The 288,358-nt window shown below is 39.3% G+C and overlaps 3 protein-coding genes across 3 annotated transcripts; 2 read left to right on the top strand and 1 right to left on the bottom strand.

The window, feature by feature from the left end:
- Window positions 1–65,067: 65,067 nt before the first annotated feature.
- FREM2 (FRAS1 related extracellular matrix 2) lies at window positions 65,068–212,153 on the top strand. Its single transcript, XM_074859783.1, has 24 exons — window positions 65,068–70,222; window positions 75,943–76,032; window positions 146,033–146,179; window positions 148,438–148,668; window positions 151,417–151,542; window positions 152,451–152,702; window positions 172,146–172,295; window positions 174,180–174,389; window positions 174,656–174,853; window positions 176,748–176,912; window positions 176,990–177,172; window positions 178,611–178,741; window positions 179,628–179,786; window positions 180,632–180,935; window positions 184,171–184,302; window positions 184,990–185,321; window positions 194,787–194,979; window positions 197,273–197,377; window positions 198,537–198,664; window positions 198,758–198,892; window positions 203,744–203,870; window positions 205,233–205,420; window positions 206,337–206,483; window positions 208,160–212,153. Exons 1-24 carry the CDS (start codon window positions 65,068–65,070, stop codon window positions 208,670–208,672), a joined length of 9,501 nt encoding a protein of 3,166 aa, XP_074715884.1. The 3' UTR covers window positions 208,673–212,153.
- A 14,087-nt stretch (window positions 212,154–226,240) lies between these two features.
- LOC141939650 (complement C4-A-like) lies at window positions 226,241–277,608 on the top strand. Its single transcript, XM_074859781.1, has 43 exons — window positions 226,241–226,283; window positions 226,724–226,753; window positions 228,284–228,366; window positions 231,074–231,266; window positions 231,516–231,699; window positions 232,438–232,508; window positions 232,824–232,909; window positions 234,164–234,246; window positions 235,326–235,413; window positions 240,197–240,302; window positions 240,482–240,605; window positions 242,939–243,054; window positions 243,812–243,979; window positions 244,720–244,917; window positions 247,256–247,447; window positions 248,794–248,943; window positions 249,345–249,471; window positions 249,840–249,911; window positions 250,768–250,968; window positions 251,862–251,973; window positions 252,199–252,269; window positions 253,109–253,248; window positions 254,335–254,547; window positions 255,833–255,884; window positions 256,420–256,500; window positions 257,536–257,739; window positions 259,203–259,278; window positions 259,655–259,811; window positions 261,355–261,450; window positions 261,773–261,941; window positions 262,949–263,115; window positions 263,541–263,699; window positions 264,289–264,348; window positions 264,809–264,902; window positions 265,661–265,829; window positions 267,472–267,559; window positions 268,190–268,264; window positions 269,319–269,427; window positions 270,399–270,488; window positions 270,858–270,950; window positions 271,715–271,798; window positions 275,242–275,374; window positions 276,518–277,608. The coding sequence occupies exons 3-43, from the start codon at window positions 228,302–228,304 to the stop codon at window positions 276,654–276,656; spliced, it is 5,055 nt and encodes a 1,684-aa protein (XP_074715882.1). The 5' UTR covers window positions 226,241–226,283; window positions 226,724–226,753; window positions 228,284–228,301; the 3' UTR covers window positions 276,657–277,608.
- A 1,347-nt stretch (window positions 277,609–278,955) lies between these two features.
- STOML3 (stomatin like 3) lies at window positions 278,956–288,069 on the bottom strand. Its single transcript, XM_074859782.1, has 7 exons — window positions 288,018–288,069; window positions 284,447–284,550; window positions 283,536–283,608; window positions 282,215–282,297; window positions 280,475–280,678; window positions 279,351–279,485; window positions 278,956–279,203 (listed from the first exon to the last, which is right to left on the bottom strand). The coding sequence occupies exons 1-7, from the start codon at window positions 288,067–288,069 to the stop codon at window positions 279,003–279,005; spliced, it is 852 nt and encodes a 283-aa protein (XP_074715883.1). The 3' UTR covers window positions 278,956–279,002.
- Between the last annotated feature and the right edge of the window lie 289 nt (window positions 288,070–288,358).

Below are 288,358 nucleotides of genomic sequence, written 5' to 3'. Positions count from 1 at the left end.
GGTATTCACAGGGGATGTGTCAAGACCATACAAGAGCTACAAGGTAAGGCAACTAGACTATTTAATTATTCATTCTATGTAAGTAGTATTTCAGTAAATAAGACTTCTAGCCATCTTTTTGCTATCTGATGTTATTATATAGCAAGTAAATAAGAATGATTAAGAGTTTAAAATCAATTTGATTGTGATTATAGACACAAAGATGGGAAACGCTACAGTTGTTAATAAACAGACACAAAAGAACAAGGTCAATATACTAGTGTCCAAGATGAAGAGGGAACCTGATTTTTAATGTAATTATGTTAAAGAATTTGGGTTCATGGTCTGAAGTAATCTGTGGGGAAGAAAACCAGCAATGTTCTAGCAGAACTGCAGTTCAATCCTTTTAGGACCCTGAGAACTGGGGATGATCCTGAAATGAGAAACAGCTTTCTAAAAACAGTGGAAATAATGCTTTTTCTGGGTATAGTGTAATGAAACCAAGCCTGAATTCTAGGTGTAACACAATAAAACAGAAACACAATTTTTCCTTGGCAGAACTCCTAGATGACATTGCAATAAATGAAAAAGGAATAGAGGTGATAAACAGCTACACTAGTTTAGGATAGTGCTTCAATTTGTGCAGCAATGATCATAAATTAATTAACCCTGGTAGCATGGGGTTGTTAAGAAAAAGGACTATCTGGATAATCAACATAAAATGGGGATTCTGATTTCATTCTATTGCCTGATTATTACTTCCATCTGCGGACCATAATATAAATTGTTGAAGCATACCATAAACTCAGCTCCTCTACAAAATATTTAGTAATAAAAGTTCTTGAGCACTCATAAAAATGTAAATCCTTACACAATATCAAAATCCCTAGTCAGCCTAGATAATATGACCTTTATGAAATAAACTGATAACATGAAAAACAAAAATTTAAAATGCATCGAGTATGAAGAAATACAGTGAATTCTATCTGAAAAACTGCTAGATATCTAAACTTTTCTTACATGAACAGCAATGTAAATTATTCTACTGAAAAAATATGCCAAAATTAACCAGCGATCTGAAAACTCTTTCAGTTCTTAACCAGCTGTTTGTTTGCAAACACTTTTTGTCTCTCTTCACTGTTTTCTCTCAGCATGAGAATAACTACCATTCAAGAAAATATCCATATTTAACACCTCACTAAAATGCTGATCTAGCCCTTCCTAACATACCTGTGAAGCGATTGCTTACTAAATAACCTGGAGGTCCAGAGAGAACACTTTGGTGTAGTTTCCCAACAATGAGTTACAAACAGTCCAATATACAACCTAGCAACACATCTTTCTCAAGATGTGTTTTTCTCTCAATCTGGTGACATGTCTTAGAAATCGTGGCCCATTTTCCCAGTATTTCCCTCAATATAGCAATCTTGAGCACAGAGGATTATGTTTCAGATGTAAACTCAATGTCCACCTTATGTTTGCAAATAATGATGTAAACCAATAAAATTGTTCAGTGATATTTATATGGGCCCTAAATATCTCATGATGCTGACTACCAGCTAAAGTATTTGGGAGCTATAGGGTGGTGCTTGCACTACCTACCTGAGGCATCCAACTACAATATCTAATGTTAGGGAGCCTGGTTCCTTATATAGCCATTGGAGAAAGAGTAGATGCTTGCAGAGGCACCTGAGAACATCTAAATTTAGATGCACAAAGCTAAATGCTGTGATTATTTAGCTGAACTCTGTAGGGACGAAAACAGACTACCTGTTCATTTTTTAACATCGATTTTGCTGAAGAGGACACTGTTTTATAAACATGACCAGCAGAGGGAAGTATCTCTCTATGCTTTAAACTCGTGGCCACTGACCAAGTAGGGATAGGTACTGCACCACTGCAGTGAATTTATTTTAAGAAAACAAGCTGAAATAACTTCGACAGTGTTTGCCTATGCTCTTCAATGGAGCAATGTGGAGACAGAACACTGTTTATATTATTTTAGGTTGACATCTGCCATCTTTAAAATGTCACAAAATAGAGGTTATAAAGTCAAATAATAAATCTGATGGCTACATTGTGTTTTGAGCAGCTCACCCAAATAGCTGCATGAGACGATGAGAAAAAAACAAAATGCATCTGCTTGTGCGACAGTGCGTTTCTTTGGACAGGAGAGATGCTGGAAGAAAGTGACAGAGGGGAAGGCAAAGCTGTCTCCCAGGCTGAGGTGATACATTCATCTGGTTGTGTCTTCTTAGCCTTTGTCCATGGCATTTGCCTTCCTCACGCAAGTCGAGCATGAGCTTCACGTCCTGACTGAAGAGTTCAGTCAGAAAGAATGAAATCTTCACTGTGGCTTGGGTTTGGAGGAGCAAGGCCTTGCTTCCAATCATCACCAGCATTTCCTGGAAATGCTGCTCATAGACTGAGACCCAATTAGGTTTGGCACTGCAGGGGCTTAACAATGTCTGTTCTCCAAGACAGCTGTCTGTCTTGGGTATAAGATGGAGACAGCTCCTTGATAGGCAGATAGGGGTCTACAAAACAGTGCTGATGACAGGAGGTGGTGGAGGCAATCCATCAGCCTGTTCTCAACATTTCCAGCAGCATCAGAGCAATGGCAAATTTCAGCAACTGAGATAAATGAGGGCATTGAAGTCGTACTGCAGATATAAGGAGCTCCTCATACTGCAAGTTTGTCATGCCAGCATTTGTAGGACCTTAAGATGTATGTTGATTTTAATTGGATTTTCTCTACCTCTTCTCCTAGCTCACTTCTTGCACCTGCAAACAAAAGGGGAAGTAGCTGGAATTTGGCCAGAGTATTATCTCTGCTTGACATATGTTTTTCCAAGATTCCTAATTGCTGTTTTGAAATGACAGCAGGCTACCAAAAAACCTAATAACCACAACTCCAGTTTTAGTTTTAATAATGATTCTGAAGGGAGGGTACTTCTTACTGAATTGACAGGTTTTGTTCCTGATGCTATCAAGACCTAGCTATGCTTACTCTGGCTTAGTTTTAGCATTGCATATGATTTTAGGCTATAAAACTTTTGAATGGCTGAAGACTCCTTGCTTCTATACATACAGCAATATCCTGTGATTGGAAGTCAGCTACCGAAAGGCAGACACTAATCACTGAGAGGGAATGGTGGAGAATTACAGATTCTTCCTGTACCCTGAGTGATCATAAAGTAATCCTTTCTCTGTTCTTGAAGACATGACAAAAAGCCACATTTGCCACCCATAACCAATCTTTTCTTTAGGATCAAAATGTTTGCTTCCAGTAAAGATTCCTATGCGTTACACGTAGTCTGCACTGGTGACCTTTCCTTATTGCCGTGTAATTGCAACATTATCTTTCTCTGTGAGTCACACACTTCCTTGAATCAAAGGAATGGAGCCTTTTTTTGCACTTGAAGGGGAGTGGTATTTTAAAATCCCATGCATACATGAACAATTAATTAACAGCTCTTAGGATATGGTCAAGTTATGAACTATGTTTTTGGAGCCTCAGTTCCTCAAAAGGGACCAGCAGCAAACTGAGGCTTAAATTGTCACTCATCAAATAGAAAATGACATTTTTTCAAGACTGTCATTTGATCCCTAGTCTTTGTATTAGTTCTGTTAAGTACTTCTTTGGCCAAATGTCAGGTTTAGCAAACATTGTGTAATTTAAATCTTCCAAGTAGATTGTACAGGAATGCACACCAACTAATCAGTGCTGGGGAGAATAAGGAGAAAAAACCCTTGACAGTGTTGAATTTCAACCACATATTACTATCACTAACACCATCTTTGTTCTGTAGATGAGAGGTATTTACACAGACTGTATCTGAAAACTGGGTTGTGATGGTTTATCACAGCTAGATCTAACTGTTCCGTTTCTTTTGATTGAATGTGTGCTTTTCCATCTTAAGAGTTGGTTTGTAGCAGTTTCAAATGCTCAAATCATCTCTGATTTATGGAGAGTTTTACTAGGTCACAAAGGAGGTCATGTCTCAGGGAAAAGGACCATCAGAGACAACGAGATCCAAAGACAGGAGATTAATAGATAAGAGCTTCTAAAGTGGTTCTATCTGTGTTTCAGAGAGAAGTCAGGGTATCTACCTTGGGGTAACTCACGTCTTCTGTTTGCAATTAAAAAAACCCTTCTCACAAAGCTATACCTAAGGTGGCATAACCAAACCAGACCTACAGGTGTACGGGCACTGCACCTAAGGAAACTACAGCATAATTAGTGTGTGTATCTGCATAAATAGGAATGCATTGAACAGCCATCATCCAGGACACTACAGAAAAAAATATAGACCATTTAAGTAGTTAGGGATAATTGGCAGAAAACGTATTCTGAGCCACTGGCACTTGTTTGTCTCTGTACAGTCATGGTCCAAAATTTTACTGCCAGTGCAAATAGGAGCATTACACAAAATGCTCTCTCCCTGCTGTGTGTCTGCACAGCATTACCTTTGTCACGGACAATGATTTTAATCATCGAACCAGACACAGAACAGCCTGCAGTGTTCCTGCCCTTATGAAATGCCCTTCCTAGGAAGAAAAAGCCATCACCTCTGGGTGGTTTGATTATTTTTTCCCCACCAAATTCAGCCAGATAGATAAATTAATATAGGACAGATTTCTCCAATGTCTGTAACAAAAAATAATTTACAATTGAAAAATTGTATTTTAAAACTTGCTTAAAGCTCTAGTGACTGATGCAAATCTTCCATTCATGTTTGAGACAATGCACAATATATTCTCTATTTTCTAGAAGGAATATTTTTGGTAAAGCAAAATACAGAGTGTGGACAATAGCTTTTGTTCTTTTAGTCCATGCCAAACGTGAAGCCATAAGTCATATCCCAGATGGTTGCTGCAGAGGTGAAATGTCAGAAATTTTCTTCATGAGAAGCCCCGGGACAGAGTGCAGCTGTTGTGTGTGACCACCAGGAAGCCTAACTTCACAGAGGTGACCTTATCAGAACAGAAGAGAGAGAAACAACTTTCATCCCAAAGCAAATCTCATGTTAGGAAAATTATTATAGTTTCTGAAGACACTGTATCAAACACAATATTATTTTCTCTTGAATTCTTTAAAAATTTCCCTGCTGTGAGGGTTACTGGGCAATTGCTAGACAGCTCACAGATTCTATCATTAAAAATATCCCCAAAATATTGTTCCCATCTATTTTAAGTGTTATTTCTGCTCCTGACATTCATAGCTTATGCTTCATTGAACTAGTTTGGAGAAAAACATTGTCCCAAAGTTGTGTTTCAGTTTTGAATTGTAAGTAGTGAAGCTGCTCTATGGGTGAGAACTGGGGCATTGGTGTGCAGGAAGAAAGAGAAGGCTGAGCTGGTCTGCAGCCCTGGGCACTGTGTTATCTGGGACACAGATTTCCATAGCAAAGGAAGAGACCAGTCTAATCAGGTTCTGGAAGCTGAATCTGACACCAGGGGAAAGCACAGTGTCACATCCCCTACTGAAGTAATTAGAGACTGCTACAAGGTGGGATAACTTGGTGTTTTCTGGATCTTATACATTCTGGACAGAAAAAAATTAACAGAAGAGTGCAGTAAGCCATATTTTAGAGCTCTTCCAGGGTCTGGGAATCAGTCCAAGTACATGAGCCTTGAAATCTGCTCTTTCACATTGTATAACAAGGAGAAAAAACTTCTCTCATATTAGACTTTCATTTAGTAATCCAAAAGTTTTCTATGATGTGTATCTGTGCTACAAATAACTGCTTATCTCTGAAACAAAAGATAATCTTTGTGCTTTGCCTTTGTTATAAGCTCTCTCCATGTAACTTCCTTTCATCTACGCTTATATCAGAAGGGGACAAGGGCCTTTGCAGACCTTGATTTAGTTCTAACTTTGCAAACAGTGTACTGGAGATGAGATCATAGGGATTGGCTAGGCCACTGGAAGCAGATACGGTATGATACTTGTGTCAATGACAGACATTGACAGCCAGTGGTGTGGTGGAAGTTCATCTTAAATTACAGTTTATGCCATTCCCCTGACATGTAGCACTCCTCCCTCTGGTGTTATATACATTCATATTCATTGCTACCTGCGTCTTCAGTGCTTTTCTAAGCCTAGATCTTAAGAATGAAGCCCTGGTAAATTTGGAAATGTCAGACTACATTAGTTCCTTTGTATGCCTGAAGATGGAAACCACGCTGTTGCTGCAAGAAGCTGTCCTGCCCTAGACCACACATCCCTGTTGACTCCTCTGTGTTAGCATCCATGATGGTGCTGCCATGTGGTGAGCTGGACCAGACCACTGATCTGGTTAAAAAGGATCCAGAGAGGAAAGCAAGCTGATTCACTGGCTTTACACTGGCACTGCAACAGCTGGGGTGAAGAGGTGCAGAAACACAAAACAGAAGAGGGAGAGGAAAGACCACCTTTTCAGTTGCCTTGTAGTCTTTGACTGGCTTACACTGGTCATGAACTTACATCCTGAGTCTCAACATGTTGTCTGTAGCACAGCTGTGAACAGAGTTATTTCTCTAAAAACTCTTGCTAAATGATAGGACAAGACAAGACACTTCCAATGCATAAAAGGAGGGTCTGCTTGTTAATCACCATCATAGACCTATTTGTAAAGAAGATATTGCAAAACTTTGATAATTTCTTTACACTAATATGAGGGAAAACCTTGCCAATGATATCTTCATGTCAATTGCAAGATTTGATTGTAAAGTGATATAATAAAATGATTATAAAATAAATGCTTTACAGAACTTTGTGTGCCACTTAGAGTAAACTAATGTCATGCCAAGATTGTAATTTTGTTTCAGCCTATATTTCTTTTAAGATATACATTGCATTACACTAGATGTGTTACACTAGATGCGTGACTTTGTTGTCATTATTCATACTTTACATACACAGTAGTGTCCAAGCCATGTATGGTTTTAGAGGCATTGTCAAAATGAATTACTCTTTGATTACTGATGTTTCTAGTGGAATTATTAGTTACCACATTAAATTGACAAAAAGTTCATTATTTGACAGAAAATAGATGAGATGCTTTATCACTGCTGTAGCTGTCAAGCACTGCCATAACCCTTCACTATAACCCATTCTGGTTTTGGGCAAAGACTGTTAGAGGAGAGAAACAATATTTGCAAGTTTTTCCAATTTTGTAGAATGCTTTTTCCATATGTTTAAATTCCTTCTTCTGTCAAAACATATACCACTTCTTAAGAAGTTATTGCTTCCTTCAAGAGAATGTAACTCCTGAGACATCATCGTGCATTCCTCAGATTTATTGGATGCAGAGAAATAAGGAATGGAGTGTTTCCTTTGTGAGCATGGGATCTGAAGACTGAAATAAGTCTTGGTATGACTCATTGTTACTCTTGTACTGCTATATTCAAGTTCAATGTAAAGCCTGTTTGATCCCTGGTTAAACCCAGTCATGAAAGGTTTTGTTCCTCTGCAATCAAGACTTGATTCATTTGTCCTTACATTCCACTTGACATTTGATGTTTTGGAAATGTGTTACCACTTCAGATTGGGATCTGAGACCGGGTTTAGGGTTTTAACATACTTGCTCCATCTGACTTAAATAACTAATAATTGTTCTTGAGATGCTACCCCATCCTCTGCCACCAATATGTACTCTTAGGGTGTTATTTCCTCACCAATCTATCAGTATGAGCAATATTTTTTCATGGGTTTTAAGGCACTCTCTCATCCATTTGCAAAGCAATAATGTCTAGAGATTATCAAATCAGATTGTAATCCTTGGTTTATAGTAAAAAGCAATTGACCCTTTCCAATAGGCATCTAACACCAGATTCGGAGATATTTTAGGTGTATTGATCTCATGGGAGTTCAGGAGTATAAAAAGCAAATATATTAGATCATTATGTCAAAAAAATCTAATCTGATCACAGCACAGTTAAGTGTTGCCCTTTTTTCTAGGATATACAAGCAACAACATTCCCATTTACACACTTCTCTTTCCACAAGAGATTGTTCCCACCCACTTCTTTTATGTTCTCTTCTATCCACTTGTTCATTCTTCAGCGGTGCCTGCCACAGATGCAAGTCAAATTTCAAATGTCTCTTATCCTCTAGACTGGATTTTGTCTTTAAATCTCTGAAAAAATATCCCCTGACTTCTCCTATGTCTTCTTATTTTATCTCCTCCAAAAGAATTCCTCATCCTGCTGCGTTGCACTCTTCACCATGCTTTCTCCTCTTCTACCTCCACCCTACTCTTCATTTGAATCTCTCTTTCCATCACAGTAGTAGAACTTGGGGTTGTCTACACAGCTGAGAAGAGAAAAGAGCTTGTTCTACCCATGTTCTTAGATGACTAAATAAAATGCAGTTCTCCTCTGAAAGTCATACACCAGGTTCATTCAGCACTGGGCCTGCACTAGTAATCTCAGCAACTCACAAGGTTCGCTAGTTGGGTACAGCTGTGGCCATCTCAAAGCTTCAAGTAAGGTAGGGAAAGACAAATTTTGCTTCCTCAAGAATATAAGGCTGGGGCCATTAATGGAAAGGAAGAATTAAGGGAAAGAGGAAAGAGAACCTGCAGAAGCAGGAAGGTAGAAGATAGATTGGAGAAAGCTGAGTTTGCTGCTCCTTGGAAGGATAAAGAAAATGGTAACAGCAGTAGTTGAGAGAGCACATTCCCCACTGAACAGTATCTGTCCCACATGTAGCATGTCATTCATCCCACATGTTGCAGCCACACTCTTAGCAGCACTCAGTCCAAATCCCCAGGGCTCTGGCACTCTCAGAACAGGCTGGAAAGTGATGGCCATAGATTACCGAAAACAATCCACTGTCTCACATGGCTTGCTTAGTGTGCTTTGCCTGGATCCTTCTGCTTGCTAATGTGGACATCAGTATCAAAACTGTCATCCATCCAGCATGGAGGATAGATGGTAGAGTTCATGTCTGCCCACACCACAGTATTCAAGCTTGACAGTCAAACCTGAGAGTTGCAATACAGCAGAAGAAAGATTAAACTGTTGGGGTTTAATCTTACAAAGTTGAAAAATTCAAGGCAAACTGCAGTTTCATATGCTACAGTGATAGGAGAGCAATTAAACCATGTTGAAGCTGTGTTTTGCCATAATCTGTTACAAGCCCTGTGTGGAGAGATGATCTACAGCAGAGCAGCAGTAGCTATGGCAGACAACTAAAACAGTACTGACAGCATCATACTCTCTCTTTCTACATTGTTGCTCTTTAACACACCTAACATATCTCTTTACCTGACTAGAGGAATCAGTTATTGCTGATGCAAGTTGGCCCAACTCCATTGGTTCCAAGGGTATTTTTGGCCCTTCAACAGTACAGAAATTAGGTCATGAAATTTATATTCAGATTTTGGCTCATACATTTTTGTCATGGTATCCTTGCTCTCGCTATCCCCTTAAAGAAGTTGGTATATATAGTGCAGGTATTTTTAAATCTACTAGATACAAATTAAGGTAATTTAAACACATATGCCTTTTATAACAGTTTTATGAAAGCAAGCTATACACTTCATGGTAGTCCTGACTCTAAAATGGAGTAGAAAAATTTAAACAACAAATTTCAGCTAATGACATTGCTGTGAGATAAAAAATAATCATTTCTTATGTGAGTTTTGTTATGCTTTTTTTTTTAAGTAATATGTTAACTCCCTCTGCTAGCTACTTAGATTTCTTGATCTCCATTTCATCTGGCTGAGTAAGACTATATTATATTTTATGACTAGATTTTTTTGGTGAAAAACAACAAAAAACTGACACTAACAATTTACATTTCTGTTATCATGGTCTGACCTCTCTTCAGCCACATTCAGCCAAGAATTCAGCCTTCTGGAAGTACTCCCCTGCTCTCCCACAACATGCCTGGGAAATCAAAGGGACTGAGAGCCAGTAAGTGAAACATTTAGGAATCTGATGTGTAGCTGGTAACTCCCATAACACCACTTTCTTTGGTATTCTGTTATTAAGCAGGTGTTTTTGAAGAAGAACGTAGGACCAACAGTGAAATACTTTTTTATTTTTCTAGTTTTATTTCTTACAGTTCCTCCTGTTTCTGTGTCTGATACTTAGGAATGCCAGAAAATATATTCTCAGGACATCACAAGATTCAAAAGGAGAAAAAGCCTCACAGGAAAAGACATCTCATATTAGTCTGCATACTTCTGTATGATGTATAACACTAAATACTTTGCAGGTTTCATTTTGTAGATGTCAGCAGTACAACTCTGCGTGTCTGCTCTTTGGGACAACATTGCTAGAACCTGTTTCTCTGGCCACCTGGTTCTTGCATTTACTCTCTAAAAACTATATGCATTTGAGTAGCCTTTTACACTTCCTCTGCAGGCTTAGGGTTGGCTTCATAAGGTGAAAAACACACTAGAAATATCCTCTTAGGGTTATATATTTTCCTAAAATCATGTGGCATTGCTTTGTTCCTTTTGAACAAGTTAGAAACTGACTTATCTAGGGATATCACGGAGGAATGGATAAGCAATTAGCTTAATTGGGGTAATTATTTAATTATAAAGTAGGAGCCAAAATTATGGGAAAAAGTTTTCCTTTCAAATAGAGAAATGTTTTTACAGCTTTTCACTTCAACTTTCTTATCCCTAAATAATGGATGTAAACTCATGCCTTGCTAACAAAAATATTAATATTAACAAATAATTTCAAAGTTTTAGGCCACATTCCACTACCGATGTGGCAAGACTGCAAAAGCTCAACTCACCCTTCCCTTCCTTTGACCATAGGCATATTGATTTACCTCCCTCCGTCCAGAAGATTGACATAGAGGCTTATCTGGGCCCCAAAGGAGAAGGAAAAAAAAACACAGTGGAGACACTGTTCTGCAACCAAAACAGGTTTTCAGCCTCTGTCTGTGTTAAGGAAATCTCTCCAGCTGTGGAAATTCTCCAGCTGGAACCTAGTTTTGGGTGGGTTTCACTTCTGTCCCAAGAAGTCAATTGAATGGTGCATTTAGCTAGCGAAATAATGAGCTACCTCCTACCTACCATCCTTATTTCTGACCTTTTCTTTCCTGAGTCATGTCTTAACCCCAGAACTAGTAAGCAGTGTTTTTTGTACACTCTCCCTGTAGGTAGAGAAGCTCATATAGGCAATCATGGCCACTCACGACGAGTTTCTTCCAGTTCAGTGTGTTCAGACATTAAGTTCCCAGATAAGAATTTCCTGAGATGCTGCTGTCTGGATTTACAGCTCTTGTTTCTCATGAGGATATCATCAGCATCATCGGTCATAACCCAATTCATCTAACAATAGCATATATGTAGTGTATTATACTGCATGATGGCTCTGTGGGGTTGTTTTGTGACTCATAATGTTAGAAAAAGAGTGTGCTGTAATAGAGAAGGAACAGCATAAGCACTAGGCAGCTCTCAAAGCCCTCTCCTCTCAAGGGTTAGGTTGTGGTATACAAAAAAGAGAAACTCAGTTTGACAGTCCTGAAAAAAGTATGCAGAAACAAACACAAGGAGGCCTATGTTACTTGAAGCTTCTTAGTAACGTGAGAGGTGTTTTTAATATGAGATGACTGAACATAAAGAAAGGCAATTTAAGCATGTTTTCTTTACAGATTTCTCTGATGACTTTGGAAAATCACATAACACCAAGCTATTTTCTTCTGAAACAGAAATAACTCCTTAGGTGTAGAGAATGAATCAAATAAAATACAGCTTTCCAACATCTGAGTTTTGGAAAGCCACAGGATAAAAGGAACTTCCACATTATTTGCAAAAGTAGTATTCTGTAACTTTTTCATTCCTCCTTCTAGTCCTGTATGGTATATTCTTAATGAATACCACAAACCAAGCCTGGGCTAATTTAAGAGTCAGCACATGGCTTCTCCAGTGACACTTTATCTCCCCCATCTAGATGGTATTTGAGGACATTTTTTTAGTCTGACAGCCATACTGCAACCCAGTCAAAATTCCAGTTCAGACTGGTCAGCCAGTCAGCCTGAGGTTCTGGACACCTCCACCATTCACACACATGTTAGCTCCATGGGGCTTGTGCAGTGGGAACTAAACTTTCTGAAAGCAACACAGGGATGCTCTGCCCACAGTGAGAAGCTCATGCATGATAAAATCAATGGTGTTACGAACATCCTGCAACCAAGCGCCCGGTCAATGTAACACATCCCAACAACATCAACTTTGGAGGTACTGCTTGTACAGGACAGAGGAGAACATGGTGGTATCTGGGAGATGGGGGATGTTGTTTAGAAATATGGCAATACCAGTAATGAAGGAAGGCAAAAAAACCTGCTATAAGGCTGGAGTAAAAAGGGAGAGGCCCCCTTACTGCATTATAGTACTATCTATTGGCAGTAATGGTTGGACTAGATGATCTTCAAGGTCTTTTCTAACCTAGATGATTCTGTGATTCTGTAAAGCTGTGGCCATTATTTACCTTTTCTGTGACCTGCCTCTCTTCATATTTGTGACTGATTCACAATTTGCACATCAGTCAATTTATGACTATCTGAGAATAGCTTGTAAAATAAAAGTAAGAGAGGAAATTAATTCCATGATTTTTCATTTCTAAATTACAAACACAAAATGCTACATGGGAACAGAACAGTTTAAAATGGCTGATCTAATCTCATGGTATTAGGAATGAACCTCTCTATCAGGAATACAAAGAGACTAAGGCACAGCTCTGTGAAAGCACTGAGACTGAAGCAGAGGAAGACAGACATCTGATGGGTATAGGATTATGGCTTTATTCTGACTCACCACACATATATTTTCTCACCACATACAATGAAACTTAAAATGCAAATAAGTATGCTAACCTGTGGTAACAATATTATGTATAATCGTGACATAGAAAGTAACATCCATTAAAAAATAAAATTGGTATAGTTTAAGGGCACAAGGTAAAGAAATTTTTATTTATAAAGAAGTAACATCAGCCCTTAAATGAAAAATACAATACATTTCTGCACAGGTTCCATATCCTCTTCCTCTAGCCATATAAAAACTAGGTGCCTAGTATAGGCTTGCTATATAGGCTTCTGCACTATCTTGTTGACATAAACATGTAGGATAACTTGTTCTCTGAACATATGTTTCAGAATTAAGTAAACTGCTCTCTGGAGATGCCTGTCTCACACTGAACTAAAGACATTCAACTTTGACCAGATATCTAAGATGGTTGGGGTTAGATGAGATAAACTCCATTCTAAGTGCACACAAATTCTAGTGAAGTACAAGCACTTTAATGTCTTGTCTACCTTGTTTTATAGTTCTGTACTATGTTCCTTGAATCCCACACCCTTATCTCTAAGAAATGGTTATTTTCATTCATAATGTGTGAGACATGGAGAATTTGTTCTGTATTTATGCTGTGCGTAGGAGGCAATCTTCTAAAACCAGCAAAAAATAAAACCATTTTTTTTACATAATGTACTGTTGTATTATAACACTGAAGACTGCACATCACTTCTTCAACTTGAAAGTATTAGCTGTATTGTTTGGAGAAAGCCCAGGTGGACAACAGTAGCAACTTTCTTTGTAGTCTGTCTGGTGGATTTTATAGTAGCTCTTCTCTGGCCTGTGGAAGCGCTCTAGTGACTAGCTGGCAGAACAATAATAATCAACAGCAGTACACCATTCAATGAATTAAGCCTGTGTTGTCTTGCAAGTTGAATCACACCTGCAGTAAGTTCTCTCTTCAGTAGAAAAACAGGTTAGCAATTGATAGATTTGGCATAACAGCACATCCACATAGAACAGGGCAGGGAGTAGCATTCTGCTTTCAGTCCTTCAGAAGCACAACATTAGCCAGAGGTTCAGGAGCCCAGACTTGCAGTGCTTTGGGCATGTACTAATGCTCGGATCAGGGACAGTTTAAATTAACAAAATACACCGTTTGTTAGTGCAAAAATATATTCTTCAGCTAGAAACAGAAGCTCTGGGGATTTTACTAAAAATTAGTATTTTCTCATAAAGCGAAACAAGAGCAATAAAAAAAAAAAAAAACCCTTTAAAATGCATGTGCTACACGCTAAATTTATTCACGTAGCAGGAATTGCAAATATAGCAACCGACCAGTGTCCAGAACAGTGAATTACAGAATTGTGAGATGCCCCTGTGATATATTCTTCTCCACCTTCATATAACAGTTAGAGGTGACTGTCTCTGGCAGTTACAGTTGATTAAATACAATATTTTTAGTTTATCTGCTTAAATATTATCTTCAAAATAAAGTCCATATTAAGAAAACCTTGTTCACATACAGACATGCAAAAGGAGTGTGGCTTTTTGTTTCTAATACATGTAAATGCTTGTCTGCAAGAACAACCACAGATTTTTGTCATGCATATACATTTCAGAGCTTAGTAAGGTTTAAACTCTTCATATATTCTGCTTTGAGTTGACTGCTAAGATTTAAAGTAATGGGTTTTTTTTCTCTCTGTTTGTCTGTGTTTGCTTTGTGAAAAGGACACTTTCTATCCTGGGGATGAGGGATGACAAAAACAAAGGGAAGAGTTAGAAATCTACTGCTGCATTATATGCACAATAAACATGGAAATTTGGTAAGATTTGTATATATGTCAGCTTGACAGCTACAGTGTGTGGCTCAGCTGGTGCGGAGCTACAGATATCTACTAAAACCAGAAGGTGGCACCAGATACTGTCTAACATCTGCAATAGAAAGGACTGCAAGTACACAGTTGAAAACCTTTGTTTTTGCTAACAGATAAAATAATATGTGTGGGGAGTCACAGCCCCTTTATTGGTTTTAGGAAGTTGGGTTAGGCAGATTTCTGGAAAACATTCCAGAAATACGATCTAATGTATTATGACTCACTCATCCCAGATAAATGATCTTTTATGAACTGATATGAGTAAATCAGCTTGTTTGGGATTAGTAAATGTATAATCCTGTCCTAATATCAGTAAATGTATTTATTATTCATAAGAGTTCAGTTAGTCATCTTGGTAAACATAACAATGTATACTCTATCTATGCACATTATGTTTAACTGGTGCTGTTCATCTTGGCTATCAGTCACCTAATCTGGGGTTTACCACTTCTCAACTGGATTTTCTACTCTATCTCACTCCTCGATAGCACTGAAGGTCAAACTGCCTTCTCTGTAGTAGCAGCACCTAGTCAGCCAAACGTTGATTATGACAGGCTGTGCTAGAAGCAAACTGAATGGATTGGGTTTGTGGAAAGCAGTTATGATCTTTTGCATGCTGCTGATGTTTAGAGAATTGTGAAGGAGGAGAAGCATGTGGGGTGAGGAGTACTGATGGGATGACTTGCTTACACATGCCTCAGAGTGAGGACAGAGGTGAAGGCAGCCAAGTGAAAACTGGTTAACTTTGTAAAAGGCAGTGTTGTTAGCATGCTGGCAGAAGGTATAGTTAAGATAGTTGCATATTATGACATGTCTACTACAATTCATACAATGTTTAGGGTTTAAAGAGCATTTTATACCAAAAAAAATTCCAAAAGTAATGGTCTGCATAGTAAACCAAATTATGTTAATTTTTTTAGAATACAGTTTGCATTTTTAATATTCATCTGTCTTCTATATACAGATGTTTTGTTCATATCATCTAACTACTCAAATAATATTCTTGACTAGAAAACTTTGCTGCAGTGTTGGCAAATAATGCTTGATGCTTTGTTTAAAGCATTTATACTGACAGATTCCCCGCTCTCTTAGATGATTTTCTACTAGCCAATAAAAGTACTCAAATATGTTCAGCAAAACTAGTTAAACTATTGTTTAAGCTCTTCCTCTGATCTTTCTTTGAGGTACAGTAATCTATCCATTTCCTCAGCATATTGCTACCAGCCATAATGAATCCTAAATCTGCTTTTATGGACAAAACTTCCCTCTTATCTTCATAGCCTTATGTACACTTGTCACCTCACTGAACTCAAATATAATATAAATTAATTTTAATCTATATCTGATGTATCACCTTAAATTGTTGTTTTCTTATTTCTTCTCCTCTACTTCCTTCTTTGACTATTGTGAACTTCAAAGCTACACTGTTTGCTTCCTCCTTCTTTACACAAATTCAGAAAATAAATAACCTAATTCATCTATGATAATCCTGAAGCATCGTCCATCACATTATACCTTCTCTGAAATTCAAATCTTCAATTATGCCTTCAGATATAACTCATGTCTCCACACTGTGTTCATCTGCTGCCTGATTTATTGTCTTAAATTTCCGAAATTGTACTAACATCACTTCATAAAAGCTGGGTGGGGTTCAAGGTTTATAATCCATACTTAAATTTTGCAATTTCCAAGTTTATTTTATTTTCCTTCTTAGGGGATCTCAGTAAGTAAAGAATTTACAAATTTAATACAATTTCTAGGGTGTGTTTTTCACTCTGTTTTTGTGGCTTTTGAAGACTGAGGAGTACCAGAGCAAAACTTACTGACAGGAATACTAAAGCTGGCTACCTACCTGCTCCTTTTACTAAGTTCATCCTTTTACCCTCACTTATCCTCTATACCACCATACTAATTCTTCTATCTTTTTTGATATTAGCAACATTTAGATATTTTATCATGTCCTACCCTTAGTCATTCCTTAGCCAAACTATTCAGATTTCTTCAAGTGTTCCACCATAAACCAGCTCTCTCTTCATCACTTTTCTATTGCTCTTCCAACCAATCTTCAGCTGCTCAGTATCTTTCTAGCAATGTGGTTTTCAGGAGCCGAGCCTCGTAATTCTAGGATTTTGTGGTATTAAGTGCATAGTTACTTAGGGCAGTGTATTTTGCCTGCTCTGTCTCATGTGCATCCATGTAAAGAACTGAAATGCAAGGATTAGAGAGCTGCAGCCTGTCAGGGAGGAAGCAAAGAGCCATCTGCATTCCATTCTTCAGCAGGCACGTGGAGAAAGCTCGTTCAGGCAAGTACCTGCTTACCCTGCATTAGGCACCACACTTGCATGTCAGTTATTAAGTATATCATCAGATAATAATATATAGATAAAGCATGATTTTTGCAAGTATTTTAGAACAAGCATGAAATGATGAGGTTGTGAAATATAATATAGGCTATGAAGTAATTATCTGGAAGCCTTTCAAGAAAAACTGAAGTGGTATTGTCAATTTTAGTGTTAAAAGTCTGAGTTTGGTGATACGGTCTAAAAGAAACATTCAGTTCAGCTCTTTTATAACAGGTCTCTTGGATTATCAGCTTCCTCCAATCGTATTATAGTTTTCTGAAATGACTTGTCAGCAAAAATGCAACCTGACCTTACTGGATATGTTTTGAGTTCTCCTTAGATTTCACAAAGTGTATCATCAGTAAAAAACAAATATTTTCATCACTTGCAGAACTACACTAGAATATCTGAAAGATTATTTCTTCCCTGTATACGTGAGGTTGTCCCTCTGAGATCAGATACCAATGTGTGACTACCAAAGATGAATGCTGGCTCACTTATGATGGCTACTGTCAAGGGAAGAAAATCAGCTGAGTTACTCTGGTGGGTTGATCTTGGCTGTCCACCAGGTGCCTGCCAAGCCACTCTATCACTCCCCCTCCACCAGCAGGACGGGGGAGAAAATACGGTGAAAAACTCATGGGTCAAAATAAAGATGGGAGGATTACAGAGCAATTACTGTCACAGACAAAACAGACTCAGGGAAATTAATTTATTTAATTTAAATTAATTCCAATTAATAACAGAGTTGGAGATTGAAAAATAAGAATAAACCTAAAACACACCTTACTGCCTCTCCTCCTTTCTTCCTGGGCTCCATTCCTGATTTCTCTACCTCCTCCTCCCAAGCAACACAGGGGGACAGGGAATGGGGTTTGTGGTCAGTGCATCACATATTATCTCTGCTGCTTCTTCCTTCTCACACTCTTCCCCTGCCCCAGCGTGGGGTCCCTCCCACATGAGACAGTCCTTCACAAACTTCTCCAAAGTGGGTCCTTCCCACAGGCTGCAGCTCTTCACAAACTGCTCCAGTGTGGGTCCCTCCCATGGGGTCACAAGTCCTGCCAGCAAACCTGCTCCAGCGTGGGTCTCCACAGGCTCACAGCCTCCTTCAGGCACATCCACCTGCTCCGGCATGGGCTCCTCCCTGGGCTGCAGGTGGAGATCTGCTCCCCCGTTAACCTCCGTGGGCTGCAGGGGCACAGCCTGCCTCACCATGGGTTGCACCAGGGGCTGCAGGGGAATCTCTGCTCTGGTGCCTGGAGCACCTCCTGCCCCTCCTTCTTCACTGACCTTGGTGTCTGCAGAGTTGTTGCTCTCACATTTTCTCACTCCTTTCTCCCAACTGCTGTTGTGCAGCAGTTTTTCCCCCTTCTTAAATATGTTATCACAAGGGTTCTACCACCGACGCTGATGGACTCAGCCTTGACCAGCAGTGGGTCTGTCTTGAAGCTGCTTGGAACTGGATCTATTGGACATGGGGGAAGCTTCTTGCAGAAGCCACCCTTGCAGCCTCCCCAGCTACCAAAACCTTGCCAGGTAAACTCACTACAGTTTCTAAAAGTTTTTCTCTGAAAAAACCATGGTGAATTTTAATAATTCAGTCAAGTGTGCAGGGGACAGGAGACACACAGGGAGATATTCTGTTATTTCTCTGGACTTCATCAGCTGAAATTAACCATCTAGTCTAAAATACTCATTAAGTTAACAGAGACTTATATCTCTATAGAGCCATTTACCCTATCTTGAGATAAACATCTAAGATTAGTAGGATAAGTCTTTGCAGCTGGTCTACCTCTGTTGATTTTTAGACAATTAATTTAGACTAAAAGTTTGACCTCTAGACAGACAAATTTAAGTCATTTGAATACCACCTGTAAATATTTGAGTCTTTTTATTTTTAAAGGAATACAGGTAGAAAATGTATTTATTTCTAACATAAAGAACAGAAACAGCAAAGTTGGAGGCCCTCAAACTGCTGACAATCTAGGAAGTAATCTCAACACTTACATAATTCTTTAGAAGGGTAAAATTGCCTTCTTTGAGGTTGATTAACCCATTTATGTAGATTAACTTTATCAGTATTATTGAAACAAGTAGGAGCTCCAGTTATGTATAGAAATTTGTACAGTTAGGAACCTGTGGAAAGAAAATCAGAGATCAGTGCAAACAAGCCAAGAGCTATCAGAAATAAGGGAAGAGGGGGGGTAATTAGCAGGGCAAGTAAAAAAGAGTAACAAGGAAAAGACTAAGAAATTAATGTTGCCTTCTGTGCATGACGTGATAAACCAGTGTATATCAGATGCAGAAACAGGCCTACATTTTGTTTTCAGTGGCTATGCTTTGAAACAACCACTTTAGACAATACAGGAACCTTCTGTTTGATGGTTCACTTCTGTCCAGTGTTTGTCGATGTGATCATTTTATCTTCAAAGTGAAGTGATGTCACCCTATTACAAGATGAACTGAGACATCAAGAGCCATGGACAGAGGAGAAAGGTTGAAACATGGATCACACAGCACATTAATTACTAGGGGTGAAAGGATGTGATAGGGTCTGAAGTGCAAATAATTGATTATAACAAAGCTGTTGACATACACACACTTGTTTTGTTCCCAGGCCTTGAAATTCCTCTCCTTCAACTTTGAGCATCCTGGGGGAAAAGAGCAATTTTTTTGTAACAATGGGACTTTTTCAGCCATTTCAGGGATGCTGGGATGAACCTTCTTGGCATCTGTGAAGCATGCTAGTATTTCTCTGGGTTTTATATAAATGTTGGGGTCTAATTCTGTCTAATGAGCAATGATGAATAACTAATACCATCTGGCAGTTTTAGGACAGTTATATCAGCAGCTTGGTCTGATGAGATATACAAAATAATCCCTTATTTTTGGAAAGTCTTTTTAAATAAAGCCCAAACCCTACAGTAACATCAAGTAAAGCTTTGCACTGTGTTGACAAATTCATTGGAATTGGTGTGATTATGCCCATTGATAATTTTTCTGAGCACTTTAACCCTGCAACAAATATTACAATTTGCCGTTGTCTTTCATGAAAGCATGTTTGAGGAGATATCCATTTGCTAGACACCCGTATCCCTGTTGCCTTTGAGCAAACACGCAGGACGTTACTACTGAAGGATAAGGCACTTATAAAGGATTATAGCAAAGGTACTTTTCTTTTTACAACACTGACAGTCTTAGGAAAGATGCCTTTAAACAGGCCTTTACAGTTGTTACAATGATTTCAGTTGGTATCAATATTTTTTCCTGGTACTCTACCATGACAAGCATTCCTTTGGTGAAATAATGTCATTCATTTATCACCTTAGTGACTGCATGATTTGGCTATCGAACATTGAATAATTCCTGTAAGTACACATAAGAGGAAACTGCAGATACTTGCACACTCTGAGATTGCTTCTCTGGAGTTGAAGTAAGGTCAAAATATACACATGTCCCATGGGACCTTTTTCCCTGGCCAAAAGAAGGAAGGTACCTCATTTCACATGGGCTCCAGAGATTAATGTTGTGTTTGAAACACTGTCAATGTTTTCAAGCTGAGTAAGCAAAAAGCCAACACACATTCCTAAGTGTTCGTAAAAGATTTTATAACCATATCAGAGCTCATGTAAGTGTACTATTTTTTCCATTATATACAAGATTACAGAAACTGTTTCTTTGAGAACTAGGGCATCCTTCTGCCTGATCACATGCCAAGGTGGGAGCTGGAAGAAACATGGCAAACCTTGGTGGTGTCTTCATCTGTGGGTGCATTGAGAGGAGAATGTGCAACTGTGCATGATCACAGTCCTGGTCCCTTTATTGTCTAGACCAGAGACCTGGACAAAACATACCACCATCTGCTCAGTGAGACTGTTTTGTTAGGATTTCTTTTGGGTTTTGTGTTTACACATAGACCTGTATCTGGATGCTATTCAGATGCAACAGAGATATATGGTCAAATAAATAAATGAAAAAAAAAAAAAACCCTTAATGTATACAGTTAAGACCAGTATCTAAAAATAATTGCTTCTGCAATATTTTGTGGGTTTATTTTTACAAAACTGAGAAAATTGTAAAACACCAAGAATTACACCTCGTTTCTCCTAGAAAGTTGATGAGATATAAAAAAATATAAAATTATGATACCATTAAATTCCAGAAATTATGATTAAAGTGTAAATTAAACAAGTTTTGACTGGAAAATAAAATAAATTATATGAAGTTCTGAACTGGTGCACTGGTGTAGTAAATGCATCTTACATCGCACAATAATAATTTTAATTTCTTTTCAGCAGCTTCCTTCTCCAGACACCCCAGCAAATGCTAGCTGATGCTGTGTTTTACAGGCATTATTTGTACTGCTCTAGCATAAAAAGCTCAGGCTACAAAGATCAGCTGTCACTCATCTTTTTAGTGGCCACAGGTTTTTCCACAGCACAATGGACTTCTCTGTTGCCTGAACGTTTGAGGCACTGGGACATACAAGACTATGCTTTTTCCTATCCATGCATGGCACAAGTGGAGTGCAATACAGACAGACTGGGCATGTGCTTTCTTAGAGGACTGAACTTTGTTACCTGATGAAAGACACATTTGAATTTGAGCCCATTACCTTCTTCTGTTGCTCTACTAGAATTAAAAGCTGCAGGGTAGCCACATTTCTTCTTGGAAACTCCCAAGAACTCATGGCAACAGAAGTGTAAGTCTTTTCATACTTGTTATGAAACATTTAACAAAACGCCTTGTTTTAAAACCTGTATTAAGAACCAAGGCAGTGGGAATCAGAGAAAGAAACAGTCAGAAACCCTGAAATGAAGCAGAGAAATAACAGAGTTGTTTGTTAAGAAATTTCCTCATTTCAAGTATCATGTTCAGTGTTTGAAAGCATCACTATTTGGAGGAACTTAATTTCATGTGCTCAGAATATTTTTGCATCATTGCTAAATAAATTCTACTTTGATTGTAGGCAATATAAGTAGACAAGCAACTATTGTGATCACCTAGTGCATTAGTACACTTGGAGCCTCAAAGAAACTGAGATTCATAGATAAGGCACAGCACAAGTATGATGGACTCTAGAAATATTGATAACTTTTCTGCTTGCACCAAATTTATGGAAGGAATGGGTTTTGTTGTGCCAGTGGAGTAGATCAGCAAGGAAATTCTGTACAGTTCTGTTCTTCTTCCCAGCGTGTGGTAACTCTATCAGCTCAGATATGGTCTTGGTTTGAGAGAATATTTCTATTGTATATGCATATTCATTTCTGTGTTAGCTTCCACTATTACAAGGTAGTAGTAGCCACTGACTGACACCAGTAGGCTTGGATGAGCCTTTGAGCCAGTGGTGGCAAAACCTTTCATGTCACATTTAATGCCATGTTCTGACGTACGTACTACCAGTTTGCCTTCCCTTTGCTCTCTGTGATCTAAAAACTGTAATAGGTTTAAATTGGTTAGAACAGGATAGATCAGAATAAGGAAAACTGAATTTGTTGATGAATGAAGGTATGGTTTGTGTATCAGTTAGGAATATTATATATACATTGATACAGATTGTTTCCTGCTTCTGTGATGTTTTTCTGACTATGTAATGCTAGTCAATTATTTTACTGTTTCAGAACTTTTCCTTTTACAATCCAAAATCCAAGTTTAAAAAAAAAAAAAAAAGGTGCTAAACTTTGCGGTTGGAGCAAAAACCTTGACATTGTGAGAAAAGAATACCCTAAAGGCCTCATAAACAGTGAGCAGATCACAGAAATGTAAAATGTTTTAATAAAAAGCTGTTGAGTAATAAATGTATTTTTCAGCTGAGGACTTCCTCAACGTGTTTTTGACTGTCAAGGGTTGCCAGTACTGGATACAGTTGCTCTTGGGCTGTTAACTGATGGCACAGCTACTACAAAATGGTTGAGACCAGAATCTAATTTGCTGTTGCAAAAGTGCCTGGATTGGCATAAATTCCACTATCATCAAAATTATGAATTGTCTCTCTGTATCTCATGCACTTGTAATGTAGGCAACCTAAGGCATTGTTTTGCACTGGTTTCGAGAAGTCCCATGTACGTAGGAGGCTGGGCCCTGAGTTTTATTCTGTGCTACAAAACACAGCATAGGGAACAGACCTTGGAGAGTATCAGTACATGGCATATGGTGGGGAAACCGAACCTTTTTTTTACCTTAGAGCATGGACACTCTCAGGCTAGTCTAGAAAAGAAAGTTTCTCTATTGCATGAGCCATGAGTACCCTGGGAGAGAAAGGTGCCAAACCCACGCTCTCCAATATACAGGTCAGCTTCTCCAAACAACAGCCTGGCTCTCTGGTGTTCAAGCCAGCAGACCCAAGGCAGGGCACCCCCATACCATCAAGCACTAAGAGCCTCTGAATTCTTGTAGGAGGCTATTTGCACACATTGGTCATGCTTCTACACCCTGGTAAAATGGCTCCCTTGTGGATAAAGAAACAATTAACATTTTGCACTGCTTTTGTGGCTTTCCCATTCTCTTCAGAGGATGGAATAGGTGAGCAAAAGGCTGTCATGGAAGGAAGCAAATGAATTAGATAAGCAAGCCTAGGTGAAAAGGAGGAAAAGAGAAGGAAGAGCAAAGGTTGAATATCTAAACAATACAGCCACAGGAATTTTCTAATTGTCAGATTATTTGAGAGAAAGCAGTGTTTTCATCTTACCCTCAAACCCTGCCTATGGGTGTTTGCCATACAAAATGAATGTTCGCTCTCTGATCGCATATCATCAGTAAGGCTTTAACCCAAGGTCTTAAGGCAACCTATAATTGCCTTAAACCAACATGTTTTCCATGAATTTCTAGGAATCCATATTTTTCTGTTTCCATCTCTATTTCTGTACTGTACTGTGACTGCTTGGGGGAGGTGGAAGAGGATGGGATGCAGGACCTGTGTGAGTAATGGACTCGGATACTTAAAGTATACTTTCAAAAGATTTTCAAAGTCTAAAGAGCTGATATGTAAACTATGCTACGTTTGATTGAGGGGGATGCAGCAATGGAAAGCATGACAACCCGAGGTGGGCTTGCAGCACATGTAGATATTCTTCAGCTTGCTTTCATTCAGCTCTTATGCTAAATTAATGAAAATCTAGAATCACATAGATTTCAACTTGGATTCATTACATGAGAAAGGGTCCAGGATACTGAGTTGGATTTGTACAGATTATGCCACTGTCCAGGTTAGCCTGAGGTAAAGCTCTCAAGTCACAAAACACTCTGACTGTCTGTAGTACAGTGGATTTCATGGTTCTCTAGGAGTTTTTACCTTTTAAGTAAGACAAATTTAGCTTGTTCAAGTGCTACTAGTAATAGTGACCAGCAGGTACATAAGACACATAATTAGCGCCTTATATATACAGCTCCTGACTGCTGCACCCACAAGTATGGTTCCATATGCCATGCCATATCCCACAGCTCAGTGCACAGCCTGTGCAGTTGGGACCTTCTTTTTTTTCAAATAATAAATATTTAACACAGTTCAGGGAGCTCTGTTCAAAATATATCCTGATAAATGGCAGTCTGGGAAGCAGAAAAGCCATTTTTCTAAAATTCAATGTTTACATGAAGTGTTTGAAAATAGACATAATCCAGAGTGTTTACAACCTTCCTCACCTCTGCCTATGTGAAGTCATAAGCAAATATAAAATTGTGACAAAAGCAGAACTTTGGTGGACAAAGGAAAAATTACGTGAACGGATTTTTGGAGCCAGAGAGATTTGTATTGCTTTATCTCTGTGGAAAATTAATATTTCTTAAATGTCCTTTTTTTCTGAAACACTTTTTGAAACATTTTATTTGAGGAAAAAGCATGTAAAAAACTGGCAACAAAGAAATGAATGAGAGAACCTGATTCAACACATGTCTTCTCATTTATTGTCTCCACTTTAAACACAGTCTTTCTTGCAGAAGAATTTTTTCAGGTGAAATTTACCTGCAAACACTGCTCAGATACATGAATTATGTGATTAAAACTACTGATAGGTTTTGTTTGTGACTTGGCTGCGATTCTGTGGAATGCAGGTATTTTACTGAATAAGGCTAATTGTTACATTTAGGTGCCAACTCTCTGTAATGAATGCAAAGCTTTTCAATGGCAAACTGTAATTGAGCTGTCAGATGATAATAAAAACATTAAAGTATATTGAAAAACAGAGAGAAAAAGTCTCTCCTTTCTCACTTGACATGTTCTGAAATGCGGCTGTGGAAATCATTCAGGTCTGAGCATTCATGCACGCACACTGAGCTCAAGATTCACAATTAATTCCCATTTCCACCTCCCCCACAGCCTGGGCCATCCGTTGTGTTTGTGCAGTTCAAAATTAGTTCATAGCCTCGATATTGCTTGCTGCCCCCAGGCTGCAGCTGCAGCTGCGAGGCAGATGACTTACTCAGCAGCCATTTCTGACATGCTGGGTATGGAGAAGGGAGAAGGAGCTTCAGTGTTGTGTTAGAGACAGCAGCTCTGATACATTGCTTGTACCCTGTGTTCAGAGGACCTCATCAGTTAAAAGTCATCTGCTCTTCAAAATTCACACCCAGCCCACAGTCCCTAATGACTACCACAAATGCAGAATGAAGCTGATTGAAAGGCCTTAATGAGAGATCTGTGCCTCACTCTGGTCAAATCTTGTTTCACAGCAACTCTAAATGACCTATTTTATCTTTATTTGCTGCGGCCTGTCGTTATCTCTAGTCAGATGAGGAAGGATGCCTGAAGTGCCCTGTGTTTTCTGACCCACAACCGTGCTGTCCTACTCATCAGAAAGAAGGAACTCAGCATCTGATCCACATGCTCTGACTATTCAGATCTTTGGGAACCGATAAAGGTATTGAAACACATTAATACAATCCATACAGAGTTAAAGACAACACAATTATGGCAAACATTTTAAATCAGTTTAGACACATAAAATCCACATTTATTTTAGCCCCTAGCAATTTTAAGGAGTTTACATTGTCTTCAAATCATAACTTTTTTCAGTAAAAACAGATCTTTAATTTCCTGTGATAGAGCTTTTCTTAGAAAGCAAACCATGGAACAGAGAAGTGTGCGATTTTCAAAGAAGCCATAAAGCAACTTTATTTCCACTCTGAGCTGAGGAAAGTGTTCAGAGTTATGCTGTACAGACTCAAATGCCTATAGACGAGGCTGAAGCTAATGTAGTTGTACCCATACGCTACACTTGAATTTGACCTTCAGACTATGCACAGAAATATCAGTAAAAAATGCTCCCATAAATAAACCCCTAGCCCCCTAGCTTTGTGAAAGATTGGAAACATGGTAATTACAGACCACACAGCATGTCTTCGTTCCCATTGAAAAGACAGATTTATTAACAAAGTGATCATGTTTCAATAAAGACAGAAAGAAATCCATTTCATGTTTTATGTCCTTCTTGTTATTTTATGGCCAAAGGTCCTATGGAGCAGCAATTTTTCATCCGGAAAAATAAAGCTGATGCAAGACAATTTGCTCTTCAAACACATTTTCCTTCAGTCCTCTTGTAGAAACTTATCTGAGTTGCTGAGGCGACAAACACTTCAGTTTGCCATAGGTCACACATACAAACGGAATTTCATCCACAGTTGTTTGAAGTTAATAGGATTTCTTCTCCACTGGGGGCTTGTTCAGGTCATGTTATAGAATACACTGAGTCTCCATGAGAGAAATTTATTTCAAACTAGGGGAACTTGACTGGCCTTATTATTTCTCATTCAGAGAATCGAGGGAACCATCCTGTGACCAGGCAAGCGTCCCTCACTCCCAAGCATGTAGTGACAGCGCAACTTAATAATTTATAAATTCCACTTGAATGAATCAGAGTAACTTCACTCAAGTCAATGAGTGCACATGAAGAGATGGAAACTTTCTGTATTTCTCTTCATTTGCTTTGATTAGTGCAATACAAGTGTCTGAGATGGGATTCATGTAATATGACTTTGGCCATCTACAAGTTAAAGCCTCTGTGGTGGTAATGAGCTCACAGAATAGGATACATAAGTGCCTGCAGGGGTTAATGTGTCCAAGCTCCCCTTACAGGTACCGGAGACTTAGTTGTTATCATCAGTGCAACCGAGAGAGTGATTCAGCTGAGCAGTCACTACTTCAGGATGAATTTATGTGTTCCCAAGGCTTCAGTGATTGTCTTGACTGGATTGTCCTTGGTTATGATGGGAGCTTAGCCTCCTGGTACATGTGAGCAATGATATATAGACACCAAAATACAGGCGTTTTGGCCTGTGAGCTAGTCCCGTTCATAGTCTTAGCTAGTCTTGTTCACTTTTTCTTTAGTAAACAAAGATGGAGAAGTTCCTCTTGAGGTTTTTTCTTAAAGCTTTTATCTTAAAGCCAAAGGGTTTAAAAAGAAAACAAGACAAAGGTACCACTACTGGTTACAAAGGCAACATAGGCATGGCTTAACCTAGTCAACTGATTTTTTAAAAGCTAGTTAGGTGAATTGAACCCTAACCCCAAATTTTTGTGGAAGTTTTGAAAACTGGATGTGTGAGAGCACATAGAACTAAGAAAACTGTGTCCTAACGACAACAGCCCAATAACTCCACAGGGCTGCTCTGTTACTAGCATAATATCCGCTGCCAGCTGTCAACTTATCTGCTCACATGAAGCCGAGTTTACTATGGCTCTGAACCCTACTGTCTGTGAAGCCACAGGGCAATACAGAATGCTCTGGCATGAGTCAGGCTGGTATGCAGGACAGCTGCCGCATTGCCCCACCCCAGAGCCTAGCAAGGCACTTCTAAGCTTTTCTCACTTTGAAGGAGCCTGGTCTCCATTGCCTCCCACTCATACCTTGCCAGCCGTCTTCTTCCCTTCCACGCTGCTTTTAGCAGCAGCTGTGATTAGTGTTGTGCGGTCAGCCAAAGACAGCACACACGAGCAGAGATCACCGGGGCAAATCTGGCAGCCCTTGGCATCCAGAGGCCCAGTTACTGGTGCACATTGTTTGTTATTGATTTATCAGTTTGTTTTCTCTCTGAGTCTGTGGTGTTTATCTGGAACCTTTATCATGTAAAACAGAAAAAAAAAAAAAAATTCCATGTACTATAATAGCGAAGCTTTCCTCTCTTCTGCTGCATGCTATAAAATAATGCATCTGATTCACAACATTGCTATGCTGTGCTATTTCTGGCACTTTAGACTAAGTCTGGACGAAGTTACATGTGATCTACAAGCAGTAAAGGCAAGAAATAACTTCTGGTTTATATTTGACATCATCAGTAAATAATGTAGCAAAGATTTTATAGGAATATCTAAACAACATGGTAATATTTCTGATAGCAAAGAATTGTCTGGGATTTTAAGCACTGCCTGCAGTACAGAGATATCCAGCAGGTGAATGTTAGGAATGAGTGTTATGCTTGCTCTCAAAGTCTTTTTGAGGATTGTTAAAAACAGTAAGTGACTTTGAAAGCAAGTACAAAAGTCAGTCCTGAGCTATCCCTGACATGCCAACATTGTTTCAAACTATACTGCTCAAACTTGCTCTGTCAGAGTAGTTAAGCTACTGTTTCAGCTTGCTAAATTTCACACGCCTTGGAGAGGTTCTCAGTCTCTGCTATGATAATAAAGATTTACTCATTTCCTTTGATAACTAGTATCAAAGGATCTCTGATAACAAATATCAAAGCAAAAACTTTTCTTTTCACAGCATGGTGGGACATTAGTAAACTTACTTTTCATAAGTCTGTGTGAAAAGGCTGACATTACACCACTGACAATGAAAAATAAGGGCTAAGGAACTAAGACATTCAAATGTCTTTTAAAATTACTTCCTCAATGGAAAAGCTAGTCTTTTCTCATGAAATGCACAAATCTTTCTTCTTGTCTTCTGAGTCATCCTTAACTTTTGCAAGTTTATCCATGGTTCTTTTGTATGGATCTTGTTAGAGATGGCTTTGTTGAATGTTAATAATGGGACAACTTAAAGTAAGAAGCCAAATTGATCCCATACCCACCCTGTGTAGTCAAGTTGTACTTGGATACTTCTGTCTGTTTTGCACTTTTGCTTTCCTGCCTTCCCCTCCATAGCTGATAGTAACAGTAGGCTGGATTCCCTCAGAGATGTACTATGAGACAGAACTTGGGATAAGGGACTCCTAATGTCTTGTCTGTGGAAATTATTTTACAGTTTCTGACATCTATGAAGCATGAATTCTCCTATTGGGGCATCAGTTCTTATACCAAAACACAGGGTTAGCTAAACATGGAAGACCTGGTGACTAGCAGGAATGATGGTGGTTACCACATGTTACAGTAGATGTCGTACTCCAACACACCAATACATACCATGGCATATGGAAATACAAACAAATTGTGAACTGAACTGCTTTTGAAATGGTGGTTTGCAGGAGTCCAGCTGAGTGGTAAACAGAGTTTGTCCCTTTCCCCAGAACGGGCTTAGTGTTATGCTTCTGCACTCTTTGCCTCTCTGGGTAGTGGACAGGTGTCCAAATTTACCAGTAATTCCTTCCTGTGATTTGCCATGTCTGCTTCTGCCCCAGTAATAAGAATGAAATGTCCCATGGAAGTGTCTTTTGTGGTCTGTGGCCAGGTCATGCTGTGTGGGTGAGCCCAAGGACCTCCATCCTTCCTAGCCTGAATAATATCCCTTCTCTCCTGGTACTTCCCAGAGCATAAGTATGATCCAACCCATGCTACCCTGAGTACAGAAAAGCCTGTGAAATACTACTTGGTGGTGTATTCCAGTAGGAGACACTTCAGATGTGACTGAATGCCATCTCGCTGCTGTGTGACAAGTACTCTTCAAGGGCTTGCCAGGAATTGGCCTTTTATTGCCAAGTTTTCATTTACACTTTTCAGGGGCAATGTGCATAAATGCTACTACCCTTCGCTAGGCAACTTGCAGCTGAGCTATGAGAAATAGGAAAATTTCAGTGAAAGCTTGTATTTTTCTTCAGTTCTTTCAAGCAGGATGAAGGCCTAGAGCACAGGGAAAAACAGGTTCCTATTGATGATGGTAATGATAAGCCATTATCGCTGATGAGCTCAGTGTGGAGCTGGAGCGAGAGAGCTGGTTGCTCATCAGACTGAAGGTGAAAGGCATTAAAGGGGATTAAACCAGCACAGCCTCTGCCAGCCTAATCCACTTGGCACCAATGAGCTGTAGGGAGGCCTGGATGCTTTGTGTTTATGGCATTTATAAGGAGGCTTAAAAGAAAAGAAGTAGTCAGTTTAGTTGCCATGGAGGCTTTTGGTGATAATTGACTTTGGTGATCCTTCCTCTCCACCCCCTTCTCTTTTCTGTAATTGTTGTTTAGAAACTGTGTTCCACTCCACTTTAATGGCCATGAAACATAGGAAGCCTTTATTTCACAGCGAAACATCAGAACTTTAGGGCAGTACAAGGGCTTGTGAATATGTCATGTATGGTTAGAGCACTGTTGTAGCGCTGCCTTTGCTCTGACTCTGCTAAGGCAGGTCTGGATTCATTAGGCAATGGAAACATTCTGTGTAACTAGCTGAGACTGAGAGTGGATCCCCATACCCTTTTCCAGTATCCAGAATGCAGTATACTATAAACTTGGGAAGGCAGCTTTTAGTGGTGGTGCATGTCCTATAATGAGGAGGGAGCAGCAAGAGAAAATCATGTCTTCTACAGTGAATTTGTTACTGATGGAGACAATTTCTGTTCTGAATGTGGCTGATCCACTTCAGATGGCTCCTGATCCCAGTATCATGCTGGAGATAATAATGCAAGGCTGCCTGTGTCTAAAGGGAAAAAGAAAACATTATTCTGTATAATCTATGGATAGAGACAGTCTCCTCCTGGAAAATTTCATAGGAGGAGCCTAACTTTAGGTGTTCTTACTTACCTGGGGAAGAACTATTCCTGTCCATTGACTGAAACAAGTGCAGAGAGTTTACATTGCAGTCACCAGTAAGGATACATTCAGTAGTGTCTCCAGGGAGAAATGTAAAAGCAGATTTCCAGGGAGAAATGTAAAAGCAGATTTTTTTTTTTTTTCATCTGCAATCAGCAGTGAAAAAATGTGTAATGGTCTTTCTATTGAACAGCAATTGTCTGCAAACAAAAGGATTTTTTTTTTTTTTGAGCACTGGATATTTGGTTCTCATTTTTTTCTTTATTCCTTCAGTGCATAAACCCAAAGGATAACAGAGTTCAGACTGACTCCAGCACATACAACACGTGTTATTCCCTTAATTAAGCTGTTTCAAAGGACTGAAATTGCAGTGTCAGTAGAGACAGGCCTGGAGTAGTGCAGTATTTGCTAAAAGGTAATTTTTAAGGATTAATGTAACAATGGTATTGAAGACCTTTCCTCTTTTCACTTTTACTTCTGACCTTTTCTGTCTGAACAGAGTTTTCTGATTAAGTTTTTGAAGGGTGTAACACAAAACCAGTACATTACTCCTTTGGAACAAGAACCCTGTTAAAATAAAGCACTGGATATATTTATTTGTAAGCTGAAGAGAAAAGAGAAAGACAACATAAAAACCCCACTAAACAAACAAAAACCCAGAGGCATTTTTTTTAGAGGCAAATCCATTTGAAAGGCTTTCATTTTTCTTTGTTTTTGGAGTAACTGCTGTGGATGTGAAGATAAGAGATCATTAGACCTACATCAGTATGTGGCATAAGGGCTGCTCTTCTGTAGCACATCAAGCATGCAATAACCCAACCGAAATTCCCACAGAGGTTAAACAATAGCCTCCTGTTTGTAGCTGCCTCCGGTTCATTTAGTAGAAAATGTATAACCCAAGTTTTATCAGATTCAGCTATAAAGACGAGGTGCTCAATATTTCCTGTGCTAAGTGGAGTTCTTTGATCCATTATCCTGCTAATTACCGATGGGGTTGACCTCTTCCTGGATTTAACTGCTCTCGCCCATTTTTTTCTGGCTCCCTGTATTTGCTTAATTAGACACAGCCATGAATGCTCCCACAGTTCAAGCCATCTTGAAGCACTTTGGCTTGTTTGTATGGAACGTGCACCCTCCGCGTAGAGAGTCAGACTCAAGGACTAGATTCAAAGGCTATGGAAGTCAAGCAGAGACTCTAAGTCAAATGGAAAGACCCTAGCACGGTAAATAAAACCCAGCACAAGTCCATGGAGCATAAATGGAGCCGAGCCAATTTGTACAAGCAGAGAATTTGGCCCAGAAAGTTTACTTTCTAATCTTCAATTCATAGCAGCATTGTTTACGCAATGGACATAAATGCTGAATTCGGTCCTGTGCTATGCACGACATGCTAAGGAAGAAAATATTTCATTGGCTTTGAAAATGTTTCATTGTCTTTGCATGATACCTGTGTGAAACTTTGTAAGAGAGCTTATTTTTCAGAACATTTATTGCTGCTTTTTAGTTATTTATAGATTTGTAGACAGTTGATCTGGAAGAGACACTGAAAGGTGGTGTAGTCCCGGCCCCAGCCCCAAGGAACATGCCTGTGTAATTTCTGACATATATTTATCTACCCCACTTTTAAGACCATGATAGAGACTCCCTTCTCCTTTAGAAATCTATTTCTGTGCTTCCCTGTGCTAACAGTTAGATTTGTTTCCCCCTTATGTCTGTGTTTCCACAGCTGCAATATAGGTCCATTAACTGTTATCTTCCCATTGGATAGGGGGAATGATTTATTCCTTACTTCTTTTGTTATATGTTTGAAAATGGTTATCATGTCTTCCTATATTCTTCTCGTCCTAGACTAAACAACCTTCTCTAAGTCTTCTTTGTTTCTATCTACCCTGGCAGTGTGGAGGACAAATTTGTAGGATCTTAGTAGTGCAGAGCTTGGGTTAGACCTTAAGTTAAGGTGAAGGCCTTGTCATCTATGGGAAGCAGAAGGAGCTGCTCCTCTTCAAAAGTGTTGAATGTCTGTTAAAACCTACAGCCTGCCTGAACAGGCCACTGCCTGGCCAGCTGAATTTGCTGATAGTTCATGGTGGAGCCACACTGCTTTCTCCTCATAATTTTATTAGGGCCCTGGGCATCCTGAGGTGTAAAGGAAGGTAGAACCACTTGTAGAAACACTACATCAGTTTGCACACTCTTAAGATGCAATAAAGGGGAGAACTGTACAAGCAGTGACCCTTTTAATGCTCACACACACTGAAGGACCAGGCAGAGATGGAATCAGGATCTTTCTTCCATGAGGGATGCACCCATGCAGGTCAGCCCTGAAATCAGGAATTGGATGGATTGTGTCATGTTTCACCTTAAAGATGGACTGTAAGAAATTCTTCTCTGATTACATTCTGGAAGAGAAGATATGAGACAGACCTGTTATGGCTAAATCTAAATTTTACCAGTGAGAGGGAACGAAGCAGAAGGCAGGGAATGGAAGGGGACAGCAGAAAAAGCAGAATGCTTTTTATGAAATTTTATTTTCTGCATGGTTATGTCCTTGATCTTTTTAAACACACTTAAGATGAGTATTTTCCTTTAAGAACGAGGCATAGACTAAATATTATAGAACATGTGTTTTTCCTTTCATTAAAGATAACATTATTTTTCATTATCAGGCTTTCTTGGTGTTTGCAAAATTAGGTGTGAGTCCACCTACAGTTTTGTTTGTGAACTTATGCTAGAGAAGAACTTTTCTCAAGGCTTGGGATATATCAAAGGCATTGTTTGAGATAGCCACATTACTGAGGGTTAAAAATGGAGTGTTTTAACATCTTCAAAGTACTCTGGTTTATTCTGTCTCAGCAATATCTCAAACTGGAAACATGGAAAGTTAATAGTTGGCCTCATTCAGGATTTGGATTTTTTTCCTCTGACGACAGTGCAGTGATTATTTCAAATGTGCTATTCAGTTTATTCATATTTTAGGGAATCCATGTGGTTTCTCACATCATGTGATAGCTATGTCTTTAGAAAACTACACATCCTTTTGTGGTCTTTCTAAAATCAGTAAAGAATTGCTGGAAAACAAAAAGCATGTGTATGATTTTACTGTGTGACAATCAAATGCCCTGAATGACATGCTAAGATATGGGATTCAGGGGAATCCCACAAGCAACTCCTACATGAACATCTCTTTTCATCCGTAGATCCCAGTGCTTGTAAATACAAGACATTTCCTTATAGTTCTTCCTGTTTATTTTTTTCTTGATTTCCACTTCAGAAATGGAGTATGTGTCATCATCCATGTGTTACCAACAGACAGTCAAATACTAGGCAAATTCCAAAGCTATACAGCACAAATGTACATACAGCCTCTGCGTTCTCCTGTCTCCAGAAACCTTCCTGTCCTGGGGAATTTTTAATCTCAGACATTGACAACCTTCAGAAGATTTCAGACAATGTAGCATATGCTTATCACCAAACTCTAATTAAAGTGTGTTATGCTGTGGGTCACAGGCACCCCATGAAATCACCGAGTCAGATGGTGTTTTCCTCTGCTAGTGATGAGTTGATGAAAACTAGTTGTCTCTACTTCTAAAAAAAAAAAAAAAAGTTATTTTGCACTTTCAAAGCACAGTTCACCAGAGTGTGTCATTGCTTCAGTCAGCTTAGGGAAGAGGTGAAATTCTTACTTTTTCATGGATAAGGAAACAAATATGGAGAGTTGAAAGGGATGGTAACTGGATACAGGCTACTCAGAGAAACAATGGCGCTGCCAAACTGGATTCTGGTACTGTAACTCATACTTGACCAGTATGCAGCAGAGACTACCTTCTGTCCTGCCTTCCTTGTGTGAAACAGCTGTCAATGCCTACATTGTGCCCCTTGTTTACTGTTACTATGGACAATCTATAAGTAAAAACATGCTGCAGTTAAAATCTGCTCCTCCTAGGAGCATTATGAAGATGTTAAAGCACACCAAACTCTAGATCAACAGTTTCCAATGAGAGAAAAAGACATTATCTGACTGTAAAATTTATTTTCTGTGTCACCTTTCCAGCACACTTGTTTAAGTGAGGGTCTACAGGCTGAGGCTTTCTTTGGCAGAGCACCTATATAGTTTGCACATTAAGTGCCCACGCTCTCAGCATCAGAATGGTGGGAGGAACATGCAGCATACTCCTTCCTTCCTTCTTGTGTAGTCTGCAGGCAGCCGATCACGGAAAATCAAATAATTTTCAACTGGCCATTCTTGAAATGTGCATCCTCCCAGACGAAAATTTTCATAAATTTTTGCTGAAGGTTCTTAACATTTCTATCACTAAAACAAAAGTAATATTAGCATACCGGCAAACATCCAAATGTTTTTGTTTCCCAATTGATAGCAATTTCTTTTGAAAATAATAAATCATAGTTTAATGCTAGAGATTTTCATACAGAATGATAACAATAATGACAGACCTTAGGGACACGTCTTGTCAGGACTGACATTCCTGGCAGTACTGTTGTGTCCCTTCTATTTATCTTCTCATTTACTCTAAATTGTAATTCTCAAAATAGCATATGACATAAAACACTCATCAGCTTCTCTACTTAGCTGAGAGCATTTGGGCAGCTGTCTCACTTTTTCTTTCCCAGATAGCATCTTTACTGTTCTGTAGAGTACAGTGGGGGTGTAATTTGAAAACATATCCATGGCATTCAGATGAAGAATTTAAATATAGGCCTAACTATTCTTGACCTAACCAAGCAGATGCTTCAAAGTGCTGTACTTCCTTACATAGAAAATCTCATTGCTTTACTAAAGGTATATAAGCAAAAAGGTGATTGAGTGTGCTTGCAGGTCTCCAGTGGGGAAGGAGTGGGATAAGCAGCTGTCATCATGTTGTGCTGATAGCAGAGACCACAGAATCTAGCCAAGATTCAGAATGCAACTCTTTTTTTTTTTTTTTTTTTCAGAAGATATAATGAGAGTTTCTAATACTGGAAAAACTATTACAAACATAAAAATAAAAATAATAAAAATAGGATTCCCTTTTCCTGCTTGCTGGGGAATCTAGGTGGTGAAAAAGAACTGATGTGGCTGAGTTTTGAAAAAAAAATTAATCTTGTTAGTAATACTAGAACATAGCAAGCTTTTCTTTTTATTAGAAAGTTACAATCAGTGTCCAAGATATGTTTAGGAAAAGATCCAGTGATTAAAATGTGGGAACATAGCACATCGTGTACAAAAGTAGAATTACCTTTCCTGAGGCAAAGGTAACTGAGGACCAAGTTATCCTAAATCTTTACAGACCACAGTTCTAACAAATGAACAGATGTCTGTAGTTCCATCATGTACGTGCAAGTCAGAAAGGACATCAATCCAACTAAGTTTTTGTTGTGAATTTTTGTTTGTTTGTTTATTTCATTGGGGTTTTTTAGCATCTATCTGTCGTGGCATTGTGAAGGACTTCAAGCTGAAAGGAAATGTTTGAAGGTCCTTATGCTGCTAATATTAAACTAGCCTTGGCATTTTCAAACTGTAGAGATGACAGTCTCCTAATTGCAAAGTCCTAGACCCGAGAAGGGCAAATGCTGAGTGAGAGTTCTTCATAACAGATAAGGAGGCACTGAGCTAACAGTCAGTCAGTGAAAGTGAGCATTCCTTGGTTATTTTCAGCTGTGAAAACAATAAAGCCACAATGATTAATGCTACTCACAGAGCTAAGAATAATCATGAACTGAATGAATGAGGTGTAGGAGTGGGAAAAAAATAGTACTTGGAAAAAAATGTTTACTTTTTATTTGATATTCTAAAAACAAGATCTGGAAAAACAAGAAAAAGACAATACTATTCTTTAAAAAAAAAACAACACAACAAAATGGAGCACAATTAAGAAAGAGAAAGGGAAATATAAAAAGGGGGGGAGAAAGTTGGTAGTCATGAACATAAATTAGAATCTAGTTATTGTGGGAATGTGCCAAGAGAAGCAAAAACAAGTGAGTATAAAGAGTTTGTCAGTGTACTTATAAGCAATTAGCAGGCTCTGAATTATTTTAATTATATCTAGAATAAAAGGAACTCTAATAGTAGAGAGGGGAGGAGGTCTGCAATGGAAAGGGTGAAATTGTCAGTAAGAGAGAAACAGCAGTTGTGCTCAGAATCATATGATTATGTCATCTAGATAAAGCAGTCCTGGGCAGGCTTTCTTAGAGCTTTCCTTGGCCCTGAGAAGAAAGAGTATTAAAACTGATAGATTCTAATTCATCTAACTAGTATGAATTGCATTAGCTTATCAATTTTAACATCTGAAAAGAGATGTTTCGGACATATGGATTATTCTACATGATAAATCAGCTTGCCTACATTTGCATGATCAGAGTATTAAGGACATCATCATTATTCCCAAATAAAATAGAGGTCTACAATTAACACAAAAATAGTTCAAACAAAATAAAGGCTGCAAATAAGGTAAGGTTTTTTAATTTCTTTACTGAAATTAGAATTTTCCATTTCACTCTAAGATTGCATAAAGCCTTGTCATTTTTTTGGAATTGTGCAGTCAAGTAAAAAGACTTTTCCAGCTTTGATGGCTGACTGAACATATAAGACATAGGAAATAAAGGCAATAATGTAATGCTACAATTCCACGCCACATAAATCAAAGGGAAATCTTTGTTCTCTAAATTCTTTCTGCAGTATGCAGAGCTACTTTATTCATTCCATTATTGGCATTGCACTTTCAGTTCAGGCTTGTCTTAAGTGTTATGAAGAAGACTAGATACCTGGGTATGATGCCAAATAGACTCAGTAGCACACATGGAGCATATTACTGTGAAGTAGCTGCATCCAATCTTCAGTTCATTTGAGAAATTGTTGTAATTGCATTTGATGTCATGATGTCACTCACAGCAGATACCAAAATAAAATTTCTAACTTTTATATTTATTTTCTTATTTTAGTAAAGGATCTTATGAGGCAGCATCCTTTCTAAAAAGCGGCAAAACCACACCAAAATTTTACCTGATATGCTTTAGGTTCATTATTTTTACCTGTTATGTCTGGAATGTTAACTTATTTGCTGACAATTAGTAGGATCAGTAGCTAAACTGCACTGCATAAAGAATTTGCCTAGGGCATTGCTCTGGCCTGGAAAACACAGTTGTTCAGCGGACACAGGCTGCAATACCAGTAGTATGTCTGCCCTTTTGGCTGAGTACCCTACACTCTGGAAACAGAGTTGTCACTAGAACATAGAGTTCAGATGACTGAATCCAGGCTTGGTTTTCATCTTCTACTAGCCAGCACTGCTCACACAAAGCTGCATCTTTGGCGTCAGTTTTGCGGAGTGATCGCTGGGTGCAGGCTGAGTGGTGCAGATGTCTCATGTCTGCACCACTAAGGGCTAAACCCCCTCTACAACAGCTTATCCTAGCATGTGCTACACCACCAGTTTCCTCTACGGTCCCAAGACATCCACACTCATGGAACAAGGTTGTTATTTTTCTGTTTGAAGCTTCAGGAATAACAGTGTTACACTGCCTGCAGTACAGCTGAAGGCATGTAAAGATGTTCACTGGAAGGGTTCCTGGTGCTGAACTGTCTCAAAAAACAGGCCCAAGCTGTGCCTTGGAGACATCTACTCTGAGTAGTCCAACACAGAGCCAGAGAGAGTCAACAGCTATGTAGAAGACAGGGCATGACAGCACATGAATTCGTGGACCCTTTTATTTTACATAGAAGCATAAATTTAAACCAGACCAGTTAGTTTCAAACAGCTTCAAGTCTTTTATACCATCTTGCAGTGATTAAAGTGATTGCTCTCTTTCTTTCAGCATTAGGTCCTGGTTTACATCCAATCACTTTTGACTGGCTGGCCCATGGCTAGCAGGAGCCTTCTCTACATGAACTATCAATGTTGAAGTTCACCAATATCGTTGCCAAATATTTCAGCTAAGAGAACAAGGACTTACTGACCCCTCAGGATGAGCTTCTCCCTTTTTCCGAAAGATGTTTTCTACACCTTTCAAATCAGCATGAAAGAGGGATGGTAATGTAGGACCGGATAGACTGTCCTATTCCTGATATGCCCATCAGTAGAACGAGGTTTGGTCTTTAGAGCTGATACTTTTTTGCATCTTTCTCTGATAGTAGAAAATACATTTCATAGTATTTTGCCAGAGAGTAATCTTATTTTATCATTCAGATTTCTTTTGAAAGTTTGTGCTGGAGTTTGCTTTATTTCTGGCATCACTCTGTGAGTCTGAGAACAGACTCTGTGTGTGTGCTACACACAGCAAGGCAGCTGAGAAAATGTTTGCTAATTGTATCATGTTATGAACTTCTAAAGAGTTCTAAAGTATGCAAGGGCTGTGTTAAGGTTGGGCAGCAACATTATCTGCCCCTCCAGTCTAAAGGAAGCAATTATAAAGATCAAAATAAGAGCTCCAAGTTTCAGAATATTGCATTTTACATTTGCCTATCTCTAAGTCTTGGAAATACAATCTTTTGTTCCCACTTACAGGTCTCCTGTTCTCATGCACCCATTTACTGGAAGAGGTCCCCTCCCACCACTCAGTTCATTTCCTCCCACTTGCGCTTCTATTGCATGATATTCCTCAGCATTCGTTGTAGTGCACATACTCCTTTTGCTTTCAGAATCATGTTAAAATTAAACAGCAATGCATATTGTTTATAAAGATAAATCACTCTAGATAGCAAAAAGATGTTCTGAAATGTTTACAGGAAAATTAATACAGATTTGTATACACAGGATCATAGATTTGAGAATATGGTTGCAAACAAAGAGCAACTGAACAAAGGAAGAAGTGCTAAGCAGGGATTTGAGAGATGATATACTAGGAATGAAAGCTGTAAAGACTGCAGGGGACCAGGATAGTTGTAAAACATCTATAGGAGGTGCACAGGTGGTGACTTTAAAATGCCATCACAAGCAAATAGGTGATAGAAGAGGATTTGTGGGTGGGACACATTTCACATAATGTTGATCGTCTAGGCATTCTGTGTGCAATCTAGGCATGTTGTCTAGATTCACCTTATCCTAGAAGAAGTGTTAAAGATGGAAGGATAAACTACCCTCTGTGAGTGTCTCTTTCCACTGAGGGAGGCAAGGTGTTTAATATTATCTAGGTGCTAATTTCTAGACAGCTAAAAATGGGCCAGATGTAGCCTGCCTTCTGTCTGTATATGAACCTAAACATACTGGGAAGCTTCCATCTTTCTCTTCCATCAATAATATATACATTTGCATATCCATAAAGCCTTGGTTCCGCAATGTCTTCTGAGAAAGAGAAAGCCCTGGGATACCACTGCTTATATAGGACCATGTTTTAAAGACAGCATGCATGGGATCTATCTGACTGATTATGGGTGTCTATATCTGATACATTTAAGTTCCTAATGCAGTCAGCAGAGATCTAACCATTGAAATTAAGTTTATTTACCCAAATGTAGGCTGCTTCTTTAACAGGAGATGAATCTCACCCTTAGCTTCATTAATTGGCTTAATTTCCTCTGGATATCAAAAGACACTGCACAACTGGTTAGGACGAGGCTATTTGTGCTGTGGAAATCCACATTGGAACAGGACAGATCAAACCTTTAATGTGTTAATGTATTTACTTTTGCTACTTATAAGAACATCCCCAATGAAGAGAAACATTTGCTATACCATAAAAACACTGCATTTCTGAGTACCAATTAACTGTTTCAAGATTCCCAGGTAATTTAATAATTTGTTGGTGAGAGCAGGGAAAAAACTTCTGGGAACAGATGGTTTAATTTTGGATTAAAATAAGGAAGTCCACAAAAGTAGCCTTTTTACTACCTTTACTACAAAAGGTAGTAAAAATAATTTATAATTTTATTGAAAGATAAAGATTCAATCCCTTAAAGTATTAATTCCCACTTCTGAGAGGCTCAGCACTTCCCACTAGCTCTTCAGTGAGGATTGTACATGCAGAATCTTTACCAGAAGACATTTGACTTATATGCTTGTAGTCTAGACTGAAACCATCGAGCTGCTGACAGGCCAGTTATACCAAATCACTAAATCAAACTTGCTTCAATGACTTGGAAACTTTGGATAGGAGTAACATCCTTCTGCCCAGGAAATTGGGCCTCCCAATTTATGACTTTGTTAAATATTTAGTCACGAATTAACAACACGTAATGCCACACTAAAACATTCCATTTGAGATCAGAGACCAGAAAGTTTATTTGAGCCTGCAGTCCTGCTTGACAAGATTTGTAGCATACATTTATAAAGCCAGTTGGTATATTCACAAAGATATAAAAAGGTTCCCCCTCACACATGGATATGCATCCCATCCATCTTGTTATGCATTTTAACTCTGCTCCTTTCAGAAATATATAACCTGATTCCAAATCATGCTTAACATGTTCTACTAGAAAACCACACATAAAGAAAGTAAAAAATAAGAGGTTTTGTTTGCCATCACTTTCAGAAAGTGACTTTGGAGAGTTTGACCAGTATATTTTAAGTATTGAAACACATCTATCAAAGAGCACAGCAGTAGCCTTTGGTGTTACTGGATTCATCCGAGGATAATTCTGAGGAAAATGGAAGGAAAAAAGAAAAAGAACTGAAACAGATCACTTGGGCTGTAAACATTTTATTTATTTCCCCTTGTTGTCTTGGATGAATCTGTGAATGGCCTGTAAGCAAGGATGTGGGAGTAAGGGCAGCCTTCCATATGGACCGTATAGGGGCTGACCACTGCTGTTTCCCACTGGTAAGGGGAACAAGTAAATTATGCGCCTTTGAGTACATGGACAGGTGGCAAGATCAGCAGAGGTTTCTTCTCTTCTCCTGCTAAAGTAACCTTCATCTTGGCATTTACTTACTTGTGAATGTTTGACTTTGCAGATTTATTTGTCTATTAATCTAGCAGGAGAAGGAGTAAAGGGAGGAGAGAGGGAATGTTAATGGAAAATCTTGGGTTATTTAAAAAGGAAACTGACCCCCTTCAGGAAGTCCATTACATAGCATTATACTGACCCATACGGTTCATCATCAGAGTTTAGCTCTTTGGATCCTTTTGAGTTAACAGTAGAACATTTGTCAACATCTGCATAAATCAAGAGGAAGGAGGTGAGACATGTTTTGCCAGTGGTGTTTAAAGCTGACAATAGAGGATGCCCAGGAATCCTGAATCAGTTCCAGGCTCCATTTGCTAGAGACCCTTCTGACCACATCCACATTTTGCTCCATTTCCTCCCTTGACCAGATAGGATAGAAATCTCTGCTCTTTCCACACTATGGTTTTATTCTATCACCTGCAGGCAATATTTGGTCTCCTCTCAGTCAGATGAACAGCGAGGTGAGCAAGGGCTAGGAGGGGAAGGCACGGGGGCAGGGGCTGCCCATGCTGATGGAGGGTCGCTGTTTTGTACTACAGTTGGACATCCGGACAGGGAAACAACCAGACCATGGTACACTCCTGTCCTCTCCCTCCTCTGCCACTGAGCTGGAGACCTGCCAGCAGTCTACAGAACACATATGACAGCACCAACTCCTACCCTATGATGGTCTCAAAGGGAGCTGGAAGCTCCCCAAAGCCATCCAGATAGGAAGCTCTTTGCCCTTTTTCACTGGGTACCCTGGGGCTGAGTTCTTGGCACTGGCCCTAGTGATGTAGTGGCCATATCACAGTGGGCAGAATGCTGGCAGTGGCTAGCATGTTTGGCCCAGAATGTGTGTCTCCTGGCCATCAGGGAGGCATGGAATCGACAGCCTTGGTGTGAGGCTGGGAGAGTCCTGGCCAGGGAGGCTGGGGCTGCCTGTGGCAACAGGGAGTGGCTGCTTCAGTTAGTGGTTCTCCTGCTCTTTGACAGCTGCAGCTCCAGACAAGGACATGAGCAGGTCACGGCACACTTCTGTGCCCTTCCTCCTCCGCCACTCAGCCAAGGAGTGTTGCAACTTTCTACAAGGATATTGACCTAAGGATAAAGAAACACCTTATCTTCTACCTCTACACCTTATCTTGTATCCTGTGATAGATAGCATCATGCTACTACAGGCAGCTGAAAGGTCCCCACAGTTGTGGACAAAAGCAGCTCTGCAGCACCCACCTTATTTTTGTGAAACTTATCACAGAATGAAAAGTTTCTAAATAAAAAATTTCTGATTCATTTACCCATTGGCTGTTTTTTCTTGTTTGTGCTGTCTTTTTTGGGAAATCTTTTGAGACTTTTCTTTACTGTACTTATTTTCTTATTATAGCTAATTTATATATAGTTATATATGTGTGTAAATGGAGTATATACACATATTTAAATATACATATCTAAAGTGTATCTATGTATAAATCAGAGAGCTGTACAGACCCACCTGGGTAGGCGGAAGGCACCAGGGTTGGGCCCTGCAGCATCCCTCGAGAGCCAGCTGCACAGGCCAAGACAAGCCATATATTTTATATTGGTCCAACTGTTATTTTCCCTGTTAGCACAAGGATTTCTAGCTCACAGCACTGGTGAAATAGCAGGATGGTGCTGGTATGGCTGAGAAGAAGAATGATATCTGAGGGGGGATATGGCAGATACCACTGCAACGGACAGAGGTCCTTGATTTAGCACTATGGTTTGTATTGATACTCCTTAATTTGAGGGACTTAACACAGGCACCTAAACTAAGAGAATAAATTTAGTTTGGTCTCTCCATAAGCATTTAAGAGAGGTAGGCATTTCCAAAGACCAAATCAATGCAGTTAAGATCTGAATTGTTTTCTGTACATGATTGTTGCTCTCCACCTCAAAAGACACTGACTCCCTGAATAGGAATGGAGAGAAATCAGTGCAATGGTGAAGACAGGTGTCTGTCTTAGCTTACCTGTAGAAACTTGTCTGAAAATAATTTGGATTTATTTTTATCAAACTTCAGCATTCTAAAAACAGATTTCCCATCTAAGCTAGGTTCACAGGTTCCTGTACAGCTAGTAGAGAAGCATAGATACTTTTGATAAACAGTGAATTCATCCTAAGATAAGTATTTAAGTCAGGTGGAATGAATTGCCCTCTGGAGGTGTCAATCCTCTTTCATTAGGCAGGAAGAGTTTAGGATTATTACATTATTAATTTAATCACCTCAAGTAAACGGCTAAACTTCAGTGGAATAAATCCTGACCAGATCATGCTGGTGTATAGCACAGAGTACTGTGGACATGCTACCTCAACTCCACAGGCACCACAAGTGTTTTACTGTGGCAAGGCAGAATAAAGCTCGCTATCCAGCTGAGAGAATTAACTGCCTAATGACAGACAGGACAGTGACCATGAGGACACTACCTTGCTGTATCAGCTCTTCACATTGCTTTGTCGCAACAGCACGAGTAACTCTTTATTGCTTGCTGCTGCATGCTTTAGAATTGTGATACCCTCCCAATTCCATTGTGGTGACAGGAATGGAATAAACTGAACTGATGCTGTTCTTGACAGTACATACCATACATGAGCAATGGTGCCACACTTCAGAAAGCATCTTCCAGTTCCCTGCTTCTCAGCATGCCCAGGGTAAAGAAAGGAAGCTCTCTATGGAGCAGTTCCACTAGATATCATACAGTGAGTTGGATCTCTATCTCCCTTTGCGGTGCTGGTCCATTACAGATGAAATCTGTCTCGTGTTAAATGAAATGCATGTAAATTGGATTGCTCCAGGGTTAAAGTTTCTGAATTTTAAAATATAATTAACATGTAAATAAGTTACAAACACTCTAACTAAAATGAAAAGACTACAAAACTACAAAAGATGAATATATTTGTCTAAAGTAACAAGCTTCTCAAGTGCTGAAGCTAGATTTCCTGAGAATTTTAAATGAAGTAGTTTAGAGATGATAAAAAGGTTTCTAATGCCTTTTTAATACCTACAGGATCACAATCAGATGGCCTGTCTGTTCTCTCTCCAGATGGAATGAAGAACTTTGAAAGCTACCTCAGGTCACTGTTGTTATTGTCACTGTATATTTGTGTGGTTGTGATGAAAATATCAACATATTTAGGGCTGGCTGCAAGTCAAAGTGTGTACATATGAGAAAGAACAGAGTTCACTACTGTAAAGGCACTACTAAGACTATCAGCCCTTCCACTTGTTCTTGTACCTATAAATAGACCTATAAATAAACCTTTGGTTACTGTACAATTCCAACTAATAAAGAATTTCTGAAGAGGATAGTTGGGAGCAATAACGTGGGCAGGAACAACTAAACCATTTTGCCAAATTGGTTTAAAGCACTAAACCACTATGTTACTAATGCTCATTCTGTCAAATTACATAATGTTCCCTTACCTTTGCTTGGCCTGCAAATGTAAAAGTACAAGTCTTCAGCTTTAGTGACCAACTATAATAGCTGTAGTCATCCTTGCATTTAAAAAACAAAAAGAACCCCACCAAAAACAGGCACAGTGACTTATTTTTCATTGTAACTGCTATTTTTTGCGCCCTATACTGGCAAGAGTCTTTCTAAAATATACATTTTTAAACTAACACAAAAAAAGTGCAGTAGAAACAATCTGAGTATACAAATGGTCACTTATGATTTAAATCATAATCTCATACCACCTACATTGCAACTCCTTTTCCAATAAAAGGGCTATCTTCTATTCCTTGGGCATTCTTAGCCACTGTTGGGTTTTCTTCCCTCTCTCCCCTTTTTCTCCCCTAATTTAAAGAACATTCAACATTTCATAGACAAGACTAAGGGAACTGTGAGATGTTAACATTTGGGGTGCCCAACCATGACTTCCATCCTACCGCTACACCTGCCCTGCTGTTTATCCCTCCACCTCCCCCTGTTTGCTCTGCTCATGCAGACCTGAGGCCTCTGTTTCTTGAGAGCAGCAGCAGAAGGCAGGACATGCTCGTCCTTACTGGGTAGGCTCTCCTCACCTCACGCTTGTCTTGTTGCAGCTCTGGAGAAATTACTTTCTTCAGAAAATGCTCAGATCTATGTTTTAGTCCTTGTTTGGCAGCCTTCAGAAGGCCCATACATCTCCGCTGAGCCTCTGTGTGTTTCATCAAAAGACCATGATCCAGTCAAATCTGAGTTATTTCAACTCTCTCCAGCTGTTTCTAATAATGTGTCAGGCATCTTTAGTCATTCATGGCATTACCAAATCCTGGATCCTACTGAAATTACCTAAAATACGTCTCTACTATTTCTCTGATCTTCATCAGGCCCAAGCAGGCTTATCCTAAAAATGCAGACTGAAATCTGCCATCTTTGGGACTACTTTCCATGTAAGAAGGGCTCCTTTGTATCCTCCTGGAATGACACCTCAGATGTCTGACCCCACAGATCAGGCTCAAGTTGGACTGATGGTGGAAACACCTGTGCTGCTCACTTCTCCTTTCAGTTGGTAATTATTTCAGCTCTTATTTTGCTGGGCTAGAGGCACAGCAGAGTAGCTGAAGCTCACAGTGATGTAAGAGTGAAGGACAGAAAGAAGGGCAAGGCCGTGAGAGCAACAAGTGCTTACAGCAAGTTAAACACCAGGGAAAGGAGAAGAAGCCACGGGGCAAGATGGCAGTCAAGCTGTTTCTTTCCTTTAATAGTGAAGGGAGGCATCCTTATTTTTTTTTTTTAATAAACTAAGGCAGGAGGGATCACGTGATAGTAGCTGATGTTACTGACTCCTGAATCTGATAATAGTTTAGTCCCTGGGTGAGCTTTGCTAATGAATGTTCATCACCTGAGAAGGCTGGCCTGTGTGTGTTTAGGAGGGGGCTGCTAATAGGTGACATACTTGACACAGGAGGTGAGGATCTGAGACGACATGAAGGGTGGGATTTAGGTGCCTAAACATGCCCAGTAGCATTTTTTTAGATGCCTTTGTGTATTTTATGTTGCCTCTGCTTCTCTGTAAGGCTGTAGCTGCTCTTTCATAGGTCCTGTGTCCTATTTACTATCCCAGTGTGATGTCTCAGATACCATGTGATACCTAAGATAGTACTAGACACCTAGGCATTTGAATAACTCTCAAGGTCTCTAATCAAATATTCTGGGGGATAAGGTACATGGAGTCAAGATATGAAGGGCTAAATAGCTGATTTTCCAGCATTTTTACTTTATTTCTTTTTTAAAGTAAAACAGATTTATATTAACATTTACTGAGAGGTCAAATGCTACTACATGCTACACAAATACTATCAATGTCTAACAGATAGACCCACCCCTGAGAGATAACTGAGGGTGGTCTGATCAGCCTTGGATATGACCATTCACTCTGCCTGACTGCTTGTTAGGGCAGAATTTATTGCTTGAAGTAAAAGTAGATCAAACTGGCAGAGTGGGGGATGTTTCTATGTGTGTGCCTTTGGGTGAAAAGGAAAAGAGGAAAGGAGTTTAATCAGTTTGCTTCTGAGACCTGCTGATCCTGCTGGCTCTAGCTCATGAGATTCTTTTAGGAACAGCATGTCCTTTTGCTCAAACTCAAGGAAAAAGGAGTTGATCACCCAAGTTAGGGTTCAGCAAAGCAAATATTCTATTTAGGTCGTCACCCCTTTTCTGGACACACTCTTTTATTCAGCCATGGAGACAAGGTGAATTGCACTGGCAATTCTTTTCTAAGAGCACTAAAATAATCAGTCTTGAGACATGAGCCATGTGCATGTTGGAGCTGGTATGCAACCAGGCAAAAAAAACCCCAACAAGACCCAAATTTATGCCCTTTAGCCATATATTGGGCACATTTCGTATGCTTTACAGGAAAGTAGGGCAGTACAGCCCTGGAAGGACTCCAGGACAGTCTATGACCCCTCCAGCCAAAAAGCAGGATGCCATTGTTTAATTGGCATGTAATGCAAGAGTTTAGCAAGGATTGCTAAGATATGCATCTAAGAGCTTTAAACAGCACTTCTGGAATACAGCTTGAACCACATATTTGCACTGAAGCTTAGCAAGATTAGGAAACCTTTGTTTACTCTTCTATCTAGTGTTTTTTCAGTGGAAAACACTGATACAGATAAATGTATTTAGAATTTGAAGGAAAAACTAACAAAACTCTGCTTGCTAATGAATCTAACTCTATGTGTGTATAGCTACTGCTTATAAAAGTAATGTTTCATATACACAGACTTAATTTCTTATGTGTTCTGTTTCTTTGTATCTCCAAATCCTGTATTTTGCCACATTTTTTTCTATGCAAAAGCCCTTTATTAATACAAGAGACCTGCTTAAAGCCACCCAAGGAGCACACTTCTGATCAGAAAGCCAGATTGTTAATCATCCTGTCAGTTCTGTTTGGAAAGCAATGAGAGTGGGTATGAAATATAGCAAATTGGAAAATGTATCAATAACTAGAAACATCAATAAACAAAAGACAGTGAAACAATTTAGCTAGTGGTAACACAGATGTATTCTGATTTCTTCAAAGTCCAGTTAGAGGATGACATTGATCCTTCATGCACACATACAAAGCCAGAATATTACAGAAGGAGTCACTCCCAAAGTAGCGCATGTTCCATTAACTCTCTTATTTTCAGATGGATCGACTATTTTAAAAGTGAGTGATGGAAAATAACATTCTTTTTGCTTGGCTTTGTTTCTTATATAAAGAAATGTGCTTTAAGAGTTTATGGTAGAAATACATGTTTTAGCATAGGCAGCCTTCTGAATCGCTGCAGTCTCTCCTGCACCATGTCAGGTGGATCTGTTCCCATCAAAGAGAGTTTAACTGACATCTCAGCCTTTAGACTGTATCATTAAAGATCTTCTGGGATTTAGCTTGTCCTTCCTTGAGTGCACCATGTGTGCATGGTTGCTCAAAGGCAGAGTAAGAGGTTTTGATCTGCACTGTCTCTATTTATGATTGACTAGCAGAGATTGCATGGCCTCCCCAGGCAATCTCCTTTGTTGCATGAGATAAATTGGTATTCGGTCTAGGTTGAGTTAATCCCAGCCTGGGGCAGGAAGGTGGACTACTTGACCACCTGACATCCTTTTTAGCCCTGTTTTTTCTGATTCTTTCCTGATAAGTAGGCTGCTGAGCTCCTCACTGGAAAAAGATGAGGACCAAAAACTGAACCTGTATATATATTTAGAAGCTTAAACTTTATTTATTTCTATGGAAACTGATATCCTAAATAATTCTGTAGACCACAGACCAAGCCCAGAACTATCACTTTATCCTGGGTAAAATAAAAGACATAAAAATACAAAAAATAACTTAATGGTAGTATCCCTTAACTCCCCTAAGACTTGTGCAAGATCCTCTTCCTAAAGGTGTCCATCCTTCACCGATTTTACTTATTGCTTAATATCCTATCAGATCCATCAGTACATAGTCTCTGTGTCATGACTGATTCACCTTTTACTGAAACAAAAAATTCAGTTACTACTGAAGTATTCATGCTGCCCAAGTTACACAAACTACCTGTTGTAGATGCCAAACTTAGCCACCACTACCGCATCTCCTGTCTGGGTGGCCTTGAACAGTGGATAGACTAAGTGACATATTAGTCCCTTAAGTTTAAGTACCATAAATGCTTGCATTAAATATCTGTTTCTTTTCTACTTACAGCTATTAATTCATCCCTACTATTTAATGGTTTTTCCTTTCTGCAGGTTTAGAATCTAATCTTTTCAGTAACCCAAGTAGTGATGACCACACCCTACATATTGGTAGATTATTTCACAGGAAATATGTCACATTTAGGACATTTTCCCTCCGGTTTTCAAACTATACTTTTTTTTAACAATTAATCCTTCGTTTTCCCTGATAAACTGTTTACACTCCTCAGTGATACTATATTCTGTGGTTTAGCCCATGCTCCCAAAAGTTGTCAAGAGATAAATAATTTGTTCTTTCAGTACTTTCCTATAAGTCATTTCATATATCCTATAACTCTAGCTGTCACTATTAGAATTCTCTTTATTTTGTCCTTGTCCTTTTGGTAAAATGATGCTATAACTTGCAGAAGCATGCAGAAGCTGAATTATCTGAGGTAAGGTTGGACCACAAATTGTGCAGAGGTAGACAATCTTTCCTGAAGTACTTGCAGGCTTCAACCTCTGAATATTACAGCTGCCGTTTAAGGTGTACGTTATAATCTACAAAGCAGAGTTATGTCTGGCAGCAAGCTACCTGAATGATCATATTTCTACAGAATACTATTAAAGGAGTTACAACCCACTGGGTTTCCTTTGCTGTTGATTCAGAAATAAGGGAAGTTTCCCGAAGGACTGATTTCAGCTTGAACACCATTATATCAATGAATTAGCATACTTTGGACTGCTGCCAGTCCTTGAAACTGGGGACTCCCAAGGTCACTTCACATCCAGTCACCTGGCACGGGAAGAGACTTACATCATAGGTTTTAAGCTTCAATGCTCTGTAAATAAATTATTTACCAAAGAAGGTATAATATAAAGAAAAAAGTTTTTAATATGAAGATCTGACCATTTAGAGGGATTCATGTACATGTTCTACATAATATTTAAACTATTGAAATTCACTAAGTCAGAAACTATATTTCAAGTATTCAGAAAAGTTACAGTGTAATTTTACCCTATATTTTCAAATAACTCTTAAATAATTTAAGTGTCCAGGGCTGTCTCATGTTGGGATCTTTGAGATCTAATTTCTGATCATCTTCTCCTGTAAATATTAATGAGAAATACATGTATAACAAGGCTTCCACTTCTTTATTCAAAATATATGCTTAGGACTCAAAGTTGATCTTATCTACAGGAGTACAAAGCAGACATATTTCCAACACAACAGTGGTAATGGAGGTAATCTTAAAATAATTTGAAATCGTTCTAAGTAAAATAAGAAATTAGTGCTTTGGGTGGGCTTAAACACAGTTGCCTTTAGGTGTCTGCAGTACAGGTATCTACATTCCTAAATTCTCACTGTAATTAATGAAGAAAAGTGTGATACTTTGACCTGTTTTAGATTCAACTTCAGGGTTAAATTAAGTGAATTCTAGGAACATTTGTTGCATTGTCTCTAAAAAGAACCGAAAGTGACTCTCAAATGCAGACACCTACATTCAGTTAGATGAATTCCCTAATTCGCATTCTCAATTAGAGTAATTTATCAGGCCACCCAGATACAGGAAGATGAATAAAGTCTGAAAGAACAGAAAAAGCCCATTCGTGAACTCGGTAACAAAGAGGTCACAGCATGCTCAGCATGCTGGGAACTTACAGGTAAAGAATATGTGTGTATGCAGCATAGCTCCTAAGCCTGAATTCAGGCACTGATTAACCAGGCAGGAAGATGTTTTACAATGCTTTAGCATTGCATAACAAGTGCGGTATGTTACTGTGTATCATGAGATGTTATTCTGACTGTATATCTCAGAGCCCTTCCCTTTTGCCTTGTGATTGATGTAAACAGATTAAAATCATACATGTTTTTTTTTTAAGAAGAAGAAGACCTGGTTGAAAGTCTCCCAGAGTTAGAGAATGCTGACGTGATCAAATGAAAATGTTACTTGAAGTGAATCACTGACAGGAAATCTGCCTTTCAAAAACTGTCATCATATTTTGTTAGGCCAACATCACTGATGAAACAAAGTATTTTAGTAAACTGTTATTTGCAAATTCATTTTGCTAATGGAATATTCTTACAGAACATTCACATATTAGTTTTCTACAGCACTCTGATACTAAAGAACATATTTATTTCAAGTGGAAATCTTGAGATTTGGCTAGTTCTTTGGAAGGTGCTTTTTAAAGTCATCTGTTTACAAACCTATGGAGTTAGTCGGTCATGATCTAACTGTACAACGTTGCAACAACTGCGCTATTTTATCTTCATTTTGACTACAATGCAGCTAGGATATTAAATGAAATTTAAGACGTTCCTTTCTGAACTAGCATCTTCACAGACCCAAGCTCTTCCTGAGATTTGTCCAATAAGAGCAAAAAAAGGGCTGGATCATTTGTTTTATTGCATCTGACCGTTCAGTAGGTGTTGGTAAGTTAGTCTAAGATGTGGTACTTCTTATGGCATTCATGACAACTTTTGCTTTTTTATAATTCTATTGACAAAACATACTAGAGTATGAAGAAAAGGTCATAGATTTCAATAGTAAATATAAAGATTGTATGGCGCAGTTGTAATGTCCTTTCAGTATTATTCAGTCTGGGGAAGAGGCCTCTGAGGACTGAGGTGATGCTGGGGCAGGAATGAGCAAAAAGCAAGGGTGGAAGAGAGAAAGAGTGCTAATCTGAAATCACACAAATCCAGTTCACTGTGGGTGAAAGACTAGCTCCCAAATGTCTCGGGAAGTGGTTCTTCTTGCCTCGATTTCACAATGTCATCATGACAACTCCTTCTGATGTTTCCTTTTCCCTCCTATCTTTTCCCTCATGGGTTACTCAATTCTTGCTGCAGGGAATACACTCAGGCTCCTGAGCCTCCATGAGGTGCTTTTTCTGCAGTTCCTGCTACCTCTAACTGTTATGCTCAGTCTGTACTGTTGTCTCTGGGTAGATCTACATTACAGACGATGAGATATCATAGAGATTGTCAAACAGCAAATGGTTCCAGTAGCATTATACCTGTAGCAGCATGGAGAGATTATTGTCTCCATTACCCAGGAAGCAGGATAAATTATTTTCTGTCAAGATGCATATTACTGCATTTTCCAGTATGTAAACTTGATCCAGTATGGTATAATGCAGATTGCAATGGAGTAATACTTAAAAGTATAGAGGAAATTCAGGCTTCTAACAAGTGTCAGGATGTAATCTCAAAGTAGTTTCAGTAACCGTGTAGACAAAGATTAACTGGGGCCATTGTACCTTTATGAATGGCAGGCCAGCCTTTTCACATGTCCTGGCTACACTAGATACCTAGACAGGCTACAGCTCTGGCCTTTCAGTCATTATGCTGTTTCTGTTTATTAAGTCCATTATTTACAGTTTGTTAGATTTAATTTCAACATGTTGTTGATCTCAGAGAAACACTATAAATCCTGAGATACTTTCTGTTTCTTTCCTAACAGTTGAGTAGATCTGTTAAGCTAGATGGCTGTGTAAACACCAGAAATCAGGGACACAATTAACCTATCCCACTTCCATACAGCTTCTTAATTTATTTGGGCAAACTCTAATAAAATTTTATATGTGTATGCATATATATATATTATCCATATGTATATGTATATCTTGGAAAAGTATTTAATGCAAGTTCCCTGTTGATAGGGTAGACTGTCCCATTCAATATTAAACATAGTTTATTGGTGGCTGTGCTTTTGAGGTGTGTAATGGGCAAAATTTCAGACATGGTAGCATCTAATCATGAGTGCTACAGAAAAACAAAACTAAGAACAACATGAAATGCACTGTTTTTCACTGTATTTTACCAGTTAGTCTCCAAAACCATTTTTATTTACTTTGAAGAAATATTTACTTTGACTACTGTAATTTCAGGGCACTTCAGAATTTCTAACATATTGTCGCTCTTCAAAGATTAAGTGCTATTATTCCCACTTTGTAGCAGATAGCAGAAAAGATTAATAACCAGGTTTTAGGTTTCTATATAGCTAGGCACTGATAAAGGGTAATTCAGTCCTCATGTCTTCAACGATCCCATCTTTAGGATGGAAGGGTTTCTCTTTTAGAGGTGTCTGTCTATTTTCATCCCTGTGCTGCATCTGACCTACTCACCCAGGCTTTTCTTGTAGTAAATGGAGATAGAGAGGCTTTTAGAGCATTATTCATCTTATTCTAAAGTACATATCTAAGTTAGGTCAGATGAATTGCAAATTAAAGCAACTTTTATTTCCACTGATAACAAAAGCAGCCTCGAGTGACGAGCACAGAAGTACCTTCACTGTAGGCATCTGAAGTCAGGTGTAATGAGATGCTTCCATTCACTTCAGATTAAGGGCTACTCTGTGGGAGTGAGCTCACTTGAAGGGGATTGATGGTTTTGGTTTTTGTTAAGTACACAGTAAAAAAAAGATTCCAAAAGTATTTCTTTTTTCCTTCCTGTGACTCGTCTAATTTCCAGGGCTGAGTTCAAGGGAGCGGAGCCTTCAGGCATTAGGTCGGACAGGTTCTTTCTTTCATCGGATCCTTTGCTAGTCTAGCTTTACTGAGAAGGACAGAAGGTGTCTCAAAACTATTCTGTAGCCTGGCAGTTCAGGTAAGAGGGAGAAACATTTTAAGTGCACTTTGACTGCCAAAAGCCTAAAATCCACCTCCAGTGCTTCCCGAGAAGGTGCTCTAATCACTACTTTATTTGCACTTATCAACTGGTTTACCTCTTCCTTAAAAACAGACCATAAAGACTCACCATCTTTAAGGCATATTACTCACTATCTGTTCCTGACACTTTTATATAAAAACGGTAACAACAACAAAATCACAGTAGATGATCTATAAGATCTGTGACGCTTAATTTTGTAGAGATCTGTAGGGATTTAGTTATCTCTGTAATATGCTTTGGGAGTTTTTTCATTAGATATCATATACATATGCTTTTTCTTTATTTGTTTTCAGACTGTCTGTTTATGTTCTTGCTTCCATTCTTTTACAATATTCTAGACTGGCTGGTTTCAGATCTGAGAAAGAAACATATTTTCTTCTCAGCTGAAAACTTCACCGTTGAAGTTGAGAGGTCCTGGTGTAGTCACAGAAAAACAGATATATAAGAAAATTCTCAGACAGTTATAGACTTAAGAAACAGGATAAGTTAAAGTGATAGAAGAAATTTAACCTTCACAAATCCAAAATATTTCATTAGACAAAATAATGTAAACTTTCTGGGGCATTTAAATGGGTTCTGAACAAAGAGTGACTGCTCAGGGCAACATTGTCTTGTGTTCATTACTGACCTCTTATCAGTCTATAGTAAAGGGCAGAAAAGAAAATCTAAACCAAGACTTGTAATGGAGAGTAACACATTACAGAGATTAAGGTTGTTACATAAATGAATGGTCTGGAATACTGCATGCAGAAATGGTGACTTGCTTTGTGAATTTTGTTTAATTCAAATGATTTCATAGATGAGAGACCCCAAGGAGGGAGAATTCTTCTGTAGATATATATGATGTGTTTACTGCTCACTTGGACCTTTAGTGTGGGATTTAATTCATGAATGGCTATGAACAGACCGTTTAAAAAAGAAAAATGTTATGTAGTTTCTTAAGGCATATGAGCACGTACAAAAGACCAAGGGTTTAAACAGTAACAGGGAAATCTGCCATGTCTGGAAATGGTGCAAAGATACAAAGGTGCTTGTCTGAGTACAGGGTAATCACAGTTTGTATTTCAAGCTGCCGTGCCCCGTAAGGATCTCAAACCTTGTTTATAGAAATACAGTGAGCACAGAAGTCCTGATGGTGACTGGCTCAAAAACCTCTGTGCACTGTGGATCAAGCATATATAGCACCCACGTATACCTCACCTTCCAGCTGAGAGTCTTTCAAGTAAAGCTGCCAATTTTACTTCCCGGAATATAGTTGGAAATACCACAAATAGAGCAAATACTAAGGTTATCTGACTGCAAATACGTATTTAGCTATCTATCCAAGGCAATTGGCAAGATCTCTCTAGATGCTGTTGGGTAGCCCCTGGTGGAGATCTTCATTTACCTGCTTAGCTGCAGATTTATGTGCTGTAGCAAGAGTAATCTTTATGGTGGGTCAGATACTGGTGGCCTCTGACCCCACCCCTCATTTTTTGGTGAGTGTATGTTTACTAATTGAGCTGTTAATGGCAAATAGCTTTTTTTTAAGGAAAAGAAGTTTTATAGCTAACTGCTTTTAAGAGTGGGGAAGGTAGCTGCACATGTTGTGTGTTCTGTCATTAAGCGGGTCCAGAAACTCTTACTGAAAAATAGAATGTGCTCTCTTTATTTTCTGCCCATTTGGCCAAATATACTCCCATTGGATCACCTTTGATTTCAGTGGACTTGTCACAGAAGAATTTGGCCTTCCAAGTCACATAATACAGGGACATCACAATGGTGGGCAATGTTTTGAAACTGATAGTTAACTATTTTTACTTTCTTGTAAACAAGCCACTCAGAAATCTCAAAGGTCGCAGCACCAGCCTTTGAACATGCCGCAACACCTGCACTTCGAATTCCGTTCCATATCAGAGCACTGAAGAGAGCTGCATCACATGCAAGCCTGAGGATGCTTAAGAAAAGATTTAGCTTCTTCAGGAATATGAGTACATATGAAGTGGCAGAACTTGTGGAAGTGAATTTAAAATTTTTTAAAAAATAATTAAAAATAGAAGTCCTGGAACCAACAGGCTTAGAGCTTTTGAATCTCTGATAACCTGGAGCGGCATTTATCACACCTAATTTAGCAAGTCAAGATGCTCAGCACCTAGTCTAAGCCAGGAATTTAAGCTTCCCCAAAGCAGGAATGGAAGGACATTAGCACTTCTCAAACATCTTTCACAGGGTGAGATGCCTCTAAGACCTATCTCCCTTCACTGATTATAGAAGGAGTCTCTCTGTGTTGGGGTGTCTGTCTGACAGTTGTCAAAATTTCTTCATTTCTAATATCAAGACAGCAATAAGTGATTCAAATCTCCTCCTACTGGGGCTGATAGACCCTGGTTTAACATACTGTCAGTGGAAGAAGTAAGGTGCAATGTCTAAATCAGACACCTAAAATAAATGGCCTGATTACAGTCTTATGTCCAAAGGGGTGATGAATGACAGAGACCACTGGTTCCATATAAGGTTATTGAATGTATATTTGAAAGACTCTCTCCTTACTGAAATGCCATAAACTCATTTTACTCCAAAGTTAAGTTAAAAAGTGGAATGGACCAAAAGATCTTTCAGCTTAGGCAGTCATATTCTGCCTCTCGCACTCTACACATATATATTGAGATGGGAAATCTGAAACTGCCTTGCCCAAGTTTTGGGGTTTGTTTAAGGGCAGCCAGTTGCCATGTCCCAACTCTGTGGTGGGTACACGGTGGCCCCTTTCTCTGAGAGACTTGCACCCTGGCGGTGCTGCAAATACCTTTCTCCAAACACAAATCCTAGCTGTTCTCTGACTTCAAGTTATTGTCTATGTTGCTTGAAAGATGAAGTTAGGCACCAAGTATTTGTCCTTTCAAAAATCTTCCCTCTAAAATGAGCTGCAACCTGAAATTGGGATTCTTCTGCATTACTGGTAAGGTAAAATCAGTTTGAACCAGAGGTTTTCTAGTTGTTGCTCCAGAACAGTTCCCATTTCATAGTATATGTTGACACTAATTGATGGTTCATTTGAATGTGAATGAAAGTTTGGAGAACTGCTTTAAAACAAATTTACAGAAGTGCCTGGAGATCAACATGCAACATTACAAATGACTGTTTTTAATAGGTGTGCAGGTGAAACAGGCACCTACATCAATATGACTTGCACATTAACAAAATTCTCATCTGTCATATTTTAAGCTGCCTGTGATTCTTATCTTGGGAAACTCATTGGAGACAATATGAGGTGTGTTTGAGTGGACATCACAGTATCCGGCCCAAAAGGTTAAGATGTCTGTGTATTCATCCCAGTTGTGTGAAAAATAGGAGTAAAGTTAACATTGGCTAATTTAGGGAAAGCTCTATGGAGAAAGGAAACATAGCAAGTGGTTGACATCACTACCTGGATATGAAAAGGGAGGGGGGGTGCTGGTTCTTGCCCTCTTCACAATCTTAAGGCTTAGTTCTCATTTACTTTCCAGCCTGTGGCTGTCTAACATAAAGCCAGTAGTTTATAGTCACAGGAAAATGTGTATTTGGCAGTGATACTGTTTGAATTATAGTATGATGAAACTGCCTGTGTGGGGTAGTTTTGTTATGACAATTGAAGCTACAAAGATTAGGTAAAATTTCTCTTATAAAGTGAGAGAGAGAAAATTACAGTGAAGGGCATCTTAAGTGCTTAAACAACAGTTTCTTCAGCCTTTGAGATGCAATTTTAATAGTTATCCAAGGTCAACACAGAGATGGCAGGATCATCCTTCAAAAGAACTTGTTTCATTTTATGACACATACCATAGTGTCCTGAATCATTAAAAGCATTCAATTTGGGGATACCTGACAGCTTGTTTGACTGAAGTTCCGGACCCAGTTTAACAATCTTTGTCGTGGAACATGACTGTATACCATATAAAATGTGTAGTATGTCATGTTTATAGTATAGGTGTGTATAGAAAATATTTAGCTGATAGAGTTCTGCTAATAGGCAAAAATCAACATCTTGACTTAGATAAATTAAAATAATTCTAAATATTATTACTAAATATAATTCTCTGTCAGCTGCAGAATTACTGCACTGTCATCAAAAATTCAACTTACCCACAAACATACCTACTTCTATAAAACCAGCAGGCATTCAAAACACATAAAAAAGACAGTCACATACATCTAGATGTTGCTGCAATTGTTTTGAGAAGAACAATATCATGCTCGTGTTATAAAAGCCTCTTGACCACTGAGACCACTCCACCGGAGAAAAATGGATTGGCTCTTTGAATGAGCTGCCTTAATATGATGTAAGTACTTGGTGCAGTACAGTCTCTCCCCACCACTGATCATTCAGCTAAACATGAAACATATGCAGAAAATTATGAACCACTGTAACTCATGATGGAGGAAGACCATCCTCTGAGGGAAATTTCAGCATGCATGGCTTCATTCTACGGAAACTGCCCAAGTTCACTCTCAAGTTACTTCATAGACTTATTGTAAGAAAGTTACTTTGGGGCAAATATTCTTAATTCTCTGTTTCTATGGCAGGCCACGAGATAAGACAGGCTTATGTGGTCAAAGGCTTTTCTTTTTTTCCCCAGTAATTTCTATTAAATTCTATTCACTAGCTAATAGAGAGGAATGGACTACTCCAAAAAGTTTCACCTCAGCCACCTTTAACTTCTGTGCTAGAATGAAATTAATTTGAACTCCTAATTTTTAAACTCACAGTTCTTAATATCAAAATCGAACATCTGGACTCATAAACAACTCTGTCATGAAAATTAGAATTTGATTCTCCCTCACCGTCTATCCAGTTGAGCATATTAGACCCCACTGGCTGACTAACTTTAACTCCAGCACCACCCAAGTGATCTCTCCTCTCTCAGCCATTAATGTTTACCACAGGCTACACTAATAAAATACCTTGCAAATGTCAAAATGCATACAAGCCACAGCACAAAATAGCTTTACTGGGAAGCCAGTATTCATCCTTTCTGAAAGTATAAGAACAGGGAGAGAGAGGAAGGGAAATAGAACTCTTGCAATTTTTTACAACAGGCATGTGTTACCCGAAAAAAACCCACAGAACGATGTTGCATGTGTCCTAACAAGAAAATAGGTATTTGTATGGCATTCGTGGGACAGGAGGAGTTAAATAACAGCCTGGATTGTTGTTTCCTTATTCGCTAAGTAGCTTCCATTCTGTTTTCTTTTTCAAATAAAGTGGTGTCAGGAACGTTTCCCTACTTCTTTCATTAATAAAATATACAAACACCTGACTGTACTGGAATTTCAGTGATCTGTAATTAAAATATGGCAATATAAATTAGAGTAGATAACCAGTATAGAGACAGTTTAAAGTTTAAAAAAAGAAAATAAAATTTTAAAATTGGCACTTCAGATAAATGTATAAACATGGAAGATTTGAGTGTGTTAACCTCCACCAGCTATTAAGTATTTCCCTATAAGTAATAAATGTCTTACCAGTAATTCCTTGTTGATACACGATTTCAGTTATAATTCACATAAATGTAGTCTAACACAATACATACCCATATCAACATGTACCTATTCTGGATTGCACATCAAGATGAACTTGTCATTGTCATCGGTGACAGCACTTGCTCAGTTCCTGACAAGAATATTTCCAACCACTCACCAAATTCATCCAGGGGAAATCTGAGAGAGGACTCAAAAAGTCTAGGTCTTTAAATATTTTTTGAAAACAGCTATGTTGCTTATAGTGTCTTTATTGTTGCCTTCATTACACATCAAAGAACATGTGTGTGTGTCAGTGTACATTTAAAAGTAATATTATAAATTCCATAATCACAGTAAAAAAACTTGAAAGAGTCCAAACACAAGACATAAACCATAGGTAAGGAAGCTTGATGGAACTGCTTGTTTACCATAGTAAATTACCAAGTCTTTTCTCATTGTTAACCAGAGATCAAGAAGTTGTCTTTTGGCTTTGAAACAAAAAGAGTAAGAGTGATCAAAAGGCAGAGGAGAAAAAATGTAAAGGAAAACACATTGCTTCTGATGAGATCTAAAGTGGGAAGGAGCTTGAAGAATGTTGACTTGAAAAGTAGGTTTTCAAAGAGCCAAGGCAGAAGTAAAAATAGTGGTAGAGACGTGGAGGGTGGACAGGGTGCCAGTGCTAATCAGGTGAAATCAAATACTGGGGCAGCAGCAGAAGCTTTAGGAACATGGAAGGTGATTTTGGATTGTGTTTTGGAGTGAATGTTGGCTGGGTCATGCACTCACATTTACTGTAGGTACATGAAATGAGAAACCAGAATTATACTCATCCCAACATCAACAGAAAACAATTTTGAGAACAGACTGCATAAGAATTTCACTAGTAAAGGAATAAAACCTTATACTGACAGAAGCCAGGGAAGTTTCTTCACACTACAAGGGAAAGATTTACCTGAGGCAAAGGGAAATAAAACTATGGATGCAAGATTTAGAGGTGTTGGACTTTTCAAGAACATCTCTGCCTGCAGGGCAACATATATTTGGACTGAAACAAAAGTCATGAAAGGATTGGAGAACAGGTTAAAGACAATGCCACGTTTACTGAGTGTGGTGGTAGAGAAGACATCTCAGGAAGAAGAGAGAGGATTCTTGAGTCAACTATCTGCCTCTTGAGATACTTGGCAGAAAAAGGATGACTGAAAGTTACGGTTCAGCAATACTCTTGCAGATTTCCAAGCAAAAAAACTACACCTGATAATTTATAAATAACCACTTGTGTAATAATTCATTAATGAAATAAGAGAAGAAGAAGCAAGTATGGAAGCAACAGAAAGGTTGTTGGGTAAGTACAGCTACACACAGGAAACTGAGAAACTCTCTCATCTGGCTGATTTAACATTTTCAAATTTGTTTCAGCAAATTATTTATACAGGATTGTTCTTTGGTCTTTGTACACTAAATCACCTGTCATATTGTGAATGATGAAAATTTTTTCTGCACCACAGTAGGTACTGTTCACCCTGCTTTTACATGGCCTTCAGAGTTGAACTGTAATAGCAAAATCACTTATACAACCAGTAAGTGTACAAATGCTCCCAGGAATCTCATTTGCTTTTTCTATCCTCTCCCCCACTCTCCTAATTTCCTTGGCCAGATAGTTAATATACATTGGTAAGAGATGGCATATCTTTTTGCACATGTAAGTTATTAAATACTCATGCTATCTATTCGGAAAATGGTAAAAACCCCTGACATTTGTATCTTATACTTAGTCACCTTTTGCAGTATTTCATCATCAAAATTGTTTCATTTTTACTAATTTATTTGAAGTGCATCTCTGAAATTAATTCCATCATTAAGTAAAAAACTCCTATGAAAAGTAATGTAATAACAAAAATCAGGCTTTGCTACCATTAAGGTGTTAAGATTATATCATATCAACAGAGGGCAGTCTTTGATAACTATAAATTCATATGTCGACTTGGTGAACAGTAAACTTCTGTTTGGCTTACACAGGAACTGTGAGTTGTGAAGGTTTCAGTAAGGAATATAAATCTGTGATCCATCATCAAAACAAGAAGCCAGATGCCCACATTTAAATAAGAATAGATGTGCACTGATTTTTAAATAAATATATGTCTTAAAATACAGATTTATCCTGCTGAACCTCACAGGTAATTTATTTCAGAAGAAATATTCATCACCAGATTTTCATGAGCACACTTTTATTTATTAATACTCTATTAAATGAACGGGTCTTCTTTGTGTTAAAGCTTTCTGTTTCTGTTTAAGACTCAGAAATACAGTGTAGTAGTGTAGAAGAGCTACAAGCTTTCATGCAAGGATATGTTAACTTTTTTTTCCTGGTCAAATACCAGTCACTTTATTCATCAAAAATTTATATTATAAGATCAATGGACTTGTTATTGGGCCAAATTCTGATTTGTTACACTGACTTCAGAGACAATCGGTAGGAAAATGCTTTGAATTTACAGCTATGTCATTAGAATTTTGCTAAAATGAACTTTCTTCAAGTATGATTTGAACACAAGTGTTGGCACAAGCCAAGGAAAATCCTTTCAAAATTCTTATCATCAACTCTAAAATCTGGAGCACCTTTTATTTTACGTTGTGGTGTGAAAAGGAAAAAAAAAAAAAACAACATCTTGCACTTTGTACTTGGGCTGTGGCTCGAGAGCTCACTGACTTGTTTGTCAAGACAGCAACTGCTAAAAATAAAGAGGACTTCTGCTGTTTGTACATGGAGATTTACTACTTGATGATGGAGATAACAGAGATCAAAGAACTTGACCTGTATCCACTGAAAATAAGAAATTTCTGTAGCAGAGATGGTTCAATCCCATCCCTTCACTACTTTTCTCTTGATTTTTTTTTTTTTTTTCAGTTAAGAAGCTAAATCTCACAAAAAAATATTTGTGGGAATGCCCTTCTCCATTCACTTTCAACACAGGTATTTCAAAAGCTATTTCTTCATCTAACAGATTTCTCTAACTCTCTTTACTAATTGAAAGATGTCCCAGATATGATCTCTTAAACATCACAACAAATATTGGACTGACTTTAACAGAGAAGAGATTGCTCTGTTACAAACGTGGTTCAAAACACATCATCATTAAAGAGAAAATATTTTAAAGGTACATGTTTACCTGCTATCCCAAACAGTCTAAGAATATTAAAAACTGAAAAAAAAATAGTGCACTGTTCATTAGATACCTTATTTTTTTTTCTTCTGCTAGAACAATAAATTAAAAAGCTAGATGCTATTTGTGATTTATTCCCCTTTTTCACTGTCTCTCTACACACACATGGACATACACACATGGTTTGAGTGGCAAAACTCTGCAAAAGGGAGTTTATTTTGAAAAAAAAGGAAAATCTTTATACCTTCAAGTTAATAGATGTGAAGATATCTACTGAACATTGGTTCTGTAAAACTTCATTTTACTACAGCCTAAATTTGGAATCAAACTTAGATGGTACACATTTCTTTAAGTTAAGCTATTCATGCTCATGCAGGCAGATATGCCTTCAAATCACCCCAATGCTACTTCAAATCCCTGTGCTGGGTCATTTGGTTTTGGTTGTATGGGGGGTTTTAATTATTTAATTTTTTAAAAACAGAACACAGGACTTGACACTTGACCATTATATCTGGGCAATTCCAATCACTCCATCCTGAATATTGTCATCTCTGACAAGAAGAGATACTAACAAACACCATGTCTGTGAAACTACGGGAGATCCTTAGTCCTGGGACTCAACTTTTTCTACTGAATTATCTTCCTTTGAGGCTTAGAAATAAGACATTAACTTGCTGACATCTAGGGTGAATGCCTCGTAATGGTAGAGAGATGGTATTAGTGTTGCTCAACTTACTAGATACCTAACTACTAGAATTACTACCTCCTGCAGCAGCATCCAAGTCCATAATTCAGTATAGACTTGTTTAACAAAATAGCTTTCTGCAGTTTTCCACAGGTATGTCAATAATAGAATATAAAAGTATCTCACAAATTACAATAATCCAGTGCTGTAGAACAGATGTCCACTGATGTCCCCCTACCCAACCAAGCTGAATTATTTGTTGAAATGAATACTTGAGTGTAAAAGTGGCTGACTGTGCCCACACCTGAACTTTCAAAGTCAAGTTTTCCATTCAGAAAACAAGATCACATGCCATAATGTTGCTCCATCACTGAAGGATAACTACAAAGATGTTTTTAAATGAAGACATCACAAATTTACCCAAATTAATTTCTAAACAGCCTTGGGTCGTCTTTGAATCTGCCCCTCAATATTTTTCGCTTTTCTATTGTGAGAAACCTTTTTTTTTAAACAGACTGTGGATCACATTTCAGTAACAAGAAAGAATTTTAGCAGCTGTGAGAGATGATTAATAAAAAGTCAAAGCCTGCCATTAGGAATTTTAAAAGGCGAATAACTCCTGCAAGCTCAGGCAATCTTACTAATATGCTTTTAACTTCAGACACAAGATGGCAGAAATACTGTGAAGCTTTTATTCACCCCACTGCTGTGACTAGTCACCTCCGAAGAATGAAACTGGATATTAACCACTGTGTTTTGCCCCAGAGATATTTATCCGTTTTCTTTCTGGCGCAAAGAAAGGCGGTGCCCACAGGCAGGTCTCCACTCCGCCACCCCGCAGCCGCCCCCTCGCCGCTCCGGCGGCGGCCCTGGGCCGTTCTCCTCACCTGACCCGCCCCGGTTTCCCTCAGGCACCTTGCTCTCCCCTCGTTCCCCGTTTACCTGGCTCCGCTCTCGGGCAACCCCGCTCCCGCCACCGGCGGGAACCGGGCGGCGCCGCCCCGCCGTGAGGGGCGGCCGTGACCCACCGCTGCTGCCTCCCCGCGCTCACCTGTCGCCCCTGAGGGCGAGGGAAACCCCGAGCCCACCCCGGCGGCGACTCGGGGCCAGCCCCGCTCTCACTCTGCCCCAGGGAGTCAGGATTTAAGGCGAGAGGGGGGAGGCTCAGTGCGGGGCAGGCGGGGAGCGGCGGGGCGCTCCCGCTGCCTCCCGGGGCTGGCAGAGGTGCGCTCCGCCGCTGTGGGCGAGCAGCACCGCCCTCCCCCCGACGTGGGGGCTCCGAGCGGTTCGCGGCGCCTTCCCCACGGTGGCTGCCGGTAAGGCGATCCGCGCCGGCAGGGTGATTCGCGCCCCCGCCTCCCCGCTCCCGCTCGGCCCGAGCTCGGCCGCCGCTCCCGGCGCCTTCTCCTCAACAACCTGTTGAGGGGCCGGGGGAGGGCTGTCCCACGCGGTCGCTTGCAAGAATGGCAAACCGCTCTGTCCAATCGCGCCAGACGGCCTCGCCCCCCCGCGGGTGCCTATTGGCCGCCCGGAGGCGCAGGGCGGGGCTTCCAGCTCGCGGGGCTCCCCTCCGGAGTGGGGCGCGCACCCCTCAGAGCGCGGCGTGTGCGTGGGGCGAGCGGGGCCGGAGGGGCCGCGCCGGCGGCAGGAGCAGGGCCGCGACTCGGCCCCTGCGGAGCGCGGACGCCGCTGCCGGGGGCTCCCGGCGCTTCGCTCCGCCAGCAAGGACGATGCAGGATCTCCCCGCCGCGCCGCGGCGGCTGCTGGCCGGCTTGCTGCTGCTGCTGCTGCTGCTGCTGCGGGCCGGCTGCGTCTGGGCGGGGGCGCCGGAGCCGCCGCCAGGCAGCGCCGCGGTCTCCTCGCCGTGGGCGCCGGAGGCGGCCCCCGTGGTGGTGGCCAACCGCGGGCTGCGGGTGCCGCTCGGCCGCTCCGCCTGGCTGGACCCCGCGCGGGACCTGGTGCTGCAGGTGCAGCCGGGGGACCGGTGCCACCTCACCGTGCTGGACGAGGACCCGCTGTGGCAGCGCCCGGGCCGCCTCAGCCCCCGGCGCTTCCCCTGCGACTTCGGGGCCCGCGAGGTGCAGTACTCCCACCTGGGCGGCCGCAGCCCCGCGCGGGACCGCGTCCGCCTGCAGCTGCGCTACGACTCTCCCAGCCGCGCCCTGGTGCTGCCCCTGGTGCTGGAGGTGGAGGTGCTCTTCACCCAGCTGGAGATCGTCACCCGCAACTTGCCCCTCACCGTGGAGCGCCTGCGGGGCACCAGCAACCCGCTGGACGCCCGCAGCCTGGAGTTCGCCTTCGAGCCGGGCCGGCAGCGCTGCCGGGTGGGCCTGCTGCCGCCGCTGGCCGGGCTGCCCCGCTACGGAGAGATCCTCAACTACCCGCCGGCGGCCGCGGGCGGGGAGGCGGCGGGGGGCGGCCCGGTGCCCGCCTCCATGTGGGACTGCGAGGAGTTCCTGCGCCTGGGGCTGCGCTACCGGCACACGGCAGCCGGCGGCTCCCCCAACCGTGACCTGGTGCCGCTGGTGGCAGAGCTGCGGGAGGCGGCGGGCGGTGGGGCGCTGCTGAAGCGGGAGTACTTCCAGGTGCTGGTGCGGATCCGGGCCGGGACTGAGAATGTGGCCCCCAAACCCAGCTTCTTGGCCATGCTCATGATGGAGGTGGACCAGTTTGTCCTCACTGCCCTCACGCCTGACATGCTGGCAGCTGAGGATGCTGAGTCACCACCAGACCTGCTGCTCTTCAACATCACCTCTCCCTTTGGCCCCGGCCAGGGCCACATGGTCAGCACAGACGACCGGAGCTTGCCTGTCTCCTCCTTCAGCCAGCGGGACGTGCGGGAGCTGCGCATCGCCTACCAGCCACCTGTGGAGGACTCGGATCGGGAGCGGCTCTTTGAGCTCGAGCTGGAGGTGTTGGACCCAGAGGGTGCTGCCTCAGAGCCCTTCGCCTTCGTGATTGTGGTGAAGCCCATGAACACCCTCGCACCTGTGGTGACCCGCAACACTGGCCTCGTGCTCTATGAGGGCCAGTCGCGGCCTCTCTCAGGCCCTGGGCCCAGCCCCAACCTGGTGATCAGTGATGAGGATGACCTTGAGCAGGTGCGGGTGAGTGTGGTGGCGGGGCTGAGGCACGGCCACCTCACTCTCCTGGAGGACACCCCAGCATCTGCTGCCCCTCGTAAACACTTCACGGTGGCTGAGCTGGCAGCAGGCCGGGTCATTTACCAGCATGATGGCAGCGAGTCTCCACTCAGTGACAACCTGGTGCTGCGGCTGGAAGATGGTGGCTCTCGCCACCGTGTTGAGTTCCTTTTCCCCATCACCCTGGTGCCCACGGATGACCAGCCGCCCCTACTTAATGCTAACACGGGGCTGGCCATGGCTGAGGGTGAAACAGTGCCCATCACCACCCGTGCTCTTAGCGCCACTGACATTGACTCGCAGGATGCCATCCTGCTCTTCACAGTGGAGGCTGGCCCCACTGCTGGGCAGCTCCTCCTCCGTCAAGCACAACCACCTCCTGGCTGGGAAGAGGAGGAAGAAGATGAGGGCTTTTCTTGGAGGAGGGTGCCGGGTTTAGCAGGGGGCTCCCTAATCTACGAAAAGCCAGTGAGGGAGTGGCTGCAGCAGGACATTGTTGAAGGGCGTCTCTATTACCACCACTTCGGGCCTCACAGCCCTGGCCCTGGGGTTGTGTTGGACCAGTTCATCTTTAGAGTCCAGGATGACAATGACCCACCCAACCGCTCCGGACCACAGACTTTTGTGGTCCGGGTACATCCTGTAGACAGATTAGCCCCAGAGCTGCACAGTAGCAGCAGCCTGCACTTAATAGTTGCAGAACAGCAGGTGACCCCACTGCGGAGGAAGCACTTGTGTTACACAGATCAGGATTCAGGGGACCGTGAACTCCGCTACACAATAACCCAGCCCCCCACCGACACTGACACTAACCACCCCACAGACGTATACGGAGCCCGCCTTGGATCCCTCGTGCTGACTGAGGATCACTCTGTGGAAGTTACCCACTTCACCCAAGCCCAGATCAATCATCACAAGATTTCATACCGTCCCCCACAGGAAGAACTGGGGGTGGCTCCTCATTTGATTCAGTTTCAGTATCAAGTGCAAGATGCAGCTGGCAATGCAGCCGAAGGGACTTTCACCATCTACCTGCAACCTGTGGATAACCAGCCTCCTGAAATCACTAATACTGGCTTCACTTTGCCTGAGGGAGGCAGCCATGTCCTTAGTCCAACTGAGCTGGATGCCAGTGACACGGACACTGAACTTGCCCATCTCAGATTTATCCTGACCCAGGCTCCTCGGCATGGACACTTGCAGCTTTCTGGGTACAGTTTGATTCCAGGAGGTGTCTTTGGCCTGGAGGATATCAGACAAGGGAGGGTGGTGTATGTGCACAGTGGAGCTGAGACCAACAGTGATACCTGCAGGCTTGATGTGAGTGATGGGGTTCATTTTGTGCCCATCACACTGAAAATGAACGTGCACCCAGTTGATGATGAGGTTCCTACACTACGGTTGCCTCCAGGCACTCTTGGTTCCTACCTGGATGTGCTGGAGAATGGTGTTGCTGAAATCACTGCTAATGTCATTCAGGGCACAGATGAGGATACCGATGACTTAATGTTGACCTTCATTGTAGAGGATCCTCCTCAGCATGGGAACATCCTGGTCCAAGGGGTGCCTGCAGAGAGATTTTCCCAGAGAGATCTGCTGGACGGTGCTGTGGTATATGCTCACACTGGTGGTGAAATAGGCCTTCTGCCCAAAGAAGATACCTTCAACCTTACCTTGTCTGACCTCTCTGAGGAGTGGAGCATCAGGGGAAGTGTTGTTCAAGGAGTTTCAGTCTTGGTGACCATCCTTCCTGTTGACAGTCAAGCCCCAGAAATTTTTGTGGGGGAGCAGTTCATGGTAACGGAAGGTGACAAACAGGTCATTACTCCTGCTCACCTCAGGGCAGAAGATGTGGATACTCCTAGTGACGATATACTCTGCACCATTGTTGCTCAGCCCACGTCTGGGTATGTAGAGAACATTTCTCCAGCCCCAGGATCTGAAAAATCCAGAGCGGGTGTAGCTATAAGTGCTTTTACCATGAAAGACCTCCGTCAAGGGCATATTTTTTATGTCCAAAGTATACATAGGGGTGTAGAGCCTGTTGAAGACAGATTTGCTTTCCGCTGTTCTGATGGCATTAACTTTTCCCAGAGGCACTTTTTCCCCATTGTTATTATGCCGATCAACGATGAAGAGCCTGAAATCTTTATGCGAGAGTTCGTTGTGATGGAAGGCATGAGCCTGGTTATTGATACCCCTATCCTGAACGCAGCTGATGCAGACATCCCTGCTGATGAGTTAATGTTCACAATCACCAGGCTTCCCAGGCATGGCCACATTGTGAACCAGCTGGTCAATGGAACTGTCCTAGTGGAGAGCTTCACCTTGGATCAGATAATAGAGAGCTCCAACATACTCTACGAACATGATGACTCTGAGACAAAGGAGGACAGTTTTGAGGTGAAACTCACAGATGGTAAACATACCGTTAGGAAAACGGTACTTATCATGGTTATTCCTGTAGATGATGAGACACCCAGAATGGCCATCAATGATGGTCTGGAGATTGAAATAGGGGAAACTAGAACTATTCATAACGGAATATTGAAGGCTACTGACCTGGATTCTGAAGACAAAACCTTGACATACATTGTAAGGTACGGGCCAGGACAAGGCCTCTTGCAGAGAATAAAGCCTTCAGGTGGAGTTGAGAATATCACCCTGGGGATGAACTTCACCCAAGATGAGGTGGATAGAAACTTAATTCGATATATGCATTTTGGCCAAGAAGGAGTTCGTGATCTTATCAAGTTTGATGTGACAGATGGAATAAATCCTCTCATTGACCGCTACTTTTATGTGACAATAGGTAGCATTGATATTGTCTTCCCAGATGTAATCAGCAAAGGAGTTTCTTTGAAGGAAGGAGGGAAGGTAACCCTTACTACTGACTTGCTTAGCACCAGTGACCTGAATAGTCCAGATGAGAACTTAGTTTTCACTATTACCAGAGCACCTGTTCGTGGTCATCTTGAATGCACAGATCAGCCTGGGGTACCCATCTCCACTTTCACTCAACTCCTATTAGCAGGCAATAAAATCTATTACATTCACACTTCACAAGATGAGGTGAAAATGGACAGCTTTGAGTTTGAAGTGACTGATGGCTATAACCCTGTATTTCGTACTTTCAGAATTTCTATCAGTGATGTGGACAATAAGAAACCTGTTGTCACAATCCATAACCTGGTGGTGAGTGAAAATGAATGCAAACTGATAACCCCATTTGAACTGACTGCAGAAGACAGAGATACACCCGACACATTGCTAAAATTTATCATCACTCAGATACCAGTTCACGGTCAGATCATGTTCAATAACTCCAAACCAGTCACCATCTTCACGAAACAAGATCTGAATGAAAATCTAATCAGCTACAAACATGATGGCACAGAATCAATTGAGGATAGTTTCTCTTTCACTGTTACGGATGGCACTCATACTGATTTCTACGTCTTCCCCAACACTGTGTTTGAAACGAGGAAGCCTCAGACTATGAAGATTCGAATAATGGCTGTGGATAACAGTGTACCTCAAGTTGTAATAAATAAGGGTGCTCAGACTCTCCGTATTCTGGCCACAGGTCACATAGGGTTTCTGATTACCAACAAGGTGCTCAAAGTGGAAGACAGGGACAGTTTACATGTTACTCTTAAGATCAGAATCACAGAGGGTCCACGCCATGGCTTCCTGATCCACCTGGGGAAAGGCAACCATAGCATCAACCAGTTCACCCAAGGTATTACGATACTCCATGCTTTCTTTAGATCACTGGAAACATTCTTTTTCATGCTAAACTGCAATAATTGATGGGAGAAACTTTCCAACAGTGTGATTATTTATAATGGCTTTATTATTTTTTAGTTGTTTATTATTTCTTGCATCTGTGACAGCTTTAAACAGGAAAGGTGGTCTACTGGATAAACACTGAATAAAGGAGCATCTTTGCTTTGGAGAGTTTACAGTCCAAATAACTGTGATTTGGACTTTCTATCAGTGATAGACATTTGGATAACAGAATTGGGCTGCATATGGTCCCAGATCTTTAGCGGCTGAGTGCCTTCTCTAAAAAGTTTTATTTCAAAAATGCTACGGGAGTAGCCAAGCTATTATTAACTAATGGTCATACCACGGTTAGGGTATCAGTTGCACACATAACTGTAAAAGCAAAATCATTTCCCAAACATGGGGAAATAACGTATTATGAGTGCATTTGTTGCTTTAATTACACAAATCTTAACCACAAAGTGTTTGTGGTAAATTAAAAGGTAATGTAAATGTTTTAAAATTATGTCAGTGGTACTTACTTTTTACATGGAACTAAAATACTAGGTGGTATAAATAGGACGAAAACCACATGTACTGTGTGTTCTGAAATAAAGCCTCAACACAAGGCTATGAAGTAACTTTAATTGGAAGGGGAGCATTAGCTATTCTCCAGAGAATTTTCCACGTTACTTTGCAATGAGTTAATAGCTGGTTAATTAACAATTAAATGAGGTTTCTTGGAGCCCCCTGCAGCTGTGGAGTGAGCAGACAGCACAACAGCATGGAGACTCAAGTTAAAGGGTCCCAGACAGGCTGGGCTGTGTTGGTGGTAAAGCTAGAGGCGAATGCTTGTAGCTGGCTGGATTTCATTTTAGAGAACGCATACTGGTATGTATCCCATGTTACAGCCTTGGCCATAGTGATGTTCTTGTCAGATATACCAAATCTTGCAAACAGGCCTGATGAACTTTTGAATGGCTGGCGTGCCCTAAGTTTTGCAGTGTTGGTGCAAAAAAGAGGATGAGGAGGGACCAAACCATGTCTAAGCTTTGGGAACCACTACAGCTCCTTAAATGTAAGGCTTCAGTAGTGAAGTGAGAGTAGTATTAAGAGTATTGTTGTCAGAGTAAGTGAGAAACAGAAGAAAATGGGAGTGAGCAAATAAACAGATTATCACTTTTATAGCGGGTTTTCTCTTACATTGGAGAATGTAGAATTATTGAGTGGGTGTTTCTTAAAAGCAGACCACTGCATAGCATATTGATATGCCATTTTTTTCAGGGAGGGGCACCGTCGGGATAGGTACATATTCCATCCTCTTTTGTGCCATGTGGCCAGGTGTACTTTTGTCAGATTACCAAAATGAAGTTGTTACTTGGCTTTCAATTGGCACTCTGACCATGTGGCATGCTCACTGGTCTTCACGCAGGCTTTCTTAATATCCTTGGACTGCCTGAGCTGGGTGAGAAGCATGCAACCCTTAAGAAAAATTGGTTTTAAAGCTAGTGAGGATCCCCAGAAAGTAATACAACCTCACAGGTTCCCTGACAGTACTGGCACAAGCACACTAATTTTTGTTGAGTCCAAGAGTGTTTTTAAGAAATACACACTTCCTCAATAATTTTGTCCTTTGATCTCTATGAGCAAATACCTCCTGAGCATCTGCGTTATTTCTGTGGTATCTCTCTTCTCAACTTCCTGAATAAGTTCTATAATGGTTTGTATTTTATGAAGCAAACACATAAAAATATCTTACGTATACAGGGCCAAGTTCTTGAGGGAGAAGAGGTGTCTGGACGGGCTGCTTGAATGGCAGAAAGCGTCAAGCTCACACAGGGATGATACATCTGCTGAGGACAGGGAAAGAGAACTTGCTGGAAGTCATAGAATAACCTGGGAGTGAAAGTCATGGATGAAAGGTTATTCTATAACTTCCATCAAGTTCTTTCCTTTCCTTTTTCCTCAGATGCCCTCTTGTCTGTAGCTGCTTTGGGTATGGGAGACAAAAAATGTTGGATGAACCTGGAAGATTTTGAGAAGTGAGACACAGAGGTCTTATGTAGACCAAGCTGCATACTCAAAACTCTGTGTGTAGTTCACTGTTCTTCCTCATCTTGTGGCCCACTACCATTAATGTGCAACGCACTGTCAAATGCAGAGTAGTGAATTTATGCATAGTTCATACCTACGCTATACTGAGACTAGATAATTATCTAATGTTCAGGGCAGGAGTAAATAAGACCCTCTTTTGTCATATTCTTAATGATCCTAATGTAAGTGCAGATTTTGCAACCAGCCATGAGTAATAGTTTTGACTTTGGAATGCTCCTCTATTGACTACTGGACCTGCTGTTAGACACTTTATGTTTTGATCTTCCCCCCTTTTAGGAGTCCTATCCTGCCATGTGGGGCAACCTCTTACAAAGTGTTGAATAGTTGCAGTTTCATTAGCATGTGTGGGTCCGATGGAGCTTGTAAAACATCGTTACAGTCTTCCAATTGATGTTGGAAGGGACCTCTGGAAGTCATTTGGTCTAACCCCTACTGAAAACTGGGCCAACTTTGAAGTCAGATGGGGCTGTTCAGAGTCACATGCAGATGAGCTTTGAAAGCTGCTCAATAGTTTGTGAAGTCTGTCCTAATACTCTACCATCTTACACTCCCATCCCTTGGATTTGGGTCTGTGGTTGTATGAACAGGCAGCCTGACCACTTTGAGTGAGGTAACATTGATGAAACAAGATTCATTGTGTGCTAGCAGCTTGAGCAGTCTGGTTTTTCAGATTTCCTGTAACCGAAAGAGAGGGCAGAGTGATTGTTTAGCGAATAGCTTTTTGCCTTATGCTTGAGATTGCTTTTCAAAGCAAGTGCTGGAAAGGAAATCAGCCTAGCTTGCAAGAACAGCTAAAACCCTCCAGTCAAAATGCGGTTGTGCAGAATATAGTATGTATAGGAGATTTCTTGTGTATTTTTTTCAGGAACAATCAGTGGGGCTTTCAATTAGTATACATCAAATACTTCTGCCACAGGTACAGTAGGTAATCTTTTGCTCATGAGACTCAGAGTTAATTTGGATTGCTCAAAGGGGGTATTAGAGTGTGGAAGGTCCCCAAATTCTGCAAATAGTTGGTGCTTTTTATTCTTTTCTATTTAATTGTTAAAGTAATCTGAATGAGAGACACGGGCAAGTGAAAGTAATGAAATAAAATATTCTTAAAATACATTAAGCTGTTCTTAGGTTTAGTCAAGTAGTGTCTGTTACTTCATATTACACCTGAAAGCAGCACTTTTGATTCGATATTATTTCTTTGTGCTTTATATTTACAATTTGGTGATAGTAAATGCAGAGAAAGCTTAAAGAAAAACACTTGCCACATGGTAATGTCTAGTCTAGTGCTGTCCTAGGACAAAAGTACATACAAAGAATATTGTGTGTACATAATCGTATTGCACTCGTCTCTGCAAGTCAGGGCTGGAATTCATTCATAGTTGATATTCATTAAGATTAGATAATTTGTTTAAAAGTGGGGAAAGTCTATTAAGGAACTGCCAAGTCTTTCACATTTAAAGAAGTTTAGTGGTATATAACAAGTAGGCAGCTGATGTTTGGATAATGTTTTGAATGTACAAAGTGTGATGGACTGCTGAGCGCTGTTTTGGGAGTCCCTGGTCCCACGTGGGTAAGTTTGTGAGTAAGAGCCAGGTCACATCCCACACCCCTGCAGGTGTGCTGAGGAGCCAGCAAGAAGGGGAAGGAATAGTGGAGAGTAAGGATCTGCCTTGGCAATAAGCTTGCTTGACATCTCAGCACTCCACGTAGCCTCCTGAGGCCAAAGATATCTACGTGTCTACTCCAGCCAAATACGCAAAACTTTCCAAGCAATGATTTTATTCAGCATTCACCCCTGATAATGCTTTTTATCTTCTTTTTCAGGCAAATGTTTTCAGAGAGATGAGTGAATTATGTTGTGAAGTGCATTTGTTTTGCAGAATTTTAAATGGGAGGGAAATCAGTGCCCTGATCTAGTGGAGATAATTTTTTTTTTTAATAGAAAATTATGTTGGATAGATTTCAAAATTATGCTGGAGAATTCCAATATCAATATTTAGCAGGCACTGTAGTTATACAGTAATGAATTGTGCTTACAACTAGTCAAGTTTTAATATAACTAGCACAACCTAATCAACTGGGTAAAGAAAGTGTAGAATTGCTCAAGTGACTTTGAACATGTTCTTAGTGAACAGAAAACAGGTAATTCCTTTGCAATTCTTTTGACAAAATTAAGATGTTTGGATGCCAAGTGGCTTTTTTTGATGAGGTGGGTGGTCCTGGTCCTGTGAACACTGGCTCAAGTGCTTATCTTTATATATGTTGGAACCATGGATTTTGATAAGGCTACCCACATGGGTAGAGCTGAGTACTTGTGTGTTTGCAGGATGAAAGATTTATTTGCTCCGCTGGCATGAAGAGGTATTTGTTTGCATCCTCTTTACAGCCCCATGAGTTTTTGATCTTTAACTTTCAAACATTTATGGAAGAGATTATTCAGTGACATATATTTGCTGATAATGCTCTTAACTTGTTTGCCGTAGATGATGTCTGGTTACTTTTGGAACTGAGGATTTTGAGGAGCTCTAACAAAAGTGCTTTTGGCTTCTTTTTACTAATGCATATTCCCTAACATAGGAGGAAAATGGGTGGTACTTGAGCTGCACTTTAATGCTATTCATTTCTAACACTTTTTTTTTAAAAAAAGTATCAGATGTGGATTTTTACCAACAGCAGTCTTTCAAAGAAAGTGACAAAATTATTTTTTATGTATTACATGTTTCTCATCACTGCTCAAGGAAACCAAAAAATACAATATTAATAAATATTTATTTACTTTTTACATACTTTCTTTATTGCAATTGATGATTCAAAATTGTGCATTGCATTTTTTCTTACTGAAGTCTTGTCTGTCTACTTTAATTGCATCTGTTTGGATTCTTAAAACAGTCAATCACTAACTTGAGCACTATTTATGAGCATTCATACAGATCATATGCTATATCCTTTGAAAACATGCTGATAGGAAGGATGGTCTGGTGGAGAAGGCATTTTTGTGGTGGACTAAAGAGATTGAGATCTCTCTACTGCAGAATGTGTAGAGTAGACCAAATGCCAGAAGTAACCTAGTTCTAGAGGTGATGGGGTGTGTGTGTGTGTGTGTGTCATGTGAACAAATTTGTCTTGTCTCTTGAACAGAGAGTAGAATTTAACATACAAAATACCCTGGAATTTGCTCCCATTTCAGCCACAGATTTTCTATGACCTCTACAGTACTTCTTAGGATGAAGTATGACAGAATCAACATCTTAGTGGAGCTACACCTCTGTTTAAGAAAATGCACCACTAAAAATATGAAATAGCTCTGACTGTCGAGCCCATGTCTTTACATTTCCTTTCAGTTCTTTTTGTAAATATATCATAAAGGAAAGAGGGCACTGGGAAGGGGGAAGTAAAGAGAGGAAGAATGAATGGTACCTGTAAAACTTCAACGCTGTTAATACCAAAATTCCTGAGCCCTGCTGGAACCTTGATCTCTTGCTGTTAAAGTTAAGCTATTTAATACACATCAAGTTGTTCTATAAAAACTATTTTCTACCTTCAGCATTTAAAGTAAAATCTATTTTTCCTCACTCTTTCCAGCTGATATTGATGATATGAAGATATGCTACGTTTTACGAGGGGGCGACAATGCCACAAGTGACATTTTTCATTTCATGGTTGAAGACGGTGGTGAGTACTCCTAAAATCTATGCTTTTGTTGTTCTTGAAAGAGAAGGAATTTAAGTATACATTGGGAGTTTAAGAACATTGAATTTAATTGAGGGAAGTCCATGTTACCTCCTGGGACATGATTTTGTTTTTAATGACTTTCCCATACTGTGGACTATTTCTGGTACTAAGAGAGGTGTCAATAAAATGGTAATTGCATCTAATGAAAAAAACACTCAACCTACTCAAGCAAGAAAGTGAAATTCTCTAAGTCTACTCTGATACGTGGGCTTTCTGTAGTTTTACCTGTGTATTCCCTGTCCAGGCTCTTTACGCATAAATTCCAATAAGCCTAACAATCTTGAGAAACTTTCTAAATTTTGATTTGCATTTATGGTTGCCTACCTCTTTAAAGGTTCCAGCTATAAGACTATTCATATGGATGCATTGTCTCTGATGTACATGTTGTGTAGAGTTCAAGTTCTGTTTCTACCTACTTAACAGAATCCTCAATGTCTTGTCAAAGATCTTTGTCAGATGACTAATGTAAATTCTCCTGACTAATATTATTTTGTAGGACTGTGGAGGATGCAAAAGGAAAGAATAAAACCAAATTCAGAATACTGGCACACACTCACTGAAGGAAAAAAATATGTGGTTGGGGTTTTTCTGTTTTTAAAGAACAAAGAAAAAACAGTTTAAAGGGTAAACAAAACACATCAACACGCCTTTCTTTTTCATCCAAAGTCTGTAATTAATGTGGATATTCCTAAATGTAGATATTCCGGTGTGTGGTAACAGGTGGCCAGGTTATGTTACTTTAATACCTTTTTTATTATGTGATATATAGCTCTATGAGTAATTGGCAAGGAATTTTATTAGTTGATTTAATAATATACTTCTTTGAAAACATGCTTCAAGTTAGCTAATTTTCAGCTCATGTTATCCTGGTTTCAGCTGGGATAGAGTTAATTTTCTTCCTAGTAGCTGGTACAGTGCTGTGTTTTGGATTTAGTGTACTCAGCTTGTGTTACTGCTTCACAAGGAGCACAGCCAATTAACGGTATTAAGATCAGTGAACAGGGATTTGTACTGTCTGTTACAGATTGAACAGGTTTGTCACCATCTACTGTTGATGGGCATGGGATATTAAAGCATGTTATTCTGTTCATTGTGCTGGACGAGAAGAGACAGTACCTTCTAGAGACTTTTGCAAATGTCTTTGCAAATCTTTGCTACATCAGAGAATAAGTAGTGAGATAAGAGTTTGTAACACTTATTTTCCTTAAATGTCTTCTTTTAAATGAGATACAGGTTAGAGAAATTTAATGCTAAGTAAAGATAATGGAGCACAGGGTGTTATATTTTCTTAGTAATACCATCATTTTCTTATGACAGGTGTCACCACATGGTGACATTGTTCATGATTTTCAAGTTATTCTAATAGGTGAACTAGTCTTTCAGGGTTTCATGTGATGGGAGTAATTAAAGCTGAAGAAAGTTTACTCTCAGTGAAATGATTAACATCAGTTCTTAAAACTGAGTTGCTCCTCAAGACCCCAATATTTGTGAGACTTCTCTCCATGCTATTTGAACACTTTCTAATGGCAAATGTGTAGTTAAAGCAAATTGCACTTAATATATTCTGACTCTATACCAAGAATTTTTCTTTCATTGGAAAGTTTACTGGCCACATCTGCTTATATTTGGCAGAGTTGTAACAGCCTGAGTCTGTTATCTCAGGCAATTGCCTGGAGGCTAAGTACAAGGAGTGTGAATTTTGTTGTGGATCTGGAATTTTGTTTATCCTCTTACATGTGGCTAGCATTTATGGTAAGCAAGTTAGGGCAACAGCAGACTAGGTGGGTAAGTGAAGGGAAAAGAGCCAAGTCAGTGCTCTGCCAGCTCTTGGCTCCTTGCCTGCTCAATTCCTCACAGAGGGAGTAAGGTGAGTGCCATGCTACATACCAAACTGTGACCTGGGATCTGAAAGCATGAAATAAGGTACTGGGACAAACTTGTTTACTTACTGGCCACAGGAGAAAACTGCAGTCTAGACAGAGGGAGAATAGCTCAGGGATTATGACTGTCTCATGATAACTTTCTGATTATAACTAAAAAGAATAGAAATGGGCTCAATAGGAAGGGAAAGGAGGACCATTGAAGAATGAAAGAAAGCACTTAGGACTTTAATTCACAAGCAAGAGCATAGGCCTGCTGTACTCAAACCAAAATTAGAGGTTTCACCAGAAAGAACTTGTTGAGGTTTAAGCTCTGAAAGAGTCTTATTGTCAGCATCAATTACATACATATGTATGGCTGTAGTGCTTTTCTGGCTTTAAATGGCATGTTTTATAAGAGTAATTAAAAAATGAAATAGATTGAACACAATTCAGCTATTTATCAGCACTAATATTTTTTAAAGGTAGAAAAGGGTTTTATTCTTCACGTTTAGGGATTTAGCCTCAAGATGATGGGCTATAAAGTGGGTGAACCCTTGCATCTCTGTCATGTTTAGAACAAGAAGACACTGTAGTATATTGGATGCTGCTGAGTTAGCTCTGTGATGTTTTACAAGAAACTACCATAGTTCATATTAACAATTTGCTTTCTGTTTTGAATTTTGATCTTAAAATGATCATGTGGAGAACTGTTAATAACTGAAAACGTTATGAGTCCATTTGAGCAAAATCTTGAAAAAAGTGTGGAATTTTGTTTTACACGAAAGTTGCAAAATAGTTGAATCTCTTTCCTTGGAAGTGGCCTCCACGTTCCATGAACAAGGTGGAGAAAAAACTCTTCTTAGCAAGTGCAAGCATGTGACAGTGGTGAATCCTGATGTTTATATTATTAAATTCTTAATTCAGTGATTAGTAAATGAACCAATACTACCAGAAGGCAGGGAAAACAGGTTTCTTTTTTCCTGTGGAGAGGTAAAAAAAGGAAATCCAGACTGATAGTTGAACTCCTGGATGTATTTTTGGTATGTAGATTTGCACACGATTGAGAGACTGACTAGACTGAAGAAAATGATCCAGCTCAAAATGCTTGAGCCTTTTAATTAGTGAAAAACAGACTCACAAAGTAACTTAAATCTGATAAACTCAATGAGAAGCTGCAGTGTCTGCAGTGATTTCATATTACTAAAAGCTTAAGGAAACTGGATATGTATGGGACTGCCAAATATGTGCAGAGTTGGTGCTTCAGCTATACAAAATGGCACTAATCTGTATGGAATGAAAGCAGACACAGAAATTAGCTTCAGTGTGTTGAGCTCTTGTGCCTGTTTCAGAAGACTGCATGCTATAGTTTCATGCTACATCCCTTATGAGTTGTCTGAGGCATTTTTACTCCTTACATGATATACTAGCACTGAAAATGCACAGTTAAAACTGAAGTCCATCGTTTACCTTTATGCTCTGTTTGAGTTTTTTAATGTCACTACAGTAAGTCATAATAATTGAGTAAGAATATGGATCTAAATGCCCACCTATCCAATCTGTAGAAGGCATTTTCACATTAAATGTGCTGTTTCACATAACCTTAAACTGGCTGAACTGGTTTAAGGCAAATTTTTGGCCAGATTCTGCTGATTGTGTAGAGTAAAACAAACATACCCCAAAGCTGGATTTAAACTGAAACCCCAGCACAAACCCCCATACCTCCAGAGGCAGTATTAGAGTCAAATACACTCCATTGCCCAGAAGTGGCTATTGGCACTGGGGTAGCAGTACTACAGCAGTGTGCTGAATGCAAGTTAAAGAGCAGAGCTTCTCTGTCTTCATTTTTGCTTCACATATGAAAAATTCTTTATTCTATTTTGGTGTTGTGGATAACTCTGAAATGTTCAAATTCAGACCGTGTAAAGTCAGTGAAGGAATGAACATGTCTTCTAAATAGTGATCTGCCCCTAAATATTTTTAAAATATGACGTTGTTCTTGACCTGCTTGTTGCTTGGCTAGTGCTCTCATCACAGTAGTCTGCCTCGCTTGTTCTTCCTCCTCCCCTGTCTGTTTTCTGAAGCTTGGAAAACTGCCAACCAGGATTGCAGCACCCATGGAAGAAATTTGGGTTATGTGCCTCAGTATTTTTTGTTCCAAGAGGCTGGTGCCATACTAACAATGTTTTGCTTTATAGAGTCAGTTCCATTAAATTTTCCTGTTTTGAGGAAAAAGATAAGATAACCCTGATTTGGGCCTTCTGGACCTGGAGCATTCTTAAAAAAACCCCACCCAAGATCATGCAAGGGGGAAACCCATTTCCTGTTCAGCTTTAATTTGAACCATAATATGTCCCTCCCTTAGCTAACTCCGTTCTCTGCTCAGTGCTTAAGAGAAGTCCTCCAAACTGCCTCTTTAGGACTGCTAAGTGGTATCTTCCGTACAGTGCCTCAAGGGTAGAATGGTTTCAAAGGGGAAGTAATGACAGATTCTCATGGCTGTTTTAGGAATGTAAGGATCACTAGAGAAAGAAAGAAATAAGAATTTTTTTATTTCAGGCTCTTTGGGCAGCTTTTCTGACTTAAAGCCAAAGCACTGCAAAGCCGAGGCTCACTGAAACTGGTGATTTACATAATTAGCTAAATCTCATTTAAAGTTTTCATTATAGATCCCTAAATGCCTTAACACAGAACTGCATTTTCCTGTACTAACCTCTGGTTAAATCCCCACTGAAGCAAGAATTTTTAAAAACCAATTCCCTGAATTTAGCCTTTAAACCGTATTTCTGGGAAAATTTCATAGGCTTTTCCCAAATATCTTTATGCAAGAAATTATGTTAATTAAAGAAGCACTGTTCTACTGCTTAGAGAAAACTTCCCTTAAGTTTGTGAAATATAATTATTTCATCTGTCATCCTTAATTTTACTAAATACAAAAATGTATTTTTTGGAACTTCACCATTCTGGTATGCTTTATTCATTTGTGAGAGAATAATATTACGCTCCTGAGTATAATTATTAAACTAAAACAGTTTTCAGTGCTGCTTTTCAAAGACATAGCAGTGATGTGTTTTCCTGGGTGATATATAATAATAGCGTAGCAACAGACATTTTGGACTCAATATCTGACACTTCTTAAAGAAGCAGACTGGTAAAATATAATTGGGAATTATTTCCAGCATCCTTGCTTGACCTCACATATGGCATTTGGGCACACTAGTCTTGGCAAGAAACATCAACTGCATTTATCTTTGGCTTAAAAATGAGGGCATCACATGTTGGCGGTACGTTTGCCATCATTTGCCAAGTACTGTATTGTATTCTGGTCTGTTGCCAGGCTTGTTGCTGCTGTTTTGATATACTTTAGGTTGGTGCCCAAACAATTTTCCACATGTCACACTTCTTACTGTAAATATTACCAGAGGATTTAAATAGTTTGACACTACAGTTTATAAAAAAACCCCACCTAAACAAAAAAAACCCATCAAAATAAGCCTTTCTGTAAATAAAAAATTAGTTCATGGGGGCATTTTTGTAAATGTGTCTGCAAGGTCACAGCAAAATTAATATCTGTTAAAGTATACAGGAGTAAGAGATGATTATATGGGGCATATAGAAAGTCTTACTAATCTCAGTGGAAAGATTTTCATTGTCTTCTGTACCAGTTATATTGGTTTCTTTGAACTGGTGTTTTAGACTGAGTGCTAGAAATGATTGAATTTTCTGTTTCTAACTTGAATATCATCTTATCCTCTAAATACATACATAGAAAAGAAGGTCTGCTTTGTCCAGATAAAATGAAATGTTTTCTGGAGAGGAAAAAAAGTAGTTGTTTTATTTGGCAAGAGAATTTTTAGTTTTACTTATTTAGGTTCAAATGGTTGTTTTTATCCAAAACCAAAGCTTTTCTCTGCTCCCCATCCTGGATTACTGGTCTTTTTTTAACAAAAGTAAAGGGGTGTAATTGAAGGAGTGGGTTTAGGTACTGTTCTGGATTAGGAAAAGAGAGGCAATTGTGGTTTTCATTGCCTTTTATACAGGTTAGGGCACTTTGTCCAAACATGGAAGTCTTGGATTCAATTCCTTCCTTCATTTCAGAGGCTTTGAACCCATACTCCCCATAATGTGCCCTCACTTATATTCTGGCCAGTTTTGTATTCATTTTCTGTTTGCTGTCTGTGTATATGAATTCTTAATTACTCTTTGGAACATAGCCTGGACTCTGATGTTCCACTTTCCAACTGAGTACTGTTACCATAGGGCCAACAAATAGTGTCTCATTTTTTGTGTGTGTTCCTCCTCTCTTTTTCCCCTGTATTTCTCATTTTCTTCTAATACCTGCTGTGTTCTGCAGAATAAAATGGCTTGAACAGGCCAATTAGGAGCAGTGCATTCCAGAATAACCCTCAGGCTGGTGGTTTAGATCAGGGTTTAGGGCAGGGAGATTTTGGTTCTAGTTCTCTTTGAGTCAGGGTGAACAGTCTTGTCTTCCATGTAGGATAAGCACCACGACTGGTTGGTTGGTTGGATAAAAGGGAAATGTCTCCACACCATCACCTGGTGATAGATATTTTTCTAGTTTTAAGCTAAGATCACTTGCTAATTAATCCTACTTTTAAAGAACAATGTATTCACAACAAAATTGAGCAGCTCAGCTCTTGAAGCTGAATCCTGCTTGCTTTACTGAGCTGAATAGTGCTATTGATTTCATTTGACCTGGTCAGGTGAGAGGCAAGTAATATAATGCTCAAGATAGCCCTATATGTACTTAGGAAGCTTTTTACTTAAAAATAATCTACAATTTAGCTTTTATATTCTTATGATACAGAATAAGGCCCAGCTAGCAGCAAAAGAGGCATGACAATGAGCAGTAAAATTAGGTCAAAATGCAAGAATTAAAGGGATTAAGGAGACATACTAGGCTTAAATGGAAGAATGGAGAACTCTCAGGGGTAACACTGATTGCCAGTGACATGAGAACCTGCAGAAAGACACTAATTCCTAAAGTGAGCTATAATATGCCTGTGAAATTATATTGGTTGTTGGCTGCAAATATTTTTGATTCAGACCGACTAAAGAGGTCTAGAGAAGAATGAAATGAGAGAAGGGACACTGGCTGCTGTCAAGGAACCCTGCTCACAGCAGCTCAGCTTGTTTGATTTCTCAACCTGTTTTCACTGAGGGATTCTAAATAGCCCTCAGGATGAGTTTAGCATTTATCACTTCACTTGTCAGTTAACTGTGTCGGTTAACTGAGTCCCTAGAGTTCCCATACGGGTTCATATGATCAGTAGATTAAATGTATCTGGGAAGTTTCTGGATTACTTTGAAAATTAGATTATTATTTATACAAGAGGGATAAATATCTTTGAAACAAACTACAGATATGTGAGAAACAGTATTCCAACAAGAAAAAAGTTAGTGAGTCTTAACCTATAGAAGTACACTAAGAATCAAGTTAAGTTAAAAATGGAGAAAATACAATGATGGCATACATTGTCATCAAATTTTTTCAATTTGTCCGTTTTACAACATTCTCATTATTATAAGATTCTGTTTGCCTTGCTAAATCTTATAATATAAGGACCATTCTTGCCTCATCAACCTCTGTGCACTTGCTGGAAAAATAAAGACATTAGTTTTATTTCATAAAACCAATTTGTGATTGGATTGTGTTCAAATTTTCCCTGAAATTATATGACCTGTTCTTTATAATTGTGAATGAAGTATATTAGGGAGTACTTTGACTGTCTAGAGCTTGATGATGGGGTTGAGTGTTTATGCGTAAAAATCAGGGGGAAGGCCAACAAGGCAGATATCATGGTGGGAGTCTGTTATAGCCCACCCAACCAGGATGAAGAGCCAAACGAAATATTCAATAAGCATCTGGGAGAAGTCTCACAATCGCTAGCCCTTGTTCTCATGGGAGACTTCAATTTACCAGATGTCTGATGAAAATACAATACAGCTGAAAGGACAGTCTAGGAGGTTCCTAGACTGTGTGGAAGCCAACTTCCTGACACAGCTGGTGAGTGAGCCAACTAGGGAAAATGTCCCACTGGAGCTGCTGTTTGTGAACCGAGAAGGACTTGTGGGTGATGTGATGGTTGGAGGCCATCTTGGGCATAGCAATCATGAAATGATGTTTTCAGTTCTGGGAGAAGTAAGGAGCGGGGTCAGCATAACTGCTACCTCAGACTTCTGGAGGGCAGACTTTGGCCTGTTTATGGGCCTGGTTGACAGTGTCCCTTGGGTGGCAGCCCTGAAGTCCAGGAGTCCAGGAAGGCTGGACATTCTTCAGGAATAAAATCTTAAAGGTGAAGGAGCAGGCCATCACCATGTGCTGAAAGACAAGCTGGAGGGGAGGAAGACCTGCCTGCATAAACATAGAGCTTTAGCTGGAAATGAGGAAAAAAAAGAGAGTTTGTGACCTTTGGAAGAAGGGGCAGGCCACTCAGGAGGATTACAAGGATGTCATACAGGGAGAAAATTAGAAGGGCCAGTGTCCAACTAGAACTTAACCTGGCTAGTGCCATAAAAGACAATAAAATATGTTTCTATAAACACATTAGCAACATAAGGAGGGCTAAGGAGAGTCTCTATCCTTTATTTGATGTGAGGGGAAACATAGTGACGAAGGACAAAGAAAAGGCTGAGGTACTTAATGCCTTCTTTGCCTCAGTCTTTAATAGTAAGACCAATTGTTCTTCAGGTACCCACCCCCCTGAGCTGGAAGACAGAGACAAGGAGCAGAATGAAGCTCCCATAATCCAAGGGGAAATGGTTAGCAACCTGCTACACCACTTAGACACACACAAGTCTATAGGACCAGATGGGATCCACCCAAGGGTACTGAGGGAGCTGGTGGAAGTGCTCACCAGGCCACTTTCCATCATTTGTCAGCAGTCCTGGCTAACCGGGGAGGTCCCAGTTGACTGGAAGTTAGCAAATGTGATGCCCATCTACAAAAAGGGCCAGAAGGAGGATCTGGGGAACTACAGACCTGTCAGTCTGACCTCAGTGCTGAGTAAAGTTACGGAGCAGATTGTTTTCAGTGCCATCACACAGCACATAGAGTACAATCAGGTGATCAGGTCCAGTCAGCATGGGCTTATGAAAGGCAGGTCCTGCTTGACTGACCTGATCACCTTCTATGGCAAGATGACCCACTTAGTGGATGAAGGAAATGCTGTGGATGTTGTCTACCTGGACTTTAATAAAGCCTTTGACACTGTTTTCTACAGCATTCTCCTGGAGAAACTGCTGCTAATGGCTTGGGGGTGTACTCTTCGCTGGGTAAAAATGTGGCTGGCTGGCTGGGCCCAAAGAGTTGTGGTGAATGGAGTTAAATCCAGTTGGCGGCCGGTCACAAGTGATGTTCCCCAGGGCTCAGTATTGGGGCCAATTGTGCTTAACATCTTTACCAATGATCTGGATGGGGAAATCACTGAGTTTCAAATGACACCAAGTTGGGTGGGAGTATTAATCTGCTTGAGGGTAGAAGGGCTCTACAGAGAGATCTGGAAGGCTGGAACAATGGGCCGAGGGCAATTGTATGAGGTTCAACAAGGCTCAGTGCTGGGTTCTGCACTTGGGTCACAACAACCCCATGCAGCGCTACAGGCTTGGGGAAGAGTGGAAAGCTGCCCAGCAGAAAAGGACCTGAGGGTGTTGGTTTACAACTGGCTGAATATGAGCTGGCAGTGTGCCCAAGTGGCCAAGAAGGCCAATAGTGTCCTGGCTTGTATCAGAAATAGTGTGTCCAGCAGGACGAGGGAAGTGATTGTACCTCTGTAGTCAGCACTGGTGAAGCCACACCTTGAATACTGTGTTCAGTTTGGGCTCCTCACTACAAGAAAGACATTGAGGTGCTGGAGCGGGTCCAAAGGAGGGCATCAAAGCTGGTGAAGTGTCTAGAGCACAAGTCTTGCAAAGAGTGGCTGAGAGAACTGGGCTTGTTTAACCTGGAGAAGAGGAGGCTGAGGGGAGACCTTATCGCTCTCTACACCTACCTGAAAGGAGGTTGTAGCAAGGTGGGGGTCGGTCTCTTCTTTCAAGTAACAAGGGATAGGACAAGAGAAAATGGCCTCAAGTTGCAACAGGGAAGGTGTAGGTTGAATATTAGGAAAAATTTCTTCACCCAAAGGGTTGCCAAGCATTGGAACAGGGTGCCCAGGGAAGTGGTTGAGTCACCATCCATGGAGGTATTTAAAAGACGTGTAGATGTGGTGCTTCGGGACATGGTTTAGTGGTGGACTTGGCAGTGTTGGGGTAACGGTTGGACTCAATGATCTTAAAGGTCTTTTCCAACCTAAGCGATTCTATGATTCTATGAAGTTAAGAGCCAGGAACAATACAAGCAGGGTGAAAATCCTGTTAGAGTAAATTAATGAATTCATTTGACCTGTGTTGATTTTTGTTTGGGTTTGGCCTAGATGAGAATTTCTTAAGTCAGTATATTCTCTGGGGTTTTCTTCAATTAATCTTTCTTTTACAGATTTAACTAATTAGTTTTTGGTTTTAGTACTGGAAAGAATTTAATTTAGCAGTAGATCCTTAGGAAGCTCTTTGAAAAGACAGAATTTTTCTTTTTTTGCCCTTTCTGAAGAAGGATTTTAGCTTGTTCAAGTCATTAGTAAAACATTAATTCATTCAGCTTGATACAGCATTGCCCTGAATGTTTGCCAGGATTCCAATCTCAGTAACTTTTAACTTAAGTACTAGCATAGCACTTCTGTCACTCTGCTGTATAATGTGCATTTTTTTCAAGACTGTAGGAATGGTGTTACCACACACCTTGCTGCCTCTTTAAAGCTTTGTAGTTAGGGTGTAACATAATAATTAGAGAGGGAATTGTAAGGATACCTTTAAAGAAACATTTGCAGCCTAATTCAAAGCCCAGTGCCACTAGTGAGGCTTTTTGTGCCTAGAGGTTTGTGGTTTGATCCTTTATAAGTGAAATTTGTGAGAATATTTTTTTCACTTACTACTGTGATGTTCAAGAGCAGGTTGTAGAAGATAAGATTTTCGTAACTAATTACATGCTAGTATTTGCTGCCCCTAAACCTATTTTACCCTAAAAGTTTTAATTTTAGGGCCCTCAAAGTATTTGATTTCTTATTCTGATGTCTCCTTTTTAGGCAAAGCCTGAAACACTGTAACCAGTTAAACCACTGGAGTACTCTGCATATTATTTTAAGACTTTCCTGGGCTTTGTGCTGAATTCATTCACTGTCTACACTCTTTAACCTCAGTAATGCCCTTTAAGCTGGCTCAACATTACAGTAGAGGATTTGCAGTACTGTGTGCTCAAATACATCCCTTCTGAGAGAACTGCACTGAGAATCGTTTAGAGATACAAGATCCCGATGAAGACAAAGCTAGTCATTACCTATTTTTTTCCTGGCAGATGCACAAGTGCATCACTCTCAGCTTCTTTTTCAGGGATAGGTGATACTGTATTTTACAGTTAAGATCCAAATGGCAGAACTTCTCTAGTGTGCACTTTGAGTGGGATTATGTCCTGGATTCATCCTAATCAAGTGGAGGTCCTTAAAGTGCTGAATTTATAGCCATAATAAATTTAGGTTCCCTCCATAACCACTGACAAAATGAGAGACACCTTGAGGATAAGTAGATTTAGATGGGGCACAGGAGCAATTGCTCTGAATTCTAATCCAATTTTGCCCATATTTCCCTTTTCATGTGTACTTAGAATTGCATAAATCATGTGAGTATTAAACAGGGCAGATTTCAGCACTGGCAAGATTTACAGTTTAGGCGGTAAAGTGGACATTTTCAAGCTTGTTGACTGATTTGGGCATTACAGTAAACATAGAAAAGGACATGAGATTGCCAGAGTCTTGCTTTAATTTAGTAAGTCACTGCATACTGTATTCATTGCTGCTACTTGAGACCTGGGCTCAATTTTCTCTGCTGCCTAAGGAAGCTTAAATAGTTATTTCCAATACAACTGCTGTAGCCTTTAGGCTATAGGAAATGTGAGGTGAATCTCTATCATTGAAGCAGAGTAATTTTGTGTGGAATGAGTAACTGTTCACTGTTGAGCACAGATCAGGCTTCCTGTCTGACTGTATCAACACCAGGTAATTTGGGCTGCTGCTCAACTCTCATGAGTTCTCTGCTCCATCCAGCATGGTGGAAAAGTCTCTTCCTTCATAATCTTCCCTCATGTGAAAGCCTAACTCCTTATTTTCCCTGGCCCCTAGGAGTTTCCACTTAAGCCTGTGTGTGGGATTGTCCAGTTAAGTTTTCAGCTCTCTGCCCTCCCATGTCCATCCAATCAAACTTTTTTTTTTTTTTTTTTCCATCCCCTGTCCTTTTTCTGCCTCCTGCTTGCTACCATAGCTTGGTTGTACCAGGAATCATTAAGAGCTAGTAAGATGGTTATCCATTAACTAGATCTGCTAGGGACAGACAGATGCCTTTTCCTAGCAGGAACTGGGAAAAGTTGAGTTAGCCTGTGCTCCTGCAGAGTCCTGTTGTTTGTACATCAGTAGCAAGTTGGAATGAGACAAAGCAAAGCATTTTTTTTTTGGCACATTTTGCCACATAGGCAAAAAAACAAAAGAGCTGTGCTTGACCCTTCTGAATTTTTTCTGAGGGGACCGAATCTTTCACTATTCAGAGTAGCTGGAATAGGCAGACTTTAGGCATTAAATTGAAGCTATGTGGACTCCAGTGGTTGAAGGGGCCTAAAAATGAGGGATTGTAATCTTGGCACTGAGACCTATCAGCCAGCCTATAAGCACATATATTCTCATATAACTTTCAATTTTTCCCCCACTTAAAAGACAGGCATAAGGTCATTCAGTAGTATATCATAGAGGTATTGTAGCAATAGCATAGTGGAGTCCTGTGTGGCATTTGAAGATGCACAATTACTGTATGCTTTGTGCTTATTTTCAAGTGTACTGCTTCAGATCCATAGAAGGGTCACAGCTGAGCTAGATTCAAATAAACAGGACAATTTTCACCAGCGGTGGTTCTGCCCTACATCATATAATACATAATTCTTGGATTTCTGTTTATGAAGAATGGAGGAACAGATCCCAACAGAAAAATGATTTATTCACTTATTTATTTATTTAAGAGAAAATAACTCTTCAGGGGAAAAAAAAAAAGTCAGTACTAATGTACTTCCTACCTCTAAAGTATCTTATTGTACGTGTACCTGTTCCCCATTCAGCACACACACTCACCAACCCACATCTCTACATCAAGGTAGTGAGCCTGCAGTGTTTCCTTGCATGTCTCCACCACCCTAAATTACGCTGCTATTTGAATTGTTTTTTCTGAACTATTAGGTTCATAGCACAAGTAAATTCAAGATAGTATGATTTACTATGATCAGCTCATGAAAACATATTTGAACCATATTCCAGTTAATGACCAGCAAATATTTACTAACATTTTAGGAAAGAGGATGAGAAAGGGAAGGGAAATATATTTTTATGAAGTCAGTCTTTTTTTTTCTGTTTATTGAGTGTCCTCACTACATCCCCTGAAACAGCCTAGATTTAACTAATCCCCCTCTTCTGTCATCCAAAAGCTGTTCCTGAGAAAATGTTGCTACTCTTTGAGTAGTTGGAAATTGAAAGAAGCCTCAAAAGAATCTAGTTGAGAAATACACATCCATTAATTGACATGTTCATCTTAAAGTTGTACTAACTTCAACATATTGAGTAATAAGCAAATGTAGTTTTAAACTATTAGTCTCTATGTAGTTACTGGTATTATTTATAGTAGTTTGATAATCATCAGTCATAGGAATTCTGCTTGAAATCATACGATAAATTTCCTCTTCTTGATTACTACTATTACTGCCTATTAAAGCTAACAATTCTAAATATGCAACTTCTGATTTTTCATGATTCTTTACACTTCCCTTAACTACACATGTAAACCAGACCTTATTCATTGTTTTGAAGTCCCAGGTTCATCTAAGCTTCTGAAGAGTGTAAGTTACTAGCACAGGCAGCCCTGGAACAATCTCTGATTACTGAATTCTTGAGATCTCAAGTGACTGCATTACCTTCTGGAGATGCCAGCTTGTAGGGAAACCTCACTCAACTCAGGTACCTCAAAGGTTGCTCTTACGTGTGATGAATCTGTTTGCTGTTGAACAGTCTTCCCTTGGTTTCCACAACTGAAAGAGGATAAATCTAGATCTTCTGAGGACTTACATTTTAAGTAAGAGTGTGTGCAAATGTATGTTAGCTCTTTGGGACAGAGCTGCATTTCCTAGCTGGGACAAACTTTTGCAAATACAGAGGTACCCTGATTTGGCCACACATGCCTTTGCTTGATTATCCTTTCATCAATAGGCAATTTATTATTTTGGTAAAAAAACAGCTTCTATGCTGTTTTTTTCCTGCAGTACTTCTACTTTGTTCTTTGCATGGAACAGATGCACATTGGTGCAAAAATATGTTGTAAGACATCTATAGATTCCCTGATTAAATCTCATGTTTTCATACCTTTTGAGTACTTCTGAAAAATAAGAATTTTAGTGTAGTTTTTTCTTCAGAGTATTCCTTTTGACTTGTAAGGTTTTTACATGATACTGTCCATGTAGCTTAGTTCTTCAGATTCATTCAGTGAACTGAGTTGCAAATACATCCAGCTTCAGTCTACTTCTGCCTTTTTTTTTTTTTTTTGTCCTGTTTGGTGACTCCAGAATGAGTATAGCTATGGTGGGATTGAATATTAAGTATGAAGATAATCACAAAGAGTTAATATAGGCTTTCTTTCACAGCATTTGACATAGCAACACATGACAAAATGATCTTAAACATTTAGCCAACACTGAATTTCATAAAATGAGTTTGGACAGCTTGAAATGTTTTGTTTGAAGGATCATGGATCTTGTCAACTTTCACAAAAGCTGGGAAGTGTAATTTCCTGAGAGGCCTTGTTTCATGAAACTTAAGAATAATAGTGATTTTGCTAAACAGTGTTAGCTGTTTCTGGTCTGCTGGCAGTTTTTGAATGCTTGATTTCTATATTTCACCCATGGTAGGAAGTGGCATAACAAGGTTCAGTGGTTGGAAGTTGAATGCATAACAATTCAGATTAAAGTTGGGAATGTAGTTTTTAAGAGTGAATGCTCTTAACTGTTAACAGATTTTCAAGGCAAGTGGTGAATTCTCCTGATGTCTTCAAGAACAGATGTCTTACTGAAAAAAACCCCACCTGTCAAACCACATCCAACACAAAGTTACTGGATGGAATTTTGTGTTCTCTTAATACAGAAGATCAGGCTAAATCATTATAAATGCTTCTTTTGGCCCTGAAATCTATGGAGCAAGAATTTATAGAAACTCTCAACTATTACTGATATTGCATGCAACTAGAGTCAGCAGCAAAGCTCACCTGGAGCTCATTGAGGAAAAACTGTGAAGAGAGTAATTTGCAGGAAATTCTTGTCAGTGCCATTTTTCCAAATTTTATATTTAAACAATTCTTCCAAACTGTATATTTAAGAAACAGTCCTTATTTCTCCCTGACTCCCCTCCAAGATCCTTAAGGAAATGAAGAAGTGCTATTGTGGAAGTCATAGAAGGACCTTTAAATCACATAGCTGAGAAGCCAAGAATTTAAAGAACATAAAATGAAAGCTGAATGGTACAGCCCTCAAAATCTGTGGATTGTTATGTCTTTTCACATAGTCACTAGTAACATTATTTGCTTAGTATTTCAACATACAATCGTATCCCTCTCCCACCCACACACATTCTTGTAAAGTATATCTTGTTAATCTTAATGTTATCTTAACACTTTTCACCTCAGGGAAGTTTTTACAAAAAATTCTAAATGTAAGCAGCACTTAAAAAAACAACCAAAAAGAACACCCAAAACAAAAAAAATTTTACCAGTCTTGCTGAATTTTAAAACAACCTTCTGCATTTAACAATTAAAAAGCTGAAATTTGCCAAATTTTATTTATTTTTGATGTTCAAAACCACATAATGTGCTAGCTTTTCTTAAAATAATATATATAAATGTAGATGCAATATTCTTTAGAATTCCATCATTCATCCTATTCTTCTTAGCTAGATCAGGGTTATTCTGACATAATCCGGTGAAATAACTCCATCCTTATGTAAATGAAAGTAGAACAGACTAGTCAGCTTTCCACCCTCTCCTCAGCAAGATTATTCCCACAGAGGTTATCCAACATGTGTCCTGCCTGATTAATGTGTTGCTTGGAAGAGTTCAGCAGATCAGAAAGAGATTTCATGTTCATCACACTGCTGGCTTCTCTATGGATACACTGTCACATACTACCAAATGTGGAGATGCAGATGACTTTCTGCTATGATTAGATCGTGTAACTACTCACTCATAGCTCTCCAGTGGCCCGTGCATAGTTACTTCACTTTTGCTTAACTATTCTGACTTGAACTGATGGTCTGTAAGCTAAATGTTTTATAATCTACTATAAAAGGACTATATATATGTGTGTGTATATATATATAAAGAACTGTATATAGTCCTTAAGCCAGCTAGCCTCTTCAAGTTTATATAGCAAGTACATATTTTTATGGGGTATCTTTTTTTCCTGCTTCACTCCTATTTTTTCCCATATTACCCTGAGATTGCTTTGGTGAGTAGCATGGTTCACAGTAAGTCTTGAACTTTGAATTCTTGACATGCCTGAACTGGCTTTCTACCTGAAGAAAAGCAAGTATTCCTTTCAGTGCTTAGCTGTGCACAAACAGGTCTTTACCCTGACCTTTGCTTATAGATATTGTCATCCAGTCAGCTAGCTACACTGGAAGGAGACAGAGCATACTGTTTCAAGCAGCAGTCAGTTTTAAAGGATATAAAAACTACACATTTCTTCTGCACAGGGAAGACTCCAATTTTGATGGAAAAGAATCATTTTGGGGGGAAAGATGATCAAGAGCTATTTTCTACAGAATACTTTTTAGGTCAGCTTTTAGCTCTCACTGTTCACAATATCTGAAACTACAGCTCTCAGGCCCAACCCACCTTCCAGTGTAGAATTGATAAGAGATCGTCAAGAAGCTGATAAACACAAGCTTAAGGATTAAGAGTAAAATGAAATATTTGGGGTGGGCTTTCAGTGCAAAGTGATGTCCATGAGTAAATTAAGAATTTGTAATTTTTTTTTTTTAAGTAGCTCTTTCTCTGGGCTTCTTTTAAAATCCTTTAATAATTTATTGTGCAGTTTAGTAGTCCGTGCCTTATTCCTTGCTAAGGTAAAAAATGACTTATTTTCCCCTCCGTAAATACATTCCCTCTGAGAATTCCCCTTTGGGCAGTGTTGTTCAGATCCATTCCAAAATACAAGGCTGTGTGCTAAATGGCATTGAATAGCATACACATGAGGAACAAAGGTATGATTAATTGTATGTGCTAACATATTTGTTTTACTTCAAGCTAGCTGCATAGCTTAGAGTAGCAGAAGCCACGGCATGAATTCTAGCATGTTAATCCAAGCACAAACTCTCTATACGTTCTGGATATACATGCTAAATAAATAACAAACATTGCTAAAACCCACATTACAATCCCTTAATTGCTAATGTTTGCATGCTACCTAGATCAAGCTAGCACAGGTACTAGTATAATGTACTTGTACTAGTATCTTAATTTTGCTTTGTAGACGTGACTTCTGTTTAATGAGACTTGGCCAAGTTTGAAGGGCACTTGTAGCATACTTCCCTGGGCAGGTTTTTTGAAAATGGAAGGTGTAAGGAGGCAATATATTTTAGTAGTCTGCTCATTTATATATAATAACAAAAAATAATTCTCTTCAATGTACAGCCAAAGTTTGCTTTTTCAAATTCAGAAAGGAGAGTAATTTGTTTTAACAAAGATGTCTAAATGTATGGCTCTAAATCTAATGGTAATTTTGGGATCCTTTTATAGTTAATGGAGTTGTTAATCTGATTAAGTAAAGGTGATTCATCTCAATCTAAGAGACAAGCTAATAGAGTAGTTGAATTTCTCTCCTGGGGTTCTTATTTCTCCATTTATGGTAAGGGGAGCCTGGTACAACTAGAAAAAAATTAGGCATCTAAAGATGAAAAAGATGAATCCTAGTCCTCATCAGTTTTATTTGTGGGTGCAGGTTGTAAAAAATAACGTTTCTAAACAGTTTCTAGAATGAAAATCTGAATTTAGATAAAAAGAGCATAGAAGGATAAGGAGTATATATAGTTGGAAGCATCTGTCACTATTTGAAGTACTTGCTCAAACCAGCGTAAGCTCTCTTGGAGTATAATAGAGTCCCCTTAGTAAATTTCCTTTACCAAATATTTGTGTCTGTGCATTCTATTGTTAAGTGTCTGATTACACTGATATCAATGTGACCTTATCACTTTTGATAGTACCCTAACTAGCATAACAGTATTTGTCAACTTGCCTACTAATGCATTAATGATCAATCAGTCAGTGCTCTTAGTCATGGACATTGCGAAAAACTAACTTTATAATTCTGTAGTTTGGGCATATAAAGCTGCATGTCCTTGATATGTTCTAGTGTACGATTTCATGGAACCTCTCAGGTATTAACTCATCATCTTTAACTTATATTGATTTAGGGTCTAGTTCCAGGCACTTGTTTTTCTTTACCAAAGATATGACTAAATGACCCAGATACTTTTGCCCCCCAAGTTGCAACATTGTGTTGGTCTTAAAAATATGCACATTTGAAATTAAACAGTTAATTTGAATGTTTTTTTCTTCAACTCAAATATACATTCCTGCTGACAGTAACCACAAGAAATGTAATAACTTTGCATGCACAATTCCCTGCTTTAGATGTTTGGGGATCTAGATGCTAGCCTTCAGTTAAATTCTCATTTAGAGTGAGAAACTCTGAAGTGTTAAAAAAAGATGCAGAAGGCAAAGGTGAAAGGGAAGCACAGTCTGCGTGGTCTTTACTCAGATTATATAAAGGAAATGTCATACTATCAAAAATCAAACCATCACAAGAAAAGTACTGAAACAAAGACATCACTGAAGAAGCAAGTGTCATGTACTGTTAAATTAAAATGAATATAAACAAAAATGTAAATTAAGAAAACAAGTGGCTGAGCTTCCCTGCAGTGTAGGCACTTACTTAAATCAGCAGAAAACAACCTAGAGGTTGCTAAAAGTTAAAACTATTCTTTGGCTGCAGAAAGGCATATGGCTGTTCTTTGTGTTCTCTGGAGGACGATGACGAGTAAAGCTTGCTGTAATATGTATTATGGTTGAATCAGTACTTAAAAATAGAGTATTTAAAACATTGAATGTTCTTATATTGTGTTAATACAAATCAGGAGAAATTCCTTAATCCACTAGGATACTCCTGATATTAGAAAAGATAGTGAATTTGTTAGAAGTCTAAATCAGGTATATCAAAATCAGTCTTTCTCAAAGCCCCTCCCAAACATTTGTTACAGTAGCTAAATAGTCATTGGGCATCAATAACATCAGATGTTTTTGTGCTTTAGATGTGGGTTAGGCAACAGTAAAGATTAGTAGAGATTAACTTTTATTTATCTGTCGTTAACAGGATTTTTTTAATAAGAATGCTGCACTTCCTTTCATGAGGAGTTTGTGGTAATCTGTGTGAGTGAGCAGCAAGAAGTCATCTTTACAAATGACAAAACCCAGAGTTGTTAGGTCAAGAGAAAACCAGAGAACTGCAGAAGGCCTAAAAAAACCCCAAAGTGAACACCCACGATAGCTGGTATTGTTCACTTACTGTCCACCATGTGCCTCGTGACCATGTTTTTACACCATGGGATGTAAACTGAGAAACCCTCCATGATGTCATGGTACATTTTGGTCATTAGTGGAAGTTAGAAAAAAAGTTGTTTCTATGCACACAGTTCCATAACTCCCACATAGGGCTTCCTTTGCTGAAATTAATGTTGTGGAGAAATTGAGGTGTGAATCACATTTAAAAAAATTAAGGATTGGGCCCAATAATTGAAATCCTATTTAAAAAGAGGAATAAAATTAAATGGAGCTAAAAGTAGATATGCAGGCTTGTCTGATTTTGACACTGGGCAAATTAAAATTGCACATGCTAGGGCTTCTGTAAAATTCTATAATCTTTCCCTAGCTAAGAAAACTCTGCAGTTCTTTTCACCTTCATGGTATTCTTATCATTGTGTGCTCTCAATTTCAGAGCATATCAGAAGTGTCTGTTTATCAAAGGCTGAGAACTGTACAGTTATGTGTCTAATGTCTCTTCTAAATGTGTCTTCTAAATTACTCCTACCTGATCTGTTTACACAGTAATTTCAGTGCATTTGTTTACAGTTTAAATATGTGTTATTCATAAAATCAAATTCAACTTCTGCATTTTATCTTTCCTGGTGCTTGGAGATGGTCATGGTTCCACTTTATTTCTCTATAAACTTAATTACTGCAATACATGCAGTAGATACTGAGAACAGTTTTAATGAGTTGATGGAATTAATAGAAGTAAGATTGTGTTATCTTTTTCTTCACTGTAAATTTGGCAAACCACTTTCATTTGCAGTGGCAATTCTTTTTATCTAAATAGTTGAGAAAGAATACAGAGATAATTTTTGGTGGAGTGCAATACCAAGAAGTTGTGATTCAGATAAAATAAAATGCCTACAGATGCAAGTAAAATTTTTATCTACTATATATAATCCTTTAATACACCAAGTGATAAGAGAAAATAGGGAGTTGAGCACTGAAGATTACAAAATTGAAACCAAAATACTGCAAACACTTCTTTATAAATATTTAGCTACATTTTTTTAAATACTTATGTGAGTGTAGAGTGTCCTGATCATGTATGTTTATGTGCATATGCATACAAAAAATGCAATGAAATTACTAGCTGTGAAGTTAAGGAAACAAAGACATTATGGTTATACTGTATATTCTGAATATTCTCAGCTTTTAGGTACAAATAAATAATATGGTTAGGAAAGAATCTAGTACTTTCCCAGTCTTTTTGTGTCTCTAAGTGGAGAAAGGATGGCTTTGAGATGAAGTTGTTAAAATGGATTTTATTCCTAATTCTTCACACTTGGTATGTGATTTCATGCATGCCGTAGAATCCCATAATAACAGTGGTTTGAAGGCATCTCTGGAGATCATCTAGTCCAATACTCCTGTTCAGAGCAGCCTCAACAAGAGCAGGTTGTCCAGGAATGAGCCCAGTCAGGTTTTGAGTATCTCCAAGGATGGGGACTCCAAAACCTCTCTGGGCAACCTGATCCACAAGGTTGAACACCCTTACAGTAAGGAAGTTTTTTCTCATGTTTGAATGCATCTTGTAATTCAGTTTGTCCCCATTGTTTCTTGTCCTGTCACTGGGCACCTCTGAGAAGGGACTGGCTTCCTCTCATTACACCCTCCCATCAGGTATTTATATTCATTGATAAGTTTCCCACCCAAGCTATCTCTTCTCCAGGCTGAACAATCCCAGCTCTCAGGCTCTCCTTATATGTCAGATGCTCCAGTTGCTTCATTGTATTTGTGGCCCTTTAGTGGACTTGCTCCAGTATGTCTATGCCTCTCTTGTACCAGGGAGCTCAGAACTGGGCCCAGCACTCTACACGTGTCTCATCAGTGCTGAGGAGAATGGAAGGATTACCTACTTTGACCTGCTGGCAGGTCTTCCTAACGCAGCCCAGGATGCTGTTGATGTTCATACTATCATGTATCAATCTAGATAAAGTCAAGGCTTGTATTGTGGCAGTAGGAAATGGAATTCCCTGTTACTTCATTCAGCTGTGAAGAAGCAATATTTCAAGAGTACAAACCATCATGAATGCGAGTGGCTTACAAATTTTATCTGAAAAAAGCATTTCCAAATTAACATGTATCACTGATAGTGGAGTTAGGGCTAGAAACTGGTTTCCATATTCAGCATGAAAATGAAACATGGTTAGTAACCACCAACTGTAAGAAGAAAGTACATCTCATACTAGGATTGTGGGGAAATCACATAAAAGGCTGCATCAGCAACTCACAGGATTTATTACCGTTTAATACCTTGGCTCATGGTGAAGCAGCTGTAAACTGTCATTTTCTCTCTCCCCTTTGTGTGAGATGAGTATTATATGCTGGAGCATAGACATACCTATGCACAATCTCTGGTAGAATTGGAAGAATCACAGAGTTGGGAGGCAAACTTTGAAGTGTTCATTTTTCTTTCAGTTTAACTATCTAAAATTGGGGGACATCAAAACAATCATGTAAGTGGTATGAAAGGATATTCTGAAAGTGTCTGAACTATGATAAGTGTACTGTTTACAGCTGGAATGAATTCCATCCCTAATTTTTAATTTAGATTAAAGAATCAGGTGCTGGTTGGCTGAGGGGAGTAGGAGGGGGACAGGGCTCTTAACACTTATAAGTGATGCCTACAGAGCTTTATCTAGGAAATGTAGGTACCTCTAGAGGACATTTCAGGTCTTATGCTGGCCAGGTAGCCCTCTGGATTTACTTGATTCTCTTCATCATCTGTTTATGGAATTTTGAGCAGTTGGGTTCTTCCCTTAAAATGTGATTCAATGATTCAGTTCAAATTGACTTGATGACTTGCTGCTGCCAAAAGAGAGCCCCTCTCCCTCCCTCATCCTTTCCTATCTCATTTTACACCAGTTTATAACATGCTAAATTGATTCAACTAACTGTCCTGGCAGAAAGCCAGTAGCTTTTTAGGCTAGGTGAGTGGTAGGGTGTTGAATTGGTTTACCAGCAGTGATGAACAGCAGGGAGACCACACAGCTAGGAATGGGGGGACCGGAGGAGTTGAGAGTGAAATGGGGTTTCCCCACTTGAGGGCTTTGAGCTGTTGGATTGGTTCAGCTCAGCTGTCTAGCTACGCTGCTTCACGCTCAGTTCAGATGAGGCTTCACAGACTGCTTGAGGCAACCTGAAACTGTGCTGCCTACCAAAGGGGAAGTCCCACCTCCTCTCTGCGGCTGGCTGTACCTGTTCTCTCTGTGCTGGCACTAGCCATGATGCAGCCACACACAAAGGCATGGATTCCCCATATCTACAGCATCCCATAATTAATCAGTTTAAGACCATCTTGCAACCACACTCTTGGGCTCCTCAGGCTAAGAAGATTTAACAGTTAAATGAATAAACAGCTCTCTAGCTACTGTTATAAAAGTTTTATTACAGACTTTACTGACTGGTGGCTTAACAGCAGAGGAAAGACAGTTTATAAAATGTTTTGGGTACATTTAGTTTGTAGAAAGGCATTCCAGCATGACATCTCCATTAGCACCTAGGCAAATTTTTCTTGGAGGTTTGAATATTCCATAAAAGGTTCTATTTTTTTAAATAATAATAAACAAATAAAAACAAGAAAATAATGAATAAACCAGAAAAAAAAAAAAAGGTGGAAAATTACACACATCTGTGATATGAGAAAAATTCTTAATCTGTACATAAGGAAAAATATGTTACATATTGCATTGCACACATTATAAAATAGAGTAAGTTTTATGTATTCTGATTAGTAATATTCTAATCACTTTTATTAAATGTTTAAATAATTTTAATTGTTCAATAAAGGAAACTTCCGATTTTCCTTAGAATGTTGCATCAATCTTTGTGATGGATTTAGCTTGGAATTGAGGTAACAAGTGATGAAAATATAACTTAATTGCTCTTGTGGAAGGAACATTGTGCTGGAAATTGATTATCACTAGACCAAAAGTGGATTAAACATCTTAAGTACACTACACAAGATGGTGGTTTGTGTGTTGTAGGAGACATGCAGTTTGATTATTGAAATGATGGGTTGTGCACCTATATGTTTTGGCATTATAATCCTATCAAATTTATGCAAGAAAGTTCCATGTGGCTACATCTTGTGTTCTGCCACAATAAATGGCATCCTTTACATCAACTGTTTGATTAACAGGTTGAATGTGGCACCCATGCAATGAATACATTGTTGAAACAGTATCTCCTTTTGAGATGTCAAAACATACAAGGAGCGATGAACCAAATCATGAGGCAAATGCTTCAGTGTTTGATTTTAGTGGAGAACTACAACATCAGAGGATTTTTCAAAAGTTGGTTCATCAGTTTTGTTTCTTCTTTTAAAAAGAAAAATAAAGGGTATTAAGAGAAAAAGTCTTGTGAATTCCAGAATGCATACGTGGGTTCTCTATTGTTTTGAAACAGCGTGTAATTAATTATTGGTACTGCGCATGTCAAGACAAAGTAGTCTCCCATCTAGCACTGATTCAGTGGCTTTCTAGTGCTGGGGATGAAGTCAGAAGCCCATGCTCATAGGCCTGTGCCCACGAAAGAAGGGCTTCTTCAGAAAGCAGCGGAGTACTCAGCTTCTGCTCTGAGTTTGCCTGAAGAGGCCTTTCTCTCCTTGCAGGGAAGTCAAGGGAAGTTAGGGAGATGGGTCTCCTAACCAAGGCATCTTAACTTTGCTGCCCAAGTTAGGCAGTGCAAACAGCCCCACACAGGGAGAGCTTTAACACCTGTCCCAGAGATCCAGATAAACTGAATTAAGGGAATCAATGTCACTCACATTTATTAAAATATATTTTTTATTTTAAAGTGAAGAATTGAGGAAAGAAAATGGTTCATACAGAAGCTCAGAGAAGTTTCATTTTGCACAAACTGTTGTTCTTGTGTGTCCTTCTTTTCAGTCAGTAACTGTCCGCTGCGATCTCCCACTTCTGGGAAAAATCCAGAGATGTTGCTATAATAAAACAAGAAATTGCAGCATGTTTGTTCAGACATGCAGTGTCTGTAGAGATGCCAACTTAACGCTGACATTTTACTATCCCTTTTGCGTAACAAAGAAAATGTTGCCTCTGGAGATTTCTTTCTGAAGACGTCTCTGTTTAGAGACAGCGCATGCAAGTGCATGCTGAATTTCCTGTTTGTGTTTGCGCTTGGTGTTGCAATTTTTTAAATCTAACATAATCTCATCCTGTGCAGCAAATCACTGTACTTTACATTTTCATATGCAACAGTGATGAGCTGTTTCTAATTACCCAAATAGTGTAGTAATGAGCTATTTTATGGCTTAATAGAGATGATTTTGATGAACAGTATACCTGAAAACATTATGTCAGTGTTGCAGTTAACCAGGTTATTTTTGCATGGAAATAAACTGTAATCTTTTTGCACTTCTAGAGAAGGTGATATGGTAAACTGACTTCTAAAACTATTTTGAACATTCATGATGATTCTGGGCTGCATCAAAGGACACTTAAAGCCTCTACTTATGATGGATGCTGTGTGTAAATCACAGCAGGCTAATTGTAAGGCAGAATAATGACTGTAGAGAGGTACATGAACTGACTTTACCATCTGGGCCAGGTACTAATAACACTGTAGCCACAACAGGTTGGGATTCATCTTGATCTGCAAAAGCTGTCTGTAGTCCTAGGAGCAGTTATTCACACATAGTTCTGCATTGCAACTGCCATATAAATTTTTTATCTAACTAGTTTAAAACTAGGTGCCATGTATCTGTATGTGCTGCAATTGCTTATTTGGATTGTAGTGCACGATGCCAATGCATGGTACCAAAAGTTGGGAACTGTTGATGGATAGGGCCACCCTCACTTCCTCTGTGCTCAGGGCAGGGTATAATGTAGAAACCGGTGCTCCTCTGCAGCATGGGAGCATTCTGCTCCAGTGGACTGAGTAAGACATGAGCAAGACAAAGGAACCTTCATGAGGGCAAGGATCTGGACGTTATTTTGTTAGGTTAACCTCTTTTATTGTTAAAAGATAAAATTTTTGCCTTTAATCAAATGTATCTGAGCTTGCTGACACTACTTGTCAAAAGTTTTGTTCCTGAACTCTTCTTGAAGATAGTGGGAGGATTGCTGGAGTAATGACCGCATTTGAAAAAACAAGTTTTGACTGTCATTTACTGAGGAATCAGGTGTGGTCGTTTAATATGTTACTAAATACCCCTCTGACAGAGGTAGCTGCCTTTTTACAGAGTCAGCAGAGTGGTATGCATGTGTTAGTAACTCCAGTGTTAGTCCGGCTCTGGAGCAGTGCAAGCTAAGATGCTGAACTACGAATGGGTGTTTTAGGGGCAGGCATGCATACTCTGCTTCGCTAATGCTGCTAGAGGTCTGCCAGTAATGTAAGAAGGGGGTGCACAGCTGTGGGGGGAAGTGTCTTAAAGCTGCTACAGCAAAATTTGCCAGAGCTTGCCTGTCAGATATGGTCATGAAGTCAAGAATTGTATCAGAACTTACAGTATCATGCAATTCCTTAATAAACTTTATTCACTGTGCATTTGAAGTATATGTTGGTGTGTGTGGCATGTCCAAATTAGTACCTGCTGCCTAGAAAGCTATCCCTATTACACACAGATTTAAAACACCACATTGGCAGTCTAATTACCATTGAATCCACCACCATCTTAATTGTACTGTTTCTGTATTTTTCTTTGCAATTATGGACATTTGTGTGTTAGTACAATACAGATTACAAATAACATGTTATGAAAAGCAATCCTGTGTTTTAATAAGCATACAAAGAAAAATTCCATTTTTAAACTAGATTTAAAAAATATATATTTGTAACAAAGTAAAATGAGTTCAGGTTCACCTATGAATAGATTATTGTCAAGTCTGCCTTCTTTTGTCTCTGGGCTTGATGTAGATGCAGTCAGACTTTCATACTTTAAATAAATATTTCTTTAAAGGATAATGTGCATGAGCATTACAGTGCTAGAATTCCTTTTTGTTACAGAAATATTTGTATTACCTGTATATGTCATATCAAGTAAAGAATATATAAAAATGTATTTATATCTCGTATGCTAACATGTAAGCAGCCATGGAATGCTTTGTTGAGAGAGAATTGAAATTTAGACAGTGATTGCCAGGTAAAATTGTGAAATGAAAGAGGGGTACAAGAGGGAGTAACATGCAGCATTAAAATGAGAAAACTGTGAGCCAGTGGTTTGGAAAAAATGTGAAGATGCATTGGTTTAGATGCAACTGTACATGTGGAAAGGCTTGACTTTCAGTTTTGAACAGTTGTAGAGAGAGAACAAAGAAGGATATTCATAGAGAAATAAAGAGAGACTGAAAGGAAGGTGCCATACATCCAGAAAACACATAGAAAAAAATGGTGTTTTTAAATTGTTATGAAATTAATTTAAGTAATAGAAGGAATTTTCCCTGGAGCAACATGAAATTGCAGTGCTTTCTGTGGCACTGTAGAAAAAAGGGTGATAATTTAGGAAGTCTACAGAATTACAGTAGTCAAAATGGGAAGTCAATCTGATGTGGATTTCTATGTAATTTGTCTTTTTGTGCTGCTCTTTCTTTGCCAGCTGGAGCTTTAAGTTGTATAAACATATATCTCTTCCATAACTTACACTGTGTGCTAAACTGGGCGTTCTTTTTCCTTTTAAAATAAAGGCTTAGTTTGGAATATCAAGGTGAAATGTCACTCTTTACGATTTGGTTACTTTTTCTATATGTCTTCTGTTTCTCCTTATGTGTTTTAATGAGAGATCTCTGAGTTCAGGCAGAAGTATGTTCTTGACAGTTTTACTTTAAAAGGAAAAATGTCTTTCCATGGGCTCTTTGAAGCAGATCTATCTAACGTGTAACTGAGAATATCCTTTGCCTTCTACTTTTATCATCAGAACATGTCACACGTTGTAAGAATCTAGGAGGACTTAAATCCCTTCTATTATGTGTTTGTTTGGTATATCAAAAAATCCTTCACTAGATGAAACTAGTCAGGTTTCCACAAAGTCAGTTGGAGGATTTGCCGAAGTGCAGACTGGCCCTTAGAAGTCTCTGAAGGTATGTTGCCACTGCAGCAGTGACCCGGGTCCAAGAGCTGATCTCAGCGTACAAGAGATCCAGGTCCACTTGTGAGTGTTCTCACTGCAGAGTTGACTCTGAGTTTGCAGATGGCTTTTCTGAAGCACAGATAAGCTCACTGAACTGAGCTACTGTGGGATGGTGCTTTTTCCAAAGTTGTGAGAGTCTCTGAACAAACTGGTGTTGAAGTGGTGTTCTTGGCTTACACTGGGTGTGCACTGCTCTGTCTGTCCATCCCATCTGTGCCAGCACCCAACACACTCCAATGACTGCTTTAGCCAGAAAGAGGTATGGGAGCCTCAGAAGGTGAAGTAAGTTTTAGCAAGATAATCACATAGTTTGGGTGCAGATGCAGCAAGGTGGAGACAGATTTTTCATGAAGCAACGACTGCAGGTTCTTTACATGAAGAGCTGAGCTTCTAATGCAAATTACAATACTGATATTCTGACCAGTCTCAGACTGATCAGCTTCATACTGCCTCAGTTCTTGACTATTCCTGTTCAGCCACATACCTCTGTCTGAAGAGACGTAAGCTTTGTATATACTCATATGGATGGCTGCTTAACCAGGTCAGTTCCCCAGACTGTCCTTTTGTTTGTGCTCTACCAAGTGATTACATTATTAGGCATCCCTGGAACAAATAAACCAGATCATTATAAATTGTACATAAGGAAGTAGATCTGACTGGAGCTTTTTGAGAATCTGCCATGAATTCTAGTTTGCACTGGTCTGCCAAGAGCTATGACTGATCGGATTGTTATCATCAAGTAAAACATAGGTGTTCTGTATAGGGTTGAGGGTTTGGGAGGTGTTTGCTCTTTTGTGTGCTGTGTTCTTTGATGTATGCTGCAGTCACTGAGCATGAGGCCTAGAGCAATTGCAAGGCCATTACAGAGAGTCAGGAAAGTACTGTTGTCATCACATAGGCCGCTACCAAGCAAGCGAAGAAAATAAGGAATGCTTTGTACTTCCACATCTCTGCATGGCAGGAGGAGGAGAAGCTGCTGCATTGGGGAAGTGTGAGGAAGTGTGATGCTGTTTAACACTTGACCGTCTAGGTGCTTTTGCTTTTATGGGATTAGAAGAAATTGTGATAATTTATGAAAATTTAGAATCAAACCTTCTTGTTTCTTTCCTCATCTCATGTCCATATAATGAACAACTCAAGGAAAAGAAAAAAAAAAAGCCCAGCAAGTTTTGTTAGCAAATAAAATGTTGTTGAAATTAGAAGTGCTGCACTGAAATTATGAAATCAAGCAGGGGGACAGTTAAATATGAAAGTGGACATAAAACCTGTGAATATAGTGCAACCTCTTGCAAGACAGGTAGAGTTCTTCATTATCCTAGAAAGAGAAATTATTTTTTTGTCTTCATGCCACTTGAATTCTGCCAGTGAAGCAGTCATCTCTGCTGGGCTTGTCACCTCTGTGCCTCGTAAAGTGGAATTAACACCTTGCTGTATAACTGGAGATCTTGGTACTGTTCTCCTAGTCTCTTTGTACTGGAGATACATGTGAAGTTTCACCAAAAAGCAGTGGCTCCTGAGTCATTCAGATGTTTTTGAAAATTTTATCTGGTAAGGGATAACTTCAGAGAAGAATTCAGGATTAATTATATAAGCAAAGTCACAGTTATTTGCAGGCTGAACTAATTGCTTCCACCCTGTGCTGAACTTGACCTGATGCCCTAAAGAGTTGCTTGCCTATCTGCACATCATCCTCCCCAGCATGTCTCATAATTCCCTTGTTATTATTTTTCCATTTTCTGGGTTTTCCCAGGCCCCTTAACCTTAACCCTGGATAATAGAGAGTTAAGTGTAATTCTGTATTGCTAGAACTGCACTTCAGAATTTACAAGAGAGAATACAATGCTGGTTATACCCAGTACTAAGTCTTAAAACTTTACACCATCTGATTTTTCTCCTGGTGAGAGAAATGTCAGCAGACTGGTCTTTTGTCATAAGAGTGTATACAGTGACGTGTGTCCTTTGTAGGATGGGATTTTTTCAGTGATTTGATTAAGCAGGCATTTAAAAATTAATTTTTCATTTTAATAGAAAACTGATCCTACTTTAAAAAATTGAAATCAACATAATTTATCCTGAGAAATTAATTTCTGCTCAAGTCTCTTCAGTGTGGTCACAGAGACACATATACAAATATTTTGTTGTGAACCTCTCTTCTCATCTCCCTCTATCTTTACTTCAGAAGATCTTTATCTAGTATGCTTGAGGAGAAGACAGGGGGTTGTAGTAAGGCACTAGACCAGGCTGAGACTGAAATATCTATTCAGTTTTTCAGTCATGTCTTAGCTGGCTGGTAATCTTGGGTATAACCCTTAATCTCTCTGTTGCAGTTCATGTTGGTAGGAAAAAAAAAACATCTGTCTCCATTTTGTTGTCCTTATTTAGCCTACAACATCTTTAAATTGTCTTTCAATTTATTTCACCTAACTTAGCTTTATTTTAGATATCTGGTTTGGGATGAGGTTAATCCTACCCTTTGTTGACTAAAGACAGACCTTTAAGGAACTGAAGCCTGATGTTTATACTGCAGATATCTGCCTTTGTTCTCACCCTTAATATATCCCAGATCCTGATGTATCTGAGAATAAAATTACTTGGGTTTTGGAATACGCCTAATTATTTACATGGATAAAAGTTTAGCCTTTTGAGATTTTCTTGTACTTGCTCAGTGTATGGAATTGATTATTCAGTCCAATGTAATCCAGTGGGGGGAAAAAATACTGTAGATTGTAAAATTTAGCATAATATTCCTCAGGCTGCTTGCAGTGCCATGCCTTACATTCTGACTAGGCTACTGTACCATGTCTTCAGTGTCTTGGACTTGTATTATAAATTTGTATACATAAAAATCATGGAGTTGCCAATACTGATATGGACTATAGAAGGAAAAACAGATGATACCTGATACGATGGGCTGCAGCCTGGAAAGCTGCAATTTGTTAGCTAGAAGGGGAAACAGAGGTGGCCATGACAAACAGATGAACTACACAGAGGGGTTCAGAAAAGATGACAGAAATGGGGTGAGCAGTGTGTAGGAGATCTACAGAACAGTGCTTTTGTGAAACCAGAGGGCAGCACACATGGCACTGAGCCAGGGAAACCTCACCTTTGTACTCCTGCACAGGACTGCCCTGAGCAGCTGCGTCGGGAATACGTGTTTGATTTGTTTAGTGGAATTCTTAAGGGCTGTGATGAACACGTCTGTGCCGTTTATTACTGGCAGGCCTCGCAAAGGAATTCTCATTTTATTTGGAATCCAGGAGTGGTTTGGGGAACTGGCAGAGGGTTAATACCTGCAAAGCTTCAGGGTATGTGAAGGGCTCGCAGTGCCTGCTCACAGCCTTGCTCACTGTTTGCCAATGGGCTGTGTCATGGCACTTGATGGCACATGTCAAGTCCTATGATAAAAGTTGGGCTGTGACACTAAGCTGTTGCTGAACATACAATTTAGCAGGGCTCTGTTGATCATGGCTTAGTTGTAGGTTGTATCCTTGTGGCTGTGTAACATAACAACCTCTCTCTTGCTCTGACAAAACAAGCCAAATTCAATCCTTGATTGCAGCTTGTCTCTGGGACATGGTGCTGTGAAGCAGAAAAAGAGTCAGGGCATCGTAGTGCAGGTGTTCAAGGTACAGGCTCAGCCATGGGGATCGTGGAATGGGATTTACGTGTATTTTTTTTCTTCTGACTTGACAAGATCTGTGCTCACAATAAATTGACACCTCCCTAAATAGCTAGGAAGCTCCCAACAGCCTCCTAAAGTGAGGCTGCAGTATAAGAGATGGGTTGTTTTGGCACCAGATCTGGCATATTAACAATATACTTTTGTATTGTCTCTCCCTCTCCCCATATTTTGTTTTATTTGGTGTGTATGTCTGTGGCCACTGGAAAGGGGAACTTTAAATTTACAGTACTGTGCTGTATTCATAAGCTAGTGTGGGATGTTTACTCTATTTGGGCCAGATTTTTAGGCAACTAGGCAAAATGAAGGAGATAATAATCTGTTTTTTAAAAACTTGAGCATTGCCACTTTTTTTCTCAGAGTCAGAAGTGTGGAATGAATCTTGAAAAGCACTGAAATAAATTACATGAAAGCTTTTTGGCTTTGTAATAAAAATTATACTTAAATCCTCTTAGAATCTACATTAACAATAAGACTCTTTTTTTTTTTTTCTAGGTGATGATATTAGCATGAGCATCAAAAATATTTGTTAGCAAACTGCCAGATATTTTCTGATTAACCACCATTTCACACATTTATTGTGGTGAACGTACGGTAAACATACAACAAGCAGTGGTTTTAATTCACTACTCTCACCCCTGCCCTTTCTGGAATAACACACATAAACCTTGAAAGATAATTTTTAACCCAGGAGTTACCCATTCATTAGCAAAGTTGAAAGCAGGATACATTAAGTAGTTGTTTCCTGACCTAAGAGAGAGCTGCCTGTGTGCTTTCAGATCTGTGTCCAATAATTGGTCCAACCTAGGGGGAAGAAAAGAAGAAAGAAACTACACAAACCGACTGAGGGACTACTGAAGGGTGCTTCCAAAGTAATAGCTGGCTTCTGGCAATGCTCTTGTTTGTGTGACATAGTTTGAAATACCTTCTATGTTACCTAGGGATGTCTCCTACCTTAAGTCTTTGAAAGATCATTGTTGAAGAGCAGAAATATTGATTAGTTAGTGGGCTGAATCTTTAATCTTAGTGTTCATGTTGTAATCAAAAAATGTTAAAGGTCTTTCAATAAATGAAAGGGGGGGGGGGGGAGATTTAATTTTCTGAACTTTATTATCTACAGGTATAGCAGACCACTAATAGCAAACTTTGCCCTTTAGTTAAATTACTTAAATACTTTTCCTGCAAGTTAGGACTCTAGAGTTGTCTTTAGTTTGAGTCTTGCCTATACACAAAATCTGCTAAATCCGGCAGGTTAGTGCTTTACCTTAAGCTGGCTGCCTTGGCAGGGGAGTCCATTCTAACTCCATTTAGTGCAGCTCATCAGCAACTAACACAATGCCTTTGTCCTGGAGACTCACTCTAGAGCACCTTTGGTTTTGTCCATTTTCACTTAGCCTAAAGTGACTTGAACAGCGTGAACGCAATTATAATGTGAATTGTATGTCAAGGGAGAAAATTATCTTACAACTGTAAGGAACGATGCTTTTGGAAGGTTTAATATATGTATTTTAAAAGGAATGTTTGATTGATCCTTTGAATGACATTCATATGTTGCTCCTCTGAAGTTAGGTAAACTCCAGGATAAGTAGAAATGAGAGTGTTTGAAAAATCTAGCTTTTTTCCTTTATGTAATTTGTATTTTACACTTTGCATAGCTCGACTGGCAGAACAAGACTTGGTTTTTTTTGCATCCTATCTATATGACCTTTTTCACTTCCTTATTCTCCTTGGTATTATTTCTGAATTCCTTCTGCTGCAGTGAAAATGCTAGAATGAAGGCTACAAACAAACTCTTCAGCTCATGCGACAGATAGTGAAGTTAAGGAAAAGAGAATTTGCATTCCACCTCCGTTGCAATGTATCATCCCTGATGAATTAACAGAGAACAGGAATTAAGAGGGGGGGATATCTTATGTTCCAGCACATTCTTCAAGGGTGGTCAGCTGGCTGGAGGGGTACTGTCTTTATGCATCCTTGTACAGTAGAGACCGAACTGAGCCAGGGGGTGCACCACGTTGCACCATGTCTGTACCAAGACTGAGCAGGCTGTGCTTTTTCAGTTTTGGACTGGTAAGGGAGAAGAGAGCCGGTTTACTGCAAGGTGCAAAGCTGAAAGGAACTGGCTTGTGGTGGCGAGAAGCAGGCTTTGTGCCAGAGCTGCACAAGGTATTCAGATGACACTTTGATTGAAACAGCTTTATGGGGCTTTTAGCTCACAGTGCTGGTTGGAAGTGGGTGCTATGAAACACTTGCTGAGAACTAAGATGAAAAGTCTGGAAGTGAGTTGGGGGGAGGCCTGGCTAGACTGTGAAAGGGGTGTCTAAATAGTTTAGCAGATGAGGACTTGGAAGAAAAAGAAACATGTAAGTGTACTTTTCTAAAACTATCAGATAAGAGGACAGTTTGGCTTGTAGACATTTGACAGATTAGAGATGGAAGTTAATATGAATGCATTCATGTAGAGGGGCAACCACAGACACTTTAGAAGGAGTTCATCCTTACAGAAGAGAAGAAGGTAGGACTGAAAGAAAGCAAAGATGGAAAACTGCTACAGTAGGGAAATCTTAACTGCAATACATTCCAAATACAGCTTAGCACATGTATCTATTTTGCATTTCTCTTCTATGGGAGAAGGCAAGATACAGCAGAAGAGGTAGAATTTCTCAGTGGGCCCTTATTTTCCTTGTTGTTTTAACCTCCTGTTTCTGAAGTTAGACACATCATGTACCTAAAATGTTCAGGAATGGAAAATGTTGGAATGGGGTTAGTGCCTTTCTGCTTAGCCAGTAGATGTCATCACAAGACTGAGCCTCTTTGTCCAGGAGCTGTGCGGCACCCTTCCCTAATCCTTCACACCCTTGCCAGCTCATGACGGGCAGAAAGTATATTGCAGCGCTTGAGTGTGTACTTGCTGGCTGGCAGCACCTGCAGCTGAACAAAGCGATTCAAAGTATAAGTCATCGTACAGAGGAAGTGCCACTTGTTGAGACACCTTTCCAATGAACTGATTCTCCTTGAGCTCTGCTGGCAGCGCTTAAGAAGTGTTTGAAAGACTGTTTTCAACAGAGGTGGGTAACGATGCCTGTGCGAATTAGGAAATAGCAATGACAATGTACTCAGTAACACAAGGGCTCACTAGTGTCTTATAGGCAAGGCAGCAGACATTCCATGCACCTACAGCTGCAGAATCCAGCCTGCATACTGTGTTCCAGAATAGAAGGGCATGATCTACTAAAGCATCCAGCGTTAACCTAATTCTGTCCTTGCTGAATAGCAATAGGAAATTTACCATTGATGTTATCAGAGAAAAAAGTACTTAAAAAACAATTTCCTGAATTTTTAATTTTAGAAATGCATTCCCAGTCCTTAAAATCAAGAAAAGCGTTTTAAGAATTAGTTGCCTAAATGCACATCTTGCAATAGTGCAAGTAGGCTAGAACCATGAAGCAGCCTTCTGGCCTCTAGCTGCCCCTTCACAACAATGTAGATTTTCCATAGGTCCCAAATCATACCTGCCAGCCTGCACTGATGTCTGGTTTCCATAACCATCTTAAATTGCACTAGATGCCAGGGCTTAGGCATCTGAATCACATTATTACGGTATTTTTTTCTTCTGAAATCTGTACACATGCTGTAGCAGTTAGCACATATATGACCTTCCCCATGTATGCGTCTCAGTAAATTAACACTGAGGCTCTCTCAGACAATCATCACAGAAGCAGCTGTGGTGGTTTAAGATATCATTGTCCTTCAGCTGTTCATTACTAAACCTCTGCTGAAGGCTGCAACCTCACAGAAGAGACAACAGAACTCTTATCTGAGTTACCTTAACTTGCTGATGAAGAAACTAAGCTTGTTAATTTGTGCTGGAGTAGATGAGAGAGGCTCATGAGATTTGCATTTCTAGAGGGATGACAGCTTCCAGCAGAGGAGCAAAAACAAGCAGCCAAGGTATATTAGCTTTTAATACCAACTCATTAATTTCTTTAGTGGATGTCTGGCTGCAGCCTAAAACTAAATATAACAATTTAAATAGCTGCAGTGATATAGCTAATGTCCTTTATGTTTACTCCAGTATTTTACAGTATTGCCCCCATCCAAGACTAACCGGACACCAAAATCGCTGGCTTGCCATTTGTTCATCTCTCAGGATTCCCAGCTGCCTGTCTGATAACACATGTATACTGGAGTGTTACTTTAGTGCCCTGAAACCAGAAAGGCAGGTGCAACATTAAATACTCTGCATTTTGCATCATAGCCTTATAAAACAGGAATTGTATTGATTCTTACCAGAGTTTACTTGAACTCAAGAACCTATTCAGACTTTTGACATGTAGCTGCATCTGCTGTGGAAGTTCCACCTGTGTGTAGTAATTTGGGACCTGCCTACAGCATTTGAGTTGTTTCCCTTGGAGCGTGCAGTGTTTTGCTTACTGACATTTGTCCATGATGAGTCCCACGGAAAGCAGCAGGGCCCATGGAGACCTGCCAGAAAGATTCTGGCTCAGGGGAAGAGAGAAACCCCTCTGATAGCTTTCTGGCATGAATGCTTGTCTGGCCAGCTTTGCCAGCACTGGGGAGGGCAGGAGCCACTTTCTCTCCATGTTCATTTTGTACTCCTCTGCTCTGTAGTGCCAGTCATTCCCTTTGCAAGAGGGCAAAGAATTAAAGGGTATCCAGTCCACAGCAGTGAGATGGCTGTGTACTACTTTGGTTATCTGAGACAATCTGAGAATGGGCAAGACTAGTGTTGCACTAAGGACAACATTGCAAAAGGAGGTAAAGTACCCTGGTAGGAGGAAAGTATCAGCTGCGAAGGGGAACTCATTATAGTAGTAGAGAGTACTGCTTGCATAAATGCTGCAATAAAACACGAATTTACTGGTTACTTGCCATAAATTGCTTTTCAAGGTGCTCTTTCTTCCAGATCTTTTAGTCTGCTTGATAATAACCTACTGGTGATAATTCTTTCTCATGTGTAAAAAGAAATGGTTTGTGTCATAATCCTTCCATAATTTTTTGCAGGGACTTTGTTTTTATTACTAGAGACCAATTTTGACATTATTACTGAAGTTTTGCAAGGTCTACATCGATTTCAGTGCCTGAATTGACTAGTTGGTAAAAACTTTAGTCCTAAATATACAAATATCACCAACAAATCTCTTTAAAGGTTATTGCTATTGAACCTGTCTCTTTGAGAGATGTGAGAAGATTACAAGGTCAATCATGACAGATGCTTTGTTAAATGAAAACATATGTGACACAATAAAGAATCCAGCATAAAGGTTTATTGTCAGTTTGTTCACTGTGTAAAACTGCTTCATGACCATTTTGCAAGACAGACAGTATTTGCACACTGTATTTAGTTTCACTCATCAATCAAATCAACTGGTCTCTTTCCTTTCCTTATTTTATTCCTGCAGTTGGATAAGGAGTACACAGATGTTGCTTGTGGTAGAATCATGCAACTGTCAGCACAAGGCAAGAATGGAGAATGGACACTGCATTTTAGGATCAGTTTTCTGGCCGAGGATTAATGCAATAATTTACTGTTAAATAGGGATGGGTATCTGAAAGTTTTACAGATTACATGATTTTGAAAACCCATCAGGAGCATTAAAAGGATTTACATCTGAACAGTTGTCTAATATGGTATTCAGCTGACTTGAAATAAGACTGGAGGAACTGATAAACCTACAGAAATGTATTCTTGACTGGGAAACAGTGCTCAAAACCCACAGATATCAATAGAAAGCACATGCAGAAATTTGCGGAACTTCGTGTTTAAGACTGAGTTTACTGATAGCTCTCTGTGCTGTCAGCATTATTTTATATTCAAATTTTTTGTTTATTGAGAATCAAAGTTGATATTTACAGGGTTTATTGTAATGTTGTTACGTTTAGAAAGCTGGTTGATGGATAACTGTCAACTTCATTTACTTAAGATGTGAGCTTGTGGAGATGGGAAAGAGAATGTATTCTTGATAAAGCACAGAGCATTGCCCTGGGACAGGGAAGCAGTCCTACAGAACATGTTGAGACATGAGTGATGGTGTGGCTATTCTCTTCTGTGTTGGTTCTTACTGCACTTCCCCTGCCCCCTTCCTATAGTAGCCAAACACCTTTCGGGAGTACATGAACAAACCCGATTAGCATCTGTCACAAAATGTTCTTTCTTTCATCCTCTCCTTGGGGCAGAATTGTGTGTGCTGTGTAACCTAGCACTTTTTTTTTTTTTTTTTTTAATTTATATGTTTGTTAAAGAGAAATCAAAGGTGTATACTCTGACTCAAACTGGAAGATTTGTGATGGTTCTTAATTCCCAGGGAAGTTCATTTCACAAACTCAGAGTAGCTCACAAGCAAGCTGTTTCCCACACAAACGGTCTTTACCTTCAGGAGGAAAAAATCTATTATGCCTGAGGAGTATTGACTAGCCAGTTCAACTGGAGCTTTAAGCAGTGTTTTAGATATGCTCGGTCCAGAATAATGAGCCCCTTGAAGGAATGTTTTTTTGGTTTAAACTTAAGTCAAAGTTCAATGCAAAGTCATCAAAAAGAGTGTTTAACAAAAAGACTGGACTTTAAACAGAGAGACTTTAAAGTCTCTGTTGGTCAGATGAATGGGAGTGTTTGGTACCATGTTAAAGGCCGCATGTTAAAGATGGATCACATCACTGTGACCATGAGAGAAGTGATAAAAACAAGTATAACCGCTTCTTCTGTAATTATTGATAAAAGCAATGCCTTGCTCAGTGACAAAATCCTTCCTTTTGCCTTCAAACATAATCCAAGTTGTTTCTGAAGAAACCTATTCTTGGTACATCAATTCTAACCAAAATTAATGCTTCTGTACCTAAGTTACCACCATTGAAACCAGAAGTAGGCCAAGTACACATTTATTTCTCAAAGCTAGTATCTTAGACATGTTGAAATTTAGATTGAGTCCTGGCCAACCATATTTAACCTGATTTAAAGCTTGCAGTGAAAATGCAGCTTCTATGGTTGAAGCACTTGCTCTGAAATGTTCAATGCAACATGTGCTTCCTTCCACTTTCTTTAGAGATGCCACCTCTCACACAATACCTACAACAGTGCTTCCTGCCTTCCTGCCATCTACTTGCTGATAAGATTTCCCTCTTCCATTCCTTCAGCATGATAAACTATCACCTGATTATGAGAAAGGTTTAAAACAGGTATGTTATGTCACCTACTAGATATACCTGTCTCCAAAGAGAAGCTGGTTAGTGTAGAGATTTTAACCGTGAATTAGGTGAGGAGATTCCCATTTGTGATTTCATAGTCATAAGGTAAACTTTCATTTATCATTGCAAAGGGAGAAATTTTCAGGTTTGACTGCTGTTGTCTGTAAAGGCTGATATCCATAAAATTAAGAAGGATGACATTAGATACTTTCCACTCACTGAGCATGCAAGGATAGCTATTTTGCACATGCAATCTGTTCTTAAAAACCAGTTATTCAGGAACATAGATCTGAAAGTATATTCAAGAGCATTTCAATTACAAAGGTTTTCCTTTCTATTAGTCAATTGCAGTTTAGAGAGAAGTCTATTGTATTGTGCAGAGGTGGATCCTGCTTTAGTGGTGACAATATGCAGGAAAAAAAAGAAAAAAAAAAAGTATTTCTTTTGTCCTCTGTTAATATCTCGTGGCCACAGGGGTGTTACTGGAGAGAAAATGTCATATATCGTCAGTGTGAAAGCACAAAAGTTGTGGCTAGTTACTCACCCTACTGTTCCATTTATACCAGAACTGACATATCACCTACAATGCTTTTACATCTTCATGTTTCTTATCCATTAGTAGGTCAATGGTTAAAAACAAAATGTTAGAGCTGTTTTGCAGTTGCTTACTTGACTGAATTATGAGAACCACAATTAACCTTTCTCCCCTCATTTTTCAGAAGAACACTTGCTACCAATATTTGGAAGTCTAAAATTGTTGTTAATACTTTGCTCCCCATAGGTTCAGAAGGTGTTTTTCATCCTCTAAGTATTTAGATCAGTAGCTGAGAAAGACATTTTCCTTATTAAGACTGAACTAAAGACAGGACAGTAATTCTGTTTCTTAGTGAAAATTTAAGCTACCTGTATGTGTTTCCAGACTGCTCTATAGGAATAATCTGTCATCAATTATTTCTGTTGAATCTGTTCTTAGTACAAATATATAGGTCAAAAACCTAGTGGCTGGGTAACCTTATACTTAAAATTCTACTTACTGGAAAAGGGAGTAGCTTTTTAGGGTTTTTTTTAATGGTGTTATGGTTCCATGAAGAAAAGTTTGACAGGAAATTGTGGGGTTTGCATGTCTGGCTTTATACTTTTGAGAGGAATTTTTTTTTTTCTTACAATAATGCGCATTATATGCATAGATACTCTATATAATATCTACATATGTATTTTTCACTTCATGAAAAAAGTAAGCATTCCTAGAGCCTGTATCTGGCCTTTAAGAAAAAAAGACTAACTACGTATACCAGTCAAATTTAATCAGCATGTCTTTGCTGTATGTTTGCTATATATGGAAATATACCATTTTCTTGGAATTTCCCTATTAACTTTTTTAAAAAATCATCGTAATTCCAGCAAAAAAATAGGGATTTTGTGTTTGTGTGTCTCAAAGACATTAAAGTCCAGGTTAATTTCATTCAATTCAATCACTGAAAGTTAGTTAGCTCACCTACACTAACCACCTGAGCTTCCTCAGTAAGGTTCTTTAGGTGCCTGCAGAGATCAAGACAGTGTACGAAGGAGGAAGAGCAGGCTAGCCTTGGAGATGCTTTTCTTTGTTGACTGCATGAGGATTGTTTTTGTTTAGATATCTAGTTTTTGAGAAACCAGACTTCTGTGAGATTAATCTCACTGTTGCTCATTTTTCATTTGCTATTCTTTTATCTATAAAACAGCTCCAGATGGTAGACAATCTTGATTCTTTTGGTTCTCTCATTTGTAGCACTAGGGGAGTCAGATGTCTTTTGTTTTGACCACATCTATATTAACCTGTTACTGTCGTCATTTCCACTGCATTCAGCAATGTGACATTAAAATGTTTTACAATATCAGATTCTCTAAAGTAGTTAGGATTAACTTGAAGACAGTGTCTCCCCTTCTTTTGATGGATTTCAAAGACCTGATTCATTAGATTGAGTGACAAAGAATCATAGAAGGGTTTGGGTTGGAAAGAACCTTTAAAGATTGACAAGGATGGAGACTCCACAGCCTCTCTAGGCAACCTGATCCTTGAACATCCTTATAGTAAAGAAGTTTTTTCTCATGTTTGAATGCATCTTGTAATTCAGTTTGTCCCCATTGTTTCTTGTCCTGTCACTGGGCACCTCTGAGAAGGGACTGGCTTCCTCTCATTACACCCTCCCATCAGGTATTTATATGCATTGATAAGTTTCCCACCCAAGCCTTCTCTTCTCCAGGCTGAACAATCTCAGCTTTCAGGCTCTTCGTATATGTCAGATGCTCCAGTTGCTTCATTGTCTTTGTGGCCTTTTATTGGTCTTGCTCCAGTATGTCTATGTCTCTCCTGTACTGGGAAATCCAGAGCTAGACCCAGCACTCCGCATGTGTCTCACCAGTGCTGAGTAGAGGGGAAGGATCTTCTCCCTTTATGTGCTGACAGTGCTTTTCCCAGTGCAGCCTATGATGTTAGCATTTTTTGCTGCAAGGGTGCACAGGCAGATTGTTGCCCAGATCTTTTTCCGAAAACTTCTTCCCAGCCAGTCAGCCCCCAAACTGTACTTTTGCATGGGGTTATTTCTCCTCAGGGGCAGGACTTGGTTGAACTTTATTTGCAACCTGTCAGTCCATTTCTCTAGCTTGTCAAAGGCCCTCTGAATGGCAGCACACCCATCTGATGTATCAGCCACTCTTCCCAGTTTTGTATCATCCGCAAACTTGCTGAGGGTACACTCTGTCGCAGCATCCAGGTCTTTAATCATCTGGGTTAAACAGTATTGGCCCCAGTGTTAGTGTACCCTTGGTGTGACTGGCCTCCAGCTGGACTTCATGCAGCTGCTCACAACTTTAAACCCAGTCATTCAACCAGTTTTCACTCCATCACACTGCCCACTTACTTAAGTCCGTAATTCATCAGGCATGATTTCATCTTCATAACTCCATACTTCCTCCTCCCTGTCATCTTCTTGTCCTTCATGTGAGTGGCAATGGTTTCCAGAATTATTTGTTCCATCACCTTCCTAGTGATCAAAGACAGGCTGACCAGTGTGCTCCTTCTTACCCTTCTTGAAGGTAGGCATGACTTTAATGTAGACTGTGAAATTCTGCTTGAAAATACATTAAACAGATTATAAAATGTTGATGAGAAAGCAAACTGAAGCCGTGTTACTCAGTACTACCCATCCCTGAAGGCACGTAGTATCACTATGGCAAAAAACTCTCACAACTTTTTTGTACCTTTAGGTTAACATTCATGTTATTGATGATGATTTTGAAAGCTGTACTTTGCATACAGTTTTATATTGAGATCCTACCCACTTGATGGATATGATGTTAATTACATGAAACTACAGTACTTGGGCTGCTGGAAGCAAGATTTTTTTCATTCTCTCTCCACCTTGCTCGGGGGACATCTGAGACTCCTAAAGTTGTACTCCCATCACAAGGCTGTTGTATAAGAAAAGGCCCATTTGTGTGGTCTGACATTTGCCAAAAACAAGTAGAAAATTCCTCATTTAAAGTAGAAAGGGAACAAAAAGAAGCCTTTTTTTTTATAGTGGTTGGCCTTGTTAGCTAATTGTAATTTGTGTTTAATGTTTGCATTTTTTAATATAAACCAGAAAACATTTCATAGGGTTTCTTGTATTTAAAAATGCAAACTAGCTTATTTTAGTATGTAGGAAAGAAACCAAAAGCAAAAAATAGTACTGGAAGCTACTATGCAGGTTTATAAAATTTATCTGTAATTAGTGAATAGAGAAACTCATAAATACCTGATAAAGTTCTTGCAACTAAAACAGCCAGTGAGATGATAAAATAATAAAGTCTGTTGGGCTAGGTGTTGATTATTATGTTTCTTATAGTGAGGGACTGAAATGCCATGCTGGGGCCCTTTATGTAGTGCATGAATAAATCTCCTTCAGTTTTTATTGCTGGTTTTTTTCATGCATGGACCTATTTTTCTGTGCGTCTGGAGTGGTTACTATCACCTTTTGTGTGCAGATTGTACATGTTTTAAAGATGGATTTTTATGTGCTCCTACTGTTACTGTGTAAGCAGGAAGCAAGCCTTTATCGTAGGCTCTGATAATCTAAAAACAGTGAAAACAGTCAGATCTGAGGTTCTTTCCACACCCCCCATGATGACCTTCATGCAAGAGAATATAGTGATTCTCTTGCATGCACTGTCATGTACTATTAAAACATCACCACATTTAAAACAAACTTGAACAAACATGAAATGCTGAAATAGTTTAATTGGTGCCAGAGGTTAATGTGAAGTTTATTTTGTGTGTGTGCATCTTAGTTACATTTACTGTAACATGACCAGAAGGAACAAAGAAAACTAAAGAACACGTTCAGATTCATCTTACTTGGAGTGCATGTTCTTCACTGTTTTTGCCCTGGTGTCTGTCACAGTCAGGCAGATCTGTTTATTCTCTAATATGTAGTAAACAATGTAAAGTAAACAATGAAAAAAAGGATTTTCCAGCAAATATCTTTTACTGACTCAATCATTCACATATTTATCTGCATGAATAGCTTTAATATCTGTAAGAGTACTAGACAAAAAAGTCACTCTTGTGAGTGTTTGCAGGGCTAGTATGTATGGAAAGGGCACTCTCTGTAAGCATTACACAGCTCTCGATTTTCAGATGAGACCCATATTCTTCATCTTTTATTCTTTTGTGAGCTCAAGGTTTTGAATGGTTTAGTAAATAGAATGCAATTACAGATACATTCAGAAGTAGACTCCCTTAACGCATTTCCCAAGCTAATGAGGTCTGCAAAAACAAAGTGTATTTTTTATTTCCTAATACTTATATAGATTTTTGTATTTAGCATATTGTTACAACTGATATATTATTAATCAGAGAAATTCTTTTTTTTTTTTTTGTCTTCTGCAAAGCAAACAAACCAAGGTTCTGTCCATTTAGTTTCTTTTTTAAATAATACATTCACTTTAGAATTCATTCTTGTGGGTGCTTTACATGCTACATATTTGTGTGTTGTTGGTAGGTATCTGTGGATGTAAAGCATGAGTTTAAGGGAATTAATTTTTAGAGGGTTAGATTTTTTGTGTGTGCTTTTCGTCTTAGGACATCAAATCTCTTTTGTGGAGTGACTTCTTACCTTTAAAGTGAGTGGCTGATAGGCAATTACATGCAAGGTAGTGCCTCACAAATGATCAAAAGGAACAAGTTGCAACATTTCAGAAAGCTCTGTCCTTCAGTCACATTACTGTCCTAGCCAATGGGTCTGATGGAAAAAAGTATTTACAGAGAGCTTGGGTATCTGTACACTTTTGTTTTTCTTGGGAAGCATTGTAAGGCTGGAGCTTATATGACATCTTTAAATGGTTGCCACTACAAGGCCTGGCTTCTATCAGGAATCATTTTCATGTTGTTAAAAGTGATGTGATTTGTGTCAGTATCAAGGTGTGTGTTCCTTGTGTGCGTTACACTCTACAGTAGGTATAGGATGAGGGGATGAAGTTGTTTCTTAGTGGAAATAACATGGAAAACTCACTTTTCAGAATAATGGCCAGATTTACACTCTAACACGCAGATTTATACCAGCAATGAATGACAGCATAAGAGCTTACTTTCAGCATCGAGAGACAGCATTGCTGCCAAGCACAGCAGGCCTGCTCTCTCTCCACCCCTGGTATTTGCCGCTGTGCTGCTCCCTTACACTGGCACAAACATTCTTACCACTGTGCCATGAACTCTGGGTCAGGGAAATCACCCAAATTAAAATTAAACTGTTTCTTTCCACATTTAGTTCTACTACAGATCAGTTCCCTAGAGCGGTTCCTTAAATGGCCACACAACCACTTGTGCCAGCTCCAGGGAGGGGACAGAGCAGAAGCTGGGACTGAGAGCCCATGGGGGAACAGGGAGTTCCTGATTTCGTAGGCAGTGCTTAATCTCTACTTGCTGAATGCATACATGAAGCTGTGGCTCCAGGATGCATTTTAAGTCAGTTGAAGCCAATCTGAGACTGACACTGAAATGGATAATATCTCTTTCACTTCCCTGCTCTGTGACATGTTCCCTTCCTACCTTGTTTGCAATATTGCTTCAGGCTGCCTGTTTGACGCAGGCAAATATTCACACATTCATCTCAAAGATACAGTGCCAAGAGGTAGGGCTTGCAAATCTCGCTTTTAGCAGTAGAGTCAGCTGCCATGTAACATGAGATTTGTTTTTCAATCTGCATACTCCCCTCCCTGAAAAAAAAGAAGGTTTAAATGTTATGTGTTGGAGTTTGTGCTAGATAGAAGGCACACAAAGCTAGATGTCTGCAGGTTTCTGAATGTGTTTAGCTGTCTAAGGTCCCATTGTGGTCCATGAAGGTCTAAGTGGTACAGTCAGGAATTACAGACCTGTTCAGCTGATGCAGGTGTCTTCTTTAGGATGAGCTGAATTGCCCTCGAGACACCATTGGGCAGGATTTAGTTCCCTCAGCATAGGACTGAGTGCAGTGTGAGGGGCTCCAGCCAACCTGCCTGACCCCTGTCCAACCCTGCAGAAGGGCATGGATTTCCTGTCAATCCTCTGTTATATTTGCCAGCCCTCTGCAGATGTCCCAGATACTTTAAAAGATCTCAAATGGCCCTGAACGCCTATCTTTAGGCAACAGAATCCTAATCCACTCACTAGATTTTCACTGTCTGTAATGAATGCTTAGGATAACTATCTTAAGAGACAGACATCTACAGTGTCCAAAGTTAGGTGAAACAAATCTCCATAAATTCTTTCAGAAAAAACCTATCTAATGTAGCACGAGTGTAATTCAATGCAGTAATGTCTCCCAACATAGAGAGTCCTGGAGAGAAAGTGTAAGAAAGCTTCCAGCTGCTGCTGGCATGAACAGTAAAGGAACTGCAGTTAGTAGAACCAGCAGATCTACAGCCGAAATTAAGGGTAAGGATTTGGGCTGTGGTTACAACTATGAGCTACGTATACTCACCCAGCAAAGCCCTCTGTGGTGAGGCTTAAGTGTTGTCATTCCAGTAAAGGGTTGCATGAGAATGTAAATTCAGTGGAGAGAACAGATAAAGGAATCTCATAGGCACCAAAAGGAGTTTCTGCTTGGGATAACCATCATGGTTTTTTCCAGAACATTGCTCTCCACAATCTCTTTACTTATTGGGGTGTTTCTAGTGAATCAAGCTGTGTGGAACTAGCAGGGATTTAATAGTGTCCAGCCCAAGGGCTTGATGTTCTCCAGGTAAAAGTCTGAGTAATGGCAGATGGCAGCTCTGTGTGTTATACCAACTTAAACTGCATTACTGAAGGTAGGAGAGATTGCCTGACATTACTGTGTTGGGAAGGAAACAGTATGCATTTTTCACTCAGTCTTGATTTACTGGCAGAATGGGAAGCTTTAATTGTGTGTCCTGGGAAACTGTATGACCTGATATCTCTTGTGTGTGCTGTGGGAGTCTGCTACAGTTCTGGATAAGGTTCATGGGGATTGGAATCTCTCCCTATAGGGATTGTAGTGGAAGGCAGGTAGAATGGAACCGTTAATACATAAAACATGACTGGAGATCTGCAGTATATTTCACTTTGCTTCATACAGTGAAATATTATTATTATCCATATTATTATTATTCATAGTAGTATTATTATCATCCATGTTATTGATTTATTACAGAGCCAAAGAGAATTAATCCTCAGCCTGTTGCATAGGTTCTTCCAGCTCTGAATGAAGACTTGAATTCTCTGTAAAATGAAAAATCCCAATGCATAATGTGAACATTAAAAAAATGATGTTTTTGTGGGTGTGGTACTGTGAGCATATTTATTCACATTTATGTTGCTGATATGAAGTGCATCTCACTGGTGAGCATCTGGTATAGATATCCATGCTCTTCTGTGGTGGCAGAGCAGCACAAAAAATAGGGACCAGGTCTTCATCTTAATGAACAGTCATTGTTGCATTTGCTTCAGCTGAGCTGCAAAATGAGACTGAGGCTGAATACAGAGTGAATGCCATGTCCTCAATGAACTGTTTAACTGAACATTCAGGCCCTGTGCATTCCTACATAAGTCTTTGTGTATGTGTGCCTATCTGTAGGCACTTACATATACATACATCATTCTCTTGTTTAAGATACACAGAGAAAGAGAGAGAGACTTGCAGCATAGGAACATACTTATGCCCCACAACTGTCGGATCTCATATTAAAGAGTATTCCATGAAAGCAGTGCAACTCAGTTTTCTTTGCAAATCTAACAATGTACAAAGAAAGCTGGCTTAAATTCATCAGGTGAAATGCATGTGGCTTCTTAAAAATATAGGCTATATAGCTGTGGGGTAGAAATCCAGATTCTTCCCAAAACTTACATGAAAAATGTAAATCTGCATGGTCAAAAAATTTTATATCAAAAAAGTACATATCAGGTGTAAAATTCTTTACTGTTAATAATATGCTCTGTGGACTGCTCAAATCATCCTTAGTACATTGGTGTTAACATCAGTAGTCAGACTGCATTGTTTGCTGAAAACTGCACCTCACCCTGCCTCTTGGGCATATTCAAACCATAGAAATGAATGTTGAGCTTCAGTTCACTGTTGGTGTTTGAAATATTGGGCTGAAACTCTAGGAATGGAGGGAATTGTAGAAATTATATTCTCTAAAACAAATGCTTATAATTTTTCAGCTCCTGTTAATAATAATATTCTGGCAAAGGTTAAAGCATATAAATATTATACTTACTACAGTCAAGAGATTTATACCTTGTTGAGTATGTCTCTGAAAGAGCTCTAAGTACTGTAAGCTGTTTGCTTGACACACCATTTAGATTTTGTAGGGAGATAATGAAAGTTTCACATACTGTTCTCTTACTGACCCCAATACTCTACATTTCTTGACTGTTAAGCGTCAAAACTTTTGTTATATTGACTCAAATACAACTTTCCTAAACATTTCTGAGATCAAATTCTGCAGAAAGGGGAAGAAACTCAAGCAAATCCCATGACAGTATGCCTCCCGCTGCCTGTCTCTCATATTGTGTCTTTATGGTGGAGAGGGATTGAATGTTTGGCCTTAGCTCCTAAGAGATATAAAAGGATATAAAATATAAAATATTTTTCTCATTATGCAAAGCTGATCATTTTGCCATTCTGAATTCAGTATATTTAACACAAAAACTGTTGTCTAGACTTCAAATTTCACACTGAAAGATTCTTGCTTTATGGGAGGAAATGATAAAAAAATCTTATGGGTACTCAAAGCTATAAAACTGAGTAATATCTTTTAAACATTATGCTCATTGATCATATTTTTTCATTGATATATGATGCTTACTTAAATATACAGTGTTATTTAGTTTTTGTTTCAAAGATTTTATACTGTTTTGGGAAAACTGAAAATCTTTTAAAAAAATTTTATATTCATTTTGATTTCAAAAATACTTCAGGTTTGTGTATATACCTTATAAACATAATTTTATATTAATGAAATAGCATTCAAAACATTGTTAAAGTGTATTTCCTTTTAAGTAACCATCATGTCAGACCTAGTTCTCTTTCCATCATGCTAAACTTTTTTACAAAATTTCTGCACAATACTTGGTTACTCCTGACTTTATAGGTGATTATAAGGGTTTAATTGTGTGCCAACCATAAATAAAAACTTCTTATGCAAAATATTAGATTGCAGAGAGCATTCTGGAATTCACAGGAATAATTCACAGTAAGCTTTGCACTATTTGTATTAGTAGAAGTTGTTTTTCTTTTATTTTGCAAACAGTGGGTTTAGTAGAACACTAAGTGAAGGGGCACATTTTATCATTAAATTTGTCTTGGTGTAAGCAGAAATTTGGATTTGGCAAAAATGTATTAGTTACTCCTTCTTCATTTCTTTTGATACCAAACCTGATATAGGAAACCACTATTTTAATTCCTGTTCAAACTTATTCTTTTTTTTCAAATTGTGTTCTTTTCACCCCTAACAATCCTTTCTTGTGTCACATTTTATTGTGATTTACTGCTCTGAAAAAATGATCTTCTGGCATACTGTTGAAAGCTACTGAGGAAGCTGCATTTTAAAACAAGTCCAAATCAATTCTATCAAATCAGTGCTAAGACAGTTAGAATTATGGAGGAAAGTAAAATTTAGAGTCAGTCTGAAAGACAGTAAAACATGTGAGTTATAAAAAAGTTCTAAAGAGAGTGAATATTAAAACTATAAGTTTGGTACAGTATGTGCACAAAAGAGGTGAATTGTCTTAATAGTTCCTTGCAGAGTAGTTTATTTTGAAAAGTGGCAGGTAGGACCATCAGGAGATGAAATTATTTTCACTGTAACATCAAACTATACCGTTCTTTGGGAAACACAGAGCAGAGAAAATACGTATTTGAAGATTTGGTTAGGTCTGAAGTGTGCAGTGATTTTCCTTTGCTAAAATAAAGTCAACCTTCCTGCTTGCCAGATGATAAATATTAAATATCTACCTAGTTCAAACAAAGAAACAAACAAATCTATTTCAGAACTCATAACAAATGCTTGATATGCCAAATCAGTATTATTAATGAAATTCGTTAATTATTTTGTTACTGATCCCTGATTTCACCATAGCTTCTTTTCACCATCTCTTTTAGTATGAATGACTGCATAGATGGCAGAATCACCCAAGATGTAAGATCTTCCCTGCTGGTATATTCCAGTCTGTCTGCTCAGGGACTTGCCCAAACCAAGTCTGGCTTCATATGTTATGTCTGCACCATACTCTTCTCTACATAATCTAGGCTTTTTCTTGAAGAAGACTCTTATAGTCAATATGTTAGTACACAGACAATGGAAAGCTGATATTATAAAGCCAGCCTCGCTCAACTCTATAGGATTTAAGAAGAGACCACACATTTACTTTAAAGTTGAAATATAGTCTAGCCATAAATGGGTATGCTCAAACTTTAAAAGTTATTCTGGAATATTTTAGGCACTATATATATCTGTGAGTAATAGTTACATGTAGTGCAAATCAATATGTCGTTATGCAGAACTTCCATGCACTTCTACATAACATTTCTTCAGATCTTGTTGCATACTTGGTAAGAGAGCAAAGAATTAACCTAGAAGGTTATATCTTCCCCATACAGTATACTGTGCAAATCTCGTCCTCCAGCAATTTTTGAGTGGCTCTGTTCCAAAATCTCCTAGGAAGAAAAAGTTTAATCATAATCTGAAAGGAACTCCAAGTCCACTTTCATGCCATGAGGTTTGCTACCCTGTTCTCCAATACATTTAAATAACTGCTGGTTTTCTGCTTATCAGAATATGACTCAGAGAAAGCAGTGTCCTGTGAGGACACTGGTGTGAAAACTGCCTGTGAAATTTGTCTGACGCATATTGCTGGCACCCCTCCTTGTCTCTAGTTGTCGAATAACATTAAAGGAAACCTTCAAAATAAAGTTTGGAAGACTTGGCCTATATTACATCTCTATGTAACCAGTTACTGTATTTGTCACAAGGACATGTGATGACAGACCAGAGAGAAAATGGTATCTATGGCCACACATGGGTAGGAAAGAGAGAGACAAGTGTATCCAACAGCCTGTAGAGCGCACTATGGAAAACACTGAAAGAACCTTAGAAAAAAAAAATCTACCCTCCTCATTTATTTTCTGCTGGCTAGATAAACCTTCCCATCTACAGAGCAACACTGTCCCTTAGTGAGCTACATGAACTGTCTCAGGAATCAGCACTCAGCAGAGCTGAGCAGGCTAAGCAGAGCATCAAACTGGTAAAGCTTTGGTTCTGGCAGGGCTGAGTCTTGTGGCATTGCCTTTTGTGCATGGAGACGTACCAGCTCAACTGGAGCTTGTTTGTGTGGCTCTAACAGGATGCACGTACTGTGTCTTACCTTAATGTGCCTTGGCACATGAACATGAGGGTATCTTGGTGATTGTAGATTGAAATATCTGTCAATAAAAGAACAAGGAGACTATAATATAGGCCTCTAATGTAAGCACAGAATAGAGTAAATGTGTCTGCATTGAACAAGTAGTTTTTGAGACAGTACACTCTCAAGTTTCATTTAACTTTTCCATGTTCTTTAACATAAGGACTTTTTTCAAGCTTATCCTGAAGTTGCTCATTAACTAGAAAGTGAAAAGAAAATGCTTTCCCATGGTTATGTTAGTCTGTATTAAGCTCACAATCTTTCCAAGAAGCTACTCAGTGAATATGTGAAGAGGTGAAGAACAGAGCTATTGCTTGTATTTCAGCAGCTAAGGAATCTATAACATATGCGCATTTAATAACATGAGATCAGAATCATATCCAGAAGATTAGAAATACATTTTGACAAACACTTTTCAAGGTCAGAATATGTTCTCTTGAAATGTTTAAGTCAAAGTGCTTAAAAAAGACTTACTGTGAGACCTCCTCTGGACTGCAGCACCCAGTTTTAGTCAACAGTTTTTTGAAGGGCTTCACCATAGGAGGTGGAGAGAAGGTCAAGAAGCCTCTGCTTTGTAGGTGGAATAGCAATAAGGCTTTTTGTAGCAATAGGGTACAGGAGGCACAGATATGGAAGATCCCTTTCAGTCACATTTCCTACACAATTAAACAGCAGAAGAGAGATCCCAAATCATTCCTTCACCATTCCAAGTGAAACTTGCTGGAGAAGACTGGGTGAGTTTGGACTGAAGAACCTTAAAAGCAAGGTGAGAGACAATAAGGTTACTCTACTACTGTATTACCCTCTCTTCTGATATGAAAGATACCTGAACAATAAGTGGAATAATTAAAAGATAAATGGTTATACAAGAATAGGAGAAAATATTCCTGTCAATAACCTGAACTGATAAGCACCTTTAGCCAATATAACTGCACTTGCTAGCTTGGGAGAGAGGGACAGAATTGCAGTTTAAAAATAAAGGCCAGGTTTTACATATTGAGATTTGATGTCATTTTTATCTGTTGGACTTCACAAACAAGATTATAATATTCCTCCTCTTTGAAAAAAGTGGAGACTGAGGTCTAGGAGGACAAATTAGTTCTTAAATAGGTAACGTAGTAGGTACTTCTTTGGAAAGCTTAAGGCTAGAGTCCAGCCTTCTGAGTGGCAGAATAGGACTGACCAGTAGACCAAGGTTAAAGCAGGAAAGTTTCTCTAGCACAGAGACACCTACAGCAGGTAGGAAGTTGAGGATCTGGTTTAGCAAGGATGTGGGCATTTGTGTGACTAAAGTTACATGTGCAAATGCTAGAATGATTGAAACTTTATTATCACAGAATCATTCAGGCTGGAAAAGACCCTTGGGATCATCAAGTCCAATCATCAGCCCTACTCTACAAAGTTCTCCCCTACACCATATCCCCCAACATCTCATCTAAATGACCCTTAAACACATCCAGGGATGGTGACTCCACCACCTCCCTGGGCAGCCTATTCCACTGTCTGACCACTCTTTCTGTGAAAATTTTTTTCCTAATGTCCAGTCTAAACCTCTCCTGGTGCAGTTTAAAGCCATTCCCTCTTGTTCTATCACTAATTACCTCTGAGAAGAGACCAGCACCAACCTCTCTACAATGTCCTTTCAGGTAGTTGTAGAGAGTGATGAGGTCTCCCCATAGCCTTCTCCTCCTCAAACTAAACAGTCCCAGCTCCTTCAATTGCTCCTCATAGGATTTATTCTTCAGGCCCTTCACCAGCTTCATTGCCCTCCTCTGCACTCGCTCCAGCACCTCGATATCTCTCTCGTATTGAGGTGCCCAAAACTGGACACAATACTCCAGGTGCGGCCTCACCAGTGCAGAGTACAGGGGGACTATCACCTCCCTACTTCTGCTGGTCACACCATTTCTAATATAAGCCAGGATGCCGTTGGCTTTCTTGGCCACCTGGGCACACTGCTGGCTCATGTTCAGTTGCTTGTCAGTTAGAACCCCCAGATCCTTTTCTTCCAGACAGCTCTCCAGCCACTCCTCCCCAAGCCTGTAGCGATGCATGGGGTTGTTGTGGCCCAAATGCAGGACCTGGCACTTGTCCTTGTTGAATTGACATTGGCCCACCGATCCAATCTATCCAAATCTCTCTGCAGAGTCTCCCTATCCTCATGCAGATCGACACTCCTGCTTAACTTGGTGTCATCTGCGAATTTACTGATGATAACGCTCTATGTCCTTATCAAGATCATCAATAAAGATGTTGAACAGAAATGGAACACACCACTTGTGACTGGCCGCCAGCTGGATTTAACTCCATTGACCACCACTCTCTGGGACCGTCCATCCAGCCAGTGCTTGACCCAGCAGACTGTTCGCTCGTCCAGGCCATGGGCAGCCAGTTTTTCTATGAGAATTCTATGGGGAATTGTGTCAAATGCTTTTCAAAAATCCAGGTAGACAATATCCACAGCCTTTCCCTCGTCCAACAGTGAGGTCATCTCGACATAGAAGGAGATCAGGTTTGTCAAGCAGGACCTGCCTTTCATAAACCCATACTGACTAGGCCCGATCCCCTGGTTATGCATTATATGACTTGTAATGGCACTCAAGATGATCTGCTCCATGACCTTCCCTGGCACCGACATCAGACTGACAGGTCTATAGTTTCTCAGATCCTCCTTTCTGCCTTTCTTGTAGATGGGTGTTACATTTGGCTGGAGAGCTGCCAGTCAGAGAGGGACCTGGGGGTGTTGATTGACAGCCGGCTGAACAGGAGCCAGCAGTGTGCCCAGGTGGCCAAGAAGGCCAATGGCATCCTGGCCTGTATCAGAAATAGCGTGGCCAGCAGGGACAGGGAAGTGATCTTACCCCTGTACTCGGCACTGGTGAGGCCGCACCTCGATTACTGTGTTCAGTTTTGGGCCCCTCACTACAAAAAGGACATTGAATTACTCGAGCGTGTCCAGAGAAGGGCAACAAAGCTGGTGCAGGGTCTGGAGCACATGTTGTATGAGGAGCAGCTGAGGGAACTGGGGTTGTTTAGTCTGGAGAAGAGAAGGCTGAGGGGAGACCTCATCGCCCTCTACAGCTACCTGAAAGGAGGTTGCAGAGAGCTGGGGATGAGTCTCTTTAACCAAGTAACAAGCGATAGGACAAGAGGAAATGGCCTCAAGTTGCGCCAGGGAAGGATTAGACTGGATATTAGGAAGTATTTCTTTACAGAACGGGTTGTAAGGCATTGGAACGGGCTGCCCAGGGAGGTGGTGGAGTCCCCATCCCTGGAGGTGTTTAAGAGTAGGGTCAACATAGCGCTTAGGGATATGGTGTAGTTGGAAACTGTCAGTGCTAGGTTAATGGTTGGACTAGATGATCTTCAAGGTCCTTTCCAACCTAGATGATTCTGTGATTCGCTACCCTCCAGTCCAGTGGGACCTCCCCAGTTAGCCATGACTTCAGGTAAATGATGGAAAGTGGCTTGGCAAGCACATCTGCCAACTCTTTCAACACCCTTGGGTGTAACCCATCCGGTGCCACAGACTTGTGTGCATCCAAGTGGTGTAGCAGGTCTCTGACCACCTCCTCTTCAACTGTGCTGACCTCATTCTGCTTCCCCTCCCCATCTCCCAGCTCATGAGGCTGGGTGTCCAGGGAACAGCCAGTTCCACTGCTAAAGACTGAGGCAAAGTAGGCGTTGAGCACCTCAGCCTTTTCCTCATCCTTAGTTACCATGTTTCCCTCTGCATCCAATAAAGGAGGGAGATTTTCCCTAATCCTCCTTTTGTTGTTAATGAGTTTATAGAAACATTTATTATCTTTAACAGCTGTAGCCAGGTTGACTCTAGCTGTGCTTTGGCTCTCCTAATGTTCTCGCTGCAGAACTTCACTACGTCTTTATAGTCTTCATGAGAGACCTGGCCCCTCTTCCAAAGGTCATAGATTCTCCTGTTGTTCTTGAGATCCAGCCAAAGGTCCCTGTTTAGCCAGGCCGGTCTCCTTCCCTGCCTGCTTGGTTTTCCGCACATGGGAACAGCCTGCTCCTGTGCCTTTATGTAGCACATAATTTTTCAGATCTATCTCTAAACAGATAAGGAATCACTGCCATGTTTTTAATATTTATGTGCCATAGATTGTTTTACACAGGAGGATCAGCAGTAGATTGCTTTCAGCCTGACCAACTGGTTGCTCAAATTTCATAGATGGGCTCAAATGTACATCTTTCCAGAGGTGTCAAACAGTGGCCCAGCAATCAGTGATGTTTTATATATTGCATAGTTGTCTGTGTGAAGATTAAGATTTCTGCCATCCCATCTTCTGATGTTAAATCAATTGACATCCACACCTGTTCAGTCCTATAGAATATAAGAAAATCCAGTCTGTGTAATTTATGTACCTCTTGTCAACCAATCCTGCTAAATCCTTAATTTTCTTCTATAATTAAGGTAAGAAGGGAAAGAATTATCCTTGACAGACATCCAAGGGATAGCTCATTGTACTGCGTCTGGCTGAGCCAGAATTGGTTTTCCCCTGTAGCAGCCCTCATGGTGCTGTGTTTTATGTTGGGAGCTGGCAGGGTGTTGATAGCACACTGGTGTTGTGACTACTGCTGAGTGGTGCTTACACAGCACCAAGGCTCTTTCCGACATTTCCCCCCCGCAGTGGGACAGGGTGGGCAAGATCTTGGGAGGGGACACAACCAGGACAGCTGACCCGAACTGACCAAAGTGATATCCCATACCATCTGACATCTGCTCAAGTATAAAGCTGGGAAAAAGGAGGAAGGGGGCGGGGTCACCCTTGGTCCTCTAAGGCAACCGCTACATGTATTGAAGCTCTGCTTCCTGAGAAGGCCCGACATCGCCTGTTAATGGGAAGTAGAGAATAAATCTGTTTTCTTTTTGCTTCCGCGCACGGACCTTTGCTTTGCTTACATTAAAACTGCTTTTGTTTTACCCACAAGGGTTGGGTTTTTTCCTATCTTATTTTCTTTCCCCTTTTCACCCTGTTGAGAAAAAAAGGGGGAAGGGGGGGGAAGTGATAGAGCAACTTGGTGGGTACCTGGCATTTAGCTAAGGTCAAACCACCACACTCATCTTCCTAAACAATGAGGCTTTCACAGGTAGCTCAGTGAGAATCATTAGCTAGAAGGATTTCAGTAGCCATCTACATTTATCTGGCAGGAGGGCTGCCCAGGCTGATTCAATCTGGGATGTCCTATTAATCTCACTGAGCAACTAGTGAGTTTTGTCATCTTGTCACCTCTGCCTTGTGCTCTCATCTCTGCTGTATCCACTGTGCTTCATGGCCTTGCAGTCCTTGAGGCTTCTCTGGCATTCCTGGAATGGGCCTCAGTCTCCAACATGTTACTGCATCCTACTAGGAGTAGGGATCCTAGCAGGTAGGAAGGGCACTGTCAGATTTAGTGAGGGAAAGAAAATAAATATTTTGAACAGCCATGAAATCAGTTAAAAATAACAAGTTTAACACCCCCAGCCAAAAGGAGGAGGTAAGTGATGACAGTTGGGCAGCATGTCATCAACATCATGCAGATTGCTGCAGGCTGAGGCAAGAGGAGTTTTCCCAGCAACTTCCTGAGCACCCCCAGTTGCACTGCAGCCCAGGAAACTGCTATAGTTTGTGTGTCAGCGATGTTATCAGCTGCAGCAGGCGACACACAGCAGTCTGAGGTCATGTCCCAACAGGCAAGTGCTATGCAGCTCCCTTTCAGGAAAGAGTGGGAAACACCTTTCCTTAAAACTGAGAAGTGTTTGTGCTAGATGGCATGTTAAAACTGCTGTGGTCACACCTCCACACATTTCTGTACAAACTAAGGCAAAAAATGTAAACTTGAGAACACAGATACCCAGGTCTTCACCTGTCTGTATGTGATAGCCAGCAGATTCAGTGGGAGCTGGGCTTGATTTATCAAAAACATTGCCTCCCTGGCCCTTGGGAAAAAGCTGAAGGATTTTAATTTCTGAATACATGTGGGAGAACAGTCACAGAAACCTTGATTAAGGATTTTTCAAAAGCTTGAGTGATGCCAAACAAACTTCAACTTGGCATGTCAAAAAACACACATTGGTATTTGAAGGTCAATATGTAAATTCTGAAAAAATCTTGCCAAACCTATTATAAATAAAGGGGTTTTTATGTCAATATGCCTCCTCACTTATCAAGACACTGCAGTATTCTGCTAGTACATTAAGACAGGGAATAATATCTGAACCAGTAATCTCCTTTCAAGCTGAGTAAAGTGTGAACCATACATAAATGAGTTGTTAGAATTTGCTGTGTGCTAAAAACATAAAATTTAAAGATGGAACTTTTTACTGATGATTTTTGTTACAAAGGCTCTCAAACAAACAACAACCAAGAATTAAAACTTATTATCAACTAGCCCTCCGCAGCCATTCAACTACAGATTTGAATGCCCATAAGAGAAGAACAGAACAACTTCCTAGGGTTTAACAACAACTCAAAACACAGACCAAAGCACCCCTCCTTAAAGTTTAACAATAACCCAAAACACAGAACAAAGCACCACTTTCTAGAGTTTAACAACAACCCAAACCACCCTATAACTTCCTAGAGTTTAATGACAACACAAAATGCTCTGTCACTCACCTAACAAGTGAGGGCTCTCAACCTTGAGGAACTTCTGAGGGCAGCATCCCAACCCAAGTAACCTTAAGGAGTTTCCTTCAGCAGCATCCCAACCCAAGGAGAGAGCCCTAGACCACAACATGCTGCTCTAACAAGAGGACTAACTCAGAATGGTTCCCCCAAGGGACTCCATTTATACCCAGGCCGAATCTGACCTGTAGTCAACAGCAGCTCCCATTGGCCAAAGGCCCCCACTACCGTGAAGCCCTGAGAACAAAGGCAATCAGCTGCTACACTTCAGCAACGAAGAGCCCCATTTTCATTGGGTGGGTGCACCTGCCACAATTTTCATTTAACTTAACTACTTATCTCAAAGCATAAGTGAAGATTACATGCATATGCAGAGAGGAGGAGGGAGAGACAAATAATGTGTTGGAAGCAACATACTATCAAGATTGAGTTGTCATAAATTCACAGTCACTTCTGTCTGCTGTACCTCTGCTTTATGTCTGTTGAGCTTCTGTCTTGGGAAACTCACAGTGGTCATATTCTGGAGTTTTAATTCTGCTCTTTATTTTAGAAGTTCTTGCCTATACTTAATTTTTATATTTCAACAGATTTCTCACATCTTGACTTGAATGTTTTAAGGAATTTTTGGCTTCTCCTAATTTATTTTTTTTATCTTGTGATATACGTTGTGACTGCAGCACAGGAATTTGAGTTAAAATAGGAATATAATATAATTGCTGCCTTAGGAATATACAGTGCTGTTCCATAGGATAGGCCTCAAGTAACATGAAAAAACTTGTCATGATATAAAAAATAATGCATTAATGCAAAATATTTCTTTTCTCAGCAGAACTATCTTTGAATACCTCTTTACAAGGCTTGTCTTAAGGCAAAGTTACAGTGATTTAAAAAGGAACCCTTTTTTGTCCTTGTCTGTATCAACAATTTTGTATGTTTTAAGTTTTTCTCTCTGTCCTTCCTGAGCAGGACTAAATCACCTGCAAAAGTTTATAGGTTTGGCATAGCTTAAAAAGGATCAAAGGCACCACAGAGGAGTTTCTCTGGTCAAATAATATTAAAAGTATTTGAGATTACCTGGTACAATTACTCTGAAATGAATTAAAAGTAAATGTTAAATGGACCTGCCTGACATTTGTTCTCCTACAGTCAGTCGGGCATTTTATTTGTTACATTGCCAGAACAGAAGAGGAACCAAAATTCAAGTCTGTGGAAGTGAATTCTTAATAAAGAAAAACAGTTCAATCACTTTAACATGGAGTTAAAAGAATAGATTTCCTATTGGTGCTCAGTGAGTTATAGCAAGTCCTGTTGATAAAATGGAAATGCTGTTCCATTTTGTTTAGAGTAGGTTTTGCAAAAGACAACCACCTCTTTAAACCCACTTGTATATATTTTCCTCTTAAGGCTGTAAAATTTGAGATTTTTGAGTCTGGACTGTCACCTGAGTTGAGGGGAATTGTCTGCAAAAACAGCGCACAACAGTTTGAGTTAAAAAGTTCAACTACTTCTTCAAGGGAAATTTACCATTTTGACACAAATACCAATTTCATATTCATTACGAAAAATTAGAGGCCTCAGTTTCAGATGGCACCCACTCATGTGCCCTTGTTTTAAGCATGAGAATGATATTGCAAGCATTGAAGTATTAGGCACATATGAAGGAGTTTGCAGTAATGGGCTCTAAATTAAAATGTTATTTAAAGAAGGGGAAATTGATATATTATTTTCCCAGAATAAAGGAATTTCTTAAAATAGTACAATATTAAGCAAGATAATATTTTGATTGTAAGCATATTTCTTCTAGGTCTTATTCTGTTGGAATGTGTTTCATTTTTGAGGTCGCAGTAGACTTTTCTGTTATTACTCATTGGTTTCAAGACTAAGACTAAGGATACCCCATGACCCTCAAATTTAACACTTTGTCTGATTAGGCTTTAAATGACAGTCATTTTCCTACAGGCTAATATGTGTGTAGCACTGCTTTGAAAGTATAGACCAAAAGAAAGTCCCATCTGGGACAGTAACTAAGCTAGTGGAGCTAAACCCGTTATTCTCTGAGACAAGAAAATGAACCTTGCTTCAGTTCAGCTGGAGCCTGTTTTTTGGGAGAAGTTGTCTGGCGCCACAAAACAAATTAGTAAGCAGAGACCTGAAGACTATTAAGTTTATTTTAAGAATGTGTTGCCAGAGATCTAATAAATTTACTTACTGCTGCAGGCCATGCATGCATGAAGTCTTACTAATCCAGGTGGAGTTTTTTTCTTCAGAGGGAGGTGCAGGGTGTGGATCCTTAGGAAAAAAGGTATTCTGCTTTAGGTAATATGGGCATTGTTTAATGATAGGTATGACAGCTTGAGTGGTATGTTTGGGTTTTCTTTGTTACTACTCACAAGGAAGTATAAATTATTTTCCTGATTCAAAGTTAGTTTGTGACTACACAAAGTGCTAATTAGTTTAATGACAACATGGAAATAACTTTATAATAACAGAATAATTCTTCTAAACCAAATGGATTTTTTGTTGCTATTTTCAGGTATTCCAAAGATTACTTTTAAAGCGTTTGAATTTACAAGTTTTCCATATTACAGTTCAGGACTAGTCATATTTTTGACTTTTCTCAGGAATCTCCTTTTTGCACACAGGAAAATCATGTCATTGGACTTTAGTTAGCTATCTAGACTGGTGGGTTGAACATTCTCCCATTATATTCAGTGGAGTAGGCCAAATCTTTCTAGAGGGTAATCCAGCTGTTCATATCAGATGTACCTGCACTTCCTGCAGATGCAATTCTTTCCATTCATTGTGCCTAGACAGCTAGCTTAAATTAAACATCTGTCTCATGATAAAAATAGATCGTATGAATCCTACCCTTATGTGGCAGGTCTCTTGTCTTCACCTTTTGTGGAACAGGAGCCAGTTGATTATGTTCCTGTGCACTGGGACTTGAGCAAAAACATACTGTGTTTTACCGGTGGTGGTTATTTACTGGGACTACTGAATTTGACTACTCTGAATTTTTTTTCTGCTGAGGAGAAGTGGTCATTCTTTATTCAATATGCAATAACTTAAACCATCATTTCAAAATAAGGACTTACCTCTACAATAAGAACAAAGACTTCTGAGAACAAAGTGCTGCTGTTAGAGCAGTCTACAGACAACCCTACCTCCTGGTACCTTCCCTCTTCTGGGTCTAGTGGGACATTGTGTTCAGTAGCTCTCAGCAGTCCCCTTTCAAATGCTTCTTCTCATGTCCATCCCCTTGGTTTTGGTTTTGCCCTGCTTCTCTTCAATCTGTTTGTATGAGTTAGTTCTCCAGAAGGGAGATTAAGCTCCCAAACATTTTACTCTCTTCCATGTCCTTTACTACTTTCAAATAAATGCTATCAGCAGGGATTGCTACTGAATAAAATAATCCCTGATAAGTGCCCAGCAAATAAAGCAATACCAAGCAAGAGACACATCACACACTTTTTTTTTTTAACTTTTTTTTTTCTTTTTATCACCTTAGAAACAGTGACAGGGCAGAATAAAGTATTTCTTCTGCTTTATTATCTGTCATCTTGTAATTCAGTGTAACACTAACTTTCGCATGTGCCTGCTGCACTGGAGTTTCTTAGAGATCTGCCTTCTAAACACCAGCCTGTTGGTGACTGCTTGACCTTAAATACTAGCCAAAATCAGGTACATTCAGCATAGCTTCAGGTTATTATTTGTAGTGTATCCTGATCCTGTAACATGCTCACTTTCACCATTTTTAGATGGCTTGGTGGTTTTTTATCAATAGTGCATGCAGACTGAGAGGGTAGAGTCTGATTAGGAATTGTTTTGAGAAGATTCTGTGATGAATGCCTTGCTTCTGTTAACATTCAGTGAGACAAAGTATTTCTGGAAAGAAAACTATGTCAGTTCTGATTTGTAATGAGAATAAGCCTATATTAATTAGAAAATACACTTTCTATGGAACTGATACTTGTGGCATTTCAATTTCCAAAGAAATCTTTCCATACAAACTGTGTGATGACCCAGTGTATCAATGGAATTTAGATCAGATCTTCTGGTCATTGTCATCACAGTAACCTGTCTGGCTGCACTGTGAATGTTGCAAGATTTTAAAGTGCTGTAATGTTATTGTTGGTATGTACATAGAACAAGTATTATATATCCATTCTTTTGTGAATATATTAATATAGAAATATGCATGATTAGTATAAATAATATATATGTTTTTGTGTATAATGAACTACCATTATTTTACTTTTAGCCTACCCTTAATTTAATTTAAATTCCTTGCTCTCTTAGAGGAAAATTTAGGTTGCATCTGACATATTTTAAGTGTCTACTTTAAAATGAGATTAATCAAATTCTAGAGTATGATTGTCAGGAGAAAGCATTAGCTAAAGTGATTCTGTGAATTCTATTCTAGATATGTTCTCTGCCTATGAATACTGAACAATTGCTGAGTCTTTGAGCAGAGCAATAAGAAAATTTTTTATCCTGTGAAAATTTTTTGAGATACTTTATTCTGAACCAGGACAAAAAAGTTCTTACAAAGTTTTGCAGAATAATTGAGCATAGGCTTTTCAATTTGAAAAAAAAAAAATTGAAATATATAGTTTAGTATTTTTAGTTTTTACATTAAAAATTAGTTTAAATTTGTTACAGTATCAATATGAGAAGTTATATATACCTAAAAGACTTAAGGCAGATTGCAGAAAAAGATGAAAATTCAACATTTATTCTCTACCAATATTTTCAGTAAAAAGATTAATCAAAGCCAGGCTTTTTATGAACAACTTTGATTTTGATGGATTGGTATTTTGAGGGAGAGGAGAAATAATATGAATAATTTTTGCCCAGTTGTACTTTGTTCAGCCCTGCTAAGAACTTTTTGGGTAGCTCAATGTCTTTCTCTTCTGTTACAGACAATGATTGAGCAGCATTTATGGGTACGTGCTTAAGCATTTCAATTAGTAGCACTTCAGTAGTACCCTGAATCCATTAAATTATTTACATATTCATCATTGGAACTGTAGAAGTGGGAAGCATTCAGCTCCTGCAAAGCTAGTCCCTTGCTTACAGCACAGAATCCCAAACCAGCCAGTAGATCTTTTGGATTCCCTTTAAATCAGTTACATAGCTATTCACTTAATATCTATAAAGGCTTTCAAACACTCATAGTACTCCACCATCTTTTTTTGATGATTCAAACTGCGTTTCTCTCTATCTCTTTTGCCCTTTGAAAGCTCACAGCCTCTTGGTACAGCAAGAGAGTGATGGTATCCTGACTCTTGATTAACTTATTTGTACTGAACTGATATAAATTGAAATTAATGTAAAGCTATGAAATGCACTGGCTGAAAAGTCAGTGCGTGTTTGCTTCCACAGTTTCTGTAAATGAAAATCTGGTTAATCTTTTAATCAGAATCTGGTTAATCTCCTGCAGAAGAACTGGGCAGAGAGTTGAATTGGGAATTCCTTAAATTAACCCAGCGTGAATCTCCAGACTGTGCTTGGAGACATCCTTAGTTACGCTTAGTTGAATTTTACTAGGATCAAAATATAATAAGCACTAGCTAGCCTTTACATTCATGTCTCTTCTCTCACTTCCCCCTCTCTTTTTGTAACAAACTATACAGTATTCTTCAGATATTTTTTCTGCTACGTGACTTCAAGCATTTACTTAGTCTGAGCCCTGGCATATGCGGCCATTCCAACTTGTTTCTTGGGGGCAGACATAAAACAGAAGCAAAAAAGTTACAGAAACTACTGAAAGACGGAAGCTGTCTGCAGTTCATTGGATACCACCAATTATACTCCAGGCAAGCCAAGTCCATAATGCTGGGAAGTGTGTGTTTTCTCATGAGAAGTCAGAGAAAGCATTGTTTTAGTCCCTAATCACTAGGGGCTAGTTTAGGGCATTGGTTTTGGTTGTTCTACAAATATATTGAGTTACAGTGGCAGATAGAGTGCAGAAGGGTGCAGACTTCAGCAAGTTAGGTAAATGACTGGAGTCCATTATAGTACATTTGAAAAAGACTTATAAAGGTGAAGCATGTTAATGGGTTTCTAATTGGATAAAATTATTAGGTTAGTTTATGCATTGTTGAAGTCAATTCAAAACATTCTAATGGCATATTTTACGTACTGGGTTTACTTACTTGTTTCACTTCTGCAAATAGTTTTTCTATATGAATGAAGGCAGTTTTAAAGAATGTACCTCTTCCAGTGATCACAGCAGAGAGAATAGCATATGATCATAGAATCACAGAATCGTTTGGGTTGGAAGGGACCTTTAATGGCCATCTAGTCCAATGATGTGCTGCCCCAATGCACTGAATAAAGAACATTTATAATCTGTTTTATTGGGAGGGGGGGGGGGGGGGGGGGTAATAGTTTGGCAAACAAAAGATTTACTTGAGACCTTTGCCTTTTTAACCTGGAGCCAGAATGTACTGGGACTATGACACAGTATGGCAAATCAGAGTTGTTGAAGCTATGTGTCTTGAGCTGAACATATAATATCTTCTTTATATTTATTCTGACTACCAGAATCACCTAAGATTGTGTGTTCCTCCCCTAGTCTGGCAAAAAACATGTTTGTACAAACCACGGATAATGACTAGCAAATAGTATGGAGATCAAAAAACTTGGGAAGTGGTAAGGTTGACAGTCAGCTTCATGGCTAAATGAGGAATCATGATGTTGGGGACTAAGATTTCTGCATTTCACATCAGATTTTACTTCTAATAAAACTGCTGAGGTAACTTTATCCTGGTATATATTAATGAAGTTGGCTTGGTACAGAAGGAGGCTAATCAGAGGATGAAAAAATGGAACAGATGTCTAAAAATGGACGATTCCCTTTTCTTTCCTCTCTCTGTGGCTTTTTTTCTCCTGCAGTTTGAACTCAAATTCAGGAGTGGGTTTTCTTTTTCAGATGCTTCACATACCTGCTGCAATGAGGAGATCCATAGCACGAAGGATAGAGTAGTGCCGACTTCAGTAACCCTTTCTGAATGAGGCATCCAGTAGGATCAAATATTTTGAACCAAAAAGGAAAGACTGCAGCCCTTGCAGACATGCAAATAAATCAACAAGCAGTAACAGAACCTGGAAAGAGCTGGAGGAAGAGGGAGAAAACATCATTTGTTAAGATGTCTTCCTATGGTTTTAATTATGCCATGCAATGATTCCTGAACTATAGGTGAACTGTTAATATTTCACAGTTGCTCTGGTTCTTCTTATTAACATCTTTTTGCAGTCTGTTTAGGAAGTGAAATAAGAAGAGAAAGGACCAAGAGTAAAAATTTTAAAGAAACTCTTCTTTCTTAGTGCCTTATTTACCAGTTGTTTGATATATGTTCTTTGCCCTGGAAGAATTTATAGGTTGTTTTTTTTTCCCCATTAAACAACCTCACCTAGTGATTAAAGAAGGCAGATATGTTGTACCATAAAGCTTTACAAGTAGCAGACAGCTCAATCTTGTGGGGACAGTGAGTCTGTGTGCCTATGGTTATACAGGTTAGGCACTCTTTAGCTGATTCATCTCTGCCATGGATACCATGTAGGGAAGCCAGTATCTGTATCAAGATACATCCATTTCTATTGCATCAGTGAACACTGTGGTGTAGTTGTATGCTTTTGTTTATGAATTGGGGTTCTGGGGTAGCTCCTAGGGACAGCAAAGCTACAATCAGACATTCTTTATGGAATGCCCTTTAGGTTGCCAGTGCTCAAGAGACGCAATTTAATGACATATACTTTATACTGTCTTCACATAGCCCAGTGATCTGTGGAGAGAACTGGAACTGATTCTTTCCTTCTTCGAGCTCTTTGCATCATGATAGAAAGTTCTGACAATCTAATCTATATTTCTTATGGAGGTTTTATATCTTTTTAAAGATATCTGAGCAGCATGGTTAGAAAGAGAAATGCTTTAATTGGAATAGTAATTTCAATATTTTCCCCTTAACCAGTTTACTAACCAAGTCCTCTTCCCCCTCCTCTTTTATTCATGTTGAGTAACTGAAACTGGATGACTTGATCTTTCTAGGAATTTCTGGATGATGACCTATGCAAAAATAATATATCGCTGTTTTCTGACAGGTGACCAATTTGCTGACAAGACTTCTATAAAGATCTCTTCTAGGTGACATCCATCTTTGACTTGTCAGATTCAGGCAAACCTTTTCAGAGGGTATTGTCCTCAGCAGCCTCAGTCAGTCATGAAGTCACTTTGTGACCTACCTTACTCTATATCCTTAGCTTTAGCTCCTTACAAAGTTTTTGACTGTGTCTCAGAACTCTTGCCATCTCATTTCTCATTAATGTCTCACTGCACTACAACCTGTCTAGCATCTTCTGATTTAGCACTGCTGCACTCTGATCTCTGGCAAAATTCAAGAAACAGGTTTTCATGCATCACTATAGCAACATCTTGCCAACCACATCTCACTGATATAAAAGCAAAGTTACTTTGGATTTACTTCATTGTAACATGGCCCTCCTTCCTTTTGTTTAGTTTTAAAAGCACTCTAGTAATGGCTTCCCTCTCCAAACTTCTGATATATTTGCATTACAAGCACTTGTCTGGGAGAGGAACAAAAGCAAAACTGTCATTGAGGTGTAGTACCTTAATAATTTGCCTAGCAGCTAAATGTTTGACCATGCCCAAGGGAAGCACTAGTGAGCAATGCAAAATTCGTTTGCCTATAGAAATATTATTGTAGGGCAGATAATTAATGTAATAGGGAACCAAATTAAGATGGCATGTGCAATTTTATTTCTGATATTTATAATTTCTGAGAGCTGTACTCTTAATATTCTTTACAGACCTTATGTTTGTGTGCTGCTTTGCTCTACTATGTTGTAGAAAAGAGTTTCATCTCACGCATGGTGGAATTAATCTTACTCAGCGTTAGATGACTATAATAAAAATGTCTGCAACGTAACTGGTTACAAGAAGCATCTTTAACAGCTGTTGAGGAAAAATGCATGTATTTCTGCATATTCTGAGGCACAGCTAATCTCATTCAAAAACTGATGCCTAAAATATTTTGCCTTAAAAAATGCCTCTTTCCCAATGTTGGCTATAAAGACAGTTTAGGATTTCTAGCCCAAAAATAAATAAATGACATTAGATAAGATGTATCATATGCTTCCTGCTCTATTGTGTCAGAGGTCTGTAATAGTAATAATATCAACAATAATAATAACAATAGAAATAGCAACGACAACGACATTGGTTTTATTCTTTGTCGACATTGGGCCATGAAATGGCTTGTATAATTTAGAAAACATTTCTTATGAACACAAAAAGGACAAAGTGAAGAAAGCAAGATCTAAAATATATTTTTTTCTTAAATTTCTAAATCTAATGGTTTTAGTACTGCACATCCTAAAAGGTGAACAATATATATTTCAGGGGCAGAAGTAGGCCTGTAGAAATGCAGACTTGCTGGAAGCCCCCTAGAAATAATACTTTTTTTTTCCACTTTTTTTTTTACTCTAAGAAAAAAATAGAAAGAACTGCTGAAATCCAGAAATAGGTGGAATTAAGACAATATTAAATCTTACGTATTGCCTTTCTTGGGTTTTTTGCTTCCTAAATTTCATATTGTCTTTACATTTCTAACTCAGTATACTTCAACTTTTTCCATAGCAACAATGACAGGAATGAACTGTTTTGGTAGTTGGCTACTGAAATTTCTCAATATGTCTGTTCCTTTTTAACAGCTGGGATTTTTTTCTCTTGTATTGTAATTTTGATTTGTTCAGTAATTATCTGCAAATATAGATTACATATAAAATCGAACTATTTAAGCCACTAGAGATAAAACTTAAAGAGATGTGTTTGTAAGCTGTAGATTGTGTGCCTGTGTCCACAACACGTTTAAGCCATTAGTTCTTTGGACAGTAGAGCAAATTATGCCGGAGTTCCTATTTCTTTCCATCCCCTGGCTGGAATTTGTTCTGTCTAAAAAGATACAAACTCTGCTAGAAGCTTTTCCTTCAGCTGGGGGGTTTCCAATGTCTGACATTCTCATGTGTAGTAAGCTCATGCAGCAGTATTTTTTCTCAGTAGTGATACTAATGGGTTCTTTCTCCTCTAACTGGCAGTAAATTTTCATTCCATTTATATCTTAGAAACTTGTATCCCTCCGTCAAATTATGTTTAAATTAGGCAGTGTGTTCGAGGGTGGCACACAAATGGTTTTTCTCACTAGATTAAGGAACAAGACATATTCTGTTGCATTTGTCCCGAGAAACTAATGGGAAGACCTAACATATGGCTAACCTAATGTAAATTCTGGTATAGCTAAAACTATAGTTATTGGTTTTCTTGTGGTGCTCATTACAATTTTTGGTAAAGCCTTCCCCTTTGTCAGTAACAGTAGAGATGAAAAGAGCAGAAAGAAGCAGGACAAGGAGTGCAGTGTGATACTCCAGTAACCATTTCCCTCCTGTTGTTTATACCATTGCCTTTATGTACGATTACACAAGTATGGTTGTTGTTTTTTTCTAGTAGACAGGTCAATAAAGAAATATAGAGACTTATTTTTGAAGCAAAGTGGAAGCATATGGAAGTGCTACCTAATTTTTCAAGGAATAGAATAGAAGAAACTGGAAGGGGAAAACCAACCTCCATTTGGCTCTTCCTCCAGTAGTTAAGCCACGAGTGAACTGAATACTTAGATACATTTCTGTGCTATTCAGAGGAATTACTTTATTCACTAGCTTGTGTACAGAAGTGTTCATTTCTAAAGGAAATTCCTTGCACATTTCAGACAGTTGTTACCTGAACAAACCTTGTTCTGTAGCAGCACCTTGTGGGAAGGAAATCAGACTACAGCCTCTCACACAAGCAAGCCAATGTTCCCAGAAGACAGTTGCTGAGTGAGCATCTGCCTTCAGTCAGCTGAACAGGTTATTTTATTCTTGCTATGGAAATTAGAGGATTCTCCTGAGTAATAGCAAACACATCCGATAGGATGATATACAGAACTTGATTTGTCATGCCCTTTTATCTGTGGCATCCAGAATCCCTACACTGACAAGAAATGCCTTTTTACTGTGGAAAATCAGAGAACAGATGGAGGTAAACTGTACATGAGAAAGTACAGCTATGCTATATTTTATCAGAAAGATGTTAATCCGATCTGAGATATTCAGCCTGTTGTACAAATACTTGGTTTATAGTCAGTGAAATGGGTGCTAGCTCTTTTCAGCTATTACCTTTCCAAGTGAAAAAAAAGTAGCATTTTTAACTGGACCTTAGAGTGCCATCTGTTTGCATTTGTTGTTTCTGGATTGCTTTTTTAGACTAAGAAAAACTCTGTGAAGCCTGCCATTTCAATAAACATTTCCTGTTGTTTTACAGTTATACAAAGTAATTGTAGACAGAACAGCTTCATTTTTGCTGGGAGTGAGAGATTAGGCTGAGACATGCTCAGATTTTAGGCTGTTTAGTGTTTTGCAGCTGGAGTTAAGTGACTTCCATATCATCCCCTCCAAAACTTTGAGGGATCCTTTCTGTATTCCTGCATTGCTTTGGCTTCAAAAAAGGAGCCTACTTCTGTTGATAAATACATGGGCATTTTCATTTGAGGTGGACTGTGAAGGTTCCTCCGATTATTGTATGAGGAAATACAGTCTTCCATTTAAGGACAATGCCATCAGCAGCTGCCTGCCAGAAATCCTGACTTGGTTCAGTTTCCCTAGCTGAGTGTACTGCTTGATGTCCTGTGCTTTCAATTCCCAATGTTTGAGTGCACAGAAACCATCTGTGTTCAGTGAGACTGCAGGGAAACTGTTGTGCTACTGCTACAGTAGAGACCTTGGAAAGGATCCCTGGAGTCGGCTTTATTCACCAGGAACGTGTTGCTACAGTTGTGCCTGTGTAAGAAGAACTGTGAGGACCGCTTTTGGTCTATTGGAAATTGACTCTCAAAACACATCTCAGCAGCTTACTCAGGGATATTCATCATATCATGAAGATAGATCATTGCAAAATAGTTTAAGAGAATTCCAATAAGCATTTGTGTATCTAAATCTTCTTAGGTGAGACAGGCAGTCATACTTAACCCAACAGTTACAAGCATGTAAGCTTAGGAGGGCATCAGCATAGCTATAAACTGTGGTGTGTATCGGGGATACTTAATCTTGATGAGACCATTTCCTAGGAAGATGTGAAAGCTGTTCCTAAAATCATACAGAGCTGATGCATAAATTCTAAAGCAATAAGAGCAGAAATTGTTAGATTTAGTGAATAAAATATTGAGTTTTAGAAGCAGGCTGCATGTGTAAATGCAGTCTAAAAGATGGTAGGTATCATCTCCGGTCCCTCAGGATACTAAGGGTCTTCCAGTGCTCTGGCAGTCAAGGAAGTTCTGCATAATGTCCTACATTGTGTGTTATTTGGAGATAACAGTATGGTTCTGCAGAAACTTGGATCATCCACAATTTTTCTAATCTCTGAAAAAGGCATCCCAAATATATTTTTATTAATTCTTGTTCTTTTTCCCTTGAAAAAGAAGAAAATTAGCATGCTCTGGAATGAATGTGACTAGTTTGTATGCATCTAAGATAAAACTTTTTCCTATATGTACTATATGTACTGTCTTTGTGGCTGACTTCTTTACTTGTTATCTCTTAGTTTTAAATTTTTAAAATCTTTGGATTGTAATGTCCAGCTAAGATACACATCTTATTCAGGATACGGGTTATATTAACCTCAAAAGAAAAAATCGCATTTAACAAAAAAGAAAAATGAATAAATATAATTTTGTTTTGCAGGAGGCAATAAGCTGAAGAATCAACATTTTCGCCTAAACTGGGCGTGGATCTCCTTAGAAAAGGAGTATTATTTAGTAAATGAAGACTCCAAATATCTTGATGTTGTTCTTAAACGTAGAGGTTACCTGGGAGAAACCTCTTTTATAAGTAAGTTCAGTTTTAACCTTATCAATTGCTTCTATAAATCATTGGCCAGCTAGTTGATGAAAGTATCAATACAGCTATATACCTTTACTGGTGTTTCATACTAAGCAAGCTGGATTCAAAGGAGTATGCTTATTTATTAAAGCAAGTATCTTTTGTTATGCTAAGTATATGATTTATTTAGTTATATGATGAAATTTTCACTTTTTTTGTCTTCTGCAATTAATTTTTGACTTAACAACGCAAGACCCAGTCCTTCTTTCTTTGATTTGATAGATAGCACTGTTGTTTTTGTTTCACAGAATACAGTTCCTGTCCAGATTTTATTTTTTCTGTAATAAGAAAATACAGCTGTAGCAATGGGAAAGACAACAATAAACATAGATAATTTTTCGTGAAGGCTATTGTGAGCTGGACTGATTAGCAGCTACCAGCATTAGGCTCCTTTTCTTCAATGTTGGCAGTTAACAGGCTGATACAGGAGGTGTTGAAACCTGTTTGCAGTGTCTGGGGATTGAAAAGGTGGAAAAAGATTGTGTTATCACATTCTGCAACCTCACACCTGTCTCTAGCTTCTGGATCTGTTCCCATCCTCTTCCTAGTGATGCATTTGGACCAGGGAGCATTATCCTTGTACAGTTTCATGTCGAAACCTATGGTGAGCTTACACTGCTTAGAAAAGGCACTCCATTTAAAGCTGGTTTTGAAGATATATGTAAGCATTTACCTGGCATGGAGCACAAGCTCGTGCTTAGAAATCAGGTTTCTGTTTAAGTCTCTTTCTGAATTTCAGGTATTGAGATATAGTTAGGACACCTATTTTGGAATGAGATTTAAGGGATATAGGCACTAACTAACTGAATCTAGCTTAAAAGCCTGTTTTGAACAGTGAACTAACTTTGAGACTATATTTCTTTTAAAGAAAGTAAAAGAATAAAAAGAGATAAATGAAATACAAAATTAAGGATGTGGTTTTTAAATTATTTACTGGTACTGATTAACAGATACTGATTTGACTTCTGATCCTTCAAATACAGGGTTTACAAAATTTTTCACTTATGTATTCAAGTTCAGTTTCTTAATTGAGCTGACTCAAAATTCAGCAAAAGCAGTTTGAATAACTTGCCTATGACTATCTTAATCCTGAAAAATGGAATTACAGAGTTGGAAAGAACGTAAAAGATATTAGTTAAGATGCTTACTGGCCTTTCTGGTCTGTGTGGAGTGCCAAAGGGGCTGGAGGGTTATAGGTTATGTAAAACATCAGCTATGACTTCCTGCACAAGAAGGAAGCAAGAAAGGCAAGGTTTGTAGGAAAAGGTGATATGTTTTAATACATTAAACAGTGCAGTTGGAAGAAACAGACAGAGAAGGAAGAAGTTGTAAGTTTTTTTCTGAAAACCTGAGAAAGACTGAGTGGTACTGTGGTGTTCAGAGGCCAAATGCATGAGTTGGAGGTAGTTCTGAAAGACTGTCCAATTTCCATGAGGGCCTGTCAGACAGCCTTAACCCGGGAGGGAAATGCCAGTGAAAAGCCATTTTAGAGCAGGCTGCGTCCGAGGCTGTAAGGTCTGTGCTGTCTTGCTGGGATGAGCTGTATTGGATTTTATCCCATGGCTTTGCAGTTTTAATTTGACTTGAGTTTAATGATTGTCATTATGCAAACACTGAAATAGGAGGATAATCATTTAAAAAGTATTTATTGTAGTGGGAATGACCACAATGGTTCGGATTTTACATCTTCTTTCATCCTTATTTCCTATCTTTTACCACTTTGTGTCTTTGTGTTTTCCTTAGCTTTCCCCTTGAAGGCTGAACATTCCAGGTGTGGGTTGTTTTTTTTTTCTAAGAGAAATAAATATTTTTGCAGGTTTCAGTCAGCATGTTATTTAGATGTTCTGGAACAGAAGAGAACCCAGAATTTTAAAGGGGGGAAAAAATCTGTTGGCCCTTTTGGGCATCCATACTTGGATTACGGAGAAATGGAAACTTCACTGTAACCTCAGAGAATGTAGAGTTTTTCTAATAGTTAGTTTTGCTTTGGCTAATTCTGTCCAAACTGCCTTTCATAATGTTAATTGATCTGCTTCCACCTCTATGTGAGACACCAGCATAAAATTGATCGAGAGTAACAGAATTGGCTTGAAAACTCTCAGGTTGTGAAAGGTATATTTCTCTAAAATGTCTATTTTTAAAGATGACATAATGAGAGAAAAATTACAAGTCATATTTTTAATGACCTGAATTTCTGATTTTGGCAGGTATTAGCACCAAAGATGGCACTGCCAGGAAAGATAAAGACTTCAGAGGAAAAGCCCAGAAGCAAGTGCAGTTTAATCCTGGCCAAACCTTTGCTACATGGCGAGTACGGATTTTGAGTGATGGTGAACATGAACAGTCTGAGTCCTTTCAAATTGTTCTTTCTGAGCCTGTCATGGCAGTTCTGGAATTTCCTGATGTATGCACGGTGGAAATTATTGACCCAGGAGATGGTAAGAACCTTTCCAGAACTGTACTGCCAATATGTGCATATACCGAAAGATAAACTGGAGGGCAAATGTTATGAGTAACAGTGAATAATAAAGCTTACCTTTCCTCAGGATATTTCTGAAGACAGACATTGGGCAGCCATTTGTCCTCTATCACTTTAAGGGATTCATGATTATGTAACTAAGGTAGCATGCTTTGATGAAATACCTGCATTTTTTATATGTTATATTATTTCTAGGTTGTTTGGTTTGGTTTGGTTTGGTTTTCATTTCAGGTATAATTGGTTTTTGGTTCAGTGTGTTTACAAACAGAGTGTATCTGCACAGGTGGCTGGAGGCTGACTTGGTTTACTGTGCTTTGATAATTCATGTGGGAGAGGATTGTACAGGAAAGTCCAGGCTGGTTGGTCCCACCAAGTTTGGGTCTTGGAGCAGAGCAGACCAATTACATCAGTTAGACCTTAACATCAAGCTGAGAAGCTCAGTAAGACAGGTTCACTAGACCAAGTACAGCACAAGCTGTGTCAAGAACAAATAAAATTATGGTTAAATGTAAATGAAGAAAGAAACTGATTACAAAAAAAAAAAAAAAAAGTAGAATGTGCTCTGGTTGCTTTACTTTTCAGCTTCATGCAGACATTTGAACCTATGGGCCAAGGTCACACTAAACTGTCCTTAAGGAATCTTTGTGTTGAATGACTGTAACAGCTTGGTTTTTATAGTCTTCCCTAATGAAACATTTGAAAACTGTCAGACATTTCTTAGTTCCTCCTTACAAATGCAAGTTAAGCCAGAGGTTATCTGACATTCATATTTAGTCACTGGGAAAAATAGTGCTTAATGTGAAAAGCACTAAATTACTTGAAAATGTATTAATCCTCTCTATCTTTTCTATGATCAGTGAGATAGCACAACTCAAGATAATCATCTGAGTCTTCTTAATGCCAACAATAGTTTTTTCTATTTCTTGTATTAAGATAATTTTTACAGTCCCAGAGAATTTGTAGTAATTATACATAAAGTGAAGTTGCATAGGAGAAAATCAAATGCACAACTTCAAGGAATTTCTACAGGAAAAATATAGAGAGGTAAGGGACTGGGTTACCTAATAGTCTTTTAGAGTGCAGGTTATAACAAGTTAAGATGCTAACTGAATAGGAAACATTAAAAGTTTTATTCTGCTTCCAGTGAAAATTATTTTAAAATTCATTGATTTGAAAATTCATTGATTTGAATGGTGTAGTCTTAGTACCAAAATAATGAGCTTGTTTGGAAAGCTGTACCAGCCCCTTGGCATATGGAATGCTTTAATGTTTTATTCCAAAAATTTAATGTTTTATTCCAAAAATTTAATGTTTTATTCCAAAACCAGGCTGCATAAGGTTGTGTTTTCTTACACTAGCTGAGATGGTGTAGATCATTCTCCTCTGGGCTTTTGTGTTGTTCATAAGGTCTGTTAAACTTCTATAACGTCATTTTACTCCTAGCTGGATAATTATGAGAGAGACAGGAAACAGAGCAAATCAGATTCCTGCTTTTTTTTGAAGGATAGAATTTTTCATTTTGTCAGCTTAATTCTAAAGGGAGAAATGAAAGGAACAAATTGGGGTTTTTTAGTGTTAACTTTTGTTTTACCTTAAAACAAAAAGGTAGGAATTTGGTGGTTTTCACATTGAATTTTTTACTTGCTGGAATAGTGAAAGTGTCTAGATCTTATCAAACCTGAATAACAGCATTTTTAGGGCAGGCTTTTGACCTTAATTCATGCTAGTAGTATTTTCCACTTGGAGAAATAAAACCTGGAACATGTTTTCAAAGAAGTCACATGACAATTTTCAGAACATTGTTTGCTAAAGTACTCTGAAATAATGAAAAGTTTTGCTTTATGCAGTCAGCTGATACCACTTGATTTGATATTGTACAGAATTATATTCTGTTTGTGTTGCAGTCATATTAATGAAACAGTAAAGGTGCTTTACAATTATATGCATAATGACTTTTTGTTCTTGAGTTTTTGAGAGAACAAGAACAAAATTGATCCCTAATCCCAGTAACAGCATAAAACTCAGCGATCTGTTTAAGAGTATAAAATAATGAAGGAGTTTAAAATGCATTTTGGTGTTTTTTCCCTGGAAAACAGATCTGGCATTCTTTGGTCCAATACATTTTAGGGTGAGATTGCTCTCCAGACTTCACTGACTTGTATTGGCTAGGTCTCCTCTGAGTAAAACAGGAGTGTAGACATGTAGCCAACTCAAATCAAATGTCCAAGTCAGATAGCAAGAGCTCAATCTTGCATCCTCAACACCAAATTATTTTCATGGTTATCTTGATGCAGTAAGTTAAAGAATGGCCTTGCAGAACCACTGCCTGTGTGTGAGCTACGCTATTGATACTTCTGTGATTAACAGTTAATCATGAAATACCATGGAAGTAATAAAAATATAGACCTTGTGGACAAATTCTCCAAACAGTCTTGCACCATTAACCCTAGGTAAGTAAATCACATTAGAGACTACTTAGTAAGGACTTGTGAATTCAGACCTAATGATCTGATTTTCTTTTCCATTTCTGAAAGACTAAGAAATTCTACTTCTCTCACCCTCCAAGTTTTTCTTAAAATTTAATGCCGTTGCTGATAAATACAAGTTCTTTGTTGCACTTTAGAATATGCTAAAATGCTCCTAGCTATTTTACAGGTGACTTAATGAGGCCATAAATCTACATAAACAAATGTGTCTGTCTTTGCAGAATCAACTGTCTTTATTCCCCAGTCCACCTATACTATTGAAGAAGATGTTGGTGAATTATTTATTCCAGTTAGGAGAAGTGGAGATGTGAGCCAGGAACTGATGGTTATTTGCTACACACAACAAGGTAACAGAATCTAGTATAAAAAGAGAAAGGCAAAAATGGAAAAGAGACAGAAAAACAAAAATAATTGTTCCATCTATTGCATAATAAAATTGTTTATAACTTTGTTAATTGCTTTTTCATCTAAATATCTTCAGTCTCAACTGGAAATATATTAATCTCTGCAATCTGTTGTAGAGTGTTATTGAATACAGCTGAAAAATTATCATGTTCCAAATCGTTGAGATTTGTTAGGAGGTGAAGAGGATCTGTGTTCTTTATGTTTTTGCAAGATTTTTATATGCAGCCCCACATATCTGAAAGTGATGAAAACTGAAAGCACTGCAATGATTTCCCAGGACATCTTTTACTTGTTTGTATCTTGAAAAAACTGGTATAAAATAACGTTGCATAATTGCCATGCTTCTCCTTCCTCCATCTTTCAATCTCCTATTAATTATATCCACGCAGAGCATGGGGTCTCTACATCTGTACTTTTAATATTATTTTTCATCTGGAGAGATGAAGCAACATTTTTGGTGAGGTAATCTGAAATCAAAATAATTTGTTTTCATGAAATCCTGTTAATTTCTGGTCCACCAATATCTTCAATGAGTAGAATATACTAAGGGTATGCTAACTGGTAATCCTCACAAGGTCTCCTTTGTTAGTCTGTGTTTCTTGTGATAGACTACAATACTCCTTCTGACTGAAAAGCTGCAAATGAATTTGAGGAGCCATGTGCTTGCACTGCATTATACACAGAACTAGTTTGTCCAAGGACCTCAGAAATGTAGCATGGTCAGAGATTTCAGCCCATCTTATCAACTAAAAGTAAATAGAAATTAAAAGATAATGAAAATAAAATTCACCATCTGTGAGATCATTATGACCATGGCATGTATAGTGACTGTTTTCCTTTTATGCCACAGGAACAGCATCTGGAACTGCCCCAACTTCTGTACTTTCTTACTCTGACTACATCTCCAGGCCTGAGGATCACAACAGCATTCTGCGTTTTGACAAAGATGAACGAGAAAAAATGTGTCGGATCGTCATCATAGATGACTCCTTGTATGAAGAGGCTGAGACCTTTGATGTTTTGCTGAGCATGCCAATGGGGGGAAGAATTGGTGCAGAATTCCCTAGTACTCGAATTACCATTGTACCTGACAAGGATGATGGTAAGACATCATGTAATATAGTGATATTCCCAGTTCAGGAGAGAAACTACAAATAGCATCACACTCAAATCAGCATGTAGAAATTGGATTAAAACATGTGCTGCCATCTTGAGATTTGAAAACACTATTAGAACGCTATGTGGAGTTCTTAAAGTATTTGCCTCTATGCAAATGCACATAGCATGGGGAATAAACAAGAGGAGTTAGAGACGTGTGCACACCTGCAGGGCTACGATTTTATTGGCATCACGGAGACATGGGGGGATGACTCTTATGACTGGAGTGTTGGAGTGGAAGGATAAAGGGTCTTTAGGAAAGGCAGGCAGGGAAGACGAGGAGAGGGTGTCACCCTCTATGTCAGTGACCAGCCAGAGTGCATGGAGCTCCACCTGGGGAGTGATGAGGAGCCAACCGAGAGCTTATAGGTCAGGATTAAAGGGAGGGCAGGGACAGGAGACATTATAGTGGGGGTCTGCTACAGGCCACCCAACCAGGAAGACCAAGCAGATGAGGCCCTTTGTAGACAGATAGGAGCAGCCTCGCATTCACAAACCCTGGTCCTGAGGGGAACTTCAAGCACCCCATTGTTGGAGGGACAACACAGCAGGGCATAAGCAATCCAGGAGGTTCCTGGAATGCATTGATGATAAACTCTTCTTCAAAGTGACAGAGAAGCCAATGAGAAGAGGTGCTATGCTGAGCCTTGTTCTCACCAGCAAAAAGGGACTGGTGGGGAATGTGAAGCTCAAAAGCAACCTTGGCTGCAGTGACCATGAAACAGTAGAGTTTGAGATCCTTCAGGCAGCAAAGAGGGCGCACAGCAAGCTCGCTAACCTGGACTGCAGCAGACATGACTTTGGCTTCTTCAGGGATCTGCTTGGCAGAGTAGCATGGAATAAAACCCTGAAGGGAAGAGGGGCCCAAGAAAGTTGGTTGATATTCAAGGATCACCTCCTCCAAGCTCAGGAGTGATGCATCCCAACAAAGAGGAAGTCACGTAAGACTGCCGGGAGGCCTGCATGGATGAACAAGGAGCTCCTGGACAACCTCAAACACAAAAAGGAAGCCTACAGAGGGTAAAAGCAAGGACAGGTAGCCTGGGAGGAATACAGAGAAATTGTCTGAGCAACCAGGGATCAGGTTAGGAAGGCCAAAGCCCTGATAGAATTATATCTGGCCAGGGACATTGAGGACAATGAGAGAAGCTTCTATAGGTACGTCAGTGATAAAAGGAAGACTAGGGAAAATGTGGGCCCTCTCTGGAAGGAAATGGGAGACCTGGTTCCCCGGGATGTGGAGAAGGCTGAGGTAGTCAATGACTTTTTTGCATCAGTCTTCACCAGCAAATGCTCCAGCCTCACCGCCCAAGACACAGAAGACAAAGACAGGGACTGGGAGAATGAAGAACTGCCCACTATAGGAGAATATCAGGTTTGAGACCATCTAAGGAACCTGAAGGTGCACAAGTCCATGGGACCTGATGAGATGCATCCACGGACCCTGAGGGAACTGGTTGATGAAGTTTCTAAGCCACTATCCACCATATTTGAGAAGTTGTGGTGGTCCGGTGAAGTTCCCGCTGACTGGAAAAGGGAAAACACAACCCCCATTTTTAAAAAGGAAAAAAAGGAAGACCTGGGGAACTACAGGCGAGTCAGTCTCACCTCTGTGCCTGGCAAGATCGTGGAGCAACCTCCTGAAGTTCAACAAGGCTAAAGGCAAGGTCCTGGACATGGGTCGTGACAATCCCATGCACAAATACAGGCTCGCCGAAGAGTGGATTGAGAGCAGCCCTGGGGAGAGAGACTTGGGGGTGTTGGTTGGCAGGAAGCTCAACATGACCCAGCCATATGCATGTGCAGCCCAGAAGGCAAACCGTATCCTGGGCTGCATTAAAAGAAGCATGACCAGCATGACTCTGCTCTTGTGAGACCCCACCTGGAGTATTGTGTTCAGCTCTGGGGCCCCCAACATAAGAAGGACATGGACCTGCTTGAGCAGGTCCAGAGGAGGGCCACAAAGATGATCCGGGGGCTGGAGCACCTTCCCTATGAGGACAGGCTGAGAGAGTTGGGGTTGTTCAGCCTAGAGAAGAGAAGGCTCCTGGGAGACCTTATAGCAGCATTCCAGTACTTAAAGGGGGCCTACAGGAAAGATGGGGAGGGACTCTTTATCAGGGATTGTAGTGATAGGATGAGGAGTAACAGTTTTAAACTGAAAGAGGGCAGATTTAGATTAGATATAAGGAAGAAATTCTTTACAGTGAGGGTGGTGAGGCACTGGAACAGGTTGCCCAGAGAAGCTGTGGATGCCCCCTGCCTGGCAGTATTCAAGGCCAGGTTGGACGGGGCTTTGAGCAACCTGGTCTAGTGGAAGGTGTCCCTGCCCATGGCAGGGGGTGTTGGAACTAGATGATCTTTAAGGTCCCTTCCAAACCAAACCATTCTGTGATTCTATGATGTGATTTAGGCTTGATATTTTATGGTTTGAGAAAATCTCATGAGCAGTTTTTGAGAATGAGGAGATGCACTTTTCCATTCTATCACAAGAACAGATGTAATCCAAAATGTCACTATGCATGGGCACCCTTGCATGTGTGATTCTGAGGCTGTGTCCACTAAGCTTCAGGCCCATTGCTTTATGCTCCAAAAGCATATTAGAGGCCCTGATGGACCAGAAGCCATCTAGCAGCTTCTAAGAGGCAAGGTATGTTCCTTCTGATTTGATGTTGCATTTAAATTTGAAGTGTCCATGTATGCTTCCTTTGTCTTTTTAATAAAGCAAATCAGAAGACAGTAATGTTGCTTTAGAAATCACCTCAGTAAGGAAGTGTGGACAGAATGATGTCCTTTGTTCAAGTGGTCAGTAGCTTTGATATACTGCATTGAAAGGGACATTTCTGGTGGTGATTAGAGAGGTCTGTGACTAAGGAAGAGCGGAATTAGCACACTGTATCACCAAATGCTTTTGAAAATACATGTAAATATTAAGGGGCCTCAAGCCTCTCCTTCAGTGTCCCTGGCATTGGTGTGGCACCTGTCTTTCTAGGAGTGGTAGCAAAAAGGTTTCCTGGTACAATTGCCTTCATTTATGCATGGAGTTTGGAGGCTGAAATCTCAACTGTAAATTCTGTGAAAGAAATACTGATAAGCTATTTTACTCCTCTCTATGAGGCCATAAATCATCTATTGTGACACTGTCATATTTCCCAAAGACTAATGTGAAGAATTATGTAGTACAGTACTCTTTGAAAGTCTGATGCCAAGATAGATGGTTATTATCAGCACAGTGATTTCTCTCTAGTTAAGGATATAAAAGGCAGCTCTTAAAGGCAGGAAGTTGACACCCATCTAATTGCATCGTAAATACTCTGCCTGAAATTTCTCAGGTGTAATCCTGTGACAGAGGTGACTTTGTTTTCTCTGTGGAGCATTTGGGTAATCATATAGCATTAATGAATACAATAGCTTGAAATAACACTTCTTGTAAAGTAAGAGATCATATATCAAATGCAAGGTGAAATAGAAATATGTTTATCTGACTATGCTATGATTGCAAATACAGGTTTATTTGTGTAGGATTTTTACAAAAATTTGATTTTTTGAATAATTTTGATGAATACATGAACTTTACAGTTTGAAGATAGCAGAGCATAGAATATTGGGAGAGTAGCTATAAAATAATATATCCATGAAGAAGCTGATTACCTGACTTTTGAAGGTGGTCTGACTGCTTAAAATGTATACAGAAAGTTTGGGATGGGGAGAATGTTCCTCCAAGAGACCATTTAAAACAGAGGTGAGCTGAAATGAGAGCATTTAACTTCAGTGGGAACCTCAGTGCCTGGGAGGGAACACTTTTATATACTGTTTTTAGCACTTAAAATAAGACACTGTCATTCATAGGCTTATACAATCATTTTAACAGTAACCTAGAGCAACTTTGAATAAGAAATGATGAAAGTTAATCAATCACAACATAGTATAGAACTTAACACTTTATGAAACTCCCACAAGATATTAGGGAAGTTAACAAGAAGTCTCCTTTCTTCTAACACTGCCATTAGAAAACATGAGAAGTAATTTGATTTGTATACCACTGTTCAGTTTTAAGTATAGTATTTCCTGCATTTATGAGCACAACTTGCCTCAATGCTACAAAGTTTTAAACAGGAATTATTTGACAAATAATAATAATAATGTTATGGGATTTATTAAGAAAGTTGGGAAAGTGTTTGGGACATTAGAGTAGACCATTTTCATTATGCAGGAGTAAACAATATTTTGGATATTGGAAGATAAGCGGGCTTTGAAGGATAGGTTTGGCTCTTTTTTAACAAACATTCACTTGTCTTTCTGCATACAAAACATTGCATATGTCATATGTGAAGTAGTGTGACAGAACTCCTTTTTTGCTTTCTGTATCAGTGAAAGTACTCCCACAAAAAATTCCAGAGTATTAAAAAACTTACTGACCATTCACTCACCAGTAAAGTTTTCTACCACATGCTTTTATTTTGCACAATACCATAATGCACAGTAACAGAAAAGTCTATATGCATTTTGTTTCATCTCAGATCTGCTGTGCTGCCTGCTCTGTAAAAAGCAGAGTACAGACTAGAGAGTAGATAAATTACAAGTTATACCTTACATATTTATCTATTCACACACACATATAAATATATATATGCATGCTTGTATCAGATTGTGTATATACACATATATTTCTGTAATGTGTAAGGAATTTAATACCCTGGCTGTCATGTTTGAAATTCTGCATAAATAAGCAGGGGATTTTAAGTAGCATTGTTTATTATTGTTTGCAGTGCACAGAATTAATTTTAACAAATTAAAACAGTATGCTATGTGACATAAAAAGTGTTTTCTTTAGCTTTTAACCGTAAAATTTAATTCAGAAAATGCCTAAGATAGAGGTGGATAAAAGCTTTAGCATATATATAATAGCCTATGAGCTATAGTAATGTTATCATACTAAATTCAGTAGTCCACTTTAGTCTCTTCACATCTACTGATATTTTTTTCTCATTGTTTGTTTAAATTCATTTTCTACTTAACAAAGTTTCTTGTCACAACATGTTATTGGGTTGTGATTTCTCCAAGTACTGTGACTGGATTAACATTATGCATTGACTTCTTCAGGTCAAAAGATACAAACAGCAAAGGTCAAAGTTTAATAATACTACATAAGATCTTTCCGATGGAAGGCAAGTCGGCACTAGCAACAGTACCTTATCTCCTCTGGCATTCAATGCAAGTTAATTAGGAAACATTCACCTTCAGTACCTATCATCAAAGTCTTTTCTTCTTTTATTTCTAGAGAAGGCCCTTAGGGTCTAACTAAAATAGCTGAGTTGCTGTACAATCATGACAATAAACAAAAAGTAAGAGAGGTGTGCTCAACTTTCTAGTGAACCAGAGTATATTAAAGAAATTCCTGGCAACTAAATACTTTGATTGAGGATTATACAGATGTGCTGTACTGCCAAAGTAAAATCTGAAAAAAATTAGTATGTAGAACATGCACAGGTATATTTATATATTGTGAAAGGTAATTTTAAAATTGGTGCTGCTGTTGGGACATTTCTTAATTTGGAAGGGTCTTTTTCTGATAGATCCTGAAGTTGGGAGACATAGAAAAAAAGACAAGGATGAAGTTAATGGAATACACAGCAAAGTTGTGCATGGAAATCTTGGATTCAAAGTTACACATGTCACTACAGTTTAAGCGCTAAAAAATAAAAACATTGATCTGTTTGAGTCAGAGTGATAGTTACTAACCATGAACCACTGGAAGAAAAGCATTCAGGGGAAAGTCCTATGCAAGTCATCCACTTCTGGGGTGACAGTAATCTCACTTGATATTAACCATCTACACATTTAGACAGCTCATTCAAGCAGGCTATGCCAGGATCCTTTTATAGTTAATGAAAAGAGAGATGTACTGCCAGGAGCCACCCTATCCTAGAAGTCTCTAAACTGTTGAAGTCGATCACCATGGGTACCTGCTGCATCTGAATGCATGGATTTCTGTCAGTAGATATAAACCCTACCATTAGAAATTAAATTTGCCATTCATCAAAATCATAAGCATTACTGGGCATGAAGGAAGGATTTTTTTCTAATTCTGTGTTAAAACAGCTCCTACTATAAAATGCCATTAAACAACAAAGAGATACATGGCTATACCTGCTTCATAAAATAGTTATGATTTCTAAAGAAAAATTTAAAATAGTCTAGTTGAAATCTAAAGAAATTAATGCTGAAGAGTGTTTCAGTAGGTATTTAGATATTCAAGATAAAATCTTGAAAACAATTTCCATACAAATGTGAACTTGTGTTACTAAATCTAGCCAGAATTGGTGGGCTGAACTACTTGTCTTCATGCATCTCAAGGATCTGGGGGATGAACAGAAATCCCTGAAGAATTTGAGGTCAGTTGATTAGCTCAGGACATATCTGTCCTGCATGGAGAGCACAGAGTTCAGCATAAAGCTCATTTGGAGGAGGCAGTTTACATAATAGATCAATATTATGCATCTAGGAAAAGGAAGATAAGGTTAATGTGTCATTCCCCTTGGAGAGAGGAGTCCTGGAGTTTAGTCTCAAACCCTGAAAACCCTCAGACCCCAGTCTTCTGTGGAAATGCCTTAATCCCCAAACACTTAGCAACTAAGAAAGATCAGCCTGGAAGCAATCTCTTTTTTCCAACTGAAGCTGTGACTCTGAAATCGTTTCACATATATATAGAAAAAATGAGATCAGACTCTTTTGTTAGTATTCATCTGGGAATGAGGAAGCTGTAATTTGGTTCCAAGACTAACAGTATTGCTGTGTCGTGTGCAACTAGTCTAATGATACAAAATGCTTTACTCCTTGCAACAAGGCTTGCAGTCAAAGTGCTGCTCTCTGATAGTTGGGTGTTTTGATTGCTAGGCTCCTGATTCGGATTCTTTTTTACTTACTTAGTTTTGTGTTGTGGACAAATTTTAGACTCTTGGTTTGTAATCACATTTGGAAATCAGAAGAGAAGAGGTGTGATGAACGCAGATCTAGAAGTTTGCATCTAAGAGGAGAATGCTTACAACTATTTTGTTTGCTTCAAGTTTTTTGTCAGTGGCTGTCTTCCCATGTGATTTTAATTCCATGCTACTGTACTTAATGTTGCCATGAGAGCACACAGCCTTATATCCAGGCTGTCAAACAGACATCTTGCCTTAGTGGAATTGTTGAAGCCTCATGCTGTTCACAGCAGGAAGTACATTAAATGCATTTGTTCTACTTCATTCACATTAGATGGGCAAGCAGCTGTTCAGACTTCTTGACATTTATTTCTACATCAAGGCTGAGAAAGCAAAGGACTCAGGTTTATGTTTGCTTACCATTTTCTTTATACCTACTCAACAGAATCAATCACTCGTATCATCCACATGATAGAGGACAGCACTATCTGGGAATATTTTACAGCTGAGTAGCCTGGATGAGGGTATGATAATGCAGAAAGCCAATGTGAAAGGTCATACAGAACAGATTAATTCTTTAGTCTTCTGTAGATTTCTTTAAAACACAGGCTGTCACTTCCCCTACAGTTATTTAAACTTTGGAAATCCTTAGATCATGTTCTGGAAATCAGTACTGACTAGCACTTGTCCAAATTGCTTGGAGTAGTAAAGTTCATATTGACTTTTACTACCAGTAGCTTGAAAAGAGGCAGAAAGTCACCACTGCAATGCTACATTATAAATATATGCTTTGCACTGTCCCAGTAGGCACACAGTATCAGCTAACTTTCAGTGTGTGTACTGAGACAAATTTCCAGCTCATGATAATTATTATTAAAAATAATAATTCTATTAGTAACACAGTTTGTGAGAGGGCCATCCTTATCTCACAAGGCTATCTGGAATCTCCCTATTTCCACTGGCCTCTGAGGCAACCAATCAAATGTGTCTTTTTCTTTTTGACAATAGGTGTGCCATAACCTTAAACTGAATGGGGTGATTGGTTGATCTTGGTAGTTGATATCTGCTATTCTATTTCTCCAATTTTAGTTACAACCTGAACACTATAGACAGAGCGTGCCCAACATTATATTATGGACTGGAGTCATGATTTGGCCAAGTATCCTTCATCATTCTCTGGAGATGACTAAAATAATGAACTAGTTGTTCTTTTGTCCTCTGTACAGCCATCTTTGAGCACTTTCTCCCTTTTCTGTTTTTACAGTGCCTGTGGGTCTGATGCCTCTGGCACTTCTGTGCAGCTTTTAACTTCTTTTGTCCTCTCATTAGGTAAAATCTCTATGTGACCCCTCCCCTTTCCCCAGTCTGTGGCAGGTGGCCAGATTGGCAACTAATCAAGGGAAAAAGTGGAAGACAGCCAATTTATGACATGTTATACTCCCAGTTTTCTTTACTTATGGTTTCATGTTATCACCATTTCAACAGAGTGAAAAATGTTCAATTTATGATGATAACCTTAAAGATTTTGGAAAGTCCCTGTTTGCTGTCTACCACAGAAATAAATTGACATATTTTACAGTAGGACATTCTATAGAGGCAACCAGGCGCATTTATGCTTTACAAAAAGCATTTATGCTTTTCTAGCATTATCTGTTGCTGACAGTTTATAATATGTGTGCATGTGCAGGTACACACTCATGTATTATATGTGAACTACAGCTGTTGGTTTAATGTCATTTTCACTTAGCTGCTTAATAACTAGGTATATAGTCCAACCTTATAATCTAGTCTCATTTGATAGGAAAGGAGGACAGAGCATGACCTCCAGTCAGTACTTTGTCACATCTATTTTGGATGGCTCCTTTACGACAGAGAACTCAGCTGGTGGAGCAGCATAGCTGTAAGACTTCAGTACTGCAGGTCATTAAATGGTTAGCTTACATATGCGTTATTACATTTCTATGTGAACTATAGTATTCTAGGAGAGTGTTGAAATATAGAAAACAACTTTTCAGTTTTGTACTCAAAGCACATAAAATAGTTGATAAGTAGAAGGTAGGAAATTACATGAACTGTAGAAAATTGATACTTTGTGTTAAATCTAAAATAAGTTAAATGGTGTTGTTACGTGTACTGATGTTGTTTTCCAGAGCCTAATGGATCATTGTTTTATGATAGTTCATTCAAGAGTACATTGAACATCTTTCTCTCTCCTGTCTTCCTGTAGCATGTTGTATTTTTTATGGCTCTGGTCTTTGTACTGCAGCTTTTATATTTATTATAGACTGTTTGAAAATATAATGAATGCCTAGCAAACCATTCTAAATTAATCATTTATTCTTGATTGCTTACAATTGTAGGGAATGAATTTAGTGACCTAGTGAGTGCTTTGTGTGTTTAAGATTTGGATAATCAAGTTGTGTAGGACATCTAGGTGCATTCAGTTTTCCTAAAGTTTCTTCAGATCATCTTTCTTCCTCTGAAGATCCTTACACTGAGCCATTTTGCTCATCAGTCTTTGAAGGCCCAATAGATACTGAACAACAGAGTAACCAGTGTACCCCATTGGGCTTTAATGACGTTGATTCTCCCTTTGAACATGTAAATCCTCAAAGGATTAACTCAGTTGTTATCTCACATTATTGCCTGTCAGGCAACTTTTTTCTCTTCCCTCCCACACGAATGGGATCCGAAGTCCAAAAGAGAGAATTCAAGAACTTTTAACATACAGCAGAGCATATTTTCTGTCATTAGAACTCTGCTTTTGTGGTCTGATAAGTCTGGCTGTTGCTTTATTTTAACTCTGTTCTGTCTTCTCTTCTGAGTCCCATCCTCAACATGAGCTCCCATAAAGGGAGCATGGAGGATCTCTTGTATACTTTTCTCTCAAACCTCAGTGGGCTAAATGTGTTCTCATTGTATGTGGGCAGAAAAGCCTGTAAGAAATTGTTTCTGCCAGTTAAGCAAACTCAACATAACTAGCATTGCAACTGAATAGGAAAAGTGCAAAAACTTAAAGTCAGAATTAGAGCAGTGTCTTTCTTAGCCTCTCTTGTGATATGGTCAAGATGTCTCCAATCCAGAAAGTATGCGTATACATACAGGCAGAAGAACAGATTTAATACCTATCAACAAGAATGGATAGAATCATAATTTTCTTTAAAAAGTGTGGTACAAGCCGTGCCAAAAATTATATACAAATACCAACAGCCACCTGGAAACAAAGTATTTTACATTTCTTGGTTGTACTATTCCTCTTCTATGCACCATTTGTAGTAATGATAGTTATAATAATAGGGCCTCCCTCCTTCTTCATTTATTATTCAATGAAACTTAACACATTTTCTGCTTTGGTAAGATTCAGTTTTGTAATTCATTTGGCTAAATTAACAGCTTCACCTCTGTGCCTATTAAGATCGTGGAACAGATCCTTCTGGAATATATATAGAAACATACAGAAGACAGTGAAGTGATTAGAGACAGTCAACATGGCTTCACCAGAGGCAAATCTGCACTTCAGCCACAACAAACCCCAGCAGCGCTACAGGCTTGGGGAGGAGTGGCTGGAGAGCTGCCAGTCAGAGAGGGACCTGGGGGTGTTGATTGACAGCCGGCTGAACAGGAGCCAGCAGTGTGCCCAGGTGGCCAAGAAGGCCAATGGCATCCTGGCTTGTATCAGAAATAGCGTGGCCAGCAGGGACAGGGAAGTGATCTTACCCCTGTACTTGGCACTGGTGAGGCCGCACCTCAATTACTGTGTTCAGTTTTGGGCCCCTCACTACAAAAAGGACATTGAATTACTCGAGCGTGTCCAGAGAAGGGCAACGAAGCTGGTGAAGGGTCTGGAGCACATGTCGTACGAGGAGCGGCTGAGGGAACTGAGGTTGTTTGGTCTGGAGAAGAGGAGGCTGAGGGGAGACCTCATCGCCCTCTACAACTACCTGAAGGGAGGTTGCAGAGAACTGGGGATGAGTCTCTTTAACCAAGTAATGAGTGATAGGACAAGAGGTAATGGCCTCGAGTTGCGCCAGGGAAGGTTTAGACTGGATATTAGGAAGCATTTCTTTACAGAACGGGTTGTTAGGCATTGGAACGGGCTGCCCAGGGAGGTGGTGGAGTCCCCATCCCTGGAGGTGTTCAAGAGGCGGGTTGACATAGCGCTTAGGGATCTGGTGTAGTTGGGATCTGTCAGTGCTAGGTTAATGGTTGGGCTAGATGATCTTCAAGGTCCTTTCCAACCTAGATGATTCTGTGATTCTGTGAAATCATGTCTCATTAATTTAGTGGCCTTCTGTGATGGAGTGACTGCATCAGTGAACAAAGCAAGTGCTACAGATGTCATCTACCTAGACTTCTTCAAGGCCTTCATAGCCCCCCCCCCCCCAACATTCTTACCTCTAAATTGGAGAGATACAGGTTTGATGGACAGATCATTAGCTGGAGAAGAAATTAGCTGGGTGGCCACATCCAAAGAATTACACTTAATGTTTCAATGTCCAAACAGAAACCACTAATGAATGGTGTTCCTCAAGGATCCGTACTGGGACCAATACTATAACATAGACAGTGGGATTTAGTGTGCCCTCAGCAAGTTTGCAGACGACACCAATTTGAGTGGTACAGTTGATAGGCTTGAGGGAAGGGATGTCATCCAGAGGGGCCTTGTCAGACTTGCAGAGTGGGCCCATACAAACCTCATGAAGTTCAGCAAGGCCAAGTGCAAGGTTCTGTACCTAACTTGGGGCAATCCTCAATATCAGTACAGACTGGGGGATGAATGGTATCCCTCCCTGCACAGAAAGACTTGGGGATACTGGTGGATGAAAAATTGGACATGAGCCAGCAGTGTGCGCTCACATCCTAGAAAGCCAGTCATGTCCTGTACTGCATCAAAAGAAGTGTGGCCAGCAGGTCAAGGGAGGTGATTCTCCCCCTCTACTCTGCTCTTATGAGACCCCACCTGGAGTACTGCATCCAGCTCTAGCGTCCTCAGCACAAGAAAGACATGGATCTGTTAGAGTGGGTCCAGAGGAGGGCCACAAAATGATCAGAGGGCTGGAACGGCTCTCCTGTGAAGAAGGTCTGAGAGAGATACGACTGTTCAGCCCAGAGAAGAGAAGGCTCCAGAAACACCTTATTGGAGCCTTTCAATATATAAAGGGAGCTTATAAGAAAGACAGAGAGAGACTTTTTACCAGGGCCTGCAGTGACAAGACAAGGGGTAATGGTTTTAAACTGAAAGAGCATAGATTTAGATTGGACATAAGGAAGAAATTTTTTAGGATGAGGGTGATGAGACACTGGTACAGGTTGCCCGGGGAAGCTGTGGATGCCCCATCATTGGACGTGTTCAAAGTCAAGTTGGATGGGGTTTTGTGTAACCTGTGCATGGCAGGGAGGTTGGACTAGATGATCTTTAAAGGTCACTTCTGACCCAAACCATTCTGTGATTCTGTAAAAAATTAGTCTCAGAAAATGCACATTTGGATTTATTTTGACCTTTTGAATACGTTTTTCTCTAAAGGCTTTCATTGTATAAGGAGCTCACCCATTTTCAGCATGCTTTCGTTTACTTTTACGAAGGTCCAGAATTTCTGTCTTTGCTATTGAGACTCCACAATTTCCTCGCCATCTTCCTATCAGCTCTGTTACCAAACAACAAAATGTTTTTTTATCATTCAAAAGCCTTACTAATACTACTCGCCAACCAGTGGAAATCTCAGCTGGGTAGAAAACATTTGTCATCACTATCACTTTGGGCTTTAAAATCTTAGAGATCCGGGTCATAATTTATGTTACTAGATACTATAGAAAAAGCATTCATAGAATAAGCTAATGCAATTTTGTGGTTGTGTTTCTTGATATGAGTGTATGTGTGAGTAACATGATTTGGAAGAGAAAAACTGAAAATACTCTTCTCAGAAGATCTTTGTTTTTGCAAATATACTTATTACACTCAGACCCTTTCTACAGACAGCTTTTTCTGCAAGGCCCAGTAGTAAAATAATTACTCAATTAAAATGTGAAAAACATATTTAGAAATGGCCAAATGCTATATCTTTATGTAGCCTGATTTCTAAAATGCTGCTCAGCTTCTCCTACCAATTCTGTTTGTAGGAGTCCTCATTTGTTATCTCATGTATGAATCACTGACTGTGAGCTCCTATATACTTGGCCTCCTTGTGAGGTACCTTGTGTGTGGTATATTTAAATACTACTGCCAAGCCTTCCCATTTATCTGCCTGCCTCTGTTTCATCAGTTCATTGAGAATTTGTTACTGATGCCATTTCCTGGGCCTTTTACATAAAAATAATCTATTTTTTTAAAAAAAATAGAACATGTAGAAGATTCTGAGTTGGTTTCATGCTCTGTGGGAGGTCTAGCCAGTAGGAAAAAGGTATGTGAAAGTCAGATGGTTGCTTCAGGCAATACCATCATATTATAGGTGTGTCCCCAAATTCCAAAGTGTTTGTTTCTTCAGCTATTAGTCTTTATATTTTTATTTACATTGGTATATGAGACAATTATCTGGATTATGGAATATGTTGGGCAGGTGATTGAAGCTTTTTGTAACAGGAAAAATCTTTTGGCCCTATCCTCAGACTCTCAGCATAGGAAAAGCTCCTCTGACACCTGTGATAGTTCCAGTGATATCAAGGTCTGTAGGTTACATCCTGAGGATGTGTGTAAGGATCATAACAATACTACAAATAAATATTTTCATGTATATGTTAGTTCACATATATATGAATTTGGTATTTTGGAAAGGTAATGATGTTTCTCAGCAAACCAACAAAGGCAAATGAATTGCTTTCAAGAGAAGGTCACTTATAATAGTCAACCTCACACATTAACCTTTCTCCTGAAAATGCCAGTTATAGCTGGGAGACAACTTAAGACTGTTCATTACCATCTTGTACATAATAGTGAATTAATTGTTGGAAAAATAATCTTCATTTTAAAGGCACACATCTTGAATGAGTTGAGCTACATCATGGCTTCATGCACTCAGATGTCTTTACTCTCTGTGGTTCAGGCATACTCTGTAGCTCATCTAGTTATTACTGAACCATTATAAATTGCAACCTGACATTAAGCAAAATCACCATTAGTTCAGTTCTTCAGGCTGCAAAGTATGCTGCAGGTTGTCCTTGCAGCAGGGATGTGACTGACAAGAAGGAAGGAGTAGCTGACCACAGATGGGGTATCACTGTAGCCATCTTACTGCTGTTCTCAGTCTTGCAGCTAGGGCTCTAGTCTGCTGCCTTTACTGTGCTACTTTGCTCACATTTGAGCTGTACTTACTCATGTAGCAGAGAGGTTAGATGTGGATTCCAAGCCTGCTAGGCAAGTGCTGCTTGTGATGGTACTGTGTATAGAGAAACTGAAGCATGGATGCATTTTATCATAAAGAATGAGTTAAAATGTAAAGGTCTATACTGAATTAGTAGGTATCATAAATTAATTAAAAGTGAATCATATAATAATGTTGTTCATAGTTACTGATCTCAATTCACACTGTGTTACTCTACTGAAATTATGAGGATAAGTTGTGTAAAATGAGAGTAATTCAGTGATGAACCAGTCCAGTCAATGTATGGCATTGCCTTTGTAGATTTAAAAAAATGTGTGTTTTTCTTACAAAATAGAACTGGATTTGGTAAAGGTTGAATTAATTTGTGTCTGTCCTTTTACCTGTTATAATGTTGGCATTATCCTTTAAAAAAATCACTGTAAGTTGCTAGACAGAAATGGGCTGTTGAGACAAGTAGAAATGCAGACATTATTTGCTTGAGATAATGTGTGTGGCAGTTTGGCTGCAACTAGTAATTTTGATTCTGAGGTGAATTTACTTTTTGATTGGAAAAGTTATCACACCAGTGTTAAGATGAAAGCTGTTAAGATTACAACACATGAATTTGAAAAGTAACCTGTTTTGACCACATCAAATAAAAAGCTGTTGGCATTTGCACAATAGATACCTGCTCCAGAACTGAGCTCTGACTGTAATCTTGACCCCTATTTCTACATCATTCATCAAAAATAAATGACTTGGCAAATTAAATTCATTGTGCTAAATGCCAGCTCAGTTGCTTGCATAGTTTAAAGTATGTGTAAATAGCTGTAGAATGGTGCTACCTAGTTTCAGATGTTAAAGTTCTCTTTTATAGTATCACAATATAAACTTTTTGTAATGGACAGTTTTTCTGAGCTTTTCTTTTGCTTCCATTAACATGCATATATGAGGGAGATTACAGAAGTTGACTTTTACTGCTATTAAACAGTAAATGCCCATTCCTTCTCAAATTTAATGGAAATCTTGTTCTTAACTGGTCTACCTACAACTCACCCACTTCACATTCAGATGGGTGGAGTCTCTTGGGTTACAGACTCAGCAGCTCAGTCATTTAATGCTAGCTGTGATAATGAAATGCAAGTAAGGATTGTGTAGGGACATATACGTTGTCTGGGTGTGAGCCAGAATAGGTCCAGAGGAAATCTGGCCATGTTTGTTGTTATGTCCAAGCTAATTAGCTGTGTCAACCATCAGGGCTCATTACTTTGGACTCAGCATTGCCCTAGCATGTTTAGACTGTACCAGAACAGGATAGTAGGCTTACAAAGCACTGTTTTGCACCTTCCCCATTACCACAATCTAGCTCTGGTAGCTCTGGCAACTCATAGTGTTCACGCCATAGCCTTGTTTGTACTGTGCATGGAAAGAATGAAGGCAAAAGCTTTGAGCAATAAATGGTTTAACACCACTAGAAAAGATCAACCATGAGTTCAGTTGTAATGACTGCTTCTCCTAGTTTCCATATCTAAATATGTTAGAGTGGCAGGTCTGTTTTCTTCTATTATTTCTCTCCTCCTGAGAATATATATGTATATCTGTCTCTCTCACTGGAACCATATATCACTGAAAATCACTTTAGTATTAAGGCTTATCAAGGTGTTAGCACAGAAGAGTCTATTCTTTTGTGTTTGTCCTAACTATCCTGCCTTTCGTATTATTTGCACTGGCAACCCAAACTGATTGTGGCACCTTGCATACCTTACAACCAACCTAATCTTTTGCCATGTCCCTCTAAAGCAGATTGTAAGGATATCATTTTAAAAACAAAAGCCACCTTGGAAATAAATATTTTTGTGCTATCACATTGATTTTCTGATATATGTTCAAAGACAGAACTATTTCTAACAGCATGAGAACTGTGTTTTCCTGCTTGATGACTGACTAGTGCTGTAGTTGATATACGCTCATGACTGTGTAAGTACAAAAGCAAGACAAAGGTTTCATTTCTGTGCCAAGAAACCTGGGACTAAAGCTCCTAACCTTTCTCCTCTGATTATTGTAACTTCATGCCAGTGAAATCTGTGTGTCTGAACAAAAAAACTTCCTCTTAGTTCTGTAAAAGGAACCATTAAATTTGCAGTGGTCTCTCTTCAGAGTGATTACTAGATTAAAGATCTACTGTAAGTGAGACTGCAGTTATTGAGCAGAGTGTTTTCCAGCCATGACCTGAGAAAGACAATGCTTTCCCTGTTAGTAGCTTGGCTTTGCTACTTCCCCTGGGGAGCTACTAACACAGCTTACAGGAAATGAACTTACAAAACATTTGTAAGGATTTGTTTCCTAGGATGGGTAACCATGCAGAATGTGTCTTTCATTGAAGATACATGCCTCAAAAAGTGTGAAAAACTCACTCTGGAATACAAAGCAAGCTAACTGAGGGTTTAGGCAATTTTATGTTTGGCTGTGACTACAAGAACAAACAGTGTATGAGGATTCTTCTTCATCAGCACTAAAGCAAACATTAGGATAACAGTATAAGAAAGGAACAGTATTTTCTTTTATATCTTCCACCTAGTTTAAGTCAGATCATCTAAGTTCCCTGTGTAGTCAGTGAATAGAAGGGAATGCTTCCAGATCTGTTTTTTCTCACTGCGGAGAGTGAGCCATTCCACCTCTGCTGTATGCTCATTATGCTGGGAAACCTCCTGGAGCGGCCTCTCTTTGTCTGCAGACTGAGAGCAAGCAGGCTGTGAATGTGAGTACCTCTCACTTAAGTGCTTAAAATGAGGTGCAGCCAAGTCCAGATCTAATTCCGGAACTACTTGGACATTAATATAGCAAGAACAGGATTGTAAGAATGAGATTAGTCTTGTGAAAGTGTGCTAAACTTTAAGAATACATGTTTAAGAAATGACATGTATTAGATTTGATAATATTTTTAACTGCCTTTATCTAACTGTTGGCACATTCATAACCATTTGGTCTTAGTAGGCATTCTGTATTTTTAACCTCTAGAGGCTGGATGAGTCTTTGTCCATCTTGAGAATGTTAGATCATTGTATGTCTGAAATGGCGCATTTCTCTGCAGATCTAATATCCAGTTCTGCAGTATCCCTCTAAGTAGAAATCTCATCAAAGTTAATAGTAGTTATACAAAAAGGTTTAGATAGTATATGTCTTCACCTATTAAAAATGTTTCAGATAAGAGCTTCACAGTCACAAATATAAATGCAACTACTGACAACCCAGTCCCTATAGGCAAATAATGTAAGATTGATGTGTCTGTGCACACAAACGCACACACATTTAAATACACAGTGTTGCATGATTTTAGATTTAGCATATAAGTAGAGAGGCAGCTGCGTTTGTTTCACTAATGTGGAATATTAAGGGGGTTTGGTTAGTTGGTTGGTTCTTAATAAGTTGTAAAATACAGGAAAAATCTTGAAAGCAAAAGAGAAAATTCTTTTCTCCAAAACTTCCAATTTAACTCTTGCCTGCAGTTCCAAAATACTTGTTAATTGCTGCCTTCTCAGATGAAGTTTTGGCTTAGTAATAACTGAGTAGTTACTTTATATTACTTCTGATTAGTTTTAATTAAATTCCTATTTTATATTGTCCATATTTCGATAAAAATAAATAAGCAATCTACCACAGAGGAGATTGTTGCTATACATGGTGTAGTCAGTCAGATTGTCCTCAAGTACTTTGGAAAAGCATAGGTATTTTGTCTGCCTGGTTATCCTACAAGCCTCTCCAAAACCTTCAAAATACAATGTCCTCACAATATTTGGCTTTATTGAGCTCAGTTGTAGTCCAAAGCAGGTTCTGCAATTCCAAAACATTTGTTCTATTGTAATAAAAGTCATAGGTTTCGCAACATACACATAATCTTAAGAAAACTTGTCTGAATCATGGAAATGATAGACCCAACTTCTACTTACAATTAAAAAGTCTACTCCTTTGGTTAAGTAGTTCATTTTTCTGTATGCTAGGCATAGCTCTGTAGAACCTTAATAAACTTTTCCAGTCATTTCCTTCGATTTTTTTATTTCTTTCTATGCTTGATGAAGGGGAAGTATTCATAGTGCCACTGATTAATTGCTATGATCTTTGTTAACGTAATTCATGTTGGCCATATGCTGTATGGTATTTTCAAGCACATTTGTGATATTGTAACCTCATGACTACAATAAATTCTTACTAGGCAACATAAAAAAAGCTGTGATAAAATGCAAAGAGAATTCGTGTAGGTCTTCAGATTACATCCCAACCGTTGGGGAAGGTAGGTATGACTTCTGTGCAGTGGGAAAACTCGGGCACTGGCTGTGCGTGCTTACTCTTACATGTTTGAAACAGGAATGAACGGGGTAGAAAAGGGGAACTGATATACATCCAGGATGAAGCTGGGCTATGTTTTTAAGCCTGTTTATTTTGTGAAACTGCTGTGGCTAGAAAAACTGAAAAAGGGAGGAAAAAATGAGAATAAACAATATGTCTGTTAAGTGGGATAACACTTAACCTCCTTTGCTTTTTGTTCTTCTTTCTTATAAACTGTGGAACTTAAATATTAAGATAAAAGACTATTCACATTCCAGTTTACATGAAATAAGATTGATTTTGTTTTAAATGCTACATGCGGGGGAACTAAAATTAAGTATTTGCCCCTTTGGTTAGCTGGAAAACATTTCCAAAAGCAGCTCCAGTTATAGATCATATTTCAGTCTGCTTTTAGCAACAGGAATCTGTGAGAACATTCAGGTTAAGGTTTCATTATCTATATTCACCTTTATCTGTTTGCACCAAAGTGAAAAATGCAAGGAATTTTCTGGCTTGTGCACAGGACTCAGCTCAAATAAGTTTAATGAGATAACACATTTGGTTTTGCACACAGATTCATACCTGCTGACACAAAAAGTTGAAAATGTAGCAGGCAAGAAAAAGAGCACAGTGCTGATACAACAATTGCTATCCCAAAACAGGCAAACCAATACTTGTAAAGAAGCCAAAAATACCTAGAAAAACTCTAAACCTTAAAAAAAAGCTTTATTTCACTTACTGAGAAGAGTGAAGTGCTCTCCATTGTCCAATGTGGATTTTATGCTCTCTTGTTACCTTCAACATAAGGTAAAGAAACATTTATGGACATTATTTCTCTTTCACCAGAACCAGCATTCTACTTTGGAAATGATGAATACTATGTTGATGAGAGTGCTGGCTATATTGAGGTACGTGTCTGGAGGACTGGAACTGATCTGTCTAAAGCTGGCTCTGTAACAGTGAGGTCTCGTAAATCTGAACCAGGAACTGCAGAGGGTAAGTTACTGTTTTGCTCTAGAGTCATAATACATCTCAACAACAAAGGCTAGGACATTTGGTCTTGATGCAGATTCAACTACATAAGATGAAATTTATATGTCTCTTAGCACATCTTTCTTCTTAGAACAAATTAAGTAGTTACAGAATTTCTCTTGAAACAGGAGTAGGAGCAACTGTGAAGTACAGCACTAAGAGAAATGCCTTCAAATCCTCATATAAAACACTGTCCCACAAACGCAGTTGATAACTGCCTCAACAGCATACTCTGGGCCTGCAGAGTTTGCTCCTCTTATTTTTACTGTAGGCAATGAGAAATTACCTACTATCCCATTCAGCTAGAGGATTGCTACAGCCGTGTGATTCAGTGATGCTTTGACAGAACCTTTGTCTGCAGAATCATGTGTTAGTGTACTCTTCATTTTTTTTCACAAACCACAATGTTTAAAAATAAGACATTCATGCAGAGACAGCATAAAAATTATCTTACTTAGATTCTTATCCTGAGCGTAACTGGACAGTAGAGTTTATCTTCTCAACTAATTTTCAGTGAGGCAAAATTGTGTAAAACTTTACTGTTATTTCAGGAATATCTAAACATCCTATATATATCCTATCATACAGAATATATAAGATAAATAGAATATTTCTCATTAAAAAGAAAATTATGAAGCCTGGAAAAAAAAATATTCATTTCTGAACTTGCTTTATATGATCTGATGTCTTTATCTCATCCTGAATATTTAAGTTATTTTATTTCTGGGGGAAAAAAAAATCCTTACAGTAAGAATCTTAATTCATTGTGCCAGGACCTCTAGAATTCAAAACTGGGAACAGCAAAGTTCTTGTGTTCTCTAGTCTGTTGATCACAGCCTGAAAGCTCTGATATGGCTGGCTGCCTGTAAAGCCATGAACCTGTTCTTGGTCTTACACAGTGCAGCAATGGATCTGCTGTGCTGAGCTGCCAGTCCTGGCATTCTGCTTTAGTGGCTTAGCTCAGGGACACTAGGCAACTGCCCATCTGATGGACCTTTAATCTTGCTAATTTTGTCAAAGTCACAGAATTCCAAACCTTATTTCAATTTCAGTGAAACTGTTTCCCCCAAAGCTTTGTTTCAACAGCTCTGCTGCTTCTTATCCCTAAAAATGATCATTAAAACTCAGTCCTTCACTAAAGTCTGAGATGCCTTTAATGCTTTGGTTCTGGGATAGAGTGTCATGTTTCAGTATCTTTTTTTGTTTGCTTTCTTCTCATTTGTTATGGATTGGCTTGCCTTGCTTAAAACAAAACAAAATATAAAAGCAAACCAAACCCAAATCAGTCTGTCTTTAACATTAAGGTGCCAGACCTCACCTGACATGGTCTGAGCAGAGTTTGATTCTTTTGATTTTCATTCATTCTGTTTTACACAACTCCTCTGAACAGCAGTTCTTCCTTACAGTCAGCTCACTGGCATTTTCTCCTTCCCTTTTTACATTAGCCTCAAAACTTCCATCTTTGTTACAGAATAATATGAAATTTCTTTCCAAAAGACTTTGCTCCAGAGTGTCTCTCAAAGCTTTTTGCTTGCTTTCATTTCTGTCTTAAAACAAACTTTATTAGTTTTAGTGGAATAACTGTTGGTTTACAACAGAACAGAATCAGCCCCAATTTGTGACTTGAATCGGTAAACAGAAGTATCTTAGTATTGACTTGTTCTATTGTATAGTCCAGCTTAGATGGTCAAAAGATATTTTTGCTTTACCTGACTGCCAGAATTTGGCAAAATTCAATATTATATTTAAAGAAAAAATAGGTTTACCTACAATTAACTGCCTAATGATATATATTTTTATTTTTCATTACATGTAATGCTATTTATTAATTTTTTTTTCCATTGATAGCTGGAGTAGATTATGTAGGCATCAGTCGTAATTTGGATTTTTCCCCCGGAGTCAATATGCAGACATTCCGTGTGGTAATTCTGGATGACCTTGGACAGCCAGTGTTAGAGGGAACTGAGAAGTTTGAGCTTGTGCTAAGGATGCCCATGAATGCTGCCCTTGGAGAACCCAGCAAGGCCACCATCTTCATTAATGACTCAGTGTCTGATTGTGAGTAATAACTTTTTTACCTTTGCACATTTATGCAGGAGATGGGTGACTGCAATGCACAAATACCACATGTCCTTTTGAATCACACCAAAGCCAGTGAATCTACACATTTCAGCTACAGATGATGTGTTAAGTCATTTGCTGTCTGGCTGCTTATGTTTTACATCTGGAGCAATGTAGCATAACTAAATTTGAAGTCTTGGAGAAAAGATATGATAACTTTTGCAATTATACTTTACACATGCTTTTTATGGTTTTTTGCCCAGTGCCTAAGATGCAGTTTAAAGAATCTGTATATTCAGGCAATGAAAATGATGGACAGATTTCTGCAATGATATATAGGAGTGGGGATATCCAATACACATCCACTGTGAGATGCTATACAAGGCAAGGTTCAGCTCAGGTAATGATGGACTTTGAAGAACGTCCTAATACTGACAGTTCCATCATCACATTTCTTCCTGGTAAGCTCTTGATCTTATTTTAGAAGCCTTTAGTCTACCATGTTTTGTTTTGCTTTGCTTTGTTTGTTTGTTTTGTTTTGTTTTATTTGTGTCTTCTCATAAAGTAGCGGCAAAAAGACCACTCTGGAAAATCAAGCTTTTTCCATACGCAATGGGCAGAGTGCACAGAAATTATGTTGTCTCTTTTCACTTCACTTCTGACCTGGAGGGATAATCAGTAGGAACCAAAGGGACATATCTTCATATAGGTTCAGCCTCAGTGCCAGAATCTTTTTGATAGCAAAAGCAGGTTTAGCATAACATAGTAACAGAAGTACAGACCTGCTGTCAGAAAGGACACTTCAGAAGCTCTGCTCTTTGTTAAGCAGACTTCTGGTAGATAGTTTTGTCTTGCACTGAAATGAGTAATAGATCTTTCAATAGGGATATAGCCCTCTAATTTCTGTTTGATTTTTTTTTTCCCACCACGGCTTTCCTAAGACAGTTCACCAATATCAGGTACTTAATATCTTCCATCAGAGATGAAATACAGATGTTACTACCTTGAAATAATATTGCCTGATTCTTTCTATTTGTGCAGGAGACAGTTTAGTCTTTTACTCTCTTAAGTTTACACACACATAATAATTTTTATAAGCCCTAAAGAAGTTCTGTCATCAGCATGAAATCCTTGATATGTCCTTATCACAGACATGACACCATTCATATTTCTTTATATAGAGCTGACCTCAGATTTTAGTGCTGTCACGTAGTCTATACCTTTGCCATTACTTCTGTGCAACTGGGAAGGAGAGTCCAACTGCATCTGTGCCCTTTGGGAAGTGACTTTCCTCTTTTTTTGAGTGTCGCTCTACCATTTCTCTATGAAGACAAGTAGGAAAGAGGCCTTCTAGGATCATATCTTGTTTCCATAAGCTTCTTAGGCATGTTTAGTATGCAGCAGTTTCAGTACAGTTTTCACAGTTCCTGTGTAACAATGAACAGGATGAGTATTTTGATTATTTTTTTTCTCCTCCTAATGGATACTTTATTTTCTATAGGCGGAAAAAACAACCTCAGAAAATGAACACAGTCAACATCCTGGTCTGGTTCTTCATCTTGAAGAGTCTTGATCATATATGCATGTATAATGATGAGAAAATACTGTAAATTGACTTAATCTCTCTCATATCCTCTGTTGTTCCTTTTGTCAGGGATGTAGGAGTCATTCTCATGATAAGACTGGGACCCAGACACTCTTGCACACCACTTATAACTATTGCTGCCTAAAACAAGGCCTTTTTTCCCAGAGTCTCTGAACATGTAGTAAGTCTGGACACATTGATCTGTGAGTGCTCAAACTGAGCATTTTGCAACTTCAAAGCATATTTAAGGCAATATTCACCGTCACTTGGAATCAGTGGGAGTTTAAAAGACATTAAAATCAAATGGAATAATATAAGTGAAGGTTCATACAGTTGGAGAGTGTCCAATCAAAAGACAGTTGAAATAAAAAACTCCAGGACCATTAGTATTAGTGAAAGTTTCTATTACTCTTCTTCCTTGTGCAAGTATTTATTTTTAAAATTCACACTGTGGGAGAGGTCACTGAGAAAGAGTATTTTATTCTAAGGTAAAACAAAAGGAACAATACGTGTGAAGTGGATATGCCAAATAGAAACTTGTCTTAGAGAAGTCCCAAAATGGAGGATTCCACCTTAATGAGTTTCCATAGAAGAGTAATGGTTGCTAATTTTGCCTTCACTATTGTCATTACTCATTAACTTATATGGTGTCAAGGTGGATGCCTTGGCCACCAGAAGCAGCCTGTGGTTCCTTGAGCTTGGAGAGAAGTGCTGTAATAGAGCAAAGAACACCTAAGTTCTGCATGATATTACCTTCGGAATGATTACAGGTGAAACTGAGAAGCCTTGCACACTGGTGCTTATGGATGATACCTTCCATGAAGAAGAGGAAGAACTACGTCTGGTTCTTGGCACTCCAAGAAGTGATTCTTCCTTTGGTGCCTCTCTTGGTGAACAAAATGAGACGCTGATAAAGATTCGGGATGATGCAGACAGTAAGAAATTATTTTGTTGTTATTGGCTTTTGGAAGCCCATTTGTGTGCTCTAAAAACATTTTTCTTCTAATTACAGAGGCTATTATTAAGTTTGGTGAGACCAAATTTAGTGTGAGTGAACCAAAGGACACAAGACAAGTAGCAGTTGTAAAAATACCAGTGCTTCGTCTGGGAGACACTTCCAAGGTTTCTGTTGTGAGAGTTCATACAAAGGATGGATCTGCTACTTCTGGAGAAGACTATCACCCTATATCAGAAGGTAGGATCATTCAGATGATTATCACATCCTACTATTTGTTTTTATTCATGACTGTAACACAATGTTTGAAAAATGAAGTAACTTTATTAATAGAATACTTTACAACCACATCCATTAATACTGTTTGCTATTCAAACTCAGTATGGACATGATCCCATGTGGTATGCAACAGTCAAATTGCTCTTGGAATACTAGATATCAGTGAATATATTTACAAAGGAATTGTGACTCCTTTGAAAGCATCTGTAGCTCAAGTAACTGTGGAAGAAATGTGACACCTTAGTAACATTTGCAAAGTGTAAATTACTCTGCAGAAGCATTTACTCATAGGATATGACTGTGTAGTTGTTTCTCAGGCAATTCATTAAACTAAGGACTTTTGCTCTATGTAGGAATTAATATCTATTTCTGTTTATTTTTGTACTTTCATAAAAATTAAGCTTCCTTTCTGTATCTCTGCAATTCACTGCCAGCTGCTCCTCACTACTAGTGAATAAGGAGAGAAGTTGTGAAACAGAATGAGAAATTTCTTAGCTGATAAACTTCTTTCCATTAATAGCCCACCCACATGGTTTAGTGAATGACTAATAGAGTCTGTAGCACTATGAAATTTCTTTCTTCTAAACCTGCTTCACAACGGGCTGCCGGGGAAACTCTGCTCTGGCGTCTGGAGCGCCTCCTCCCCCTTCTTCTACACTGACCTTGGTGTCCGCAGAGTTGTTTCTCTCACGTTTTCTCACTCCTCTCTTCCAGCTGCAATTGCGCAGAAGTTTTTTTCCCCTTATTACATATGTTATCACAGAGGTGCTACCACTGTTGCTAATGGGCTCAGCCTTGGCCAGTGTTGGGTCCGTCTTGGAGCCATCTGGCATTGGCTCTACCAGACATGGGGGAAGCTTCTGGCATCTTCTCACAGAAGCCACCCCTGCAGTCCCCCCACCAAAACCTTGCCACACAAACCCAATACAGTCAGCTAAGACTGAACTTTTTATCTGCCACGACCTTGAAGTTTTTTCAGAGACAATGCTTTTCAAAATACAGTATTCTTTGTAACTCTAGCTTTGTGCCTTATTTTTGGTATACACCATTGTATTAGAATGCGTTTTGTTTGAGTAAGACCAGACAATACTTTTTATTTCACATATGTTACCAACTTTAATGTAATAATTAGTCCCAAATCATTTTCAAAATACTAAATTCTGTTAGACTAAATCTTGGATTTAGCACAGCTCTTTTGATGATGATAATGCCTCATTTTCAGTGATTTTCACGTGTCCACTGCAATTCATTATTTTTAGCAGCAAATAGGTTAAACTAAATGTATGAACAACTGTAATTTGAAAAGTGAGTATTAACTGCCATCTCTCATGGCTGGGCCTAGAATTGCAGCTTGTTACGAACAACAGATTTATTTTTAAGTGTCCCATTATGTTTTTAGAAATTGAGTTTAAGGAGGGTGAAACACAGCACTTTGTAGAGATTGAAGTTCTCTTTGATGGAGTAAGGGAGATGAGAGAAGCCTTCACTGTTCACCTGAAGCCTGATGAGAACATGGTCGCAGAAATACAGGTAACAAACTCATGCAAAGTCCTCAACAACAAAATCTGGTAAACAGACCTTCTTGCTTTCTAGCTCATAGCTTTACTCTTCTTTTACGGTTTATACACACCATCTCAGCTTTATCTTAAAAGACAAAAAGGATCATCCCAGCTGGCACAGTAGCACCTACCCAAACCAGTTTGTTGCCAAGGCAGTAATGTTCATGGGGTTATAGAGACAACAAGAGACGAAGTCTTTAAGATATCCATTCCAGACATATTCTCCTCATAGAATCAGTCCTAAAAGCTGATATCATCTTGAAACACTCTCTGGCAATGCAATGTAACCTCTATGCTGTAACTTCTGCTGTCAAAACCATGTTAATATTGTTCTTGCTGTGTGAAATGAAACAGCCACACATTCTTGCTATTTAGCATTATATCATACATACTTTTAATTTAATCATTATATTACTCTGATTCTGCATAAAATGTCCTTCAAACTCTTTGTCCACTTCATCAGTATCACACCATATATAGTGTGACTCCAGGTAGCCAGACAGCAGAGACACAGCCTTTTCTGATGACAAACACCCCATTTCCACCAGACATTAAAGCATAGAGTGCACATTAGGGTTCTACCAGACTACTGAAGTGATTCAGGAAAGCTGGGACACAATGTTAAAGGGATGGTATCTTCAGTGTTCTGAAAAGAAAAAAATCATTTTAGCTCTTGCTTTTGTAGTCTGCAATACTTTCCAGTGCCTCAACCCTTTCTCAATAGCTCATCCAGTTGAGGTTTTGAACTTATTTTGGGACAATGTTTCAGAGGCTAGGCATATTCTGGCCAAGGTCCAGCTTGAATCCCCTTGTTTATTTAAACGTTCAAAGAACTGTTTCTGCCTTTTCATTGTCAGACAGCCAAGGCCATTGTTTACATTGAAGAAATGAACAGCATGGCAGATGTCACCTTTCCCTCTGTCCCTCAAGTTGCATCCCTTTTGATATATGATGATACTTCTAGAGCCAAAGACAGAACCAGTCCCATAGCTGGATATCCTGTCATCTGCATCACAGTGAGTATCTCTGTGGAAAGATGGAACAAAATCAGTATATGGATTTTGTTCAGTGGATTTTAGATGCTCAGGATCAATCATATTGTTGTGAGTCACGCATGAGTTCAAGCTAGAACTATCCTAAGAGCTAGTCTGTCTGGATAATGTATCAATTTTCAGAAGAACAAAAAGCATAGAAAGATGTTTCACTTGTTCATCACTAAGAACTATTTGATACTCACAATATGTCTGTGATTGCATGACCTTACTATTTCGTGCATTATCTTGTCTTAATTTTCAGAGTTAAAATCACTGGAGATAACAGATAAGCCATTGTTTTCAATGAGTGTCCAGACTGAAAAATGAGTAGTTTGTTGAAGTACTACAGGCTTCTTTCATTGTAGTTTTACAACTGAAAGGTTTGCATGAATATTCATATGCATTGAAGAAGGTTTTGGTCCATCTGCATGTTCAGTTTGTTTCTCACACCATTCCTTATGCACAGGAATGTTATCATATGTTGAATGGTTCTCCTAAATAAAAAAACTTAAGAAATCTTGAAGTGCAAAGTGTATTTGCAGAATTATGTCAAAGAGTGAAATTCAAGTTAAAGTAGCATGTGGGAGTGTAGTTTGTGCCCATAAACCATAATTTAAAATAATACTTTTATTTCAATAAGCATAATTAGACTTGCCTTTTAATCTACCATAACAGTACTAAAAGTGTCACTGTCAAAATAAGGTTATTTCTTAAGAGATTTACTGGGGTTGTCAGTTCCATGTTGTTGAGTTTTGTAACTCTTGATAAATTAAAATTCCTTTGCCATGAAGCAAATAAATTGTTGACACATCTGCCTTGTTCTGCAGGCTTGTAATCCTAAATATGAAGACTTTGACAAGACTGGTTCTATATGTGCCAGTGAGAACATCAATAATACTCTGACACAATACCGGTGGCTTGTAAGTGCACCCACTGGTCCTGATGGTGTGACTAGCCCCATGAAAGAGGTTGACTTTGATACCTTCTTCACTTCCTCCAAGATGATTACGCTTGACTCCATTTACTTTCAAGCCGGTTCTCGTGTCCAGTGTGCGGCTCGTGCTGTGAACTCAGATGGGAATGAAGGTCTTGAGCTTATGAGCCCTATTGTAACTATAAGCACATCAGAAGGTAAGACATCATCACCTATTGCAAAACCCCCAGAACTCTTTTGGATCCCAAATTCCATCCTAACAAAATCTGATTACATGATCCAGTGTTTTAACATTGCGGTCTCAACTTTTCTGCTTTTATTCATAGAGGTGGTGCAAAAACTCTCTTCTTAACACAGCAGAGAATTGTATATAGAAAATAGTTTTCATCTTTGCTAGGTCTCCACATATTTAAATAGTTATCCACACAGGAAACTTGTATGTTCAGGAGAACAATATATAATGTGCACTGGAATTAGTGAAACCTGGTTTCTGTTGGCTTTTGAATTCAACTGTGGTAATGTTGCAGTACAATCCCAGCTCCTGTTAGACATCAGAGAACCCACATGGGAGTGCTAATATGAATAGCCAGAAGAAAAGCTTCATTTGTCATTCAGGCCTCACTGGACACCTGAGAATCAGTGTATTCCTTGATTAAGGACTAAAGCAATTGGTGTCTAATAACAGGGCACAGACAATATTTTTTCATGGTTGAGGTATTCGTAATATTCATCCTTCTTCTTTCTTTGATGCTCTTGTCTCTCTCTGATTCTCTGATACCTAATCAATACCAAACTGATGCTGCATTCTCTCAACCAGCAGTTACTGTAGTCTACCTCCTTTGCCCAGTCAACTCTTTTCATGAAACTTGTGCTGAATAACGCTATGAAGCAGAGATGAAGAACTGACATACACATGAGTTCAGTCTGATAGCATATGCTATTTTGTTGTAGAAATCACAGATACTTTTTTTTTATTGTATAATATGGAGAATGGCTAATTATCAGCAATCAAGGTAAATTACAAAACATGGTATTTTATTACCCTTCCACAGCCATTTTGCATTCTTTGTGTCATGTCTGCTGCTTTTGTAGCTATATGAAATCTTCTGGTGTTTGTGAGATCTTATGGTAGATAATAAATTATATGATTATTTATTTGCAATGTCGTTTTCATTTCTTTGGCCTTTCCAACTAAATATTCTAGTTAAAACATTTTATTTTCTACTAAGTTAGGGCTTTAAGGAGCTTAATAAATGGAATTTCTATTTACCCCCGTTCCTTATTCCACGTCTTGACTTTAGGCTCAAGTCACCTTTGTTTGCACTATCAGGAATCCTACACCCTAAAGAGGACTCTGTCTAAGGGTATTGTCTACAAGGTGCAGTGTAATGCTTGTTAAAGGCAGACAACCTTGTGCTGAGTGAGCTAGTTTTGTTATGTGAAACAGACTGGCTGTTAGTGTTATAATGCATTATTTGGGTTACACGACAAATTAACAGGGCTAATTAGCTCAGGCTTGGGACTGAATTGTATATATTACTGCCAATACCTGAGCCAACTTGTGATGTGGAAGTCAACAATACTGAAAATCATGTACAACATAAAGGGAATTGTTAGATGCTATTTTGAAAGAAATGCAGTGATCAAAGCAACCTGAATCCAGTGCATAAACCAAATTCTCAAAAGTAAGTCAGATTGTGGAAAAAATTGTATTTAGCCTCTTTAGCACATCTTAGGGTATTTGAGAAAACCAACCAACCAACCAACCAAAACTCAAAACACCTATCATGTGCAGAAGAGAAATTTTGTTTCCTCATGCCAGAAGTTTTCAGCTTTGAGCTGTTGAGCCAGATGAGGTCCACCAGAACCAATAAGTTTCCCAAGAGGAGAGCCCTGCCTCCTCTTTTTTTGTAATCCCTCAGAAATAGGCAAAGAGCAGAACATGGGAAAAGGGAACTGCTTTGATTTTCCATTTCTGCCAGTTTCTTTCTTTGTCATGGTTTATACCTGGCTGGCATCCAAACACCACCCAGCCACTCGGTCACCCCCTCCCCCACCCTGAGGAGTGAGGGAGAAAATTGCAGGGTAAAGGTAAGGAGACTCACAGGTTGAGATAAATTAATTTAATAATTGAAATAATATAAAATTAAAATAATAATGATAAATAATAGAATATCCAGACAAGTGATGCACAATGCAATTGCTCACCACCCACTGACTGATGCCCAGCCCGTTCCCAGCTAGCAATCCCAGAGGAGGGAAAATCCCAAAACCTCAATCCTGGAAGAGAGCTAGCTAGCTTCCTGGCTGACCCTCTTCTATATACTGAGCATGACGTTGTATGACACGGAATATTCCATTGGCCAATTTGGGTCCATTGCTCTGACTGTGCTCACTCCCAGTTTCTTGTGCACTTGCACACGAACAAGGCATAGGAGGATGAAAAGTCCTTGATTTCTTAGCAACAGCTAAAAACATCAGTATATTATAAACACTCTTCTCATACCAAATCCCATACTGAATCCAAAACATAGCAGTATTCTAGCTACTAAGAAGAAAAATTAGCTCTATCCCAGCCAGAACGAGGACATTCTTAGAGTACTTTGTGATCCTTTGGCCTTCACATGACAATGTGCTATGATTCTTGTGGCCAGAATGCAGACACTTCTGCACTGAACTGTGCAACTAGAAGTTGCATGTATCTCAGATCATATGATTACAAAACCAATCTTCTAGTCCTACGAACCAGGCCTAATACTGGAACAGATTGAACTAACCCTGGAAAGAATTGCCAAAATAAATTGTAGATTCTCCTTTCTCGGAGAAATTCAAAATTCAGCTGAACAATGCCCTGAGCAACCTGATACAACTGTGAAGCTGGCTCTACTTTGAGCACAGCATTTCTAGACATCCTTTGACACAATTATTCTAACTACATTTTGGTCACTTAATGGAACAAGGGGGTCATAGAGTGCTATGAAGACATATATAGGTCCACACTCCAATCCAGTGCCAAAACCAACTGAACACTGATCAGGTATCTTCTGTAAAGCTCTGTATGTGCTTAAGAGGGTGGAGGGTGGGACAAATTAAAGCATATGCCTCTGAGGACCTCTGTAAGAAAGTATGGCACTTGACACTGACTTTGCAACTATGGCTGACACATGCAACTGAAATGTACAGGTCCAGTATTATCAGCTGGTTTTGAAAATGTGGTCCAGTTGATCAAGTAGTGATTTCTGCTTGAATCCTCTTTTTCATAAATTCCTGTTCAAACCTCTGATAAATGCTGCTCAAAGTCTTTACCTGTCATTCAAGAAAATTCTTGTTTTGGAAACTTGTACAGTGGAAAAAAGTGCATCTAAAATAGTGCAAGGGAAAGTATAGAATATTTCCTCTGGACATAAAGTTTCTTTCTATTTTTCTCATTAGGTCTTTGTCAACCTCGTATGTCAGGAGTAGTTGGAGCAGAACCATTCTCTGCCAAATTGCGCTATACTGGCCCAGAAGATCCTGATTATGCCAATCTCATCAAACTGACAGTCACAATGCCGCATATTGATGGTATGATAAAATCAGCTGTGGAGTTGAGAGAACTCATACAAGGTGTTATTTGAGCTATTTTATCGGTCACATTGTAGCCAAAATAATAATACAATCTTTTAACACTTATGACCAGAGAAAAATGTGATGAATGTACAAGTGCAGTGTGCAACAAGGTGCATAAGATACTGTATTGATACATAGACTTTCATGTGAAGATTGTTTTCAGATTAATTGTATAGTTTAAATAAGTTGGGCTAGACCTACACTTTAATTGCTGTACATACAAAATACAGAAGCCCTGTATAACATGCTTAGTGTTTGACAGACTTTGGTTAAATTAAGCAGCTCTGACCACTGGCTCTACTTTGAGCACAGTATTTCTAGAGATCCTTTGACACAATTATTCTAACTACATTTTGGTCACTAATGGAACAGGAGACTCATAGAGTACTACGACGACATATATAGGTCCACACCCCAATCCAGTGCCAAAACCAACTGAACACTGATCAGGTATCTTCTGTAAAGCTCTGTATGTGCTTAAGAGGGTGGAGGGTGGGACGAATTAAAGCATATGCCTCTGAGGACCTCTGTAAGAAAGTATGGCACTTGACACTGACTTTGCAACTATGGCTGACACATGCAACTGAAATGTACAGGTGCAGTATCACTTTAGTTATAGAGCTGTAAATCCATGTTTTTTAGGCATGCTGCCTGTTATTTCTACAAGAGAGCTCTCCAACTTTGAGCTGACACTTAGCCCTGATGGAACTAGAGTTGGAAACCATAAATGCTCCAACCTGTTGGATTACACAGAAGTGAAGACCCACCATGGTTTCTTAACTGATGCTACCAAAAATTCAGATGTGATTGGAGAGACCATTCCCTATCAATACAGCCCAATAATTAGAGGCTTCAATACCTTACGCTTCTACCGCAATCTGAATCTGGAAGCCTGTTTATGGGAGTTTGTTAGCTATTATGACATGTCCGAGCTCCTCACAGATTGTGGAGGCACCATTGGGACAGATGGACAGGTAGGAAACTGTAACTTGATTTTGTACTGTGTTCTTAAAATGAAAGATTTCCCTTATAATGCATCATGCTAGTAGAAATAAGTGGGTTTAGAATTGATTTAGTTGAAAAATGTTCTCTTCTTTGTTAACAAGAAATAACTTCCCCTAAGTCCAGCTTATTTCTTAAAGCTATCAGTATCCATTAAATACTAAGAGGCTATCTGTGAAATCCTTGTCTGATTGAAACTAAGGGAATAATTTAGTTTGAATTAAATTTGCTATGATTCTTTCCCAATACAGTTCCGAAGTATTTTAGGACAAACCAATCCCACTTTTATTGCATAGTGCGCCACCTTAGTCTTTTCTTAGAATGAAAGCCTTCTAAAGGATTCCCTTTAGCATATTGATAGTACTGGGCTATTTAGTATTAGTCATGGTGCATCTTAAAAAATTTTTTTAAAATTGTGAAGACCCTTTTTGCTGATAACAGTGGACTGCAGTGTCCTACCAGCTGCTTGACTCGCTTACTGGGTAACAAGATCCAACAGTGCAGACAGCACAGTGGTCTCGCGTTACCCAGCAGAAAATTCCTTGGTCAGGAAGCAAAGAGAAGCTGCCAGTATGGAATGGCTGAAGAACAGAGCTGTGAAAGTGGTTGAGGAGTTAAAACAAAGAGATTTGAGAAATCTTCATGTGTCCTTTGGAAAATTATTTCTAGAAATCCATAGTAATGTGGAAGCAAAAGGATGCAGGATTTTTTCTGGTGCAGTGACAGTGAAGTTAATCCCTAGGTCTTCCTTCTATAACTACTACATAAGCCTGTCTGATCCCACTCAGGCTCTGGGATACAAAAGCTGTAGCTATGAAGATCAATCCTTTATGACACAGAAAAGTCTCTTTGATCCTAGAGGCTGGAAGAAAGACTGGAAATGCAGTACTTCATTTCAGAGAAGTCCATCCACAGCATGACAGCTGTGCGGTAAAGCTAACTCACTTTTCTGGCTCACTAGCCTTCCTTGTTGAGCCCCTGTGGAAAGGATGAGGCCACTGTGTGAAATGACCATAATTTCTCTGCTTTTTAACAGGTGATAATTTTGCCAGGGACCCATCTGCTTATCACACCTCTGTAGACTTATATGCACCAATTCTTACTTTGTCAGTCCCAAACGGCATGAGGCCTTAACAGATGAGAAAAATGTGTCGTTGCCCAAAGAAACCTATGGGCATGTGCAACAACAAACCTATTTTACTACTAAAAGCATAGGTGCCAATGGACATATAAATAACTAATCAGATAAGCTGATTTTTCTCTCTCTTTTTTTTATATTTACATTCCTAAATACTTACATTACTATACTTACATTCTGTGGTGTCCGCAGCTGATGATATGGTCTGTTTGCTGGACAAGAAATTGCACCAGGCTCTCTTAAGCCCTTGGTTAAATTCCTAGCATTCTGCCCCTTTTAACCAGATATTATATGTTCTGTAAAGTAGAAGACCAGCACAAAATGGAGCTTCTGCCCTTCTTAGATACAAAGTCCTTGATGGATGTGTCATCTCAGTGTTCTGTTGTCAGTTATGGTTCCTTGTCTCTTACAGAGACCAGTTCAAAGTCTCTGCCTTGATGGTGGAAGGTCACTGTTGGTGTATCTGCTTGGGATTGCCCCTCCGCTACAAGCAGATTCTCCTACAGGTACATTCCACTGGAACTATGAACCTGTCAGAGGGAAGGGGAAGGCATGCAAGTGTGGGATGTAAACGTTACACAAGATAAAAATGACAGCAGTCTTCACTGCTCTGAGAATTATTTCATTTCTTACCATGCCTCTATCTCCTTATGCCCATGCAATACACAACTATATATTCTAATTTCCCACCCAACACAATCATAACCACATAAGCACACACAGCTGCCAAGCAGCTGTAGCTCCAATCCTGTGACCTATGCAAGCCACTTCTCCCACAGTGAAAAGGAAGACCTAGCATGAATGCTTTCCATTTTAAATACTTTTGTGTCCTTTAAAGAAAAGGCTGAATATCTGTTTTAGCCAAATGTGTTTCTAAATAATACCTACATATGTCTATATGCATATAAACAGAGGAGAAAATAAGCACCATTCCAATATTTTAGTAAATGAAAAGAACCTGTATATTCAGTTGTGGAGGACGTGCATAAATAGTAATGTGGCCAAGGAAGAAAGCTGTACTTGCTTTAAGCTCTAGAAGCGTTATGAACTGTAGGTAAGACCCCTCATGTAAAATCAAAGAGGAATGAACATGAGCTATGAGAGCTATGAAAATGCAGCTGAAGTCATCCTTTAGTGCCTTGTAGGTTATGGCTGAAGGTTACAGTGTGTTAAGTGAAATATCAAGCAGAATTACTTCTAGCAGTGAAGCATTGCCTCACAGCCAGTATGCACTTCACTGCTCTCCCTGTTTCCCCCACCTCCATTTAATTCTTCTCCAAGTTTGGTCTTTATCTTCACATGACCCCATCCAGCTGAGAGGGGAGGCAGTCAGTGCCCTATCTCTGTGGTTGTCACCATTGTTATTTTTTTCTCCTTCAGTGAACAATTAATAATCCTCCTCTGTGAGAGGAAGGCTGGCAGCTATGGTTTTAACAATGTTTTTTTAGTACTTGAAGGAAGCTTAAGTCCTGTTATACAGACAGAACAGATAAATAACAAAAACACTGTTACCACATCCTGCTATCACTGCAAGTTTAACAGCTTGAATTTACCAGATACTTTGGCTAGATCTTTAAGCTCAAAATTCTGTTTCTTGATTCTAGCTCTCCAGTACCTGTAGGGTCAAAGTTAGCACTGTTGATTCAGACAGAGAGATTTCACAGAAGCAACTGGCAATATCTTGGATGATGTGGGCCTTCACTTTATCGGAGCTCCTCCTATGGTAGGGGAAGAAGATGAGCTTCAGTCAGCAAGAAGTGAGGTGGGAGACCTGCAGCTGGTGTAATTCTTCTGGCAGTGCTCCTAGTGTTTGCTTCAGGCTGCAGCTGTCTTAGCCAGTTCCCATGAACTTATGAACTGTCATAATACATTCAGAGAAGGTCTTAGTTTTCTTTTTTTTTCTTGGAGGCCTTTTGCTTGTGACCCATTCTCTTTTTCAATTACTCTGTGCATGAGCAAACCCTGCGTGAGTTAGATGCAGCACTCCCTTCAGTATACAGCTTGACACTTTGTTCCTGGGGTCTGCCTATATTCACCACATCTGAAAAATCAGGCATTTATGTATCTTTGGATTTAGATGTGCAGCTTAAGGAACTTATATTTAAAAATAAAGACCTACTCCTCTTTAAATTGAACTAATTCGTTTGGATTCTAGTTCTGTTCTGGTTAAATTTAGGGTCAGCTTTGATGATTAGCAGCAACAGTTTGCTTTTGGATAACCTGCAGTCACAGCCTAAAATTCAGTGTCTGCTTTGGATATGTATACGCCTTAAAAATGTGGAACTCAGCTACCTGAGGGTTGTTTTCCTGTGTTAGGTAATTAATAAAGGTTGGACTTTACTTCATGGGGACATTGTAAGAGTCAAGTACTACAGACATCTCACATTCTCAAGATGCAGGTGCTAGAACAATGACAGATATTCATGAAAGGAAATTTAAAAATGAAACGGTGAAAACCAAGCAAGGGACTAGCCTTTAGTAAAGCATATATTGAAGTGTTGGCCTAGACTTATTTGTTAGAGTGTGAAGTATCATTTGATCTCATTTCCTACTCTTATAACTGTTTGCTGTAGTCAAACAGTTTGGCATCTGAAGGCTTCTGTGTAGTTCTGGCCAAGTATTTATGTGTGGATGTTGCTTTCCCTTGTTTCAGTCCATTGCCAAACTTGGTGTAAGGAAGCAGGGAAATTACCATTCAAGCAAATTTTATTAACAACTAGTTAAGCAAGTCTTTGACAGGAACAAGAAGGTGTAGAACATATATTAAAATACTTGAACATACAGATTGATACCTTGAAGCTACTGTACTTGAGTACAGCTGAGCAGTTTGTTTTGTTCTCTAACAAAAACAGTATTTCTGGCCAAACCTGAAAATATGTTCAGTTCACATTTATGCTACACATGTTATGGCACTGAGTGTTTAAAAATCCCATCTGAAAACAGATTTAAAAATCACTAATGTATTGCCACAGCTTATATGAGGCAGCTTGCAGAGGTTTTTTATTACACGGAACAGTATATTTCCAGTTTTACTAGTTCAAGTTTTACTAGTTCAAGTTTTACCAAAATCATGCTTTAAGGGGAAAAGTCAGCTTTTCTGGAAATGTCACTAGATATTGTAAAATGCAAATAGGCAGAAATGTCTATTTTCAGTTTTTTATGTTCAGTTCAGCTGCCACAGTCAAGTTTAAGAAAACCCTGCAACTTGTATTCCCTTGACATGGAAGCTCACAGTCAAACCTTTTTTTTTTCCAGCTGCAAACACATGTATTTAGTAAGCTCTGTGAAGAAAAAACTGTACTATAAAGTTAATGCACCGGCTGTATAACAAAGTCAGAGGTTAAATCTTTCAAGGAGCTGGCATTTCAAGGCTGTCTTGCATTCTCCTCTCCATTCAGACTTCTTTAAACAAACATGCTTTGCATTTCACCTGTAACCTACCTGGCTGCATGCCTTCTTGGGGCCAAATCTTAGCTTTACCATATTGGTATTGTGTAAACAGTTAATTGATAACATTGTTGAACTTGTGTGACTCAAATTCACAGACACAGCAAGTAAATGCAATAGAAAATGAGGCTTAGGGTAATTTGCAGGACAAAAATACAATTTTCATTAAAAGTTTGTTTCATTGGGATATACAATATAAAACATGAACTTGTGTTATTTCTAACTTCTAATTCTGATTTTATCAGTGCTAACAGTGCACACACACACACTGCCAAGTTCTGCCCTCTGGAAATGTAAGCCAGATAAATAAAACAATATAAATGTAGAACAAAGTCCATGCCCCAAAGCCTTAACTGAAAATATTTTTTGTTTTAAATAAAACTTGTTACATAACAGATTCTCAAACTAATTGTGTTTTTTCAGATAATGAAGGTTGACAGTTTACATCAGAACAGGCAACAGAAGAAGAACACCTATAGAAACTCTCATTAATATTTCCTAAGTCTTAAATGGGAATTGTCATTGTTCAAAAATAGACCTTATGCTCTGTGATAGATCTTGAAAAGAAAATATATGAAACTCTACTTCTTATATCAATGTCCAGTATAAATGGTGTTCTTCCCTCACACACAAGAATTTTGAGATCCACTATTTGAATGATTTGTGATTTACATTTTTTCAGATATTAACTGTAAGAGTCTGTTCCCTGCTTGGAACAATTTTTGTCTTCTATTTTCTCAGCTTCTCCAGACCTGTCATTGTCACAGAGTATTACACACTATTTCCCCACTTCAGTTGAGGTGTAGCTGTAGTTTGTATTTCTCTCCTGGTATCACAAGGCTAAAAGTCACATCCACTTATTATTGTTTAAAATTAATGTTAACGAATATAATTTTGTCAGTACAACTGCTAAAATCTCCTATGCATAGGATGCATAGACAGATAATGCACCTGTTCTGTCTCTCCACAGCAGTTAAGCTGATCCTACACTTACACAGCTCTAAGTTACCATTTTGGTTTCATCAGTGTCACATTGAGATAAAATATGAACAGCTGGCTGCTTTCAATAGGTTTTGCAGGCAGTGCTGGGAAATAAAGATAACTCAATGGAAAGAATGTTTTCTCATGTTTGCCTAAACAGCATTATTAAGAGGGCTAGAGAAGTAAGACTCTTCCATCTGTGTAACACATTCCATCAACTCATTTGTTGGGGGGCTCTGCTCACTTACTCTGACACAGTTTTCCTCTGCAGTTAATTTCCTCTTTATTTTAGTTTTATTATATCAAAAGGATCCTCTGTATTTCATGTATCATGCCTTGAGATTTTTCTTTTCTGCCTACTGAAGAAGGGGCAGTTTTCCCCTCGTGGCATTTTCCTTTACAGCAAGAAAGGAGAGGGTCTTGTAAGTTTTACTTTACTGTTAGGAGGGAGAGAACTATTTATTCAGTAGTTCTCTGGCTATCAGTATTGTAGGTTTTCCTCCACACCTGAAAATCCATGAGTGCCTGAAGAAGGGGGTGTGTGTGTAAAAACTCAATCAGCTGGTTTAGCAAGAACTCCTTCCTCTCCCCACATGCCATGAATCACACTAAGGGCAGCTGTACTAATGGAAGCACATAGACATCCCTAACTACACGAATAAATTCCCAGGCTGGGGCAAGCAACCCTGCTTCCCAGACATCTCTTAAGGGTTTTGCTAAAAGAGAAGAACCTTTTTAATTCTAGAGTCCTAGAAATGCAGACAATTCTTTGGCACCATGATTTCACATTTTCCCACAGAGCAGTGGTAATGTATGGCAAAGGAGCAGTGTTTCAGGCAGACTTGCCCCAAAGGGATCCTACTGCTAGATTTCCACCAGTACAAATGAGTTGAGCTCACTAACACTATGCTCCCATTGAATGGAGGCAAGAAAACCCTAAAATGTGGCTTACAAACCCCATTAATGGATCGCTTTATGTACAGCATATGTGAAGAGCCAATGATTCCTTGTACGTAAAAATCAAGGAAAGCTTTGAAAGAAGGGTTTTTTTGACTTGAGGTGGCATAAGATACTGAGATAGAAGGGGTTTTGTGGATCACTCTGTCCAGGCTTAACTTTGTATAATGTGGTTCCAACACTAGTAAACTTAATCTAAAAACTAATAGGATTTCATGGCCTCACTATTCTTGTTGAATGCCACCACACTGAGGGCTAGAAATTCTTCTGATTTCTAGGCTGTATTTGTCATGGCCATCTTATGCCCACTTGTTCCCATGTCAGCACCATCTTTCATCATCGGTGGCCCTTCTCCATTGTTCATCACCTGACATGTATAGAGACCATTCTTATTCCCTCTCAGGCTTTGTTGTACTAGGCTAAACAACCTGGCTATTTTTGTCTCTTTGCATCAGTTTTGCCATTCCTGTGATTATGTTGATTTCTTTTTCTACAGTCTACAATGCAAATTAGGCTTTTTCAAGCATGGATGATCAAAGCTCTTCCAGATCAGCTCTCACTAGTGCTCTGTATAATGGCATGCATGCTTCTAATTTCCACCCCATTCCTCAGTTTATCTTAGGATCATATCACATGGAGAGGGTAGGAGGGTCATAGTTACGGTGTGATCAACTCACATACCAAAAATTTTTTTCCCTTCTATTGTTTCTAACCAATGTCTTTCATTTCTACCAGAAATCCCTGTCACTAGTTTCTATTACCTTATACTTTATGCTATAGAATTTCATCTCACTTCTATTATTCTAGTCCTCAAGGTCATTAAATTCTCCCTGTGTGATATTCCTGTCCTCCGGTACATTATCATTAGGCATTATGTATACTTCTTTTCAAGAGGATAGTGGACATCTATTAAATCTTCTTCTACATACCTGTGTATCTTCCTCGTAAGCAAACTGGATTTCAGATCTTTGACTTCAGAGTCTAATTCTTACTGTAGAACAAAAACACACAGAGAGAAGCCAGCATAGTTTGTCTGGGATGACTTTTCAATAGTAATACATTTGTTATACTACCAAATGTATTCAGTTCTTGATACTGTTCCAGGAAATGACAAATGTTCAAGGTTACTCCTGAATTAAAGGCAAATCATAATGCACTGTATAGTTGCATCATAGCTATATTTTTTTTTATAGAAGTGAGAATTCTGTGTTGTTATTTGGACCAATTTAGCAAATCCATGTCTGAAATAGTTGCTCAGATATCCATGCGGGTATCCCAAAGATAAATTTTCAACTTAAATAGGACTAAAGAATAATAGCATTTTCTAACTTCTATTTGTCATCCAATAGATATAGAGAAGAAAATCCTTTTTTTGTTCCAAATAGAAGTTCTTGATTGTGTTTATGTAAAACCAACAAAGCATTAAATGCAAAATAATCTATAATTGTAACATCTCATACTACCTACCAGGCTGCTTTACTGCATGATAGTGTGTGTTTTCAGACTGTCTACTATCTAAATGCTAGCATGTATTATGGAACAATGCAAACAATATCAGTGGAAATGGTTTTGGTAGCACAGTGTGTAGATCAAGGAGTGTCACGTGTGAAAGTGAGTTGTGGCAACTACGAACATTTGCCATAATGAACTCCTTAATTAGTTCAGAGTATTTAGTCAGTGCAGGCAGAATATCTGTGATTTCATAGTATTACTAAAAGTTTTGTCTGGCATTTGGAAATGTAAAGCAGCTGTAAGGTAATGGACATTCAGCCCCCTGACATGCCACTGGGTGAACCCAGAAACAGTTTGATTTTTACACAACTTGTAAAGTTCTTTGTATGTTGGGGATTTTTAATAGTGCAAAACAGTCTCTAGAAGCTTGTAAGGTAATCACTGCAGGGAAATGTTCAGATGTACACATTTACATATGGAATTTCTATTGGAAGTAAATGAGAGTTCAACACCATTTATGCCTTTGAAAAGTCTCCCACTGGGAGATGATCTCAATGACTTTTCTTCCACGTTTTCCTAAGAAAATCCAGAATGTTCTAAAGGGATCTGGATTGCACATTTCTAATCAACGAGATGTGAATGAAAAAGTATTTGTAACAAAACATAAATGCAAAGTCGCTTCAGAAAGGTTTGGATCCATGTATCTTGTAAGAGCTGTCTTAAGAGCTGACAGTTTACTGACACTGTTCTTCTTGCCTTTTTTCATCAAAATATATAGAAAGAATATGTAATTCTCTGATAATAATTAAATACAGTGCTATTGTTTTGTACCATATATGCTTAAAGGGTATATTTTTAAATCTATATCAACTTGCATATTATTTTTACTTCTTCCAGACAGAGATAAACAGTATGATCTGTGTGTTTGCATGCAGTATGTTAGCTACTATCCATGCACAAAGAAAGAAATATTTCCAGAGATGATTAAGTACAGTCCAAGGACTCAGTCTTGCAATGACGTCTGAGCAAATTCAGGGTCTTCCAGAAGAGCTTCTTAGAGGATAGTACTGTAAGAATGTAAGCAAAAGAGTTGATTAAGGCACAAGGATAGAGCAAATGCAAAAGGATATTTGAAAAAATCCTAAAGCCTTCATTTGTAGGCATATTCTTTACATACTTAAAAAAACTAAACAAAAATGATGTGTCAAAATTGAGGGGTTTATGTTTTATCAGAACACATATTCAGTTTGAAATACAAAAATGGAACATGAAGGGATGTAAGTTCAGCTGAAATCCATTGAAATGTGGTGGTTCGCCTTCATCTGTAATTTGCAAAATGAGAGAATTTGTTTCAGTCACAATAGTTATTTCAAGTTCTGTTTTCTCTTTCTCTTGGTTTCGGATTACCTGTGCAATGCCACCTTTCATGACCACTAACCTAAGTAATTTTTTCTTTTTATAGGTTCTCAACCTAGTACAGTCCTATGTCACGCTGAGAGTCCCCTTGTACGTCTCTTATGTTTTCCACTCGCCGGTGGGTGTGGGAGGCTGGCAGCATTTCGACCTCCAGTCGGAGCTCCGGCTGACTTTTGTGTATGACACTGCCATCCTGTGGAAGGATGGGATCGGTAGCCCACCTGAAGCAGAGCTCCAAGGTGGGTCTTGGATTTCTTTGCATCGAACATGAGTTCTGTTACTAAGAGTGTAATTTGCTCACAGTAGGATGATTTTTCAGTCATTCAAATACTAAAAAAAAAAAAAAAGAAGTATATCATTTATTATTAGTTGCAAACAATCTGCCATTTTCTAGCACTCGCAGTTCTCTGCTGCGGTGTTTATGAAAACCATGTAAAGTTGACATCAGTTCTTTTATTGCAAAGAAAGATAGTTGTCTTTCTATGTTTTAAGTACACATGCAAAACTTAACACATTTATTTGTCATAGTGAACCTCAAGGTTCACTATGTATTCATATTCTGTTACCACACAAGATGTTTTCACTTTAATGAAAAAGAAACTTTTCTGTGATACCATTTTCTTCTGGCCCTGAATGTACGGTTTCAGAAACTTTTGATATTTTGAAAACATTAATTATGAAACATTCAAAAGATACAGAAATATATAATGGGTATACTAGCCTGTCCTATGTGTTAGAGTAGTAAACTGTGAAACATTCTTTAAATGTCATAGATACTGTCAGTGAATGTTTGCGACTATAATTAGTCGCTAAATCAAACTCTATCATTACAGAATTTACCTTTGCAAAAAGTTAATTTATTTTTTAAAAATAGTGACATACAGTTGTCTGTGAAAGATTAAAATGTATAGTTACACCTATATGCTGCTTTGTTCTATTTATACAAATTTACTTAGTTTTTCCTAGCATTAAGCTTCAGGTGTTCCATATCTGCCCCAACCTAAGGTAGAATACAGGCACCGGCTATAATTATGTATGTACACTCACACAATTTCGGGACTCCAGTGAGCAGAAAAACATATTTTGTTTCTGCAAATTCTGTATATGACCTACAGGAGTCATTGCTATGCAATTTCTGTGCTCATGTTAAGAGCAGGAAATGAGGAGTGGCAAGGGGAATCTACAGTGCATTAAGAATGCACATGTCATGCCATGCCTAAAGAATAAGCCACGTGCCACAAATGGTATGATGTACTAGTCACCGAATAACAATCAGATCTAATCGTCAGTCTCTGTAGTTATGTGGCACATCTAACACCACCGTTTTCCTGTCTTTGATGCTTTAATTTTTTATTTCTCTGTTTAAGAAGCTGATGGCCAGGTCTTTGGAGATGCTGAACACTGGTGGCTCCCTTTGAAAACAGCCAGCACAAAACACATGATAAACACAGTGAGGTAGTGGAGGGTAGACCCCCAACATATCCCAATCTGATTTGGGCAGTATTTTCTTACTCCACAGTCTTGTCCAATGAGCAGCTGTTTTTCCGGGCAAGGAGGGGTTACCTAGTTTCCAATTTATTTCTATACTTCTGGATACATATAATTGTTCTACATAAATTCTACATAAAATTGTAAAGCAGTCAAGGTCTTCTAAAGCTATAATTCATACACACACACATATATATATATATCTTTCTAATGTACCATGACACATTCATGGAGGAACATTCCTGTTTCCTTCGTGCTTCTGACAAGCAGAATGGTGGCACATCACTGGCTCTCTGTAAGGGAGCACTGGAAGAAACGCCTGAACTCTGAAGCTTTGCAGAACTCTAGAGAAAAAGAGACTTGGCTGCAAGCTACAGCAACAAACCACTTGTGGCATATGACCAAGACCTTATAACCTGAAATTAGGAAACATTAGGCCCATGTTTTGGGCCAGGTTCATGCCAGAAATCACCATTAATGCAAAGCCAGTCAGAATGAGTTCACAGATTCAAGCACCCTCGAGGAGATTGCCATGGAAGCCACAAACAACTGCTACAACTAAATGCTGGTGGGTGCCTTGGGACAATAGATAGGGAGGCACTGATAAAGAGTATCTCTGAAGCAGCTTTCACTGATAAGACTCAGATTTAACACCAGGTGAAAACAAAAGTATTCTTCCTTCAATAGAACTCCCTGGCAGCTGACCATTCTGTTGCCTGAAGACCAGCACAGACTGTGCTGTGGACTTTCCTCAGCCTACTAGAGTGACTGTGTGGGTCCATGATAACATGTAAATCCTTGACTTTGCAGGGAGGTTCTGTATGTGCTTTGGAAAGCTGAAGCATTGTGAAAACTCTAGGCCCCACTGTGTAAATTCCTGTTTGAGAAAATCTTGAGTCAACCCAAAAGGCACAAGCAGGCCCCCTCCCAGACAACTGACATGACAAGGGGAAATGAAAGAGTAGAGCTGGTGTCTCATAGGAGTGTGATTTTTTTTGACATCTGCAAGTGGAAAAAACCTTGTGAATTTGCTTCTACTGCCAGGTTCCCTGTACCCAACCAGTATGCGTATTAGTGAAGAGGGGCGCTTGGTTGTCAACTTCAAGACTGAAGCCCGATTTCATGGTCTGTTTGTGATGTCCCATCCTGGTAAGCTTCATCTATACTTTACCAGTACTATAAAACCAAAAAGACCCCTCCCAAATTTTATACTATTTATTTTTCTTATTTCTGCTACTGAAACCTGAATTTTTTATGTACTGTGCTCTTCAGATAAGGATTTTTCCTCTATTTCATATTTCCTACATGTCATTGATGACTTTGTATTCAGATTGTCAAGCTTAATGAAATATGCATGTATCTGATGGAAAGCAGATAGTCCCACTTGATCAAGAGCCTGATTTTTGAAAGATGAAGATCTAGGCCATTCTGTCCACTAGGGATCTATAAATATATCTGTTTTTAATCCAAAAGCTGTGATTAGCTATTTACTTATGTTGCCCTAGGAACTTAGATAGTGTTAAAATTTCTTTTCTAACTTGAAGCCTTTTTAGGTTATTTAGACCTTTTTCAGAGAGTAAGAAAAGGTTTTTTATGAGCATTGTATCACTCTGTTAATAAAACGTTCTCACTGCCATTCAATTAGTCATTGCTGAGGACCTGATCCTGCAATTTAATCTGTTTAAACCCCACTGCCTTTACTCAGAATAATCACAGGTGTAAGACTCTGTCTACAGACATAAATGAATGGCGGCCATGGAAAAGATTATCTAACTAAATTAAATTTCTGAACAATAATAAGAAGGGAAAAAATAATTTTAAGAAATCTCTTATTTTAACTCAGTTTTATTAACCTATAAAACTCCTTCGCAGTGCTTCTACTTTTTCTCAGCTGTCCTCTAGCATGTTAAGTTTTGCCTATCAGGCAGAGCCGAAAGAGTTACATCGCTAAGAGAAATTATTTGTGTTCCCTGGGCTGACATTCCGAGTTTAAAACAGGAGGGATTATAGATCTTTGCCATTCCACTCTTGCTGTTTGCCTGTCTGCTAAATTTAATCTTCATAGAGTTCTGATGGTGTAGCCCAAAAGCAACTGTTTAATAGACACTTGAACAAGAATCAAGGGGACCCAGCTGTGTTGACTGTAATTGATTTTGTTAGTTTCAGTTAATAAAACCCAGTGCCCTGTAAAGGTATTAACATCAACTATGGCATTATGGTTTATGAATTATTGGGAATGTTTTTCAGGCTCTGAGACTTTGCAGTCAAACCCTAAAGATGACAAATCTGTCTCTTGACATATTTCTAGCTTCATCTATAACTTCCATGGTTATGTCAGCCGATCACCCGGGCCTGACGTTTAGCCTCAGCCTCATCCGAAGTGAGACAACATACAGTCAGCCAGTACAGCAGTGGAGCTTTGTTTCAGATTTTGCGGTAAAACCTCAGCCTTCGCTGTGTCTTCTGTTGCCCCAGCCTGTTAGTTAGGATGTTGGTGGAACAGCACTCTTTCTCTCTTTTTCTCTTCAGGTTCGAGACTATTCTGGAATGTACACCGTGAAGCTGATAGCTTGCACCACTGCTCCACATCAGGAATACAGCCTACCAGTGATCTGCAATCCTAGAGAGCCAATCACTTTTGATCTGGATATCCGATTCCAGCAGGTACCACTCCAATGATACCTTCGTTGTGTTTCCTTTTTAGTTTGATTCCCAAATTGTCTTTGTTGGTCTTGTAATGGTAGTGCTAGAAACTGAATTTACTTGCTTATAAGCAAACCAATCCCTAAGTTGGTAGGACAGCACGTACTCCTCTCTTGCTGTTTAACCAGTTTTACCCAACTGGGAAAGGCTAATATAGGAACACAAATGGTTTTTTGTCCTCAATGCATGGCCAGTCTTTGATAGGCAATAGGAAGCTCATTGACGTTGGTTTGGGGAATAGTTACTGTGATATAAACTAACCTTTGAGAATTCTTTACTTGTCTGTTGGCTTTGGTATAACATAGTTTTATCATATAATTAGGAAAATATAAAACTATTATCAGAAGGTTTTCATCTGTCACAAAGATCAGAGCTAGGTCTCTGGTATTAAAAGGGGGACCTTCAGAGGAAGATTCATTCAGTCCTAAGGTAGGACTTCCTTCACTGACTGTAGAGGAAGTGTAGATGGCCAACAGTGGTAAAACGCTTAGCTTTAAGGCTCACAAAAGTGAGTGAGACAAATCCTACCCATAGCAATATGGATCATATGGGAACATGGGAACAGGCAAACAGCATACCTTTCATGAGATCCAGCTGTAAAGCTCTGTTCCTGGGAACAAAATATGGAGAAATGGACTCCGCTGTAGAAAGTACTTACTGAAAAAAATCTGGGGGTCATGTGGGATAGTTATCAGAACATAAACTGCCAGTTTACAGGGTTATCAAAAGGGCTTGCATGACCTTGGGATGTGTAAGGAGGAAGTGATATAATTTCTGTTATTTGGAGCCAATACAACTAATACTGGAACAGTGTGGCGGTGGTTTCATGCTCATTAATAGTATAGATGTATGCTATTAAATCAGCTTACAGTATAAATCAGATCCGGATCAGTCAGGAATACACAATCATTTTTCTGTTGAATGAGCCAGAGTACACAAGGGAATGTATGCAGTCTTTATGCTTTCAATTGACATTATGCCAGCTATGGGAGAATAGATGACTCCTGATATGGCATTAAGTCCTGGTGAAGCCGAGAGATGATACATGATCTGACATGAAACCTGCCTTCTTAGAGTTAACCAGCAAAACATTTTGAAAAAGTTTGAATGGAGGGGGTGAGGGGAATTTATACTTGTCCAGTACTTCATCTTTTGTCTGGCATTTCTAACCTGCTTCTAGGAACGCTAAAGCAATTCACAGCAGTGCTAAACCACAGCTTGTGTCTGGTTCTAGTATAAACCAGAAGACATTGCTAATTCAAAGAAAACGCAAAAGAGCTGCAAAAATCATTGCAAAATAGGCTCAGTAGCCTAGGGAGAGACCTAACTCTTACCTGGAAGAAGCTTATGACAAAGAATTAAGAACTATGACTCAGAAATGCTTTGGAATAAATAAATGGATACTATAGGGGTCATTATATCAGATAAAGCTTGAACAATACAGTATATGGAAGTTTCAGATACATCAATTCAAAGTAGGGATAAGGTACAAAATTACAATGGTATCGTAATCACCAAGGACTGTGGCCAGTTAGTCCCCCATCACCAGCAATTTTCAAACCAAGACCAGCTCTTTTTCTTGAGATACTCATAGTAAAAGGAATTCAGGAAATTATGTGGCCCGTGATATTGTTCCCTTTGATCATAGATTGAAAGACTATCTGGACTTAAAACAGGTCCCAAAAAAGCAGCAATTAGCAGCAGTACAGTAACACAAATTCAATAGGCAGTATCTAGCACTTTACCTCTAAGATTTTCTAATCATTCTGCAAAAATGAGTAAGCATTGCTATCCATTGTTTTAGAAATAAGAAACAAAAGACAGAGAAGTGAGTGGGAAGGGACTTAGACTAGGAAACACCTGATATCTTGCACAGGCCCACTGCATCCAGTCCTGGGGTCCCCAGTGCAAGAAAGAAATGGATCTGTTAGAGTGGGTCCAGAGGAGGGCCACAAAATGATCGGAGGGCTGGAACGGCTCTCCTGTGAAAAAAAGGCTGAGAGTTGGGGCTTTTCATCCCGGAAGAGAGAAAGAGTGAAGAAGACCTTATTGCAGCCTCCCAATATATAAAGGGGGCTTATAAGAAAGACAGAGGGAGACTTTTTACCAAGGGTTGTAGTGACAGGGCAAGGAGCAACTGAAAGAGGATAGATTTAGATTGGACATAAGGAAGAAATTTTTTACAATGAGGGTGGTGAGACACTGAAACAAGTTGTCCAGAGAAGCTGTGGATGCCCCCTTCCTGGAAGTGTTCAAAGCCAGGTTTTGTGTCCCTGCCCATGTCAGAGAAGTTGGGCTAGATGATCTTTAAAGGTGCCCTCCAACCCAAACCATTCTACGATTCTGTGAAGTCAGTGAGTGCAGGTGTCACAACTGGACCAAAATGACTTTGACTGTAAAGTCTAATGATGAAATGATCATAGAATTATGGAATCATAGAACAAGGTTGGGAGGGATGTCAAGAATCATCTGGTCCAAGCTTTCTGGCAAAAGCATGGTCTAGACAGGATGGCTCAGCACCCATGGGGCAGGACAGGGGCTGTTTCTCCCAATTCTTAGTCTAGTGCTCCAGCTGCTGGTCTGAATTATCTTCTTTGGCTTTTTAATCTGTGATTTTTCATTTTCTTGGAAACTTTTTGTTCTAATTCCCTTCACAATTGTTTTCACTGTTCATGAGTGAGGGACCATTTGAAGAATCAAATATCGAGAAGACAATATATTTGGTGTTTCCCCTCTGGAGATTTTGATTCAACATTTCCTTCTTTATCTGCCCATCTCCTTTTTTCCTCTCTCTGTGGCCCCTGAAGAGGGAAGCAGGTAGCCTGGAACACTAGTGAGGATTGTATTACCACTGTCTCACTCTGGGATTTCCTGAACATGAACAATATTCAGCTTCCAAGCTCTGTTTTATCCTAGTCCTTTCAGCATCCCCTTTCTTTAAATGTACATGACTATTTCCTGACAGAAACACTTCCATAATTAGGATACTTGCTGCCCTGGGATGGACCGATCTGAAGAGCTCTCTGCTTCTTGAGTTACCAAGTATCTCATGAGCTTTGGTCCCATGGAGGTGGGGATGTCTACCACGAGTGATCTGCACTGCCACCATATGCAGAGTTAATGGGCATGGCAAATAGGTAGAATAAATTGACAGTACTCTTCTCACCCAGAAGATCCTCACAGATTATTTTTTTAAGAACTCTTGTTTAAAATGCCTCAAATGCACATGAAAATAATTACATTTAAACTACAGTCATAAATAATAGCTACATGTCAGCCACTGGCAGCACTAAGACTTACACATAAAACTGAAATAAAAATAGTAACATAAAATAGGATGCCTGGATGCCTAAGAGATGTATTCATACCTATATTCATAGTATTTCCCCAGGCCACTGCTCTTACCATTGTTGTAAACTGTGTGGCTGAAGTCCAGTGCCTTTAGCTGAATACACACTTCTTGTTTCCTATTCAGTGGACTTTTACTCTACCCAGGAAGAGCTTGATGAGGCCATGCTTCATTCTCTTTCAGAACCACAGCTGGAAACCAGTTGTGCCAGTCAGGTATTTGAAGCTGTGGGACTGCAGTCCAACAGCCTGAATCCCAGGCATTTAGAAGGAATCATTCCAAGAAAATGGAAATTATTTTTTCAATTATTATTTCTGTGAAAATTCTATGGGGATAGGGTTCCTCTTTCTGAAGAGTAGCAGTGGGTTTATGAAAATATTTCAGCTATACATTCTTCTTGCCAAATCCTGTTGCTTTGATAGTTTTGGGACTCTACTGTGAAAAAAGGATTTGAAGAAGAATAAATGTGTCAGCTGTATAACTTCCAGCAGTAGTTTCCGTTGATATTGTTATATCTGTTTCCATCAGCCCCTTGTCCATGAGCCAGCAAGAATGTTTTCTTTCTGTTTTCCTTCCTGCCTTTACACACATATACATATATATACATAAATACACATACATATGTTAGCATTTTTTTATTTGTTTAGTGGCCTCTTGTTCTTTTTTCTTTTTTTTTTTTTTTTTTAATGTGTGCATCTTCCACATTGTTTCCTCAGGTACACTGCATCTTTTTGAACTTTGGGTTCTCCCCAATTCTTCTGTTCAATATTTTATTTCCCTTTTGTTATGCCATGTCCCTGTATAGTTTGCCTTCAAACTTGTTACAAGGCTCAGTGAGAACCTGCTGCTGATAGTATTGGTTTATTTCATTCTTGTAATCAAGGAAGAACCATAGATAACTATGTCAAATGTAAAAAGATAAATATTAGCATAAAAAGATGTTCAAATGGTTAGGTGCATTTTCACATGCGTGATCTGATACCCTGCAGCACATCAGAAGAACTGATAGTTGCAAATAAATCCTCAGCAATGTGTACTTTCAAGTAATTGGCAGAAGATCAGAAGCAGAGGCGGGACTTGGGTGTAAGAATGAAAATGGGATAGAGAAAACAGGCTGTGATGAGTCAGAGAGAGACAAGTTATTGAGGGAAATATTTTCCTCATGTTACCCCCACACATAAGTTGCTCTGGGCACCTTCTTGGCTGGGATTTGGAAAAATGTGGTGGGAAGAAACTAACCTAGAATCCTATCAAATATCACAGAGGCCGATAAGCCAAAGGTCATATGCATGTAAAATATATAGCAATATATGTCTAGTACAAAGAAATCTTTTGGGTTAAACTGTATTATTGCATGTAGATGTATGGAACTGATAAATAACGTACACTGGGAGAAGATCACACTGTGTTTTAAGAGTCGTTAAAGGATACTTGTTGAAGAGCCTTATGTTTTTGTGTTTTAGGTCAGTGACCCAGTGGCTGCTGAGTTCAGCTTGAATACCCAGATGTTCCTCCTCTCCAAAAAGACACTGTGGCTATCTGATGGCTCAATGGGCTTTGGGCAAGAAAGTGATGTTGCTTTCTCAGAAGGTATAATTGTGCACAAATCATGCACATTTAATATGTATTCTACACTATCGTGATCCTGTTTCAGTCAAAACAAGATAGGAGTAAGGGATTGGGCTTGCTGCTTGTGTTCTTTTGCATTTGCCTTTCCTACCTGGCAGTTTACATCAGAGCTGTTGGACAATCTGCCCTGAAACTTATTTATGAGGGTTACAGTACTGGTGCCATTTCTCATAAGCTGAGCACTTTATAAACATTGGCTGATATTAAGAACATTCCTAGTTGATAAGTGAATATTACAGTCTTTTTGTTGTGGGTGAGTGTACCCGGTCTGGCCACTACAGTGCTGTGCTTTGCATCTGTGGCTAAAACAGTGTTGATAACATGCCAATGTTTTGGCTGCTGTACTTGCACAGCATCAAGGCTTTCTCCCTTCCCCCTGTCCTCCACTGAGTACGCTGGGGGTGAGATGATTGATTCAATTGATACATCTGTCGGTGGACCTAAGCAGTCACTTTCTCAGGCTTTCCTCATGTGTCTCTTTTGCCTGTTTATTAGAGTTCCAGAACCTTGAATACATGACTGTCTTTTGTGATGTATTTGCACAGTCTCTTGAACAGCAGGTGCCTGGTCTCCCTCTCTCAAAGTCTGTAGTTGCTCCACATTGTTGTAAAAGCAACGCAACATTTCTCCTTTCCTTCTCCAGATTCTCAATCTTCCTAACCACTTTCTATCATATGTATCTGACCACTGCACACAGTATGCTTTTCTTGCCTGTGTAGCAATGGCCCAGGTTATTTGTACAGGCCTGGCAAGCATGTCTTATCTTAAACATTATCAGAGAGCTGAAATGCAATCACATGCTAGGGAGCCAAGTCTCGGAAAATGTCTCAGTGACTTTTCATAATGTTCATTTCACTTGTACAGTATGCCAGTCTTACCAAGTATAAGTAAACTCTTATGCAGCCTGAACAGGATTCTACTAACATAAAAAAGAGCACGTCTTCAACAAAGCGCAGTGTCAGGAGGCCAAAACTCTACACCTGTTCTGGTGCAGAGGAATACATAATATTTAAGTCACTTTTTTAATGTGAAAGCCCAAGTATAGCCCAGAATTAAAGCAGTCCTTGAACTGGTTCGGGTTATAGCAACAGTAAGTGGCCTCCTACTGCTATTATGTGGCCCAGAGTGCATGGAAGAGTGTGCATGGCCTTTGACAACGGCCGTGCACAGCCTTTCCCTGTGGAGGAAGCTGGGTGGCAAGGTGTCTTTGGATATAGTTACATTACACTTCACTAAGCTTCTTGACTAGGTTTATTAACTTAGCCTCAGCACTGTGCTCAGTGTTCCAGTGTAATAGAATGTGAACTGCCTGCATGTTTACAGGTGATACCATATATGGTCGGGTGATGGTGGATCCAGTGCAGAATTTGGGCGATTCCTTCTACTGTAGCATCGAGAAAGTTTTCCTGTGCACAGGAGCTGATGGATATGTACCCAAATATAATCCATCCAACACTGAATATGGGTGCCTTGCTGATTCTTCATCCCTTCTGTACAGGTTTAAGATTGTGGTAAGTATTCTTATTCTGGGAGGATGTACATACATATTTTTAATGCTTGTTCTAACTTCTTTTTTATTCAAAGCCAACTGTTCTTTAAAATGTTCTCAATGACACCAAATTTTTGACTCGAGCTGCAGGCTAGCATGAACTGATGAAGGCAGTATCTTACCTTTCTCCCTCCTGGTTCCATTCTTAATCTTTCTGGGAACACTCATCATTTAGAGTTTGACCTAAGTTAGAATCCCAAGATAGGCTTTTTCTCTGCATTGTCTATAACCACTGACCATAGAGGGAGTCTTAGGAGAATTGCAAGTTAAGGATTGGAATTTGTTGCATCTTTAGCTATCCAAAATGTATTGTATAATGTAAAGTTAGTCATCCAGGTTGCCTCTGTAGTCAATAGGGAAAAAGAGATGCCTCTAAAGCTTAGAATATCTGAGATCCTTTCCCTTCTGAAAATAATTATTGAATAAACCTAGATGACTACAGACCTGATGCCCAACTTTTAAAGAGTTAACTTTAAGTAAGATGATTATCTAATTATCTAAACTAATTTAGCTGAATGTCTGTTAATAGAAATGAAAGGTTGCTTCTTTAAAATAGGAAATAGACTTCTTACTTTCATTTCAGACCACATTTATGTATCTTTTTTTATTTTAGAAATGTAGCTGTGGTTGTTCTCTAGTGTTTCCCCCTTGTATTTCAACAAAAATGTCTTCAGGCAAGAGATTAAATAGGAGTTAGTACAAGTCAGATGTGACCACAACTGCTTCTCATGTCTTTTGTCTTGATATTACTCTGGATTGCATAAAATAACATGTATAAATTACACAATTTATACATTGAGTATAAATATTAGAACTGTTTTTCCTAGAAAAAAAAGAATCTGTGTTTTACAAACTTTTTTTCCTCCATGACTATGTAGGACAAAGCTCAGCCAGAGACGCAAGCCACAAGCTTTGGAAATGTGCTTTTTAATGCAAAGCTTGCAATAGATGATCCTGAAGCAATTCCGTTAGTTAAACAGCCAGGCTCTGATGGATTTAAAGTAGACTCAACTCCTCTATTTCAGGTATGATTTCTGTATCTTATTAGCAAGAGTACTGAACCAAGAAAGAAATACTTGCACAAGAAATGTTGTTAACAGTAAGTCATATTGAAGCCAATAGAAAGATTTATTCTGACTCCAGTGACAGTCAAACAGGACTATAAATGCTTAAAAATTTCTAGATATAAAATTTGGAGTGCTTATTAAAAGATTTCCGTGGGGATACTATGCTTTTCTCTTGCTTAATTCCACAGTCTATCCAGAAATTATACAAATTATCTTATGCATTTCTTCTAAGAACTTGATAAGTTTGTTGTTACACAGCATTATTTTATTGCTTCCCATCTCACTTGTCAAAGACGAAAAGTAAAAGAATTGTAAGCATTTATAGTGAACTTCATCAAAATCTAGTTGATATTCAGCATTTTCTGTGCAATTCTTTCCTTGCAAACTTGCACATTGTGAAACATCTAAGCACTGGAAAGCCTAGAAATTGACAACTAAAGGGTGCAACTGCTTCTTAATTAAATATAATCCCTCAGCTGTGTGTGTTCATCCCTTTGATCTATATAACCTAGCCAGGAGTTGTCTCTTCGTTATTTCTTTAGTATTTGCAAAACTATGTGCAAAACTCAAGTGTACAAATTAGTAGGAAAAAATGTTGAGGAGATTCTAATCCTATGCCTGAGCACTTAGTATTAAAGGTCACACTGTAACCAATGGAATATTTAACAGAACAGCTTACTTACCATTATAAAAAGGGTTTCATAATCTGCCCCCCATGAAAATGAAATCTCATTTTTTATATGAAGAATCCATTTCCAATAATGCAGTGGTTTTTGGTCCTCATTCTGTCAAAAGAATGAGAACATGAAGAAACAACAGTATATCCTGAGAAAGACTTGGAAAAACAAGAGTAAAATAGAAAATGTATTATTCCTCACATAACAAAACTTGGCTGCAACCACTGAAATTATCAGCCAGTAGCTTTAAGACAGTATTCAGACAAATCTACTGGACCTTGTGGAGGCCAAATCTATTATGTATCCAGAAAATATAAGACAAATTCAAGGAAGATAGCATCATCTCATGCAGACTTCAGGGAATCACGCAATCACAGAATGGATGAGGTTGTCAGGGACCCCTGGAGGTTGTCTGTTGCAACCCACTGCTCAAAGCAGGGTCACCTAGAGCAGGTTGCCCAGGGCCATGTCCAGTTGGATTTTGAATATCTCCAAGGATGGAGACTCCACAGCCTCCCTGTTCCAATGTTCAACTGTCCTCACAGTAAAAAACTGTTTTCTTATGTTAGGATGGAAATAAAGCCACAGCCAGGGCCTAGTCAGCTGGCAGGTTGGGCCTGGAAGGTCCTCTTCTGTGGTCTGTCTACAGCTGAGGTTCTTTGTATGACCATTGGTACTAACAGTACAAAAAAAAAGTGCCAAGGCTGTGCTTCTTCATCAACCTGATAACCACAGAGTCTGGCCACGGAGAGGAATGGAGACCACCCCACCTTAAAACTTTGGTAGAAAACGTGGTTCCTCTGGTGCTCATTGGCACACAGTGAGGGCTTATCTGTGCGTGATTTGAAAGTACTTGTCCAGGCAATCAATTCAGAACAATGATTGATTTCCTCTGTGTATAGTGCTGTCCCAATTGTGTACGTCTGTGTTGAAATACAAAAAATTGTGTCTTTCTAGGTGTCTTTGGGTAGGGAGTGGTACGTCCATACAATCTACACTGTACGTTCAAAAGAGAATGCTAACCGTGGAATCGGCAAAAGAAGCGTGGAGCACCAGTACCACTCACTCTTTAGTGGTGGGAGCCCAGGAGCATCGACACAGAGACGTCACAAGAGGGGAGCTGAGCAGGACCCAGAACTTGCAAAAGACATTGGAGTAGAAAATGACCGAGGAACAAACATACAGCACATAGCGCTAGATCGCACCAGCAAGAAACAGGTTCCTCAAAGGGAGATTGCAGTCAATGGCGTTCTCCCCAGGGAACTGAATAACCAAAGTGCAGGGGTCAGTGTAGTCACAATCATTGGTGGAGCTGCTGCCATTTTCCTTGCCATCTGTTTAATTGCAATCATCATTTTGCTTCTAAAATGGAAACAAAATTCTGAGAAGAAGGAAGCCACAAAGGAGTCGGGCAGCAATGAACCAATGATGCTACCGTATAATTACACCAGTGACAGCTCAGAGGTTTGATTCCAAGACCACAGGATTCAAGCCTGAGTCTCCAGAGTGCCTCAAAAAAAACTTGAACTGCACTTTGTTAGCAGCAGATCATGGTGACTCATGAGGAATAAAGAGTTCACATGCTTCTAGGTGTACTTGAAATTTTTTATTCTGAACTCTTGCTGCCATTATCAACAATAGAAGAATCCATACCAAATCTTCCACTTTGCACGAAATCTGATGTCCCTATATCATGCACTAATCTTAAGCAGCAATTCAAGGAACTGCATTGTAAGGGAGACATTTTTGTTTTGTTTTTGTATTTTCTGACATTTCAATAAAGTAGAAGAAACTATCCAAAGGTGCTATATATCCTGTCTGCAATAAGAGAGGAAATCTGTTTTTTTGGAAACAGAGAATACTTGAGAGGAGGAGTCCTTACACTCTTCAGTTAAATTTTGTACTGTTTCTCACAAAGAACTCAATGTCTACAATTAGTCTGAAGGGTGATGAAATGCCTTAGGCATGAATCCTCCCTCCTATAAGCTTTTAACTTCACTTAAGCTGTACCAGTGATTTATTTTTATTTTTTTTACTTACGTGTAACTGAACTTTTCCAAAAAACAGCTAGATTAGACAGCATAACATTGAGGACAGTTGCATGTCACAGAATACAATATATACTCTTTTCTGCAAATTCCTATTCAGATATTTAATCTGAGAATTTTTTTCCTTATTTATGTTTATGTAAAGCCAAAGAATGCAACAAATCCAGAAAGAATTTTGTTATTCACAGAAACTGGATGCTTATGTCCTCTTAAGTTTATAATGGATCATGGAAGTGTTGTAAGGTAAATTATATTTGTTAGTGCATATCCACTGCTGGGAAATGCAAGCATTGGTATTTCAGTACCTAGAGAAGATGATAGAGTTAAATTCAAAATGCAGAGGACAAGGTTCTGCCTGAACTGAGCCTAGGAATCATGATACTGAATCCAGCATGTGATTGTCAGTTGCCTTATTAAATGGCAACAAAGTGAAGTAGAAATTAACATTTGATTGAATCAAGTAGTATTTATTACTGTATAATCACAACACATCTTGACAAACATGCTGGGTCATTGTTGGGCATTTTTTAACAAGTGACTACTTTTGCAAGAGTAATTCTAATTTTCTCTCAGCGTTCTTGATTTGGGTAACATGACAGCATGATGTTCCACAGAAGTTTGGATCAGCAGTATCCCATGTCAGTTCTTATCCAGACAGGACCTGCTCTGTCCCAAAGATATCCTGCCAAATGCTTGGCTATGAAAGCTATGTAACCTTCAGGACAGATTGTCCCATTTGTCACAACTAGCGTTATATACAAGAAAGTCCTTTCAAGTCAATGGAGTTAAAGTATATAAAGTATATAAAGTATATAAAATCCGAATCAGGCCATTGAGATTGTTGCCTTGAAATACCTGTTCCTTCCACCATCTTGTGGTGGTGGGTGTGGGCAGCCCCCAAACTATCTTTAGCTGCAGTACACTTGGCATTTTGTATTCTGGGAACCATGCTGCAGAGATCTGCGTTAGCTGAGCAGAATCCAACTTGAAAGCAGCCTGGCTGCAAGGACACAATGCTGCCTCTGAACTAAAAAATCCATCTACAAGACTTCCTGGCCTGGCTGTGGTGCTCTGTCAACACAGATAGACCTGACCTAGTAATTCTGCACAATCGTCCTCTGAGCCATAAAGACTGAGAAACATTGAGGACTACTTGCCTAGGAATATCTGTGTTATGATTCATGGCGCAGTGTGAATATGCCCACAGAGGGACTCATGTTGATATCTCTTGCTCTAGATTTATATTGTTATGACTTGACTCATTTAATACGGTTTCATCAGTTTTTCACCAAATGAATCAGATCAGAATCTGTCCTACCTTTTCTAGGTTTTCTGAAGACTGTGATTCAGACTGCTTAATTGAAGGATGTTTGCAGCAACCTAACAGTCAAACTCCATTACTAAAATCATGCAGTCATCTTTTGTTTTAATTTATTTGAGTTCTAGCCTGAAACAATTATCCACAGGACATGCCCAGTGCATTAGACCTTTTCCCTAGTCACCTGACATTAATTTACTCTTTTAATGAAGTTCCTGGTTTTGTGATTCATGTATTGTGTGTGCAAGATTGAGCAAAGACTTAACCCACAGATACTTTTATATTTAGTTTAAGTTCATAACTAAATTGAGAGGGTAACCTGAGATCAAATTTGCCTTTGTGCCTATATGTGAAATCACTATGATAATAAGAAACGCAGAACTTGTCTCCTAGAACCTGCATGTTTGGATAATAGCAGTTAATGATTCTACAGTAAAATGGGACACATGTAAATAATAGAACATTTTAATATTTATAAAATGCCTGGTTTGTATAAGCAGAGAAGATCTTTTTTAAAAAATATCTATAAAATACAGAAATTAGGTGTTTATCAGTAGAGTTATTTTTCTGCTTTTGAATTTTTAACAGACTTAAATATCATTGAAGTTGTTTGCAGGCAAAATCTTTTTTTAATTATTATATCTTTTTGTAAAATCACATCAAAAAACATGTGTTCTACAAGCAAGATATTTAGCCCCATAAACAACTTGATCACTGCTTTGAAGAGCATCTTATTACAACTTTGTAAAATGTTTAGGTTGATGGGGATTATCAGACTAATGTTTTTCTAAGAATATATAAAATAATAGTGCAAACTCGTGATAACAAAGAAAAACACAAAGCAAACACTGAAAAGCTGGACAAGCATGAGTGAGATTCATGAGTCAGATATCGAAGTCCTCTGCCTGGGAAGAAAATCCCAATGTTTTCAGTAAGGCCTGGTGGATTTGTCCCATTCTCAAGCAACTGGATTTCTTACAATTCAGTGAACTATAAATACATCTGTAACAGCGTGCCTTTTTTATTATGGCTTCAAGGTTTTAGATTTCAGCAACATGTTTTGGAGGCTTATTAACATTTTCCCTTCTACTTAACAAGTGGCCTTGTTTATACTAACCTGAATAAGTGCCTCATTCCCAGTTATGTGCACAAATATATTAATATTTATGTATCCATGCAATAAGCTGAGTATATTTTATATATATATTTAATCTATTTCCAGATTATGTATTCAATCCTCTTTTCCCTGGAGATGCTTATTCTGCTAGCAGTAATACCATTTGTTAAACCATTTATACGATAATTACTATGTTTAAATTTGTTATCAATCTGTCAAAAATCTTTCCATGCATATTTATTTGGAACAATTTTTTGCTTATGTCTATGACTGTGATATTTGGCATTTGTATCAGGAGAAAAATAAAACTACTTCTGTTTTGGTTACTGATCTAAAATTTGTGTATGAATATCACACTGAGGAGAGGGGTCAGTAATGCAGTGTTAAGAAAAAATAATTTGTCACATTGATGGAAGAACATAAACTTACTACTGTGTTTGCAATAAATCTCACTGCTTTGTGCCTGAACTGATTGTTTCCTGCTCATGAAATGTTCAGCACAGGGGTTGTTTTTTGATCATTGCTGTTGCACTCATGGCTCAGATAGGGATTTTTCTTTCAATTCTAGCACATCAGACATCTCTAGATATCTGCAAGATCTTTGTAGGTTGGATTGCCACATTGCTGTGTGCTGGCAGTGTTTATTGTACTAGACTCATTGACAAGTGAAGGTGAGTCTGCAGGAAGCAGTTCTCTTGTTCCTGCAGCGCTGATGTTGCTGTCAGTTGTTTCTTGTGCCAGCTCATTAGATTTTTTTCCCAGCGGCAGAAGAATCGGGTTAGAAATACGTGAGATGTAGACGCAGTGAAACTGGTTCTTTATATATATCTATATGCACATACTACAATCAAGAAAGAAAAAGCAACTCTGAACCTTTCCCCTCTTGCTCCACCCTTTGTAAACTGGCCGGCACTGGCTTCTGATCTCTGTGTGAACTTAAGCAAGCACCCCCCTCTTTCACTGTCAGAAAGGCTATACTTGATGGCTAGTTACACGAGTGACACAGTATATTTACCAACTGCCATAAGGAAGGATAAACTATCAGGCAGTGATTCCTGCTTTGCTATGTCTTTTCCCTTCCGCTACCTAAACTTGCTCCTGTGAATTACACTCTTAGCAGTTACTTAGACTGAGCCGAGCTGTCTGGTGTCATATCTGTGAGCTCTGTCTTGTGATTTGTGCCAGGACAAATCAGATAGGAAGTGATTCTGTCCTGCTCCAATATAAATAGCTATATACAATCTGGTCACAGGACTATAGCACTATCAATAAATCAAAGGACATTAATTTCCCTCTCAGATCATCCACAGCAATCAAGTCATGTCCATGTTTGTTTTGGCAATTAGTGGTATTCTGACACTACTGAGGTGTCTGAGTGTGTTCTAACAGGTCCAAGGATGACATTCCCTCCACAGCCCAAGCATGGTTACATTTCAGCATTTATAAGAGTCAGGGTTTTTTAATGCATCCTCACTGTCTTTTGAAATAATTACTCAGCTCCTACCTCAAAAGAATTCAGCTCTTACCACTGAATGCTTTAGCTTTGAAAGCTGTTCAGTAAATTACTCCCAAGTAATCGACTCCTTGAGTTTTGGTTTTCTTATTATTTATCTCAAGAGATAATCCAGTCAGAATTCACTTGTCCCTACTGTTGTTTTGGTTACTTAACCATTGACTTCCAGTAAAAATGAAGGGAACATCTAGAAGATTCTTAAATTATGCATCTTGTTTCATTTCATGGCCAATGTTCAAGCATGCGCTGGATTCCTGCTATCTCCTGTTACCTGCATTTTCATGATACAAGTTTTTCCTGAGTGTAAGTAAAGTTCTCCAGTTAAACTAGTGCAACTGGAAAATCAGGTGTTACAATTGTCACCTCTAGCATCTTTTTGACCAGTTTTTGTAGCAAATGCTCTAAGTCAGTTATCATGGAAGGCATTCTGGGTATGTGCATGATGTACCCACCTCTTCAATAATATAATAATTTCTGCTTTTCTCCCTCCTGCATTCACTTCCAAAAAAGCATATAATAGAACTGAGACAGCAAATGACAAAAAGAATGATAAAAGGTAAGGAATGTCTTCCACATAGGGAGAGATGAAGTAGATAATACTCTCTTCCACTCTTCAGCCTCAGAAAGAAATATCCAGTGGAGAGTATTATAAATGTGCATTAAATCCTGGATGTTACAGTGAGTAGTGAACAATGTTTCGCTGTTTCTTGTAGTATTTTAGAGAGATTCCACCCAACAAAATTTGCTGGCTAGAAGGATGAAACAAAGTAGGCAATACATAATCATCAGACCTAAAATTAAAATTCCAAGACTCATTACTGAATGTGTATGCCAAAATAAAAAAGACGTAAAATTCATGGAGGAAAAGTCCATTATAATCAGCTATTTGTTTAAAGAGCTAGTTCAGAAAGCCTGGACTAGAAAAAGCTGATGGGATTCAGGAGAAGGATCAAGCTGTTCATCTTCTCTTTCCTTTCTCTTCTCTACAACTCCACCACCAGGCACCCAACCCAGAAAAGCCACTCTCATGCCCTAACAGTTGTACAAAGAGCTGCCAGTCCCTGGAGTGAAATCGATAATATTAAGTAAAAAAAAACATAATATGGTTGTTTTTTTCTTGGGGTAAGAGGGAATGAAAGTTTCCGTTTGTCACACCCTAGGTCTCTAATAGCTGGCTTACCTGCACCTCACATCTGCCTAGACCTCCTGCTGAGGACTGCTTGAAATGGTAGAATGGGTCCATAGCCTTTTCCTGGCACATACCCTGTGAAGGCATATGGTCTGGACAGAATGAGGTAAAGCATCTGGAGAGAGGAAAGTGCGGGTAGAGGTAAAATATATTGTTGGTTATTTACCTTATAAATGTGCTCCATTTATTCTCTGCTGTTTTTATCAAAAGGTTAAAAGACTATTTCTTGGGCTATCAAATGTCTCTTTCACTGATGTATTTTTTTTCTTATGTTTCTAATGGCACCAAAATGATCCTGGCAAGAAAGAAACATAAATACCAAATTCTTTAAAAGTAGTGACTCATGGGGATGTGGCTGGTCTTCTCTTCCATTTCTTTGCAAGAGACCTGGATTTCAATACAACAAGCTACACTGTGTCCCACAGGGACTGGTGCCCCGTATTGTCAAGTCTGTGAAACAGAGGCTGGAGCAGAATCTGGCTAATTGTTCAGAACAACAAAAGCCTCTGTCTTTGGGGACAAAATGATGTGGATATGTCAGGAGGTTGGCTTCATAGCAGGTGTCCTCCTATGCCCACATCTCATAGCAGCATCACACAACAGTGCCACAGACCACCTCATCAATGGTGTGCCTTACACAGGCACAGGATTCCTAGTCTTCTGTTGTCAGGATCTTGAAATCCTCTCTCCCAGTAGGAGAAAGGGAAAGATTTATATCCACCCTCAAAAGGCTTCAGCTGGAGAAAAATTTGGAATGGCTTTATGAGCACCAGCAGCTGCCCATGCATCACCCATACAGCAACTTTCATGTACTCAGGACTTAGCAGAGGTGCCACATGATGCCTTCAGTGTCCCATGGAACCCTAAAGCACCAGAGTGTGCAGTACAGCACAGGCACTCTCGGGGTTCCTCTGCACCCCGGGAAACTTCTTCCATCTCAGGTTGCAATGTCAACCACTAACTCATCATGCTATACAGGGGATGTGCTCATTTTATGTCACGTCTTCCAAGACTTCAGAGGCAAAACTCTCAGCAGACCATGTTCACTTCACCTAAACTCCACTCAGATCCTAACTTAGGTGAACTTCAGTAACAAAGTCCAAAAAACCCCAGTTATGGACTGTATCATGATGGACACAGACACCTAAAGGTTGCTTGAACAGAAGTGCAATGGGGGAGTGCAATTCTCACTGCCGATTAAGGGTCTACATGCAGGGTTCATTTATGGGAAAATCTTGATTCACTGACAGTGATTCTCAACCCATCAGGCTGTGCACTGGGATCTAACCTGCCTGCAGGAAGTACCCAGAGTGGTGCGTGGCTGAAATTGTTTCATTGTTAACTTAAATGTTTTTAACCAGACTGGCATCGCAAAAAAGATAGGTTTCAGAGGCAGAACCCACTTCTTGCTTTTATGGAGTCAGGCTAAATGTGAGCAGTTCAGAAACTGCTTTCTCTTGCTTACAGTTTTTTTCTGAGCTAGTTGTATAGTTAGATATCTTGTTCAGGAAATTCAGATTCTGTTATCAGACATTAGCCTGAAGAGATCTGTGTGCACACCTGCAACTGTTATTGCACCCATTTATTACTATTTCCTCAGCTGTGGTGATTTTCCTACCCTGCAACACTGCGCTCAGAACAGGACCACCAATAACAGCTTCTGTCTGAGCTCTTTTGGCTTGGTGCACTCTAGTTTGAATTTTCCTTTCCTATTTGGCTCTCAAAATGAAGGTACTGGGGATATATTTGTCCCCCAGAAAATTTCAGTTTCCTCAGGAAATGTGCATTACACATCTGTAACATCATTATGAATGGTAAGCATGATGCCAACAATTCAAAAAAATTCTTGCAGCATTTATGCATTGCCTGTAGTTCCCACCTGGAACTGTCAGCTGTGGTAGTATGTGTTACTCCAGTCTCCTCATGAAGTGGCCGAGACGTTTTATCCTCCAACAAAATGATTGGTTTCAAGGCATGGCTGCAACAAGTGCACATGTGTGCACACAAACACACATACACAGAAAGAATATGTTTTTATTATTATATAAATTTTATATAGATTTTATTATGTGATACATATTTTAAATTTTACATATAGTTATATATGTGCACTTTATATAGTATGTAATAGATATTGATATATGTAAACAATGCCTATTTTATGTGTGTGTTTATATTTTTGTATTATATAATACATTTTTTTATTTGTATATAATTCTTCAGAGAAGATCACAAGGATGAAGTGTTACAAGCTGGGAAGCAGAATTCAAGATGTATTTGCCTGGAAGGAATCACAGCAGCCAGACCCACAGCCAAAACATGAGAACGCACCTCCCAGTACCTGGCATCAGGAAGACTGATCTGATATACACTCTGCTGGAGTCCAGAATAAGCAAACTGGTGACTTCAGCAGTCACAGCTCCTGGAACCAGCAGCTGCAATCTCTACTTCCAGCTTGAACTTTTTAGTCCTGGTCTGATGCTGGATGCCAGGGAGCAGCACAACCATCCCTCCAAATACCTTGTGTTTGGAGAGTAGCAAGTAAATGCATCGAGAAAAAGAGAAGTTAAATGACAAAAGTTCTCCAAACGTCCATGTTTCAGTGCCTCTTCTATTTATTTTATGCCAAGATGCAGGAGCAGGATTTCTCCCTCCTGAGTGTCCTATGCCTGGGGGCTAGAAAACGAGATCCATGGCAGCAGCTTCTGCTTGTGCCCCTCTCCTGGGCTGCTGGCCTCTTGGATCCCCTTCTGTGACTGCTGTGAGCTGGTTTTGGTCACTCATTAGCAGAGTGGCCTGGAAATGCCCCCAGACAGGGAGAAGACTGCAGGCTCAGTCAGCGAGCATGTGCCTCCAAGGACCAGTGACAGGGGATGCTGCCAGCATCTGGGCCACGTGGTCCACAGGCATTTTAAGAGAATCTTTTTCATTTGGTGAAGGTATGGAGTTAAAAGCTAATCAGCTGCCCAGGGAATGAGGGAATTTGGCTGCTAAACAAAGAAGAGCTGTCTGCTGTTGGACGCAGTCCAAGATTTCTCAAAAGGGCCACAAAGGTGCTGCTTTATTCACACATGAATGCCCGTGGACATGGGCCTTGATTCCTCGGTGGCTCCTGGCACCCCCAGCCGGGACGGGAGAGGTCACTTTGTTCCAGCCCAGACCAGCCCTTGCCATCCCTCTGGAGCACTCAAACCTAACTTTCAGTCTGGTTCTCATTAAAAAAGCTGTGACAATTAGTTGTAGAATAATGTGAAAAAGAGAGCTCAAGACGCAAGGAGCATCCTACCTGGTGAGTCACCAACATTGGCTGCAGATGGGTCTTTCTCGTGCCGCTGCCACACAGTGTGAGGTGAACCTGTTGCTTAAAATAGATTGTGGGGTTGGGAAGAGAGATAAATGTGTGCTTTAAAGAAAAATAGGCAGGACAAGCAAGTGCCTGCAGATTAGAAGGCTGTTTGTGCTAACAGTTTCATATAACAGGTTGAATATTCAGAAAGATCTTAATTTAATGACTTCCGAACAAATAGTTCTGTCATCTTCTCTAATTTATTTCTTCTGGGGTTTTGCTTCATATTTTTCTGGCAAATGTAAATTCATTCTACTTTTTACCTGGTGCTATCTCCCACGTACCTTCACTTTAAAGGGAAGTAACACGTCCCTGTTTAAACACGTCCGTGTTTATCTTCCTGATATAGATCTTGATAAACTGGTCACACTGTGTGAATTTTATCGTTAGGAAAAAAACCCAACACCAACAAAAAGAAACAGAAAAAAATACACACCTGCATTTTACAATTTTTACAATTTTCATAAAATGTTAAAGTCCTGAAAATGAAATGCATGACAACTGACCAGGTGTTTTTCAGCCCTTATGGCATCAGTGAATTACATTGTGTAAACGGGGAAAACAAATAGCCTTCAGTGTTAATACAATCATTAACACCAAAGATATATCAAATTGGTTTTGATCTGGGCTTAGCTTCTTCCTTCCATATCCTTTTACTTTATTACCTTCTTGGTTTTCTTTTACTCTAGATCCTTCCTGCATTTCCTTTACTGTACTTTTTTTTTGCTGCATGAAAATGTTGAAAACATGCCACCTTCTGTTCTTTTTAGCTATTGCACAGTCCCAAGAAAACTAACCTCTGGAAACCTCCATAAAATGACTGCACATCTACACACAGATACATGCAGGCACATGCATGTAAACCTACATATGCACACATCTCTTAAATCTCCCTGAACTATCAAAATCTCTTTATTCACAGGCTTTTCTTTAGTTACACTATTTGCACTCCAGCTGTTAAAATAATTATGCTTACTAAAGCGTTTCCAAGGAAAACAGAAATTACGCAAATTCTGACCACTGCCGCTGGAAAGTAAAGGGAGAGGAGGAAGGTGATACTTCATCCAGTCTCTCTTTAATGACTGCACTGGATGAAGATCTGTATCTGTTTTTTTTTCCTTTTTATCCCCAGCTCCTTCACCTCCACGTGTTTACACCCACACGTATACACTTCCCTTCAGAGCTGCTCTGGGAAAAATCTCCCTCCTCTCCTTTCACAGATGCAGGGGTGCTGAAGAGCTTCTGCCAGGACACCCTGGGCATCCCACTTGCCCACTGCCACAAAACACAGTGGGTTGGGGAGTTCGAAACACAGCTCCAGCCCCAAACTTTTGCTTTTGTGTTTCCTGAGTTTTTTGTATTGCTGATGATTCATTTTCCAAAAAAAACCCTCAAGGGGCATTTTTTACACCATTACCCCTCCACAAGTTTATATCAGTATCCTAGTCTTCTGTTAACCCAAATGAAACACAATATTATGGGTATGAGCAGACTCCTCTGTATAGATTTTCCTACCCATATTTCCTTTATTGCCATTTAAGGAGTCTCCATAACTACAGATAAGCTTGGACTTTGGCAAGGCCTGGCTGTCTCTCCAAACTCCAAGGTATAAGAAATGCTTTATTTTCTTTTCTTTAATCACTAACAAGTAGTGTGTTTCTTTCTAAGAAGCTATGGCTGTGTTCAGGGTTCTTAGCTTCTTTTCACAGAGACTTTGCAGTAGAAGACTATGTAGGCAGGAGATAATTCTGTGTTAGGTGATAGAGGTGAAGAGTGACACCCATGAGTGTGGGTAGGGGGATGTACATAGCCACAGAAATGGTGTTTGTGGGTTGCCTTTGTAGGCAGATAGGGAGGCGATCAGGGTACATCTCTCAAGGCCGCAGAAAAAGAAGGAATGTCATTTTCTTTATCTGCATTTGCATGAGGAGTGTTTTTCTAAGTTCACAGCTGCATTCTTCTGTACCTTATACACATTATCTTGCTTTTGTATGGTCTTGGACTGCTCTGTGTAGAGGATTCTGCCTGGCTGACTCCTTAGAGAGGTCACTTTTAGATATCTGAGTTGCAGATAGGGTTATTTATTCCTTATGAGCACTGTAAATACAATAAAGCCAGACTTTTATTTCTACTATAACCCCCATGGCAGAAGGGCTATCTGCAGACTGCAAAGAGGAATGAGTAAAATAAATATCCTTAGAAGGTATATTTTTTCTCTGTGTTCTTTTAACCTCAGAGATACATGTTAAGACAGAGAAGCCAAAGACCCTCTCTGCTTACTCCTGTGTGCCAGAAAGGCGTTAGCATTCTTAAATAGCTGGCCTTATATCACAATTCCTTAAGGCACTTTAATTCCTATTAGAAGTGAAGCTAGCCCTCTGACTACTGTGAAATATGGGGAGCTTAAAGATGATTTAAAATAAACTTTCCCCCTCCCTTCTAATCATATGTGGAATTTAGCTGGAACAGAAAATAGGGGCCCCACATTTTCAAAACATCTGTTTTCCCAGATAAGCTCTTGACTCACAGGGAGTGGGAAAAGAAAAGTGTGTTGCAGTAAATCAGAAAGTCCATAAGGCAATGGAGTGGGGTCAGGCTTCTGACTGCAATAATCACTTCAAAAAGGACGCAAATGAAATAAGTCTTGTTCTTGGCAATAAACTGTGGTGGTCAGCACAAAACATATCATCTTGCCTTCCAGGTCTAATGCCATGAGGCTGATGTAGCTGGGTAGAGCAAGGTGTCCATGACTAGTTCTGAACTGTTCTGCCAACTGAGAACATGCTGACTTTATAAAAACTTACCCTTAAAATATGACTGGAACAACACTACTTTTGCTCTTCTTGCCATTTCTTGCCAAATGATAGACTAGGCAGTAGGTTAAAAAGCTGGATAGAAACCTGGACTTGTATTCAGACAAGTTGGTTTTGGAGACAGTTCAGCAAAGGCTGTGATGTCAAGAGGTGAGCAACTCAGTATCCCAAAGTAAATCCCACCAGAGGTGTCTCAGAAGATAACGCAGGTTTGATTCTGAACTGCCAGTGGGTCACCTGGGACATGTTTGTGGGGGTATTATTCTTTATTTTCTCTTCTTTTTTTTATACACGAATGTTTAAGCACCAGCTGTGCTGAGCATCATGGAGCTCAGCCACACAGCTCACGTACAAGCAGCCTGTGCCACGGAGAACCCCCCATGTGTGTGTGAACTCAGAGCTGACTCCCCATTACTCCTCCTAATACCTGTCTGGGAAGTAGAAGGGGATCTCAGAAAGCAAGACTAGCAATTTCACAGATTGTTTCCGCGGTGGAGAGCACAGCTGTCCACTGGATGGCACCAGGACTCTGTCCCTACGCGGCTGCCAGAGGCACCCACGCTTCCCTCCAGCATTCCCGACTCTGTCCCATCACTAGGCCAAGTGGTGCTTTGCAAACAGGTACTGAAAGAGTCTGGAAGCAAAAAGGTAGGTAGGAATTATAGATGTCACTGAAGATGCAGAATGCTGTCACTGAAGACGCAGAATGCTGTCACGTGTGACATAAAGGGGCATGTATTCTTTTATGCACATACAGGGGTGTGTGACTGAGATGGGAATATTCTGCAGAGTACTTTGTGTTCCTTCCCATACAGGCTGCTATTTCTGAATAATCACATAGAGGATAATCACAGATGTGGAATACACCTTGTCTAACCATAGGATAGAGGGATAAACTTTTTTTTTTTTTTTTCAAACTGTGTTGTTCCAAAGCTTCCTTGATGCTTCTTCAAGCTACAGCAACAGCGGTATATAGATGCTGAAGGTTTGGCAGATTCTAGCTGCAAGATTCTATGCCTTAGAGTATTAACATCCCACATGAGACCCAGGTCAGTCGCATTGTTGCTACCACAGTGAGTCAACCCTTTTTGGTATCTCAGTGGAGAATGCATGCAGCAAATCTATGGCTGATATTTATAGAATAATGTACAAGTAAATGCTTTTAGTACTCTTCACAGAAACTGAAGCTGGGCTTGCTGCCTAAATTTGCACCTGCAGGGTACTTACCAAAGCCAACAAGCTTTACTGAAGTCACCAAAGAAAGGGGAGGTGTTTGAAAATTCAGTGTTCCATTATAGTATGTTGTATTTCCTAATGATTTCAGATGACTGTTTATGTATTTGACACTGCTCAGGCAGAAATGTAAAAGCCTGTGAAATTGGATCCAGCCCCAAATTTACTTATGAAATTCCTGCTAGTGGCAGCAAGGAGTGAGAAAAAGCCCAAGACTGAGACACTTGGTAGGGGCCAGCCTTGGCACCCCCGTGCTGTGTATAACCAGAGGAGGAGCCTGCCTCACCGTTCAGATGGCAGAGCCTGGTGGGCTCCGGGTGCAGGACTAGACAGTGTCCCAGCCCAGGAACAGCAGGAACAGGTGGGGAATTAGATCTCGGACCTGGGCTTCTTTCTGAGGCTTAGAGTGCCATGGACACTGCACTGGCTCTTTCAAACGTGCTATTTATTTCTTCTGCTTCAGCAAGCCACAGATGGGCACAGCAGGCATGCCCCGTGTATGTAGAAGAAGGAAAGCTAAGAGAGATGCCCAGACGTGGATGACACCAGCTGCCTAAGCTCTCTGCCCTGCCACCCCAAAGAGGGGAGAGCAGAGGTACAACCCCAGCCTTGGCTTTCACAGCAGTGTTGCAGTCAGAGGTGGCAGCAGGATCACTGCTGGGATCACAGGCTGAGGTGGTCCTGAAATGACTGAAAATTCATCTTCCTCATTCAGAAGTCAAGTCAAAATCAAGCATGAATGACCTGGAAATGTGACCCGTATCATAAAAATACACAGCAGGAAAAGTGTTCACATATTAGCAAGGGAAGATCCATGCTTATTGCAAAATGTGTTGACTAAATAAATGAAAACATCCTTTGTGTTCACATTTTGTTAGAGTTTCAGATTTTTGCACAATGTGTAAACCATGTAATCTGAGCAGGGTGACTCCTGCTACAACTGCCATGTCCAGGCTGGCTACGGTACCTATGCCTGACGGCACAAAGAGGCACGTTCATCCAGATAGCTGCCTAAAAAACTGATGGCTGCAAAAGGTCAGACCTCCATGGCTAAATTTCTGCAGGAAGAAGAGATCAGTGTACACTACCTGAATAACTGTCCCACTGAGCTGCTACAAAAGTCATCCAGCTTTTACTCCTCTATAACATGACAGCATATGCTCTGCCCGCTGCCTGGGGAGGCACTGCAGCTCCTGACACTGAGATGTGGTGTAACTGAGCAACTTCTCCTTTACAATAAAAACAAAACTCTCCTGACACTCATATCCTGTCTCCTTTCCCCCTTTCTCTTTGAATTTCATGCTTGAACATTAAAACCAAGGGATCAAACGAAGTAGGACAGCTTCTGATCTTCCAGTGAAGCTGACCCAAAGTTGCTTGGGTGTGATGGAGGTCAAAGCAGAGCCTTCTCCCAGGCTTGGGAGAGAAGAAGCTTTCTTGTGTCTCATGTTTGAGTTACTGGGTGAAGTGAATGTTTTAGATTTAATTTGCAGATCAGAACAAGAAAAGTTGGCAGTGGCAGATAGGTACACGGATAGCTGTGCTTGTACATGGTATGTGATTTTTTTTCTCCTTATGTTTGTGAAACATTTTTTAGTATAATTGTGCAATTGTGTGAAACATTAGAGTATCTCCATTTAACAAGTCAGGAAATCAAGGTATGAGGGTCACTAAGCGTTATAAATTCCTTCTCTAAATTTTGCCTGCATAAAAGGCCTGTTTTCCTTAATATCATTATATGCTCCCAAATCCACAACACTGAATGTGTAACCTTTATTCTTATTCTTCTCAGCTAGTTAAAATCCTAGCTTTTGCCACTATGTTCAAGATGCCTTTTGTTTTTTTAACTTATTCTTATCTTTTTCTCCCATGAAAAGAAGAAAATAATGCCCTAAAGAGACAATCATGTTAATTACAGTCCAGAAGAATGGAAAAGTTGGAAAAGATCAAAATATTTGAAATATGTTTGTGTAGGTAATGTGTACTTGTTACAGTTGGCAGTGAGGAAAAATTGGGTTGTCTTTGGTTTTTATAATGAAATTGAAAGAAAATTAAAAAAAAAAAAACCACGAAGAATGGATTTGAGAATAAGTCTCTAGACAGAGTGTCAGAATGTTTGGGTACAATAGCAGTACCCTAGACACCTTGTATGATTTAGATGAAGTTGTTTTCTTCCTCATTTCCAGCAGTTCTTTGCTTTCACTTGGGGTGAGAGAGCCACATGCATGCTCAGACATCTCCTCCTCTCCTGGTCATGACCTGTCCAATGGCTTTTTCGCTCAACAAGGCTCTAGTTGGTATATTTGTTAAATTTGACCTACATTTCTTAAAGGTGCCAAAAGCTCAGAGATTCTGACAAAGGTAGTTGACCAAAAACCAAGTTGCATTATTACAGTAGGGAAAAATACTGTCAGTAGTATAATGCAATTATTGCTTGACCTAAAAAAAACCCTGCCTTATATAGGTCACTTTTGCAACATATTAAATTCCCAAAAGCAGTGCTGGTTTTGTACATTTTTCACAAATCCTAAATTCTTTTTTTTCTTTTTAATCATTATGTTAAGAAAAATACAGAATTGAGCCTACCCATTGGGAAAATGGGGGAGGAACCCATGAGAAAAATTAAGTCTGATTGTTTAATCCCCCCAAAATCCAGGCTCCTCAGTGAGAGCAGAAAAATCCATGAATATATTGGCTTTCCTCTTTTAAATAGTTTGGCTTTTTTTTTTTTCAGCAGATATACTTAGGAGCACTAAATGCAGAATATTTAAAGAAAATGTATATAAAAACACAATTTTTCATGACAAAAACAGCTAGAGCTGAGATTAACTTTCTTATTCATGTCCTAGATTATGGTAAAGAAGTATACATTTTCAGTTTACATTTATGCTAAAGAGAAGTTATCCTGCTGTTAAGAGGAACTTTTCAAATTACACCCATGCTTCACAGTTTGCTGTTGAAAAAGGATTTCAAAATCTAATTTTCTGAAACGTCAGAAGTGAAATATTGCCTTTTGTGTTTGTCACAATTCCCCATAACTCGGCAAAGAGGATATCACCACCCTGCTTATTTGTAAAATGTGCTTTGTGTAGCTGTCCTTTGTACCCTTCTGCCAGGCAGAGGTGAAAGATTGCAGGAGGAAAGTGAAAGAAGTGTTTGGTCTTGTTAGTATTTAGACAGATTAAGGGGAAAAGGCCTTTTGGAGCACTTCAAGTCAAAGAACAAAAACTACAGCTGGTGCTCAAAACACTGTGAAAGCCTACAAAGTTGAAATGAAGCTACTAAAAAGAGCTATAGCATATAGTTAAATTAAAGCAAGTCTGTCTCCCTGAGTTTGGGGTTCACTAGTTTCTTCTTACACATACATCAATCCCAGGCTGTGTTTTCCACATGCTATACTGGACTGTGGGTCAACTGAAGGATCAATAGCGTACCTGGTGAAAAGTGGCTGATGAATAAAGAGGAAAGGACTTAGCCTTTAGAAAAAGAACAGGCGCATAAGTTATTTTATGGTGAGTTTTCTGTGTTCTGTCTTTCATGCACGTGCTGGAGAACTTCAACCAAGAGAATTTTATTTTATTTTATTTTATTTTATTTTATTTTATTTTATTTTATTTTATTTTATTTTATTTTATTGTGGCTTTGGACTGGAATATTTTACATTTACTAGAAATCACTGTGACAGCTAATGTGAAGAATCTGTGATACTAGAGAACCAGTGCAATGATCATTTTATACAAACTCAGAGACAGACAAATAAAACATAAGGAATTTTAAGTCTAGTTATATAAATGGTTATGTATACACTTGCTTTTTTGTGTTTGTGAGAGACAGTGAGAAAAATCCCTATTTAATTATGTTACTGGTTTGTATTTTAGCGAAAAAATGCCTTTATTAAGGAGATATTAAAAATACCTCCTTAAATTCACGTATAAAATGGTTATGCAACATATTGCTATGGATAGCTGTTATGTACACATATATATATTCATACTTCACAACGAAGAAAAAGTGTGCAAATCCAATTAAAAACAAGTGAAAGCAAAAAATGGCTTTAAAAAACAATCTGTGAAAATGTCTCACTGTGAGTTCATACACAGCTATTTGTATAGCTGTACAAACAGACCTGGGACCTGGGACCCTGACAAACAAGCCAGCTTGGACAACGGAAAGCCCCTCTCCTCCCCTCTGATAAAGACTGGAACAACAGCGAGAGTTTGGTGTGATCCCCACAGAGCAAAGTTGCCTTTCCTGTGACTTCAGGAGTAGGAAATCCGTGCTGGTTATGTTGCAGTCTTCTGCAAACTGTTTTCAGCTGGGAGAACTCCGTATGTGTTTCTCAAGGAAAGGGCATTAACCTTGCGGATGTTGATTTTTTTTTTTTTCTTATTTTTTATTTGTCTGGAGCAAAAATAAAAGACCCATAGATACTCATTTCTTGTTCTATTCTAGTGACTGAGATTGCTCAGGGATTGCATCAGCCCCAACCTTGAATGGCAGCCAGGTAAGACCTAGCAGTGGAACTGTCTTTGAAAATGGCAGGAGCCTTAGCATGCTCGACAGCTACTGCTGCTCTTAATTAGCTTCCCCCATTATCTTCTCTTTGTTCATGCAAGAATGAGAAGTCCTTTTTTTACCAGCTGCAAGTTTAACAACCTCTCCTGATCCCCAGGGAGAGCATGAGCCCTGTTTCCAAGAGAATTTCTTCTTCTACAAAAACTCTGTCCTGAGCACAGACCAGCTATGTGGTAGAAATCTCTACTCTTCCTCACCACCTAGCTTGGGTTTGGGAGGCCACAGACCCTGAGGAAAATGATGTGATTTTGGCATGAAAATAAATCAGTTTTTTCAGTGCATAGCTGCAGAGGGAATGAGAGGGTGGGGAGGGAGGGAAGAGTGAAAATAACTTTGGTCTTAACAGTTCCTATTTCTGATCTCCCAAAGAGCATGAATTTGGACCCTGAGGATCCACAGGTACCTTTCCTCACCTCCCTCCTGACTGACAGCTGAAGTGAGAGTGGAAGCCAGAAGAGGAAGGGTGAAGGCAACTGACTGTCTCTAAAAAAAACCCTATGCCTAGAGCAGGCAAAACTTAGCTTTTGCCAGTATGAGTTTGAAGCCAGGAACATTCTTGTTGCTACTGCTACTGGTACTTTCTGTGACCACCAGTGGACAGAAAGTACTTGCCATCCATCTGTTTTTGTCTCAGAGGGAGCTACCACACTTGTGACACACTCAGTGTAAAATAGTGAACTGGTTTGTTGACCCCTTACACCTTCTTCTCTTCCCCTACCTCCGTGTCTTGAAGCAGCTCTTGCTGGAGCTGCTTGTGTCTGAAGAGCAAGGTAAGGGATGTCTCCTAGGCAAGGGGTGGGGTGGAGGTCCCTTCACCCTCACAGTGCAGCATGGCTGTGGGCAGTGAGACCTTGCTGTGAGCATGAATTCACCTCACAAATAACGGAGTGCTGATTTAAGGCATCTATTGCTAATAGTTAAAGACACAGACTTAAATGTGTTGTATGAAAGGTCAGTTTATCCCCAGAACTTGTGGCCAGCCATGTGATCATTTCTGGGATTTGACCTGCCTGTAAATCAGATGGGCATTTTTCCATTCTCATGAGTCAATAAAATTATGTTTGGGAGACAACAATCCAGTAAAGGCTTGCAAAAATGAGACCTGATGAGAGTTTCAGTTTGTTCTTTCATATACCTTTCATCAAAACCAGTTCCTGCACAGTTATTCCTCAGATATAGGTTTTTTTCCTGGTTTTGAGTATCTTGCCTTTTAAGACATTCTGTGTCTTTCCTGCAGTCTGAAATGCCCTCAGCTGATGAATAATCTTATGTGTTTATGCTGAGACTAATTACCCTCTGGAAAAGCCCTCTGTCCTGACCACAAAGGCAAATTGGACTGAGTAGCTCAGAGATATCCATTTTACTTCCATTTAAATTAAAGCAGAGGAATCCCTTCAAGCACTGCAGATTGGGACTAAGTTGTACAGGCAGATTTCCAGCGCGGTTCCTTTGGTGCTATCTAAACCAGACGGAACTTTCTCTCACCTTTGCTGGACTGCAGAGATGCCTGGAGTTAAGTAATAGCATAGAGAAGGGACCTGTCACTTGCATTTGTCCCCATTTATAAGTGCTTTATAGCCACTCTTAGCTCTGGTGTCTTGTTTGACTTTTGGAATTGCCTTTGCAGTATTTGTGAAACCTCTCTCTGCACATGACTTTTAGTTGCTATCCTGAAAATATTGAAGCTAGGAAGAGAATGAATAAATAATCAAATGTAAAATTGTGGCTTAGATCAGAATGTGTCTCTCCAGGCTATTAATTTGTGCATCACTAGCATGTCCATCAATATTGGTTGCACAGTTTTGCAAGTTATTAATAAATAACCAGGATGGGTAATGTTCTTTGCTGCAATGTGCCATCACACCATTCCTTACAACCTACACCTCAAGGGTAAATTGATGGTCGCTGTTTGTTATTTCTGTTTTGCAGATGTTGTAGAGTTTTCCAATGGAAAGGCTGGTATTTTTGATGAGCTTTTGTTTGCTGTTGTCCAATGCACAGCAAGCACCTTCGTAAGTACATTTTATTATTAATTCTTCACTCCTAACAAACCCCTTGAAAGTAGAAAATGTTAATGGTCTTGACAGAGAATCTATAAAACTTGTTTCTTGGACCACTGAAAATTTGTGTAACCTTAAATAGGTAAAAAGTAAAAAGCTTAAAACTGACCTTATTAAGGCATTTTTAAGGGGAGAGACCTTCATTCAATAACAAATAATTTAAAATGCCCTACTAAAGCATGACATTAGTGGTGTTATTACTGCTTGTTCATCTTTAGTTTGTGACATTTACTGGATTGGAGAATCTTGGGAAAGAATAACTCTCCTTTCTGTAATTGATTTATATATGGCAGAAAGCAAAGTTTTCACAATTGGGAGAGCTTCAGGATTTTTTTGTACTTATCCTCTATTTTAGTGGAGATTTACATATGTTGATACTGGTTATTCCAGTTAGACAAATTCCTAAGTTTGGGAAATAGATGTAACTCTTTGAGAAAACATATGAAGCATGTTAAAGGTCCTTGAAATTGACCTTTATCTGTAGGGCAGAGGTACAGGAGAAGAGACTCTTACTTTGTTCCCACAAGGATTAAATGTATTCAGGTACTTACCATAGCCAGAGGAGAGCTTTGATGAAATATTTGAGCAGTCAGGTCAAATCCTCCTCCCCTTCCATGTCAGCCTACTTCTGAGGTTATATCCAGCTCCAAATACTTCTGTTCTTATGAGGTTTTAGCCAGGTGCAGACTCCTGCCTGCAGTCTGATATTGACCTCCAGTGTTCACATCAGCATGAAAACTACGGCCCCACAGAAACTTGATTTTGAGATACTTATGGTACATCTTGAGGCACACTTCATCTTCAGTAAAGAACAGGCTTTGTCATCTGTGATAAAAGCATAGTGGAAACCGGGACTGAGATAGTTTTTTTCTGAGATAATTGGATGTGGGAAGCAGAAGGTGCCAAATGTAATAGGTATATGAAACTGAACATTATGTCAGCAAAATATCATCATGATGCTTCGAGACCAGATCTGGCTTTTGTCCGGCTAGCTGAGATTATGGGTAGTGTAGGCTAGTGACTATGTCTGTCCAAGCTATTGCATAGGTAAACTTTTAAACAACTAATTATACCACTGTAAAAAGGAGATGCTACATTTCTGTCAGCTGTGGTAGAGAGCAAGCATTACACTCTCTTTTCCATATGTGAAGACAGGCATTGTGTCACATTTTGCTAGAGCCAACAGACACTGAGTGGGTGATGCAGTGATACTTTTAGAGTAAAACCCTTTCAATGCCATTGAGAAAATACAATGAACACAGCTGAAAACAAAAACTTTCTTCTCAACATTAAAGCGTTTGAACATATATAGATGTGAAACCTGCCTGACTAATGAATTAGAGAAATAAAAACAATAAAGATCAAGCATTGCATGAAGGTAGATGTAACTGAAAGACAAGTTTCATCATTTATTGTAAACTAGAAACACTAAAAAGTATTTTCACAAATATATAGTTAAATGTTTTCATGTTTATTGAAGGCTGTTCTGGTTTTCTTTCCCAAGATCCTTGTCTTTGTGGGAAGACTCAGACCATCTGTGATGCATTTCACTAATCATATGGAAGAAGAAAGATGATTTTTATTCTGTTTTCAGAGTGCACCATGATTATTATCAGAAAAAAATGAAGTAAATTTTAGTTTCATTTGAAAAAAATATGTTTTATTCCCTTATTTCTATACCCCACCTTTCATTTTATAAATTTAAGAAAGAAGAAACATTTATAAAAAAAAGTAAAAGAGTTCAGCCAACACATTCTGATAATGATAAAATCATTTACCTTTCACTTTAGAAGTCTTCTACAGAATAATCATTTTCCAAAAGCAGCTTTCTTGAGCTCAGAACTGTTCTTTGTTTATGTGCCATTATATCATTAAGACATGACTCTTCACATAGTTCTCTGATTTTTATTGGTAAAAGATACTTGGGAAAAAGAGGGCAAGAATGATCATCTATGTTTTAAAGGTCATTTTAAGGTCATTACCAAGAAGCACCAGAGCAGAGTTAAGAATAAAGGAAAGTAATAAAGAGAAAAAAACCTAAATCCCAAACAGTTTAGCCTCCAACTCAGCCCTTCCCAGGGCTGTGGTCTCACCTTCTGTGGTCTCTCATTACCAGCATTTCACAGTGACATCTGAATGAAGATTAGCTACTCGAAACGCCATACATATGGTTATACAGGAAACTGATACCTCCTGACATATTAAAGCATAAACTGGCATAACATAGGTGTTAGTACATGAAGATACATAAACACACAAATATGTATTTATGAGTATGTATTCATTGTCTCTTAATGCATGGCCTGGTTTTGGTTCCAGAAAGTCAAGTTTACAGAACTTTCTCTAAGTTAAACTAGGCTATAAATGTCCTTGCCAGTCCCTGGGACATACTGCAGGTTTTTTTCTTTCCTATCTATAGGGACTGATCTTTTGTAGGACCTGAATATGATGGTTCAGAATTTGGGGATCAGTTGGAGAGAAACTGTCTTCTTTTACCATCTAGTCTGACTAACAAGGGGGATGGACTAGGTGATCTCCACAAGTCCCAGGCTCACCTATTTTGTATGTTTTTTTCTTTAAAATTTGTATTGGTTGGACATTCTTGTGTTATGCAAAAATCAGCCTACATACTGGACAACCTGTTTTTATGTTGGTTTAGATTTCTTATCACTGCCCCAAATGTGGTGCATTTGGGCACACATGAGACAATAACAGTTCAAGTCCACGGAGCACAGCGCCCTGTGCAAGTTACTGCATACTTCAAAGATGAGACAAAAAATCAGCTCCTGTCAGAGAGGATCATCTTTAACCTTAACCAAAATAACAACTACCAAGAGATGAAAAAAGTAATGGTGAGTCTAACATCATAGTGATGTATAAGTTTTAATGGGGGATTAAATAGTATTTCTACTTAAAAAGAAATATTCGTCCATAAGAAAGATATAACACCCAGTAGGAAAGATATAATTGAGTATCTTCTGTTGAATCGTGTTAATAAAATTATTTAAGCACTTCAGCTGTTTCTGGGCCTCAGCTGTGTGGCTCCAAAGTTACCAGGTTCATATCTGACTCTGTGGGGTTTTTTCTTTTGTCCTCTTCAGGTCAAGCCAGGGACTCTGCAACAGGATCTGTTCAAGAAAAGTAATCGGACATATGTTCTGCTAGTCACGGAAAGCAGGGAGCTTTTTAAGGACACCGTTCAAAGCACTCGCATCCTCCTGTCTTCCAAGAAAGGCTACATTTTTATTCAGACAGATAAGCCTATATATACACCAAGTTCCAAAGGTTAAAAGACAACTACTGCATTTCAGATGTTGAGTATAGATGTTAAAGGGCGTGGTTAGAAAAAGTAATAATGACTTGATCCATCCTAATGTAAAGACATCTCATTTAACCCTAGCTATCTCTGTGTTTACCAGCCAGTCCAGATTTTAAACTTGCCTCCTGCAGCCAGGGCTTCTACAGAATCTGCACTGCACATGGCAGCAACCCATGTGGAAATGCTGCCAGAGTCAAAAAGTCGTTCTCTCTTCTAACAGGAGCCAGACAAAATCTGCTCTTTTTTTGTTCAAAAAGCTTAATAATGACTTTCCTTTGGAAAACAAAATTGTAAGAAGCCTGCAAAAAACCTTATATTTCTTCTGCTTGCAACACCAACAAGAAGTATACTTTGCACTTTAAGATCACAACTGTTTTGCTACTTAACAGTTTAATTAAGTAACAAGAGAGAAGTAAAAAAAGGTCTTGAATTTAGTCGCAGCCCTTGACTGCAGAAGGAATACAAAAGCAAGTGAAGCTCTCTGAGTATTTTTCAGAATTTGCTTCTAAAAGGTATCTGTTTGGTCATGTAACATGCAAAGCCTATGGAAGAATGCAATTATTTTTAGAAATTTCTCAGAATTCTTTTCATTAAAAGAAAGTGGTTTATCCTAAATTCAGTAACTCAGTTTAGAGCTTGTAATAATTACTATCTAGAAAGGCCAGAAATAAATATGTGAACACATTTATTCTTCTATTAAACAGTAAAATACAGGATCTTCATCCTGGACAATGCTATGAGGCCAACAGATGACACAGTTACTGTTGCAGTGCTAGTAAGTATACAAAAAACACTGTTAATGAGTGCTTTTTCAGCACAGGAACTATGAAAAACTTCCATAAAAGATCCAAGAGTAAAACTATACTTCTGACTCCTCTTCAGAAATCAGCATTTATACATTGCGAGATATGTCTAGTCATTTTTGGACAATATCAGTAGCATGGAGGGAAATGTAACATGTGAATATATCAGTAGAAAAGTAAGCAGGGCATTTTCTCTTCCTTAGGACTAGTATATGAACTTGAGCTTTTGGATACAAATGTTTGACACCTGGTGTATCATTTTATGTTTGTTTTCTCTCTCTCAACAGAATTCAAAAGGAATGGTGGTTAAAAAGTCAGACCAGAAAATAAAAACAGTGTTCAGTGAAAACTTTGAAATACCTGATGTTGCCGAGTACGTGACTGCTGTGCCTTGTGCATTAAAACAGTTCACATGTCAAAATGTCTCTTGCAGCAGAACTATCTTCAAGCTAAAAACAAGTCTTGTCCTTCCCTTCCCCTGTTTGTGCTCTGCTCCCCTCTTTTCCTCTTTATTTTTCTTATTGTGTATTGTCTGCTTTATCATTTCTCTAGAATAGAAGGTGCACTAAAGCAGAGAGTTTTGCTCTGATTGCACCTAGGAAGCACCATGACACACTGTCAGCACATGGCAGCAGGGAACCAAGCATGAATCCTCTGGAGCCAGCCCTGGAGCCTCCTGCCATGCAGGGCTCTACACCCGAGCTGGTCACGCAGCACTCCCTTCTCTGACACTGGAGAGAAAGTCATATATTTAGGCCATGATTCATCTGAACTGTTTTAGATGCCTGTCAGGATGAGATGTACCATGTCTCAGCACTATCTGTTTCTCTCCACTGTCTGTAGAGGAGCCCGTGGGGACCTATGCAGGTGAAAGACCTCACAGTATAATGTCTAAAGTGAGGAGGACTAACCCCACCTCCTATTAGCAGGATCAAACCATCCAGATTCATCCCTCTTACCTGTTGAAGCACTTAAGATTTTTAACTGCTGAACTGCTTGAATTACCTTTCAAAATTGTCTCTCACTATGGAGCAGAGATTGAGCCTATGGTTCATATCTTTTTACCTTTAAACACCTCATCTTGGAGAGATGAGTCCAGAATTTAATGTTAATACACTGCAATTAGCAACATTTACTCTGGTAAGCAACAATTTAGCAAACTGCTTAAATATCTGCTCAACCACATGACTACAGTCAGGAGAGCACTTCTGTAAGGGCTCAGTTAGCAAAGTGTAATTAATTACCTCTGATTTCAAACAGTCAAGCTTTTACTTAATATTCAGTGTGTTATTGCATGCTAGACTGATTTTGACATCACAGTGAAGATAAGCTATAGGAAATATATGATTTCTTTATTTCTGAGAGCTTTTCAAAGGCAGGGCATGTTACATGTGGTTTGAAAATATGTTATCTTGCAGTTCCTCAAAAAGTCTTTTTGAGTGTTTCCTAGGACATTTGGAAAGATGTTGCTGTCTCTTTCCAACAAAGAGAAACCCATTAATAAATTAGATTGGGATGAAATCAAAGCAAGGAAAATATTAGCATTTAATGAAAATTCAAATATATTAACATCATAAAATATCTGAGAAATCCTAATCAACTATTTTCTGCTGAATCTGAACTTTAGGCCTGGAACTTGGAAAATCAAAGCCTGGTTTCATCAATATGAAATGTCTAATGCTTCTGCTGAATTTGAAGTTAAAAATTATGGTAAGAGAATATTTAATTTGCATTATAAATATATGAAGTCATCACTATGTGTTAAAAGATATATTTCAGTGATTAAACCTGGCTGTAGTTAGGTATCAATGACAAGATTCACAGTGTTTCAGTGCCTCATTGCTATCTCTGATGCACAGGAGAACTCTGATTTTGTGTGCTTTCCACTTATGTTTGAAAAAATAATTTATTTTTATACAGACTTAGGAACATTTTTCACCAAACATCCTTTTTTGAAGGGCTCTCCTACTATGGAAAAAAATGGAGATGAGCTCCATTTTAAAATCATTGCAATTCTGGCTAAAGTTTTCAGTGAAGACTAAAATGAAGACAAAAAAGATACCTATTTTCTCTCAGTAGAATTCAGTTTGGAAGTTGATTAGAGTTGTTCCTATGCTCAGAGAAGCTTTTTTAAAGAAAAGTAAGGGCACTTTGGAAAAAGTAAAAATGTAGAAATTTAACAATTCGGAGTAAGAAATGGCTTCATTTTTTTTTGTGCTGAAATTATGCTTTCTGGTAAAATTTAGCGTGGGGTTTGGTTTTTTTTTCTTAAAAGCAAAAGAAAACCTCAGGATTATATGTAAACCTCAGTTTAAAAAAACTACTTTTGCCTTAGCTAGTGGATGCAACAGAATAGTGGAGACTACTGCATCCTCTGCAAACACCTACATCCAGGAGCAAATAACTCTGTCTATATCTACAGTAGCAAACAGTTTGGCTTTATAGAAACAAATTGCAGAGTGATACAGCTGATGCTAAAGACCTCATGCCCACACTCAACCCATTCCAGTGTGGGTTTACTTCAGAATGCTTCTAGTCAAGGGCACTTAATGTCCATTATCAGTTAGAGCTTGTCTCCTGGCTTATTTCATTGTAAATAAAGAATACTCCACTATGTGAAGCAAAGCAGAATAAGAGAAGATGATCGGGAGATTCGCTTCAGAAGTGCACTGCTGACTGAAATTAAAACATCCCCTCAGTGCAACTCCAGCCTCTCAGTGGCTGTTGTCACATGCCAGGAGTTTAATGTATGTTTGAAACTCACCTTTTGTCTTCTTTTTTTCATGCAGAACTTCCATCTTTTGAAGTCAGTCTCATTCCACTTCAGCCATATTACCACATCTCAGATGAAAACTTTGTGTTTGATATTGAGGCAAAGTAGGTGTGCTTACAGTGAGGCTGTTTTAAGAGGCAGATAAGTAGATAATGAACTGCAGCTTCTTCCTTTTTCTTGTCATTAACCAGCTTCTGGCTTTCCTTGAATCTGACTTTAATCTTATATACTCTCTGTTTCCACTACTAACTTGAGACATCAGTTTAAAATGCTACCTGGGTCCAAGTGGTGGTGATCAAAATGGAACAAGATTTTCTGAATATTTTATTTTGCTAGTAAGAAGGTGACTATTCAGGATTCTCCACTGTGTTGCTAGCTAGTTCCAGGCAAACCTATAACATGCTTTTCTTTATACTTTTTTGTTTAAACATCTAGAAACATTCTAAAGCCTCAGATGTTGCTATTTAATGTAATTCAAGTAGAGAATTAAAGCTTGGGTATGAAATTTTCTCAAAGCCCAGTGAAGTTTGGAAGTAATAAGCTAATGCTTATTTAAGAGGAATGATTTTATGCAGAAATACTTCCAGGTGAATAAATACAGTTAATCAAAGGAGTTTCCATGATCATCACTACAGACATGTGCAGTGCAACACTGATTTGGATGACACATGACTACAAAGCTCTCAGACTGACCAGCCCATGAATCAGGGTCTGGTGGAGAATAAATTACACCTGATCCTATATCAAATTAGAATTGCATCAAACATAGAGTCAGACAATGAAGATTTGACCCATCAAAATATTCTGAATACTTTGGAAAAATTAAACTGAACCTAGATTGAGTAAGTATTTTGTGCTGTGTGGCTCTGATATTTTTGATCCCACACTGACAGATCTAAATTTGCTGTATGATCTACCAGTAGTTCATGAACATATATCAGTGCTCTTGGCTGTTGAATTCTCAAGTTTCTTAGGAGTAGAAATACTAAAAGACTGCCTGTTAGGAGAATGTTCTTCCTTTATTTACCACTCAGCTGGAATCCAAAAATGACTAGAAATATCTTGGCCACCTTGCACATTAGGAAGATGGAGAGAGAAATCAAATAGTTCTCTGGAGACTCAGCGATGTATTTCCTTTTCACTGAAGTCACCACTCATGCAACTAGAGTTGATGACTTTGGTAGGATATATTATATGAGCTTTGTAAGTCCAGGATCTACATGCCAGTCATTTAAGTGAAGTGGTTCAGTGTGGCATTAGTTCAGATATAAATTTGATTTACAGTTAGATTTTAAATCTGCTTTAAAGATGACTTTGTGCAAAAAAAAGAAAAAATCATGGTATGAAAATGGGATCATATTGATGAAAGAGTATGTGAAGTTCCTTCATGAAAAATAATATACTAGAAATTGTCTAAAACAACTGTAATATTGCATTTGAACAGAAGTTTATGTTTTCTGAAGTCAAAGAACCTCTGCATGAAATGTTAAACATCTGAATTAGTGTCCTTATGGTGACTACCTTAGAACTTGATACCTCTTTTTTTTTTTTTCTCAAGAGGAATAAGTTTTGTGAAATGAGAACAGGCAGCTGGAGGCAGCTGGCCTTCCTCATAGTTGGGAGAAATCTTTTCAGTTTCAAAGGAGTGAGGAGACTGACAACCTTTTTGCTCACATTTTATTTTCTTTGTTTCTGTGGATTCCTAATGTTTTATATCCTTAAATATCAGAAAATAATATTAGCAAATGCTATCAAATTGAGTATCTGTCAAATATACTGGACAGTTGATATGGAAGAAATATATCTCCCAAAATATGGTATTCTGCATTATCTAAATAACACTGAAGTATTTATTCTGTTTATTTCTCCCTATCTAGACAAAAGCTCAGATTTATTTCAGGGCAATTTTGATACATCAGTAGAGGGCTGAACACACAGTATCAGCAAGTAATGTCAGACCTTCACTTCGAACAGCTCCTTAAAAAATAAGTCAGCACGTCATGGCTTTTGAGGTTGATTCACCATGTTCCTTAAGATTCTTTAACACAAAACCACAAATAGGATTACACAGATTTGTTGTCGCTAGTATTGTTAAATATATTTAGTATTAAACAGCGGGCAAATTTTCTGTACAGTAATGATACCCAAGAGAGTGCAAAGTGAACTGTGTATATGTTATTAAATAATCAGTATTTCTTTTTGAAGCCTGTAAAGCTTATTGTATCCATTCACTATTAGTATTTTGACTATGAATGGTTTGCAATTATTTTTGAATAATATAAAAATATACACATCTGACATTGTTGGGAAATGTTTTAACAATTAAGTTAGATTCTAATAACTTACTAATTCTACGGAAAAACTTGTATAATTTTATCAAGGTATTTCATTAAGTTTCCTAGGCAAAGTCCCTTTGAGTGTTGCCTTTTACAAACATAGACATAATTGAATAGTGTAAGAATATCTTATTGACAAGTCGCCATTGGATAGTTTGTGTCTACCTCGGTAGCTGTTGAGGATGGCAGAGAGGAGACAGTCAATACAGAAGGGAGGAAAGATCCAGATATAGAAATTGCTAGTATCAGATAAGAATAAAAACCCCTGGTCTATATAACCAAAGTTTGTGACTTTAAGCACTGGTAGTAACTAACCTTGTAAGTAATTTGACTTTAGTTAAACATGCATTAAATATTAGCATTGAACTATGTGAGTGCATGTGACTAAAGTATCATCACTACCATGACTACTTGTGTTTCATCTTGTGTTTGACTCTGGAAAGCCCTCCAAACTGAGAGTAGCAAACAAATTATTATGCTCAAACATTATTTAATATTTTTTGAGATATTACTTCTTAGATGTTGTCCTTATATGAGGAATTATTCTCATACAGTAGAAGTTTTGTCTGCATTTGAACATGATAACAGAAAATATAGTTGAGCCACCTGGGTAGTAAATTAAACAGTTCCAGGAAAGGTTCCTGAGCCCCAGAGTTTGGCAGCTGATGGCTTGACTGTTGCATGACACAGGCTCAGCCTCAGCCATACAGCACTCACCAAACAATTCCTGGAAACTCTTCAGGAGGAAACACAAACCAAGGTCCACCCCAGGTCTGCATGTGGCCACCCTGCTGTGGAAGACAGGGGACTTAGTAGAGCAGGCATGGGCTGTGCTGAGCCAGCCAGCCACAGCCTCCAAAACAGCACTGAAATCGTTTGTTTTAATTTAATAACCTGGTTCAATCAGGGTGCAGTTGCTAGATTTGCTACATGGACCCTGGCAGAACCTTCCAGATGGAAGACTGACCCTCCTCCCCCTAGGTTCTAATGGGTTTTATTTCTGGTCTAAATTCATCCCTTGGCCATCTTATACCCTGTTGGTCTTCTGCCCGTTGACCTTGAGCTCTTTGCCTTGACTGTGCTGATCCTTCCTTTCCCCAGCACACCTTGAGCGAGCAGACAGAACCTTGTATCCACCTCCTTTTGCTTGGATGAACAAATTTAGCTCTTCTAACCTCCTCTTGATCACCTTCACTTCTTTATGTGGTTTTATTGATTAATTACTTTAATCATGATTACTTGATATTGTAATATGGAGTGATGTCAGATAACTGGCTTTAATATTTCAATCCTTTCTAAAATTTCCTCTGTATGTTATTGCAGTACTCAGTTTTGAGTTTATGGACGGTGCAAATCCTTCATATATACTTCACTACTCATTAACACAATTATTTAAGAGGCAAAAATAGGGTTGAATAACTGGTTACTGTTCTTTTCTCTATTGGAAAGGTCCTAGTGGTACTACACAGGCCTGACTGTCTTTCATCAGAATCAACATATGGAATTCCTAATAATTGAACTTATTTCTCTAAACTGGCCATGCATGTAATGAACAGTTATTTGGCATATTGACTGTTGTTTCCCACAGTTATTAGTTCTGGGATTTTATTCAGTTTTCATAAGAACTGCCTCTCAGTTAGTTTTGTTGGTATAGATCAGTGTTGCTGATCAGATCAATTTGAAAGAGGCTTTCTTTAAACAAAAATAAGCCATTACAGAACTGAGATGAAGTAGGATTTCCACAAGCAAAAGACAACACCATGGCCATGGCAGGTCTCATGTAGCATATTACATGCTGTGCTGCAGGAGAATGCCATCTGCCAGGGTTTCCCTGAGTATGGAGCAACAACATGACCTGTCTTCTCTCTCCATGACCTATATGGAGAGTTCAGGAATGTTCTGGCCAGATACACATCTGGCAAATATTTCACTTACAACAGGTCCCTATGCTAAACTTCCTAACTCCATAGGAGAGACATGGGGTGGAGGATGTCTGCCTAATGCAGGTATTAAAATTTCAGCAGGTAGGACCTGTCTCTGAAGGTCTTCAGAGGTACCGAATACTTCATATCAGTCCCTGTGATGATTCTCTGGCCCCCTATTTTAAATGCTCTGCTCACAAGGTGTCTCATACAAAGGAATTATCTGTTCATCCAAGCTAAATATTCTAGATACCTCCCTTGCTCCATGTGAAGAGCGTGAGTTCTGTGAGTCCTCACTGTGAAACTGAAGTTCTCATTAATTTGTAAAAGCATTTTTAAATTACTCTGGTGTAAATTTTGTCAGATGATGTCTCCACATGTGATTCTACCAGTGTAATTTACTCCATATATTTCTCTGCACTTGAAATCATCACTTTGTACACAGACCAGTAAAAGTCTTCATGTTTGAGTTATCAGCGAATGGGACTAATTTTTGTTTTCAAGCTATTAGTTACAGATGGGATGCCTACAGATTTCCCAATTTCATTTCAGCATAAAATTATTAGTCTGATTTATGCTTGCTTTCATTAATGTAGTGATTCATCTCCTCGCTTTTCTTCCTTCCAAAGACACTCTTACGGGAAAGGGGTTCAAGGTGCTGCATATGTGCGATTTGGCATAATTGATGAAAACGAGAAAAAAGTCTTTCTTCCAGGCCTGGAACAACAGCTATCGGTGAGTACTGAAGTTCAGTGGAACTATGATGATTTATCGCAGGTGAGCTGGATATTGCCAGAAGTTATTGAAATATAGATCCCTATAATACCATAGTCATGTTATAAGCAACAATTTTTAAATTCTAGTGGAAACAAACCAGTAAAGGGTTGTCATATTTTTTTTCACTTTTGCTTTAGATTCAAAATGGAAAAGGAAGAGTTACTTTAAATACATCACTTTTGGAAGAGAAATTAAGAAAGAGTATTTCCACTCTGGAAGGGTTTCATTTATATGTTGCTGTTACCACTGTAGAAACTGCAAGTGAGTACACTACGCCTTACCTGATACAGGCTGTAATATTTACATTGATCTTTCTCTAGTGTAATTCTTCATGTGGGAAACTTTGTCCCACTGGACCAGTCTTCACTGCAAAGCTTGCTCATGCTATAGCACATGACAGTCTCTTTCATCTGACTCCTTTCTGTGCACAAACTTAATCTTGGATGGGATTCACTTATCTGAACACAAATGTCCAGCACCACTTTAAATGCCCTATGCAGTCCTGTGTGGTCTTCCACTGCTGCTCCAGAAGTGCTCAGGTGTCCTGTAAGTACTCTGCTATGGGGTCTGTCACATATTAAACAGCCCTATGAGGATATCTAAGATACCCTAGTCCATCTGAAGTGGCATCAAACACCTGTATGAATACAAATAAACTGCTGAGATTGAGATTGAAATTGAGATTGAAATTGAGATCTTGTTTGAGAACTTGCCTCAGCCATGTCTACTCCTTCCATACTTACAAAGTTATTAGTTGAGCTTGGTATCTTAGCATGCTTTACACGCCAGCTGGCTAAGATGTCAGTCTAAAGGTAAGGCATATGTATTACAGCTCCAGTGGGATGCAGAGAAGGATCTAACCCTTGTGAGTCCTGCTTGTCCTCTTATGCCTTCTCACAGTTTTATCAGACTGTGATACTTGACATTTGCACAAGTACAATATAGTCCCAATAGCTTGGTCTTGCTGTTCTTCTGGGACATGAGCCTGGAGGATGCCTATCCAGAGGTTTTTTTGGTGGCTGTTTGCTTTTGTTTTCCTAGAGGACAGATAATTATTTCCATAGTTCATTACAAAGAATTTGTGTAGATATTTGCTCACAGCAGTTGAGCAGGCCCCTAGATATCTTAGAACTACCCACAAGTGAGCACTGCATTGAACTAGATGCAGTGGTCAATGGGTTATCTGGGCTGTAGCAAGTGCTACTGTTAGTCATACGAGGTTAAGATGAGAGGTGCAACTTCATTGCTGACTTCTGAAGTTGAATCTGCAACAAAGCTGACCTCTTCAACATGGGTGAGATTTTTCTTGTTGTTCGTAGGGAGGTTGATCCCTTTTATTTTGGGAATCTGAAAATAAGGTATCTAGTCAGAGCTCAGGCACTTGTATAGTCAATATAGAGTATGGATTGGTTAAACTGTACTCCACGGGTGTCTGTTTCCATTGGCTTTAGAAGGAGTCTAAAGTTACTTAGCTTAGAATTACTAGAATTCTAAAACTTCCTAAAAATCCTAAATATTAAGTAGGTTTCCTTAGAATCCTAAAATTAAGTCAAATGCATTGCAGCTCTGTAGTAAATTAGTACAACCTGCTATAGGTACTTAGATGCACTATTGTCACAACATTTATTACAAGAGCAAAAGGGACTGAAAGACCTCCTGTTACGGCACCAACATGATGGACATAAGATCTCATAGTGTAGCATGCTCTCTACCACACTGTGCACTCTTTCCACCACAGGCAGGCTGTCTCCACACTTGTGTACATGCTGGGTTTGGTGTTAATTATATGCGTGACAGGGCAAGGCTGGTGGGCTTTACTGACACCTCTCAACCTTGGAGTGTTAAAGTGGAAAATAAGGACATTGAAAGTATGTTTCTAAATGCACTTAGTTTAAAGCAAGCCATGTAACTGGGTGTTTTGAAAGTAGTTATGGCTAGTGGCTTAACTAGAAGAATGAGTGGTTTAGCTAGAAGAATCTTAGATGGGAAGCAGATGCACAAGCTGTCTTGTAAGTGCAAAGTTGGAGAAGATGATATTAGGTAATATTTACTCTTACCAGAAGAAAAAAAAAAAAACAACAAACCCCTCTTTCAGAAAACTAGAGATCTAAGGTCCAAACCCCATTAGTGAGACTGAGTGACTTTTATGTTGGACTTTGATGTAGTCTTCTCCCAGGAATGAAGCCCCAACAGCTCAGAAAGGGAGGTGCACAGCCACAGTGGCTCCTGTGGAATCAGTGTGCTTTGTGTTTGCAGGCACATTGTTCTGATTGATGTGTTAAAGGGGAATTTTTATGCTGTGAGTAACAAATCACTTTACAGGTCTCTGTGTTGAGCTGTCGAGAGCACACAACTGCCCGTGCCGGCTCTGCCCTTACACTGGCCTGTCTCTGGTTGTGTTCCCCATCCGCCTGCACCCATCTCTTCCTCTTCTCAGGGCTGAAGCATTTTGGGGAGGGATCATATTTCAGTTTTCTTTATACACTCTGCTAAAAATGCAATTAATCTTGAAAACAGAAATTATGGATGCTATGGTAATATGTAAGTACATAGTCATCACTCCCACAGCAACACATACTGTTTGATATTAACAGGTGGTGAAATGAGGGAAGAGGAACTCAGCAATGTGAAGTTTGTGAAATCTCCTTATGCTGTTGATCTGTCTAACACCAAAAAGTATTTTGTGCCTGGAGCCCCCTTCTCTGTTGTGGTATGTAGTATTTAGCCCACTGTGTCTGTTTGCCTCCATGGCAAGGGATTTATATCTGCCCTGTTTATAAAATTTTTATCTGATCCAGTGGGAGCTCTGTAGGACAGAGACCTTCAGGGATAGGTCCAACACAGAGCTACGGTTTGTGTGTCTGGTTTGTCTCATTTCTGTACACACAGAGCCTGAGCAGGGAAACTAAAGTCAGAAAATGCTGGTTTTCTGTTCTGGAGTCATCTGTGCACTGTTGCACTACAAGGTTTTATAAAACATGTAGCAGTCCCTTCCTCACTTCCACATCAAAAATTTAAAATAATAATGTTGTATCAAATTGATCTCCTATCAAATTAAAATTCTGAAAACTAAACCAGGGTATTGGCTTTTGTTAAAAAAAATGCATTCAAGTTTTTGAGCTTCACACCTTCAAGTTTTTTTATAAAGTTTTCTATAAAGAGTTAAAGTTAGAAATTTACCTTAAAATAGTTAAAGACAAATATCTCTGGTATCAGCTGAGACCTAGTAGATGCTAAGTGAAAATCTGGGGCAGCTGTTATTCTGTGTTCACAGATTTTTACCTTAGCTGGAGTCCAGACTGAGTTAATTGATGACCCCCTTCTCTCAAAGCTCAAATTTGCAAACACTAATGTGTACAGTTTTATATTTCTTCTCAGTTTATAAAAACAATTGCAGCTTGTTTGTGAACATTTTTTAAACCCAGGAATTTCCTTGAAGTAACAGAAAAACTTTTTTTTTCCAATAGGCATCTGTCACTTTGACTGATGGCTCTCCTGCTGCCTCTCTACCTGTCACTGCTACTGTTACCTTGTCTGGAAAAGCCCCGATGAAGAAGACTGCACTTTCTAATAAAGACGGTCTAATCCCCTTTACATTTGACATCCCTGGAGATGCTCAGATGCTTCAAATAATGGTAAAGAAAACCCGAACACCCATGTGTAAAAATATACTGCTAGGAAGGGCTTATAAGATGACTACAAATGACTGTGAAGATGATCAGTTTTCATTAAATAAGCACAGAGGGTGGAACATGATTTCTTACACCATCTGCACATCTTTGTCCAGATTGTGTAAGATATGTTAGAGAGACCAGGGGCCTGAGGGATGTCTCACTGAAGTGAAGGACAGTCTCCTGCATTGGAGCTTTAGGAGTACATACTTCGGTGGTAGTGGTACTTTTTTTGTGATTTGCATGTGCATTTTCCTGGTGCGAAGAATGGAAATGGTACTGTAAGGAATATCACCATGAGAAGTGACAGAAAATGATGAGAAGGTGAAGGAAATGTTCCTGAGCAATACAGACAGTGGGCTACATCTGGACACTCAGAGGGTTCAATTATGAGTACAATATAAAAGGGAAAAAAGTTGTCTAAGTACAAAATCTCTGTGATTTTGAGCCATTGATTCTAGTTCAGAAAGAGCCAAGGCTGAAAAATATCAAGTGCAAACACAGCAAGAGGCAAAATAGGGAGAGAGACTGAAGTAATTAAAATCCTGTTTTTTGATGCCAGGTTTCTCTAATGAGGTCTCACAGTGATTCATCTCATTCCCCATAATTTTCTGAATAATGTAGGAAGATATGAATTAAGGGTGACACTCTATACTGTCTCCTGAGGGACACTGTATTCACTCTGTCTTTTTCTCCCCTGACAGGTAAAGGCCGAAGAGGGAAAAGAAAAATTAGAATCACCTGAAACCAGTATCAGAGCTGAAAGATACCAGTCTTCTTCCCCGAACTTCCTCAGCATCAGCATCTCACATACTGTCGTGGCACCTGGAGATACCTTACGCATCACCTTGAATGATATTCATCAGTCTGGCAGTGGCAAGATTGACTATTTCTATTATATGGTAAACGGAATAGCAGCATATCAATAATTTCTTTTAGAAATTATACAACTCAGAACACCTATCTAGTTACTAATACATGGGAAACCAGAGGGTGTCCAACAAAGGGCAACTCAGATGATCAGTGTCTTAGCCCACCTGACCTACCAAGGCAGGCTGAGAGAACTGGGCTTGTTCAGTTTGGTAGAGAGGCTACGAGTGAGTCAATAGCAACCTAAAATTACTTGAAGAGAAATTACAGGCATAGTGGAGACAAACTTTCCTAGGTGTACCATGCAATATAACAAGGGAAAAAGGCTACAAATTATGCGCTGGAAGGTTCATCTTGGAAAAATCTTTTCACTCGTAATGAATGCAGTACTGGAAGTGGTTCCCCAGAGAGTTTAGGGAATTGCCATCCTCAGAAGCATTCAACACTTAACTAGAGGAAACCACATCTGACTTAATCTTACGCTGCTGATGGCTCATCTTAGAGCAGGCAGTTGGACTAGAGATCTTCATACATCCCTTCCAGAAACTCTTTATATGATTCTGTTATTTTTATATATTTGCATATATTTTGGGACATGTAATGTATAAAACTTTGTAAAGTTTTCTTCTGAAGAAGGACACATAAATACAAATTTTTGTCTGTCTAGAGCAAACAGGTCCATATAGGGTAATGTTTGTCTGCATAATTATGTGGATATTTTTGAAAGATACTAAACTGACAGCCTTGAAAGCTGAAATCCTAGACAGATAACTTCTGTGATATCTATGACAATTTGATTTCTCTTAATCCAGATCTCATTGTTTCCCATTGCTTCCAATCTGTATTCTTTCCTAGTAATAAGCCAATATTAAATATTATTTTCATTGCTCTGATTCCCACAAATACCATAAATACAGTGATTACAGAACTGTCCACCTTGTTGTGGGCAGATCATACATATACATAAGATTCTGTCCCTGCAGTTAGAAAACCTAGTTATATTCTAGGGGACCTTGAATATCTCAGAAAATGCCTTTTATGGTTAACTATTGTTTATTTAGTGAATAACATATGATTCTTATATTACCATGCCTCCAAATTACCTGCACCTGACATTAGTTAACAGGTAGGTCAGTGTTATCTCCAACAGATAACGTGATGAACGATCACTGAAGGCATTAGCTGTTATGGTCCTAAACAGCATCCTGAAACTGGGTCTGAAAAGCAGTTCTATAGATGGAAAAGCAAGGAAACAATCCTGCTCAGCCTGGGACCAGGAATGCAAAGTATTTATTTTGCTGAAGGAGACAAATGTGTTCATGGATACATTCCAGGAATGAATCTGTTGAATGTCAAATGTGTTTAATCCCCTTCTCCCTCTCTTCATCCTAATTTCCCTTGGCAGCTTAAATTTCCCAGGATGATAAGCATCACAGGCACCAGTTGCCATTTATTTTTGATAGGACTCTGATATATTGGAATAATTGTATCCTTAGGAGTTAAATTTAAGTTTGGGGGTTTATTTTTATTGGAAGATTTAGCACAGCATTGGAATTGCCACTGCTGGGCTCTGGGAAGCTGCAGTGCTGGGCAGGCAGGATGTGTGGAAGAGGTGGTGGGAGACACTGCTGGAGCTCAGCAGTGGGGCTCTCTCCCAAACTTTGATCACCTAAATGAAGGCAGTGAGGATTTCAGACCAGGCTGCAGCATGTCTTTATTTCTTTCTGAAGTCTGTTCACTGTGTGTTTAGGAAAGCTGCATGTATTTTGTTCAGGGAAGAGCACTATCAGTCCTGCCACTGTGTCTTTTTTTCACTCCTCTGACAATCCATGAATATAATTAACATAGCATGGATAGAAAGGAATTAAATAGTGAAACATGGGCTGAAATCAGTGTAGGACCAGTCTGTGATACTTTATCCTGATTAATACTTTTTGGGTGAAACCTTCTGCTCCAACCCTTCCACACCATCTGAAAGATTCAGTACTGAGTACGGATTAAATAAAGCTGATATCCACCTTGGTGTAATGACTTGTTATTGTAGAAGACAAAAATAAGACTGCTGTCTGGGACCCCCCTTTCAAGCTGTAAGACTGAGTGGAGGGTGATAGATTTGTGGTCAAACCCGGACCACAGGACCAGTGCAGCAGAGGCTTACCACCACACTCCTGTGCTAGAGGTACTGTGTGCTGGTCTCCTCCAGGCTACTGATATGCAGGTTGGAACTTAAATTAAATGCCATAAGGAAGAATAAAATGTAATTAGAAACAGCCTTAGAAAGTTATATATATGTATATAAAATTATGCAACATAATGCCCAGTCTAGGGTGCATTCACAATATTTGATTTCTGTTTGTTTCTGCCTTGTAGGTTGTGGCAAAGGGACAAGTTGAGCTTTTGGAAAGGGTTCCCTCCTCAAACAAAATAATAAACCTTAAAATCACCGAGAAGATGGTGCCCGCCTTTCGTTTTTTAGCTTACTACTTCATTGTGAATGAGGGCCGTCGAGAGATTGTCGCTGATTCTGTATGGGTGGATGTTATGGATGTCTGCGAAGGAAAGGTACTTTCAAAGCAAGTAGCTTCTGTTATTGTATTCCAAAATAAAACCAAAAACATGGGGTATCATCAGAGCAAGTGCAGGCCTGGGTTAAAAAGAGAAAGACATTTCATTTTTATTGAAAAAGGGAGTCATCAGAATTCTTGCTGAAAGGTATAACTGAAAAGGGTCCCAGGATTGTTGGCAGAGATAGCCTTCTTCCATAGGACAGGTTGTGCCTCAAAGAGATGAAAAATGTCGTCTCATACATTAAAACCCCCTCTGCAAGTGTCTATATATTAGAAATCTACAGGGGAACACCAATAGAATCACTGAGGGGCAGAATCTCTTTATAACTTAGTCTTTTTGTAGTGAGGTGCATCATATGAAAGAAAGTGAAGCAATTTATTGGGAAAAAAAAAAATTTGAAGTAATTTTTCAAGCTTTTTCTTTCCTATTAATAGTAATTTTCTAAGATTTTGTAGCACTTCAAAAGCATTTTAAAAAGAAAAATAGTTTACCTTAGAAAATTAAGTGTGGACAAAATAAGAATCCCTCTAAGCCTTTCTTTCACCTTTGTCTTCCTTTTTGATACCATAACATAAAACCAAAAAAAAATAAGACAAGAGAATTTTTCCCCAATAGCATGAAACACAATATCTGAAAAGCATCAGCCATTTAAAATGATTTTTTCCAGCAAAAATGTTTATATTGGAAAATGAATATGATAGTCCATTGAGAAAAAAGTTTTCAAAAAAAATTATCCACCTCTAACACACAAGCCAATTCTTCGTTCATACAATGACAAAACCCAGTTACATTCAAAGTTGGCACTTCTATTAATAATTCCCTATAAATATCGTAATCACCATGGCTACTTCCTCCTACACCACAGAAGTGTCTACATCAGATATGAACCAGATCTGAACCCAGTCATGTTGAAAAATTCAAGTGTGAGATAGAAAGGAGGTAGACTGGTTTAAGTCAGTTAATTTTATACATTAATTAGGCTTTTGCTCTATTTCATGGCGATTTTGTTTCCACTGGAAAATAACAAAATTATATTGAAGGCCCTAGTTCAGCAACCCCCTTACACATACATTTAATTCCCATTGGTGCTTAAGTGTCATTGAAAGGCAGTGTCCAATATCCTGCACAGACACATCTTTTAACCCCCCATGTTGTTCTCCAATGGGAGATACCTGCATCTACATCTTCCAAGACACAGGATTTCAGGCAGAAACACCACAAAATAGGAACATCCCACAGCCTCTGACACTGACAGTCACAGTTGACAATAATCCTGGCCGAGAGAGTCTTTGCTTTTTACTAACAAATGTGACAGTTTTGTTTCAATCTTTTCTATCTAGATTAAAGTGAGAACAGAACAAGAGATATACGAACCAACAGACAATATCAATTTACTGATTGAAACGGACCATGCAGGAACAGTTGCCTTAGCTGTGGTTGATAAAGCAGTTTTTATTCTGAACAAGAAAAATAAGCTTACAGCCAAAAAAGTAAGATATCTTTAAGAAGAAAATACCATATCTACTAGTCATGCAAAATTTTCCATGATTAATGAGAGGTTCAAAATGTAATTAATGCCTATTAATTGCTTAATCACAGCTTTGCTAAACTTGAAAATATTTTTGCTTTTACAATTTAGGATCTATTTAAGACGAATGATACATGGGGATTTCCATGCTGCAGCAGACAAGTTTGTAAATTAAAAAAGCATTATTTGAAAGCAGTCCCCAGCTGAAACATCCCCCAGCTTTAATCTCAGTTTCCCAATGCAGCTTGTACCACCAGTTTGTCTTGCTTCTGCAAGTCAAAGGCTACAAGAATTTTTTTAATATATATTAAAAAAAACCTTTTTCAAGCATGTACAATTCATCTATGTTATTTTATTTGACAGGTATTTAATGCTATGAATTCGTATGATCTTGGATGTTCTGCAGGTGGTGGTGCAAATAGCGTTCAAGTTTTTACTGATGTTGGTCTGGCCTTTTTATCAGATACAATTAAATCCAACATTCGGGAAAGTAAGTGCAATCTGCCCTTTATTTGAGATGTTTGTACAAGACCACTATAGATTTGAGGAGGCTGACTGATTAAAAATCAGAAACATTTTATTGCGATGTTGTAAAATGTACCCTGCCTGTGGATTTTTCTTCTTCTGTTCTTCCACTGGGTGCTGGCAGCTCAGATAGCCCAGATCGTGGCTGCTGGTCCTCTGATGTCCAGCTCAGCCGGGGCAGGCACAGTTGGCAAGAGCTGTAAGGTAACTTGTCAAACTGTGGGTCTTCTGTGAATGAGATGGGCCCTAAAATGGGTCTTCCATGAATGACCTGAATGATCAGGCTGTTACTGTCATAGTATCCTGACCAAACTCTTCTGTTCTGCTTTCCAGGCTATAAATGCCTCCAGGTTACCAGAAGGCAGAAAAGATCTTTGGATTTTCAAAAGAGAATGTCAGGAATTGGTATGTCTGTTCATCTGGGTGACCTGAAAGGCTTAGCAGGGGAGGCAAAAGCATCAGGCTGGGATCTAGGGGCAAGAATGATGGGATAGTAAAGGATACCAATATATTCATAGTCCCAGTTCTTGTGTTGTGACATAATGTAGCACAAGTGTGTAGACTATGCTGTGTGACCTGATGCATCATCTACCAAAACAACTCAAAAAACAAAACCAAAGAGTGTCCCAGCTGAAAATGGAAATTAATTCACCAGTTTATAATCCCAAATGTGAAGTAATTTTGCTAGATATCATGTCATGGAATCAGTCATGGTTTTAAAGTTTTTCAAAATTAATTGTATGGCCAGAAAATGTTTTATAGATCCTATTTTTTTTCTTGACATTCTACTGTGAATTTGTGCCAGCTTCATGGTCCAATTAAGAGAAGAGCTAGTATAATATTTGGTCTAAATTAAAAAAAAAAAAAAATGTAAATTGATACTTCCATGCCAGAAGATATGAAGGCTTGAAGCTGGGATCTTCCTCACTTTTGAAATTGGTCTCTTTATTCAAGAATGAGAACACTGCCATGGCTATTTCTAACAAGATATCTAATTCCAGTCTGCCAAGGAAGCATTTTTAATTCAGTCTGAATTTGAAGAGAAAGCTTAGAATAGAATATCTAGGATGCTATAGGGCCTATGCTTTCCTCCTGTGTTTGTGGATTGGTTTTAGAATGGAGAACAGGTCCCCAACTGCAGATAGAATGTTGCAATAGCAACTAGCGTTAACTGCAAAGAATGACAGGAGTGAACACAATGAACACCTTTACGCTTTTGCTATTTCCACATCACTAATTCTGGGCTTTAATTACATTGCAGCCAGCAAATATCAAAACACTGATCTACAAAAATGCTGCGAAGATGGCATGAAATTAAATCCCATGAAGTTTTCTTGTGCACAAAGGCTAACAAGGGTGACTGGCTCCCCCAAATGCAGAAACGCCTTCCAGGACTGCTGTGAGAAAGCCACGGCCCTCAGAAAGGAGGCAAAGCGGAGGATCAGAGTGGGCTTGGCACGACGTAAAGAACAGTGGCATGCAATTGTCTACAGAAAAATACTCTTCATATAGTGGCAAGGGAGTGTTAAGAGGCTTTTAATGTGGTGGGGCTAGAAAGGAAGTTTTCACATCAACATTTCCGTGAGCCCCAGTATAGTGCAGCACCCACACACCATTGCATCATCACAACTGTATACTGTGAAGGTGGAAGTGGGACGGGATAACTTCTTGGGGTGAGAAAAGGCAGGAATCACCTTAGCCACCACTGGCCCCAGAACAGCTTTATGGAGGAGCTGTTGGCCCCTGCCCACATCTTGGGAGGCCACAAACAGTGAAGAAGAGCAGGGTGTGGTTGTCTGCATTCAGGTCTCTGACTGATCTCAGTTTCATGACTATTTTATTAGTGGTACGACTGAGTACCTCCAAAACACTACCTCATGAGAAGGGGCCACTTCAGCCAGGGACAATTTTGTCTCTTTCTTCCTTTCTTCTCCCCAAAGTCTATCTCTGATCATACAAGCGTTCATGTTACAAAAAAAAAGATTTCATGTTGAAAATTACCCCATTCTAAGTGTAGTTTCTGCTACCATTTTTCTCAGAGCTTCCCTTTCATGCTCTGTCTGTCACAATATGGGACATCTTTGTTATGCATTACTAAAGGGGAATGTTTTATTGTTCAGTAGCATATAATTGAACTTGGAAAGAAGAATTATCCTTTTGTTCAATGACAACCTTTGGTCATTGCTTCTCCTTTTCCAACATTTTTTTTTTTTAAGGCACAAGATGAAACCCAGCTGAAGTTTTTTTCTTTCAGAGTATTTTTCATGCTGCTTTCTCTCTGACAGACTCCCTGCAAAATAGTTTAAGGTCAGCAGCCAAAGACTTCAGAATGGAAACTCCACTCTTCTTTTACAGACTATGATGACCATGAAGAAGTGTTTGATGAAACCTCTGTCAACTTGCGCAGTTATTTTCCTGAGAGCTGGTGGTGGAATTTGGAAGAAGTGAAAAACCCTGGAAACCATAGGTACTGTATTATGTGACTAGGTGAATATGTCTATATGTGTACGGTAAAATGTATATAAATATCAGCTTTAGGTGTTATCTGATACAGAGGACTTCAGAATATTTGGAAGTACTTTGTCTCCACAACTGAGGGAATATTTTTCCTTTACAATACTCAAACTTCAGCAAATGACAATGTTTACATTTTATAAATCCTTCCTAATACATTTTATTTTGTGTTTCTTAGTGTAGAAAACTTTGCTCCTGACTCTATAACTACCTGGGAAGTTCAGGCAATAAGCATATCTCCTCAGAAAGGTATAAGTATTGGACATTTTATTGGGTTTCTTTGTATGGATGAATAAAGAATGTATATTTTTTAAAAGAGAGATACAATGTTATGTTGACAGAGTGAGACAGTCTGTACTGAAAAACACAAAGTGTTTTAATCATGACATTTACTTCTCTCTTTTATGCCATATTAAAGCTCAGCTATAATTTAAGGGATAGAGATATATTTATAAAAACAACATGAAGTGGGCTCTGAAGGAGGATGGGTTATACAATCAAAACTGTATCTTATTCTTTCCAATCTATAAGCCATCTCATTTTAGCTTCCACATGACCAGGAAGCCAGAAGAAAGGTAGCAATAATAACACCACTTTTATTTGAGTATTTCTGGGAGTGAGTTCTGGCCATCTCAGAGAAGCAAAGCTGCTCCCTGGGAGCTCCCTGGGGTTGACCAGGACTATGTAAGAGGGACGAAGGGTCCACCTGGTACTGCCCACTCCCCTTCTGAAAGAGAGGCTCACCTGGGGGTGCAGTGATGGTCATGGACTTTATTTACTGAAAGCAAGGAAAGGCCATTGTGTTTTAAACATGGCCTTTGCAGGAGAGCTTGGCCTCATTTCACTCACAGAAGTTACAAACACTCCTGCCAGATATTGTGTATATGTCAGTGACTCCAGAGGGCAAATCATCTACCCCTGACATAGGTCTCTAGTGCAGGTGAGTTGAAATGCTTTCTGGATATGCCTGTCTCCCTGTCCTGCTCTTTACCTCGGAGGAGCCCAGGTAATGAGTTTTGATTAGATTTAACTTTTTATCAGCTGATGTTAAGTGTGTAGTTCTTAACTCTGTTTTTTTCTCATACCAGGATTTTGCATAGCTGACCCCCACACGTTTGCAGTTTTCAAAGACTTTTTTGTATCCCTGAGACTACCTTACTCAGTCAGACGACATGAACAACTAGAAATAAAAGCAGTGGTTTACAACTATCTGCCCAACGATCTCCAGGTAGTATTATCACCAAGTGCTGTGTTATACACATCTAGATAGATGTATACCTAGATGTAATAATTTAATGTAAATGACCCAGTCACCTTTCAGTGCCCTCCTAAAACCCAGACATTGCACTCCCATTTTGAAAGTCTCCACAAGGACATGATCCAGTTCTACTTGCTAATCAAACAGATTTTATTTACCATATTACACAGTCAAATTCCTTGTCTTTGAGTATGTCTTCTCCCTCTTCATTGAAGCAACCAGCTACTTTTTTGCTACCTGCCAATCTGGGCAACACTCAGCTGCTGATAAAGCCAGTACACAAGATACAGAGGTAACTTTTGAGCCCACAATCCAATATATTAAGCGCAAAATTCATTGTGTATACAATGCAAAGACATTTTTTGTCTGCATGTGGCACCTATCCAGCTCTGCATATGGCCACAGTTGTCACTTAGGGCCTCCATTATCCTCAGACTGATGCTCTTTTTTTCATCTCTTCCCATCTCTCAGCCAGCTCTGCTTGAGCACACAGAACTGTGTTGAATGGTGTAGAGCTGAGATGTATAAAACTATATCATCCTTCTTACTTCTCTGTCATTCAGGGATAGGCCAAAACAATATTGCAAATTCAGTGTAATGAAGACATAGTCAATGTAGATGAATGTTAACAGACCATAGGGTCATAGAGCAATTTAGGTTGGAAGGGACCCCCAGAGGTCTCTAGTCCAACTTGCTGCTCAGAGCAGGTCCAGTTAGAGCAGATTTTTCAGGGCATTGTCCAGTCAGATATTGAATATCTCCAAGGAGGGAGACGCCACAAACTCTTTGGACAAGCTGTGCCACCATTTGATCACTTTTTGGTAAAAAAGTTTTCCCATTGTATAAATGACGAATAGTAAATTCAGGGGAGCAAAGTGAAAACCACTTTCTGTGTTGCAAAATGTATGCACTGCTATTTCCTTTTTACGCAAAAACTAGTCTCCTGTTATACCTGTTTCTTGTTTCCCATTCTTATCTAGCCATGGTGGAGCTGGAGTATTTTTCCTGTGCAGTGATGCACTAAGCATAATCGCAGGCATTGCTTTGTCCCCGCAGGTTACAGTGGCAATGGATGCAGTGAAGGGGCTGTGCACCGCAGAGGCGACGGAGAAGGCTGTGCAGCTTATGCTGGTGGCTAAGGGGAACTCTGCGACACCAGCCTATTTCTCAGTTGTCCCTCTGACTGTGGGAGAATTTCCAATTACTATTACTGTTTTCGACACAATTTTGGGGCACAGTGATAGCATTAGGAAGAACCTCAAGGTTGTGGTAGGTATAACTAGTTGAGGGCAGGCACTTCACGAATATGTGTTTCTCCTCAAACATGGCATTCACTGTGTGTGGAGTTCTTGCGGAGGGAGTGAAATGGTAGAAACATAATGCTGGAAGCAATCTCAGGAAACGTGTTTCTCAGCAAGGATTGAGCTTTCGTATGGGGAAGAGATTTAATCCTGTGGCGGGCTTGTGTGTAGTGTATATGGAAAGAATTGTTCTCTATGGCAAAAAGGCATCCTACCCATGACATAGCAACAACTTCCTTCAGGCAGTCAGTGCCCATCTCATAATCTTTAACTTCCACCTGTTTCATCAACATTTATAGAAAATATTTTTCCCTTATGAAGCCAAGATTGACAATGTCCATCTAGCAATATATTTGAAAAGAAAATACTCTTTGCTAGTCTTAAAGCTAAACTCTATTTTGTTCTTTCTAGTTAATGAAGCTTCAGTCTTAACAATTGCATGGGAAAGGACATACAGACAAAGATACTGTATTGATTATTTAATACCTTAGTTCTCTTTCAAAATGATGAAAAGGGGCAGCCTTTTAGAAAAGATGATATTTCAAGACTCAACAATGACCAGCACAGACTCATTACAGCACCCAAGTAGCCCATTGAGGGCTATTTTCAGTCCACACAAAAAGTGCAAAATATGAATCCTTGCACCATTAATGTCAGGGGATAACCATGTAGGTAAAGATAAGAGATGGGATGCCAGGAACCTGCTGTTGTTACAGGCCATAGCTTTTCTAGAGATAGACACAGATTTTCTAGAGATAGACACCAAAACACTAAAAGTGTCTGTAAAAATACCTTTATTCACATATAAACTGTAGGAATAGGGATGTGTGGAAATCAGAAGGAAAAAGTTTAAGTTTTACGAACAAGATGAACTCAGAACTCGGTGGGTTTCATAGATTAGACATTTATAAAATTGTGTCCACCTGCGAACTTGACTTGCACTGCTCACAAAGCTCTGAATAAAGTTTGAACTTTAATTTTTCTGGGTTAGTTTTGGTTAAAGGAAATTTCATCCAGGGAAATATATCAATAATAACAATGAAAAGTTAGTAGAGTTTATTAACATTTCAATTGGGAGACTGAAATTCTGATCTGAAGTGTCAATTTTACCTGGAGAGAAATCTCACTTCAAAATAACTAATTTCTGCCACCTGGTGGTGTAGTGCAAGGACAGAGATTGTGGCTTCCATGCAGCTTAATTTCAGGTGTGAATGCTTGCAAAAATTTTGACTTTTCTTTCCTCAATTGTGCAGGCTGAAGGTGTTTTACAAAGAGAAGAAAAGACCATTTGCATTAACAGTGGCTGTAAGTTACACAAAAGAATTAGATACAGATGAGGTTTGAGGTAGGGACAGAGGGTGTAAAGCCTGGTGTGAACATCTGATGGGTGTAGTGAAATACTTCTTAATGTACAAACGTTGCTTTGCTTGACCAAAACCTGTCACAGATCTTTTCCTTCAATACACAGAAAAAGACTCAGGAAATGAAAATAATTTAATGGTAAATTTTTAGAAGTGATTTAAATTACTTCTGTGTTTCAAGGTAGCATTTTTAAATATTAAGTAGGCATCAATTTCATTTACTTATGGGTCTTAAAAGGTATTAAAACCAACCCTCATTTCAAGCCAAAAAATATTGCTAATGACTGAAAATTAAATCAATTTAAGAATGATAAGTATATTTGTTTTCATAAATTTCCATTTAAAGTTTCTGATAACATTTCTGTTGTAATTGCCATCAGCTGTGAGATGTTTAATGAAAAACATTATCTAAAATTACACTGTATGTTTTTATGTTTAAAGAGTCTGGATGTAGATCTCTATTTACTATTTATTTACAGTAAAGTCCCATACGCTGGACCTGAACAGACCATCTGATATGGTACCAGGTTCTGATAGTCACGTGTTTGTTAGCCTGAAAGGTAAATGTAATTTTTTGTCAATAGCTTCCCCATAGGTGACGAGACATGCCACCTTGTGATGCTCATTCCTGCTCATCGAGTCTCCATTCCCTCCTAGTTTTTCTGCTATGACTCAGTCTGTGCTACATGCCCAGGTCATAAACCAGAACAGCCCCAAGGCTGATCCAGTACTCTTCCTCTTTCTAATTACTCCTCCTCGCTTGTATTGGATATAATAGCTTTATGTGGTGCATCCTGCTTCACTGTGCCCAGACTAACTTTATGGGAAGGCCAGAAGAGAAGGGAAGAATTTACCTTCTCTAACAACCCCACACTGCATGTAGGTCTGTAGAGATCTGCTTTAGTCTTCAGAAATCAGGATGCCAGACTGTGAAGTTCTGGAAAGTTCTGTTTTCCTAAAGAGAAGATATGTACAATCATATATTCATTTAATCAAATAATCATATACATATGTATACACTCATGCATATGTATTTTTAAAACATCTACTAGCAAGTACTCTTATTAATGATAAAAACATTTCTTCACAGAAAATGTAAAATAATGCATTCTTGACACAAAGGCTAATGGCTTCCATTTCAAATCCCTATTCTAAATTATGGGGATGCTTGAATTCATCAAATGAGAAAATTGCAGAGAGGAAGAAAAAGCTCTCTGCACAAAATGTTTGGCATGATTAAGGCACAATCTTTTTGCCCTCTGGATTAGGTCTGGTTTGACAATACTTTTCCAGCCTGAACCTGAAACACCAGTCTTACCCCCTTTCCTTGCTTCCCTGCCTCCTGTAGCCTCAGGACTCTTTCTCCTCTAAGTGCCTTCACTGCCCCAGCCTCTTTTCTCTAGCTTTCCCAGGGCCTGGCACCTCATCCTTGTTCTTCTCCAGCTTTATGAAGTCAAGTAGCTGAAAACCTGTTTAATAATGAGAACTATCAGGCCATGCTGGAGTGTCAACCTATAGTTAGTGTCACCTTTCTTCATGTTACATCAGTCAGCTTTAAATATGATATGTACTATGGCTTGTGTTTTTTACAACAGGAAATATTATGGACGAGTCTGTTGAAAACTGTCTCAGTCTTACTGGAGTTGAGAAACTTATTCAAGTGCCCACAGGCTGTGCAGAGCAAACAATGGTGAAAATGGCCCCTGCAGTCTACGCTATTGAGTACTTGGATGCCAGTGAGCAGTGGGTGAACTTTAATCGTGAAAGGAAGGAGCAAGCCATTAACATGATTGAAAAAGGTAGAAAAAAAACCCCCAGAGACCAACCAACATATCTTTGTCATCCTTTTGCATCACACATTGTTACTTGCCGGAGGAGTGAGTATTGTCTTAACATAGCCACACAGAAATGCCTCTGACAATCTGCAATCAGACATGAGAAACAGAACTGGAGGAGGATTTATGTGACTAATTGCCTACATCTGACATTGTACAGTATTGACATTCACAGTCCACACTCTCTGTTGCCTACTCTTTTCAGAGTAAATGGACAGCAAAGGCCAGTTGATCATTTCCTCCTAATGTAGATATGCAAAATAGATCAAGCAGAATCTTGTCCTAAATATGCTTATTTCTCCCCATGGATCATAGACAGTGCCTAGAATGGCCAGCTGGGATGTAGACATTTCTGCTGGAGATCTTTGTAGTTGGCAAGAGGAGTATCACTAAAGAAACTCCCAATAGTAATAATATTGACACTTTCACTTTCACAATCCTGCATTCGTTACATGAGCTAGAATGACTCCAACAGCCTTGGACCAACCCAGGGAGGGAGTTTCCTTAGGGAGAGGACAGCTACAAGGCTGCTTCTTGAAGAGTCCACTCCAAGACATGATCCAAAGGTGATGTTAAATGTACAACAAAGCCAGGACAACAGCATATCCAAGTGGAGGTATTCCAGCTCACAGGCACTAATGTAGAGACCAAGAGTTATCCATACTGTAGCAGGTACAGCTGATCTTTCTAACTGCAGTGGTGTGCATAAGGCATAAAGCAATATAATGCACCTATCTTCATGATCTTCAGCCAATACGTGACACATATTTCATCAGTGAAAAATAAGAGTATAAATAAACACATGCTAACAGTTGCTGAATGGAGGTCTTTGCCTGTTTATCTAAGATTGCCTAAAGTGACATGAGATCCTGCAGATGAGTATTTAGTATTATCAGCAGCATTTAGTTCCTATATTATGCTTTTATTGATTCTTACTAAAGTTAGCCAGGGTAGAAAATTAGTTGAGTGGCTATGATGCAGTCAAGATAATAGAAGTCAAGATCAGGAACCACACAACTCATGATTTCTAAGCCTACGTCTGACCCAAAAGATGATGATGTTTTGTATATTTTTTTGATTCCATGTACCATAAAGTCAACAGCTTGAAAAGTTGTCAGTAATGAGAAATAACATTCCCAAGATTCACTACACAGAAAATCTTTTGTAACTATAAATACCTTCAGTTTACAGGTGATTCTCATGGGTCAATTAATCAAACAAGACAGAGCACCTTCTGAGACTAGTGCTTTTCCTGTGTCAAAGGTCTGCTGGCCCAGTCATTTCCTCCTTCATGTACCAGTGAGCACGTCCATATACTCTTCCACTAGTCAATACTGAACATGTCCATGTTAATAAAAGTGATTTATGAAAATGCCCAAGAAATATGTGTATTCTCTGAACAGATATATGTTGTCTTTTTCATGCAGGTTATACTAGATTGCTTGAGTTTCAGAAGGTGGATGGCTCCTATGGAGCATTTAAATCAACCCCCAGTAGTGTATGGTAAGTGTGGTTTTTGTTTTGTTTTGTTTTTTTTAAAGTATCATTTGATGCATCAGAATTTTTTTCCAGGGGGATGGATTTTCAAAATCTGGTGGGCATGGTGTTGCCTATATACTTTTGTTATGGATAGGCAGCCATATAAGTCTCTCATGTTTAGTCCTTGATGAAGGAGATTAATACTGAGCCACTGATTATGTTGCATTTGCCACAGAATAGAAATGTTCACACTGATGTTGAATAATAACTCACTAGGTTCCAATGAGTGCACTGTACTGAATATGAGTCTATGTACAAAATTAGTATGTTTCTTCTCCTGTTAATATAGTCTTTTATAAATATATGTCAGCACAAGTCTGGAACAATTTCGTTTGTGTAGGTTAACTGCCTTCATTGTTAAAGTACTCACAAGGAGCAAAGAGTACATTAATGTCCAAGACAGTCACATACGCAACTCGATTTCCTACTTGATCAACCAACAGCAGGCAGATCATTCATTCCACGACCATCACCCAGTAATGGACAGGACCATGCAGGTAGGTCATCCATATTTAGAAGAATCTTTTGCACATTTAGGGCTGATAGGGATTGAAAGGAATATTGTGAGTTGTTGAGTAACAAGAAATGTATCTAAAGAAATCTGTAACGTAAGAAGTATAAAATCTGTAATGTAAAATGAATTTGTTAAAAGATCTGTTATATCAGAAATGCGTACTTCACCACCTTTATCTTCTGATTCCATCTTAGATAATTTTGCAGGTGACCTATGCCTCAAGAGCACTTAGAAAATTAATTCTGAGATCTTTGTGCTTGGTAAAAAGTATGCCTTTTATTTGCAAAGGCAATAGAGCCATAGAATCATAAATTAGTTTTGAAGCAACCTCCAGAGGTCATCTAGTCCAATCCCTGCTCAGAACAGGCCTAGTTAGATCAGATTGCACAGGGCCATGTCCAGCTGAGTCTTGAGTACCTCCAAGGATGAGTATCCCAGTCTCTCTGGGCAATCTGTTTCAGTATTTAACCACTCCCATGGTGAAAAAAAAAATCTTAATACTTAATCAGAATTTCCAATTGTATATGTTAGTCTACACATCCCTTATAAGTGTACAGAAACACAAAATTGTTACACTGTCCATGCATCTAGGATATGAAAATAATATGCATCTTCCAAAATTTAATGAAAATGCAGATACCTTTGTAATGATCTTATATGAAAAAAATGTATTAATTTTATTAATGATCTTTGTTAAATCACTAGTGAGGCTTTCACCCTCAAAGCCAGTTCCAAAGTTTCGTAACAATGCTGCGGGAAAAAAAAATCAGCTCAAGAACAGGCCAAAGTTTTTTTTTGACCTGTGTTCATGCTGAAATACTTCTATTTTACATTTGCTTCAGGAGCTGTGCATAATAATTTTGTACAGAGAATTAAGTCTTTCCATGCAAGCAACCTATCCTTCTCCTAATGATAAACATTTGGGGCTGAGTGAAGAAGAAGGTTGTTGTCAAAGATTGTTGAAGGTTGTTGAAGATCCTAAAGTTGTTGTCAAAGGAGAGCATGATCAAAAGAATCAAAAAGAAGAATAGGAATGAAAATTTCAGAGGAAAAAGCTAATGAGACCACTGTGTTTAGTTTATCAGGAAGAAATGATCTACTAACGGTGTATAATTACCTTTACAGGAGAAAAGTTCTGTGTGTTAGAGGGCTCTTTAGTCTATAGGGAGTAGCAGAGAAATGAAAAAAACACACTAGTGCTTGGAAATTGAAGCCATGAATACTCTAGTGAGAAGTTGTACATTTTATACTATAAGTTAAATAATTAAATATTTAATTACCAGCTGAAGAACATACATATGAAGACGTAGAATAATCTTTTAACTTTGTTTAAAGCAAAGTGGCTGCCATTGTTGAAGATATACTTCAGGCAGACACAAGTTATTGAGTAAAATTAAAGGGTACATGGTCTGTGGTCAGATGGTTTGACAATAAGACCCTTGACTTCATGAAAAGTGATTTTCTAAATTTAATCATAAGCATATACATATACATTTAACTTTTCCTTTTCATGTTTCATTTTTCAGGGTGGCATTGGATCAGCAGAAGAGGATTTGGCTTTGACAGCCTTTGTAACTATAGCATTGCAACAGACTCTACAGCTCTACCAGTCACCTGATGTGGTAGGAAGCCTGACTGTTTATCTTTAAGCCTGAAGGCTATTGCACAATGGCATATCCACCCTACTATCTGAAAGTACTGCAAATGAGGTAAAAGTCTGTTTACATCTGTGATGGATAGGAGAAGATGCTGTGGCCTAATGTACAGCAAGGTGTTTTGAGCTACATACTCCACCATCAATGGCTTCAATCACTAAGCAAAAATTATTAAAATTGTCTCAAAAATGACTACAGTGAAGTATCCTAATTTCCTAGTACTCTCACCACCAGTAACAGTTACTAGGTCTGAATGACCTTTTCAAATGGATCCATTCTCTTTTCACAGGTACAAGTGATTAGAGGAGCAGTGGTTTACATGAAAAATCAACTTTCAAGAAATACTAACTGCTATTCTACAGCCATCACTGCTTATGCTCTGACACTTGTGCAGTCTGATAATGAAGAAGCCCAGTTTGTGAAAGAAAAATTAAGAGGCTGTTCTGTTTTTCATGCAGGTACTGGTAACCATTCTTTAAAATTCAGTTAGAAAGTGCTTTTCCTAATTAAATCACTTGAGCACTCTTATGTGAACAAATCAAATTCGAGTAAATGAAGGCTTTAATTTTATAGAAGCATGTATGTATATGTGTAATATACTTAAGTATTTAAATTACATAATCAAATATCTCAGTGTTGAAATTGTAATATGTAATTTGTATAATTAATATAATTATCAAGTAACAACGTAGCATTGTGAAGTTTGGATTGTGACCTTATCTGATATTGGAACAAAACCATGGTAAAGAGTCATTTATCTTTTCTGCTTCCCTTGCTGCCTACCAATGTTTCCACACCCCTAAAGTGCATTAAAAGAAAAAGTCCAAGTCAGCTGAGAAAAACGAAACTTTTGATGGGTAAATAAGACTGAACAGCAGCTACCTGTGAGAGTAATCCAGACTGGATTTGTGATGAAGAGGGAAGGTGTCCTTTCCAGCCCACCTGCTTTCAAACCACCCCACCAGTTCTGCGTGCTTTGCTCCAGCTCCATGTGAACGTCACCTCTTGTCCCCCTGGTGTCTGGCTGTGGTCAATGCTGAGTCAGTTGGCTGTGTGGCTGCACTGCCACATTGTTAATTTCTGCTAATTAATTTGGTAAATACATTATAGGTTAATAGCCACAGTTTAAGCATAGGGAATATGCTTCTCCTTAATGAAGACTGGACTTACAGGGATACTTAATAGTATCTCTCAGGGACCACCAGACACAATGCTACCACTCCATCCAATGGACATTGCTGTACAACGAGATTATTAGACTGTGATGGTTGGATAAGTCAAAATTGAAAATTGTGGTTTTCCTTTTCCATTATCTCTGCTTCCCAACTAATTTGTTGCTCTCATGACAGCATCTGTGTCTTGTGATTCCTCAACGCTATCACATGAAATATCTACTGTGTAGAACATTAGTCATTTTTGGCAAATGTCTTTACCAAGGGGATTCAAAACTGAGTTATTCTTGCAGCAAAGCAGCAGCGCTACTGGGGAAATGGCAATGATGCAGTCTCAGTGGAAACCACTGCCTATGCACTGCTTCAAACATTGCTCCTGAAAGACAAGGAGTACGCAAGGCCTATTGCTACGTGGCTGACGGAAAGAAGGAACTATGGTGGAGGCTACTGCTCTACACAGGTGCCCGACCAGCACTCGGGGTGGAGTTTTGGGGGGAGGGAAGAAAACGGAAGCCCCATAAAGACTTTTTCATTTAGATTTGAAAGCATCATAGCAGTTAATCATGAATTTCTTTGGCGTATGAAGCACTAAAGATTTTAGCTCATTAATAAAAAATGGGCCAAAATAAAACAGTTATAAGCCAGCAAAGATTCTCTGTCTTTATGAAGACTTATGATAATTGAAGGTCAGAACTCCAGTGGTTTTAGGATTTTAATGCAAAAAGAAGCTGAGATATGAAAAGAACAGACAGATACAGCAGAACTTCAAAGCAACAAACAACATAAAACTGAAGAATAGTTCCAGGTGACTGATCATGTCATCTTACACACTGTTAAAATAAGCTGGTATAATTGTTAGGTTTTTTGCATTTCTTTCTCACCTAGGACACAGTGGTGGCCCTAGAAGCTCTGTCAGCCTACAGCATACAGACATTGAACGCTGCTTCCACCAACCTGACTGTAAAACTGGGAACACCTGGAAGACAAAAAGACTACAGTATTACTCTGACTGATACTGATGAAGTGATTCAGAAGCAGCTAGAGGTACACAACCATTGTTTCAAGCTTTTTTTTTCTCAAACAGGGGAAACTTTGGATCATCTGACCTAGGTTTTCTCATATTAAACAATCATGATGTAGCTGGTTCATAATATTTTTTAATAATTTAATATGTAAAAACCAGAATCTTTTTAAGAGAAAAATCAACAGATTCTTAGAAGCACACTTTGGAGGCCCTTTCCTGCCTCTTCAAGGACTTTGGTGATGTGAATCTCCCCCAGTAGTGAAGAGCAGCCAGGAGCCCAAGTCTTGCTAGGGAATGAGGAAGAAGGGGTATATTCTTATATTTGGTGTGTTGGGACCAGTGAAAATGTCAAATCCAGGCTACAGAGGAGGGAGTGAAGTTGGGAAAATATGTTTCCTGGGCCCCAGAATGGCGGAGTAAGATGCACCAGCCCCGCACATTAAAAATCTTGTGAGACTTGAGGTCTCATAACTCCTCCTGTAGCTAAAGGTTTTCCCTAGCCCAGTTCTGAGGGTTAAAAGCATAGAAGACCATCAAGATCACAGGAAAACAATAGATTAAAGGTTGAGCACAAACTAAATCTTTTTTTTTTTTTTTCTTGGTTTGCAGTTTGATCTTGGGAGAAAACTTGAAGTGTCTGTAGATGGCAGAGGAAATGGGACAATGAGTGTAAGCTGTAAATCATAAATTCAGAGTCCAGCTGGACTTCTTTTAATCCCTTTTTGAAAACAGAGTGAGAAATTACTTGCCATGGCTTCATACTTTGTGTTCCTACCTTCAAATTTCTAAAATTGGGGCCTACAGACTGCCCTGTCAATTTTTCCTATATTTAACCCTTGTTAAGTCCATGAAATGTCAATGCTGATAGAGGCAGCTGGAGTTTGAAAGACTGCTTTGTGGTTGGAAATCAAAAGTTATCTCAATGGTCCCACACCACTTGTGATTTGCACATGGGACATCTCCTGCTTATACCCACAACAGTCCTCTGTGACTAGTCTGTGCCTCTGGGAGACCGATGTTTCTCTCCACATTCCATGTCCAATCAACATTTGCTGAGGTCCTGGATGAGTAAATCCCTTCTCATTGAAATTATATTTTTAGTGGTTTGCTGTTTATGTGTTCATCTTAGGTGTTAAAAGTGTACTGGTCTTCTGAGCTGAAGAACAACACATGTAATGATTTGATTTTGACAGTGGAAATGGAAGGGATCATTAAGTACTCTGGTGAGTAAAAAGGGAAGTGATTGGGTCTCAAAGGTGACATGTTTGTCCAGCTGCTAATGATATTTAATGATTTTCCAGACTTGGAAACTGGGAATAAATTAATGAAACAAGGAAAGAGAGAGGCATCTGAACTCTGCCTAGCTATCATTTCATTCAGTTTATTAATATTTTTAAATAGTTTAATAACTATCTGAGTGACTATAAGTGCAGTGGGTACCTAACAGATACAGAGATACTATTAGTAACTCTTCTTTGTTATTGGGAGGATAGTGAGGTAAACTTCCTTTATGGTGTTCCTGGCTGCCATGAGAGGAAAACCCAGCTCAGTTCCCTGACTAATAAGGGTCCTACCATGTGGCCTTAAAAATTCTTTGGGGTAGATCTGTCATGGGTTTTTCATATGAGCAAGACTGTGTTTTCCATCCCCTGAAGTGTGCTTTCATCATCCTCTCTGCCTATGTCTGCATTTTTTTTCTGTTTGAATAGCTAACTTTTGGAGGTTAGGATTGTCCTTTACATATTTATGTATCACCTAAACCCCATTCTTAGCTAGATCTATTGGTTATTCTTACTATAAGTATCCCTAAATTTTTAACTCTGAATGAATTAGAAATACTGAGATGGTGTACAGCAAACTTCTATAAAACCCAGAGACATGGCATGACTGCCCACTGGTATTTATCATTATACAAAAAGGAGCCCAATTACCCAGTCCTCAGTCAAATTTGTGCATGGCTGATTGTGTCTGTCACTTCCAGAAGCTGCATATTCTGATGAAAATGATGATTATGAGGACTTGATCAATGCAGAAAACAGTGCATTTGAGCCACTGTCTGGAATAGAGTGGTTTGATATCCACAGCAGAAGGAAAAGGGATGTGATCTCTCCCAGTAAAGCAGAATCACTGCAGTACAAAGTCTGTGTCAGGTAGGTCTGCAAGATCAGCTCTTCATTAGAAAATGCATTCTCTTTTTTTGCAATTATTTTTGGTCACCCTCTTCATCCAACCTGGGGATCTTCTGTGAGTATGCACACAGGCTGAGTCTGCATCCTCTCTCCCATGACAGGAGAAAAGGTTTCCACGCAATGTATTAGGTTTAGATGGTGAACATAGACCTCAAATGCCTATTGCAGATTCTTCCCCATCAAACTCTGGGGAGACTCTAAAGCACCTGGCTGGCTAATCATTTGAAAGAAGTCTTTTATTAAATAAAATAGATATAATTGGAATACAGTAATAACACATTTACAGAGTTTCATTGGTTTCTGGAGAGATGCCATTACTTCCTTCATGGTCACACTCTGGCCTCATAAAAAAAGAAAAAAATGTCTACTACGATTTGGGGGAGGAGCGGAGGCAGAAGGAATATCCTGTTGTGGCAATCAAGAAGTAAACAAGGGCAGAGCTAGTGAGAAAAAAATTGTCTCATGCAGAATAACACTGAAACATCTGCCTTTTCTCTCTTTCACAGTCTGGCAAGGGTTGCAGAAGCACAAAGTGGTGGCTGTCTTGAGTTCCCCTTCTAGAGAGATGCAGGATGGCAGAAGCAGGTTTTGCTCCCCAGTAGAATTTAGCTTTTCCACTGAGTTTTGTCAAAGCCTTGGAGGCACTGGTTTTTATCCCCGCTCCCAGACAGCAGCATGAACATTGGCAGGGGAGGACTGGATCTACCCTAATTCCCAGGTTTCACTCTCCCTGGTTAAACACGTATTCAGTGAATTGTGTGCTGGCTAAAGCATCATTTTCCCCATTAATTGCTATGTAACATTTATCAGTTATCAGATCCACTGTTCTGCAGGACATTGCTGAGTGTTAGGGTGAGACTCAAACAATAATGTGAAGCTTGCTTTGTTGTAGTTAAGACACAGGGAAAAAACTGAAGGCACTGACTTCATCACCATACTTGTTTCCTGAGCTGTGGTACATCCCTTATGGGGAAAGAAGGAGTACCGCTAAATGTATGAGGAATATCTTATGGCAAGGCACCGTGTGTGAGTGCAGAACAGCTTCATTTTCCAGCAATGACACAACTACCTGATTTTTGAGAAGGTGGAAGTAGAAAAGATTGGAAGTCCAATATATATATATATATCTAATGGATAGTTAGAGCAATGAGGATTTTTGCCTTGGGCAGCAAAGGTGATGTACATTTGACTTTGTCCATGAAGAATTTGGATAAAACCGTTTCCTATCTCCACTCTCTAGGTAATAGAGAACAGACACTTTGTCAGTGCTGTTTACCTTCCCTTTCTTCAACAGGGCTTTTATGGTGGGATGAACTGTCCTTTGATGGTGATTTTTTCTGCCTATCAGCTATAAAGAAAGCCTAGATGACAAGCTCAGGCAAGACACCTGGGTTTTGGATACTATTTGACTAGTTTAGATGACTAATTTTGCCTCATGACTCTTAATGAGGTAGGCAGATAATTTCAAATTAAGATCTGTTCAGGAAAGTTAAATGGAGCAGAATGTTTTGTTTCACCATTAGCAAGCCTGAAGAAACAAACTCTTCAAAGCAATTTGGCTGTTCAGTGCAGACGTTCATTGCTGGCGGTCTCCCTTATAAAGGTCCACAGGTTCCAATGCACCAAAGATGTCCCTGGTTGATCTCTCTCTGCTGAGTGGCTTGGAGCCTGACACAAAGGATCTCGAACAGGTTAGAAACACACTTTTCTGTGCAATCTTTTATAGCCTTTTCTACAGAAAATTTGTCTTTCAAAATCTTTCCAAACTTCACAGAATAAGGAGAATAAGGAAAGGAAAACAAGATTTTTGATAGATATATTTTAATTATTCTTGTTCTGATAAAATATTCACTGAATATACATAAGAAATGAAAAGCTTGTGGTGAACAGAGTTCAGCCTTCTTAGTCCCTTGTAATAGGAATTAGGGCAAGGCTCAGCAGGGCACATGCCTGTCCTTAACACATATTGCTATCCCCACTGACACTGTTGTCCCACGACATGCCAGGACAGGATGTCCTGTGCTTGCAGGGGGGAAGGCAAGCACATCTTTTAGAGGCAGTTGCCAACAGGACACAGAGACAGGGAGATAGGGCACAGCACTCTACAAAGGTGGCTACAGAGTTTTGGGTTCTGGAGCCTACTTGGTTGGGGAGGTTTGCCCAGGTTCATGCTCTCAGGGACTGTCTCCTTTAGAGAGGAAGAAAGAGGGCAGAATAAAGCAAACAGCTGAACAAAGCAAACCAGAATGTAGAGGGTGGTAGCAAAGGTGTTCCCGTTTTGCTAAGTTTTTGTTCTAAATTTTTTGTTTGTTTTCCTGCAGTTGGTGATGTCTTCAGACCAGTACATTCAGCACTATGAGTACAAGGAAGGAAAGGTTTTGCTCTACTTTGGTGAGGTAAGCAAACCCAATGATTTCCCAATCTCTGCCATTTCAGACAACATATATAGACTTCTTTTTAAATCTAATCGTTATTGTTTTTCACACTCCGTTACCTTCCTGTGATTTTTGTTATATATTATCATTGAACAGCTCAGTTGAAAGAGGGCACAGGAGGGGAAGAAAGGAAACACACACCTTCATCCTCTGCCTTTCTATGTTCCAGGAGGTATAGTCCATGTTTGAGATTTGGGCTTTGGCCAAAAAAAAAAAAAAAGGAAACCCTCTCTAGCCAGAAGAGAAGCTTTTCATCTGAGATTCATAAAGTGTTAACTGGTGGTCCTATAAATTTCACATGCAGCTTGCATGTGAAGTTCAGTATTTCTGGATCAAGATCCATATAGTGACAAAAAAGTGTAAACATCAAAACCCCTAGTTTCTGTGTATATTTCCCTGTATTTTGGATAATGACTCCACCCTACACCCACTTGACTTGCTTCACCTCCATGGCCAAAGCAGGGGCATCTCTGTAGAAAGCACACACAGGACAAAGATTTTTTAAAATATAAGACAATACACAAATGAAAAAAAGTAAATGTTACTGCTGCTATGACTGTCCTAGATAATTTTTGTATTTAACATAGGTCAAAATCTGTCCCTGACCTTAGCATTTTACTAAGAGAAGTGTATATACTGGCAGCTGCTGTTACAGGATAGGCTGTGAATATATATTACTCCCATTACTCCTGTACAAGGTAACTTTAGGCAAAAGCTGAAAAGTAAACCCCAAAGTAATGATGATATAAATTCAGATCAGACAGTTTCAGGCAGGGAAGACCTGCACACATCTCACAATACTACCTTTACAAGGTTTAGCTCATCCACAAAATCTTCCAATAAAATCATGGAAGGAAATGCCTCTTTCAAGTTGAGGCTACAGCTTATGAGGATTAACTCACCTATGCCATCAGAAACAAACATTCAACAGCTAGTACAGCCAGAAATTAATAAAGAACTGACCGGAGAGAAAGAGTTAGTTTACTCATCGTAACTATTGTTCCTTTTTCTCCAGCTCACAAGCGGACCAGATCCAGACTGCATATCATTTGGGGCAAAGCAAATCAATCCCATGGGCTTGGTTCAGCCAGCAAATGCTATCCTTTATGATTTTTACAACCCTGGTAAGGTCACAGAAAAATGATATGACTGATTGAAAGAGAGACCCTCAAGAATGAACTCCAGTCTATAGAAAGGTGGTTTTGATGTAGTGTGTGAAACCACATGATTTTGTCAAGTCAAATAACGTGCCTCAAATACTGTCTTTTACTACCATGGCTTAAGATTATCTAAATAGAGATCCTCTCAGGAAGGGTCTGTTATTGCAAATGGACTGAAAATACCAACTTTTACACTCATGGACTTTTAAATCAGGTTTCCTGAGTTCCCATTTCTCATGGTGCTTTAAGCGTGTTCCACTCATATTATCTTTTCGGTCAGGCTGTCTTTCTATGCATCTAAAATAGGCAACGACAGAGGTTGGGCTTATGTACTGTGCTTGCTGGGGGAACTAGTCTCATTCCCCGTTCAAAGAAGGTTAAGTGCAAATCATCCCGATTTGCCAGAGTTACATAAACAATATTTGAAAATTAGGTCAAATGTCTACTTTGACTGAAGCCGAGAGATCCAAGACAGTTTATACTAGGTTTAAACCACTAATTATGGGTGATCCTATCATTCTTCTGAAACAGTGCAGTGCTCACTGTAGCTCTATGTTCTAAAGATGCTTTTAAGATAGATGCTTTTCAGAGGAAACAAAAAAACAAAAAAAAAGGGAAGAGTACAACTTAAAAAAAAACAACCAAACAAACAAAAACCAAACAAACCAAACAAAAAAAAAAAACAAAACAACCCATGCCCCCCCAAAAAACCCCAGAAGCAACAACCCAGGTTGTTGCCCAGCTGAAAGACAAGGTGATATCTGTACTCTAGGTGCCCAGGCTATAGGTCTTTGTGGACTGCTGATGGGTATCTAACACCTTAGTGGTCTGATTTCTCTGGACCAGGGAAAAGTTGGGGTGCAAATGTAGTTTCTACTGCACAATCTTTTCCACCTGAGCTCTATGAGACAAGCTATTTTGTTTCTTCTCCACAGACAGAAAGTGCAGCATATTCTACAGTGCGCCCAAGCACAGCGCCATGCTTTCAAAGGTGTGCCACGCCAGTGTTTGCCAGTGTGCAGAAGGTAAGGAATGACTAAACAGGCCACTCTAAAAGAAGATAGTTACTTCTACAAACCATTAACATGAGAATTGTTAAGCCCAGAAAGGATCATTACAATTATCCTAATGCATAACATAGGACACAAAGTATCCTCTAGTATGTTCGGTACCAAATTGAAACATTTTTGTAAGATATCCACAACTAATTTGATAGTTGAATGCAATGTATATATACATGTGCATATGTATGCAAAATCCCTCCACCACACCTCTAAGAAAGTTGTGATTTTATTCTCTGTTACAATGTTGAGTGAATGAGCATGTGTAAACTATATCTATCTTCATATCCCTGTCCACAGAGACAGGTGTCTAATTTATTTTCTTCACTCTAGGTCCCTGCCCAAGACAAAGATCAACTTTCAGTAAAGCTATAACACAAACCACACGCTTCAGTTTTGTCTGCTACTACCCTATTGCGGATTATGGTAAGGCTTGAAAGACAACTGTCAGTTTAGTTTAACCATAGTTCTTTTTAATAAGGATAAATTTGTAGTTTTATATGCCCAGACCTCTCCTGAAATGAGTAGGGTTTCTGTATCTGGCCTAGAATGTGAGGAGATGAAATGAAGCTGTGTGATATCACAGTTACCAGGGGGGTGAAAGGAAAAAGTAAAGGCCTCATAAAGATGCAGTGGGATGCTGGGGGTGGGATACATGGACAACATTACATTACATGGTTTAGAAAAGACCTGTGGTGTGAGGATCACCATCCCCTACATCCCTAATGTTACAGGATGGAGATAAATAGCAGGTTTTTCATGGCATGCTATAGCTCAGCAGCTCCTTCTGTGGAGCTAGAGAAATATTTTCTCCTTTGTTAATTTGTCTTTCTGGCCTCTTCTTTGGATGGAAAGTTGGAAGAGCTACTGAAGGAAAACCAGTTCAGCAGCTTTGGTAAATTAGATTCTAACAGGACAGGAAAGATGAAAACCTAATCATATAGGAGCCTCTTTAAAAAAAAATGCACAAAAGGAATACAAATATAGAGGTTGTTGATTAATACCTGACTTTCTAAAAGCATATTAGGTATACAGGATTACTATCCTGTTGTCTTTCATACCCCCATGATTTGCAATTGGACAGTAGACTGGCCTCTATATAGACACCTGGTAAAAGCATACCTATATTCCAGTTTTTAGATGCAATTTCATGTTTCCATCTGGCCTCACATAGCTGTTGTCTGTTGCAGTGTATGAGGTGGAGCTCCTCAACAGTACACAGAAGAATGTTTTTGATTACTATGAGGCCAAAATCCACAGAATCCTTAAAGCCAGTAAGTATCAAAATGTTTCGCTCCTTTCATTCACCTGTAGCAAAACTAGGTTGAGCAAAGGTTAGCCAGTATAAGCTATGCAGATGCCTTCTCTTGCCTTAGAAAGTAGGATCAGATATACTTCTACACTAGGCTTGCAAGACAACTGTTTCTTGCAAGGATCATCTGGTGCAGCTACCTCACTGTTCAGTTTAGCTCAGGGGTAGGTTTCTTTGGTTCACACTGTGCAGCAATGCCAGAGTACGTGAGCTTCAACTCTTTCAGATGAAACTAAACCAGAAGACATTCCAGATTCATTCAGTCCATGGCTCCAAACTGGAACTAGTCTAAGATAAACCCTCCAAAATCATGCATAGTGTGGATATTAGGTCTTCTGCATCAACTATTTCACTTTGTAGACTGCTGTTATTGACCCACATTTTTTTCTACTTAATCATATCCACTGACCTCTCTTTTGATACTAGATGAAGATTTGAAGTACTTGTTAATTATTAAGCACTTGAAACCCTTGCAGAACAGGCTAAGAGTTGTTCATAATGACTTGCCTGCAGTCAGTGAACAAAGGAAAACTTCCAGAACTTTAATAATTGTGGTAACAACAAAAAGGACTTTCTATTTCTTTAGGTGCAGTGTAAAGATTTGCACTGCTCTCAGACAATGTCCTTTTGCAGGCCTGACATCTCAGCTGTCCCCATGTGAACTTTATAAGCAGCATCAGTGAACACTGATATTCTTCAAAGTAATTTCTGGAGAGGCTGTCAGACGACATCTCAGACTTCAACCACGGTGGCATCATGTGGTTGTCAATTTTGAGTTTGGTAGCCAGAGATTGCCTTTAAAAAGCAACTTCAAAGATTTAAAAATCTTCCCTGCCAAGAACAGAATAATTATCTCACTCCTTTGATCTTTGCCCAGGGGATTGGCGATGTCACACAATACTTCATGGCACATAACTTGTGATCTGTACCCAGTGTCCAGTTCCTGTCAGAAAATCAGGCCCACACTTTGTGATTCCAGAGACAGCTATCAGTCATACCCAGGGCTTTCCATACGCAGGGAAATGATAATGTACCTAGTAATCAAAACACCAGATATGGGAGATTACAGTACCATGGTGGAAAGTTTCGTCAATACCTCCAGAAAACCTACAGAATCTAAAAGGATTTAGAGCTCTGGGCCCCAATGCATTTGTACTCACAACTCACAGGGAAGCACTGGAACGATTTTGTTTCTTGGCAGCTGAGAGAAACATCCTCTGAATCTGAAGTTGAAGGGAAGAGACAACTTCTTCCATTCTCACCTCCTTCTTTTTGATCCTTTTAAAATACCCTTTGGTTTGTGCTGTATGAGTTTATGAGCAGCAGTAGGCTATGAAGACTGTTTCAGCAGGCTTGAGAAAGGCTGGGAAGAAGCATGAAGCCACAATGATGAAGAAAATTCAAGGTGTTGCATCCAAATCAGCTCATGACTGAACTAGAGTTGTTATCTTTTGTATTTTCTGTGGCTGTTTTGACTGAGCTTGGTCTCTGTTGCCATCATCAAGGGTAGGTGAGAATTAGTAGGGTAAATTCTCGTTCTCCGGACCCCTGGCATTATTTCAGTATCACTCCTTGCAAATAAAGAATTGGTTCAGAAGACAGATGGAAACACTTATTTGTGTTTGGGAGCTAGCAAAAGAGAATTTTGCAAATGTGCACTCCTCATATTACTTTGATTATTAATAGGATTAGAGCATGTGTTTTGGATGGCTAATGTTTATGCTGTCCTATGAGTCCTTTAGGTGAATAGTATGGCCCATGCAAAATAGCACAGAATCCTTAGTTTCCTCCCACACAGACACCTTCTAGATTCTAAAACTTGAAGTAATTGTTTCCTCTAAATTCTGCTTGGATACTTTAGAATATTATGTTTTTGTTTTGGTTTGGTTTTTTTTAAATTGGAGATTTAGAATTGAAAATTACACAATAACCTGTTAAAGTAATAGCTCGGATGCTTATGATCCCCAGAGTCTGAACTGTGTTAGGCCATATGTGAAGCATATGAACCAAGAAACATGATGGTAATTTAAGCACAATGAACCTGAGGCATAACACCATCATTTTCTCAAGTAATTCTCATCCATCTTTGCATTAATTGAACAAAATGAAAATTCAGTACAGCATGTAGAAAAGGGACAATTTAGAATTGAATTCTAATAGAATTTCTACAGCATGTAGAAAGGTCTTGGATTATATGAGAAAACCTGTAATACTCTATTATTCTTTGGAAGAATGCAGATGTAAAACAGCATACAATATTGAAGACTGACTTTTCTCTGGCCTATAAGTACTATATGTAAACTTAATGCAAGTTTTAGCTAGGAAATAGATAAGGCTCTTAATGCTAGGTTTCACAGATTAGCACTCTACGTCAACTTTTCTGAAATCTTATTAGTGTTAAAATATTCTACTTCAGGTTTTTATTCTACTCTTAGGATTTTATTTTGAATACTAGACTTTCCATACATGTAATATAATACTTTAGAAAGCAGAGGCTGCACAAGGTTCTAGACTGTGTTGTTTTGCCTGTAATTTAAGATGGTTTAATATTGAATTTGTCACCACAGTTGTGCATGACATTTCACAATGTAGAGAGTATGAGATTAGAATATTGCTGTTATTTGATTATTTTTTTTTCTAAATGGACTTTGAAAACTGTTGTTCTAGCCAAACAACACAGTATCCTCATGACATGCGTTAGTCTGATGAATAAGTCTCTTTCCAGCTCTCATGTCATTGCAGTATCTGACTACCCTTCTTTTCTGCCTTGGATGTCCACTTCTGTAATAGGCAGTGCAGCTCCTGAATGAATAATCCTCTGGGCCAGAATCCAGACCAGAATCTTCAAAGTTACTTTAATGTGGAGATCACCAAGCCCATGTCCTGCATATCAACTTCAGAGGGAATACTGTAAAGGTTAAATCAGTGAAGTTCAGGTCAGGTGTGCTAAGGAGAATGAGTTTTCAATACTCCGTGCAGCATTGTTGATCCTTAAGACATCTGAATTTAGTTTGCTAGCTTTTAAGACCACTATAAGCCTGAGCAATCTGAAATATACAATAGCATGTTTTCTTTCTCCTTTGGCTTTTCTTTCAATCTCTGAGATTTAAACAAACTCCATAAAGCCTGAAAGATCGCTATAACAAAACAGCTCCTTCAGTAACTACTGAGGAGGCCAAGACAGCCAGCTAAGACAGAAATGGCTTACTTTTTGTCAGGTAATGTTAAAGGAAATATATCCTACCATAGCATGGTCACTTACTCCCATGTCAAGCCACATCCCCCAAATGAAATATTACCTTGGCTTAGCAGTGGAGTAAATGACTACAGGGAGTTGTGTCCTGTGGGCTATGGTTCTACTCTTTATCAGAAAAGTTCATGGGGTTTTCTCTTCTCTTGTCACAGCTGCTGATGAAAGCATCCAAGTGGGTGCCCACCGACAGTTCCTAACGCGGTCCACGTGCAAGCTAAACATGGTCACTGGGAAACGGTACCTCCTCATGGGGAAAGATGGGCAAACGGTTGATTGCAACAACAAGTAAGTGCAATGGTTTCTGAGAAGCAGTGGCTGCTATCGTGGACCATGAATCCAGAGGTTACTCAAACTATTAGAATACCTCCAGAAAGCAAAAGGAGGGCCAAATTTCTTAGGGACTGATTCTGTCGGCATCACTAAAATGTGAAGAGTAACTTAACTAACAGTAGGCAAAAGGCAAGCTGTGCGGAAGAGCTGAGCCACCCAAATCCATCGGCTCATCTATCCGTGCAGAGCCTGGTTCCCACACTTTTCGGAATCAAAATCTGGCCCTCACTTCACTGGGTTAAAAACTTACAGCTAGAAAAGAAGAATAGGAAACACTCCACAGTTCCATCTACTGCAAAAGCCTTACACAAGTCCTGTGTTTGCAAAAGAAATGGGTGGGACTGTGGCTAAAAACAGCTCTCAAAGCTTCTGTTACTTCATGCATGCAAATACATCATTCTTCTCATTCCTCATTGGGAATTTATCTTCTCATTTCTCAAGGGAATTATCTGGTGAGGAATTCAGTATGACTATTAAGTATTTAGTGAGGAAGCCATCTTAAATGTTTAATTTTGCTGCGCAGAACTGGAGAAAGTTAATACCTTTGAAAGCTTGTCGGAGGGAGACCTTCTCAATCGAATTGTAAACACCACTTCCTAAAACTTTAAAAGGTCCCCTCTCTCCATCTCTGTAGGACACCAATGTGAGTGCTTAAGTCAGGGGGCCTTCTTCAACAGATGCCTGCTAAAGACCAAAGACTCCAAGCAGAGTTGTAACCTCTAAAGTCTTCTCCAGCCCAGTCATAAAATGCCAGAAGCTACATGGTCCCTCACCACAGAAAATAAGGAAACATTTTGAGATACTCTGTTGAATCTAAACGCTCCTTCACCATGTCTCATTGGTGTTTATGGGGGCTTTTTGTGCCTCCCCAGAAAACTCAAATAGAAACTTAGCCCAAGCTTACCTGGTGTAACTCAAAACACTAGTATGGCCAGGTTTGTCCCAGCAAGTTTCAGGCAAGTTTCTTGGCTAGTATAATTCCTCCTAATCTCAGAGATGCCTTGGTGGAGGGATGCAGCCCCACGAGGTTTACACTTCCCTGTTGCTGCAGGTCAGCAGTAGTGACTCATGTCTTTTACCTGTCCCACTTGCACTCAGGATGCAGTACTTCCTTGATGCACAAGCCTGGGTAGAGAAAATTCCAGAAGACAGCGAGTGCCGCACCACCCTGCACAGGCAAGCCTGTGCTCACCTGCAGGACTTCATGAACACGCCTGACAGCCTGTGCCTCTTCTGAACGATCGCTCTGCTCCCCACATCCTACCCGTGTGACTGCAACTCAGCTCCTTCCTGAATTTTTCTTGCAAAGTCTGTACGTCAGAGTGGCACCTGAAACATTGCAGAGCTGCTTCTCTTGCTATCTGTTTTGCTGATTGGAGTATCTTCTTGTAGGTGTATGTATGGGGGGTGGGGGGGGTGGGGGGTATAATATAACAAAAATTGCAGTTACTCTACTAGTTATTGTGTTTATTGTCCCTGACACTGATGAAGAGAGAGCAAGAATTTGTCTCCCTGATCCGTTATACAACAATGCAACTATCCTGCATGGGATCAAATGAAAAAATACTGTGCTTACATAGCTGCAGTCATTGTCACTAAACTTTAAAAGGCCAAGAAATTTGCATGGGTCAGAAAGAAGACTGGGCATTCCTGGGCTTACCAAGTACAGCCTGTGTTACACTGCTGCTAAAAGAAAAGAGATACTACCACTCAGACTTCAACACAGTGAATTTCTGATTTTATGTGTGAGTTCTCATGTAGGGGACAAAATGACCCTGGCTCATACCACAGCAGATTCCCATATGCACTTCTGAAGAGGGAAGTGGGACTGGCCCAGCATCAGGGATGTGCAACTGGACTGGATGTGTCCTGTGCCTGACCCAAGACTCCTGCATGGGCTAGTTAGTGCTGGTAGCTCACTGAGGGCACAGAATTGCTTTTTAATTGCACTTTGTAGTAATGTGTCTTTCAAGATTTTCTTTTTTTAGAGTTTAATTAATTTGCATTACTTTTAAAAAAACCTGATGCAATCTGTGGTTGCATTTTTCTAAAGCATTTCTGCTTCTCTGGCTATGCAAATGGTTCTGTAGTGGAGATGCAATATTTGTCAGAGAAAGGTAGGAGTTTTGCTGCCACAGTTATAAAGGCTTCCACAAATGGACAATAAAAAATAACCCCCGAACTCAAAACCTCTCTTTTCTTAGGATAAGAAAAAGTCTGTAGAAAATGATTTGATAACACTGATAAGTAGGTGACTTGCAAATAAAGGTTTTACTTCTTTAGTTTGCCAGCAAAATGCCATTTGGCAGTTTGACTGAAGCAGAAAAAACGCTGCATTAAAAAGCTGTGTTTGTTGAACAGGTCACCATCCTCAGATGCTCACACCACTGTCTTCATGCCAGCAGCTACTGAGTGCAAAAATTTGCCACCTGGACAGCTTGTGTTACATTGCACTAAAAGTAAGAGGGCCTGTAGCAACAATATGATAATTAGTAGGTCCATGTTGATCTGGTTAATCTGGAGTCAAATGACCCTACTGGATAGGAGGGGCAGCACTGAGCCTTGTGTGGAGAAGACCCTACACATCAGCAACACCTACCAGAACACCTACTCCACAATAGTCTTCAGATTCATAGCAGACAGCCCATCACTGCGTGCCAGCAATGTGAACTGCCCAGCTCTATTTGAAGGCTGTAAACTCGGGTATAATGGCAGCTGAACTCAGATATCAGCCATGTCCCCTGCTCAGCTGCCAGGCATTGCATGGGTGGAGGGTGGGGAAGGCTATTTTATGAAAACTTGCACTACTGCTTCATGCCATCTGCATGGGAGGATAAGAAAACTCCTGAAAGTGTGAAGACAGACACTTAAATTAACATAGGACAATTTGTTTTCCTCAAGGTTTGCCCCAGCTTTCAGATTTAAGAAATGAGACCATAATGCATGGGCATATATTCTCTTCCTTTTATTACTGAGTTTATAGAAATGTCAGTGCTATGGCAAAATTCAGCTGAGGTCAGTAAAGCAAGTACTAATTTTTACTCATATAAGATAAAGAATAGGCTGTTCCACTGACATACCAATTATCCAGTAATTCTGCTAATAGTTATGAAAGAATACCTCTAAGGTTAGGGGCCAAATCCTTCTTTCCACTCCACATGACTTGAGTTAAATACCAGCATCTGACCCTTTTGCTGTGTGGAGTACATCAAGAGCTCAGAGGTTCTTGCTTAGCAGACAGTTCACCAAATAATTGCTACACTCAAGACTCTGTAAAATGTGGTGAAAGCATCATTAAAATTTCATATTAGGTCTAACATGCATTTTACATATTTTATTGCATTTTAAATATTTTCTTCCATTTCACTTGGAGATGAGTCTAAGCTGAAATTGCTTAGTGCCTGAACTCTGCAAATGCTGTCTCCTAATGTGGGAGCTATGTGTGGTCATTAAACTATTTTTACTCTTATTTTTGGTACAGAGGACACAAGTATGCTTCTACTTTAATTCTGGTAACCTGGAACCCCTTGTTTCCTGGGAAACCCTTTAAACCTCTGCCCAAGGAGCTAGCGTAGAACAGTCTCTATCCCCCTTTATTTTTCTGCCCCAAACTCTCAAGTATATTTATAGGGAGAGGGAAGACAATGGTGGAATTATTCTCTGCTGCCAAGGTCGTTAACGTTTGCAGGTAGCGCAGCTGAAGACCTGCTGGAGACTCAGCCAGCACCATGGAGGCCTGCTTGAGGGCTTTAGAAGCATTCATTTCTCCATCTGCTGCCACAACCTGCAAAGTAAGATAAAAGGAAATGGCATGTGACACTGCCCATAGTGGGGAAAATCCACCTTTTCAATTAGGAAGAAACAAACAGGCACTTGGATGCCTGGGACAAGGATATGGGAGCTTGGGGGTAGACATTGCTGTGGGTCTCACCTTAGCTTTTGCCTCTCGAGCAGCCTCTGCTTCGGCTGCCATCGCCCTCTGCATGGCCACAGGAATCCTGACATCTTTGATCTCCACTCGGGCCACTTTGATTCCCCACTGTTCTGTGGCACTGTCAAGGATAGCCTTAGGAACAAACACACAACGCACCATGAAGAGCACAGTGATGGCAGAGAGAAAATCACACAATGTAACCTGCCACTTGGACAGAAGGAAAGGGAGCGTGCAAACCTGCATGACAGAAAGACAGAGCCCTCCAGGGGCACTAACGTCCAACACGGTGTGCATACGGTGGGTACTGCAACCTTATGAAATTTGCTGATCAACACCAGTGTTTCCTGTGTGGCTTCTCTATGACCTTCTAAATTATGATCCCCATCCTTTCTTTAGGTGGGTACTTACCAAACTTCTCCCTCTTACAAAGTAATACTACAGCAACTTCCTAAAACACCACAACGCTGTAAAAGGACCCTGTGGGTAAAAGACACAGCACAGCCCTGCAGCTCTTCTGTGTTCAGGCTCCTGGGTGCTACTGCAATCCACATCACCACCATGGCTCTGCCCATGGCCACTCTCCTGGCTGGAGAGGGGCTCAATCTCTCTTTGATTTGACCATGCCTCACCTCTGACTGAAAAGACTAAATCAGATGTTGGATTTCTTCTCCTTAGCTGCCAAAATAAAAAACCAAAACAGATGGCATTTTAAAGCATAAAACAACTCGTTCCATACTCTTAGTTGTTATGACAGGAGATACGAGCTTTGCCTTGACTAAACCTCAATCAAGGGTCTGCTCAAGATAGAGCTGCCCACGAGCACCAGACTTCTTTCTCACCACTTGCTGCAGCCTCTGTGCAAAGACTAAACTGATTTATTCAGGTCACTGGATAATTTTGAACCTTTGTTGCTTTTTGTTAGGAAATAACTCTTCTGCAAGAACCTGGGGAAATACCTTTGGAATAACTCTTTCTGACTCTTAAGCAATAAGATGTATAAAGAAAACATAAAGGAAAATTTTGTTATCATTGTTGAAGAAAGAAAGAGAGGTTATTTCTAATTTTCTACTCCCCAGAACACATCTCCATGCTTGTCAGTGAATTTTGAGAGCCAGATTTACCTGGATACTGTGTGCAATCTCCTCACGACCTGCCAGGAGCTGAGCCAAGCTCTGTGTACCCAGAACGTTTCTCAGGGTTGTCTGTGCCAAGAGGAAGGTAGCTGAGTGGACATCAGTGATGTTAGCAACAGCACTGACAGCACTGTGGATCCTGTAGTACACCACCCCATCAACTTGGGTAGTAACGGCATCTTTCGTGAGAATCTGCGTTTGAGAAATGTACAGAATTAGAGAAGGATCCAATAACACATCATTTGCCAAGGAAAGGCAATAATTTTTTATCCCTTTAGTGAGGAAAAGGCCCTGATAATTCAAAGAAACTAAGAATTTATTTGGGGTTCTTTGCCATTCCCCTGAGAATTCAAGGAAGTTATCCAGCACCACCAAAGTTTAAAATGAGTCAAAATGTTGTACATATAACCTTTAAACAACAGTTTCTATAATAAGTGAATCTAATAATTTGAATTAATTTCTTCTGCAATAATAAATGATGGTTATCCTCTTCCTTTCTTGTAGAAAGGCCATTAATGATTTTATACATTGCATGTAGTTTGGAAGATCTGTGCTACTTCCCCTAAACAATGTATTTGTAAGAAACACCAGCAAATTAAAACAAAAATGCAAAGCAAAGTGCAAGAAATTGTGAGAAGAACCCCTGAAAAATATTGAAGTATTCATAGAGGAGTTGTGAGCACTGACGATGCTCCACTACCTCTTCCCTCCTCAGCGTCTTTTGCCTGCAAGTAAATGCTTCACAGAAGCCCTGCCAAAAGCTGCTAAGCCTTGTACAGCACAAGTACTGCAACCATCTTCCTTCTAGTCTCCCGTTTCACGGGAGACATTTTTCATTCCACCACATGCATCCATCCCTGCAACCTGCGCTCTGAGAAAAGGCTCTTTGTGATTACAGAAAGATAATGGTCCAAGAAACAACTCCTGGGGAACATAACGGGCAATCCTGGGGCCAAAGGGGTCCTGGGCCCATCTCTTTCCCCTCTGCTCTTTGTGTAAGGAAGGGGACAGCATGTCAACTCCATGAGCAGAAGCATTGTACGGCAGTAGGGCTGGGGCCACATGGAGCAAAAACTTTATCAGGATGACAGGAATTGCTCAGCAACTGATTCTTCACATTAAATTATTCAATCAATGTTTGTCATCAGAATGCCTAAAGATATGCCCCTCCATTTCTGCTTCAATGTGAGTTTTGTGGACATCTGCTAATTCCTGTTAATTTAAGGAGATTTGTTACCCATACATAATTTGCCTTTTCAGACACACATAGAGTGTGCATACCTTCAAGCAGCAACTACATCAGTGAAAGCTTTTTTGAATGGCGAGCTGCAAGCCAGATCCAGTTTTATTTAGACATTCATTTCTGGATATCTTACACTAGTCTATTGATTCATTTCCATGTATATATACCATTGGGAATTTTTTAGCCTCTCCTCTCTTATCCTCTCTGTCTTCCATTTGGAGTTCTACCCCCCTGTCTCTTATCATTTATCTCACAGTTCTGAACATCAGCAAGAGGAGTTTGCTTGGCCTGCAACAATGCATGTGCAGGTTTTCCTAAGTAAAAGTTGCTTTGTAAGCAGTTTGAAAGTCAGAATACACAGCAAATAAGCTAAATTTTATATGGTAGTTCACAGCTGCAAGATTATAAAACACCTGCATTATTTTTGATTGTGAATCAACTCTATCTCTTATTTCTATCTTAGATGGCTGCTAGAGAATAGTTACCTCTTGTGGAGGAATGTTACAGGTAACTGTTCTAAGATCAACCTTGACAAACATATCTGTACATGGAAGTACGAGGATCAAACCTGAAAAATAAAAATAATTAGATGAAATACTTCTGAAAGCTAAGTCTAGAACCATGTATCCTGTACAAAGCAAACAGATAGAAATATCCTCAGGGCCGGGAATGAGCCCATCTTATTACTATAGTTGTCCTTTCTGCTACAGGAGGTGATGACAGTGATATTTTGCATTTTCAAATAAGAGAGGGAAACACAGATATATGCAAATAATGTGAATTTATTAGAGCTTAATGACCTAGGGCTCTGGACTAGGAATGGGCAGATTCCAGTTCTGCTCTCAAATCTGTCATGAGACCTGGCAAAAATTCCTTCCATGGCTTTGTTTAGTTTCCCCTCCTTGGATCATAAGCATTTATGGTACAGTATGTGTGTCCCCAGGAAAGACATCTCCCAGGTCGTGATTCCTGCACCACCTGTAGGCTCCCACATGAGGAATGTTGTCCCAAGATCTGACCTGTCCTGTGAAGGAGTCCCCACTCTCCCTTCACTGGAGAGGGAGACTTGACGTAACTATTCTTCTAATCTCAACACCTTGCTTAGGTGCCCATAGCCACGCAGGAGAGCTCTGAACCTGCTCTAGCTGCTCTTTGGACCACATGGCTATTATTCAAGAGGAAGGACAGAACATGAAAAGGATTTTTTTCCTCTTATTTCAACTTCCAGTTTGCCCAGTTCCATTGCACAGAGGTGGTAACTGCACCAATGTAAATACCTCATGTTGTTGGGTTTGGTTTGTATTTGTGATTTGTAACCTGATCCTAGGTGACTGTAACAAACTCTGTATAGCTGCACAGTGCCCCTGCCCTGTCCCATTTACCATTTTCAGAGCAGAAGACAGCTAAAGAGCTGGCAGCAACAAGCGGTGTTGGAAGTGAGGTACAGGGAGGGTGGCCACAGACACTCAAAAGAGTCTGAAACCTGAAGGCTGTATTTAAACCTCCCTGGTCCTCCACCAGTGCCTACAGCATGAGCTCAACCTTCTGTTGACAACCTACTCAACAGCAAAGCTGTACCTGGTATCAAGGTCATCAACCTTCTGTGTTGTGCTGTGACAGGGGAGTGGCTCTTTCTCTTCAGAAAAACAGCCTGCAGGTAAAGGAACTGCAGCAGAGAGGACCATCTCGTACCCCCCATGCCAGGAGAAGGATTTCATGGACCTCTGCAATTCTCTATGTGGTTAGAGTGCATTGTAATAAAACAAAGACAGTGCATCTTAATGGAATAAAACTGCATGCATTCACCTGGTCCCCTTGCTTTCTTAGACAGTATACGTCCCAGCCGAAATACAACAGCACGTTCATATTCTCTGATAACCTAGGAAAATATTTTAAATTTAGAATTTTACAACTAATTCTATTCCCACATTCTGATTTTTTTAATCTTTGGCATCCATATTAAATGTGAAAAAAGTACAAATAATATAGGAACCAACAAAGCTGCAAATCACCAGGCATCTTATGCCTTCTTCTCACCTCATCCTATGCTGGAAAAACTCAGACCCTGGCCCTGGCCCTGCAAACAGGTTACAAAACAGATCAAATATGAAAGAACTGCCACTGATCTAATGAGGCTACCCACAATTCCCTCAACATCAGCGCTACACTCAGAGGAGCTGTGCAAAGTATATCTCACCTCAGATGACCTAGCTAACTACTTTGGTTAGTATATCATTAGAACTACTCAAGGCCTGGTATTCAGGGCAATCACCCTGGTAACTCACCCCTAAAAATTGCTTTAAATTAATCATATTATGCCCATGTAGTGAAGGGGCATTTTGTGGGTTTAGGTTATATAGTCACTCAATGCAGGGATCCGTAGTCCCATGGACTTAAGTTAATCACTATTGCTGGCAGTATGAAATATGAGTTCTTCAGAAAAGTTTGTAGATTTATTCTCCCAGTGTTGTAAAGCAGGGAAGTTTAACTGGTGATGGAAATTGAGAATGGAAGAAACTAAATTAGTAAGTTGTGGAGATATAGAAAGTCAGTGAAGGAACATGGATCTTGGTCCCAGACCACATCTTCACTACAAGCCCTTATGACTTCCTAAAAGTGGATGTGAAGTGTCATAACAAAATCAATAAATCAATAAACATAAGTAACAGCGATGATAATAGAGTGTTGTTTATGTGCCTCAAATCCCACTAGCTTACCTTGATACATGTCCAGATAGAAATAGGAAAGGTAATAAGCACCAGGAGGAATGAAAAGGAAACCAGGATCCAGCCACAGACACCAATTCCTTCCCGCCTGTCAGCTATTAAAAAAAAAAAAAAAGAAGAGCAATGAATGCAAATTTTGAAAAGAGATATCCAAGGGATGTAGATCTAGCCCAGAGCAATCATGATGGACTGCAAAGTCCACAGAGACTCACTCCCTCTTCCTCACTCCCATCACTCACTGAAAGCTGTAAAACACCTAACCAAACATCCAACCTTATGGCCCTTCTGCCCCAAAGGTTAAAAGGTTCAGAAAGTACATTTTGCAACAGGAAAGGAAGTGGAAAGATAAAAGGCATTGCCAAAGCTGGAGGCTGTGAATGAGAAATAAAACATTGGGTGGAGTACCAATGGATATGAATCTCTGTCAGCGCGCCATGGATGGGGCAAAAGATTTCGTTTGTATGAAACAGGTAATAAGGAAAATGAGGGGAGCTGCTGTCTTTAGATAAACGTTTTAAGGCATATTGATGGACCAGTTCATCCACTGGACCAGAAGTTTCAAAATCAGTGCCTGTCAAAATGCACGTCCATGCATTTTGAGCAGTTCTCACTGTGTTCAGCTCATCCCATCCCAAAATTTCATTATAATGAAATTTCATTATTTCATTATAATGAAATCAAAATACATCAAAATAATTTCATTATTTTAGTGCCTGAAGGGAAGGCAGTGGTGAGTTGTTGTTCAAGTACTAAAAGTTTGGGAGGCTCTTTGTAAGGGAAATGTGATCAAGGAGCTGTTGCTCTTTGAAGAGCAGTTGGAGCTGCTGAGGTCCTCACAGAAGCAACTCGGAAGAGGGAAAGGAGTGAAACAGGCCAGTCCTGCCACCAGGACAGAGTGCTGCAAGGTCAGCTGAATTCTGCTAAATACAGAAACGCCTTGGATCAGGAGAGTCACGAGAAAAGCAGAAGCATCAGGGATGCAGGCTGGGCTAGCCCCAAGGGCTGCCCAGCTGCCAGGTTTGGGGCAGAAGAGGATTTTTGCAGGCATGAGCATTAGCAGATGGGAAGATGAACACCACAGCCTGTTTCCCAACACAAGGGTAAGAGGCAGGAGAGAGGGACACAGGCTCAGAGGTCTCCTCAGAGAACCTCCCCCATGCTGATGGAAAGATGTAGCGTGCTTTGGATATGTTACTTCAAAGGTATAGGGTAGTGCTGGGAATTTCTGACATCAAATAAAATTTACACGCAGCTAGAAACTGATAGAGAACAATTCATTTTATACTTTGTGAGAAAAAACCTGTCACCGCAGTGAAACAGCGTGAGGCTACCTGATCTGTAAGGCACAAGCTAACAGACCAGCAGAGCAGGACTGGACTGACAGGTTTGTCAGAAAACCCCCAGCAACCCCGGAGGAGGAGACACAACACAGCCCTGCTGCAGCTCCTTCCTCTCTTGGGTACCTCCGTGCATAGCTGGACTGCACCTGCAGGCAATGTTAACTGCAAACCTGGGTGTTACAACCAAGCCGTTTGCTGCTTGCAGTTTTGCACATCCTACTTCTGAGGTCCCTGCTGCAGATTTAATCACTCACATGTAAATACATTTGCGTCTAAAAGGGCCAAGTTTCAGGCCTCCCTGAGAGCTGGGCACAGAATTGCTGCACCAGGAGTCCACCTTTTCTCCTGATCCTTTCCAACAAACAGTAATTTGAAATCCTTGGGTGTTTCATGAGGTATCATCAGTCATTCTGCAGTCAGTGCTAGGAATGATTTGAGGAGCTCCCCTGAGTAAATTACCATGCAAACCTTAAGGCTATGTGTATGAAGGAAGGACTTTCAAGATTTAATGTGAAAATCTTTAACGCTTTCACTGCTGCTTGTTTGCCACACAGTGTACTTCACGTTAAACTAGTGGTGTGTCAGGCTACAACAGGTATGTGAAGTACCAGCAGTTAAACATCTTTTAATCAGTAGAAAGAGATCAAGGTAACTCATGGAATGGGCATCATTCACAATTCTTAATCTGAAACTTGGGGAAATTAATAATGAAAGGATGTTTTGTTCAGCAGAACTCAACATTTTGCATGCTCTTTATTTCATCTAAATGATTATCTTACAGAAAAATGTCTGAATATCTCTTTCTCCAGTGCCAAACCCAGCTATGAAGAACCTCCTCAAAAGCAATTGTGGATTGTAATGTTATCTGCCATCACCCACCTGAGACCACTATGAAGATGGCTGGTAGGAATGACACAATCCACAGTCAGGGGGGAATGGCTGGGAACAAATGCCCACACTCTGCAGATTGATATTTCAGCAGCTGAGAGGAGGTAGGGGGTCAAGATATCACTTATCACCGCTATGGGCAAAAAGCACACATCCAAAACTTGACAAAGTACAACTGAATGCTTCTCCATGAGAACTGTCCTAGAGATCCTGATGCCAGCAAAAACATAGATTCCAATGACAAAAGCAGGATATGAAAGTATGCCTTCTTAATAGTGAATCCAGACCTAGCTCCCCAAAAACCACCACAAATGTTCTCTGATTACCCCGAAGTTTCAAACCATTTAACCACAAGACAAATGGAAGATTCTAGAAAAACGCAATAGTAAAGAATAAGGATCAGTCACAACACAACATACCAGTGACCTGGTTTTGCCATACTTGTACATGGATTACAATCGTCATAACTACCAAAAAACCTCAATTGGGTCTACAGTCCAGAGCAAACCAAGAGTGACAACACACTGCAAAATGTGAGAGCTCATCAATCAGCAGTTGTGAAAAAAGCTCTAGGACACTCATAAGATTCACTGTTTTTTCTTGATACACACATCATGGTACATCATGAACACACTTGATACAGAAAATCATGATGCAGGTGTCAAACTTGAAAAGCAAATTAAAAGCTCATGTCCAAGTTGTCTTGTGAGGAATATAAAGAACTGCAGGCAAAAATCACCCATCTCCTACGGCAATAAAGAGGTGGAGTAGACTCAGCCTCTTATAACCACTAGATACCCTCCTGCTTTCTACAAGCACCCAAATCAATCTAGTCAAGATTCGTCCTTGTCCCACCGCACTATTCAGACACTCTGGCACTCATGGCCAGACACAACGGTGAAAACAGCATGCATTGCCAGTAACAACTTGGTTTGGCATCAGTCCCCTTGCTTGAAGAGAGCACCAGGTGTTCATCACACAAGTCCAAACAGATCAAGTGTCTTTTTGGGGCTGAAGAATTTTTCTACCTTCCCTAACTCATACTTTTCCCTTTGCACCCCATCCCTACATACAGAAGTGTATCAATAGCTGAATCAGTCATTTTAGTCCCTGGGGCCATTTTGCCAGAAGGTAGATACTGACATGGTGGCAGGACAGTATGAAGTGATTTGTTCTGTCACTCACAGTGGCACATTCTGAATTTTCATCTCCAGCCTATGTGGGAGATGTGATGAATGCCTGGGATCAAACATACTTTGTTTGGTTAGTTTTGCTGCTTTTTATTGTTATTGAGAAAAACACACACACACACACACACACAAAACAAGGCTTACCAATTAGATGCTCCATGTTGTTTTTCTTGGGTGACTCTCTCTGGGGATCCATCCCATTCGAGGGAAACTCTGATCCCCTTACAGATGAGACAGCAGCATACCTTGAAACTGCACAGTGCTCATGCAAAGCACTGAAGAGAGGCAGGGTGAGAGAAGAAATCCCCACTTGTATGAGAGCCCTCTGGGAGTCAGTTACCCTGGTAAGGAGGGTATGGTTACAAAAACAAAGTCTTGTGGATCAGGGTTGTCTCTGATGTAACTCTGTGGTATTCTGTAGCTGTCGTCTGGCTGGGGAGGCACTTGGCCCAGCTGGTTTTACACCCCACAAAATCCAAGCTAGA

Source organism: Strix uralensis, chromosome 2 (genome assembly GCF_047716275.1).
Source record: "Strix uralensis isolate ZFMK-TIS-50842 chromosome 2, bStrUra1, whole genome shotgun sequence".
In the NCBI taxonomy this organism is placed as follows: Eukaryota; Metazoa; Chordata; class Aves; order Strigiformes; family Strigidae; genus Strix; species Strix uralensis.
Note: the sequence above shows the minus strand (reverse complement) of the source record. Positions and strands in the feature narration are given on the sequence as shown.

What these genes read in the sequence shown, in the direction of transcription:
- FREM2 (XM_074859783.1), top strand. Translation starts at nt 65,068, where the DNA reads ATGCAGGATCTCCCCGCCGCGCCGCGGCGGCTGCTGGCCGGCTTGCTG. An exon ending in CATCATCACATTTCTTCCTG is followed by an intron (nt 174,854 to 176,747) that starts GTAAGCTCTTGA and finishes GAATGATTACAG; the next exon opens with GTGAAACTGAGAAGCCTTGC. An exon ending in TGTACAGGTTTAAGATTGTG is followed by an intron (nt 205,421 to 206,336) that starts GTAAGTATTCTT and finishes ATGACTATGTAG; the next exon opens with GACAAAGCTCAGCCAGAGAC.
- LOC141939650 (XM_074859781.1), top strand. Translation starts at nt 228,302, where the DNA reads ATGGAAAGGCTGGTATTTTTGATGAGCTTTTGTTTGCTGTTGTCCAAT. An exon ending in GAGGAAATGGGACAATGAGT is followed by an intron (nt 264,349 to 264,808) that starts GTAAGCTGTAAA and finishes TGTTCATCTTAG; the next exon opens with GTGTTAAAAGTGTACTGGTC. An exon ending in ACACAAAGGATCTCGAACAG is followed by an intron (nt 267,560 to 268,189) that starts GTTAGAAACACA and finishes GTTTTCCTGCAG; the next exon opens with TTGGTGATGTCTTCAGACCA.
- STOML3 (XM_074859782.1), bottom strand. Translation starts at nt 288,069, where the DNA reads ATGGATCCCCAGAGAGAGTCACCCAAGAAAAACAACATGGAGCATCTA. An exon ending in TAAGAAAGCAAGGGGACCAG is followed by an intron (nt 282,298 to 283,535) that starts GTGAATGCATGC and finishes TTTATTTTTCAG; the next exon opens with GTTTGATCCTCGTACTTCCA. An exon ending in AGATTGCACACAGTATCCAG is followed by an intron (nt 279,486 to 280,474) that starts GTAAATCTGGCT and finishes TTTGTTCCTAAG; the next exon opens with GCTATCCTTGACAGTGCCAC.